Source organism: Ciconia boyciana, chromosome 1, assembly GCF_034638445.1.
Source record: "Ciconia boyciana chromosome 1, ASM3463844v1, whole genome shotgun sequence".
Classification (NCBI taxonomy): Eukaryota; Metazoa; Chordata; class Aves; order Ciconiiformes; family Ciconiidae; genus Ciconia; species Ciconia boyciana.
Window position 1 is genome coordinate 170,536,100 of NC_132934.1, and position 288,358 is coordinate 170,824,457.

Here is a 288,358-nt window from a genome sequence, read left to right on the forward strand (position 1 = left end):
TCTTGTAGTGAGGGGCCCAAAACTGAACACAGTATTCAAGGTGTGGCTTCACCAGTGCCGAGTACAGGGGGCCAATCACTTCCCTACTCCTGGCCACACTATTTCTGATACAAACCAAGATGCTATTGGCCCTCTTGGCCACCTGAGCACACTACTGGCTCATATTCAACCAGATATCGACCAGCACCAACATAAAAGTATTGAGAATATAATGATAACATGCAGTGCCGTCAGACACTTCCTGTCAGACTAACTGTGGTGGTGCTAGTCACAGTGGATTGTAGAGAGTGGTACCGTAGAGCAGTCTATTTTAAAAAGTACTAGAAACATAAAAAACTTACTTGAAATAACACAAAATTAACCAAGTGACCCAGTAAGATTCTGAACTGCTTGATGCACTTTGCAGTGAATTTATAAAAGAGTCATCTAGTAATCTGTATTTCTCCTAAGCATCAGAAAACAGAAGACATTGGTATCAAATTTTATAGTGTAAAAGGAAATAAGAAAGTGTAGTAAGAATCTTTACAATTTTTTTGCATAAATATTAAAATTAACACTATTGAGTATGGTCCAGTGCTGGTGAAAATATGTGAATATGTAGCTATCTTACTACTAGGAAACATTATGAAGGAAAATATGCCTATATCATACATTTTATGGAACCTTTTATTGTACAGAAGTGCTAAATAAGAATCTTCACAATCTACAAACAACAGGGATGAATAATAATATTCACAGGCCACAATCCTTTTTTCTCTCAAGATGGTTTAGTTAGAAGTTATTGTTTTAAGTCTTTATAAAGGCATTGTAACAGCAAACCAAGGTAAATGACAGGAGAAAGAGATGCATACTTTTTTTTCTCTCATGGCTTTCTATTTCTCGCTCAGGAAACAATTTCTTCTAGCTTCATTGCAGCCTTAATCAGTTGTCTTGTTATTACTTCTCACCTAATACTTCTGTATATTATTCACACTTTTTACTTACGCCTTATTGATCTAAAAATTATGCTACATATTTATGTAGGCTTCTCAAATGAAATTATACTACTTTAAAAACACTGTGAAACAAGAGAATCAGGTCTTTTGACATGCGCTTAATGTCTTTAGCCCTTTTGCAAGCAAATAATCTAGTAAGTGTTCTTAGTAAATCAATGTGTCAGTAAATAAATGAATGTGTAGCTGATTTTTTGTAAGAGGAGTGTTCAGATTGAAAAGCAAAACATTTATAAACTGGGAAAAGGCAGAATTAAGGCAAGCTATATAGTCAAATTTTATCAGAGTAGCACACTGTTTTTTTAATTCCATCCTGTTCAAGTACTACTCTGGAAGCATAATTACTTTCATATTTTGGGGTCAGTGAGCTTTTGCAGGGAATTCAGGAGATCTTCCAGGCCCTGCCACTATAGTGCACAGTGACTTCAGGAAAATTATATTTCAGTTTCTTTATCTGTAAGGAGGACAGTTGCTAGGTCAACCTCCACTGTAAACTGTTATGTGACCTGCTGCTGAAAACATTATTACTTAAGCCACGCAGCTATTGGACAGCTATTCCTGAGTAAACAGCTAATAATTTTTACAATGTAACAATTATCCAAACAAATAAAGAAAAACATAAATCTCTGTTCAAAATGAAATAAATTGGTAACTTGCACATTGTAAATTTGATATTAGTGTATTCTGTTTTCTCATGCTTAGAAGAAATGATGGCTGTATTTTATAAATGTAGTGTATTTTGTAAGACTAGATTGCTGTATCTTATTAGACCACAGCTGGGAAGTCTGAATTAATGATCTAACTGATTTTTTAATTCGTGATCTAAATGAATTATTTGTTGTCTTTCTAAAGAGTGGAGAAATACTGAAGAGATCCAGGCATCTCCTGATGAGTAAGGAATACTATGAGTGTCTCTTTCATTATGTATTAAGTAGTCCTACCTGTCTCTGTCATCTGCAGGGGATCCAGTATTTTAGAGCAACATTTTGCTGCAAGACAGTATTTTCTTTTCTAACAAGCTTTTCATACAACTTGCATCTTATAGAACATCACACTTGCAATGTGAATACTTGGTCAGATGAACAAAATTTCTGGATTTGTAACTATGAAACAGAAACTTTGTACAGACCTATAAATTTCTTTTTTTCCTGTGTAAGGTTTTGCAACCATGTAGATGAAGCTGACCACATATGTTAAAGTTCTGATTTAACTTTTATAATTTGTCTTTGCACATTTGATTTGTTTTCTGTGGTTATCAGGGATTAATATGTTGTTTGATATGATTAGAAAGGAAATTATTTTACTAAACTGACTTGGCATGGTTGCTTGGATTTCAAGTTGTTGATGATGTCCTGAGATTTAGCAGAGCACTTCATTTCCAATAACTGTTGTAATCATTATAGTTCCTTTTCATAGTTTTGATTGGAAATGTAATTAGGTTTATTTCCCCAAACTCATTGTCCTCTTTGTTTTATTTTGTTTGTTCTTGATAGTTGCTTTCATTACTGAGTGTGTGTTCATTTAAAACAGATGTGAGCCACGACAGAATAATATATTACAACTTCATAGTCATTTTACAGCTTATTTCCACATTTTAATTGTAAATACTGAGTTGCTCATTTGTATATTGGTATACTAGTGAGAACACAGATTTTTAATGACATGTAAGATATTTCTTGAACTAATACAATCTAAGCCTCTATTAAATGAGAGTCCAATGAGAGTTGGAGGCTATCCAATGACAGTTTTACAAGATTAGAAAAAAATGAACAAAGTCACATCATTAGAATAATAATTTTAAACAGGGGTTTAAGTTTACTGAACATGCCCTAAATTATACATCTCTATGCTTGTTTGTACCTTAAAAAAATTCATCAATATTTTATGTTCCGTCTATAGTTTAAAGAAATACCTCAATAAATAATGCCTTGGTAGAATTTAGAGAAAACTGTTCCAGAAACTCTCTCTGCACATACAAACATGCCCAATCCATTTTAAAATATATCATTTACTCTCTCTATGTTATATGTATATGCATATTTTTATGTATCTAAACATACCTAGGTAGGCAAATACAAACCACTGATATAGTTAATTGTTAACAAATTCTTCACCCATAGAATCTCATTCATTGATTGTCTCAATATCAGAGGTTTGGCATTAACATGTTGAAATTCGTAAACTATGTACTGAAACAAATGTATTAAAGTCTACAATTTGTGATGCAATGTACAAAAATAAATATGCTAAAATAATCCAGAATGCTAAGGCATTTGGTGACAAAAAAAAAAAAAAAAAAGCATGTGCAAAGCCATTTAAAAATCAGCATGCAGCCCATTAATTTAATAGACAAATTTTACAGTGTTCAGAGAAAAAACTAAGGAAAATTATCATTAGAACTAAATATCAAAATAAGATTACATTTAAGAAGGTAAATTGTTTGTGCACCTAGACAAACAGAATGGTATATGTAGCAACAACAGTAAAAAGCATACTTATTCTCCCTCTCTGGAATTTTATTCTGTACACAAAATATCTTAATTAACTGGAAACTGCATTTTCCTACAGAATGGAGGCTGGAAGTAATGGTAGTAATGGAAGACCACAGCAGAGCAGGTACATCTCAAAGCATCTGTGGCTGTGGTTATGCCTGTGCCACAGCAGGTATACCTCTGAAGGGATTGTGGCCCAAGGATAAGTCCATGCTGGAGAAGGTGCACCTTGAAGTACCTGTGGCTGTGGATAAGTCCATGCTGCAGCAGGTACACTTTGAAGCATCAGTGGCTGATCATGAGGTCATGCTGGAGCACCTCAAAGCATGCGGCCATGGATAAGCCCATAGGACAGCAGGTACGCCCCTCGAGGGACTGCAGCGTTGGGTAAGGCCATGTTGGAGCAAGTTTACTTCTGAAGGGACATAACAGATGGAGCCCAAAGTCATGGACTAAATGAACTCAGTGGACATTTTGGGGACACTTCTGGACATTTTACAGACATTTCACAGGGGTGGTCCATAGACTAAGGGAATGATATGTGTGTATTATATCAAAGGATGGGAAGGGTGATGGCGGGTAATAAGAATGTATTGGATAGTGTGAGACCTGAGCATGATGTGAATGATATGGAATAAGGGGTGGAGAATGTGCTGGTTTTGGCGGGGATAGAGTTAATTTTCTTCATAGTAGCTACATGAGGCTATGTTTTGGATTTGTGCTGAAAACAGTGTTGATGATAACACACAGATACTTTAGCTGTTACTAAGTAGTGCTTATACTAAGTCAAGGACTTTTCAGCTTTCCATGCTCTGCCAGGTACACAAGAAGTTGGGAGGGGACACAGCTGGGACAGCTGACCCCAACTGACCAAAGGGCTATTCCATACCATATGACATCATGCTCAGCAATATAAAGCTGGAGGAAGAAGAAGGAAGGGGGGTACCATTAGGAGTGATGACATTTGTCTTCCCAAGTAACCGTTACGTGTGATGGAGGCCAGCTTTCCTGGAGGGGGAGTGAGCAAATGGCTGTGTGGTGTTTAGTTGCTGGCTGAAGTTAAACCATGACAATGACTGAATACGCTTTTCTCCAGTACAGTATGCTAGAAGACAAGCAAATGATTTTTCCTCCTGAAAAACTGATTTTTATGGCCCAAAAAGATAAAATTCAAGGCAAGTTTTTATTTTTATTTGCTTGGAATCAGTAATACCCTATTCATGAGACTGTAATCACTATATGTGAAAGGAACTTAAGTGGAACAACATTAATGCCCATGAAATTTTACCTAATTGTCCTGGAAGAATAGATGCATAGATAGGCAAAAAGCAAATAAGCAGAAGTATGAAGATTTTTAAAAAGTGGTAATTCTGAATATTTCCGGAATTGCTAATCATCTTTCTCTAAGTGAGATCTTTGGTGTTGTCTTTTCAGTTGCTTTTGGTTTTGTCTTAACCTGTGTCTACTCTGCTCCTAAGTAGTTCAAATTGCACTCACCATAGTGCAATGCTTGTAATGAAATTTATCCCAGGTAAAGATAGAGCTTGTATATTATATTTAGGGGCAATATAAGCAAGACCTCCAGGCTCTCTTTAAGGTCCATTAGATTCAGGAACTTCTAGAGCATAATTCATGTTGTTCTAACAGAAATGTTTAAGAGAGACAGTTTGAATCTCCCCCTGGTGAGGTCTGTCTCTCTTCATTAATTATGACTCTGATTAGTTATCGAACAAGTAAGGGCCAAAATTAGATAGATAGAATTAATTTCATGCTGCTCACAACCTGCTTTTATACACTGATCAATGAGAAAACTAATTAAAAAAATTAGAAGGTGTGTAGAGAAGTACTGAGGATACAGAAGAAGTGTGAAAGGGTAATCCGAATTTGGAAGCTTGGGGAGTAAAATGAATAAGGCAAAGGGGAAATGGGAGTGTTGTATACAACTAAGTAACCTGAAACACTTTCACATTAAGACTCAAGGTTAGTGAAAAGATTTGATCATAATCTCTCCTCATTTTTCATTTATAAAATGCAGATAATAACATTTGTCTATTCACAAAACAGTTTTGAAAATTAATTGTGAAGCACTTGCGTACTGTCACAGGAACACTAGATGTACAAGCAGAAGAAACTTTTGTTTCTGGCGCAGGGTGTGAATAACATGCAGTATATAAATATGAAGTCATGGATGCAACAGTAACAAAAAGCTTTAACAAGAGATTATTTGATCAAGTAATTAAATTCCACATCATTATATTAGTGTCAAGAACACAGAGATATGAGAATTGATAGACTATTTGATTTCTGTCATTCTTAACTCATGTACTCGACTTTGCAACTAGTACGAAATTTTAACAAATATATTCTCTGTGAATGTGAATGGTAGTTCAATCATGCTTGTATCTTTGCTTTATTTATTTCTGTTTTGTAACTATTCATTTCTATTTAATTTATTTCATAAATGTTTCATTTAAAAATATTTAAACACAACTTTATGTGAATGATAAAGGAAACAGATTTAGTTAAGTTCTAAAAACAGTGGTGTCAGTGCTGTTTTACAGTTTTCTGAGATGCTAGAATCTTCAACAATTAACAAAAAGTCCCAGATTTTACCTTTTTTTTCTGCACATGTGGTTCTTCATTTGCATATATGTAGATTCAGAATTGCTCAAGGACCAAAGCCAAACAAACAAAATAAAGAAACCCCCAGACAGCTTCTCAACCTTCCCCTCAGACAGCTTCTTAACCTTCTGCACACTTTAATTTAAAAGCCAAGGAGTTACTCTAAGGTATAACCATAAGTCAACCTGAAGGAAATCTTATAGCTGTGTAGATGATGGAACAAAACTGTAACACACAGATGACTTAACTGTTACAAAAGTAATCAGCTCCTCAAGTCAACTATGAAAAAACTGCACATTTTTAAGACATATATTAATATGCTTGAATTTTTCTATGTGTATTAAAAAGCGTGCAGTGAATTTAAATGAGCCCAGTGAAATATGTGTCACAATCATCAATATATACATTTTTAGGGTCTAACAAACTGACATTTATTGAAAAGAACAGATTAAAGACCAAATTAACTATAGCATGTTTCTTGTTCAAGCAAAGAGAATAAATCTAGAATATTTGAAAAACTGAACTACATAGTGATATTTCATAACATCTCATAACCGGAAAGAAAGAATATTATATATCACCATGTACATTATTAAGGCAGTAATTATTTTGCATCTTGTTGAACACCTTCTTTGGCATTCTAAAAGGTAGCCTCAATATTCACAAGTCCACTATTGTTTAGTAGCGGGGAATGAGGAGGAAACACCAGTGAAATGCAGTTACAATCTTTAAAAAAGCTTTGAATATGTAGATTAATTCAAGCATTATTTTCTTATTGGTACATATATGATGTACTACTAGGAAAAAACCTTTCACTCAGATTTTGTGACTTAAGACAACCATTTCTTTTCAAATACAAAAAGTGCTAAAGCCTGAGAAATTTTCTTGGTTGTCTTAAAACTTACTGAAGCTACAACACACTTTGTATTTGAAGAAAAATAGATATGGAATTTGCAATGGATCCATGCATTTATATTAATGTAATGTATGTTAGTTTTCCATAATCATGGAGTCATAGAATCATAGAGTCAAAGAGTAGTTTGGGTTGGAAAGGACCTTTAAAGGTCATCTAGTCCAACCCCTCTGCAATGAGCAGGGACATCTTCAACTAGATCAGGTTACTCAGAGCCCTGTCCAACCTGACCTTGAACACTTCCAATGATGGGGCATCGACAGCTTCTCTGAGGAACCTGTTCCACTGTCTCACCACTGTCACAGTAAAGAATTTCTTCCTTATATCCAGTCTAAACCTACTCTCTTTTAGTTTAAAACCTTTGCTCCTTGTCCTGTCACTACAGGCCTTGGTAAAAAGTCTTTCTCCATCTTTCTTATAAGCCCTCCTTATATACTGAAAGGCTGCAATAAGGTGTTCCCAGAGCCTTCTCTTCTCCAGGCTGAACAACCCCATCTGTCTCAGCCTTTCTTCATAGGAGAGGTGTTCCAGCCCTCTGATCATTTTTGTGGCCATTCTCTGGACCCACTGTAACAAGTCCATGTCTTTCTTTTATGGGGGACCCCAGAGCTGGATGCAATACTCCAGGTGGGGTCTCATGAGAGCATGGTAGAGGGGCAGAATTACCTCCCTTGACCTGCTGGCCACACTTCTTGTTATGCAGCCCTGGATACAATTGGCCTTCTGGGCTGCAAGTGCACATTGATGGCTCATCTCCAATTTTTCATCCTCCAGTATCCCCAAATCCTTCTTCTCAGGACTGCTCTCAATCCCTTCATCCCCCAGCCTATACTGATATTGGGGGTTGCCCCAACCTAGGTGCATGACCTTGTACATGGCCTTGTTGAACTTCATGAGGTTTGCATGGGCCCACTCCTCGAACCTGTCAAGGTCCCTCTGGATGGCATCCCTTTCCTCAAACCAGTCAACTGTACCACTCAGCTTGATGTTATCCCCAAACTTGCTGAGGGTGCACTCAATCCCACTGTTTATGTCATTGATGAAGATAGTGAACAGTACTGGTTCCAATGCAGACCCCTGAGGGACACCACTCATTACTGGTTTCTACTTGGATGTTGAGCTGTTGACTGTAACTCTTTGGACATGGCCATTCAGCCAGTTCTTTATCCATTTAGTAGTCCATCCATCAAACACATCTCTCTCCAATTTAGAGGGAAGAATGTTGGTAAAACTTGTAACTAGGAAAAGAATTCTAGACCTTGGAAACTCCACGATTAAACAAATTCTTATTATGGATTAATTTGCTTTGGAAGAGTTGAGTAAAATGCCAAGTCTTATACAGATAATGCTTTATTACCTCTGGTCATGTTTTTTTGTGTCATGTCTTAGAGCATACTAACAATGCAAAATTTCTTCTACTAAGTACTTTTCCATCAAACAGTAACAGAAAGCCCTTTTCCCTAAATGTAGCATAAGTGATTAATTGGTAAAGTCAAAGACAGACAAGGGAACAATGCAACAAGGTGCAGTGGAGGAGAAGAGAGGACACTGCGACAGAATAAAATGAAATTTGTAGAATGTGAGAGGGATCCCATTCACAAAATCTGAGTGGAAGGTTTTCTTCTAGTGGTACATCATGTAAGTACCAGTAAGCAAGCTAATGCCTAGAAATAATCTATATATGCAAAGCTATTTTGAAGGTTGTAACTGCTTCTCACTGGTGCATATATTGGGAATTCACAATTTTTTATTTGTTCTACACTGTTTCTTTTTAAAAAATTATGTTAAAAATCATGGTAGGTGAATAGATCTTTTACCCTTTACCCATTTTTCAGTATTTTCAGCTAAAGCCAGTTGGAACTTTTGAATATACCCAATTACTTGTGCTTCAGTCAGGTATATATATAATACACAAAGGCATAGCCAGACTTCTGCTTGTTACAGCCTAGAATAAGACATTTGTAGCTATGACCACTTTGGCTTAAAAAGGTTTGTTAGCAAAAATGTCAGTTAGGTCTCACAGTTCTGGTAGTTTTAGAACCTTGAAATGTAAGAATACGTAATAGAAATCCCAGACAAGAGAGTCTTCTATTGAAAATTAAACTGTTCGTTTTCTCAGCCTGGTGATTCTGCCCAGTGGCCCACATGTATACATTATTTCTGCTAATTAAGCCTTTAATTAACATTGGTAATACTAATTTTAAGTAAACAGATATGGTATCAGTCTGTAAATACTGGCTTTTAATAACTTTGTTAATATCTAATTTACTGGCTCTAATTATCTTGCTAAACACCAATAAAATGCTTTAGTATACATTACAGTCTATTAATAGCAGTTCAATTGTTTTTGTATTGCTTGTGCAATTTAGGAGAACTAAATAGCAACAACATTTACATTTTATATTTTTACAGCCTATAAATGTTCTTATAATTAATATTTAATTGCAAAAATACCAACACATTTCTTAATTTGTGGTGTGATCTTTTCATGAAACACTCATAGGAGCTAAACATACAAAAAGCAATCTTTCTTAAAAAAAAACATAAAAAGGAGATCTCGGTGTTCAGTTATATTCTGTCAGTTGTTCAGAAAGATGTTTTTAATCTCTGAATATCAAAACATTTTTAATAAGAAAAACAATAGATATTCAAAGAATGCATTGCACCAGAAGTTTCAGGCATACATTTCTCTCTCATGGTAGGTTAAACCTCAAGGCCAGAAACCTGACAGTGAAAAGAAGTTTTTACTTCCTCTATTCACTAAGAGGGGAAAGAACTGCAACAGAAATCCCGTTTGGCACAACTACTCACAAATACAGTTTCTCTAGTGACTCAAAGTTGAATGAGGTCCACTGTAACCTGAGACCAATTACAGCTGAAGCACTGAAATGTTGTAGGTGATTCATGTGGGACAAAGAAAGCAGCCTCTGTGGTACACAGCATAGAGAACAAATTGTGGATATTTGTTGCAGACCCATTCAGGCACCTGAGATTTTTTGGAGTATGTATTCTTGCTGCACTTGCTTTTAGTAAAAGGTGAGGCACAATGTATATTACTGGATATAAGTTGGCAGCCTCAAGCAGATGTAGGCATAGAGATAAAACAACTTGGCCAGCTTTTCTTTCCTTGCCATGAACCATTTCTCAATTGATTTGTGAAAGGAAATTCCAGTACTATCCAATTAAAGTGTGCCTTATGCTTAGAAACAAAATAAGTCTCTATTGTCTCTATTATACTATGTTACAGCACTTTAAATGTTGATCATAGTAGTCATTATAGCTGGTAATAGTAAGGTGTCTATAGCTATCAGGCACTGCTCAAACTGAAGCCATACTTAGAAGAGAACATTATATTCATCTCCTCTGATCCCGTGACAGTGCAGTATTCAAAACAGTCCCTGCATTCATTCCCTGTCACACAATGTCTATTTCTATAATAGAATAGAGAGGTATTTCTAGCAGTGGTGATGTGCAAATCTGATTTTTATTTATTTAGTTTTTAAAAATATTAGGGTTTTTTTTGTTTTAAAGGAAAAAGAGCATCTTGGGAGAGACCTTTTTTTTTCATCAGCTAAAAATTATCAGAAGTACATTTGATCCAGCATTTTTTCTCTTCTCCAACATTTGTTTGGTTGCTTTAGATCTTTCCATGTCTAACCAGCTGTCAGTCTGCTTCCAGATGACCAGAGAGGAATAATATGAAACTGCTTAGGAGAGGAGGAGTTGTCCTGCTATGTTATCACTTCATAAGGGCTAACCAGTAGAATGGCTGCGAGCCCCTTAAAAGTAGTACTCCTTTGCAGTGTCTAGTAGCACTGCTGAGAAAAGAAAGGAAGGTACAGTGACTAAAAGACATCTAACATAGTACTCAAGTCTTACTGTGAAGCAAAGAGTGAATGTACATATAAGGGTGTTTTGGGTTTTTTTTCTGTTTGGTTTGTTTTTCCTCTCGAGCATTTATCTGAACAAAATCTTTACTAAGATTTAGAGAGGATTGTCTGAACACTGATGAGGTATCTTACTGTAGAGCAGCTTCACCAATCCTCACTTAAAGGAACTTCAAAATAATATATATTTGTATTTTAAGGTATTTTGACTCTGTCATTCCCAGGTTGAATTATTTTGTCTTATTTGTGTCCAGTGCAAGTCTGTTCTGTTTATCCTCACACTGAAGCTCTGTCACAGAGAAAACTGTTTTATAGATATTCAATATGAACTGTATTAACTGAGCTGGTGATATTCAGATTAGGAATGGAGAATTTCAATTGATTATCCCTGACAAAGTTATATGCATATACAAACACACACACACACACACACACTTACTGTGAATGTGTACATTAATAATACCATATACTTCCATATATCATACCAGAGGCTCTATACTACCTGAAATTTCAGTTTTGTTTATTTTTTATAATGGTCCAAAATAAATTGAACAAAAAAATGGAATAAAAATAATTTATTCCTCTAAAACTTATGGCAACCAATTTTCAAACATAACATTGATCCACCTAGTCAAGCATTGCGGAGCTTCTGTCAAGCATGAACTAGAAACTGAGCTTCATGGCTTGTGTATATACTGTTTTATAGGGAAGGGAAGAATCAATGTTGTATATATGGAATGCTTCACATATTTATGGTTTTCAGGTGAGCTGCTTGCATGAGAAAATTAGAGTCTTATTGTTTCACTCTTTATTTACATGCCAAACAATGGAATCACTGTAGTTTATACAAAAATGACAGATATTAAAAGAGCAAGAACATAGGGTGGGCAGCCACCAAGAATTAAAAGGAAAGATTACTGAGAGGAAAGGTGGTTAGGTGTCAGAGTCCAATACTCTCTGACCAGGGTCTTTTAGATATGGCACACGTGGAAGGTGTAATGTTTAATATCAAATTTACTTACTTGGAGATAGTTGATGGTACATGAGATTTCTGATTTAGCAGAGTGATACAAATTATACTGAAAACACTATACAAATGTAAGTGACACATAGCAAAATACAACAATTGCAATACACAGTTCAATCACAATAGCAATGTGATTCCCATTACCAGTCTCTATAATATGCTCACTGAGGGTGAGGGGACACTTTATCACTCTCTACAACTACCTGAAAGCAGGTTGTAGAGATGTGGGTGTTGGTATCTTCTCCCAAGTAACTAGCGATAGGACGAGAGGAAATGGCCTCAAGTTGAGTCAGGAGAGGTTTAGATTGGATATTAGGAAAAATTTCTTCACTGAAAGGGTTGTCCTGTGTTGGAACAGGCTGCCCAGGGAAGTGGTTGAGTCACCATCCCTGGAGATATTTAAAAGATGTGTAGATGTGACACTTAGGGACATGGTTTAGTGGTGAACTTGGCAGTGTTAGGTTTGCAGTTGGACTTGATCTTAAATATCTTTTCTAACCTAAATGATTCTATGATTCTATGACACTGGGTGTCTCAAGTCATGAGGAAGGAAGACACAGGTGGAAGCCAGCTCAAGCGAACTGCTGTCTCCAAAATTATTTTGTTAGTTGTGTAGTTTTGGTATTATATGTTGGGCTGAGCCACATATTCACTCCCCCCATGTTGGTGTGGCTGACTTAGGGAGAAACAATTACACCACCAGTTGATCCACTTAGCTGTGATATAGTCCATTAACCCACTTAACTGACAAAAGTCTCTGAAAGGATATTCCAAACTGAATATTCCAAATTGTTCCTACAGAAGGGTGCGTGAGGAGGGCTATGCACCTTGCTTGTAGGTCACAGCCCAGGGAAGTGCTCTAGGTCTCTGCCAGGATGGTGGGCACTTACCTCAGAGTTGAAACCAATGTTTCTATAGAGAAAGCCTATGAGATGTCTGACGCTTCCACCCAGACAGAACTGGTAAAGAAGGAGACTTCAGCACAGACAGTAGTTTGCAATGAGTGCCCAGACCCTTTTCCTGGAGAAAAGGTAAGTGCCTGTAAAAGATGTGCACAGGTTGGCCATCTGTTGCGCCAGGTGGCCGAGTTGCAAGAAACAGTTAAAAGGCTGCGCAGTATTAGAGGGACCAAGATGGAGATAGATAAGTGGTTTCAGAACCATGCTCCTGTGGTGGACACCACAGACAATGAGGCATCTTGGACCCTGGTGACCCACAAAAGCAGGACTCTGCTTCAGTCCCCACCCTCCAGGATTATAACCAAAACCAGATATGAAGTTTTAACAGCTGTAGACACCCATGAGCAAGGTCTGCAAGGAGAAACTATACCAGCAGTACACAGTGGATGCTGCAAAGAGAAACGACGAGTGCTCATACTGGGCGACTCTGTTAAGGGGCACTGAGGCGCCCATCTGCTGGCCTGACAGGGAGTCATGAGAGGTATGCTGCCTTGTGGGAGCTAAGGTCTGAGATGTTGCCGAGAGGGTGGCACAACTTGTCAAGAGCACAGACTACTATCCATTGCTACTCTTTCATGTGAGCACGAATGACACTGCACGACAGAACTTGGGCAGAATCAAGGAAGACTACAAAGCCCTGGGGGTGCAAGTGAAAAGCATTGGTACCCAAGTTATCTTTTCTTCCATTTTACCAGTTAGAGGAAAGGGTGCAGCCAGAAATAGATGTATAATGCAAATCAACTTCTGGCTTCATGGCTGCTGCCATCATGAGGGTTTTGGCTTTTATGACAATAGGACATTCTTCGATGACTATAGCCTGGTAGGGACGGATGGGATTCACCTGTCTAGAAGAGGCAGAATCTTTGGCAGCAGGTGGGCCAACTTGGTAAGGTGGGCTTCAAACTGCAGGACTTGGGGGGCAGGGTCTAAAGTGGCAATGTTCTTGCCGTTGCAACCAACTGGGGAATAAGCCAGGCCAACCAGAGCAGCAACAAATGTTCCTTAGCTGCCTCCCAAGATGAGGACCAGAAGACCAACCACCTCAAGTGTATGTATACCAACACATGTATCCTGGGGAACAAACAGGAAGAACTGGAGCTCCACGTCCAGTCAGAAAGTTATAATATCATAGGAATAACTGAAACATGGTGGGACAACTCACATGACTGGAGGATCATGATGGATGGCTATAAGCTGTTTCATAAAGACAGGCAGGGAAGAAGAGGAGGAGGAGTCGTGCTCTATGTGAAGGAGAACCTTGAATGTATAGAATTCAACTACGGCTATTGTGGAAGCCCTATCAAATGCCTCTGGGTCAAGATCAGAGGGGTCATCTCCAAGTGGGATCTTACGGTAGGCAACTGCTACCAACCTCCAAACCAAGACGCTAAGGCCAATGAAGCAATATTTGGGTCAGTTAAGCAAGCTTCAGGTCAACAGAACCTGGTTCTTATGGGTGAATTCAGCTACCCAGGCATTTGTTGGAAGAACAATACAGCAGCTCACATGTCATCCATTAAATTCCTGGAATGCGTAGAGGACTTCTTGCTCATACAAATGTTAAATGTGCCAACCAGGAATGAGGCACTTCTGGACTTGCTACTCATGAACCAAGAAAACCTGCTTTAGAATATCTTGGTTAGCGGTATCCTTGGCTGCAGTGATCACAATATTGTGGAGTTTGGGATCCTGCTGAGCATACTGAAGGTTAGTACTAAGACAAAGGTTTTAGATTTTAGAAAAGCGAACTTCAGCTCACTCAGAGCTCAGCTGAGAGGGATTCCATGGGAAGCTTCTGTGGAGGATAAAGGAGCTAGTGAGTGCTGGGAGTTTTTCAAGAACACTCTCCTGGAAGCACAAAGACAGTTCATCCCCTTTAAAGGTAAAGGAAGTAGGAGGAGCAAGAGACTCCCGTGGCTTAACTGCGAGCTTCTGAGTCTGCTCAAAACCAAAAGAGAAGTGTACCAGAGATGGAAAAGTGGACAAATACCCATTGAGAACTACAAAGGCATTGCCAGGGTGTGCAGAAATGCAGTTAGAAAAGCAAAAGCCCATCTTGAATTGAAACTGGCCAGAGATGTCAAAAACTACAAGAAAGGGTTCTTCAGGTACATAAACAACAAGCAGAAACAGAGGAAAATATTGGCCCACTGTTAAACAGGAGAGGTGAATTAGTCACCAACAATACTGAAAAGGCAGAGGTTCTCAACACTTTCTTCACCTCTGCCTCTACTGGCACTGTTGGGCCCCAGGACTTGGGAACAAAAATCCAGGTTGATGCAAACACAGACCCATCATCAGTGAAGGAAGAGTTGGTATGTGAACTATTACAGGAGCTTGACCTCTACAGATTGAAGGGCCCTGACAATATCCACCCGACGGTGTTAAGAGAGCTGTCTGATGTCATTGCAAGGCCTCTCTCCTTAATCTTTGAGAATTCGTGGAGATTGGGGGACATCCCAGAAGACTGGAAGAAGGCTAATGTCACCCCAATCTTCAAGAAGGGCTTAAAGGAGGATCCAGGAAATTATAGGCCCATCAGTCTTACTTCAGTCCCTGGGAAAGTTATGAATGAATCCTCCTGGGGGCTACCACAAGTCAAATTAAGCATGTGATTGGGAAAAGCCAGCACAGATTCACCAAGGGCAAATCGTGTTCGACAAACCTGATCGCCTTCTATGACAATATAACCTGCTCGGTTGATGTGGGGCGAGCGGTGGACATTGTCTACCTGGATTTCTCCAAGGCTTTCGATACGGTTTTCCACAGACGCTTTCTAGAGAAACTGATGCTTTATGGTGTAGACAAGTGGTCTGTGTGGTGGGTGGGGAACTGGCTGACAGGCCACACCCAGAGCGTGGTGGTAAGCAGCTCCTTTTCAAACTGGCAACCTGTCACAAGTGGGGTCTCCCAGGGATCGATATTGTGCCCAACACTGTTTAATATCTTCATAAGTGATCTGGATGATGGGATAAAGTGTACCCTGATGAAGTATGCCAATGATACCAAACTGAGTGGGGAAGTAGACGTTTTGGAAGGGAGAACCACCCTGCAGGAAGACCTGGATAGGCTGGAAGAGTGGGCTAACAAGAACCTTATGAAGTAAAACAAAGACAAATGTAAGGTCTTGCACATCGGAAAACATAATCCAGGAGTGCGGCACAGGCTGGGATCTATCCGGCTGGGGATCAGTTCTGTGGAAAGAGACCTGGGGGCCCTGGTGGACAACAAGCTCAATATGAGTGAACAGTGTGTTGTTGTGGCAAAGAAAGCCAACACGATGTCAGGTTGCATCAACAAGGGTATCACCAGCAGAGATAAAGAAGTCATTATCCCACTCTATTCAGCGCATGTGAGGCCACACCTGGCATACTGTGTTCAGTTTTGGTCCCTGCTATACAAAAACAGATGTGGACAGGCTGGAGAGAGTCCAGAGAAGAGCCACAAAGATGATCAAAGGACTGGGAAGCCTGCCATGTGAGGAAAGGCTGAGAGAACTGGGTTTGTTCAGCCTTGAGAAAAGATGGCTTAGGGGAGACCTTATCACCATGTTCCAGTATTTAAAGGGTGGCTATAAAGAAGATGGAGACTCCCTTTTTACAAGGAGTCCCATGGAAAAGATGAGGGGTAATGGTTACAAGTTACTCTTGGGGAGTTTCTGACTGGACATAAGAGGAAAATTTTTCACAATAAGAACAATCAGCCATTGGAATAATCTCCCCAGGGAAGTGGTGGATTCCCCAACATTGGACATGTTTAAGATTCGGCTGGACAGAGTGCTGGACCATCTTGTCTAGACCATGATTTTGACAAGAAAGATTGGACCAAATGATCCTTGAGGTCCCTTCCAACCTGGTATTCTATGATTCTATGAAATATTTTTATACCATCCAATGTACATGTATTTGCACTTAAAAATGCTATTATTTAATATGCTTAACTTCCTGTTCCTTTAACATCTTTTGAAATGAAGTTACAGTAAGTAACTTTTTTTCTTTGTATAGAATACTTAAATTTAGACATATTTTATATTTAGTATTTTCTATTAAGAAGACATTTAAGATTAAGTGAGTAACACATAGTTTAAGCATTTTGAGCAAGTTGCAGTTTATTATTACACTGATTTGTACCACTTAACAAACTTCAGTATGCAGCAGGCATTATTTTTGGAGGAAATAAAAGGGATACTGTTAAGAAGAAATGTTTTAGAATGACAGATTTTGTGTTAGTAGTTTGTGGGGATAGTAAAAACACAGAATAGTTTGAAACCATAGATGTATATTTTCTGAAGAACATATAGCTCAGTCTAATCAGTCACATAAAATTAATGAAGCATTATCATTTCTTCTCTAGTATATGTTATAATACCTAATATAAAGAATCTAAGCTGTTATCCTTCCTTGGGATATTACAGTCATTAACTGGGATTTAAAAAATGTGATAATAGGGTAATTCATAGTTTTGATGTATCACTAGAATTAGACTCGACAGAGAAATTTGCATTACTATGAAGGAAAAAAAGCAAATACATCCAAAGAAAAGTAAAATACCACTGCTGAGTTTAAGCTTTAAGTTTTAAGTGATAATATATAAAAAACAATTTACAGGGGGGGAAACAGACTATTCAGTGGCAACTACTGAGCACTGCTGTTTTTCTGTGAATTTTTTCTCTACAGGAAGTAACATGTTGTAAAGCAGATGCTTCCTTTTGTGCATAATCTCTGCGTGGAATTTAAAAATAAAATATATTCTACACTATTTAATTATTTTCTTTTTATTTCCAAAATAACTTTTAAAGAGCACATTGACTGAAGAAGGAAGCACATCTGAGCTGAGTCTTCCAGTCTTAAAAGTCATATCTTTTTTCACATGTAAGAAATAATATTTTTGAGAATTACTGTAGAAAAATAATCCTGAAGATGTGACAAAGAAAGCAAATTAATACATAAGAATCTAAAAGTGAAAAGTTTGCCCTGTCAGTTCCCAAATACTTTAATGCTAGAGTTTTAGATACCCCAATGGGACATACGTCTTTTCCTGAACAACCTGGAAGACCTCAAACTGGGAATCTCAAAGGGTAAAAACTTTGCCATTGTTACATTTCAATTCTAAAGAGAAAACTTTCAAACCATTTAGTCTAAAACTATGAAATACAATACTTTTTTTTTCTAAAATTTTCTACTAAAAAATTTATTCTGGGGAAAGTATAAGAGAAAATAAAATCAGAATTTGTTTTTCTTGGCTGTACATAGAAGTAGGTTACTCATATAATGGAAGAGCTAAAATAACACTACTCTGGGGGGTGATGGAAATAAATTAATAATAGCTTGAATATTTGCCATCTGGGGTTAGATTTGATATTAATAGGTGGATGATGAAAAAACAGCTAATGACCATGATGACAAGGAACTTGTTCTTTCAAATATGATTTTTTCAACTCATCAAAAAGAACAAACACACTTTATTGAATCAGTGGGAGGTACTGTTGTGCAGATGGTATGGTAGGTCCCAAAGCCTAGATGTACAGCTAAGTTGACAAGCAATAAATTGAGAAAAAGCTGACTTTGTAACAAAGAATATGTTACTTGCATTTAGCCTGGCTCAGTGCTGATGTAAATTACATGGAAGAAGTTTGAAGACTGCTACAGATAGGAAGGGATGTGAAGTGAGGGTCAACTGGCTGCAGCAGATGCAATAAAGTTCCTTACAGTATTGGGTGTACGTGGCAAGGTTTTGGGGGGTGAGGGGTATGCTGCAGGGGTGGCCTCTGCCAGAATAGGCCAGGGGTTGCCTGGAGCGGGACATAGACAGTTCCAGCCAGCTAAGCAACAGACCCACCACTAGCCAAAGCCAATTCAATCAGCAAAGCTGGTGGTGCCTCTGTGAAAAACATAGTTAAGAAAGGTAAAAATGCTGAGCAGCAGTGTGTGTGAGAGAGGAATGGGTAAAAAGAAGTGTAAGAAAATCCCACAAACACCAGGATCAGAGAAGAAGGAGAGGGAGGAGGTGCTCCAGGCATCTGAGCAGAGATTCTCTTGCAGCCCATGGAGAGACCATGGTGAAGCAGGTATTTCCCTGCAGCCTATGGCAGACCAGAGCATGGCGGAGCAGACATCCACACTGCAACCAATGGAGGACCCCATGCTGAAGCAGGTTTATCCTGAAGGACTACAGCCCATGGGAATGACCCATGCTGGAGGGGAAAAGTGTGAGCAGGAAGGAGCAGCAGAGAGGAGCTGTTATGAACTAACCTCAGCCCCCTTGTTCCCCCACCCTCATGCACTGCTTGGGGAGGGTGGAAGGCTGTAGAGGAGTTGGAAAAGAAGGAGTGAAGTGGAGCCTGGGAAAAAGAGAGGTGAAGGTCTGTTAGTTTTGACCTTTGTTCCTCACCATCCAACTCTATTTTAATTGACAATAAAATAAATTATTTTTCTTCACGTTGAGTCTGTTTTGTCTGTGATGATAATCGGTAAGTGATCTCCTAGTCTTTATCTTGACCCATGAGCTTTTCCATCCTATTTTCTCCCCCTGTCCCATGAAGGAGGGGGAGTGAGAGGGTGGCTGGATGGGGGTCTGGAAGCTAGCCAAGATCAACCCACCACACTGATGTAAAGCATACTTAAAATCTTCTGAAGAGTAACTGATAGTTTAGGTGAGCAAAGGGAATAAAACAAGCAAAATGAGGTGGTGACCTGATACTGTAAAGGAAAAACACGGTATTAAGGATTAGCAGCATGACCTCAGTAATCAGGGAGACAAGTAAAATCTGATCAAATCTATGATAGCAAGAGTTTTGTTTATTTTCAGTAGACTTAGAGTTAATTTATTCTGTACTTCTTGACAGTAAACACTGTAATGATGAGTGATTCATGCTTTAAAGGGTCATGGTAAGAGGGAATAGCTGCTTGCTGTCATTGTAGGGATTTCCTTGTCTACCAACAATAAGTGTACCAAAAGAATTCGCTCCATTGGCTTGCCCAACTGGTAAGTGACAGTGGCATTCAGTTGGTGTTCAGCAGACCATAAGGCTGCATTCATATGTCTAAATATAGGCATCATGTACCATTAAGAAGCAGGACACCTTCAACAAAAGGTGTCAGAAGTCACTCTATTCCCCAGGTTCTGTCACCCTTGCATATGATTCTTCACAGCATTTATGCATGAAGACATCCTTGGAAGAATATGACAAGTGTTATTCTCTGTTTCTGATTCTACAGCAAAATCGGAACATACATGATACCTTCATTGAAAAATATTGATTCATCAAACTTAAGTCTTTTTCCAGGAAAGAAAACAGTATCCTAATTTTTTCTACTCAAGAGCTTTTGAAAACTTTAAAACTAAAAATATTTTTACATAAGAGAATAAGAGAAGCAATTCTTTTGCTTCTTAGAAGTAGTTACCTTCAACTGACCAGTATTTAACCAGATGCAAATTTTGCTTATTGTGGATTACTGCAATTATTTACAAGGGAAATACTGAAAATGGCTAAGGATAGAACAGATAAAAATAAACTTAGTACAGGACTTTTCTGTAGCAGAAAATGTGAAAAAAAAAGCATAATCCAAAATTGGAGAGGAATAACAATGCAAAGAAATGAATGTATAATAAATGGACAAAAACGATAGGTGTAACACAGCCTATCTCAGAAGCAACAATGCACATTTTTACAGGATCACATAAATGCTGAATATGGATCAGAAAGAGTATATATATATACACACTAGATATACTATGTAAGAGTACTATATATACTTATATATACTATATAACAGCATATATAGTATTTCAACAACATATAGGTGGTCATGTTTTAAAATTTTTTATTCTTTACCTCTCTGCTATTTCAAATACTATTGTAAATAAAAATACTTTTTGTCCACGCCAGACTTCCTTTTTTTTTCTTTTTTTTTTACATAACTGTGAGCCAGCTCTGTAGGAAATAATTTTAAGAAACCCTTTCTAGCTAAAGGAAGATCTATCTGCATGATCAGATGCAGACAGCTTTGTGTCTCCTCCACATTATTTGGAGGAAAGCCAAGTCTGTTCTGGAAACTTCATCATCATGGTAGTGAAGCTCCAATCCAGACTAATAAGTTTTCCAAAGAGTCTGACAGCATAGATGAGCCTTGAATCTCTATTAGCAACCAGGTTTCTTGATATGTTCTAAAATATTATCGGTCTTGTGGATCTCCAGGGTAAAGATATTGATTTCAGTTTCAGGTAGTAGAATAAAAGGGATTTTTGTAAATTAAATTATGTTTCAAAGAGAGTATATTTTATAATCAGAAACGTTGTATTCTTTTTTTTCATTGTGAGGAGAAGGATAAGAAAGAACTGGGAACACGCATGGCTCTGAATGCCTCTGACTTACCTCCACTATTCAGGAGAGGGTCATGCCTTCTTCCAACATTCCTTCTCAGCCAGATGCTAATGTGACAAATGGATCACAAAGAGGAAAGGGAATTTTAGTTTACTTGTTCTCACGTGGCCAGAGATACCCAAAGAGATGGAGAGCACCTGTTGAATATAAGCTTTACTCAAACACTGACAGAGTCAAGTAAACTTTTCAAAGAAACCCATGGGTGACTTTATTACATGGCATTACAGCCTGTAGCTGTTTGGGGAAGGATGTGGGAAGGGGAGAATGTGTTATATTTGCCAACAAAATTGAAATATTACAAATAATCTGGAGGGTGATGAAAGTGTTTTCAAAAAGCTATAATGATACATTCAAGTGCTTTATGGAAAGAAAATGTATTCAGGGGAGCAGAGGTAGTAGAAGAAAGTGATTTGTGTCTGAAGAATAAGAGATTATTATTGAGAAGGCAGGAGGATAAAGGAAGATAAAGGCTTCTGAGAAAAAAAACAAACATGTATACTGGAAAAAGAGCAATTAGTGACATCAGGATCACAGTGATATCCTTCTTTACTGAGTGCACTGGGATTTTAAAAGTTCCTCACACCAGATTCAGCTAGGAAAGACTGAAGGAAATGCGAATTCAAGATTAATATGACTTGGAATTTCCTTGATATATTCAATTTTATGACCAGAAATTAGATACAGGTAAAGTTTGATGACACTGCTGCACCTTTGTCCAAGATTTCTAGACATACTGTGAGCAGTCCTGATTTGCTTCTTATGTAAAACTGCTAGAATTTCTGGCTATTTGTAAATCCCAGACAAGTCAATTACTTATGTGAAGGCCAATGATACAGTACCAATCTCATATGTCTAGGACAAGATAGCTCTACTGTAAAAGCTCTGTGTTGATGTGGTCTGGACAGTGCAGAACATTCATTGCAAATCTGTCCCTTCCAAGATGTTAGGCGTACAGCACATATACACTGATAATATTCTGTGTATAAGCTATGGACATGTCTACTAGTGTTTATGGATAACTACGCAGACATATTATTTCAGTTGGAGATTCTGGAAAACCATTAAAAATCATTCATTTCATCCTCTGAAATATTGAAGTGAAGTTTCATTCTGTTTTTTTTATGGACATACAGAAATAATAAAGCTTGGGTTGATTACAGTGGGACCATTTATATAATCAACCTGAACCTATCATTTAAATAGTTGTATCAAATTTTAAGTGATTAAAGGAATTATTGTATTCATGGAGTTGAAGGGAGAAGACAGAGACAACATTTAAGTCACTTTTAAAACAGCTACTCTCAGTTGTGTCCTTTTTGTCATGTTTTCTTGGGTTATAGTCATACTGGTCTTGGTTCTGTTTTCTGACCTAATCACACAGTGTGATTTGATATTTCTTGGACTATCTTGCCTGGTGTCCAGTTATTGCTGTAGAAGTGCATAGGTCTTCACAGTTCATGTATCATATTCCCCATCTGGTTACTTAGGAACATCATTAAGTATATCAAGTGGAACCAGGGGACTATGTTTCAGAAACCGAGTCAAGGCCTAAGTGTTCGCTTTGGGGTGAGATGAACAGCCTAGACTCCACTGACTGTTTTGACCTGGGACTTGATTTAGTTGCTTAAACTTAGGCTTCCATTACCATTTGTGATGTTCTAGGGACTCCCTAATATCCCCTAGCTGAAGGTCCAAAAAGGTGCTAGTATTCTGTACGTCTTGTGTTATTTTGCTGAGCACACAGATATCTTTGATAACCTAAGATATTTTGAATCAACATATAAGTTTAGGCAACTCAATTTTGTCCTATAATAGGTAGATAGATAGATATGTAAGTATAGACACCTATCTCGTATCTAGAGGTTTAAACTCCTGCATTAGAAGCCTACAGTCTGGAGCAGAATCTTCTTTCTTTCTCTCTTTCTTTCTTTCTTTCTCTCCTTTCTCTCTTTCAGCCCTTTTTTATTTCTTCTGCTCTTTCCTTCTCTCTTTCTTTTACTCTTCTGCTGTCTCTCTCTTTCCCCTCCCCTCATTCTTTCCCCACCTTCCTTTCTTTGTTTCTCTCTTTCTCTTTTCTTCATTCCTTCTTTTCTTCTTTCTCTGAAGCAAATGTTTATGGGTCACCCTTTTGCTGCAAAATTACTTGAAGTGTCACAAGTCTTAGCGTTCTGTTTATTTAATTCAATGACAATATACTATTCTTCCTGTCAGACTTCAAGCATATTCACTTGATAATGCATCCAAGCATTGAAAACAAAAAGATTGTATCCCTCATTTCTAAATTATGATTGCTCACCAGAAAAATCAATCAGTTATCTTCCTTTCAGATTTTACTCTTGTTTTTACAATGTGTGCAATGTTAGTCAATAACAAAAGCAGAAACTGTATCAGAACATATTTGGATGAAATCTAGGGGGACCAGCAGGATTAAACTGCCTGCAAGAGATGGTAGCAGAGAATAAGGGAGGCCAGCAGAGCAGCAACTCACCCAGGGGCGTAGTCCCATGGTACCTGACCAGGAGAGTGGGGCTGGAATAGGGACGGGGGACTGGGGGTCAGCTGGGAGTCTAAGGCCAAGCCAGGAAGTAAAGTCAAGGTCAGTAAGGGAAAAGGCCGAACAGAGCATGCCAAAAGTATAACTCAGGCCAGGACTTAGGGCAAGGGCCTGAGCTGGAATGCCACCCTCAAGACCATGGGGCTGATGGCACATACATGGAAGACCTAGATGAGGCTTCTCACAGCTCTTTATCACAAGTTAGATGTTTTCTCTTAAGTATAACCCAAGTTTGCACAGCTGAACCATGTGAGACCACCCCTTAAACACAGGTGACTAAAGCCCAAAGTGGGGCTGGACATACAGGAGTACAGAGGAGGCTTACAGAGAAGGAAAGTTATAGGCAATTAGAGCCTGTTGGTCCACTCAGGAGCCTGAAGGCGAGGGCTACAATTAAAAAACTGCCATCTAGAAGCCTTTAAAGTGCCTGATTAGGCTTCAACTGCAGTTTCATCTGTTTGTTTTGCACTCAAATGCTCTTTCCATTTAACTTTTCTGTTAGTGTCTAAAGCTCTTTTTCTGCTTCTTCTCTTTTTTTTTTTTTTTTTTTTTAGTGCCCATCAAAGAACTTGAATACCAAATCACTAAAAAGTAAATGTTTTATAATTTGTGGGTTGGCATGTTGCATGAGCGATCAGGCTAAATTCTTATATTTAATGAATTATAAGATTTGCTGCCAGGAAAAAGTAATCACCCATGAAATGAAGCTATTTTCAATTGCACCAGAAATGCATGTATGGAGAATATATAAGACATCATTTTAATATTTTAGCAGCACTTCACCTGTCATTGGTCTGCTCTGCCCAGAGTACATTGGTGGTCCATGTATCTAAGTAAAAAAGCAGGACAAACCATTTTCATTTTGTCTAGGTTTGATGGGCAGAGCAGACAGTTTCAAGAGATTATTTAACACTGCAGCTTTGATGTTACAAACATGTCAGTGTTGCAATTTTCTTTCAAGGAAAAATCCTTTCCTTCAAAATTATCTGCAGCTTTATTTAAGCAGCTTCTTAATTAGAATGATGACTATTAGATTATTTTCTAACTATGCTTATATGCCTAATTTAGCTGCTTCCGATAAATGATGAGACACAAATTTTGAACTAATTTCAAACAGTCAGGACTTCAGTAGTTTCAGGCATAAGGATTGCCACACAGAATCAGAGCAGAGCTTTATCAAGCTCAGTAGGAGTGCTAGTCTACATAATTTCTTATAACAGAGAAGTAATTCATTACCTTTATCATACCTTTCTTTTTCTCTGATTCTGTGATATCTTTTTAAAGTGGGATGACCCTAACAGCAATTGAAATGTAGATTTATTTGGTAACGAAGTTTCCTGTTTCGTTCTCTGTTCCCTTCCAACTATTTTCTCACAGTGTCCCCTCCTAACAGCTATTGAGTTAGTGTTATCAGAAAAATCATGACTCCAAGATCATTTTCCTGAATTGTATTAGATCACTTGAAATTAAGCACTACTTACATATAATAAGTATTATTTATCTATATGCACATCATGTAACACATCACAAAATTGCAAAAAGTTTTATCAGTTTTTTTAAGCTGCCATTAACCATGAGAGTTTTCTGAAACTCTTGGCAGTCAGTTTTGGATTTGACTATGCTGAATAAGTTTGAAATACTTGCTATTTTTTAAAATCTTATTATTTACCTCTTTTCTAAATCTTCTGTAGTCGTGCTGGTAGCACAATCCAACAGAGTTTCTTCAGAGAGCGTGCCATGGCATCAGGTGCATACACATGAAGGTTGCATGAACAGTGTTAGTTCCAAGCAGACCTTAAAAGTGTATTTATGTTGTTCCATTGCTCTTATAAATAGTTCAGTTCCTAACTACCCTCAGAAAAGTCATACACCCTAATGAGTCTATCCACTCAATTTCTTCCTAGAATGTGGAAGAAACATCCAGTGGATGTTTTACTAATAACATGACAAAAATATCCCTGAACTTGGCTACTACAGAGATTTGCTCATGGGTTAAAGGCTCTGCTATAAATATTGTTCGATTATTTTTATCCCAGACAATTGAAAAAAACACCTTTATCTGCTACTTCAACTCTATAAGAATCAGAATATCTCCCAACATACAGACCACAGTTGTTAATGTAACACGCTTCCTTTTTCAGTGCCTATGCAAGCCACATAATCTGATATTGACATATTCACCTTTTAGAAATTATTGAATTGTCTGATGCAAAGAGGTGTCTCTTCAGTTGTTCATATTAGGTATAAATTTTTGTAAACATTTACATAATAAGGAACTTTTTCAGAATGTATTCATTAAATGTTGGGTTAAAAAACTGGAGACATTAAGCCCACATGATATTTCTGCTCTTATCATGAGAGTCAGAACTTCCATGAAAGATTGGATTATTTTGTCCTGATATATCCTTGATGTAGAGGTGACCTCCTTGTTACAAGCAATTTCCTGAAATAATAAAGATCGGAAGTTAGTTGAATTTCAGCAGGATTTGATTAAACCAGCCTTTATAATTTCACTTTTCATTTCTATGCTACCTTCTTCCTTGAACTGTTAAATCATTTTATTATTTCAATATACACTTAATCATTTGTTTGTCATAGGATAACCAGAGGTTACTTTGAATCTATAAACTTGCTAGGAAGTTAATTATTTTACATGGAAATAACAACTTTGGCGATTTGCTGTTGCTCAACAAGGTGACAATCTACATGTCAGAAAGCTCAGTTCCTTTTATAATCTGTTAAACTTAAACGGTTGTTACCTGTCACAAAATCATGTAGAAGGAAAATGTCTGTACTGCTCCTATTTGCTCAGAGATCCTTAACACCTGAGCACAGTGTTAAAATTTTTTTATTTTACCTCCATGTTGTGCAATAATATTTGGAAAATGATTTGCTCCTAACATCTATGCTGCAAGGTATTTTTCATTCTGCTGAAGGATTTGAACAAGTACAACAGTTACCTTTTACTGAAACTCATGTAATGCCTGCTGTGTAAATTCCTTTACTCCCCATCACTGTCTTCAAAACTACCTGACTTTTACTTTTTTTTTTCCCCCAGCACTGAATGGGATTTTCCGGCATCATGAGAATAAAGACTTATGTGTCTCTAGTACCTGAAGGACAGGTAGTAGTCGGCATTTATGACAGGTAAAATGGATTGTTTCATAGACTTCCCATACCATCTTCCTACATTGGTTTCTGCTTTTTAAGGAAAAAAAAACCACACAAATGTTTGTTTTTACAGTTAGATGTAGTTTGTGCTTTGACAACAACTTCTGTCACCAGGCTAACAGATTTTTCTCCCCTGCTGCAAAAATATATTTTTCTGCCAGGGAACACATCTTTATTTCTTTTAACACACTTTATAATTATTTACTCAAAATTTGAACTAATCAATGACTTTACAAAAGCCTGGTTCTTGCAGTTGTATATCAGGAGTCGACAATGGTGTATATTAATGTAAAATTTACCTTTTGCCATAAAAATACATTAAAACAGATACGAATTCAGAAAAGCAGAATAGTAAATACAAAATATGCACAGTAAAATTAATACAAAGTGAATCTTCCAGTATGAGTCTATGTACATTTTGCATACACAATATGCAAAACATTGTGACATGCTAAATATTGCAGCATTAATTTCTGTAACATATTCCTACATGTGTATGAAATACAAATTTTATAAATCTTATCATATATGGCCTTTTATGTATAAAGGTAAAAGAGGAAGAGATTCATCTTCCACATTTATTCCCAAAACAACCAACCTCTTTTGAAATCTGTGTCATGGCTATTTTCTGTTCCTGACATCTGTGAAGCTTACCCTCTGCAAATATGTTGAAGGCATTTTCTCTTCTCATCCTGTACCAGACAGTATAAATTGTCCATCCTGGAACTAAGGGAGAGAGAAGAAGAATAGGTAATCATCTCCTCACTCCTACATAGTGACATGGGACCAGGAAAACAGGCACATTGAGTTTCCATACTTTACCCCAAATGGTATAATAATTCATCACACCCAGTGTAAAAACCTATTTTTTTACATCACGCTATTTTCTAAGCCTACCTAACCCCTGTAGTGAAATACAGTACAGGAACAAATCCATCAGCAACATAATACTGGTAGAGAGTGGAGTGGAGAAGAGAATGTATCCCACAGGATACCAGTCTGATTTCAAAGGGAAAAAAAAAAGGAAAAAAAAAAACCAACAAAAAACCCAAACCTGTTAAAAGGAACATTTATATATTGAACAACTTCCACCTTATTCTGTGCCTGCTCTGTCCAGTTTCATGACAAAGCCATCACAAGCATAGAAAACTTTGTTTCAGAAGGAAAGTAACATATGTTTTGAACAAAGGAACATTACCACCCTTCCATACTGGGTGAATAGCTATTACACATGCTGAGGGTAACAGCAGCAAACATGTTGCCAAAAGCAGTCCTATAAAACAGTTCAAAAACTGTTTCAGACACCATCTAAAACACCTTTTATGTTTATCAGCAGCTGGTGTATGTTAGTAATAAGTCCCATCTCTTCTAGAGAGAACTAATGTCTCACAGGTGAAATTTCAGAAATACATGAGTAATTTTGAAGATTAATATTTATTTTCAACACTGACTAATACCTTGGATTAAAATCCAGAAACAGATCCAGTATAACTTAGCTAGAAGATCCTGCATAAGAACATTCAGCTGTTTGTTTATTTGTTTGTTTTCACCATTTATCTGTATTTTTAATGTGTATCTAATTGGATATAATTGGCTAAAAATAGTAACTTCTCCCAGTTATGTCATCCAACTACTAGGCTAAAGGCTCAGATTCCTTTTTGTTTGAACCATCTTGCTTTCATGCCTTATGCAGTTTCTCCTGTTGATAGTTTTCTGTAGTGTTTCATGTTTTTTATATTTTTAGTAGATATTGATAGTTCTCTCTATCAAAACTGATCTCTGTCTCTCTCTCAATATCTTCAATCTAGTAGGTTAGTTTCTCAAAAGACTGTTGGATGTTGTTTTTGTTTTGTTTTTTTTTCTTTGGGTCCTGTTAATCCTAAGGCAGTTTGTTTCAAGAGTACAAGCAGATAAGAAATATGACTAAGCATAACTCAAATGCAGTTGAATAGACTACCATTGGGTATCATACAAAGGAATCTATATAACACAAAAGACTTTAAATACCAGTGATGTCATAGGTAAACTGTGGAAATGAAATTTGGTATCTCTCAAATACATATTTTCTATTTTTTTCAAGTAGTTAATTCATGTTGTATATTGTGCTATTTGTTTAAACAAATGAGGTAAGCGTGTAGAAAATTAGAAAAACATCGGGGCCTTTGTTTTAGTCTATGAACTGATGTTCATTTAAAAGCTCCCACCTATTATTTTTAATGGTTCACAAAAGAATACCACTAATTTAGTTGTAAGACCAGTTCTTTAACAACTGCAAATGGCCTAGTTACCTGATAAACGTTTCAGAAGAATGTTTAATTCTTTTATAATGCCCTGTCCCCCAACCGCTACATTTGACATGATCTCTAATATGTTCCTTACCATGTGTGAAGATAACTGGCTTTTTCTTACAGAAATTATACATGGGTACTTTTAAAGATAGTGAAGAAGAGAAAAGAGTACCCTTATTATACCTACCAGATCAAACATTTGAATCTTCTCCCTGTCACTTCCTCTTCCTCTCACTCTTCATCATTAATATCTTGTGTGTTACTGATTTATGATTTTTTTTAATTTTCTTTTTTTCCACACAGATGTTTCATTTTCCCAAAGACCTTTGCATAATCTTGTCATTCAATAAAATAAATTCATCTTATTAAAGGAAATTAATTTTTTAATTTACAATATTTTATGGTTTTATCAATACAACAACATGATGTAGTCTGCCTCTTTCATAATTTAACTGGCCCATCTTGACAGAAATCTGAAGTGTGGTCAGCTAAAAACACTTGGCTGCACATGCCTATATTGCTTTTGTAAGAAACTTTAAGTGGAGCTATTTATAAGTTTCATCTGCCTTAGTACCAGGTGACATCAGTGAAAATATCTTGTCTGTCCATATTGGGTTCATGATGTGTCACAAACCTAAGTGATAATAATGGATTTGACTAGGTCAGGCACAGAATATTGAAGCCTGTCTGCACTTTAAAATGCTCCAAAACACAGCAGGCGATCCACCCGAATATTATCTCCTGTTCAGCAGGCCTGTGGTGCGATTATCAGCAGATTTGACCATGAAGGAATTCTTAAAAGATAATGCAAGACCAGTTTATATAAAGGCAAAGGTATATCTGAATGGACTTCAATTTCTGTTGCAGTTGTATGCACCTATAAATTTGTACACTACATTTTTGGTTTGGTTTGGTTTGCTTTGTTTTACCCTCTCAGCTCAATATTGAGGCATCTAGGTCATTTTCTACCACTGGAGTTTATAGGGAAGAAAACATACTGTATCACAATGGAGCATTCGAAGAGTCAAGCTCATGTGTCAGGCCTTCACCCTTGTTTAAAAATAGTCAGTCAACTTTTTTTTTTTTTACCTTTAACTTGGGTTTAAGCAACCAAAAGCAGGCAAAGCTAATTTTTTTTATTTTTTTTTTTTTTTGTGATGCTAAATGAGTTCTAACTTTTCTTCAAAGGAAAAAATGTAGCAGAACTTTGTAGATGTTTCAGACATTTCAGTTTTCATCTGGCTAAGTGTAGATACTCACTATGGAGACATTTGCATCTGAGCATAATCTCAGTCCGCATCCCTAAATGGAGGGTGATAGTCTTTTAAAGAGAATGATACTCTTCTCATTGTAACGTTGACATTTGTAAGAGACCAGATGAATTTCACCCTAGATGTGCCTATTTCCTCTCTCCCTTGAGCATAAGGGGGGGTCTAAGATAACTTTTTCAAACATAGATATCTGTTTAAGTGTGACAAATTCCAGCACTTTAATCTCAGAATTTTAAGTCTGTTTTTTTGCACGGGCATGAAATAACCAAACAACACTTCTTCCTCTTGTAATCACGAAACAGTTACCCAAGAGGATACTGCATTGTATTTAGTGAGTTACTTGCTTTTGTGCTGTAATTCACTAAACAAAAAAATAGTTCTGTGGTGTATTATTCTAAAATTAAAACATATACAAGTAAAGCTGAACAACTATGAATTAAGACCCTATTAAGCAGTATGGCTGACATGGAGATATATGTAAAACATTTCTGACATTAATTGTACCCAGGAGCAACCTTCAAGATCAAGTGGATATTGACATTCACAGAGCACATTCACTGCAGTCACAGAGCCTTCACAGAAGCTCATCTAGTAACAGAAATAGAAATGGGTAATAATGACCTCCCTGAATTAACAAGGGAATGGCTGTGGAATAGCTTTCTTTCATACATCAACATATTGACACTTATATTTAAACAAGATGATCCATCTCACTCTCTAAAATGACTTACTGATGGTAGAAAAGTTATAAAGAAACAATTACTATTTTTCATCTTTGGAGGAGTTCAAATGGCAAGACAACAGTATTCCCTGTACTAGTATAGCCTGGGATTGTTTTGCAACCTTTCGGAAGAAAAATATACTCAATATTTTGGTTCACTAGAATACCTGAAAATGACTGAGACTGTCTGTGGGTAATGTATTTTTAAGCTGTAAGTCTATCTAATAAGAAAAGCTATCTATTGCTAACATATTCCTTTAAATTCTGTTATATATTAATAATACACTTTAACATGTTTTTGAAGGCATGGCACAACAGAAGCCTGCAGACCTTTTCCTGTTTCTTTTTAGCATTACTTCTGCAACTAACTAGAAAGAGGTCATGCTTATCCATAAAGAAAAGTGGCTTAGGTGTTAAATAATTTCAGCTTGGTAACTAGGTAAGAAAAAGGTTGGGATTAGAAAGGAAAAATCAACAAGATAGTATACTAATTCTTATTCCTGTTAGAGTCATGGGGTTTTGGCTACATTTGGTATTTAAGTAGCCTTGATATTAAAAAAATTATTGACTTACTACATACACACTTTATCTTTTGATCTGAGGTTAAATAGTTCAAGTCATTATTTCTCAAAAAAATTAGCATTATTTATCAAAAAAAATTAGCATTGTCTATGTTAAAACCAAAATAATTGTCTAAACTAAAGAAAAAAAATCTTGGCTTTATGAATGAAAGCTATTTAATACGGTTGCAGTTACAGTTTCAGAAAACTATTTTTAGCTTCCAAGAAGTTATTTGTATACCTGTACTAGATACAAATATTGAGGGTCAGAAACTCAAAGGCTTAAAGGGAATTGAATCTACAGTTTTAATAGTAAGTTGAGCCAATATAAAAATATTCTTATAATGTATTTATAAATTTAGTATTTCCTAACACTAAATGTCAACAAGGACACAGAACAAGGCTCTTCACATTGATGCATGGTGGGAAGATGAGAGGCAATGGGCAGAGAATGAGAAATCTATTTCACCTTGAAAGCAGTCAAGTGGTGGAGCAGGTTGCCCCAAGAAGCTATGAAAACCTGGTAACTTTCGGGATCCAACTGGACAAAACCTTGAGCAACTTGGTCTGATCGCAGAGCTGCCCCTGCTTTGAGCAAGAGGTTGGACTAGAAACCTCCTGTGGTACCTTCCCACCTGAATTATCCTATGGAATCACAGTGCTAAGGAAAAGACCCCTGCTCAATTTTTTAACTGAAAAATTGTTAGAGAAGGAAATATTAATGAGGAATTTCCAGCTTACTTTTACTGCATAATCTTAACCACCGTGTCTGTACACCTGAACAACATATGTGAAATTAATCAATTTTCAGGGATTTTGTTAATTCTAAAAACTCCTAAAATTCCTTTTGAAGACTTGATGGGATAAAGTTGTTCATAAATTTTCTGCTGGTTCAGTATTCATAGTGTATTTCAGTCTCCGCATATGTACGAGTTCCAGCAGTCAAAGCATGGATAAACTCCTCAAAAAATATTTTGGAAAAACTTCTAGTTTTTATTTATTACAGGGAATTCTTCTGACTTTGAATGCATGTCAGCCTTTTATATTCATTTGTTTGTTTACAATGTATTCTAAAAAAATGATTTTAAAAAAGCTTATATCTTCAAAGCTTATTTCAGCTGCCTCTTATTTTGTTGTTCCTTTTTCTTTTTTAAAAGTCTGCTATTATTAGACATGGATTAGTGGATGGTTCTGACAAGCTTAAAACTCCAGGGAAGGAAAGTCTGTTAAAACAGTAAGAAAAGGTTATTGCAAAAAAAGCAACCTTTACCTGTACAAGAGAAAACTGGCACATTCTAACAGATTTTTTTCAGCTTCAGAAAAATTTCTTTCAACTAAGTGTTCTTAAAAGTTTTAAATAACCTTTATTTTCAGAAAACAATAGGACAGTATTTTCAATCATTATAGCGCCCTGTAAGCTACATGCAGAATCTTAATTTTTAAAGTAATCTCAAAAGATATCTAGGTTTGCTTTCAATATACATAATATTAATTGCCTTGAAGCAAATAAGACTGTATTTTCAGAAATGCTAGAGCTATTCTACAATAAGAGGTGGGATGCCTGCCTCCTTTTGGATGGGATTGGAGGAAAAAAGACAAGGCAACAGTCATAGATATTTAAGTGAACTGGCAGTTCTCTTATAATTTTTTCTTTTCCCAGGTGTGTACAGAATATTTCTTTGTTTCCAGTATAGGACTGAGTCTCTGTAGGAAGGTTGTAATAAAACTAGTCCAAGAAATGGACTCAGATACTGGCCCGGATCATCCGTACCATTTAAATATGAGCATGCTCCCTGACATGATTTTTGTGTTTGCTAACCAGCATTTTTCCAAGTAATGACTAAGCATTCTCATTAGTCTAGTGGGCGAGATCACCATCCAGCAGCATAGAGAAAGCAGAGCTGTGGCTTCATTCCTTGACTCTGTGTGAGGCTCCAGCTTGTTGTCTCCAAGAAAAACACCAGAGAGTTTGGGTGATAGCTCACTCAAGGAGCTCCTTCCAAGAAAAGTATAGAGAAACCCATACCCTGTGGATTCCCAGCATCCTATTAGGCTTCCCAGCACTAAACCAGACATTTAGAATGCTTTCAGGAGTGTAGACATAGCTTGTATGTATAGGTAAAAACATTTTAGCCAGAAAAAAAGAGTACTAATAACATTATTTAAAGCAATAATCATTAATATCATTCAATAGTACTAATTAATAGTACTAATCAACAGTACTCAGCAGTACTAATCACAAGTACTATTCAATAATGTAATTAAAAGTACTAATAATAACATTAGTATCTTCCTCATAAGTCCTAAAAATCAGTTCAATGAAATGGAAAATAGTAATGAAAAATGATAAATTGATGAATGAAAATTGATACGTCAGAACAGAAAGCCAGAGTTTAGCTGAGAAATATCTGTTTATACTGTCAAGTAATTTTTCCTGTTACTTACACGTGAACTAATCTCCTGGTTATACACACTGTACTGGTTCAAATCAAGGTTATATTCTGGAGCCAAGATACAGAAGAAACTCCAGTATTTTCCTTGGCAAGCAATCGTAGAATATAATCTATACCAGAGGTTGAGTTACATATCATATGGTTTGCATATTTCCCAGATTTTTCTGCATGATTGCTGTTTAGGGCAAAGTTATTTGCCCTGTGCATTAGTTTGTGTTTTCATCTAAAATAATGAGAGGGAAAAAAAAAACAAACACAAAATGCCTAACTTTTTTGATTTCTCAAATCTTTCAAAGTTTGAAAAGTAACAATTTCACAGTTTCAGATAAATACATAAATTTGTTTGCCAAACAGACCTTTACTTATCGTATCTCATTTTTCACTTTTATATTTATTTCATTAATCTTTTTGATTGATTTTTACTTATTTCACTAATCATCATTTTTTTACCCAATTTTCAGTAATGACAAGAAAATGAAAGAGGAAAGGAAAATAATAATAAAAAAGGAATAAAATAAATAAAAAAGAAACTAAATAAATAACAGGAAGCAATTAGCTTACTGTACACACTTATCTTTAAAAACTCACAAAGTAGTCAGGGATTTTTTTTAGAAAATATTTGGTTTTTTTCCTATTGAAATAAATTTTAACTTAATAAATTGAAACCTCCTATGAATAAGAGGTTTTTGTGGCTGTTAGCATATCTCATTGCCCATTGTAATATGCTCAAAATCTACTATATGGCAGCTGTATAGTTAACTTATAAAACACCTGGGACATTACTGTATACAGCTGGCAAACTTTTGAACATTATAAATTTTCTAAGAATCTGTATGTATATAAATAATTATTTATTTTTCTAATTTTTCCTAAAAAGCACTTTTAAAATAATAAGTAGGCAGCTATGTTCAAGGAAAATTTTGTCTAAAATAATGAATGACAAAGAATTTCTAAAAGAAGTCTATTCAAATGCAGTTAAAAATTGAGAAAGTCAAAAGAACAAATCACATTATTGAAGAGTGACTGGCTTCAGAGGCATTTAGGTGTGTAAACATGGCTACTAACAGGAAGTAGAAAAATAATTTCTATTTATCATATATTCTAAGAAGCCACCTGTCTACATCATATTAGATGTCAATTTACATTACGAAGCAAGTCTGTCTAGAAAAAAATAAGTTAGATCCAATAAATTGCTTGGAACTCTATGGCTTTTCCTCAATTTCCTCTTTTTCCATATATCCCCATACAGCAGGTACAAATATAGATTTGTACCTGCTACTGAGAACTGCAAAGTATTTGTGTTATTAGCACAAATGGAAGTTGAATCTTAATGCCTGTGATTTCTTGGGTGAACTAACTCACTCAGTTAGAAAAACCATTCAACCATTCAACTTGTGTGAAAGGTTTCTGCAGATAAATAAGAAAGCAACTGAGGACAACATCCAGATACTAACTCTGCAGTAAGAAGTTATCCTCAATCAATCAATCTGCTTGTAGTCTCAAAAAAAAAAAAAAAAAGAGAAAAATCTGGTTTTATTTTTAAAAAATAACCTTTTCTTCTTAAAATTAACAAAGTGATAAATGACTTAATGTTCTAAATGGAAACAGCTGTAACGTCTTTGTATTTTCTTTTTTTTAATCCTTTTAACTGATGATATAAAGAAAATGTCTATAATTCCATGCATACAACTGTATTTTCAAGTATCTCCATTGTTTTTAATACTAAACAAAGAGGAAACAAAAGAAAATCTTTACTTTTAGTATATAAATTATTAGCAACTGTAATTGAGCATTACTAGTTAAAATCAGATCAGATATTCTGCTGATCAACACCTACATTATTTTATCATCTTTAGTTCATCAAGACATAGCTTTGCTCTGTGCTGCTATTTACAGAACAAATTATTTTCAAAGTCATTTTTTTAAGTCTGAAGTCAAATTAACCATCTGCAAATTTCAGAATGCAATAATTCTACCTGCCACATTGTTTAACTAAATTTATACAACTGATAAATCATTACAGGTTTGTGAGGGTTTTCTGGTTATCCTTTTAAAATGTTATTAATTAGAAGTGGCTGTTTTCTAGTTCTTGAGTACATTATCTTATTTCAAATATTATAGAACAAAGAATCAAAACAAAGTTTTCTTACCTATTCTACCAAATACATTACTATGTCTCAGTTTTTATTATAGTTTCAAATTACCTTACTTTTGCATTTAGCAGATACAGCTGATAGACATCTGTACTTTCATTCCACAGTGATTTACAGGTGTCTGGCTGTTTTCCTGACTACCTCCATGACTACTAATTGACCAAAGTTGCAAAGACAGTGGGATGAAGCTGTGCAGAACTTCTCCAGTAGAAGTCTGATTGTAGTACTATTCTCAAAGTTATGCCTGTACTCTTGTACCTTTTGTACAGTTTCTGAAAAACTGGTCTCTGTAGTTTCTATCAAGATTTTTTGTTTGCTTTTTTTTTATTTTAATGTACTAGAAAAAAAGACAGCTGCATTCTTTCAGCCTTTAGCATCCTAAAATTGTGGTAGTTAATATAACTTTTCTGTTAAGAAACATAATTCCTTAAAAATGTGCTGTGGATGAGAGATACAATTAACAGGCTTGGGGGTGACAGGGTAGCAAACAAAACACACGCAAATAAACAAAAAGACCACCCCAAAAGTCTAAACACCTTATATTAAAGAAAAATCCTTTATTTAAGGATTGCAATGGTAAGATGACATTGACTACATAGAACACACATATTCTAGTAAATTTAACAGGGTTACAGCCTGGTACAACCACTGGCACAAGGTCATCTATGCTAACTACTACAAAGTCTCAGGAATTATTGTGTCCTATGTGAACAAGTATTCTTTCAAACAGTTCTTGGATGCCCTGTTTTGGGCGCAAAAATAGGTTAGCTGTCTAACCTATCTACTTAGGTTGCAAGTTGAACTATGCCAATTCACCTTAAGGACAGTAAATGTACTCTTGCATATTTTATTTATATAGCTATAGCCATAGAGCATAGTACTAAAATGGCTGATGTAAGATACGGAATCTCTATCTCCTGTCAAATAAGGAACATATTTTAAAGATCATGTCCATTTGAACATAAACATGACGAATACTTTTGAGGGCAACCTGTTCATTTTTCATCCTAATTTGCTAGGAAGAAGAAAAGATTAATAAATGGAGCGCAAAATTTTTTTTCTTTAATATTTACATGTTAAAAATACAATCATTTCAGTCCTTCATTCACTTTAGACTTCCTTCTAAAAGAAAGACATCTGCATAGGACTAGGACTGGGCTGAAGAGCTAGAACCGGAACAAGGAATACATTTGAGCTAGGGATAAAAGAAGGCAATAATGGAGGTTACTGCAGTGTGTGTTTAGTGAAGATTACAAAAGTGTTTAATAGTAGCGTATCTAGTAACTGATACATTAAGACTTGGAAATACTTTAGACTCTCCTTCCAAACAAGGACAACGAAGTACAAGTAGTGATTCAGAAAGGGTTGACTCATTTCTTCTGACTCACTTTTCTAGGTGTCAAAAAACCCTATAACATTATTAAGTACATTTTGAATTTCCTGTGTCAAAAAACAATAGAAAAATATTGCTGTTTATTTTAGTAATTAAAATATGTATTTTAAAAACAATTATAAAATACAGATTTATTGAGATACACCAGAGATTACAAAAGCATCTATTTAAAATAAGATATGCAAACTTTTACAAATATTGTAAATCATATCTAATTAGAATGTGACTAGAATATTGAAAATTTATATTATTCTGTGTTATTATTAAACTGTATCAACATTCTAATCTAATATAGTTTTCTTGACCTGATAGTGAAGTATTTGTGAAGTCTAGAGCCAAGGAGTAATCAGTGATATTTCATCCAAAAAGAATCATAAAGTTACAAATGAAAAAAAAAAACAACCCACAACATATTGAAATGTTAATTTAATTCAAAATTAATTTTCCAGAAAATGATAATTCTGCTATTTTACTTTCACACACTTGTCCTTAAATAACTTGTTTTATTAAACATGCTCCAATAATAGTTTCAGACTTCTTAATTTTAGGAACTTAATCTAGAGGTCTATATTATAAGGCTCATTTCATTTTGTTTCCTATATAATCAGTGGCAAAAAAGCACATTCCTCCACAAGTTAAATTCCACCAGCAGCTAAATTAGATATCTGTCATCTCAAAATTGTTCTCTGAAGTAAACTTTTAATTGGTTATACAAATAATTTATGTCTCCTATCTTAATTATCTATAAAAGATATTTAAAAATATATGTTATTAATAACTTGGTATGGTATTCATCTTTTCATTAGGAACTAGTGCATAGTAGATCAGACAATTCCCTTTTCTGTCAGATTATGCATGCAAAATTACCTGTACCTGCCTGAGCTTAATTTTACTCACATAATATTGGCCATATGCATTTTTTAATAAATATTCAAAGCTTTGACAAGGATAACATTAACTTACCTCAATATTTTGTCATTTTTATGAACTATACAATTTTATAATAAATTACTGAAGTAGGAGTGACTATTTTAACAGAGTGAGCATTACAGACCAGAATGTATGTATAAGATTAAAAAAGAAAATGCTGAACTATTTTTAAAGCCAAATGTAAACCAGAGAAAACCACTTGTGTAACTATCATAAAACTGAAAGTTGTATGATGTAAAACAGGTTCCCAAAGATAGCTTGGAGTGATAAAATGAATAGTTAAACAGTGGATAAGCAAGATAAACAACACAACCAAAATAAAAGAGTAATTTTTACTCCCCCCCACCCTCCAATAAAACAAAAAAACCCCAATGTAGCCCTTGTAATTTTATTAAAATTCAGACTGTACGAAGTAGACACATTTTGAAGGGTAACAACAATGACATACTAACATCCTTTTAACCATGACAAGTAACTATTAAAGGCAATTTCATATAAGCTTTAGAATATTCATGCTTTAACATTTTTACATGTTAAACATGTATTTGCTTTAGCAGTAAAACATACTGAATAAAAACACTTTAGTAACAGACATTATTAGATTGTACTTCGACTTGTTAATGATAAGACTTTTCCAATTTATTTAACATCAATAAAAAGAAAAAAGAAAAAAGAAAAATCCACTGAGCTTTTTTATTACTGAGCTATTAGCTTGTTTGTGATGGACTGATCCAGTTCAATTTCCTGTAATCTGCTACAGTCTTCTCCAATTTTAATGCACCTCTTCCTTCATTTGGTGCTGTAGTTTATTAAAAATCTCATTGTGTTTTCAGTCTCATGTGAACATTGCTGGCTGTTGTTCTGATAACATATTGATTTTAAAATTTTGCTACTCACTTTTGACTGTTTGGAGTCAAACAACAGCCCTGAATAATAGATCTAATTTCAAGTTATCAACCACCTTCTTCCCTCTGGTCAACTTTCGGAAACTAATTGACTGCTGTTAAAATGAAGCTATCTACTTCTGACGGCAGAAGTAGAAGTATCCTGTGTTGCTACGTTAGGGAACAGCCTTTTCCTAGATGCTGAAAACAGTACATCTTGCTCAAAACTTTCATCTTTCGAAAGACTATTAACAAATAACCCTGAAATGTAATATAATATGTGTGCCTATGTCTATGACACATGCTTATGATTATACAGAGCATTCTTAAATCTGGTGGTGGAAGATAATAAAATAAAGTTTTGTTTTAAGTTACTGTATCTATTGTGCATATTGCATAGTCTGTATTATTATTTGGGTATATTTTCTTTGCTCTTTCAATCTCTTCAATAAGTCTTGAAAAATTTCTACTTGACTACTGAGATGAGGGATCTTAAACTCTGACCTCAACCCAGCAAAGCATGAAAGATCATGCTTGACATTAACCCTGTGATCAGTTCAGTACATCTCAACACTCTGTTGTTCAGAAATAATTCAGACCTTTACTTCTTTACTACTTATAATCTCAGACTCTACCTATCCTCCCCAATGTGGCAGAACAACCACCACTTTTTCTTTGTAAGAAGATAACACTTTTATTTTGGTATCAACAACAAAACTTATTGCATTGAATAAGATGTCTTGTGGCACAACTACACGGAATTTAAAAATATAAATATGAATTTTGAATAGGAATTTCTTAAGGAGATTTGGAATTAAAAAATCTAGAATATGTTCTCCAATAGAAAGAAACAGAGGAACTGTATTTGTAATTAATCCATAATAATGTAATCTTAAAATTTCTATTGGAAAATTAATCCAAAATTAAATATTATTAACTTTCCTTGGTATAAAAAGCCTCCTTCACATATATGTGAAATTACAACTGCAGTCTCAGGAATAAAATCTTCCATCTTCAGAGTCTTGAGTGTATTCATTCATTTCTATGTACCAATAACTTCAGTGTATATGCAGACACTCATATATTTCCAAAAACAATCAAACAAACAAACAAAAACCCTCTGTAATTTGGATTTTTTTACAAAAAAGTAGGATAAAAGCTATACCAATTTTTGTACAACACTTTGTATCAAAAGATCACAAACATTTTAGAAAAACAGAACAGTGATTAAGTCTTCTTTTTAGGAGGGGCTCTGTGCATACCCTAGCAAAACAATACTGATTAGCTCAATTCCACACTGGCCTAGAGCAGAATATCTGGATTCACTTAGCATAACTTGATTTCAGTCTCCCCTAGGTTTCATGTGGTGCCCTTGTGACTCTAAGACATAATAGTGATTTTTTTCTGGAGAACCTGCCCTATGAGGAAAGATGGAAGGAGTTAGGTCTTTCCTCCCTGGAGAAGACAAGGCTCAGGGGGAACATCATCACAGTTGTTCAGTACCTGAAGGGTGGCAACAAAGAGTACAGAGACTCTCTTCACATAAAGTGAGAATAATAAATCACTGGAACAACCTCCTCAGGGACATGATGGAGTCCCCATTGCTGGAGATTTTCAATATGTGATTGGACAAGGAGCTACATAATCTCATCTAGGATTCCTTTGCCATGAAAGGTTGGACCAGATGATCTTTCAAGGTCCCTTCCAACCTAGGCTATGATTCTATGATTCTATGATCTTTCCAGCAACTTTCAACACAAAAACATTCAGGAGAAGAAGTCATAGAATCATAGAATCATAGAATATCTCAAGTGGGAAGGGACCCAAAAGGATCATGAAGTCCAACACCCTGCTACTCGCAGGACTACCTAAAATTAAACCATAAGACTAAGACTGTCGTCCAGACGTTCCTTGAACTCAGACAGGCTTGGTGCCATGATCACTTCCCTGGGGAGCCTGTTCCAGTGACTGACCACTTCCTCAGTGAAGAACCTTTTCCTAATGTCCAATCTGAACTTCCCCTGAAGCACCTTCATTCCCTTTCCTTGTGTCCTATCGCTGGTCACCAGAGAGAGGAGATCAGCACCTCCTGCTCCGCAGCCCTTCTTGAGGAAGTTGTGGACTGCGATGTGGTCACCCCTCAGCCTTCTCTTCTCCAAGCTGAACAAACCAAGTGACCTCAGCCGTGCCTCATAAGTCTTGCCCTCAAGACCTTTCATCGTCTTGGTTGCCCTCCTCTGGACATATTCTAATAGTTTGATGTCCTTCTTATATTGAGGCACCCAAAAATGCACACAGTACTCGAGCTGGGGCTGCACCAGTGCAGTGTAGAGTGAGACAATCACCTCCCTTGACCAGCTAGCTATGCTGTGCTTGATGCACCCCAGGACATGGTTGACCCTTTTGGCTGCCAGGGCACACTATTGACTCATATTCAACTTGCCATCAACCTGAACCCCCAGATCTCTTTCCTTGGGGCTGCTCTCCAGCCTCTTGTCCCCCAATTTGCACATATAACCACAATTAACCCATCCCAGGTGGAGAATCCAGCACTTGCTCTTGTTAAATTTCATATGGTTGGTGATTGCCCAGCTCTCTAATCTGTCCAGATCTCTCTGTAAGACCTCTCTACCCTTGAGGAAGTCCACAGCTCCTCCTAGTTTAGTATCATTGGCAAACTTACTTAATGTACATTTGATTCCTGCATCCAGATCATTACTAAAAATATTGAAGAGAACTGGCCCTAAAATTGAGCCCTGGGGAACCCCACTGGTGACTGGCCACCAGGCTGGTGTAACCCCATTTACTATAACCCTTTGAGCCTGACCTGTCAGCCAATTTTTCACCAATGTATTATGGACTTTTCTAGCTGTGTGCTGGACATTTTGTCCAGAAGGATACTGTGAGAGACAGTATAAAAAGCTTTGCTAAAATCCAAAGAACCCACATCTACTGGTTTCCCTTGTCAACTAGATGGGTGACCTGTCATAAAATGAAATTAAGTTAGTCAAACAGGACTTTCCCTGTGCTGGCTATGACCAATGACTGCATCGTCTCTCAAGTGTTTTTCAATAACTCCCAGAATAACCTTCTCTATGATTTTATCATGCACTGAAGTGAGACTGACAGGCCTGTAATTAACAGGGTCTTCTTTCTTACCCTTCTTGAAAATTGGGACAACATTTGCCAGCTTCCAGTTGACTGGGGCCTCTCCAGACTCCCAAGACCACTGAAAAATTATGGAGAGAGGTCCTGCGATGACATCGGCCGGGTCTTTCAGTACCCTGAGATTAATCCCATCGGGCCGCATAGACTTACATGCATCCAGCTGGAGCAGCAAGTCTCGAATAAGTTCAGAGTCGGTTGGGAGTTTACCATCCCCCCAGTCACAGTCTTCCAATACAGGGCTTTGGGGGTCCCAGGGCCCATCATCGGTGTTAAAGACAGAGGCGAAGAAGGCATTAAACATCTCTGCTTTGTCTATGTCCCTGTGTGTGAGATGACCAACCTCATCAAGTAATGAACCAATGTTATCTCTGATCGTCCTTCTGCTGTTCACATATTTAAAAAGCCCTTTTTGTTGTCCTTCACAGTACTGGCCAGCTTGAACTCTAATCGAGCTTGGGCTGCACAAATTTTCTCCTTACAATGGCGGACAGTATCTCTAGTCCTCCTGTGTCACCTGTCCTTGCTTTCAATGTCTGTACACTTTCCTTTTCCATTTAAGTACTAGAAGAAGGTCCCTGCTCAGCCAAACCAGCCTTCTGCCCCTCTTGCTTGACTTCCAACACTTTGGAATTGCACTCTGTCCTTTGTAGCCTAACTTAATTTTGAGGATGAAGAATGGATTAATGCACCGCCTGGAAGAGGTGAACTTTTAATCCAAATTTCCTACATCTGGGAAGTGTTTTGACCAGCAGGCTATACTACAAAAAAAAAAAAAAAAAAAAAGAAGAAAAAAAAGCAGCTATGTATTAGACTGTATTTTCAAATGTTCTGAATTCTAAATCCCTAACTGACTGTATAATCAGATGTGACTCCTAGAATCATACGCTCAGTCAGATATTCCTCCAGGCCATTTCTATTTGATTTCTCACTAAATGTGTACAAGCACTTAAACTTTCCACAGAAATGTCTAGTTTTCTTATTCAATGAATGGAAAAATCCTCACAAAAGCATTCTAACTTGTCCTCAGGAGGCCATCAGAAGTCCCTAGCACTTTCCACTGCCTATGCAATCAATGCACATATTTTGTAGGCACAGGAACATGTAAATTAGTTGACTAATTTAGTAACCTAGATATAAATTATACAGTGAAACTAAAGAGTTTTGATTTCAGTTTAATGCACAAGGGGATATAAAAATAGTTAAAATAAGACAGATCTAACACTAACCCTAAAAGGAAGTATCTAACCCTAAAAGGAAGTATCTAACCCTAAAAGGAAGGCTCTAACCCTAAAAGTCTCTAATCCTAAAAGGAAGTATCTGAGTGATGTAGCTTCCTTTCCTGTATTTTTTGACACAACAATTCTCCCAACAGTATGCATTATAACTTTTGCTGAAAGGTAAAAAAAAGTTGGTGCCCAGAAGAATTTTTTATGTTCAGTAGCTGATGTTAGTGAATCACAAAACTGCTCACCAGATTCTCCTAGAAAGCAAGATGCATGCTCTTATAACTCTGTTTCATGAAACTATCTAACCTTAAACTAACAGTTTGCCCAGAGACAATTAAAGTAATGAGATATGAAAGTACAGACTATCCCCTAAGAGCTGCTTGTTATTTAACAGGATTGAGTTCTCATTTACATTGTTATTAAACTGTTGGTTTACAGCATAAATGTGTATGAAACTTTATAAGGAATCTGTTCTCAGGACATTACACTTTAAATTAAATATAACCTGATTTGCTATGTTCTGCAGGTCAAACAGGATGTTCATACAAAGTTAAATTAATGAAGCTTCTAGGATCAAAAATCCCTCCAATTAATACAATATTGATCACTTGTTAAGTGGGTAGGTTAACATGGATTAACAGTAGAGCCTTTGAAAAATGTGAATGTGAAGAGGTTTAAAATGCAGGAGAAATATTCAGCAGAGTAGTTGGACTGCCCTAAGGATTAAGTCTGATGCTTCAGGATTTTCTTCTGAATCAATTAAGATTTTTTTTCAGATGGATATTAGCTTTGTTTCCCTGTAATCTAAAAAAGATATAGCTTCAAGATAATAAAAAATGTCCCTATCAGATTTAGAGACCAAAAGACTAGTCACAAGCATTTGCTCATTTCTGATGTTTACTAGGACCACTTTAAATATTCAAAGTCTCTTAGACACAGACACTCTACCCCTTAAATAAAACTGACAGTCTAATAAACAGTCAAACTAAGATACAGAAGAAGATAAACAATTTCCGTATAAGAAGGTAGGCTATTTATGTTTAGACAACATATATTCAGCCCTTTACATAGGAACAAATACATAACTACACAGAAAAAAGAACTAATTGGAATAAAACTGGCTAGAGATTCTTAAAAAAAAATCTCATAACCCCATATTTGTGTTATGTTACGTCGGAAACAGAAATCTGACCAGGTTATAGCTCAGAATAAGGAATATTAACATAATTTACTGCATCATAAAATCTGTTAATAAACTCTGCTGGTATTAAATGTTTAAGTCAGTCAGTCATCACATGATTTATCTGTAAGACTAAAAACAGCTTAAGAAGTGGGACATGAGCCCAGGATTCCTTATTGTGTATGCTTCTTACTCTTAGGTCATCCTCTGGCCGTGGTTTGGGATTTGTCTAAAACAGATCTGCAGATTGTCTCTCCAAATCCCTGGCTGCCTCCTGTTTATCAGTACAAATTTATCCACAGTGTCCTTCAGCCACAGAACTTGAGTGTGCCCTCATATCAGGTGCAAATAGTAAAGCTTACCACCTTGTGCTCTACAGCACACTTGGTTGCTTTGGATTGTAGGGAGAGCAAACACTGTCAGCTTGAAAGAGTCTGTGTAGGCACACTTTTCCTTTTGCATTCATTACTGCAAAAAGGTGGACATAAAATGTCAGTGAATCATGAAACAATTATGGTCATGTTCATAGAATGGAAGAAGAATGCTGTAACCAGGTATCCAGGTGTTACAAATTGGTTCATATCCATACAGTTTAGGACTACTTCACCTCTGAAACACTGAAGCTGGTGACTCTGCTCTGAAGCCTTGTGATTCTAAGTAATAATTATAATTTAATGCAATGACTTTAATCTATCATAATCTGTACTTTTGTAGATGGGATATTGCACGATACTATGAGTGTTTGAGGGTACCTAGGCTATCAGGGTATGTGACCACTTTCGTGTTGATTTTTTTTTCTCCTAGTAACTAACTGTAATCTCCCTTGCTGCAGCTTGTATCCAGCTTGTATCCAGCTTGTCCTTGTCAATGTGCTCCTCCAAGATGAGTCCAGCTCCATCCTCTCTACAGTATTGCATTAGGTAGTTGAAAACAGCAAAAAGCCTCCCCTCTTCTGCCATAGCCATCTTCCTCATAGTCATCTCTTCTGAACAAGCCCAGCTCTCCCTGTCTCTCCTCATACTTCAAGGGTTCTGACCTCCAATCATCTAGATGGCCTCCACAGAACTTGCTCCAGAACATGTGTCTTTTGTGTATTAGAGAACCCAAAATGAGACAGTTCTTCTGATGTGGTCTCCCAAAATGCCAGCCTTCAAGCTTCTGGTTACAGTTTTGCTGATATAGCACTTTTTTATAGTAAGGACATGTTAACTCATGGTCAATCTTTTATTGAGTCAGAGCACAGGTTCTCTTCTGCACAGCTGCTTTCTACTCAGTCAGAACCCAGGTGTATCAAATTTGATAACTGCAAGCCGTGTATTGAAATACAAATCCATAATTTCTTCTATTCTTGTGATATTTTTGAACAACTTCAACTCCCACTAGTTTACAAGTGAAGGTCTACAGTGTCTAGCACCTCACTCCTAAGCAATTTAAGTGACTATAATTTTTAGCTCTGTATTCAAGAATTTATAACATTTTTCAAAGTAAATGCTTTGAATAATAAAGTAAATTTGGTGAAAAATACCTTGTATTTTGACACCTAATAAGAGAGAATAATATTAAATAATTTTATAACTAGTTTATGTAAATTTGCAAATGTAGAATGGAAGTAAGAAGCAGTTGCTGTGTTGTTGTCTTTTTAATGTCTTTCCACATTGGAATGGGTGGGTCTGACTGGGATGGAGCTAATTTTCTTGAGAGCAACCTGTACAGTGCTATGTTTTGGATTTGTGGCTAAAACAGTGTTGATAACACTCCGGTGTTTTGACTGTTGCTGAACTGTATTTGCACAGCATCAAGGCATTCTTTTTCCTGCTCTTCCCCTCAACAAGTAGGCTGGGGGTGGGCAAGAAGTTGGGAGAATTCACAGCCAGGACAGCTGACCCAAACTGGACAAAAGGATATTTACCATATAACATCACGCTCAGCAATAAAAGCTAGGGTAGAGGCAGAAGATTAGGAGTTTTTTGGCTTCCAAGGTGGCCGATGCTTAGAGACTGGCTGGACATAAGTCTGCCTGTGAGAGACGGAGTGATTTCCCTTGTTTCAGCTGTGTTTTTTCTTTTGGGTGGGGTTTTTGCCTTTTTTTTTTTTTTTTCTTGATTTGGTTTGGTTTGCCTTTCCTTCACCTGTTAAACTCTCTTTGTCTTGATTCGCAAGTTTTCTCACTTTTGCTCTTCCAACTCCCTCCCCTTGTCCCACTGAAGTGAGGGGACAGTGAGCAAGTGGTTGTGTGTGTGTTTCTGGCTGCTGGCCAAGGTCAACCCACCACATATGTGTACATATTCTCATACTCTTGGACTTGGTAGTGTTACGTTAATGGTTGGGCGTGATGATCTTAAGGGTCCTTTCCAACCTGTATGATTTTATGATTCTATGATTCAAAGAGAATACCAGGAAGAAACAGAAAAGAACTTATTGGTAAATTATTTTTAATATATTTAAATAGCAGATTAACATTGCAAATAGACAAATTACCTTAGTGTTTCCAAAAGTCTACATATCTTTCAGTTATCGGAAGTTCTGGATATGATAATCATCCATATTACTTTTATCTTTTTGTGCTTTCTACTATGCTTTATCTACTAATGTCTAATGTTTAGATAATTTCTTGTTCATTGCAAAGTTAAAAGTATTTGAATCAACTTGCTTCTCAAGCTTAAGCTATCTTCTCTAAAGCCTTTCACTACAGTCAGATCATGTTGCATGGAAATATTCATGGAAACCTAGTAATGACTCTTTACATTACTACAAGTGATTGTCTAACATTAGATGGTGAATGATGTTTTTGTAGTTTGACAGACATCACTAATTGCCAGCAGTTCTTGAAAAATGAACTTTTTGGAGGTTTGCAGACTCTTGATAAAGGGAATGCTGGCAACCAGCAAAAGAATTTAGTCATGAATGTATAGAATAGGAAGAATACAGTAGGAGATTAATTTCTATCCTGTTTACCCTTAAAGCTGCCAGGGAGGCAGCAAGAATAGAGCTGCTCTGCAAAGGAAATTGAACCAAGAACCTAGGGTGAAAGCAGAACAAGAATGGGCAGTGTCCTCATCAGGAAGTGCACAGTCCCTCAATACCTGAACAAGGAGAACAGAGCAGGTCCTGTGATGGTAACCATGTTCAGAAAAGAGTCCAGTGATTTCCAGACAAAAGTGAATTGACATGGCAGGGCTGATGTCACTCTAGGAAGCACAGCCAGTCAGTCAAGATCAGCAAAGGGCAGGACTGAGCAGATATCACACAGAAACTGAGGGATGGAAGGTTTGCTAAAAAAAAAAAATAAAAAAAAATAAAAAAACCCCACCAAAACCGTAAATCATTGTGATTTTGGCATAGGACAGTGCTCATGTGGGGAACCACATCTCTTGATCAGGCAGTCAGTCCCTGTCTAGTGGTGTCTTCAATTGTATCAGGTGAGTCTCTAAACTCCTATTCTGCTTAGTTCTTATAACCCAGCTGGCCCATGGTCCTAGGTGACCACAGCAACATATGCAGTATCCATCCATATTGATTACCTTACCTACATAAAAAACATATCTTAAATATCTTAACCGCATAAGAAACACAGTTCTACATAACGTGTTCTGCATCTGCAGAAACAGTTTCTATTGACTGTTTACAAACATCTTATTCGTGTAACAATTTAATCAGTTCTGCAGCAGAAGCAGCCAAGGTAAGTCTCTGAAAGGGCCAGATCCTCCACCCAGGAAGTTAATTAGCTATTTTAAGCATCTGATATGTCTATGCACAACAAGAATTGCCTGAAGGGAGTCTTTAGGACAGTCCAAAATTCCCACCTGGAGAGCTCCTGGTGGAGCACGAGCAGGAACAATCAGTCAATTACTTATTTGTAAGCCTCACTAGGAGTTCAGGCAAGCACCTATATTCAAGTCCATCCATTGTCTCATACCAGTCCTTTAACCTATTTATGCAGAGGACTAGCGAAGGAGTTCCTGGATCCCCCCAGGGGGATCAATGACTGAAGTGTCCTGCATGTGCACCCAAGCACAACCATGGTATCCAGCTATACCACAGTTAGAACTAATGAACAATCCTCATTTTCATGCTTACACTTAAGACTCACAACTTTTGCCTCATAGCTCTTTCCAGAGCAACTGCTTGAGCTCAAGTGCTGCTCCTGACAAATGGCCTCACAGGAGGCTGATCAGGGCACTTAAGGCCTACTGATGCATGCAGAACACTGTCAGCAGCCCTCATGATCAGACAGAAATGAAGGATCCACATTTGACATTCTGCACAGCAAGTAAAATTCACATGACATCGTGCAAGATAGTTGAAAGAACTATCTATTGCAGAAAGTTACTGAGACAGTCATCTCAACTCTCTCAGTAATCAGGGGAGAGAAATCATCACTTCTAGGAAGACACTCATCTCATTTCATGCTAAACATACGAAATAAGTCAGAAATTGTGCCGTAAAAGTATTTGATTCTCTCCGCTGATTTGTAGCATCTAGATGACTGAATCACCTGTAGTTATGTAGGCAGCAGACACCTACAGTTAGATGAGATGATTCCCAGCATGTCATCAGCATCTGTATTTAGATTCTCGACAGACATGTGAAGGTCATGTGAAAGCATGACAGAGAACAAAAGTAAATCTATAAGGATACAACAAACAGCATTAGTTTGCAAGTCAAAGAGATAATACCATCTATGTGTTAGTTTCTATTACAAAATTAAAACTTAAAAAAGGAAAGCTCCTCAGCAGGCCTTCAGTGCCTTCATAAGAAACAACTGTTTTGATTTAGTAATAAGTAAATATTAACTCACGTCTCACTTTCTGCTGAAGTAAACCTGTAATCAATCTATAATAATTTCAGACTGACCAATCAGTGATACTTATAAAGTAGTAAATATATAACTGCCCCCTTCTAATCTAAATCTGACACAACAGATAGTGTTCAACATGACCATTTTTAGAGACTATTGGTATATAGTCACATATTGTAAACCCATTTACCATCAATAGCTCGTGATGTGATACAGAAGTAGGTGACAATACACGCTATAATATTTAAAACTATGAGAGACTACAGTATGTCCTGTTCCTGTATATATATGTGTATATACATACATACACACACACACACACAATTTTAAAATGTGTTCAGGTTTTATTTTGAAACAAAACACAAAAGAATTTGACAAAATAAAACAGCTGAAAAATGTATTTTAGATGATACCAGAATAACAAACTTTATATCCTTTTTTCTGTCCATCAATGCTGTATGAACAAAAAGTCAGTGAAGAGTATGGACTCATATACTGAAAATAAAGTGTATATATATGTACCTGATTAACAAAAGTGTTAGGGATGCAAACAAATCTGACAATTAATGTATAGAGATAGTTTTATAATTCAGTTATTGGGATCCTATGAATTCAACTGAAGAGACAGCTCTAAAAAAAGGAAAGAAGACTAATACTGATCTCTGCAGTGCTGCACAAAATTCTGTTTGGTTTTTTTTGTATATATAATCGTTACAATGGTAAAAGGTTTAATTTATTTTTAACTGAAACTTATGGGTGTTATTCACAGAAAATTATTTTTTGTTGACAGAAAGAAAGTGAAACCTTTTGAAGCACTATATTAGTGAAGACAGTGGCAGACTTACTCACTTCATCAAGGAAAGCGAAAAAAGTAAAAGAGATCTTCATGTCCATAAGCATCGTGGTTTAATTCTAGCCAGCAACTAAGCACCACACAGCCACTGGCTCACTGCCCCCCCACCGCCCTGGTGGGATGGGGGAGAGAATCGGAAGAGCACAAGTGAGAAAACTCGTGAGTTGAGATAAGAACCCACCCATTATAAATTTGAAATAAAATAAAGTAAAATAATAATAACAGTAACAATAACAACAACAATAATAAAAGAATATACAAAGCAAGTGATACACAATGCAATTGCTCACCACCCGCAGACCGATCCCAGCCAGTCCCCAAGCAACCATCACGGCCCCGCAGCCAACTCCCCCCAGTTTATATACTGAGCATGACATCATATGGTATGGAATAGCCCTTTGGTCAGTTTGGGTCAGCTGTCCTGGCTGTGGCCCCCTCCCAGGTTCTTGTGCACCTGGCAGAGCATGGGAAGCTGAAAAGTCCTGGATTTAATGTAAGCACTACTTAGCAACAACTAAAACATTAGTGTGTTATCAATATTATTCTCATCCTAAATCCAAAACACAGCACTATGCCAGCTACTAGGAAGAAAATTAACTCTATCCCAGCCAAAACTAGGACAATAAGTAGCTTGTATATGAAATGATTCAGCTCTCTATAATCAACAGTTATTAACCTGTGCTGTCAGAGATGATATCCAAAAATCTAAACAATATAGAAATACTGGGTTTTTATCAGTATCTGTAGTCATGTGCTGTTACATTTTGATTCAAATGTGTCAGAGTTTGAAAACTGCATTTAAAAAGTGACATATTTTCATCTCACATTTGATTTATCTGTAAATATAGAAAACCTAGATTTGATAATCCATTCGTGTAAAATTGAGCCACAGACCTTGCTGGGATACATGTGACACTCTTTTTCAGCTGTTTTCCTGTGTTTTACAACTCCATTTGGCTGTAACCCTTTGTATAAGAGGCTTTATGAACAAATACATTGCACACTTAAAAGCACATCTAAAAGCATCATGTTAAATGCTGATTAGTTTTTAAAATGTCTTTAATAATATGCCTTTCTGATGCCCTTTTAATAATGCAACAATGCTGATTTAGGTTTGAAGTAATGTAGTCTTTATTATTTATGCATAATAAACATTAATAATACATTAATAACACACTCTTTTTAACATACTATAAACTCTCTGAAATGGAAATATATGCTTTTGGAAAATGCTTATTCCAGTTCATGTAAAGACTTACAGAGCCCTCAAAGACTGAAAATGTTAGTGTCTAAAAAGATCAAACATCTTTTCTACATAGGTGACTGAATTCTGGCCAAAAAAAATCTGAATTGATAGGACAAGTCTTTCCCAAATCCTCTGTCCTTTTGGAGTCATGATTTGAATGTTTAAACATGTGCATAGTGACATTTTAGACACAATCATATCCTGCCCAGACACCAGCTGCTGCATGAGAATGATGGGGGTCTCCTTAAGGTCCTATATCCAGTCTGCCAGGACAGTGGAGCTCTCTCAGATACTTGATGTTTCAAATAGAAGTAGACATCTAATTTTAAGCACTTAAATTGTTCCTTTAAAACCCTAAGTTGGGAGTGGTTCGGCTTCAACAGTGGTTCGGCTTCCCTTACTGTTGTCACTATATCTGTCCATTGTGTAGCCCAAACTCTACCTGATTGGTTGCACATTCTGCAGGGAAAAAGTGGTTTTTCATTGCTTAAGCCTGAGGTGGTTTATTACACAGAATTTTTATTTCTTGAGGTAAGTGGTTTTAGTAGTAACACTGTATAAACAGTAGCATTTTTTTATTTTTTAAAAAGAAAACAACTGTAATTCCATTTTGTGACACCATAGTGTCTGTATGTGTCCTGTGTGTTTTGATAACAGTTTAAGCCCTTGGGAGTATTCAGATGGCTTTTAAATGTAATAAAGTGTGTCTGGGCAGCTACTGGGGTGTGATGTCTGGATTGCCATATTATAATTATATAACTCAGAACTAGTCAATTTCAGTTTTAGCTGCCAGAGTTTTTCTAAGTCTGGCCCAAGTTCTCTACTTAGGAAAAAATAAAACCCTTTTATTCAGTAGATGAAAATAATTTGTTTGTTTGTTTGTTTTTAACTGGACAGGTGTTACGAAGTTAAAATACTTTCACTTACACTCTTAAAGACATTCTGACATCAGGATATTTAAAAAGCTCAGTTTACTACAAAACAGTCCCAAGAAGCAAGAACTTTTGATCTCTACAGAACCAGCACTTCCTCCTGGGTAATTGCATGTTGCAGCAAGGTGCATGTTATAACAGGCTGATGTTAGAATGTCCATAACAAAATAAACATAATATCCTTCGACTGATGCATCAAATCACATTGTTTCCAGAAGGTTTAAAATAAGAGCACAGATAACACTACGTCCTCTGTTAATTTTATAGTGACTTACTTAAGACCAAGAAAGAATGCTTTTTTCTTTTTTATCTTCTTTTTTCTTTTTTTTCCCCCTTTTTATTTTTTTCCCTTGTATTACCTTGAAGCTTAAGGTCTTCATGTTTATAAATAATGGACAAAGATGTTACAGATGTCTTCTTTTTTAACTCACTTTCCATATGGAATGGACTTAAAACTACTCTGATAGCAAAGACAAAACCTCCACATTATAACCAGACAGGAGTCTTCTAGTACTAAGATGCAGCAAAACTAGCAAAATCAGGGCTATTTGCCCCCATACTCTACAAGTAAAACTCAGTACTTGCTGGTGGGCGTGAGCTTTGACTTGTCCTGAGAGAATAAAGATGATTTGCAGAGTGGGTGACTCAGAACTACTCACATGTTCTTTTTCTCGCAGATGCACTAATATGGTTGCAGAATTAGCAATCTACCATTGATCACTAACCACTGTATTAAATTGTATATTGTACTGATTTTGGCTGGTATAGAGTTAATTTTCTTCATAGTAACTCATGCATGGTGCTATGTTTTGGATTTCTGACCAAAACAGTGTTGATAACACAGGGATGTTTTAGCTATTGCTGAGCAGTGCTTACACAGCCTCAAGGCCTTTTCTGCTTCTCACACCACCCCACCAGTGAGTAGGCTGGGGGTGCACAAGAAGCTGGGAGGGGACACGGCTGGGACAGCTGACCCCAACTGACCAAAGGGCTGTCCCATATGACATCATGCTCAGCATGTAAAGCTGAGGGAAGAAGAAGAAAGGGGGGGATGTTCAGAGTGATGGCATTTGTCTTCCCAAGTAACCGTTATGTGTGATGGAGCCCTGCTTTCCTGGAGATGGCTGAACACCTGCCTGCTGATGGGAAGGAGTGAATGAATTCCTTGTTTTGCTTTGCTTGCACATGTAGCTTTTGTTTTACCTATGAAACTGTCTTTATCTCAACCCAGGAGTTTTCTAACTTTTACTCTTCTGATTCTCTCCCCCATCCCACTGAGGGGAAAGAAGCAAGCAGCTGTGTGGGACTTACCTGCCTACCAGGGTTAATGATTACACCAAATAATGGGTAAAAGACAGGCTTTATTGCAGACATGCAAATGTGCTTCTGGCACTGATATTGATAGCAATATGGGTGTGTAAACTGCTATAGCTAAATGCAAATTTTCCCTCAGTAACTCCACAAACTAATTCATGTGCATATGTGTGTGCATAATGCTTTCTTTTACAGCCATCATTAATTTATTATACAATTTTAAATTGATCTATAAATATACATGCATTTGTCTGCAGCAAACACTATCATAAGTGGTCTTAATTTTTAAACAATTATTTGATAATAAACAACCCAATATGAGATTATTTACCAAGTCATTTTTTACTAAGGTTATACCACATACTTTTGGTATACAATTGTTATAATTTAAATTTAAAATGTCCAATTGCAGATGCTTGCTACCTGTGTTAAGTGACTACTGAAAGCATCAACAATATTCATGAACCTGTAGTGTCCCAGTGGCTCAGAAAAAAAAAATCTGAAGTCCTCTGAAGACTTTCACTGCATTAATTAGCAGCCACTAGATCAGACCATTTAATCTACAGTCAGAAGCTATTTTTTTTTCCACTTTATTTAGTTGAAAGTCACATCATCATCAATCCATTTGATGGTTGTTAAGACTAAGGGTATTAATGAAGAAAAGAAAGGGCTAAATTTGATGGGTAATCTAGACCATTGTCTTGGAAAATGTTGGTGCTTAATATCACCTGATCTATCATATTAGCATTCAGTAATTAGCCTAACATCATGTGTAAAAGTCAAGATGTACAGGACTGACAAATCTATAAACATTTGTTGTTTAATTTATGCAAGAGTTTAAAAAAATGAATCTCACATTTAGCTAATTGATTTTCAGGAAATATACATTGACTTTGATATGGAGAGGGGATTTTGGTATCCTATGATACTACGGATTTTGAGTGCACCTTGGTTTAGTTTGTTCTCAGTATGTTCCTTAAGAATAATGAAATACTGTATATAGCAGATTTTGAAATTAATAGCCACAAGGTTCTTATGGATCTTTACTAAAGTGCATAATATTTTTTGGCCTGTTTTTGCGACGTGTTAATCAAAACAGGAGAAAATTTAAAAATTTACCCCTTACCTTATCTTACACCCTAAAAAAGGGAAAAGATTCAGCTGTAATCTCCCCAGTGATTACAGCTGTAGTATCCAGGGCATTCAGAGGGAAGCAGGAAAAGCTGAATAACTGACTAGACATATTAAATAAGCAGGTTATCTATTCTGACTTTATGGGGATCTCCCACCCACCCCTCGAAGCTCTGTGTAACAACGCAGCTTTCTGCACTACCTATCTTGTAAAAATCATTCTGTATTATGACAGGTAAGTAAGGTGATAGTTTCATGTTTCAATTAGTAAATGAAATGTTATTTGTTAAATTTGTTAAATGTGTTCAAATCCTCCTGGAGCTTTTAGTCATATTAATGTTTCATCTGCCTTAATATAATTGCCAAAAACTTCATAGCAAGGTAGAATAATAAATCTAATAAAATATTTTACAGTACAAAAAAAAAAGTGGAAAGAGAGCAGAAAAGATACTAATATTAAAAACAGTGGGCCCTATGACAGATAAAAAACCTCAGCCCTGTACAGTTATAAGTCAATAAAACTATCCATCTCTGAAAATATATTGCCATTAATTTTTTATTATATTTTCTGAATACAGAACTTTCTTCTAATAAGACCAACTTTAGTCTAGATAGCTCAGCCATGATTTTTTTCCATACTATCATTTTGTAAATAGTTTAAAAATAACAAAGAAAACCTTTTCACACTGAGGTTGATTTCTGCCATAGCTCAACTTTGAAATGCACAACCTGAAGTTTTCCTAGGTGCTTTTGTAAAATTGTTTTATTTTCTTTTTATTATAGACAAGCACTTACAGTGAGAGATCAACTAAATCCCCAAACGTAAATACTTTTGGCTTTTGGTTTGCCAATAAAAAATTCAGCATTCAAAATTACAGTTTAAAGTAGATATTAACTCTTGTGGGTTTTTTTTACATGAACAGCTCATTTTCTCTCCTTCAAATACCTTGCTTTATTTGAAAGCAAAAATTCTCCCATTTTAATATAACATCTGTTGACCTTTTAAATATATTTTACCTGCTTCTATACAGTGTGGAAGTGTTTAGAAAAATGTTGATATTTAGTGTGGTGTTGGAAGTAATGATAAACAGTTTTTAAAACTCATGAGGCTCAAAGACACTATTTCAAGGATGTAACTACTTTAGTCATAACGTGTAAAAATGGATTACTTTTCTATTCCTCTTTCTTGTTGGATATTATTTACATAAGAAATAAATAATTATTGCATTTCAATTTAAAAATGCTGTGGTTTATGTTTGCTGGATGCTTTATGTTTTCATGAAATCCATTTTAGATCTCTGATATGTATTATAAGTTTTATTCATGAACACAGTAGCTTGAGAATCTTCTTTCTTTCTTCTTCTTTCTTCTACTTTCTTCCTCCTTTTATTCTGATTAGAAAGGCTGATATTCATCCATATTCAGAGAAATCTTTAAATTTTCATTTACTTATAAGGAAGTGTATACATTCATTCCAGTGAATTTTCCATTTTAGAATATGTATGCAGAGACAGAAAGTGTATCATTGTTCATGAAACATAATTGAGTTCTACTAAATACACCATGCCAGATACTGGCTAACATTTACTAGAAAATGTAGAAACCCTGTCTTAAAAATCTTGTTTACCCTTTCATTTTTATTGACTCCAGATTACTTCTTTCTTTTTCTTTTTCTTTTTTTTTTTTTTTCCTTTTTGTTTTTTTCCCCCCACTTCACAGCTAGTTTGCTGGTCATAGAAAGTGTAACCAATCTTGAAAGGAGGAGGAACTTTAAACAACGAAATTGAATGTGTAAAACTTCTGTGTTTTAATCCAAGATTAGCAGCTATGATTTATGTACTTAGATCAAAACAAATGCATGTTAAGCTTAGCTTTTACTGAGGTTGTACAGTATGCAGATTTCAATAGGGGGCAGTCTACCACATTTTGGATGCATGAATCCCAAAATTATTTAGGGTAATGGAAACAAACTTTCTGTTTGATACTGGTTTTTAGGCAGGATATTGTTTATGTTATGTTAAGTATTTGGCAAGTTTGGACTGTCTGCTAAAAACAAACATTCAAGGAACCAAGATTATAGAATGAATTTAAGCAAATTGCCCAAATTGCCTTCACGATTCTACAGCCTCTCTAAGTCCTTCATTGAAGAGAACCTGTGCCCTGCAACTGTTTGCTGATGAAGGTCAGATGAGAAAATACCTCCAGAAAGGTAGTAAATACATTGATTGGTACCAAAAGGCATCATATTTCTGCTTTGCAACTATGGAAAAAAACCCCACCCCCAAATCCTGCAGTTAGTTTTGTCACCAAATACTGTAACGTTAGGTATTTGTTTTTTTATCAAGCTTGCTAGTCAGATGTAGAGAAAGAAACAATATATAAGTGACCAAACCATATGAACATGAGACATACTTTTCTAAAAATATATTTCATTTCAACGTTGAACAAATACTTAGATCAACCTCATCATTTTTATCTCTGCATAGATGGTAGTTTCCTCTGCAATCAGCTCTTGAGTTAAGGGCATTAGAATTGTTTCATGCCTTGAATGTGTAATGAAGGTATATGAGCAACAAAGCTGGTGAAAGGGCTGGAAGGAATGTCCTATGAGGAGCGGCTAAGGACATTGGGCTTGTCTAGTTTGCAGAAAAGGAGGCTGAGGGGCGACCTCATTATCTACAGCTTCCTGAGGAGGAGAAGTGGAAAGGGAGGTGCTGGTCTCTTCTCCCTGGTATCCAGTGATAGGATGTGTGGGAATGGTTCAAAGCTGCACCAGGGGAGGTTTAGACTGGACATTAGGAAGCATTTATTTACTCAGAGGCTGGTCACACACTGGAACAGGCTTCCTAGAGAGGTCGTCGATGCCCCAAGCCTGGCAGTGTTTAAGAGCCATTTGGACAATGCTCTTAATAACACGCTTTAACTTTTGATCATCCCTGAATTGATCAGGCAGTTGGACTAGATGATCATTGTAGGTCCCTTCCAACTGAATTATTCTATTCTATTCTATCTTATGTGTAACTGATGTATTTCATAGAAAATAGTGTTTGAAAGGTAAAATATCCTATGGACAAGACTCAACAGGATGAGGGGTGCAAATTATGTTATTTAGTAAAGAAGGAAGATACAAAATAGCATAAAGGTTAAAAAAATGGCATAACTGGAAAGAATACTAGCACTTTTAAGATTGGTTATAGTGTTAGCTACTAATTCAACCTGTTGTTTACAATTCATATGCTCTTTTCAGTTATTTATAATAAAATGTGTTGGTTAAATCCCATCTAATTTATTTCAGTAACTCTCTTAAGTGAATATGACTTCAGAATCGTTAAGTCAGTCCTTATCTAACTTTTCTTTAAAAGAATTCTGTGACAGGAAGAGTAGCAGTAACGCTGAATTTGAAAATAAAAAAATAATGTATCTGTAAAAAGTCTTGCATTACAATTTTTTATGGCACACCACTACTTAACTTGAAAATTCAATGATCAAAACCTAAAACATGGAATTGAATAAAAAGTAATCAGAAAAATGGGAATTTATAGCAATATTAAACACAAAGGAAAATAGAAATATTTAAGCTTTATCCTGAGTTTTATTTAGTTATTGGTTGATTGATTCAGATCTAGTTTCCTTAAAGTTTATAAACCAAGAACTTCCAAAGATATTTTTTTTACTAATAGCCATATATTAAGAAAGAAAAATAAAAGAGAAACTATAGTGGTCACTGAGTCGCTCACACTTCTTAGAAAATTGGCCTTGGGTGGAGCTCACAACAGTGTTTTATCGTACTGGATTTAAGGTATGTTTTTAAGGTAATATTTCACTACAAGAATTTTTTTGAAATGTTAACTTGCATTACTTGGGCATTGTAGGCAAAGTGGTTTATTTTCGGATGTCTATGGCCACCAGATATATCTGTAAGGCTGTAAGATACATCTGTAATATACCACAGAGATATACAGAGGCTTAAAGTATCTCAAAATTTCCAATTTAAGTTTCTGAAATAAACAACCAAGCAGAAGAACTTAAAAAAATGACTTAACTATGTAATTTGATCACAAGTTCATTAGCTTTCAAATAATTAGAAAATTTGAACTTAAAAATAAGGTTAACTTATTCTTTCTCTTGATCTGTTGTTGCCTCTTCTACAAGTCTGACATTTGCCTGTGTTTAAAATAGAAAAGTGAGAGACAGCTTGTGTCCTCCAGTGGAATCAATGATATCTGTCCAGTCTGCCTGGTAGATGAGGAGAGAGCAGTGGACATTGTCTACCTAGACTTCAGTAAGGTCTTTGACACTTTCTCCCATGAGATCTTCATAGAGAAACTGTTGATGCACAAGCTGGATTAGCAGATGGTGAGGTGGACTGAAAACTGACTGAATGGCTGGGCCCAGAGGGTAGCGATCAGTAGCACAAAGTCTAGTTGGGGGGCAACGACTAGCAGTGTAGCCCAGGGATCAACACTGGGTCCAGTCCTGTTTAACATCTTCATTAATGATCTGGATGATGGAGTAGAGTGTTCCCTCAGCAAGTTTGCAGATGGCACCAAACTGGGAAGAGTGGCTGATATGCTAGTGGGTCATGCTGCCATCCAGAGGGACCTCAACAGGCTGGAGAAGTGGGCTAACAGGAAGCTCATGAAATTCAGGAAAGGGAAGTGCAAAGTCCTGCACCTGGGGAGGAGCAACCCAATACAACAACATATGCTGAGGGGCCTACCATCTGGAAAGCAGCTTGGCAGAAAAGGCCCTAGGGGTCCTGGTGGACACCGGGTTGAACATAAGCCAGCAATGTGCCCTTGTGGCAAAGAAAGCTAATGATATCCTTGGCTGCATTAGGCAAAGTGTTGCCAGTAGGTTAAGGGAGGTGGTGCTTCCCCTTTATTTAGTGCTGCTGTGTCCAGTTTTGGGCTCCTCCTTACAAGAGAGATGTGGACATACTGGAAAGAGTTCAGCAAAGGGCCACAAGGATGATTAAGGGACTGGAGAACTGGAGTATGAGGAAAGGCTGAGAGAGCTGGGACTGTTTAGCCTAGAGAAGAGAAGGCTCAGGGGAGGATCTTATTAATGTATATAAATACCTGAAGCGAAGGTGCGAAGAGGATGGAGACAGGCTCTTTTTTGGTGGTACTCAGTGACAGGACCAGAGGCAATGGCCGCAAACTGAAACACAAGAGGTTCCCTCTGAACATCAGGAAATATAATTTTACTGTAAGGGTGACTGAGCAATGGTACAGGTTGTTCATAGAGGTTGTGGAGTCTTTATCCTTAGAGATATTCGAAAACCATCTAGGCATGGTCCTGGGCAACGGCCTGTAGGTGGCCCTGCTCAAGCAGGGGGTTGAATGGTGACCTCCAGAGGTCCCTTCCAACATCAGCCATTCTGTGATTCTGCCAGTTCAGAACGTTCCTTGCTCCTCACTGGAACACTCTAACCTGCTATTACTTTGATTCTAAGGCTATTTAAAAGAAAAAATTGTTTCAAGTCCACTCCTTAAAACCCTCTATACAATGAGGGTTAGGGAATCATATTGATTACTTCCTAGTAATAGTCCTTCAGAAAGAAGTCAAACACCATTCTGGTGAAGGACATTCTCTGTAATAAAATAGATAGTCTTCAGCCTGCTTTGGATTTATGTTCAGGATGTAATAACAAGCCCTCGAGTTAACAATTTCTCATTCTCTCACTTTAGTTCTATTCATAGAAGGTTTTTCAGAAAAATGATCATAAAACCTCCATTTTCCCTTGAAGAATTAACCTACAGATTTTCTTATTTCAACAGTGTCACATTTTAAGATCAAATGAACACATGGAGATTTAAATGGATTTGAATACCAAAACACTTTAATCACAGATATATGCAACTTGTCAAATTTCATTACTTCGTTATTGAATGAAAGAGATGGCACAATTCAGGATAAAAGTTGGGTGGGTCAATATAGCAGTTCCTGACATTAATTCCCGGTGCTATGGGAGAGATGAGGTAGTCCAGGAGGAGAGACAGGGTGCTAGCTTGGCAGATCCAGCTGTGTGGGGTCCCTGGGCTTCTGTCTGGTTCCCTCAGGTTTGCTGCATGTTGCAGAGATAGTCCCACATTCTGGTGCAGGGTCATGGGTCCCACAGGGTCTCCCCAGTTCCCTGGATTCCCCCCCAAATTCTTTCCTTTTCTCAACCCAAGGATTGGGTAGAGGATATTTCCTTGGTGAGAGATCTGTCTAAAGAGAAATGCTGCTTTATGATTTGCTGTCAGTGTTGCTGGCACTCACATTCTGCTTGTTCAGGACAGTTCTGAATGCTTTTACACTCCTTGATGACCAATAAACTGTTTGCATAGTTTGGCCATCCATTTTCTTAAGCAAATAGAAACTATTCAAAGTTCATTCTCTTGTTTTGGTCAAGAGGGGGGTGTCATACTTTGCCTACTTCTACTAAACCAAAAGATTGGTTTAAAGTTCACTGCTGTATGCTAGCAGCTATGCTAACTAGGCCTTACTCATACTAATTGCTACACAGAATGATGTAGACTGTTCTAGATACTGGTAAAATAGATGAGAAAATTAACTTCATCCAATTAGAGACAGGAAATATGTCCTAATGGATTTCAGTCATGGTCCTGTGCCCTGCTTTCAACTGGGACAGAGTTAATTTTCTTCCTGGTAGCTGGTATAGTGCTGTGTTTTGGATTTAGGATGAGAATAATGTTGATAACACACTGATGTTTTAGTCGTTGCTAAGCAGTGTTTACACTAATTCAAGGACTTTTCAACTTCCCATGCTCTGCCAGGTGCACAAGAAGCTGGGAGGGGGCACAGCTGGGACAGCTGACCCCAACTGGCCAAAGGGCTATTCCATACCATCTGTTGTCATGCTTACTATATAAACGGGGGGGGGCAGCTGGCCAGGCGGCCGTGATCACTGCTCAGGGACTGGCTGGGCATCGATCATAGGGTGGTGAGCAATTGCATTGTGCTTCACTTGTTATGTATATGTCTTGTCCCACTCGGTGGTTGCGAGATGGATCTTTTTGATTCCCCAGGGGTTTTGTGTACCGACAAAGGTCGATCTCTGCTCGGCAGAGCTGCAGGCCAGTAGAGTCACGACAATGACTCAGAGGAACAGTCTGACCAGCAACTTTATTAACTAGTGCATTAGATAAACAAACAAACTTAACAAACTGGCAAGCTCAACAAACGAACAGAGGCAATTTGGCAATGGAGCTATTTTCCAGGCAACCTGTTACAATTCATCCAGAACTCACATACCCGGATATATATATAATGGAAGAGTAGAGGAAGAGAGAAGTGAGAAAAGAAAAAGAGAAGAGAGGAGGATACAGAAAGGAAAGGTATCACCACCCTTGGATCCCACGATGATGATGACAGACTTGGCAATCCTCCAGTGGTGGGCATGCGCCGTTCCTGGGGGGAGTGCCTTTTTATACTCTAGTCCCTGCCTCAGGTCACACCCGTGGTGGACTTATGTTGTTCTGGTCCTCAAAAGTTCGCAGGCGCTGGGAGAGGAGGGTGGTCGCGCCTTATCTCTCCACAATGTTTGAGACATTAACTCTTTCAGTCCCTCACAGTATATTATTTTATCATTGTTATTATTTTCTCTTCCTTTTCTGTCCTATTAAACTGTCTTTATCTCAACCCATGGGTTTTAATTTTTTTTTTCTGATTCCCTCCCCCATCCCATGGTGGGGGAGAGGGTGAGCAAGCAGCTGTGTGGTGCTTATTTGCCGAACGGGTTTAAACCACAACATCCTGCTAACTGCTCACTAGTCACATGAACTGCAATAAACTATTATATTTTAATATATCAAACAGGTTTAGCTGATTCTTCTCCATTCAGCTCTTATGAGACAACATGGAATACTGATGCCAGTTTTGAGCTTTCCAGTACAATAAGGATTTTGACATACTGAAGGGAGTCCAGCAAAGTGCCACCAAGGTGATCAGGGAGCTGAAGCCCAGGAAAGGCTAAAGGAACTGGGCGTGGTCAGCCAGGAGAAGAGAAGGCTCTGGGGAGACCTTATAGCTGTCTACAACTACTTGATCAGAGAACATAGAGAAGACCGAGCTGAATTCTTCTTGGAGGTGCACAATGACAGGACAAGGGGCAACAGACACAAGTTGGAACTTGGGAAGTTCTGATTAGTTATACGTATCTATCTACCATGAAGGAGGTCGATTGCTGGACAAAGTGCTCAGAGAAGTTGTAGAATCTCCATCCTTGGTGGTGTTCAAGAGTAGACTGGAAGTGGCTTTGAGTAACCTGACCTAATTATGCCTGCTCTGAGCAAGGATTTGGACTAGATGATCTGTGGAGGTGCCTTTCAACCTAAATTATGCTATAATTCAGCAATGTAAACACAACTGAATATATGTATATTTGTCTATATTTATGAAATATACATCAAATTTACCTGGATATGTACATAGAAATCTCCACATGAATCATCTGTCACATACCTATTTGTGTATTTATCCATAAACACACATTCATGAATGCTAGAAACACAGTTACCTGAATAACTTCTGCTTAGTTTTTTTGTGCATAGAGATTGTGATACAGTCTTTTCATTTACATACTCTTATTGTTTCTTTAGTATCAATACAAATCCAAAATACCCTTTTTCAATAATAAGTAGGTGTGTGTGAGACACTCTTGTTCACTTATTCCCCCTCTACATTACAACAGCATGCCTGGAAAACTCAAGAATGTTGTCATAATCTGCATCTGCTTCAAATTTTCTTTAGTCTACTAATGGTCTTTAAATGCCTAGTGCAAACTTTTTTCCTAGCCTTCCCTTACTACATGGTTTGGTCATGGGTGGATACATGGAGTTAAAGTGAAAGAGAAATCATTCCTATAAAGGGCTGTGCCTTCTTTCTCAACTTGGGAGCAGGCCAGTCTTTAATAGCATCCATCTGTCTGAGCTCTGACTTAATGTAGGTGCCTACCAATTTATTGCACAGATAAACTGTTTCTGCAGTCTTCACTTTACACTTCACCACCTTTACATGCAGGGGGATCACATTAAATATCCACAGGCAGTATTCACTGTAGTATTCCTACTTCTGAGCATGTGAGGTTGCAGCCTTGATAATTTTTTAAATTATTTGTTCTTGGGAGTAATTTTATACTCAAGGAAAAATTATGCAAAATGCAAATAATTCCTCATGCAGCTCATGCTGATATCCAAATGAATCATGCACAGGTTATGATCCTTTCCAATCACTGTAACTATCTGTGCTAATAGAATGAGAAAAAAAAACAGTAGTTAAGAGAAACAAAATCCAAGAAGTGATGAAACATGTTGAGAATAGATTTCACAGATTTAGTTGTGACTTCCAGAGGTCACGTAGGACTTAGTCAATAGGACCCCCTCGGAAACTGCTCTCAGGGACAAGGGAGCAGAGCAGAGCTGGCAGATCTTTAAGGATGCTTTCCATAAAGCCCAGGAGCTCTCAATCCCCAGGTGTAAGAAATCAGGAAAGGAAGGCAAGAGACTGACATGGATGAGTGAAGACATGCTGGTCAAACTAAAGGGCAAGAAGGAAATGCACAGGCAGTGGAAGCAGGGACAGGTATACCGGGAAAACTATAAGGATGCTGGCTGGTTGTGTAGGGATGGGGTCAGGAAGGCCAAGGCGCAGCTGGAGCTGAACTTGGCAAGGGATGCAAAGAAGAATAAGAAAGGCTTCTACAGGTATGTCAGCCAGAAAAGGAAGGTCAAAGAAAGTGTACCTCCCCAATGAACATGACTGGCAAAGTGGTAACAACAGATGAGGAGAAGGCTGAGTTACTCAACAACATTTTTGCCTCAGTCTTCACCGGCTACCTCTCTTCCCACACCTCGAGTGGATGGACCACAAGACAGGGACTGGGGAAGCAAAGTCCCTCCCACTGTAAGAGAAGATCAGGTTTGTGACCGCCTGAGGAACCTGAACATACATAAGTCTATGGGACCTGAGGAGATGCATCCCAGAGTCCTGAGGGAATTGGCTGATGTAGCTGCCAAGCCACTCTCCATGATATTTGAAAAGTCATGGCAGTCAGGTGAAGTCCCTGGTGACTGGAAGAAGGGAAACATTGTGCCCATCTTTAAAAAGGGTAGAAAGGATGACCCTGGGAACTACCAACCTGTCAGCCTCACCTCTGTGCCCGGGAAAATCATGGAACAGATCCTCCTAGAAGCTATGCTAGAGCACATGGAAGACAGGGAGGTGATTCAAGACAGCCAACAATGGCTTTACCAAGGGCAAGTCCTGCCTGACCAACCTAGTGGCTTTCTAGGAGGAAGTTACCACATCAGTGGACAAGGGAAAAGCAATGGATGTCATCTATCTAGACTTCTGTAGAGCCTCTGACATGGTCCCCCACAACATCCTTCTCTCTAAATTGGAGAGATACAGACTTGATGGGTGGACTGTTCAGTGGATGAGGAATTGGTTGGATGGTCACATCCAGAAGGTAGTGGTCAACGGCTCAATGTCCAGATGGAGATAAGTGATGAGTGGTGTCCCTCAGGGGTCCGTATTGGGACCAGTACTGTTTAATGTCTTCATCAATGACCTAGGCAGTGGGATCGAGTACACCTTCAGCAAATTTACAGGCAACTCCAAGCTGAGTGGTGCTGTTGACACGCCTGAGGGACAGGATATCATCCAGAGGGACCTGGCCAAGCTTGAGAAGTGGGCTCATGTGAACCTCATGAAGTTCAACAAGGCCAAGTGCAAGCTTCTGCACCTGGGTTGGGGCAAACCCCAGTATCAATACAGGCTGGGGGATGAAGGGATTGAGACCAGCTCTGCGGAGAAGAACTTGGGGATACTGGTGGATGAAAAGCTAGACATGAGTTGGCAATGTGCGCTTGCAGCCCAGAAAACCAACTGTATCCTGGGCTGCATCAAAAGAAGCGTGGCCAGCAGGTTGAGGGAGGTGATTCTGCCCCTCTACTCCACTCTGGTGAGACCCCACCTGGCATACTGTGTCCAGCTCTGGAGCCCTCAGCACAGGAAAGACATGGACCTGTTGGATTGGGTCCAGGGGAGGGCCACAAAAATGATCAGAGGGATAGAACACATTTCCTGTGAAGAAAGGCTGAGAGAGCTGGGGTTGTTCAGCCTGGAGAAGAGAAGGCTGCGGGGAGACCTTATTGCAGCCTTTCAATACTTAAAGGGGGCTTATAAGAAAGATGGGGACAGGCTTTTTAGCAGGGCCTGTTGTGATAGGACAATGGGTAATGGTTTTAAACTAAAAGAAAGTAGATTTAGACTAGATATAAGGAAGACATTTTTTACAATGAGTGTGTTGCCCAGAGAAGTTGTAGATGCCCCATCATTGGAAGTATTCAAGGTCAGGTTGGACAGGGGTCTGAGTAGCAACTGATCTAGTTGAAGATGTCCCTGCTCATTGCAGATGACCTTTAAAGGTCCCTTCCAACCCAAACTATTCTGTGGCTCTATGATTCTATGTATTCTAGCCATACCAAACAGTTGCATTTTGTGTCCCAGGCTTTACCCGATGTGTCATGCGTAACTCAAAATTCAGTAACACAGATACCTTAGGGAACAGAAAACAATGTTGATACTTTACAGCAACTGTCTACTTTAGTTTTCTTTCATAACTGTACTATTATTAGCTTCAAATCTTCCTAGGTGTCTTTAGGTAAGTTCACTCCCTTTTGCAGATCTGTAGTGTATGTATACATTATGTTGTATGATACACAGATCCACTCTCCATTCTCAGCCAGTGCCTCTCCTAATACCCTCACTTTCCTATGGCTTTCTTTGTTCCATTTCTATTTTTCAAGGAACATAGGCCTTAAAGCAACATTGTCAATCAGATGAGCTTAATCCTCTGCTATTGTGAGCAACTACACCATAAAATCCCCGTTTAAGGTCAAACCTAAATTTACACCTGACCAGTTTATACCCATTTATGCCTATTAGTATTTAAAATTATTGCTTTTATCTTAATATTTTCTCCTTGTATTTACAGGGAATAATCATATCTGCTATTAACTTCCATTCAACTAAGCCAAAATCCCCACATACTTCCTTAGGGTTCAGTGCCATGCCAGCTTAAACTAGTCTAATTTGAGATTACCTTTTCTGCCTGTCCCTCCATCCTCAGTCATGTGTGCTGTGAGTAGTAATTGTCTTTCATGCTGTCATACACTAAGCCAGTTTAGAGAGCTAATTCAAAAGCAAACTAAATTACAAAAAAAAAAAAAAAAAAAATTTGTCCAGTTCTTGGGGACTTTTTCTATCTTTTGTGAAGTTCTGTTTTCTTAGTTCTGGCCCTTGAACTGCATTATCAATGGATGCATATGTTGTTTCTTTTAGCACAAGTAAGTCAAAGTGTCAGGAACAATTGTCTCAAGGTGCAGATTATGGAATTTCCATTGTAGATCACATCATATGTCATAAAGCCACACCTTCGGTTTCCAGGAAGTTATATTCCCAAATGATCTGGAGCTTTTCAAGTAACTGATTTCAACTGTTCATGTATTCTGTTGTTACTATATTCTGACAGCAGAATATGTCTGTCTTCAAAATCACAACAGAAAGTACATCTGTCAGAAAAGTGGCAAGGAACCTCGTGTCAAAGGACATGCAAAAGGCTGAGATACTCAATGACTTTTTCACCTTGGTCTTTACTTACCTGAATTGCTCTCACATATCCCAGGCCCCTGTGTCCTGTGGGAAGGTCTGGAACAAAGACGACTTACTCCCAGTGAAGGAGGATTAGGTTAGAGAACATTTAAACAAATCAGGTGTACACAAGTCCATGGGCCCTGACAGGTTACACCTGTGAGGGAGATGGCTGATGTCATTGCAAGGCCACCCTTTATTATCTTTGATAGATCATGGTGATTGGAGGTGGTTTTTGGGGAATGTAAGAAAGCAAAAGTCACTCCTGTGTTCAAGAGAGGCAAGAAGAAGGATCCAGGGATCTCCAGACTGGCTAGCTTCACCTTGATCCCTAGGAAGGTGATGGGGCAAATCATCCTGGAAACCATTTCCAGATACATCAAAGACAAGAGGGTGATCAGTAGTCAGCATGGACTTTCAAAGGGGAAAACATACCTGATCAACCTGATAGCCTTCTACAATGAAATGATCAGCTTGGTGGGTAAGACACCAGTGGATTTTTTTTATTTTGAATTCTCCCGTAACATCCTCATAGACAAACTAATGACATATAGACTAGATAAGTTGACAGTAAGGGCTAAACTACTGAGTTCAGGGGGTTTTGGTCAGGTGGCACAAAGTCCAGTTCAAGACCAGTCACTAATCGTGTACTCCAGGAGTTGACACAGGCCAATACTGTTTAACAATGCCATTAATGAAGTGAATGATGGGACAAAGTGTGCACCCTCAGAAAATCTGCAGGTAGTTCAAAACTGGGAGGCGCAGTTGACAGATTAGGTAGTTGTACTGCCATTCAGTGGGACCTCGACAGGCTGAGAAAATGGGTCAACAGGTGTCAGGAAGCAGCAAAGGCTGGCAGCTCCCTATGGGACAGAGAAGTGGTAGCCCAGAGCAATAACATGACCGACGAGGCAGAAGCCTCACCAGACCAGGCTCTGTCTCACCGTGCCCGATGAGAAGAGCAGAGCAGACACAGAGATGGTAGCCAGGTTCAGCCAAGAGTCTAGATCATCGTGCAAATTTGTGGTAAGGAGGTAAACATGATATCAAGTCAGAAAGTCAATCCAGAGGTAGGAATCTGATCTGGTGTGGGTAACCAGCATCAGACACAGTCCAGATATCACAAGACAGAACCATAATGGAAGACACAGGTTCGATGTTTAGCTGGGAATTCAGTCCACAGGTCAGGATCTGAACCAACAAGGTCCATGATCAGGCAAAGACATGGTTTGCTGGAGAGGAACGCTTTTACAACATATGTGAGATAGCAATTTGGTGCCTATGGTTCAGCTTAAATGGCACTTCTGGGCCTATGGGCAGAAGGTGGAAGTGAAGGGTCCAGGTGAGATGATTGGTAAGGGACATGAAGGCCTACTTGTGCCTTCAAGGACATGAAAACAGGAACTTCATAAAGTTTAACAAAAGGAAATGCAAAGTTCTCCACTGGAGGAGGAAAACTTTTTTACCAGTACAGGCTGGGTCTCACCAGCTGGAAAGCAGCTTGACAGAAAAGGTTGTAGAGGTCCTGGTTGACAATGGGCCACCAATGCACCCTAGCAGCAAAAAAGACCAATGGCCTTCTGGGTTGTGTAAGGGAGAGCATCACCAACAGGTCAAGGGGTGTGATCCTTCTCCTGTCCTCCACACTGGTGAGACATGTCTGGAGTTCTGGGTCCAGTTCTAGGTTTGCAGTAAAAGAGAGATATGGACATACCAGACCAAGTCCCAAGAAAGACCATGAAGATGATTAAGGGTTTGGAACATCTGACATATAAGGAGGAGTTGAAAGAGCTGGGACTGTTCAGCCAGGAGAAAAGGCTCAGAGGGGGATCTTATCAATGTGTATAAATACCTAATGGGGGTAACAGAGAAGATGGACACAGACTTTTCTCAGTGATATCCAGTGACAGGATGTATTGGGTTTACATGGCAAGGTTTTGGTAGCAGGGGCCGGGGCTGCAGGGGTGGCTTCTGTGACAAGATACCAGAAGGTACCCCCATGGCAGACAGCTGGTTTCAGTTGGTTCCAAGATGGACCTGCAGCTCGCCAAAGCTGAGCCAATCAATGATGTTGGTAGTGCCTCTGTGATAACATATTTAAGAAGGAGGAAAAAACACTGCACAGCAGCTAAGAGAGAAGAGCAAGAAAATGTGAGAGAAACAGTCTTGCAGACACCAAAGTCAGTGAAGAAAGAGGGGGAAGACATGCTCCAGGCACAGGAGCAGAGATTTCCCTGAAACCCATAGAGGATCACAGTGGAGCAGATATCCACACTGCAGCTCACGGAGGACCCCATGCTGAAGCAGGTGGATATGCCCTGAAGGAAGCTGTAGCTCATGGAGAGCCCGCATCGGAACAGACTCCTGGCAGGACCTGTGGACTGTGGAGAGGAGACCATGCTGGAGCAGGTTTTTGGGCAGGACCTGTGACTTGTGGGGGACCCATGCTGGAGCAGTCAGTTCCTGAAGGACTGCACCCCATGGAAAGGACCCATGCTTAAGCAGTTCTTGAAGAGCTGCAGCCTATGGGAAGAACCCACATTGAAGAAGTTCCTGAAGGACTGTAGGCCGTGGGAGGGACCCCATATTGGAGCAGGTGAAGAGTCTGAGGAGGAAGGAGCAGCGGAGACCACACGTTATGAACTGACCCCATTCCCCATCTGCCTGTGCCTCTCGGGATGGTGGAAGTAAAGAGTCAGGAGTGAACATGAGCCTTGGAAGAAGGAAGAGGTGGAGGGAAAGGTATTTTTAGTTTGTTTTGTTTCTCACTCTCCTACTCTGTTAGAAGTAATTGGCAATAAATTAAATTAATTTCCTGAAGTCGGGTCTGTTTTGTCAGTGATGGTAATTGGTGAGTGATCTCCCTGTCCTTATCTCAACCCCCAAACCCTTCATCGTATTTACTCCTCCTGTCCTGTTGGTGGAGGGGGAGTGATAAAACTGCTTTGTGTACAGCCGGTGGCCAGCCAAGGACACACAGGACAAGAGTCAATGGGCAGAAAATTTCATGTTAGCATAAGAAAAAATGTTTTTACTGTGAAGGTGGTCAAACTGTGCAGCAGGATTCCTAGAGAGGTTGCGGAATCTCCATCCTTGGAAACAGTAAAAACTCAAATGGACACTTTCCTGAGTAATCTACTGCAGCTGAAGCTGCTACATGGACTAGATGATCTCAGGAGTTTCATTCTGACCTCAGCTATCCTATGATTTTGTGAAAAACTTTCCATTTGGCTTTTTTTTCTATTTCTGGTTTGTAGCTAGGTTGTGGTTTAACCCCAGCCGTCAACTAAGCACCACACAGCCATTCGCTCACTCCCCCTTGGTGGGATGCAGGAGAGAATCAGAAAAAAAGTAAAACCATGGGTTAAGATAAAGACAGTTTATAGATAAAACAAAAGCTATACGTGCAAGCAAAGCAAAACAAGAAATTCATTCACTACTTCCCATTGGCAGGCAGGCAGGTGTTTAGCCATCTCCAGGAAACCAGGGCTCCATCATGCATAACCATTACTTGGGAAGACAAACACCATCACTCCGAATGTCCCCCCCTTCCTTCTTCTTTCCCCATCTTTATATGCTGAGCATGACATCGTATGGTATGGAATATCCCTTTGGTCAGTTGGGGTCAGCTGTCCCAGCCGTGCCCCTCCCAACTTCTTGTGCACCCCCAGCCTACTCGCTGGTGGGGTGATGTGAGAAGCAGAAAAGGCCTTGACTCTGTGTAAGCACTGCTCAGCAGTAACTAAAACATCCCTGTGTTATCAATGCTGTTTTCAGCCCAAATACAAAACATAGCCCCATACTACCTACCATGAAGAAAATTAACTCTCTCCCACCTAAAACCAGCGCAATCATACTCTTTTTTTGTTTTCCCATACTTTCTCTCTACCCTAAACTGGTCAGCCACTATATTTAATAAGGCTTTATGATGTTATGGGTGTTCCACTGTTGTCTAGGTTATTTTCATTCTCTCTTTCTCAGCTTTTACTTTCAATATTTCCACAGAAGAAATAATACTTCCACGGTAAGCATTATAGCTATATAAGAAAAAATTTTCCCATCTCTTAGGTCTAAGTATCAAATCAACCTTACTTTGACAGCACTTTAAGCTGAGTTTCAGGTACCAACATTCCACCCTGGCAATGGTCTTGGAAGATATCTAAGCACCTAAGTTATGTTAACTTTTAAAATTCTTCTTACACATCATCAGGTTTTCAATTTAAGTATTGAAATGTATTCCTTGACTCAAGAAATCCTGGCTAAAGTTTGTATGAAGGTAATGTCTTTCTCCAAACAAATTTGATTAAGGTTATTCTACTTTTTTTGGGGGAAAGGGAGTATGCTGTTGGAAAATTACTGGGGGGGGGATTTGGGGGGGGTGGGGTTGTTTGTTTGGTTTTGGTTTTGGTTTTGGTTTGGTTTTGTTTTTGTTTTATGTCAACATTGTAGGCCTCAATAGCTAATGACAAGGAAATGTGCTTCTGTGATTCTTGAGAAAAATTAAAGAATGTGAGATGCTTTCCGGAGCATTTTGGAGTTCAGGAACTGGTAATATTCACATGTCTACATATGAACTATTGAAATTATAGGTTACTGACACCGGAGTGCAGCTTTTCTTTAAAGGCTTATTGAAGACATAAATACAGAACAAATGTTTCATCTTCAGACATGGAAACATAAAGAAATCAAATTACAGCACAGATGAGTAAGAGCTTCTTTTCCTAACACTACCATGAATAATTTTCCAATGTTGTAAATGCAATTTGAATCAAATGGTTTTAGTATAGTGCAGAAATCATTTGACATAATTGCACTGCACTAAATTGAAATTAATTTTAGAAAATTTGGGAGCAGAATCTCTGAATCCTTTAAGCCCCTACTGTACAAAAGAAAAGAAGTACAAAGTTATCTTTAAGGTATATTAAAGATGCAGCTGAGGATAAATTGTGACAGAAAAGAATCTACAGGTGCCACTGTAAAGAGTTCCATGGTCACTCATTCTCTTTTCTTTCTGCTCACATATGGAGAATCCAAAAGCAAAGCTCATATTTTACAAGAACCTCTACTAATAAAGTATCCATCTGGAGTCAGAAATAAGCAACTCAAACTCCTTTAATTTGCATATCACTTGCCTTAGTTTTTGCCTGTCCATAGAAATGAAGAACAGAAAGATATCTATATGGCATTCCTTATTTTTTAATCAAGTATTCGTAATTTTTTTACATATACATTTATATTTTTTTCATAATATATATGTATTATGCTCAGACTTTTTGTTCCAGATTCATGCTATGTAAGTCACTTTGGGCCCATAAATGAAGATCAGTGTGTGTTTACACTGTCCTTTACCTCACTCCCTATTTAGTTTGAGATACCTGATTATTTTTGAAGCATGAATGCCAATTAACTGCTGTTTGGAAATTTGCCAGCTGGCTCCTGACACTGAGAATTGGGGGCAGAATTGGAAAGATTACTTTTTTCATCATCTATTTTAGTATTTAAATACACTGGAACAAGTTTTACTCTCGTTATCTAGGATATATCCTAAAATTATCCCAGCAGGCCTCCAAAACACTATTTGCTACTCCCTTGTTGTAGAGACTGGCAGCATTTTTATGAAAACACCTCCTTGGCAGTCTGCAACATTGTCCTCACATTATTTCAGACACTTGTTTCCTAAAGTAAACAATAATAATAACAAGGACTCTGTATCATGGCACACAAATAATACTTGAACTGAGTAGTATGTAACATAGATGCATCAAGCACTCTCTTAAGTGATTTAGTCTAACTGGAAAAGACATAGATTCATAGAATTGTTTAGGTTGGAAAAGACCTTTAAGATCATCAAGTCCAACCGTTAATCTAGCACTACAAAGTCCACCACTAAACCATGTGCCTAAGCACCACATCTACATATCTTTCAAATACCTCCAAGGATGGTGACTGAACCACTTCCCTGGACAGCCTCTTCCAATGCTGGACAACTCTTGCAGTGAACAAATTTTTCGTGATATCTAATCTAAACCTCCCCTGGCACAACTTGAGGCTATTTCCTCTTGACCTATGGCTTGCTACTTGGGAGAAAAGACTGAGACCCATGTCACTACAACCTCCTTTCAGGTAGTTGGAGAGAGCAATAAGGTCTCTCCTCAGCCTCCTTTTCTCCATACTAACAACCCCAGCTCCCTCAGCCGCTCCTCATAAGACTTGTGCTCCAGACCCTTCACCAGCTTCATTGCCCTTCTTTGGAAACACTCAAGCACCTCAATGTCTCTCTTGTAGTGAGGGGCCCAAAACTGAACACAGGATTAGAGGTGCGGCCTCACCAGTGCCGAGTACAGGGGGACAATCACTTCCCTAGTCCTGCTGGCCACACTATTTCTGATACAAGCCAGGATGCCATTGGCTTTCTTGGCTTCCTGGGCATACTGCTGGCTCATATTCAGGTGGCTGTCAACCAACACCCCCAGGTCCTTTTCTGCCTGGCAGCTTTCCAGCCACTCTTCCCCAAGCCTGTAGCGTTGCATGGGGTTGCTGTGGCCCAAGTGCAGGACCCGACACTTAGCCTTGTTGAACCTCATACAGCTGATCTCAGCCCATTTATCCAGCCTGTCCAGATCCCTCAGTAGATCCTTCTTACCATCAAGCAGATTAACACTTCTGCCAACTTGGTGTTGTCTGCACACTTACTGAGGATGCACTTGATCCCTTCGTCCAGATCATTAATAAAGACATTAAATGGAACTGGCCCCAATACTGAGCCCTGGGGAACACCTCTTGTGATCGGCCACCGACTAGATTTAACTCCATTCACCACCACTCTTTGGGCCTGGCCATCCAGCCAGTTCTTTACCCAGGGAAGATTACGCCCATCCAAGCCATGAGCAGCCAGTTTCTCCAGGTGAATGCTGTGGGAAACCGTGTCAAAGGCTTTACTAAAGTCTAGGTAAACAACATCCACAGCCTTTCCCTTGTCCACTAAGTGGGTCACTTTGTCACAGAAGGAGGTCATGTTAGTCAAGCAGGACCTGCCTTTCATGAACCTATGCTGACTGGGCCTGATCATCTAGTTGTCCTGTACGTGCCTTATGATGGTACTCAGGCTGATCTGCTCCATAACCTTCCCTGGTACCAAGGTCAGACTGACAGGCCTGTAGTTCCCTGGATCCTCCTTCCAGCCCTTCCTGTAGATGGGCATCACATTTGCTAACTTCCAGTCAACCGGGACCTCCCTAGTTAGCCAGGACTGCTGATAAATGATTGAAAGTGACTTGGTGAGCATTTCTGCCAGCTCCCTCAGTACCCTTGGGTGGATCCCATCTGGCCCCATAGACTTGTGAATGTCTAAGTGGTGTAGCAGGTTGCTAACCATTTACCCTTGGATTATTGGGCCTTCCTTCTGCTCCCCATCCCTGTCTTCCAGCTCAGGGGGCTGGGTACGCCAAGATCAACTGGCCTTACTATTAAAGCCTGAGGCAAAGAAGGCATTAAGTACCTCAGCCTTTTCCTCATCCTTTGTCACTATGTTTCCCCCCACATGCAATAAAGGATGGAGAATGTCCTTAGCCCTCCTTTTGTTGCTAGTGTATTTCTAGAAACATTTTTTATTGTCTTTTACTGCAGTAGCAAAATTAATTTCTAGTTGGGCTTTGGCCCTTCTAATTTTCTCCCTGCAGAACTTCATGACATCTTTGTAGTCCTCCTGAGTTGCCTGCCCCTTCTTCCAAGGGTCATAAACTCTTCTTTTTTTAATGAATTCCAGCCAAAGCTCTCTGTTCAGCCAAGCCGGTGGTCTTCCCTGCCAGCTCGTCTTTCAGCACATGGGGATAGCCTGCTCCTATGCCTTTAAGATTTCCTTCTTGAAGAATGTCCAGCCTTCCTGGACTCCTTTGCCCTTCAGGACTGCACCCCAAGGGACTCTGTCAGCCTGGCTCCTAAACAGGCCAAAGTCTGCCCTCCAGAAGCCCAAGGCAGCAGTTCTGCTAACCCCCCTCCTTACTTCTCCAGGAATCAAAAACTCTATCATTTCATGATCGCTATGCCCAAGACAGCCTCCAACCATCACATCACCCACAAGTCCTTCTCTTTTCACAAACAACTCGTCCAGTGGGGTGCCTTCCCTACTTGGCTCACTCACGAGCTGTGTCAGGAATTTATCTTCCACACACTCCAGGAACGTCCTAGACTGTTTCCTCTCCGCTGTATGTATTTCCAGCAGACATCTAGTAAGTTGAAGTCCCCCACGAAGACAAGGGCTAGTGATTGTGAGACTTCTCCCAGCTGCTTATAAAATATAAGAACATAAGCCAGTCTGTTCCAATTGGCCTGGAACTGGCCCCCTGTTTGATTCCCAAAGCAGAGTAACCATCTTTGGAGACACAGAATTAGGCATGTCAACATATTAGAGAGGCATCTAAGCTCCAACTGCAGTCAATGGAGACCAAATAAGTATTATGTCTGCAGCCTAGAGACCTGTGCAGCTCGCCCTAATATACACAGCTGATCAGCTCCCCAGACTTCACTGAGACCACTAATGGGAGCTTAGATGCCTCATTCACATGTGGTCCTTTAAACTTAAATACATACCGTTTGGAGTTTTGTATTAAAGCTTTCATCTTAGACTACTTCTGTACTAGTAAGTTAAACAGGACCAGGATGTGAACTCAGGCACTTTTCTGTGGTCATCCATGCAGTTTCACTGTCCACATGGGTTGCCATCTTCTTTCTCTCCTGTGACAGAGAGACTTCCACTGTCCACTGCCTGAGCAGTGTTCACAGAAAGCACGGGCAAAGAGCAGATAACAAGAAGAAGTATAAAAAAACCCCATCCTGTTTGGGGGGAGAAGAAAATTCAGAGTTATGAGCACAAACCTATGTCACATTTGTCACCAACACTGGAAGACAGGCCATGAGCAGTTTTATTTCATTTACTAGTATAGATGCAATTTCTGGATACATCTTTGTGATCTTGAATTGGACTTTTGACCATCCATGCAATTCAGCTGTGAGATTACCCGCTTTTTGGGCTATGCTCTCTATAAGACATATCTGTTAAAAGCTTTAAGCAAAGTCTGCCTTAAATCTAACAAATATTTGATTTCAGGGCCCTGGTTCTTGGTCTTTTTTTTTGGGGGGGGGGGAAGGGGGAGAGGGGAATATAAACACAGTGATAGAATCCCTGTATATTCACTGGAAAAACACAGGCATTTTGAGTGGACTACTGGGATATTCAGCTAGCTTATTTACCCTTTGGAAAGGCTTTTACTTTGCCACCAAAAAAAGGGGGAGCTTAGGGCAAATTCCCTTGCAAATTAGGCATCCTAGTTAAATGTTAAAAATTCAGTGGAATAAATAGGAACCACAGTTCCTTCACTGAGAAGCTATCAATGGCCACACATAGAAAATATGATATTCATGTGATCTTTTTTTAATCTTATTAATTGTATATGGTATTACATGGACATGTTAAAGAATAAGTTCCTTTGCTGAATCTTCCCTGCACTTCTGTGAGCATGGTTTTAAACTTTTTGAAGTCTGCTGCTAGGAAGGCAACATGTTTCAGTGTTTTAGTGACCCTACGAGGCAAGAGATAATGAGAAAATGTTTAATTTACAACTTAGATACACTGGACACAGAAAAGATTTTTTAAGTCTCAGTACACTTTCTTTTCTGACAGAGAACAGAGTATAGTAGTCAATCTTTTATATTTTGCAGGACTTGTATCTCCATAACTTAAATAATTTTGTATGTATGTGAGGTCCAGAGTCTAGTTTATTTTAGGAAAACTAGTTTTGTTTTTGTTGGGTTATTTAAGTAAGCCACCTATCGCATGCATAATTCATTTCAGTACTGCAAGGTCTAATAATAAATGAACTCATAAAATGCAGTTGTTTAGTTAAAACTCATATGCATTTGCTAAAACTTGACACTCACTACTTTTATCCATCATAGACCTGTCTTGTACTTAAGTAGAATAGTTTCACATGCTGTGACCATTAGAATATATATTTAAGCAAATACTTTGACATTGTCAGTAGAAAGCCCAAAGGTTTGAAATGTTTTTTTTACTTTATTGAAAGATAATGTTTTAAGAATGTGAACATTCAAACAATCGAAAAAAAAATTAATAAGGTATCATTTATCATTATGAAAGCATATTCTATGGACTATAAGTAATCTAATGTTTCTAGAAACATAATCATTTTCAATCAGGCAAATTGAACCACTATTTCTTGTGAATTATTAATGCAATATTAAAGTTAAAATAATCACGAGGATGAAATAACTGGTTTATATGAACATACCAAAACCATTGTGACTCGTAGAAATATGATAAGGGTTTATGATATCATGGAGGTGATGAATAGGCTGAATGAAGAACAACTTTTTATACAAATACAAATTCTCAAGAAGCATATCCTTATGTGTTGGGTTATTTTTTTTTTCCCTCCTTTTCTTTGTACTGCTTTCCATACCTTAATATCCAAGCAGAAGACTCATTTGTTTACACCTAAACCAGTCACCCCAGTGTCCCCTTTCAGTCAAGCAAGAGAAATAAATGTACTTTAATTCTAGGCAGAAATTTATCTCATTTTGAAGGTTTTCTAAAAAAGTTCAAATGAATTACTAAAAGATGCCTATTTGTCTATGAAGACAATTTAGTATAATAACCACAGATATAAACAATTACTATGTAAAGATCATAAATCAAGTAAGATGACTTGTCTTTTTGTCTTTCACACAAAATTTACACCCAATAGTCCACAAATGACTCAATTGTCATACCTGTTGCCGCTTCATTTGACTTAAAGTCTTAAGATATTGATTTATTTCCTGCATCTCATCACTCAGAAATAATACAAAGCCTATGAAATAATGGGACACAGTATAGATGAAAGGGAGTAGCCCCTATCATGTAGGACTAAAAACCTGATAAAATTTAGTATGTCTAGGAAAGCCTCATAAGGTTATGGTGCTCAGTAGATGATCTGTATTTCAATCAACATCCCATAATAATTTTTCCAGGGTCAATACTCCAGCAGACAGACAGTTCAATATTTCACATCATTAATACCAGATACAGGGAATGTTATTCTGCTTAAATGGTGAGCAAAACACACAAGTACTGTCACTGTGAGAGTGAGGTGTGGAAACTGGAGAAAGGTATCTCACACAGACGTCTTCTGTCAATAGGATCATGCTCAGATTTTCTTGAAAAGTACACAATTTACAGTCTTATCTCTTCTTTCTTTACAAGAAAGCCCCAGGTACAAGCCTTCTGAGTCTTAACAGAACTATTTCAAGAGCTATTTTAACATCCTGAGATATTCCTGATTCTAGAGAATTCCCATCGTCCTGCCCTTGCCATATTAGAGGGCAAACCCCCTCTCTTCCTGTAGTTCTCTACTGTATTCTCTCTTATAATTTTCAGTAGGCAACTGCACTGACCTCTACACCTGCCTTTTCACCTCCCACACACGGTTTTAGCCCAGCAAAAAGCATTATTTAGCTGGACATAGTAATTGCAGCTCTTGCACTAAATGAAAGAGAGACAAAGACCGATGCCTGTCTCCAAGATGAAGTAGAACAGACTGGCTCATAATCACGCTATTTACAGCTATCCCCTTCTATAATAAACTTGTCCTAGAGGGAGGTATTTGGAGCAGTGCAATGAGTGAGCTAACAGCATAGGGCTCCAGTGCTTGACCTGGCTCTTCACTCTCTTTTATTGATATACTTAGCATCAGGACTGCTCTGTGACAGGACTCAGGCGCTCCTTATATCATTGCTCCTACTGACCTGGGGAAGGTCTGCAGCACACTCCATGTCCATTACTGTCTTCAGAGCACTCAGCTGTTACTTCAGATAGCCCTCTCAAAGAACAGATGTGATGAAAGCGCAATTTATCATATCCTGTGTAAAATATCTTAAATCAAATGAATCTGTAAGGGTGCTTAGAAGGAGAGTGTCTGCTCCTCTAAAGTTCTTGGTCAAAGGAGCCATAAATCAGAACATGCAGAGACAGACCTGCCCGAGAAATGATAAGGAAGGTCATAATAAGAACAAACCTGGTCAGTGGCAGGAAGAGTATGAGGGATGTTAAAATATTCATTTTTTCAGTTGGTAGGATAAAGAAAGGGAGGGAGAAACCAGATGGTCATTAAACATGTCCAATTAACATTAATAAAGACAGTAACCAGAAACAAACCTGGTCAGTCACATTAGTTGATGGGCTATCAAGAGACTGCAGGCAAACCGGGACTTTGCAACTGATAAGGTTGCAAACCTGAGGGTCCAGGGTGTTGAAGGAGGTTGGTGGGAGTGTGCAAACTAATGAGGTAATGTGCAAGGGAAGGGGGAGCAGGGAGGAACAAAGGAGGAACAGACAGAAAAGGGTATAAAACAGGGCTGATGGCATGTTAATCAGAGCTGGTCAGTACGCTTGTTGGGCTGAACCCTGCACTTGATCAATTCACTCATCATTTCACTCTCTATCCATGTGTGTGTTGAGTGCTGCAGGGACTCAGTGCCAGCTACTGGGGGGGACTGGCTTGAGGGGACTGGGTTCCAGCTCCTGGAGTCAGACCAGGGGTGTGGGTGCCCCTGGCCTGTGGTGTAAGCTACTGGAGCCAGTGGGGTCTCAGCATCAGCTACTGGAGCCAGTGGTGGTCTTGGATGTCAGTCACTGGGGCAGGAACAGTGTGTGTTCCCAAAACCAGCCACTGGAGGAACCCGGGTGAGTGAGGCAAGTGAGAGGCTCAGCAGCAGTGGCTGGAGTGGGACCAACAGGTCCTGTGTGCCTGGTGCTGGCTGATGGGGGCAAGTGTCTGTGTCTCCCCCAAACCAGGGGGAGAGTGTGTGTATTTACTGGCAAACTCCAAACTGGACCAGCCAATGAATAGGACGCCTGGGTTTGGGAAGGGGTATCAGGTGGGCAGAGGATCTGTGCTGGTATTTGGGGGGGAACCCATGAGTGTGGGGTGCTCATGGGATGAGTGTGTGAGTGCTGTGTGTTTGCAGTGAGCACCGAGCTGGACCAGCCGGTGAGTCGGGGACCCATGGGGCGGGTAGGAGGGGCCAGGATCCAGGCAGGGGTGCCCGGCAGGTAGAGGGGCCTTGACAACACTGAAGGGATCCACAAATGTGCGTGTGCTTGAGAACCTGAAGAATATCATGTGTGTGCTGCACTACTCACCTTCTGCCTCTGCCAGCCCAAGAGGACGAGAGGATGTGGCTGTCTGGGCTTGTGTCTGGTGTGAGTCCTATATGTGAGTGCTGTTGAAGGCAGCGCCTTGTCTGTGGCCATCTGTATGACGGGCCGTGTCTGTGTCCTCTGTGTGTGTGTCTGTGTCTGCGTGTGTCCCTCTGGGATATGTGCTCAACTTTGCTTCTTGTTGAACCTGCAAACAGGAAAGCAGCAGCCACCTCCCTCAGCCTGCGCAGAGACCTGGGTCCCCAGGCACCAGGCTGGACTCCAGCAGCCATGCAGGATGGGTCCTGGGCCAGAGCGGCTGCAGGACGTGGCCCCTCTCTTAATGTCTGTTAACAGAATCAAATTCCAAAAGTGCTTCTTTCCCAGCACAGGGTATGAAGAAAGCTTAAGATCATTCACTTAGTTTTGGATTATTAACTCTTGCATGTCTAATATTTAAAATAATTAAACTACCATAGATGGTCCCAGAGAGAGGTCATTCTTTTTCCCAATATTGATATGTTTCTCAGGGTTATTCCATATCTGTCAGGTGACAGGAGAAATAAATAGAGATATCTGGTAAGACTATGAGGTATAATAAAACCACATATTGAAGCCAGAGTTATCCTTAGCACACAGTTCAGTTGGCATTTGCTCAAATCTTCTTCTAGTGTATGTAAGCACTGCCTCTCATCTGCCTAGAAGAAGATGCTGCTACCTATTAAGATTTTATTTGTCTGTGGCTACAGATATAATTTTTTTTTTCTTTTTCCCTGAAGCCTCATGGGAAAGAGAATTTATAAAGGCAGAAAGATGGATTAGACACACTTCTTGAGAAAGTAGGCACATCCAATACTGTCTAGATGGAATTGGAAGCAAAGGGCAAATCGGGGCAAAATAGTGAAGTAATTTCTGGGTCCAGGGAATGTCAGTAAACCTGAAATGGAATTGGAGATTACTAGCATGCTCACAGTGCAGGTTCTGAGGTAGTTTATATCATTCACTTAGTTGGTATCATTGAGGATTACTTAATGCTTGCTATTCCCCAAAATTTTTCTCAGCACCTTAAGAATACAGATCCATGGAATACTGACATGATTCAGTCTTAAACTTTTATGTACATAGTGAAGTTACTAGTTTGTCACCACCTTGTCTCAGTATATCTGTTTTTTTACCCAGAACTCTATCAATCGGATTAATAGCAGTTGCGAGTCTGACTGGTTTTTTTGAGGAAGACAATAACCTAGGTATGGGTTGACTACATAACTGAATGTCTACATATGATGATACCTATAACATGCGTGTTCCAGGGCTGTCCTATCCCAGAAGAGGTCTTCTCAGTATTCTAAGTCATCTGCTTTAAAATACAAGGTAGCATTTTGCAGACCTGGCCTTACTATTCAGTCCAAGAAATCTGACAACGTACAACATGTTCTTCAATATGACAGTGTTTTGTATTTCTGATTCCCCTCTCCCTCTCTCCACATTCTAACCCTCTCTGATGCCTAGCTTAGGCCTTTCCTTATCTGTGCTTAGACTCCTGCTGTCTAATGCATTTATCTACTTCCAGTATTTTCCCTGAAGTGCCCACTAAGCCAATGCATCTCAACTGTTTAAAACAGCTACTGTAATCTAAAATGATCCCAATGGAAAATGAAACAAAACTAAGCATGTTATATGGATGAGATTTGTATAACAAAATATAGCTGTTTACATGGAAATGCATAAATTTGGGGTGGCCCAGACTCCTTTCAGTGATTCATCTCATGTCTATCCACATCAGATGAACCATGTCCTAAAAGTACTGAAGCATATGAGAAAAAAAAACAAAAACAAACAAACAAAAAAACCAACAACAGATAAGCAGAATGAAATAAAAGTTATGATGATCAAACATTAACCTTGCCAATAATGATCAGTCATTGAAGTAATTCTTAAATTTAACCTCGGTTTAGATCTTGGCCAACTGAAGTTGATGAAAAAAATTCTTCATGAGGTTAGTGGTTCCTTCATTGGAATCTTCATTGGAACTTCATTGGAGAAGTGTAGTTAGACTTGTTTACAGTATCTGACTTTCTCAGAGATAAATAAGTGAAAGTCAACATGAAATAGGTCCCATATTCTGTTTCTGTTTGTACAGTTGAACATTGTGGAAAACCTGATCATCAATTGCAGTAACTATAGTGTAAGTTGCGTATTTTAAAAGTCATAGAGTGACTGAAATAAACTTCTGGCTGAATACAGTGTTTATTTACTTAGTACAGTGGTTGTTTACTTTATAATTATTTATTTATTTAATGCCAGGATTATAATATTGTCTAATAAAAAACCCTAAGCTATAAAGGGAAATAGTATCTTTTCCTTATTCATAATTTGTTTTCTGTGTTATCCAAAACCCAACTGAACATATACCTTGCTCAGCAAGAAAGTTAGCTAATTAGTTGTCAAATTACCTTTTGTCTCTAGGTTTTCTTTTGTAAATTTATATAGGAGTTAACTATTAAAACTTAGCTATTAAATATTACTGCTACTGACAGATAAGGATAAGGATAAGGATAAGGATAAGGATAAGGATAAGGATAAGGATAAGGATAAGGATAAGGATAAGGGTATGTCTAGCAGCTTCTGAGGAATTCTGTCAGCTGCTTGTGATTAAAGGATGCCAACAGCCTTTGTTCTAGCTGACCCCTGATTAGGGAGGGTCAAAGACCCTTTTAGCCCATGCTAGGGAGAGGCCTATATAAGAGGCAGCCCTCCACTCCCCTCCCTTTCACCACCCCTGAAGCTGGCAGTTTGTATAGCACGATGTGAAGGAAACGTCAATAAACTTTCTCTACCCAGCATGCTTGTCCTTAGCTATAGCAGTCATCTGCTAAAGGGCACAGTCCCCGGGTGCTGCTGGAGTAACTGTCCCTTTATGATTGGACTCTTGGACCTGAATGGAGCTTCAGAAGGACGATGCAGCTCTGCAAGGCTCAGGCTGCAAGCCTCTTGCTGAGGCTGGGACAGATCCTATTCTAGCCTGCAAAAAGTGTGTGATCCTTAAGAAGCTGTGCTGCCAATCAAAAGAACTGGAGGAAGTCAGCAGACTGCAGCATCAGAGATTGTCCAGATCTTCTGTGAGAGCTTCAAGAGCCAAAACTTCCAGCTGTAGTGGAAGGTTAGGAAAAGCCTGTGCTTATGAAGTCTGAGAGTTGAAACACTCATCATGATGAAGCTGGACACTGGTGACTCCATACCAGAAGGAAGGCCCCTACCCCACCTGATGACTTGCAGTTACAGAATAACTTCATTGCCCTCATAACTGATGATGAACTGGGAATGCTGTCAAATGGAGTGTTTCTGGTGACTGTGCCTGAGCCATTCAGGACCAGTAGAAGGAAGCAGAGATGGCGGTAGGAGACTCCCTGCTGTGAGGCATGGACACCCCCATCTGTCAACCTGTCTTGTCACCTAGAGAGGTTTACTGCTTGCCAGGGGCTTGGATTTGAAATCTTATGTAAAGGCTATTAAGGATTATCCAGCCCTCTTCACTGTTGTTCCCTGCTATTCTTCCATTTGGACACCAGTGATATCACTGGAGTGATCTGAGAAGTATCAAGGGTGACTACCAGGCTCTGGAGTCCACTTGAACCACCCTTATATCTGCTAGAAGGACAGCACAGCAGGGCACAATCAATCAAGTTAATTTCTGGAGGGCATTGACAACTTTCTCTGGTTCCTTGATCACCTGTGTCAGGAAGATGCTCTGCTAGACCTCATACTGAAGGACAAGGAAGAACCGCTCAGTGACGTGAAAGTTGAAGGCAGCATTGTCTACAGTTACCATGAGATTATGGATTTCAGGATCCCAAGTGGAAGGAGCAGGGCAAAAAGCAGGACCACAGCCATGGATTTCAGGAGAGCAGATTTCAACCTCTTCAGAGATCTTCTTGGAAGGATCCCATAGGATATGATCCTGGAGAGAAGAAAGGTCCAGGTTAGCTGGCTGATATTTAAGGATAACCTTTTCCAAGCTCAATGAAGGTCTATCTAGACAAATAGGAAATGAGGCAAATGTGGCAGGAGGCCTGCATGGATGAGCAAGGATGTCCTGACTGAACTCGGACATAAAAAGGAAATGTACAAGAAGTGGAAGCAGGAACAGGTGACCCAAGAGTTGCTATCTGGTCATGCAAATATGAGGTTAGGGAAGACAAGGTTGACCTGGAATTCAATCTGGCAAGGGATGTGAGGGGTAACAAGAAAGGATTATCTAAGTACAGAAACAGAAAAAGTAAGACTAGCGAAAAAATGGGTCTGCTGCTGAATGAGACAGGGGACCTGGTGACAAATTACATGGAGAAGGCTGAGGTACTTAAAGGCTTCTTTGTCTCAGTCTTTACTGTTAAGATGGGCCTTCATAATGCCCCTGAGACCAGAGGGTAAGTCTGGAGCAAGGAAAACTTAACCCCCAGTAGAGGAGGACTAGGTTAAAGAATACTTGAACTGGACATACATAAATCCATGGGGCCTAATGGGGTACACCCATGAGTACTGAGGGAACTGGCTGATGTCATTGTGAGGCAACTCTTGATTATCTTTGAAAGGTCATGGTCACTGAGAGAGGTTTCTGAAGACTGGAAGAGAGCAAATGTAATTCCTGCTTTCAAGAAGGGGGATCTGGGGAACTGCAGGCTGGTCAGCTGCACTTCAGACCCTGGGAAGCAGCAACTAATCCTGGAAACCATTTCCAACCATCTGAAGGACAGGAAGATCATAGAGAATAGTTAGCATGGATTTACAAAGGGAGAATCATGCTTAACCAACCTGACAGCCTTTTATAAAGAGGTAACTTTAGTGGATGAGGAGAGAACAGTGGATGTTGTTTACCCCGACTTTGGTAAATCCTTTGACACTGTCTCCCATAAGATCCTCATGGGCAAGCTGACGAAGTATGGGTCACCTGAAAGGACAGTGAGGTAGATTGAAAATTGGCTGAAACTGGGCCCAGGGAGTTGCAAACAGTGGCACAAAGTCTGGAGACAAGTGACTAGTTGTGTATCCCAGGGGTCAATGCTGGGACCCATACTGTTTGACATCCTCATTAATGACCTGAACAGTAGGGCAGAGTGCACTGTCAGTGGGTTTGCAGATGATACAATACCAGGAAGAGTTGCTGATATACCAAGTAATTGTACTGCCAACCAGAGGGGCCTGGATGGGCTGGAGAAATGGGCTGAGAGAAATCTTGTGATTTTTGACAAGGGGAAATTTCAAGTCCTGCATCTGGGGAAAAATAATCCCAGACACTAGTCCCAGGAGCTGACTGGCTGGAAAGCCACTCTGCAGGGAAGGGCTTGAGGATCCTGGTGGACAAGCTGACCATGAGCCAGTGATGTCCTTCTCATGGCAAAGATAGCCAACAGTCTCCTGGACTGTGTTAGGAAGAATGTGTCCATAAAGTTGAAGGAGGTGATCCTTCATTTACTTGCCATTGGTGAGGCTGCCTCTGGAATGCTGTGTTGAGTTCTGGGCTACCCAGTACAACAGACAACTTAATAGAGTGAGTCCAACAAAGTACTGTGAAAGTGATGAAAGGACTGGAGCACCTTTCATTTGAGGAAAGGCTGAGAGCTATGACTGTTCAGCCTAAAGCAGAGAAGGCTGGGGTGGTGGGGCAGGGAGGGATTTTGTCAATATGTATGACAAAATGGGAGATAATGAAGACAAAGGAGACAGATTCTTCTCAGTACTGCCCATTGACAGGACAAAAGACAATGGGTACAAATTAAAGAATATGAGATTTCATCTGATTTAAAGAGAACTCTTTTACAGTGAAGGTGGTCATACACAGGAAGAGGCTGCCCAGAGATTGTGGAGTCTCCATATGGGAAGACAGTCAAAACCTGACTAGATACTGTCCTGGATCACCTGTTGTAGCTAACCCTGCTTTAACAGGGAAGTTGGACCTATGATCTCAATAGGTCCTTTCCAACCTCAAAATTTGTGGTTCTGTGAAATAGCACTTTAATTTTTGTCAAAACTTCTTTCAAAGGAGACGCTGTTTCCTAGGTTTCACTGGCAGATTATATTAATTATAAATTGGCTCATGAGAACATATTTCCAAAATTAGAATTACACTCGTTCTAAAGTGATTTATTGGCACTAACAATCTGAAGTGACTAGAGTGTGGGGACTGTTAATTTAAACATATAATACATATGGATAAAGATACTGAGAAGTCAAGAGAATCCACTGTTAGCTTGAAGTATTTGTTTTTTCAGTAATGCAGTTGTAATTTCAGGTTTCTGAGCTCGGTTCTAAAAATCACATTATATCTTAGGACCTGTTGTTTTAGTGAGAACTGATGCTGAATGTTTCACAGGAAATAATGAACATATTGATCTCTCAGCTGTGTATATATATTTTCATTATATTTTAAACGTCAGGTCTTTAGATTCTGAAGAATTGGCTGGTGACAACTTTCAGTTCCTGTGACTAATCCTTAGCTGAGAAACCTCACTAACTTCTGGTCCTGGGAAAATGTAATTGCATTGTAGCTGCAGATATGTCTACATCCTGTATAGTTTCTTCAAATGTACTTTAAAACAGAATTTTATTCTGTAAAGGGGCTCTAGGAGGCAGTTGTTCTCTTTCCAAAGCTATCTCATGGAAATACATGTTCTTCTTTTATCTCTTCTGTCTCCCTCATTTCTCCTTCCCAGCATAACATGATCCATATTTTTTAACTTCAGCCTGCAGAGTCTTGATATCAATGGAGGAAAAACAAATCAAACAACCTCCCTGCCCCTTAAAAAATCTCACAGGTTTTGGAAATACAAAATGGACAGAAGGAAGAGGAAAGGGCCACAAACAACAAACTTAGCTGCATCTGAACTTGAACTGATCCCAAAGACTTATACGTTTATATAATTATTCATTTACTACTTGGCTCAGTTATATACAGAAATGTGTGCCTGAATGCAGTTAGACACAAATAAAGAGTGCACAGCTGAATTAACTGAAGCAAAAAGAGTAGAAATATATAGAAATTCATGCTTGTCTTTTGTACATAGAACTTTGTTTTCCAAGATACCTGTAAGGTTTTTTTTTTAATAACAAAATGCAAAGTAAAACATAGTTCAACTGTATAAACTTTGGAGAAGTGTGTTGGAAATAATGAAAATGACTTTTTTTTTGTGATGTTACAATATTTTCTAATTAATCTCTATTTGGTGTTGAAGAGAATAGTCATTGGAAGCAATATATATAATTCCCTCCCTTTTTTTACACATTCAAAACTGATTTTAATTACCTTTCTGCTAGGAAATATAATTTAAATGTTTTCAATCTAATACAGCTTAAAGTTTCTATATTTAGCGTACTGAAATCTTGTTTAGAATATGAAAAATGCAAGAATTCTTTCTTCTGTTGTGTCAGTGTCGTAAGGCAGTGGCTTGCTGTAACTTGCAGACATAAGCACCATCCTACCCTATTAAAGGTATCCTCTTAAACCTCCTCCATTGGGAGTTTTCTATCACAGAAATCAGTGAGACAACTGGAGAAAGAAATAGAAATATGCAGAGGACATTAACAGCAATTGTATACCTCTGGAAATTCTTTATGTTAATGGAACTAGAAACTCAACTACCTAGCAGAGCATTAACTATGGCAAGCGTAGATGATGAAAATGTAGTTGGTGCAAGTTAATAAAAAAGGCAACAAAATGTAATCTTATTTCCAGTTTCCAATGTGTGTGAGTATAATTTATTTAATAGATGGTTTCTGAAAATACATACATGTAATGCATACACACACAGATACTGGATTTTTTTCAGGTCCTGTTTAACATCTTTATGAATGACTTGGAGGAGATGATACAGTTTATTCTCATCAAGTTCTTAGATGACACCAAACTGGGGGGTCAAGTTGATATGCTGGAAGGCAGTGATACCATTCAGAGGTACTCTGACTGTCTGGAGAAGTGTACCAGCTGTAACCTCATGAAATGCAGGAGGAACAAATGCAGGGTCTTGTTTTTAGGAATGAGACACATGCCTTCCCCCCAGCCCTGGTGATGACATAGGCTAGTATAGGGCAGAGCCACCAGGATGGTCAGGGCTGGAGCACTTGGTCTGTGAAGAGAGGCTGAGGGACTGGAGCCTTGTTCAGACTGGAGAAGAGATGGCTTGCAGGAGGATCTAACAGTAGCCCTGGTGTACTTATGGGGTGCTTAGCAGGGAGATGGAGCTAGTGCGTGCATGGCAGGAGAATGAGAGACATTAGGTATACATTGAAAGAGGAGAAGTTCAGACTGGGTATAAGGAGAGGAAAAACCAGGCAGTGGAACAATTTGTCCAGAGAAATTGCTTGTGTCCATTGTTGGAGTTTTTGAAGACCTGATTGGACAAAGCCCTGCACAACCTGTTCAGAGTTTGACCTGCTTTGACACCTTCTGAGGTCCCTTCCAATCTTAATTATTCTATGAATATTAGTTTCTGCATCAGTAAGCACCACAGTAAAACCTACAAGAGTAAGATCTTACTTAAAGGAACTCAAGTATTTTTTAATATATCTACCTTTTATGACATAGCAATACTTGGTGAGATTCAATTGCCCTTTTCTTTAGGATGTCAAATGGAACGCTGCTTGACTGACACTGAGGAAACCTGTCTCTCCTCCAGAAGAACACCCCACAAGGTCCCATAACACAACTGTGAGCTCCTACAGGAGTCTCCAATACGCAAGTGCGCCTAAAATGGGATGTAGGCAAATGAATTTTAAACTTAGACTTCCATGTCTGATATGACCACTTTAGGTTCTCTATTTAGGTGACAGAAATTATCAACTCCAGATGGCAATATATGATAGAATTCTACCTGAAGGAAAGATGAAGCAGCATGTTTTTTTCATAAGAAACATGTTCTGAAAGTACCAATTTATCTCTGTTAAATATAAGGAGAGTAATATCATGCTTAGATGTCTACTTTTTAGAAAAATCTCATTCTATTTCCTCCTGGTGAAGTCTCTGGACACTGATGGCTTGTTGTAACCATCCCTCTTTCTTCTTGAGGAAAAGTGGAGATTCAGATTTAGGACACAGGGAAATATTGAAGTGAGCATAACACCAGGTTGTACATACTAGAACATGTGTGCATAACCATTTTAACTATTATTGTTACAACTCTTTTTCAGTAATTTTTTATTTTCCCCTGTAACAATTAGATTTAGACTAACAATAATTCTTTGGTTAGACTGTTTAGATTTATATTACACTAACAATAAATTCTTAGTTTTGCATATGATATGTATTTTGTTGGTCATTACAACGTTTTGAGTGTACAAAGAAGTACCTGTCTGTTGCACTCCATCTGTTTGTACTACTACTGTGTAGTAGAAACAGAAATTTCTGAAAGGGAAAAAATAGTGGAAAAGGGTAATTCCAGTGCATTTATAGCTGGAAACAAGGGGGAATAAAGATTCTCAAGTTAAACACAGGCACAAATAAAGTCTCATGATAAACATGTTTTTCAGAAAAGGATTACAAGAGTTTCAGTATACTTGCATGGGTCAAAAGAGTAAGAGTGAAAGTTTTAAATTAAGCTTTTTTTAAACTAGGGCCTGTACCATTTAAGGTTTTATGCAGATGAGAAAGCCCTCAGCTAGGCTTGCTCTGTCAAACCAGATTCCATTTAAAAAGAATGAGAACCATTCACCATTGTGGGCACAAGAATAACTGTATTTTTAATTTGTTTTATACCTTGAAGACCAGATCTTTCTGTAGCTTCATTGAAATAAGTTGATATTTTTACCAGCTGAGGCCAATTATCATAGATCCATTGCCATTCACCTATATAGACTTAATGATTTCATCTTTCTAAATTGCTGTCATATTTCCTGTAAAGGGATCAATTTTTCTCATACTGGGTCAAATTGAATATAACTATGGTCATTTTCTCAGGTTGTGTAAATTGACACCTTCACATTTTTGTTTCCAATTATTTTCTTTAAAATAATCAAAAGTTTTTATATTTTGCCTCATGTGCCATGCTTAGAAGCTTTGAATACAAAAGGGATGCAAAGGAGGAAGTGAAGGGAGGCAAAGAGAATGTTTTCATGCTTTTGAATATTAAAGTCAGTGTTCAAAGTAAAGGCTTAATTTTGCCTTCAATATTTGCAACTGTGAGACTATACAGTTTGACTTTGCCCTTGAAACATAAATTAGATCATTTATTTTTAAAACTCTCAGTATTCCTACAGGCTGCATAGAACCCTTAAAGAATACTCTGAAAAAAAACAGTTATGGGGAAGAGACATTTGGTATCCTGTCCAATTTCTAATAGGAAAGATTATATAACTGAAATTCTGACCTGATTAAAGTCAATGGGAGATTTATTATTAATTCAACTAGGAGAGGATTTCACTTGAGGTATTCAAAATAATGCTAGACATAAAGGCCAGAGGGAAGATGATACTTAGCTTTAAACTAGAGAGTGAATTTATATGCCTCTGATAATGCTTGCCACAAATTTTCATGCTATCTCACACCTCCACTTCAAGTTTAGACATAGATGTTCTTCAGCATATACAACCTGAAGTCTTAAAGGATTAGGAGAAAAGTGAAGGTTCAGAGTTGCTCCCACAATCACGAGAGAAGTAGGAAAAAGTATAAAGCAATACTCTTAGGCTTTTTAGATTAATTGATTTTGCTCATATGTTACCTCTCAGCCTATCTCAGCCTCTCCACTGGTCTCTTAGCATCTCCTTTTATGAGTTATCAACATTTACTTTTTACAGCTTAGAGTCAAAAAGGGAATACTCTTTTCTCCTTACTCTTCTGATCAAATGATTAAAAAGGTTTATTTGCTTCATATTTTACAATCTCACTAATTTTATGAGGTTAAAGCAGGGCTCTTTTTTGCCTCAGAGATGGAATGGAACGAACTTCACATTCCAAAGCTGAATTAGTTCTAAAAAATGTTTTATTAAAAATTGAAAGTACAATAAGAATCCAAAGAGTAATGGCTCTCTCAGTGGACCTAAGTTTGAAGATTTCACAAAAATGAATTTAGTGGAAACTACTTCAATATAAGCCACAGGGAAAAACAAAAACAAAAACAACACCCCCTCAAAAAAAAACCCTCCCACACAACTAACACTTATAATGAAATCCAAATTCTCATCCCTGTCTTGCATGCACCTCAGTATCCCACAGCCTACTAAACCAGTCTAAAATGATTTTAAGATGTTTGGATTGGGGAAAAAAATAGAATAGAAAACTCATTTTTGAAGTGAGGTGCAGAAAGAATATGGAAGAGTAAAGTAAGCATCTGACTGCCCCAAAGCACAGAGGTTCCTGAGAAGCAGAAGGGAAGTCTAAGGTCCTGGAGATCAAGGAATCCTTTACTGTAGTCAGGGGTGTAGGCATTGAACTCAGAACTGTTCTCCTTATGTATTTAATGGACATCAGAAATAATTTCCAAGGAATTTCTGGAGGCTTAAGGGTCTCCTGATTAGCCTTGCACCCAGCCCCAAAGTGTGACTTCTCTTACCTACATTTGGGAATGCCTTATGCCAAACTGAGGAGGGGACTTGCTGGGTACAACACATTTTAGTCTAAAATAGGTATTTAAACTGGATATGATGAATCTCACTCTATCAATTTCTTTTTTTCTTCACTCAATAGTGAGAAAGCCTGAAGTAGCTATATCAGCTTTGGGAATCACTGAGAAATTAATCTCACTTGATTTAAATGTTTTCAAAAGTTATGCCTGTATTTGAATGCCCTGGGCTTCCTATACAGACAGTAGAGAGAAGCAGACACTTAATTTGACTCAATAGAGTGCTATTATTTTTAGATGTTAACTTTAAGATGAGATGACTCATGTGCTTGGAATGCTTATTTGTTGTTTGGTGGGTTTTTCCCCCTCCCGCCACTGAGTATAAAAAACTCCATCAACTTAAAGTGAGCATTTCAGATGCTAACATTTACATTATAGACCTCGAGAGTATCAATGTGAAAACATGTGCATCTAGTACCCTATGAGACTCCCTTTGGCATCTGAGAAGTCTGTGTTGGCTTTGCAAATATGGCATAAGATCTATAGCAAAATCACATACTTCTGGAGGAGCAACTAGATGTCAGGCAGGTTGTCCTAGGAGATCTAAAATGGTACTAGATATACATGTGGGGACAGCTAAATAAAAAATGGAGAAAGATAGTTACTTTAAGATTAAGATACAGAAACTTCATTACGTGTCAGCTAGGCACAGGTCTCTTGTTGACCAATAGAGCTTGAGTCTGTAGCCCACACACAGGTTTCTAGTGCCATTTGAGATGTCTGTGGAATCCTCTCCTGTTGCACGCAGAACAGTTTTGTTGAGGCCAAAGGAAGCACAGGAAGTTGGAGCCTTGTGCATAATGTTTTCTTTCTGCCACACCTCCATGCTTCTTACTTGTTTTCCTCCACTGCTCCTGGTTTCTTACTAGTTTTAATCCTGCTTGATCTGCTCAAAAGCTTGGTGCTGTTCCTTTTCACACTTAAAATTATTTTTTTGAGGGGTCACCCAATATAAGGGTTTAATCAATCTACTGTAACCAGGAATGTGCATAAGCCAAAATCCAGTGAAGCCCAAGAAGACTGTGTTTCCTGTTAATTGTGCTGGGAGTCCACAGCACTTATCCAAACATTTTAGTCAGCCAGAGTATGTCTCTATTCAACTTGCCATTGCACACTTAAAAACTGTATTTCTCAAGTGTGCCTGTTTACTTGAAGGACTTAATGGCAAATCCAGCATTGAGAAAAGTAATTATTACTGCTTGCTCTTTACTTAATACTTCTCTTGGAGTTTCTCCTCCAGTCAATGCATCATCAATGTTTTGGAAAATTGTCTTTAGATCTGTTGCTTTAAAGTTTGGTGGATGATGCCATGACAGATAGTAGGGCTATGCTCCACCCTGGGGCATCTGTTTCTATGTGTATTGCACACCATTTCATGTGAAGGCAAATTGGGGTATGACTTCTTCAACCAGAATGATTGAAAAGAAACCATTTGCAACATCATGTGTAGCATACCAAATACATTCTTTGGCTTCTAAGTCATACAAGAGCTGCAAAATGTTTGGGACTGTAGGACCTTATTCAAAGCTTTAAAGTTTATTTTAAACCACCACTCTACAGCAGGCTTCCTTGCAGGTCAAACAGGACTGTTGTATGGTGAATACATTTTTGAGATCACCCCTCATTTCTCCAGAAAATCAGTTAATCTTTGGATTTCATCATTGGCCCCTTGGTCAGTCTGATACTGTTCTCAGTAAATTACTTGGGTTGCCAAGGGAATGCCAGATATATCTGCAAACTGTATCTGAGCACATTCCATAATGTTGGAGTCAGTAGAGTCCTGGGGAACTCTCTAGTTCTCTCTTGAGTTTTTGCCTGTTCAAACCACACTGCCTGTTCCAAAGACCTGAAGCCTTCCTGCCATATCCATCTACCTACAATGATCAAAAAAGTCAGTCCCAAGGATGGCAGGTGCAATAAGATCAGTAGCAAAAGGTAGGGGTTCCAAACCCATCTATTCAAACTGAGGTTCCCTTCCACTAAAACTAGGCAAGTTTCTCTCCTCCAGTTACTCCAAGAACAGTCATTCAAGGCTACTGCTTTATGACTTCTGCTCAACAGGGTCAATAAGGTGCACCAAGCACCATTATCTGCTAGGACATGATATCGTTGCTGTTGTGACAAAGAGTTGCCTGGCCATCTTACCCAGACAGTCCAATAAATTTGGTTAACCTCATCTGCTGCCAGGACAGCATTGTCTTCTCTCTCACCCACACTCCCCGACATGTTGTCACTTTCAATTAGCTGTCAGAACAGTGGTCCACACACTGAGGCAGGAGAAGGCAATGGTTTAACTGAGCACCAACATCTCTCCTATGCTTGCAATTCCTTCGCTCTCAGTGCTAGATCTCTAATGCGCCTTCCAACCCACTCTGTCATAAACCCTCCTTTTTCTTTCAAGAACATCCATAAGTCTCAGTGTGTAGGAGAGGGCATGCAGAGTTCCCATTCCTTCCTGACATTTTTCCTGAGGCTGACCATACTACTGGATTGCTGATATTATACTTGGCTGTGCTGCTAATCTTATACCATTCTTCAGGCATGCATTTTGTACCAGAGGTGCTGGTTCATTATGATCCCAGTAAGAAAGGCACTCAGACTAAAGTATCACTTAAAATGTCATTTACTAGAGCTAACACTATAAAGAAAGAAGAGATAATATGGACAATACTACTTCCCTTCAGATTCTGGGAACCCTCAGCTGTGCAGCATCAAACAGACCTCAAATAAGCATGCAGCATGCCATGCAGATCCCATCCATAGGAAGGTTACCCTATTTTCTTCCTCTGAGCTCTGACAAGATTTTTTTACAGGAAAAGCAATTCTATTCATCATTTCTACTGTCAACACCTAAATAGTATAAACCTGACATATTGATGATAGCCTGAAAGTTACTTCAGTTAAAGATGCTATAGGGATAATCTAGTACCCTGCTTTTTTTTTTTTTTTTTTAATTGTGTCTGTACAATTGATCTTTTAAAACCTTGATTATGTGTTAAACATATATATATTTATTTAGAGCATCTACTGAATGCATCTATTCTTAAATGCTTCTCTAGTTTTCCTAAAATGCTGCTCTTCATTCTGTTCTGCCTTAATATTATCATCATGTTTCTAACTCTTGAGATAAATGAGATCAAATCAGGTAGAGATAGGAAATTCTTCCTTGGGAAAATTTTAACTACAACTTTGTGTTATGCCCCAATTCAGATATACTATTCATTAGCTAATTCTTCCAAGAGAAATCTGAATTTAGATACTTTATCTGTTTCAGAAGGGGACAAAGAAGCACATCCTTCCTAAGATATCCCTAAAGTAGTACTTAAAAAGTGTAATTATTGAAAGTGAAAAGATGCATTGTAATATAATTCAAATTAAACCAATTAAGTATTGTACTATTTTTTAATTATTATTACTCCTATTAATCTACATGCTGACATTCAAATGTTTATTTGAAAGTGCATTTTGTACTGTAGTATATTTTATCATTGGAAACCCTATAAACTTTAGTACTGTGAAGGCCAATGGATTTGCAATGATAATGTGTAGAGTAACAAGACACCCCCTAATGCAGAAACAAAAAAAGCAATATAACAACTTAGGAGGAAAATTTCACTTGAAGAGTCAGGAGGTGATGTCAACTAGCAGAGATTTATTAGCACTTTAAGAGTCTATGACCTAAGGAACTTAAAGCTGGAAAGACATAGGTTTTATGAGTTTATTTGAGGACATATCCCTAATTAAGAGCCATAAAAAATATGCTGTAGAAACTCAATTGTTCTATAGCGATCAGCTCTTTTAACATTAAATGACACTCCAAAAAGTTAATGGTTTTCCATTAGTCGAAATAATGCTGTTAAATAGCTTAATGGCTACAGCAGAATGCTGTAAATTAGGTAATCTATGTTCTCATTGCTGTTCTGGCACTTGCTTTGGTGAGGTTGAAAAGTCAACATCTCCCTTCTGCTCCTCTATTTTCCAAAATTGTAAATCAAATATTATATCAGTTTCTAGGCTCACTGTGATATTGACCTGATCTAACTCTATGAGCATGATATCACTCAGTGATCTTTCATGTGTTTCTTAAAGTAAAACTCCCATTCTCTTACTTAGTGGCTTGGGTTACAGTTCCTTCATTTTAACCGATATAAACCTGGGTTATTTGGATTGCCTAGAACTGGTTCTGGTACTATCAGACAATTTAAGAACTTCCATATAAAGCAATAAATATCACTTACAAAAAATCTCTAAAAGTTATTGATGATTAAGGATCATTTCTAGTTGTCCAGCAGCCTTCTATTTATGGACTATGATACAGGTACATTCATTACACTGTCTCCTCTCCCAAACTCTTTTTCACTCTCTATTTCTTTAGTTTTTATAAAATATCTCTCAGGCTCACAGAAATGTTTCTTGACTTTGCTGTTCTGAGATTTGCTTTAAAACTGTTATTAGGAAATTCATATTTATATTACCATGGAAAAGTAACATCCTCAGCAAGACTACTGTTTTTTTTCAGGGATTCTGCTGTATGTTTTAGTAATCCAAAAGTTTATTGCATCATGAACTGCACACAAAAACTCATTCATGTGGCTTGGACCTGGTATTTTTTATTATATCGTTGTGGTGATGATCAGTTAATAAAATGCTGAAAAGGCACTGGAAATATGAGTTACTAACTGGCTTAGTACCACCTTGTTGGACAAGCTGGTCAATTATTCTGTAGATAGACATAATATTGTGTACTCTTATTCCATATACATTTGTACAATACTTACTTCAATAGGAATGTCAACTTTGATAACTTTGTGTGTTAATACTAGTAGTGATGATAAACTGGCTATTAGTGGCTTTTGAAGTGTACCTGGCTTAAAAGAAATGAGAAATACTACTTTGTGATGAGTCTGGCTGGGATGGAGTTAATTTTCTTCATAGCAGCATGGTTTTGTGACCAAAACGATATTGATAACACACCAGTGTTTTGTTTTAACACACCAGTGAACAGTAGTTGCACAGCATCAAGGCTCTCTCTTTTGCTTACTCTGCTCCCACTCCACCTCCTTAGTGATTAGCTGAGGGTAGACAAGAAGCTGGGAACGGACATAGCTGGAAGAGCTGACCAGAACTGGCCAAAGGGTTATTCCGTAACACATGATGTCATGTTCAGCAATAAAAGCTCAAGGAAAGGAGGAGGAAGGGGGACATCTATGATCATGATGTTTGTCTTCCTAAGTAACCATTATTTGTGTTTTCCTGGAAGGGGCTGGACATCTGCGTGCTGATGGGAAGTAGTGAATGAATTCCTTATTTTGCTTTGCTTTCATGCACACTTTTTTCCCCACCTATTAAACATCTTAATCCATGAAGCTTCTCACCTTCCTTCTAGTTTCTCCATGTCCCATGGGAGAGGGGAGTGAGTGAGCAGCTGTGTGGGTGCTTGACTGTTGGTCAGGGTCAATATACCACACGTTCATAAATTTGAGTTGTTTTACTGTTGAATGCAAAGATAAACAATTTATATCCTCTTTGATCTAAAAGTGAGAGACATCATCAGAAAAGTATAAAATTAGGAGGAAAATAATTTTTCAGATAAAAGAGTTTTAAGAAGATTAAATTAAATTTGTATCACTGGAGGGAAAAATGATGCCTTATTTTATTTTTTTTAATTAAACTTGATACTGTACCTGACCAACTGTATCCAGCAAATCAGAAATGAGTCATAATTTGACTTTGATTTTGTTTCACTAGAATAAATACAGTCCAGGTCAAGATGGGGTCTACTTGAAATATTTATATACATTTATGAAGAACATGATGAAATATCTTTGATTTTTTAGAAGGCTTCATAAATTGCTACATTCAGTTTAAAACAAAAATTAAATAACAGATATAGAAAACTAAAATGTAAATATTAAAAATGTTCAAACTATCAATTTATCTCCAGATAAAAGTACATGTCTATATTGAAAAAAAAAGTTTTCTGGGAGGACAGCTTTCTGAAGATAACAGTCCATAGGATCCATGACTGACTAAGACTTTTCAATTCCTTGAATTCAAACTGCTTGTAAGGATTATAATAGGATAGGCTACTGTATTTACAGTCAGGCATCTTGGATGAGACATTGTGTCAACACAACCCTCAGTTTATTTCCATGCCTGAAACTAAATTTCACTTAGCTGTCCTCATAATTTTGTGTTTATTTGACTGTAAACTCTGAAAGATAGGCAACTCTCCCACACCTCCCTATTTTTATTTTCACCTCTTTCAAAGTCCACTGCAAACAGACACTCTATTAATGTTTTCCTGTAGTGCAGGTAACCTATTGCTTATGAAGAGGATAAAATACCTGCCCAGTTACAAGATAACTTTTGCACAGAACTTTATGTTATACTGTACTTTATTGCAATATGTCTTTGTAATAATATTTTTTTTCAGTGATCTTATTAAATAAATTGAGCTTATCAAATGTTTTGTCAGGAACACAGGAACATGCCAAACAGCATTAATCTAGATCTTACTTTCTGAGGCTCTTCATAGACATATTAAAAAAGGTGGCTCTGGTGGTATCATCTGATACTGCCATGGTTTAACCCCAGCCAGCAACTAACCACCACACAGCAGCTCACTCACTCCCCCACAGCGGGGTGGGGGGAGAGAATAGGAAGGATAAAAGTGAGAAAACTCGTGAGTTGAGATAAAGACAGTTTAATAGGTAAGGCAAAAGCTGCGCATGCAAGCAAAGCAAAGCAAGCAATTCATTCACTACTTCCCATGGGCAGGCAGGTGTTCAGCCATCTCCAGGAAAGCAGGGCTCCATCACACATAACAGTTACTTGGGAAGACAAACGCCATCACTCCGAATGTCCCCCCTTCCTTCTTCTTCCCCCAGCTTTATATTGCTGAGCATGATGTCATATGGTATGGAATATCCCTTTGGTCAGTTGGGGTCAGCTGTCCCAGCTGTGTCCCCTCGCAGCTTCTTGTGCACCCACAGCCTACTCACTGGGGGGGTGGGGTGAGAAGCAGAAAAGGCCTTGAGGCTGTGTAAGCACTGCTTAGCAATAGTGAAAACATCCCTGTGTTATCAACGCTATTTTCAGCACAAATCCAAAACATAGCCCCATACTAGCTACTACGAAGAAAATTAACGCTATCCCAGCCAAAACCAGCACAGATACTTACAGTAATTGAAGCTGTATATCTGCATCTTTAGATTCTCAAAGTGGTGGCAAAAGTGCATCACATGGTTTGAATAGAGAATAAGTAGACCATATGAACAGCAACAATTTCCTCCCTTCCCTTCACAAAAATAGTGGAAGGAAAATGGGCTATAACATCTCAGTTGTACTCTCTACTTTGATTTCCAAGTCAAGACTTTTAAATTCATCTCTATTTTAGGATCTGGTCTCTGGCTCACTTTTTATACCTCTTTCAAAAAGAACTTGTCAAGAAAAAAGACCACCTACTTCCACATGTCAGAAGAAATTGCATTACCAGCTCTCTAGTGCTTTATTTTATGAACATAAAGATTAAACAAAATATGAAACACCTTCCAAAAATGTCTAAAGATTCAATCCCTTCAATAACCTGATTGGTGTCAGTAATAGGAGTCTGGCTTTTTTTCTCTGGCCTTCGGCCTTTATAGTGAACACCTGTTCACTAGTCAGATGCTCTTAAATCAACCCAAAAGTTTCTTGATCTGGAAGAACTGGAAGAAGATGAATAATTGGTAAGTGCTTAACATCATAATCATAATATCTTTTATAATATCTTAAATTTCCTGCAAATTTCTGGCAGCATGGCAGTAGCTGACATCATTTTCAGGAAGGTATTCTTTACTGTTGAGTTCTATATTGGGTACTTGTCACAAACAAATAAAAAGATAAAAGTACGATGTCAATTGCATTTGAAATATATTTATGTTGAGCAAGACAAGTGGAAAATAACAACTAAGATAGTAAAAGACCGTATATGAATGGAAATGTTTATATCAGTTGAGGTTAGGTACATTCCAAAAGATATTTTGGTCCCAAAACTGTCATTACGTTTGACACAAATGAAAGCAATATTATAAATCTGGTAGGATTGATAGGGGCTTTTCTGGAATTATAAAGCTAAGAACATTACTCTTAACATGTTTCTCTTTGTTTGTTTTATGCTATGTATATGGCTGCAATGAAGCAAAGAAAGTAATAGTTTTCTAGCAGTTTTAAAGTCTCAATGTTTTGCAAAAGACTAGCTGAGTAAAGAGCTTATAAAAGTATGCTGTGTATTTCAAGTATCCTCTGCATTTTTTTTCCCAAATGATGACAAACCTGTAATTGCCAAAAATTTCCATGTTCATTCAGTTCTATCAGGACGCAGCAAATAACAAGAACTGTAAGCAATGTCTTTGCAACTATTTTTTCTTTTACTTTTTGTTCAGCTTTCAAGTCAGATCTTATTTTGTTGATGACTTTTCTTCAGATTCTCTTGCTATATTCTACAGTGTTTTGAACAATTTTAAAGACTTAAACGTGTCTCATTTCTGTGCCTTTTTAATCATACCTGACGTCTATTTATGCCTAAATTATTTTAGGCAGACATTGAGATTTATCTGCTGAAAATTCTTAAACTTCAAGCATCCCTATGTATCCTATCACCATGTAAGTCCTGTTTAGTACAGAAATTGGCCATGAGGTCCTTCCAGAGATGTCCTGATATTGCCCACTTACTATGGAATCCTAAACCCATGGGCTATGCTCTCTTTCCCAGGGCCTACCTTCGTATTTTTTGAACGGAACAATCACCTCCCATCTGAATAGTATAACCCACTAGCACTAGCTTTCTTTTCTTTCAAGAGGCTAGTTAGTAACCAGCATAACCCACCCATGCTGGCCACTCATTTGAAAGCTCAGTTCTAACTTCTGAAATTTCAGGTCATCGCTAGAATTTCAAAGTGACTGAAAATCATGAAGTAAACCTTCCCTTCAGCAGCCAGTCATTTACAAGATAGTAGACTTATTTGATGGTTGCCAATACAGACATACAAGGAGATAGAGGATGAAAAAGTGTGTGGGAGATAGAGAAGGATGAAATATCATATAGGTATTTTGTACTCCGGAGTCACAGTGAAAATATCAAGTCCTTATTCAATTGCTTCTATTATCCTGTCTTGGGATAATACTACAGAAACTCAGAAAAGTCGAAACACCACTGTGATAGAATTATTCAGGGGCTTCTTAGAATTTGAAGGACTTCTAAAGTGAATACAATTTGAATCTAAAGATTCCTATTTATTAATTTCTCGACTTTACAACTCATCACACATTTTCTCAGTTTTGCGATGATGATGGGTGTGGTGCGTTGACCTTGGCTGAATGCCAGGTGCCCATCAAGCAGCTCTATCACTCCCCCTCTTCAACTGGACAGAAGAGAGAAAACATGACGAAAGGCTTGTGGGTTGAGATAAGGACAGGAAGATCACTCAGCAATTACCGGCACAGGCAAAACAGACTCAACTCAGGGAAACTAAATTTATTGCCAATCAAAAGTCAGAGTAGGATAATAAGAAATAAACCCAAATCTCAAAACAGCTTCCCTCCACCCCTCTCTTCTTCCCGGGTTTAACTTTACTCCAGATTTTGTCTACCTCCTCCCCCCAAGGAGCACAGAGGATGGGGAATGAGGGTTGCAGTCAGCTCATCACACATTTTCTCTGCCGCTCCTTCCTCCTCGGGGGGAGGACTTCTCCCACTCTCCCCCTGCTCCAGCATGGGTTCCCACCCACGGGAGACAGTCCTCCATGAACTTCTCCAACATGAGTCCTTCCTACGGAGTACAGTTCTTCACAAACTGCTCCAGCATGGGAACTTTCCACGGGGTGCAGTACTTCAGGAATGGATTGCTCCAGCGTGGGTCCTCAACTGGGTCACAAGTCCTGCCAGAAAAACCTACTCCAACGTGGTCTCCTCTCCACAGTCCACAGGTCCTGCCAGAAGCCTACTCTAGTGCAGGCTCTCCACGGGGTCACAGCCTCCTTTGGGCACAGCCACCTGCTCCAGCATGGGATCCTCCACAGGCTGCAGGTGGATATCTGCTCCACCATGGACCTCCATGGGCTGCAGGGGGACAGCCTGCCTCACCATGGCCTTCACCACAGGCTGCAGGGGAATCTCTGCTCTGGCACCTGGCGCACCTCCTCCCCCTCCTTCTTCACTGACCTTGGTGTCTGCAGAGTTGTTCCTCTCACATATTCTCACTCCTCTCTCCCAGCTGCTGTTTTGCAGCAGGTTTCTTTCACCTTCTTAAATGTTATCCAGAAGCACTACCACAATCACTGATTGTCTCAGCTTTGGCCAGTGGTGGGTCTGTCTTGGAACTGGATGTAACTGGCTCTGTCAGACATGGGGGAAGCTTCTGACATCTTTTCACAGAATCCACCCCTGTAGCCCTCCTGCTACCAAGACCTTACCATGTAATCCCAGTACAATGGGAAAATAACAATGGAAAGCCTTTTTGGGGAGGAAAAGAGCACTAATTATTATTGATAAAAGCACCCCCCCAAGTGCTTCATTTTAATGATATATCCATCACTAAACTGAAAGTAATTAAATTAGAATTAGAATAATGCACCATATCTAAGTAGATAGTCTATACTGAACACGAGTTCAAGATTTATGAAAACTCCCACATATTTCAATATACAATTTTAGGGAGTGTGTAGAAACCAGTTGTATATTTTTTGTCAGCTTTCGTGGTATGGAGTATGTCTTGAATTGTGTGGAAGAGGGGAGGTTATAAATTGTATCCCAAGCACATCTTTTATGGTTCTGTTATGCTATTTATCTGTTTTCTTAATAGAATTTTGAGGAATGCATTGCTGAATGTACACAATACACAATCATAGATATGATCGAGAGGGCAATTTTTTCATCTAGTTATAGTTATTTAGATATGTAAATATGAATCACAGTAGTATAGAGAATTGTTGTTACCTGTGTGAATTTGTAGCAACTTATTTTCATTGCTTTAATGAAAGATTATAAACATTAATAATATTTGAAAAGTCATTTTGAAATTAGCAAAAAATATTTAAAGATTCTGTTTTTAAGTAGTCATTCTTACTTCAATAGTAACAAAAAATTTACAGTATTTTTTAAGTTCTTATTTGTGAAACAATTTTCTTTTAAGCTGGGGTTCTATGAGGTGCAGTTTCTATTACTAATTCCTATGTGAAACATTCAAACTATACTATCATCTTTTACTGATGGCCCAGATTTTTATACACTAACATTTACATTGTGTCTTTCAGAGGCTGGTTTTTTTTTTCCTTTTTAACTCTCCATAGGTTTTCTGAACATCTGTTTAAAGATGTTTTATTACAATTTTTATAAGCTTTATTTAAGTTTCATTGTTTGGTACTGTTTTCTGCTGTGTTTAGCAGGTATACTTATTGCCTCCTGCTGCTTCAATTCAGTCTTCCAAATTTATTTTGAACCTCCTGTTGTGTTTAAATTCCCTGGATCTATTCTTTTGACTGGATTCACTGGCTGCTTGCATTCATGAATATATAGATATCACATGAATCAGTGTCTCACAAGAGTGGCTTCGTTCCTTATCTGACGTCTGTCTTCAGTGTATCTCTTAGATACAGATGTTTATTATTTAGTCTATAGACTTCTTCAAATCTGCTGACTTGAACATATTGTTTCCTGATAATGATAACTGTGGTTCCTGCTGTGCATAGTTCTCAAGCACCTGCTTTTTCTATTTGCTTTTTGTGAAAATCTTGTATTTGTGGCCTCGCTCTCCTGTTATCCATTTCTGTCTTGATGTTACAGTGATGCTTGGGTATAATTATCCAGGTTTTTTATGTGGATGAAAGAAGTCTCGTTTACACAGGTTTTTGTATGGTGTTTTCTAGAGTCCATCTTAAGCATATGAGAAATTTGACAGTGTATGGATATGGTTATACATATACATCTATGGCTATGTCTAACTGGCACACATTTGTTTCGTTACTGGAAGTAGGCTATTTACAGTAGCGTGGGCTCTAGTATTTACTAATACACAGACTGATCCTTTACCTCTAGGCAAAACTATGCAGTGACTAATATCCACACTGCTAAAGACTGTTTCTCTTTTAGCAGACAGGCCACATCCACCCTCCATAACACTAGATTCTGATTCTTTTCTGGACTACATGGTTTGCTTCTCTGGCCTTCAGACATCTTTGTGTGTTTCTTTTATTTCAAAGTTATGAAATAATACAATGATTGTGCTGCATCTCATCATCATGTTGTTTTCACGGAAAACACTTTACTGCATGTGTATGGGAAAAACTAATATGCATTGAATGTATTGGGGCACACTATAATGGTATCTGGGAGTACTTGAGGAGTACTTGAGCAGAGTAAAGTTCACTGGGATAATTTTGAAGGACTGCAATGGAGCCAAACCTGGTACAGGCATGGTGCAGTCATTCATACTACCTATTGGTAAAGGTCTTTCAAGTGAATCATCTGGAAGGGTGTTTTTTTTTTTTTCCTTGCAGAAAGCTATTTGGGGTGCTAACTTAGCTTCTTTACAAGACAGTACCATATGAAATGATGACACAGTTGCTGAAGGTTGGTATTTATGTTTATAGGCTCAATTTCAGTGCATTGACAAGTAAGTTTGCTTTGAGAGATTTAGACGAACAAGACCCCAGTTAAGATAGTCTCCATTCTGCTAGATAGTGTACAAACACGAAATAGTCAATTGCACACACACTTAAAGATTTTATCTAAATAAGTTCATAAAAAAGAGCAAGAGCTGACAGTATAAATTCTGTTTCACAGATAAACATCTGAATCACTGGAAAATAGTCCTGATCCCTAATAAGCATGTAGTTGAATACCCAGTAAAGAAACCCAGACCTTCTTTTAGAAAAATTGAATCAACCAGGGGGTAGATGGGAAAATAACAGCATTATGTCAGCTGACAAAACAAATGGAACACAGGTTTGCATTAACTTTTTTTAAAAATGTAGATGCAAAGCCAAGACTTCAAGATGCTCATTTAGTCTATATTATTTAATTCTACCAAGCATAACAGGAAATAACAACAGCTGTACACTTATCTTTAATAATTTTGTATTTGTAAATATACACTAGAACTCTATAGAGAGAAGAACTTTATGATGGAAAAGTTATTCAGGAGCTACTAATAGGAGAACAAAAGAATGAAATTAAAATGAAACTATTACATAATATACATAAAGATTATTTAGCCTGACAACTTTTTCACTACAGGATGTTTACTTTTGGATGCTCACTACTGTTTACCACTGTTTACAATTTATAAAAGCTGGTTGCTCAGCTAAATTAAGCAGGAAATCATAAATAACATAATCTACAGTTAAATGGGATAATATAGAGCCTTATTTGGCAATTACTATTTGTATTTAAGGATACGCTGAAATATTCAAAGAAGTTACTCAGTACTTGTGAATTATTGTGGGTTTTGAACATTTTTCTGAATCATCTGCCACTTTCTCAATTGTCTGTTGGATAATATGCAATAGCATTCTTATGGCCGTGAAAAAAATTTAAAGACTGGCTAGTGTCTGCAAGGAGATTTTCTTAGTGCACTTCCCATGGCATAGGCATTGCACATAAAACAGATGCAAAATACTGTTCGTAATCCTTGCATAATATAGCGCACCTATGTGTGCACACATGCGCACACACAAAGGTATAAAAAGCAGTAGTTTTATTTAGTATTTAAATTTCAGTTAAAAATATCAGCAACGTGAGTTTCTCTGAAGAGTGTGGATAAGGATTTTGTTGTTTATATAGCAATAAGGAAAGAAGAAAAGCACTGTCTATAAGAATAAATTATTAAATAAAATCAGACTTTCTGGAACAAAAAGATAACTCCACAGGTGGGACTGAATTATCTTCTTTACTTTAGGGTTGATTTAGATACACAGAAAATGACGATGTTTATTCAAAGTCTTAAGTCAGTGCTGTTGGATTATCAAAGTCTCTGAAGAATGAGTACATAAAAATGACTGATATCTCACTTCTGAAAGAGTGTCAATTATTTCCTTTCACAGTCAAAAATAGCTGTACCAAAAGATTTCTCAAATACTCTTCTCTGTTAAGTCGTTAAAAGCACTAAATATGGGAATACGGATAGTGTTAGTGATAGGAAGCTCAGTAGTGCTTCCTGTTAGACATGAGGATAGTCACACTGAACCTTTACCAACCTTGTGTTTGCATACATTTAGGAATTTTTCATAATTTTCTATGACAGAGAAGTTTATATAATTGTAAAATTACAATTAATATATAATTTTATATAAATAAATATATAAATTTGGTTTCTCTGAAGAAATGCATTTCCACCTTAGCACAAGTATAGGTTAAGAAAAAGAATTAGGTTTTTTGGTCCTGCATATGTATTTGCTTCTTTGTTTTCTTCATTAATGGGTTACATTTCTGACATAACGGCCATCCCTATCAGAATATTTTTTTTGGGGGGGGTTATAGAAGAAAAAAAATCCCCTGGAACATCCATTTTCTTCTAATTTAGGGAATCAATGTGAAAACTCTTCTGTGTATACATACTTAGAAAGAAAATTACACTTCACACTGCAAAAGTATTGCTGTGACTGAAAAATTTTTTTCACCTATATTACAAAATTTTAAATAGCTTGTAATGGAAATAATAGCTTTAAATTGTTGTAACCCGGGATTTGAGTTGCATGTTATGGGAATTACTATAGCAGGAACCCCTTGTTGCTAGCCAGGCTAGGAGCAAGAGGAGGAGTCCATTGCAACGTTAAACCCTGCAGTTGGTTCCAAAGGGACCAGGGGTGGAGATTGTAATGGAAATACCTTTAAATTGTTGTATCCCAGGATTTGAGTTGCATATTTAAGGAATTACTATAGCAGGAACCACCTGAACCAATGGAGGACAAGCCTTACAAGAAGCAGTGCAAGTGCAGCAGTGACCAAACCTGAGCTGCCTTTGGTGCCCAATAACTCCAAGCAACGCACCACCTCCCCTGGCCTGAGTGACCACCATAATGGATGGAGCCCAAAGTCATGGATTAAATGAGCTCAGTGGACATTTGTGGACATTTGTGAATATTTTGTGGACATTTTACAAGGGTGGTCCATCGACTAAGAGAATGATATCTATGTATTATATCAAAGGATGGGAAGGGGGTGGTGGTTAATAAGGATGTATTGGAGAGTGTGGGACCTGAGCATGAGGTAAACGGTACGGAATAAGGGGTGAAGAATGGGCTGGTTTTGGTGGGGATAGCGTTAATTTTCTTCATAGAAGCTAGTATGGTGCTATGTTTTGGATTTTGCTGTAAACAGTGTTGATACCACAGGGATGTTTTAGTTATTGCTGAGCAGTGCTTACACAGAGTCAAGGCCTTTTCTGCTTCTCACACCACCCCACCAGCGAGTAGGCTGTGGGTGCACAAGAAGTTGGGAGGGGACACAGCTGGGACAGCTGACCCCAACTGACCAAAGGGATATCCCATACCGTATGATATCATGCTGAGCAATATAAAGCTGGGGGAAGAAGAAGGAAGGAATGACATTCAGAGTGATGGTGTTTGTCTTCCCAAGTAACCATGACTCCAAATGGATACTTTATTAGTGGAGGTTCTTGTAAAATATGAGCTTTGCTTTTGGATTCTCCATATGTGAGCAGAAAGAAAAGAGAATGAGTGACCATGGAACTCTTTACAGTGGCACCTGTAGATTCTTTTCTGTCACAATTTATCCTCAGCTGCATCTTTAATATACCTTAAAGATAACTTTGTACTTCTTTTCTTTTGTACAGTAGGGGCTTAAAGGATTCAGAGATTCTGCTCCCAAATTTTCTAAAATTAATTTCAATTTAGTGCAGTGCAATTATGTCAAATGATTTCTGCACTATACTAAAACCATTTGATTCAAATTGCATTTACAACATTGGAAAATTATTCATGGTAGTGTTAGGAAAAGAAGCTCTTACTCATCTGTGCTGTAATTTGATTTCTTTATGCTTCCATGTCTGAAGATGAAACATTTGTTCTGTATTTATGTCTTCAATAAGCCTTTAAAGAAAAGCTGCACTCCGGTGTCAGTAACCTATAATTTCAATAGTTCATATGTAGACATGTGAATATTACCAGTTCCTGAACTCCAAAATGCTCCGGAAAGCATCTCACATTCTTTAATTTTTCTCAAGAATCACAGAAGCACATTTCCTTGTCATTAGCTATTGAGGCCTACAATGTTGCCATAAAACAAAAAAACAAAACCAAAACCAACCAAACAAAAAAACCCAAAACAAAAAATCCCCCCTCAGTAATTTTCCAACAGCATACTCCCTTTCCCCCAAAAAAAGTAGAATAACCTAAATCAAATTTGTTTGGAGAAAGACATTACCTTCATGCAAAATTTAGCCAGGATTTCTTGAGTCAAGGAATACATTTCAATACTTAAATTGAAAACCTGATGATGTGTAAGAAGAATTTTAAAAGTTAACGTAACTTAGGTGCTTAGATATCTTCCAAGACCATTGCCAGGGTGGAATGTTGGTACCTGAAACTCAGCTTAAAGTGCTGTCAAAGTAAGGTTGATTTGATACTTAGACCTAAGAGATGGGAAAATTTTTTCTTATATAGCTATAATCCTTACCGTGGAAGTATTATTTCTTCTGTGGAAATATTGGAAGTAAAAGCTGAGAAAGAGAGCATGAAAATAACCTAGACAACAGTGGAACACCCATAACATCATAAAGCCTTATTAAATATAGTGGCTGACCAGTTTAGGGTAGAGAGAAAGTATGGGAAAACAAAAAAAGAGCATGGTTGTGTTGGTTTTGACTGGGAGAGAGTTAATTTTCTTCATGGTAGCTAGTATGGGGCTATGTTTTGGATCTGTGACAAAAACAGTGTTGATAACACAGGGATGTTTTAGTTACTGCTGAGCAGTGCTTACACAGAGTCAAGGCCTTTTCTGCTTCTCATATCACAGAATCACAGAATCACAGAATCGTATAGGTTGGGAAAGGCCTTTAAGATCATTGAGTCCAACTGTAAACCTAACACTACCAAGACCACCACTACACCATGTCCCTAAGCACCTCATCCAAACGGCTTTTAAACACCTCCAGGGATGGCGACTCAACCACTTCCCTGGGCAGCCTCTTCCAATGCTTGATAACCCTTTCAGTGAAGTAAAATTTCCTAATATCCAGTCTAAACCTCCCCTGGCACAACTTGAGGCCATTTCCTCTCGTCCTATCATTTGTTACTTGGGAGAAGAGACCGACCCCCACCTCTCTACAACCTCCTTTCAGGTAGTTGTAGAGAGCGATAAGGTCTCCCCTCAGCCTCCTTTTCTCCAGGCTAAACAACCTCAGTTCCCTCAGCTGCTCCTCATAAGACTTCTGCTCTAGACTCTTCACCAGGTTCATTGCCCTTCTCTGGACACGCTCAAGCACCTCAATGTCTCTCTTGTAGTGAGGGGCCCAAAACTGAACACAGTATTCAAGGTACAGCCTCACTAGTACCAAGTACAGGGGGTCGATCACTTCGTTAGTCCTGCTGGCCCCGCTATTTTTGATACAAGCCAGGATGCCATTGGCTTTCTTGGCCACCTGCGCACACTGCTGGCTCATATTCAGGAGGCTGTCAACCAACACCCCCAACACCCCCCTCTTCTGCTTCTCACACCACGCCACCAGTGAGTAGGCTGGGGGTGCACAAGAAGTGAGGAGGGGACACAGCTGGTACAGCTGACCCCAACTGACCAAAGCGCTATTCCATACCATATGACGTCATGCTCAGCATATAAAGCTGAGGGTAGAAGAAGGAAGAGGGGGATGTGTTCAGAGTGATGGCGTTTGTCTTCCCAAGTAACCGTTATGCGTGATGGAGCCTTGCTTTCCTGGAGATGGCTGAACACTTGCCTGCCAATGGGAAGTAGTGAATGAATTTCTTGTTTTGCTTTGTTTGCACGTGTAGCTTTTGCTTTATCTATAAACCACCTTTATATCAACCCATGCATTTTACCTTTTTTTCCCATTCTCTCCCCCTTTCCACAGTGTGGGGGAGTTAGCGAATGGCTGTCTGGTGTTTAGCTGCCTGCTGGATTAAACCACAACATAGGTAAATCGATGATCCTTGTGGGTCCTTTCCAACTTGGGATATTCTATTCCATTCCATTCCATTCCATTCCATTCCATTCTTTTATTGCTGATTACTCTTTTTTTTTTTTTTCCCGACTACTATAGATCCACAGTTTCTGAGTACAGAACATTTTTTTTAATTATTTTTTTTTATTGTCACTTTCTGTTTCTTTAAAAACTTCCCATCTTTTTTTTATTTTTTTCGCTGAAGAATCATCTACTGGTACCATTATAATGGTGAAGTACCACAGTCCCAAAAGTATTAGGTTCTGAGCCTATTGCAGTGCTGTAGTATTATTTTTCTTGTTCCACATCTCTTTCTTTTGCTCAGTCAGTCCCTACCCTGCATGATGTGGCTGTATTGTGCCTGCAGACTGTTTTCTGGCATCACAGTTGTGAAAAAATCATATAATGTCATGTGTCACTTCATTACATTAGGTTTAAGTGAAGTAAACAGTGCTTAAAGAGGTCATTCTTTCTGATCAGGTAACACCAGTTATAATGTACACCACATGGAGTTTTAGTTTGTTTTCTTATCTACAGTTTCCCTTCATTATGAAGGATTTCTATGTTAAACCAATTAGAAAAAGCAAAACCAATAATCTTTGGGTTCAGATCTGCATTTCAAAATATGCTGACTAGTTCAGGTCTGATTCTGTTATGTTTTTACATGTGACCTCCGATTGGCCTGTAGTTTCCTTGGTTTCTATTCTATTGCCCATTCATCTGAGATGCTTTAGGCTATTTGGGATTACAGGATGGGCAGAAGTAACCTAGAATCTTTGAGAATTGTGGTCTTGTTGAATGACAGACAAAAACTAAACAATATGCTCTAGAGAATCTCAGATATTTACTAGATACCTATGTTTTGAGCCTCAAATACACTCTGAAGGAAATATACTTTGAACTATTTCCTTGAAGTTCAGAATACTAAATTTCAGAATTTTCTCCTATTTTTTTCACAATAGGAGATCTTGTAAGGCATGTAAAACTCAAATTAGAGAAACTGCAGTGAGACATTTAAGCCCTATTCCTGAAAAAGTAGATCTTATAGCTATCGTCAGACACATCTGGAGAGCAAAATTGTTTCCTGAAAATCTCTAGAGAATTGTAACAAAGTTTAGAGCTGTCTTTTGCTATGTGGTTTTCTTTCTGTTGACAGCAGCAGTGTTTTAGAAGCTGTAGTGAAAATTGGCTTGCTCCTTTTCTAAAAAATAAAACTTTTATAAGAATATTAAAAGAATTTTTTTTAAAGTAAGTTAATAATGAAACATGATTATGAAGGGTAAATGAGGGAAGAATGCCATAGATATCAGCTTCTACTTCAGTCCTACCCATTTATAGCTTGCTCCCCAAGACATCAAGATGTATTTCAGTTGTGGCCAAATATTAAATAAAATTTTACCTTTCTTAATTCTCCTCTTTGCTTCAGAATTGAGTTTATTGCCTGTATTTCAAGCATATGCAGTAAATCAGCACAGCCTTTTAAAAATATATTCTTATTTCATTTTAGAACACTGTGTGAATTTTGCTGTGAGTTGCCTGTGTATGTCCTTTTCAAGTGAAAAAGTAAATAAAATCTACTAGATAATGAAAAGATGTCATTTTAGTATTTGGTTGTATTCAAGTCTTCTCTCTGTTGTGTCCTATCTCCTGTTGGTGTAGATTTTTTCTATTAGTGGGTTTTTTTTTAAATTTTGTACAAAAGGTTTTATAAACAAAGCAGGAATGCTATGGGTTTTCTTTCTCCTAAATATTAAGTAAAGGGCCTGTTTATAATTGGTACACTGAAGAAATGTACAGTAAGGCTAAATATTAGAGATTTTTCTGTAGATCCACAGTTCAACTAAGCAAATTCAAATAGTTTTATTAATAGTATTATATTTTATTGATAGCATTATTAATAATTTTTTGTTTAGGAAATTATTCAGAAATATTTTTTCTACTTGTAAAATGTGAATATCCTTGATTCACCTGATATTCACCTTCTCTACTGTAGTCACATATAATTTAGTCATGCAAGTTTTATCTAGTTACTTAAGGATCAGCTGAATTGTACACAGAAAACAAATGACAGTTCCAGGGACCTTTGTGGTGCAGTAGAATATCTGAGGTACCCATATGAAATGGTCAATTATGCCACAGGACTTATGGGAGATTTGTGCACTTCTGGAGTGGAGCTGAAGTGAATGGTATAGGACAAAGACTCAAGGAATAACAGATATCTTTGTACAGGGAACTGATTCTAGCTTTGAGAAAAGCAACTCATGCACCAAAACATAAGTCTCTAGTGTCATTTTATGCACCCTGAAGTATCCTTATTGACTTCAAATTGTTGTTTCAGAAAGTATGAGTTTCCCATAGATCATGTTTCAAATCTGCAGGTCCTGCATAGGTATCTCAAAAAATCCTAAGATATCTTAAATGGCACTAGATGTTTATGTTTAGTCACTGGAGTTTCCCTAACAGACACTTCCAGAAGGTATTTGATATGAATAATGTTACATATTCGATATGAACAACTATTTCTTCTGAACCTTCCTGTCTCTTAGAAAATCTGCCTTGGTTGATTAGCTCAGATTTAGACATCTATATGCTATCAAAGGTTTTTATTATGTCAAAATAATGCTTTGAATTGAGAAGGCTGAATATTGTCATTCAACAAACACATTTCCACTAAAGTTAAAATAATTTTATACTTGCAAGGCAGGAAACCCATAGTTCAATAGACATGCATAAATCAAGATAAGTGGTCTTATGAAGGTGCTAATGATCATTAATTCAATTTTCAGGAAATTAACTGTCCTCATTTACCCAGTTTACAGAGCAAGGCATTACACTGTTGGGTCTCGATTTTAATAGAATAACATCATATCTTGTTACTTCATTGTGAGCACTTAGCACCTTTCAACCTCTGGCCTTTCAGTCCCATGCATAGCCAAAGCAGAAACTTATGACACTTATAAATTATAAGTGCATTAATCAAGATACAGTTGGTATTAGCTTACCTTGATATCAAATATAAGCATATCAAAATAGTGTTAGCAACAGCGTGTATAATCATTTTGTAACACTGGGAAGGCATAAGCTAACACAATATATATATGCATTTTACATATGTATGTAAGCAAAGCAATGATCAAAGGGGCAAACAAAGACATTGGAGTTGCTCTTTGGATGTGTGGGAAAAATGTAAACAATAACCAAAGTAGCAGAATTTGCAAGTTGAAGAGCAAAGAACAAGAGCACAAGGGACTGCAAACAGGCAGAACACCCTTGAACACACAAGATGGAAACTAAAAACAAGAAACTCATCAGAAGCTGATGAGATCCTCTTTTTTTTGGGAGGTAGGGTGAGAAGCATAGATCACAAAGGGTGATGGAGGAAAGAGGAAGGAAGAGAGGCCCACTTCCGTGTTGACTTCTGTCACAGAAGAGTTCTCAAGCCTGATCACCTCCCTTGGCAACTAAGGATTGCCAAGGGCACTGGTCATTAGTGCTACCTGTATTATATCAGAAACAAGGTATTGTATGCTCACAGCTAGTGTAGGATATGAGCGTTGAAGATGCAAAAGTTCTGCGTGTAGTAGTGTTATGTAGTGATAATGTGGCAGAATTATTTGAAGTTTTGTTTTAAAAATTGAAACTGCCCTGATTGGTGAGTATTCTGAACACACACATCACAGGCTGTAATTCCTGATGTATGTAGATGTATCTAGATACATATGACTTCACATATACGTATGTACATTTGCACCGCATGTGATGCTACTAATTTTACGAGATTATATTCATCCCTTTCCAAGCCACTAATGAGGTACTATCACAACAAATCACTTAACATAACAATTAATTTCTATTTTTATAATACATAAACATAGTAGAATCCAGGTAGACTACTTCCATAACTTATTTTTATAAGATTTATAAGTGAGTGCATCCAGGGAAATTTGAAATCAAAAGAATATTATTTGTATTCAGACAGAGGAGCCATTCCCTAAAATAAAAACCCTGTAAAGTTTTAAAAATAAAATAATTTTTGTTTTACAAATTGTTTAAATTCTTTTATTTTTAATTTGAGAATGACTTTATGTGAGACTGTTGTGGTCTAGCCTCAGTTGGCAATTCAGTACCACATAGCAGCTCGCTCACCCTCCTCCCCTGGTGGGATGGGGGAGAGAATCAGAAGAGCAAAAGTGAGAAAACTTGTGGGTTGAGATAAGAACAGCATAATAATTGGAACAAAATAATAATAATAAATTGTAATCACAAGGAAAACAACAACAGAGCAAGAGAGGAACAAAACCCAGGAAAAAAAAAAAACGGTGATAAAACTGCTTACCACCCGCCAACTGATGCCCAGCCAGTCCCTGAGCAGTGATCGCTACCCCCCAGCCAACTCCCCCAGTTTATATACTGAGCATGACGCCATATGGTATGGAATAGCTCTTTGGTCATTTTGGATCAACTGTCCTGGCTGTGCCCCCTCCCAGCTTCTTGTGCACCTGGCAGAGCACGGGAAGCTGAAAAATCCTTGACCAGTGTAAACACCGCTTAGCAACAGCCAAAACTTCAGCATGTTATCAGTATTATTCTCATACTAAAATCCAAAACACAGCACTATACCAGCTACTAAGAAGAAAATTAACTCTATCCCAGATGAAACCAGGACAGAGACAGATATTATTACTAATAACATTCTTAGTATTTTTCAGCATTTACAAAACAGTATTTTTTGCTATTTAAAGCAAGTGTTCTCCTTTTTACTCTAAGGTTTAAAAAAAAGCCCTGAGGAATGTTAGCAAATGTACCAGTAATGAGCAAATTTATTCACATATATTAAGTACAATGGATTCATGCTTATGTAACCCCACTGAACTCAGTAGACCTGCTTATGCAGGCAAAGAGAAGGAGATTTTTTTTGAGACACTCAGGTTTAAGTTAGACATCTCATATATTCAATCCCACTCTTCATAACCTATAGACTTATAACCTTAGAATTTATGAGTTCATCTTCCCATATATGGATATTTAACAAATACATTGACTGGAAATATTATAGTTTAAACTTTTAAATTCTTTAGTCATGATATCTACCTGATTAAACCTTTTCTGTGTAAGAAGAGAAAAAATGCTATATGACTAACATTACCTGTTAGAAGAATAACTCATAGATTTGATATTTTATAATTGTTATATATTATAATTCTATTATATATATGATTATAGTTTATCTTTTCCTATATTTCTAAGTGAACTTTGCCTTATTTTTTTAAACTGGAATCCTTTCTTGTGACACATGTCCCTAATATCAATGTATAAAGGTCTCAGAAATGCTCAAAGTATTTATAGGAAGACTTTCTAAAAAGGCTAAAAGATATGATTAGCACTAGTTTGGAAATACACATTATTTTCTTCAGTGGGATGACTGATAGGCCACATGAAATCCTCATTCTTTTTAACAGCTTTGGTGACTTTTAGAATTCACATGTTTCTGTTAGATCAACCCGTACTGAACCATTCCTGCCTCTCTGTTGAAATGTGCTTATTGATTGCTAAGATCACTGTAGCAATTTTTTTCTAAAGTTGTGATATCAGTTCAACTAAACTTTTTTTACAGCTTGGCTATCAAAACCTCTGTATGTAGATGTTGTAATTTTTGAATGTGTTAGATTAATGCAAAGAAGTCAGTCCAAACACCTTCTATTTTCAAATAGATTTAATTGCCTTATTATGTCACATTTTGGGTTCTAATGCATGCCTTTCATAAGTCACTTGGGCACGTGAAACAATCCACTTTTTGTCTTTTTAAATAAGCCAAAAACTACCAAACGAAATAGGGACATGAGGTGCCTTTTATCCTATCATTATATTGAATTTCACAATATTCTAAATTCAGTGTCCTTCACAAGTATCATACAGAATTGCTACCTTTTTGCCTGCAAAGTCAGGTTATTTTGGACAAACGGATAAAAGAGAGATTAATCAGAAAGTATCCCAGCCAGACATTGAGCTGAAATTTGTGTGCATCCTTGTCTGAAGACAGAAATAAATCAAATCAGTAAGTGAGTTTCGTGAATCAGAAATCAAAGAACTATGTGTCATCAAGACACTTTTTCAGAGTACTATATATATTTCCATCCCAACAGGATATGCATAACTTTGCTACAACAAAAATGCTTACCAAAAGGAAGAGTATGTATCTAGTTGTCTATCTATCTATAGATATGAAAAAATATGTGCATGAAAAAAAAATCACTTGAAATCTTTCTTTTGATGCACATATGTCAGACATGCAAAATATCCCCTTCATCTTTAAAGTTTATTTTTATTAATGGACTTACCTAGCTCAATGAATTAATATAAGTAACAGCACATGTAGCTCAAATCGGTTACTGCTAGAAGAGAGAAAAAATATTCTATTATACACTAAATAAGATTACAAAGCCAAAACAAGAAGGTGATCTCACACAAGAAATTGCAAGAAACTTAGAAACTAGGAATCAGATCTCATAAACATAATCAGACTAGTTTCTAGGATTATATTCTAGGATCTTAGTACATAAAAAATTACAAATTTGCCAAGACAGAACGTATTTAAGCTGATGAAATACTTAAAGAAACTAACTAGTTGTCAGTGCTTAATAGTTGCAATTAATAAATTAAAAATTATTATTATTATTCAATTAATATTATTGTAAAAAAGGATATTACACTGTAAGTATGCAATGGATTGGAAATATGTGTGCACTTTTAATTAAACAGATGCTAATCAGAATTTTTAGGTGACACGGAGGCTGCTGAATATACACAATGTATTTGGAAAACATAGTGTGTTGCATCTTTGCTTAAATAATAGTAGTTGATGTGAGAATTGAGCACATCTCTAAAAAAATGAAGTGAAAAATAAAAGCAAAATACTAGTAGCAAAATAATATAAATATGATTGACTACTACCATTCCAGCTATTCAGATGAAGTCACCATATCTGTGAGTATTCATCATAGTATGAATAATGGGGTAGGTCAGTGACTAAATCCAGTCACCACTGGGCTGAAACCAACGGAGATGTCACATAAGATCTTGAAAGTGGGTATTCTGTGTTTGTTTGCTTGAAGTTAACATGACAAAACCTCCACACATCAGAAAAAGTGATACGATATGTTGTTTCTTTCAGACCAAATCCCCTTAATTCTGAGACAGTAAGGAGACTGACTTGCCCTTTGTCCATCTGTGCATAGACCATTCAAGACTAGGTAAGTGTCATCAGTATGAAGAGAGTAGACCATCAACTCTGTAAACAGAGTAGCAAATATATCAGGAATGCAAAATGGAACTCCTGACAGGTATGTGTTAGAATAAACCATTCTCATCAGCTTCGTAGTATTTCTTATTTGTTCCCAGAAAGCAAATAGAGAATTATAATTCATATAGTTAGATAGACAGTTTACTGTGAGTTCTGATTGCCTTACAGAAATTAATCTCAGAGCCAAAATGAAATTCTTAAATGCAGCTGATCATGGCCCAGCCACATATTGTTTTCTAAGTGCAGTTAGTCACTCTTTGTCATTGGTAAGCGTAGCCAAATAGGTCAAAAAACAAACAAACAAAACCATGTAAGAAAAATATGTAATTTTAAAAAGCGCCAAAGAATTAGTTTTGTATTGTTCTTATTTGATTTGTTCTAGATTTATGCACCCAAGTAATAAAAATTCCACCTAAATGAGGACTGTTTAACTTTGAAAACTTATATGCTGCTAAAAATTCAGCTGGATTCAAAGTACACCTAGCAATCCAGAAAAAAAAAGTCACTTTCTTTGAATTTCAGCTAAAAAAATCTTTAGTTAAATACAGAAAATTTAAAAAAAGAACTGCTAAGGATTACTGTTATTACATTATTCTAGAATTATGGAACTACAGGTACAGAATTACACTTTTTTGAGTGAAAAATATTGTAGTTTTAGAGAAATATTCTCATTATTGCAAATACACACTTGCCTTCAGGAAAATATTTGAATGCTCTTTAAAATTACAGATTTTCATTGTTAAGGTTATTTATATATATGTTTTGCTTTGTGTATTTCATGTTATTATGTATCAGTGCATAATACCCCTCTTCATAGTACCTAATGAGTCATCATAACTGGACTATTTCCTAATTATGTCCTATTATTTGTATTTTATTTAAAAAAAAAAAAAATTACAGGTAAATCAATACTATTAGATATATTTTATTTTCCAATTCAAAGGTACCGTTGTTTATTTATATTGAAATGATACAATTAACATACGATTTATTTGAAATGTTTATAGACTGATATACTTTAAAACCTTCAAAAGTGGAGGTCTACAAAGATGGGAATATGAGGGATGAGATTTCACTCCAGATTAAGGCAGCTACATTTAGGTGTCCATATTTTAGTGTCTAAACTGGAGGTTATTAAGATTTAAGAAAGTTTTAAGCAACCTATTGCAATGTCTAATTACTGGAATCGCTATTTGTTCTCTACATTAATTCAACAAAATAGAGGGCTTTTTGGATTTAGGAACTCTCAATCTAATGCTACTTTTACATATCTCAGTCAAAGCTTTGTTAGGGACAGCAAGTAATCATAAAAATATTTCATCATATTGTTCAACATTTCAGTATCTACATCTTTGAAAAAATAGACTGGGCTTAATAATAATATGGTATTGAGTATAACACTTGAAAAAATGTATACCTTAGTCCCTGAAATCTCAGTAAACATTCTGAGCATTTATATAGGTAATACTCTATATAGTTAATATATAAGTAATGAATGACTAAACGCCATAAGAGTATTTTTCTTTACTAGTGCAGAGAATGATAAACAAAAATCCCGGCTTCAGATCTAGTGATTCCAGATACAATACTGCTTTTGAAGAGCATGCATGAAAGTTAACTTTTCCAGAAGAAAAACCTCAGTATAATCTGGTATGAGATATAGGTTTGGATTGTTGCAAATATTCACAATGAATATTAACTTTCTCTTTGAGTAGTTCTAGCAATTTCACGTAGATTTTACATGGAGTAAACAAACCCATTGTCAATTAAAGATTTTTCATCAAGAATTTTCATAACCCAGCAGAAATCCTATCCTTGCATGTAAGAATGCTTAGTCTGTATGATGAAAGAATTTAAGGAATGAAGGAAAGCTGTATTCTTGTCCACTTCACATAATTTCTAAGTGCGATAACAAGTACCACATCTATAGGGGTTTGTGAAAATACACAAACTCTTGTAGTGTTTCAGTGTGGTACTGTCCTGGTTTCAGCTGGGATAGAGTTAATTTTCTTCCTAGTAGCTGGTATAGTGCTGTGTTTTGGATTTAGGATGAGAATAACACTGACAACACAGGGATGTTTTAGTTGTTGCTAAGTAATGTTTACACTGGTCAAGGACTTTTCAGCTTCCCATGCTCTGCTGGGTGCACAAGAAGCTGGGAGGGGGCACAGCCAAGGTAGTTGATCCAAACTGGCCAAAAGGCTATTCCATACCATATGACGCTCAGTATATAAACTGGGGGGAATTGGCCAGGGGGTAGCAATTGCTTCTCGGGCACTGGCTGGGCTTCAGTCAGCTGGTGGTGAGTGGTTGTATCACTCAGGTTTTTATTTTGTTTTTCCCTGGGTTGTTTTGTTCCTCTCTCTCTTGGTATTGTCCTTTTCATTAAAATATTAATATTAATATTATTATTATTATTATTATCATCATCATCATCATCATCATTATTTCAATTATTATTTCAATTATTAAACTCTTCTTATCTCAGCCCATGAGTTTTCTTACTTGTGCTTTTCTGATTCTCTCCCCCATCCCACCGGCAGGGGGGAGGGTGAGCGAGCGGCTGCATGGTGCTTAGTTGACAACTGGGGCTAAACCACGACACGTACAATCCACAGTAACTTCAATAGCGAATCAGACCTTGAAGGTACTACCTAGCTTTCAAACTCATACAAGGTTAAAATGAATAATAATAAAGATCATAATAATTACTGCCTAGGAGCGAGCTTCAGTTAAATACTCTACTTCTAAAAATACCACACTAATAGGAAATGAGTCATAGAATCATAGAATCATAGAATCATTAAAGTTGGAAAAGACCTCTAAGGTCATCTAGTCCAACCATCAACCCAACACCTCCATGCGTACTAAACCATGTCCTGAAGTGCCACATCTACATGTTTTTTTAATTCCTCCAGGGATGGTGACTCCACCACCTCTCTGGGCAGCCTCTTCCAATGCTTGACCTCCCTTTCAGTAAAGAAATGTTTCCTAATATCCAATGTAAACCTCTCCTGATGCAACTTGAGGCCATTTCCTCTTGTCCTATCGCTAGTTACTTGGGAGAAGAGACTGACCCCCACCTCTCTACAACCTCCTTTCAGGTAGTTGGAGAGAGCGATAAGGTCTCCCCTCAGCCTCTGCTTCTCCAGACTAAACAATCCCAGTTCCCTCAGCCACTCCTCATAAGACTTGTTCTCCAGACCTGTCACCAGCTTCGTTGCCCTTCTTTGGACATGCTCCAGCACCTCAATATCCTTCTTGTACTGAGGCCACCAAAAATGAACACAGTATTTGAGGTGCAGCCTTACCAGTGCCGAGTACAGGGGGACAATCACTTCCCTACTCCTGCTGGACACACTATTCCTGATACAAGCCAGGATGCTATTGGTCTTCTTGGCCACCTGGGCACACTGCCAACTCATGTTCAGCCATCTGTCAACCAGCACCCCCAGGTCCTTTTCCTCTGAGCAGCTTTCCAGCCACTCTTCCCCAGGCCTGTAGCGTTGCATGGGATTGTTGTGACCCAAGTGCAGGACCCGACACTTGGTCTTGTTGAACCTTATACGATTGACCTCAGCCCATCGATCCAGCCTGTCCAGGTCCCTCAGTAGAGCCTTCCTACCCTCAAGCAGATCAACACTCCCGCACAACTTGGTGTCATCTGCAAAGTTACTGAGGGTGCACTCGATCCCTTCATCCAGATCATTTATAAAGATATTAAACAGGATTGGCCCCAACACAGAGCCCTGGGGAACACCGCTTGTGACTGGCCACCAACTAGATTTAACTCCATTCACCACCACTCTTTGGGCTCGGCCATCCAGCCAGTTTTTTACCCAGCAAAGAGTACACCTGCCTAAGCCATGAGCTTCCAGCTTCTCCAGGAGAATGCTGTGGGAGACAGTGTCAAAGGCTTTTCTAAAGTAGAGGTAGATAACATCTACAGCCTTTCCCTCATCCACTAGGAGGGTCACCTGGTCGTAGATGGAGATCAGGTTGGTCAAGCAGGACCTGCCTTTCATGAACCCATGCTGGCTGGGCCTGATCCCCTGGTTGGCCTGCACATGCCTGTTGAGCGCACTCAAGATGAACCGCTCCATAATTTTCCCTGGTATTGAGGTCAGGCTGACAGGCCTGTAGTTCCCCAGATCCTCCTTCCAGCCCTTCTTGTAGATGGGCATCACAGTGTCACTTCATAGTGACATAATCTCAGGTACATTATAGCTACATCTTTTTGATATTTTGAATCAGGGTGATCTGGTTTTCAACAGCAAGAAAATATCTATGGTCTTTGTAATTTGATTTTGAGATGGTAGCTTGGTAAATATACGGACAGTTATTAACATCTTGCATCAAGTGGAAAAAGTATGATATTATATAAACCTGTCATTTGCTACCGCAGTCTATTTCTGAAAGAACTAAAATGTAGATCTTCTCTCAGGAAGAGTGCTTACAGAAACTATTCTTCTTGTCTGGAGACACCACAGGTATCTTCAATTGGTACTTGATAAATTTTGTGTTGTCAATAGTGTTAGTGACACAAACTATTAAGAGGAAAACAAAGCAAATGTAAGGTCCTAAAAGACTATCAAAAAGTCGTAGGAGTCACCACTTAAAAGTCGTAGGAGTCACCACTTAAACATTTTGCTGAATATAAGTATTGCTGGTATGCCTAACAGTTAAGTACTTTTTGTTCTTCTGCTAGGTAAAATGGGAGAGGTGAGAAACCAAAACCAAACACATATACAACAGCCTTTGGGTTGCAACTAATTGTCTTCTAGGAATTTTCCTTTTACATTTCACAATGTTTAAATATTAGGATTTTTTTTCCAAAAAAGTCTTATTGTCAGTAAGGAAAGATGCAGTGTAAGTTAACTATATTTTTTGATAAATTTCAAAGTAGGTACCCCAAGCTGAGACAATGGTTAGTTTTTTGTTTGCTTGATTTTTTTTAAAGGAAATTAATAAAACAGCAGAGTTTTCTTTAAATGGTAGGTTGACTTACAATATACCACAATGAACAGCAAAATTCTTTGGTTCATAAGACAAATAGTGAAAATGAAAGTTAAAGATAAGGGATAAGGTCAGTTCATTTGGGAAATAATAGAAAATGAAATTAAATGCAGGGTAGATTAGACAGCGTGGAGAGGGGGAAAAGCTGCTGAAGGGAAGGTTAAGTATTTGCATATTACCTGACTGCTTTTAAAAAGAAAGGTATATATCACTTCACAAATATCAGTTACATCATAGAGTCAAAAAGACATACTAAAAGTACATGCAATATGTTTTCCTATTCTTTTTTAATCTACAAAACCAGATGCTATTTACAGGTATGATGTAATGGTGGATTTAGGATGTTTTAATATCTACTGAGGATATGGATTTCTATTACTATGATAACATCTCTGTAATTGCTAGGATCATCTAGTATTTTATACAGATACAACGTGTAATGAGTGTTCTGAGGCATTACTTATAACGTTAAAAGTTGCACAATTTCTGAAGGCAAAGAAGCTTTGTGGGTTAAATCTCTTTCATTAGTTAAATAGATGAGACATTCATTTTAAAGCCTGACAAGGAGCCAAAGGCTTCTACATTTCTTGCTTGTACTTTGCTTTTTTTTGTATGTCCTATGATTTGTGCCAAAAGGAGTATACAACAGGTAGCACTTACCTGTAATTGTTCAATTTCTTTTCTCCAAAATAGATTGCATTAAGACTAATCACAGAAATTTTTCAAGGTGACCAGTATCACCTCTAAGGCCTATAGGCACCACATTTCTTTCTATGCCATTAAAATTATCTGCTTGAAATCATATTTTGAAAACTGATTACTTTTTTTCAGTTTCAGTCAGTTAAAGGAATATAAATCAAATGCCCCTTTGCAGAACTACCAGGACTCTGTAAGAAAGCATCACAAAAAACCCCCAAAACCCCAAACAAATAAAACCCCCCACCCTTTACATGATTTATTAGAACTGAGTTCAGGCATGAGCAAGACATGTTTATTCCCCAGTGAATGCGGCGAAAGGAGGCAGCCTGCATTGTTGCACAAATGCAGTCAGTTATTATATAGGATACACCTTTTACATCTCTTGCTAAGTTAGTGATGATGAACTGACCACTGCATGTAGTTACCTAGTGGAGTGGGTTAATATCACAAGGATGCTGATAAGAAAAACGTATTCTCCAACGTATTCTCCTTTAGCAGGCAGATGGTCACCAGTCAATCAGGTATATACCCTTCCAACTTAAATTTGTTGCCTCTGCCAACTAGACATTTTGGTGTTCATTACAAGACTCTGAGCCTGGTGGTCCAGCTATTTTTTACCTACCTTATGTTCACCTGTCCAGATAATTTCTTTTGAAATAGGCTATGATGATATGGAAGACTTTGCCAAAAGATTTCTTAACCTTACTGTAAATGGTATCTGCTCCTATGGACACAGACTGCTACTGCTAAAGCCAGTCATTTCATCACAGAAAGTAATTTGGTTAGCTGGACACAATTTGTCCTTGCTGAATCTATGCTGGCTGTTCCCAGTCACCGTCTTGCCCCTCATATGCTCAGAAATGGCTTCCATGCTGTATCAACTTTCCAGACGCTGAGTCGTGGCTAGCCATCAACCTGTAATTCCCCAGATCCTCCTTGCCCTTCTTGAAGTTGTATATAAAATTTTTCTTTTATTAGGAAACTTGCCCCAAACACCATGATGTTTCAAAGGTGATCGTATCATCATAGCAACATTAGCCAGCTGCCTTAGCACTCTTGGTTGTTATCCCATCTAGACCCACAGAATTATCTATGTCCAATCTGGGATCTCTTCAGGAGGAGTTTCAGGCTGCCTACTACCCTAAAAGCATAGCTGTAGAAGACCATGACTACTAACAAGTCTTAGCACTTTCTAACAGACTGTATCAGCTGTTTTTGATCAAAGGGTACTTTGAGCTTATATTCCAGCTGACTCCTGATTAGGAAGGAACAAGCGTCCTTTCAGCAGGTGCTAGGGAGAGGCCTATATTAGTGCCAATCTAGAGCACAGCTAACAGTGTAGTTTGTGCAGCAGTTAGACAGGAAATGTGCTCAGGAATAATGGTGATGTGCCACATGACACAGACCTCAATGTCAGCTGCAACAACTACCACTTGTATATCAGAGGCCTCAACCCAAACTGAATCCCTGAGGAAAAATAGAGTTCTCCAAGTCTGGGGCTGTAGGGTGGGCCTGGGGTCTTTTGCTGAGGCTGCAGAGATGAAGTCCTTGCCTGCAGATGGGCATTGGAAGAGCACCTGTTTTGTCAAGGGAAGCTGCTGCTGGAGGAATTCAGCAGACTGCATGCCAGAGATCATGTATGGATCTTCTCTGAGACCTTGAAGCTAACAAAAGCCTTGATTGTCTCAACTGTATTGTGTTTATCTGTCTGGGAAATCAAGACTCATGTGGTGGTGAAGGCTGGAAACTTGTGATTTCTGGTACTAGCAGGAAGGCTTTTATTCTACCTGTAGATCTGCTACAGTGAACAGGTTCAGTGTTCTGGTAGGGGGTCTCGTAGCTTTCTCCAATGACCTGCCTGAGCCGTAGAGCAGTATCAGGAGGAACTGCGAAGTGACAGCAGTAAGAGACTATCTGCTGTGAAGGATGGAAGGCCCTCATCTGCTGACCTGTCTAGGCAGATTTGCTGCTTGGATCTAAAGCATCATAGAGAGACTGCAGAAGCTTGTCTGGCCCTCTGTCTAGTGCCACATGGTAACTAGTGATGCTGCTGGAGAGACTTGGAGCATATCAAACTATGTGGCTCTGAGGCTGATGGGTAAAGGGCATGAGGGTACATGTATTTAGCTCCTGACCACTGCTGGAGGGGTAGAAGGGCTTTGGAAGGAGTAGATGGATTTGGTGGGTCACAGCTGGTTGGGCTGCTGGGGTTAAAAGAATTTGGCTTTCCCAATCATAGGACCCTCCTTGAAGACTAAAACTGTGAAGAAGGGATGGGATGCGCTTCATCAAGTCAGACAAAAACAACTTTATCAACAAGTTCTCATACTTGGTGAAAAGATCTAAACTAGGACAATGACAGGGAGATGATGTCCCCTAAACAAGTGAGGATGTGGCAAGAAAAGGGTTCAGGGTGATGTGTCCAACGATCTCGTAATCTACAAACAGGGCTGAAGGGTGTCACCTCATGCCTATGTACACAAATAAGGAGGTGTCTACAGAAAAGAGTTATGGGGAAAATCCTCATGCTTTCATCTGAATGTCTCTGAAATGACCGTACACTAACATGTACAGCATGGGGAATGAACAGGAAGAATTAGAGGTCTGGGTCCAGTTGCAGGACTATAACGTTGTTGATATAAGTTATGGTGGGATAGCCCAAAAGATTAGAGTGCTGTGATGGATGGATACAGGCACTTAATTGTGGGCAAGCTGAGAAGTCAGAGGAGTTTAACTTTATGTGAGATCAGTGTGAGTGCACAGAGATCTGCCTAGGGGTGGATGACAAGCCATCTAAGAGCTTATGAATCAGGGTTAGAGGATAGACAAATGAGGGTCTCCCTGGTCCTCATGGGAGACTTAAATCACCTGATATTTGTTGAAAGGTTAATGCAGCAGAGCACAAGCAAACCAGAAGGCTTTTGGAGTGCATTGATGGCTACTGGCTAATACAGATGACCAAGGAGATGAGAAGGGGAAGTGCTCTGCTGGATCTGATACTTGCAAACAAGGATAAAATTATGGTGAATATGAAGGTTGGGGGTTGCTGTAACTAGAGCAAAGGTGTTAGGAAGCCTGTATGGATGAACAATGAGCTCTTGACTAAACTCGGGCATAAAAAAGGAGGTTGAAGAAGGGTCAGGTGACCTGGGAGGACTATAGAGACACAGCCTGAGTATGCAGAGATGTGGTTATGAAAGCCAAGGCCCAATTGGAGCTGTATCTGAAAAGCGATGTGAAGGGCAACAAGAAGAGCTTCTGCAGGTAACTCAGTAGCAAAAGGAAAACAAGAGAAAATACAGATCTGCCGCTGAATCAGGCAGAGCACCTGGTGTGACAAGGTATATGAAGAAGGCCAAGGTACCCAGTGTTGTCTTTGCTTCAGTCTTGACTAGTTAAGATGCCTTCAGGAATGTTAGGTGCCTGAGACCTGTGGGAAAATCCGGAGGGAGGAGGACTTTCCCTTGGTGGAGGAGAGTCATGTTAGGGAACATTTAAACAAATTTGATGTAAACAAGTCAAAGGACCTGATGGGATGTACCCACAAGAGCTGAGGAAAGTGGCTAATGTCATTACAAGGTCACTCTTGATTATCTTTCAAAGGTGGCAATAGAGGAAGGCTTCAGAGAACTGGAAGAAAGCAAACATCACCCCTGTCTTCAAAAAGCTCAAAAAGGACCTGGAGAACTACTTGGCTAGCTTCCAGGCAGCAGGGACCTCTCCATACTCCCAGGACCTTTGGTAGGTAATTGACTAACATCCACTAGCTCCTTCAGTATTGTGGGATGAATCCTATCAGGCCCCATGGACTTATGAACATTCAGCTGATACAACTGGTCCCTTACAATTTCAGTGTCCAAAAATGGAAAGTAACTGTTCCCTCAGTCATGGTTCTCCAACTCAGAGGGCTGGGCAGCCTATGGTCTATCCTTAATATTAAAGATTGAGGCAAAAAAAGCATTGAATGCCTCTGCTTTTTCTTCATCCCTATTTGTCAGGTGATCATCTTCATCAAGTATCAACATAAAGTATAGGATAAGAGGAATCTTATTAAGTTAACAAAGGGAAATGTGCAATCCTTTCACTGGGGAGGGATAACCCCATGCACTAACCTGATCTCCTACGACAAGGTGACCTGCCTAGTACATGAGGGAAAGGCCGTGGATGTTGTCTATCTAGACTTCAGTAAAGCCTTTGACACGGTTTCCCACAGCATTCTCCTGGAGAAACTGGCTGCTCATGGCTTGGACGGGTGTACTCTTCGCTGGGTAAAGAACTGGCTGGATGGCCGGGCCCAAAGAGTGATGGTGAATAGAGTTTACTCCAGTTGGTGGCTGGTCACAAGCGGTGTTCCCTAGGGCTCTGTATTGGGGCCAGTTCTGTTTAATATCTTTATAAATGATCTGGATGAAGGGATCGAGTGCACCCTCAGTAAGTTTGCAGATGACACCAAGTTGTGCGGGAGTGTTGATCTGCTTGAGGGGAGGAAGGTTCTACAGAGGGACCTGGACAGGCTGAATCGATGGGCCAAGGTCAATTGTATGAGGTTTAACAAGGCCAAGTGCAAGGTCCTGCACTTGGGCCACAGCAACCCCATGCAATGCTACAGGCTTGGGGAAGAGTGGCTGGAAAGCTGCCAAGCAGAAAAGGACCTGGGGGTGTTGGTTGACAGCCGCCTGAATATGAGCCAGCAGTGTGCCCAGGTGGCCAAGAAAGCCAATGGCATCCTGGCTTGTATCAGGAATAGTGTGGCCAGCAGGACTAGGGAAGTGATCGTGCCCCTGTACTTGGCACTGGTGAGGCCGCACGTCGAATACTGTGTTCAGTTTTGGGCCCCTCACTACAAGAGAGACATTGAAGTGCTTGAGCGTGTCCAGAGAAGGGCAACGAAGCTGGTGAAGGGTCTAGAGCAGAAGTCTGATGAGGAGTGGCTGAGGGAACTGGGGTTGTTTAGCCTGGAGAAAAGGAGGCTGAGGGGAGACCTTATCGCTGTCTCCAACTACCTGAAAGGAGGTTGTAGAGAGGTGGGGGTCGGTCTCTTCTCCCAGGTAACAAGTGACAGGACAAGAGGAAATGGCCTCAAGTTGCGCCAGGGGAGGTTTAGACTGGATGTTAGGAAATGTTACTTCACTGAAAGGGTTATCAAGCATTGGAAGAGGCTGCCCAGGGAAGTGGTTGAGTCACCATCCCTGGAGGTATTTAAAAGACGTTTGGATGAGGTGCTTAGGGACATGGTGTAGTGGTGGTCTTGGTAGTGTTAGGTTTACGGTTGGACTCGGTGATCTTAAAGGTCTTTCCCAACCTATACGATTCTGTGATTCTGTGACCAGTACATACTGAGTGCAAAGGAGCTGGAAAGGAGCTTTGCAGAAAAAGACCTGGGGGTCCTGCTGGACACCAAGTTGACTGTGTGTCACCAATGCACACTGGTGGCAAAGGCGGCCAACAGCTTCCTGGGCTTCAATAGGAAAAGCATTGCCAGAGGTTGAGGGGGATCATCCTTCCCTTCTATTCAGCTCTAGTGAGAACAAACCTTGAGTACCGGGTCCTTTCTGGGCTTGCTAGTACAAGAGAGACATGGTGTCACATGACAAGCGTTCTTTGGATATCGGATGATAAAATGACAACAGAATAAGGACCAAGTCTAATCAACTTTATTACAATAACATAAGTTGACAATCAATATAATTAAGCTTGAGTGGAATACAAGCAATCTAAGCGTGAGGGAAAGGGAAAAGAGGAAAGCTCACTTGCTGTGTAGACAAGTTACAACACCATTAACGATTAATCTTACTCATTGATGAGCAACAGTCGTGGAAATTGTCGACCTCTCATGTTCTACATCATGACATAAGGACTTCTCCTTTTTCTGGGCAGTATCCCTTGACCAGCCAATGAGAGCTACCCCAAGTTAGCACTGGGACACCTTGTTTATGGGATTGTGCCTTCTCTTTTCAATCATATGATTGACAGGTTGTATGTAAAGGTACATCCTTTACATACAAAGCTGGACGTGTCTCAAAAAGGTTGGTGATCTGCAAATAGTTATACGTGGTTGATCACAGGTTTCTTTGTGTGAGTTGGTCCATGCAGCTGTGCAAGCAGTGCAAGCATGTTATGTAAGTGCTTTCCATTGTCCCATGCCATACCTGAGGTCAGGAGCATTTCACCACACATGGTCATAACTGGGTGAGTGCAGTGAAGGGCCATGAATATGATTAAGACCTTGGAGCATCTTTTATGTGAAGAGGGGCTAACAGAGCTGAGACTGCTCAGCCTCGAGAAGGAAAGACTCAGGGGATCTTATCAATGCATAAAAATACCTGCTGAAGATGGAGGTAGACTCTTCTCAGTGGTGGCCAGCCACATAACAAGAATTAATAAGCACAAACTCAAATACAGCAAATCACATTTAAGCTTAAGAAAGAAATGTTTTTACCGTGAGTATGTCAAACACAGGAGAAAGTTGGCTAGCAAGGTTGTGAAGTGTCCACATTTGGAGGTATGGAAAGGTATGTTTTGGACCTGTTTGATATTCTAAATTCCTCCTCAAACCAATTAAGTATGTGGTCAAAATAGTCTATTGTATCATGAAACAGCTGTAGTCATAAAATACCAAGAAAATTACAGACTCAAGGCATGGAAGAATGTCTCATGAATTGGAAAACTGAATGAGAATAAATTGACTTTTTGTCTAATGATTGGAATAGCCATCTCAGTGCCTTAATATTTTAGGTTTTGCAGGCCAAAATGCAACCAAGAATGAAAATCTTGGGTTCTTATTCTACAGTACAAAAACAAGTTTTTCCTCTGACAAACTGTAGTTTTGAATTCTAGGCAATCAAAAGCAGTCCAAAGTTGAATATGCATTTCCTGAGAAAAGTATCATAAAACCCAGTGAATTTATCAAACAACCAAATTGGGAAATGATGTAAAGCCTATTTTTATTTAAAAATAAACAAACAAAACTAGAAAAGCTGAATTGATATGTGTGTAACTTGATACATGCAGAAGGAGCCTTTTGGAGAGCAGTTGTTTAGTGTGATGGGGAGTAAAAAGGGAAGAGCCATCATTCTGAGAAAATCAGGACTCTTCAGTGTTTAAGGTTATTTGGCAAATGAGATGTGCAAGATCCTTAATCAAATTGATCAGGAGAAAAATTGAGCCTTAAAAATTTATTATAAAACTCTTATTCCCAAGTTTTCTATTATATTAAAATTCAGTGTTGTCGAAAGATTTTTCCCACCTGTATGAGCCTTAATTTTGCATTTTTATGCTATTTGAACATATAAGCTATATATTCTTAGAATCTAGTATCTCTGAGTTAAATTCTGTGCCCTAGGGACAGCTTTTCTTTCCATGTAACTAACTTGATTTAAAAAATGAAAAGTGTATCAGCTGATGCAGATTTGCTTTTTTCTTCTTTAATCATCATTACTTATAATGCAAGCTGTCATCTGGCTGAAGAGATAATGATTTGACTACATTATATTAAACACTATAGACATTCTTCAGCTTAAAAATGTATTATCTGCTATAGAAAGTTATGCAATCTTCGATTTACAGTAATTTTTCAGAAAATTTATGTAATTATAATGATCCTGATTAATGGGGAAAAAGAAATCAATAAAGTATCTACTCTTCCCTTATTAGACAGTTCTAACACTGAAAACAATTATAATTACAATTTACCCGACCTTAATGATTGTAACTCTGCAGTATTTTCAGCTCGGCAAAAGTAAAAGACAGTTTTTGACAGTGGATATAGAAAACGTGGAAATCAGTCCCAATATGTTTTAAAAGTAAACCAAACCCTGTCAAGCACAAATAGAAGTTAAATATGAAAGAAAAAACAAAAAAAATCACAATCTTGTCATTGCAAGCAAAGCATCTCTAAAAAGTTGAACTTTGCAGCTTGTAAAAACGTTCTTTTGGTTAAAGTGACAACCAAACAGTGAAAAATTCTTCACCAGTAAGCCCACTGAACAAGCAGTTGATATGCAATAGGTACACTATATAATCAATTTTAAGAACTATACAAGGAAACGTGATTTTGTTTTATGAATAACAGTTTTGTTGAAAACTATTCTCTTGTTTCATTGTGTGGTCCAGTGCAGAGGTGAGAAAAGAACTTAGCAAGGAATTCAGACATGCTGAAAATTAAAGCTTGGCCTTGAAATTCTGTGGAATTATTTTGAACAGAGTAAGCATTTCAAATTAGTAAAATGTGCACCTGAGAAGTTTCAGTCTTGCTTTTAAGTACATCTATTCTATTTCTCCTGCTTTTTTAACTGGAATAATTGTTCATAAAAAGAGATGGACTGACTTCCAAAGAAAGTGAATACTTAAACATAGTACAGGCAACCAATGAATTAGTTTCCAGTCTCCTGTAAGACATAATACAGTCCTCTAGAGACAGAAGACTGGGCTTATTGCTTTTTAATATTCCTCTCAAAATATTTTTCCACCAGAAATTAATACTGTAGAGAAGAGAAGGAAAAAATATTCTGAGGGCAACCATGAAGTAAAGATATTGAAAAACAGATCTCATTATACAAGATCACATAAACCATTTGATTCAATCTTACCACATAAAATACTAGGTGCACATTCTTAGCTCACAGGATCTCTTGCAAACCACTAAGCAAATTAGTGAACCACAAATTGAACCACAACTAAACAATGCGGTCAAAAAATTTGTTTCCTTGCTTGTGCTTATCTTCAAGAGCCAACTTTACCTCAAGAAATGTGTGCATGAAATTGCTTCATAAATTGTGAAGTATCTGTCAAGACAACTGTACATGGAAATTAGGATAATCAAAACAGATGTTATTCTTCAAGTCATAAGAATTCACAAGAATTATAACCCAATGAGCACATTTTTTTTTCCAAGGTTAATTACTTCACTAGAAATTACTTCACTGGAAATTTCTAAGTCTGTATAAAATCTAAATATTATTTATATACATTTAAATATATTCTGTGATTAGCTCCCTATAAAAGAAAACCACTCTCATATAGTTAGAGGTCAAATAATAGATATATTGATTTCAATATTATCTAATTGTTCTGTTAGCAGATATTAAAATAAATGCAAAATGATTATGTAAAGATAGTGACTGCAATATCATTAACACTTTTTTTCCTTTGGATGTTATGCCAGCCAAAGTCAGTGAAGGTTATGGATAGAAAACTAATTTTATGCCTCACTTGAGGAAAATAATCAGGTATGCTGAAGATACAGTAGTCTGTGGAATCCTTTGTAGAAATGTGTTAGGTTATGAATATGTGAAGAAGGGAAATGAGCTAATGGTAAAGAACATTTATCTATGACCTTTCTCCTTTTCTCCCTTTATTAGAAATACCCCAACTCAGTAAAGAAGCGTATGTATTTTTCTCATATTTTGGAAGTACATATTTTCCTTACCCTCTACACTCTATTACCCTCAACAGAAACTAAGCTAGAAATTCCTGCCTATCTGGTGTACAAGATATGGGTTTAAAAATGAATATCGCTCTATATTGAGTTGATAAATTGAAATTACGTCTTTAGCTATGAAATGTAAGTATTCATTTTAAAACACATTTTGAAAGCAGATAGATTTGTTTGTTTTTTTAAAAACATAAACTTGAGAGATTTTGTTGACTCCCAACCTAGTCATAAATCTTTCCTTTAAAACAGCATTGACATGAGAATTACAACAGCTTTAGAACCTCTACTGTGCTAGTACTATAATATACCATTTTTGCAGATCCCTGCTGTTCTTCTCTTTTCTTCCACAAAAGGGACTGTAAAGAAAATAAAACTGTTCATTGTTTCTGTTTCTCACAAAGTGTCAATTTCTGAGTGTATCGTTGCATAAAAATTTTTGTTGAGAATGGAATTTAAATTGAATAGAACTGGTCTATCAAAAGGCTGCAAATAATTGGCAGGCATGATTTAACTCAGAATTGAATTCAGTCTTCAATAGCACTGCAAATTTATTTATCTGAAGAGTTACTTGTATAGTATATAGTCTTTTTTTATGGAAACTGCATGAAGCAAGAAGAAAGGAAATGAAACAACAAAAATCCCTGTAATAGCTTTCAACTTTGTAAGGTTCTTAATGTTTGTCTTTGGAATTCTGTGTGATCGAAAATGTTTAACTAAATTGATTCAAAACAAGCTTTCTGAAACAAAACTAGAAGCAAAATTGAATTATTTAGTAAAACTCCATGTTTAATTCATTTTTCCTAGTATCTCACAATTATTATTTTGTTTATATATATATAGTATACATATAGAAAAGGATTTTTGTGTGTGTTTCCAATTTAACTAGATTTGTATTACAAAGATACATTGTTATTGTCTATATTCTCTGTTCTGAAGAGACTACATTGACTGTCTATATTGACTGTTCTGAACAGTCTACATTGACTGTTCTAAACAAAAAACAAACAAAAAAAACCCCAAAACCACCCAAAATATGACCAAGAACTGAAAACTGCAGTAGAGAAAGTTATTAAATTTGAAGTATGGTGCCGTAGAAATAAAGCCACCAAACTTTTAGAATGTGACTTAACATAAAGTACACCAAAGTGCTTTTCATATTTTAAATCTATATACAATATACATAAATGAATCATATTACCAACCATTAGTACTCTAAATGAAAAAATAGGAATTTTCTCAGCCTTATCCTTCTTAAAAATAAAATATTAAAAATATTCTAGCTAGTTTCTGACTTCCTTTAATTCCCTTGCCTACAATTTCTTTGTCTGCTTATTCTTAAATTGGCACAATTACAATATGTAATTATAATATAATTACTAGTTTCCTTAAGATCTTAGTACTGCCTATAAGTATGTTTCCATTGGATTTTAACTCTTGTGACATAAGCTCTGAAGCTTCTGGAACCATGTTTTGCAATGTGTGTTGAATGTCAGGACCAAAACATCTTCAGCTGTCAAAATATTTTCTTCTGAATTCTCCAGGGCACTCGGGGACTAACTGTAACTGATGCAAGCGCACATGTTCTAGACAGGAACTTAGAAGAGAGGGAAGTGTTGAGAATTTTCAATTTGTGAGTCTGGAAACTACTGGTATAGCATATGTGTATATATATATATATACACACACACATTTATAAAGTATAGTTTAATAGACCACATAATAAGACTAAGTGAAGAAGCCTTACAAAACTGTTGTCTAAATATTTTTCTTTAAGTTAGTAGTTTTGTAAAAATTACACATCCAGTAATTTAAAATATTACAGTTGCTTTCAAAAAATATTCATTAAACTTATTGCTTCCTTTGACTTTTTGGTTTCTAGTGTTTTGGTTTTTTTCTGTGGGGGAAAAAAAAAGGCAAAAACACAACCACCAAAGACCAAACAACAACAACAACAAAACCCCCAAACCTACCAGGAGGGTAATTACTGAATGTGATCAATATGAAAAATATTTACTTAACATGAAAAGTACCTTAGTAAATACACATTTTAATATAAAGATTATTCTCAATTAGATTAGCACTGCCACAATATATTGCTTGGTAAATGAATTTCAAATAGCAAACCTTGGGTCAGTTATTTGCTGACTGAGTTTTCTTGAAGGAGAATTTTCTTACGGTTTTACGTAGACCCTTCTCCCTTAGTGAAAGCTAAGCAGTATTTTTAATATAAGAATTTTCACAATTAAAATCACTGGGTGATATTAAACTGTACACTTGTATCAGTTGTCTTCACTCTTTAGAAAGTTCTGGGAAAATCAAACATGCAATTAGTCCTCAAAAGAAACAAAGCAGAAAGTCAATGAGTTTTCTTGAAAGTCTTTCAAACTAGCGGGTGTACAGCTGTTCATCATAGGACTTAGGATTTACATTTTTACCATAATGTTAGGAAGAAAATTTCAGTACAAACCACTTAGATATATACATATTCTGGAGTTCACTAATGGAGATGTTTATTCCACATTCCCATTTGCAAATAATCCCGGGGAAAAGACATCAGCTGGGAACTTGAAACAAGATTTGAAAGGATGTAGTTTATTGCTCTAAAGTTTGCTTTCCTCTGGTCTGCCTTCCTTCCAGAGTACACTCACTCTGTGGGAGCAGAGGGAAAAAAACCCAGACTTTTTAATCTCTCATGACACCCTCAGCGAGACTGCTGAGGAAAGGCAAGACTGTTACTCATGCTCTGTTCCTATCTGAATGTGTAACCCTCAGACCATCGATTCTGCTTTCTACCTGTCTCCTCAATAATAGTGGTACGGACATGTGATAAGTGTAGGTTATTGTAGCTAACGTTAACCTATACCTTAAATAACTTTTCTGAAAAGGATTCCTGAGACAGTGCATTGGAGGTAACAGGCATTGGATGGTTCCAAGGAGGTAAAATGATTTTCATCGCTTCTAACACGTGCAGAGATCACAAATAATTTGCACTAAAGGAAAACCACAAGAAATGACTGGGAAATGATCTTTCAGTGATGTTTTGGGATGGAAGACAAATAAATTTGACAACAGAAATCAATTAGAAATTAGACAATATTAGAAATATGTTATCATTATTATAATATTCTAATTATAATATTGTGCAGGTAACTCAGTAGCAAAAGGAAAACAAGGGAAGACAGTCTGCTGCTGAATCAGGCAGAGCACCTGGTATGACAAGGTACATGAAGAAGGCCAAGGTACCCAGTGTTGTCTTTGCTTCAGTCTTGACTAGTTAAGATGCCTTCAGGAATATTAGGTGCCTGAGACCTGTGGGAAAATCCGGAGGGAGGAGGACTTTCCCTTGGTGGAGGAGAGTCATGTTAGGGAACATTTAAACAAATTTGATGTAAACGAGTCAAATCTGATGGGATGTACCCACAAGAGCTGAGGAAAGTGGCTAATGTCATTGCAAGATCACTTTTGATTATCTTCAAACACCTGAAGGAGAAGATGATTGGGAGTTGTCAGCAATGAGGTGAATGGTTTGGTAGATGAAGGGAGAGCAGTGGATGTTGTTTATCTTGACTTTAGCAAGGCTTCAGTACTGTTCCTACTAACATCCTCACTGACAAACTGATGAAGTATGGACTAGATCAGGGGAAAATGAGATAGACTGCAAACTGGCTGTACACCAGTTGTCAATACTGGGGCCAATGCTACTTAACATCTTAATGACCTCAATGATAGGAGAGTGTACCCTCAGCCAGCCAACTGCGAGTAGTGGTTGATGAACCAGATGGGTGTGCTACCATTCAGAGGTATGTCAACAGGCTGGAGAAATAGGATGAGAGGAATCTCATGAAGTTCAACAAAGGGAAATGTATAGTCCTTTCACTGGGGAGGAATAGGTCCATGCAGCAGTACACAATGAGTGTAAATGAGCTGGAAAGGAGCTTTGCAGAAAAGGACCTGGGGGTCCTTCTGAACACCAAGTTGACTGTGGGTCACCAATGCACCCTTGCAACAAAGACCAACAGCCTCCTAAGTTACACTAGGAAAAGTTTTGAATTAGTCCTTTCTATTTCCTATATGACCATTCCAAATAAAATTATGGTGACACAAACAGACCACAAAAATGAATGAATAAATAAATAAAATCCAACCAGACTCATTCCCTGATGCATGCCATTGCTGTAAAGGTATTGTCACCGAAAATGGGAATCAAAATCCTTAACACCAATGTAGTATTAAGAAGCAGGCATTCTTTATTATGGCGCCGGATGCACAGGGGATTGTTCCACCTAGTGTGCATACCACAGGTTACATCAACCAAAGCTTATATTGTCCGATTACATACATATGCATCGAATTTCCCAGAATGATCATGCATATTCATTCTATTTCCCAGAACTAATTATCATATTTGCATGGTCATTACGCATGCGTCCTTGAACTCCGAGGGGCTTCCATGGGAGTCTCTGGGGGTCCTTGGTGGTCATAGAGGTGTGTCCTTTAGTCAACCCCTTCTTATGGGCATGCACAATATCACCTTGCTTGTGTAACTTGCTTCCCTTCTACACGGTGCATGGTCCCTAACAATGATTTGGCACCCTTATTCCTATTCTAGCACAAACTAATTATTCTAACTACCCTTCGACTCATTGTCAAGATGGGCTGGGACTGTACTGGGAACATAGCAGCATGTCCATACTACTCATCCAATTGTCTTTGGGCATAGTAGCATATCCATAGCCATAGATGTACAAACACAACATTAAAGTATTGCCTACCCCGCTCCTATCTCTATGTTGCTTAGTTACAAAAGAACGAACTAATCATTTTGGTTACATCTGGTTACAGTATGAAAAAGCCATAAATATTGCATACCTAGCCCAGCTGGCTCTTTATCCATTTTGTTTTACTAAACAGTGTTAAGCAGCTGAAAAAATAAGACTGGATCTGTCTAAAAGAGGCAGAGGTAGCATTACATTTCTAGACTTAACTTAGAGTGTCACATTTTTTCGTATTGCACAGTGTAAAACACTCCTCGTTTACATTCTTGTCACTTACAATCACATTACCTTGTGTTGCTGAGGAAAGATGCAAATAGAAAACAGAAAAATTGTCATTGAAAGCTTAATTTTGAATTTACTAGCTTTTGCCAATTTTAATCTTATTTTTTAAAACTGTTTAAATGTAGAAGTTTATATTTTATTAGTAAAATAGACTGATCAGAACAGTCTGGCATGTGTTCAGACTGAAAAAAATATGTCTAATGAACATGCATTTCCTGTTGCAGGTAAGTGAATATACTAAGGCAAGATTGTTTTACCTAAATATGAAAGGGAATATTTAAAATACTATATTAAAGCTTGCAAGCTAGAAAAGGCAAAAAAATATACTTCTCATTTTTAGTTTTAGACATATAAGGCTTTTTGGTATTCATTTTTTAATTTTATTTTAAAGAGCAAGTAGTAAATAAAGAAGCTAAGCGGAAATTTTTCTAAAGCAGGGAGACATGCTATTAGTATAGTAGCTACATATTTCAGAATGTGTGATTATTACAGCTTTTACGATTCAGACTTTCAAAACAGATATAAAGCATCTTTAAATAAAACCCCTTGAAATACTCATTAGAATTGCAACGGACTTTTGAAAAGTTTTTTACAACTGTGAAACAATATCACTTTGAAAGTTGATTATTATTAATCCAGTAATCCACTGCAATTTGATTAGGATGTCGTCTGATAACAGCAAAGTGTGTAAGTGAAAAGTGAGGTGCTGCATCTAGCTCAGATGGTAGGTGGAGGACAAGTTTCTATAAGGTACTGAAAGGGGGAGGGAAAGAGTAGAAAAATGGGTGGAAAAATGATAAATGTTTTTTTTTTTTTTTTTTAATAGTGGATTGGCAAAATATTTTGCCTTATAAATGTATCTTAAATAGCTTAAATACTGACAAAAATTCTGTGAAGTAATAACTGATTCTTTGGAAGGTATGCCTTTTTATAAACTTTCGTGTCTAAATGTAAACTATCCTTTGCAATTTATACCGCCTCTTTATTTTCCGATGTTTAGAATAAGTCTGAGATGTATGAAGATTCAGTAATAAAGCTGGATTATGAATAAATATGGCAGAATCTATACTTAACTAAAATACTGAATTAAGTACCATATTTGTTATGATTTCTATTCTCTCCAATGCCATTACTTCTGAAGTGTACAAGGATTCCCTTGCCTTCAAAACACTGATCCTTAAAAGGGTTTGAAGGTATTTTAAAATTTATTCAGCTTTTCTCACACTTGGTTCTGCTAGAATTATCATGCTTATATGCCCACTACATCCAAGAGAAGAAGCTTCAGTAATATCACCAGAGTTTTGATCAGGCACATACTGCTGCTACAGTAAAAATCCTATAATGGACAAAAGGGGCATCTAATATGTGGAACTAAGAATTTATTGTTGGTCTAACATGTCTTAATAATCTGATCAAAATATAAATACTATTGTAGTTTGGATGATATTAATATGTATAGTACATTATCTAATTAATACAGAAAAAAACTTTGATAATACTGGTAACATTGTCATACGGAGCTACCTAGCATCCACCTCTTTGGTGTTATGGTTATGTTTCCGGTGCTCCTCTGGACACTAGGACCGATGACACCAGTTTTCCTCAAGCAGAAAACTGGTGGTGGTGGGGGCTGTGTTCCAATAAATCACCAGCATCCCAAATTCTTCACCAGCTGATCCTGGTGGTGGGGGTCACTTTCTCAAGTTTGGAATAGAGTTGGTGTTACTTTTGTGTTTCCTTATTATGGTATGTTTCCTGTTCCCTGGTTCCCAGCTGAAGTGTGGAAGTGCCACAATAGCCCATCACCACCCAGTGACACCGGTGACTGCTTGTCAGGCATTGACTACCAGGGTCTCTCAGGACATCTCGGCCCCCCCTTTCTGAAGGGGGCATAACTGACAAGGTTGGGGAAAAGAGCTGTCCCAGCCCATCCCAGCCAGCTCTAACACTGATATGAGCATCCCACTGTGAGCCAAAATTGAAGAGGAGTTCCTGGCACCCTGGCTCAGACATGTTTAAGGAAAAATGGCAGCCATGAAGGGCAGGAGACATGTGGAGGACATATGGAAGGAGAAACAGAGGGAGCAGAGGAGAACGTGGAAGAGGTCATTGTTGTGGACATAGCTAGAGAGGCAATCTTGGAAGGAGGCACAACATGTGAGAGCAGGTACCCCTGCAGGCCTGCAGGAAACCCACTGTGGGGCAGGGACACCCCCAAGGGACTGCGGTCTGTGAGCAACCCACAGTGGGGCAGGGACACCCCTGAGGGACTGCAGCCCACAGGTGACCCATGTTGGAGCAGAGGAAAATGAGTAATAACATGGTGTAGTGGAGGAAAAGAAACAAGAAACAGCAGAAAGAAAATGTTTTACACTGATCTTCACCTTTCTGCACTGCCTATCACCTCACTGAGGCAATTGCGAGAGACTGTGTGTAACACATGGTGAAAACAAGAGAACGGTCAACTAGGAATGGGTAGGTGAGGTGTTTCTCTAAGTGTTTGTTGAATTGTTTAATTCTTTATTTTTTTCCCACAATACCCCAATCAATAATTGAAAGTTTGTATGAACTGGAAATGAATTCAATTAAGTAAAATTCCCCAAGTTAAGATTGTTTTGCCTGCGACAGATAAGAGAGTTGAAACTACAACAGCTCAAGCAATAGTCACTTGACCACCAAACAAATGCTATTCCATCTAAAACATGCTTAGAACCAGCTCAGGACAAGGCAAGCCCTGAAACATCCTGAAACACTGCACTGCCAAGTGAGTATAAAGCCTACTGTACAAGTAGATACTTGAGGGGAAAAAAAGATAGAGAAAGAGTCTAGATTAAGCACTTTGTGAGCTGATCCATACCTAGACCATAGTGACTGTGTTAAAAATTAGTACAGCACAGTGAGCATCTGACAGTGAATTTGTTAGTGCAGAGGGCCAAATTGTACCTATTTTGAGTTGGTGAGGGAGAATGATTTCTCTAGTCTAAATCTAATCTGGTCCTGTGGACTGAACAAATATTAGCCCTTAGACCACATTAGGTGTGCTCATAGAGTGCATCTTTCAGTGTAGTTTCGTACAAAAGGAATCTAGGCTGCAAACTTTAACACTGCTTTAATATGGAAAAATGCATTAAACATAGAAAACTCTGAGTTTCCCTTCCTTCTAAAGTGAACTTCTGATTGAAATAAAACTCACATGTAGATAAACTCTTTGTTTAATAGCCACTGATGAAACTACTGCCTTATAGTGTGTCTTTCAATCCTTTCTTTACTCTCTACAAAGTATGAGGTTTGTAAGTATTGTAAGTAATAGTAAATATTGTAACTGTACAAAGTTTGTAAGTTTGTAAGTAAACCAAGCTAAAAGTATTGGTTTACTGCTGTGCAAAGAGATTTCACAGTTCAATTATTGTATTCAAAACCATTTATATTCTGTTCATTTTATAAGTCTGATGTGTCTGAAAACTTCATTAGATTCCCCTTATCTGTTCTGGTGTTAGAAGCATAGAATAATATTCCTTGATTTCCCTTTTTTGAACCCAAACAGATCATTGGTGCTCTTTCTGAGTCCCATCATTTTGTTCCAATGTACCTTTTACAACTGAAAGATTTATCATCTATTTCCAATCTATCATTTAAATCTATTTTATATGCAGGTCATCACTACTTTATCTAATTAACAATGGGCTTTTGGGGGTTATCCAAAGAGGTGCCCTGGCAGGCTTGGATCTGCAGATTTCTCTGCTACCATCAGTAGTCAGTAAGTGTTATTTTCCAATGGTTTTTACACTCTTTTCAAACTGTCCTTCCTCCCCTCCAATATCCAGCTCACAGTACTTACATATTTTTTAGATATTCAGACATATAATCTTCCTTTAATTTTGATTTCTCTATCTGTATTAGTTAAGCTTTTTTTTGTTTGGTTTTTTATATTTTGCTGAGTACTTTCTTAACTTACACAGAATCACAAAATGGTTGAGGTTGGAAGGGACCTCTGGAGGTCATCTGGTCCAACTCCTCTGCTCAAGCAGGGCCACCTAGAATAAATTGCTTAGGAACATATTGAGATGCATTTTTAATATCTCCAGGGATGGAGACTCCACAACCTCTCTGGGCAACGTGTGCCAGTGCTCATTCACCTCCATGGTAAAAGATATGTTTCCTGATGTTCAGAGGGAACCTCCTGTGCTTCAGATTGTGCCCATTGCCTCTGGTCCTGTCACTGGGCACCACTGAAAAGAGCCTGGCTCTCTCTTCTTTGCAGTCCCCCTTCCCATATTTGTACATGTTGATGAGATTCCCTCCAAGCCTTCTCTTCTCCAGGCTGATCAGTCCCAGCTCTCTCAGCCTTTCCTCACATATGAGACACTTCAATCCCTTTATCATTTTAGTGTCTCTTCTCTGGACTCTCTCCAGTATGTCTATAATCTCCTTGTACTGGGGAGCCCAGATCTGGACACCATACTCCAGATATGGCCTCACCAGTGCTGAATAGAGGAGAAGGGTCATCTCCCTCATCCTGCTGGCAACACTTCTAGTGCAGCCCAGGATACCATTAACCTTCTTTGCCACAAGGACACATTGCTGGCTCATGCTCTATTTGGTGTCAACTGGGACTTTCAGGTACTTTCTTGCAAAGCTGCTTTCCAGCTGGGTGCCCCCAGCATATACTGGTGCATGGTGTTGTTCCTCCCCAGGTTCAGGACTTGGAGTTTCCCTTTGTTGAACTTCATGAGGTTCCTGTTGGCCCATTTCTCCAGCCTGTTGAGGTCCTTGTGGATGGAAGCACAATCCTCTGATGTATTAGCCACTTTTCCTAGTTTTGTGTCATCATCAAAACACAGAGATAATCCATGTTCCAGAACAATATATATCAGTTTACATATTATCCCTCTACACAAGATTGTGCAATGCTTTATAAATCATAAGATTCAATATTTTCCTTAAGCAACTGCCTATTTTCTTGCAAAGATCTTATACTGCTAAAAGCCTGGTACTCCACCAGGACCACTTGCTCACAAGAGCATGGACTCTAAAGTTGGGGGACTGCCTCAGAAGAACACAGTGATTAAGTTTGTGTAGAACAGATGTGTTGTGGTGGGTTAACATTGGCTGGCTACCAGGTGCCCACCAAGCTGCTCTCTCACTCCTCCTCCTCAGCAGGACAGGGGAAGAAAATAAGATTAAAAGCTCATAGGTTGAGATGAGGACAGGGAGATCACTCACCAGTTGCCACCACAGGCAAAACAGACTTGATTGGGGGAAAATTTATAGTGTATTGCCAATTAATAACAGAGTGGGATAGCAAGAAATAAAAGCAAAACTAAAACCACCTGAAACTTGATCTGTCCCACATGGGGGCAGTTTCTGGTCTCTTCTCAGAGAAGGCAACCCTGTGTCATGGTTTATCCCCAGCTGGCAACTAAGCACCACGCAGCTGCTCACTCACTCCCCCCCTGGTGGGATGGGGGAGAGAATCGGAAGAGCAAAAGTAAGAAAACTCGTGGGCTGAGATAAGAACAGTTTAATAATTGGAACAAAATAATAATAATAATAATAATAATGAATTATAATGAGAAGGAAAACAACAAGAGAGAGAGAGAGGAACAAAACCCAAGGGAGGGGAAAAAAAAAAAAAATTATACAACCGCTCACCACCTGCCGACCGACGCCCAGCCAGTCCCCGAGCAGCGATCGCTACCCCCCAACCCCCCAGCCAACTCCCCCAGTTTATATACTGGGCATGACATCATATGGTATGGAATAGCCCTTTGGTCAGTTTGGATCAACTATCCTGGCTGTGCCCCCTCCCATTTCTTGGGCACCTGGCAGAGCATGGGGAGCTGAAGGAAAAAAAGTCCTTGACCAATGTAAATACCGCTTAGCGACAGCCAAAACATCAGTGTGTTATCAATATTATTCTCATACTAAAATCCAAAGCACCGCACTATACCAGCTACTAGGAAGAAAATTAACTCTATCCCAGCCGAAACCAGGACACCCTGCAACCCCTCCACTACTAAAACCTTGCCACGTAAAATCAGTACATGTGTATATGTGAATTCATATTGTCCCAGTGGGAGTGCCAGGGTCTGTGTGTCCTACACTGTTTTCATTAGTCTTTTGCTAACATTGATAGGAAACTGGGGAGCTTCTTTTCTCCAACTGCTCAATACACCAATTTACATAAGAATAATGCTGTAACTGTAAAGGCAAGCTGCACATTTAAAAAATCATCATCAAATCTACTTCGCAATACTTAATAAATATTCATATTGAAAATTCCATTTAACATTTTTGGAGAGAAACAACATTACTTTTCTTTGCAATATGCAAATTTGGCATACTAATATTGTAATTTAATTATACAGTTAGTACAATGAAACTACTTGGGTTAAAGGAACATAATTTATGGCAAACACTGTAAAGAACTAGTGTTATCTATGTGAACCACACGGCTCAGATATTTCTGTTCAACATTTTAAATTGTCAGTATTATCCTCCAACATAATTCATCCACAATTACAGCTTTCCTGGCTTGTTAGAAGGATCCTAGGATCCAATATGGTTACATTATTATTCCCATGCTGGTCATACAAGAGAGATACTCTTGTTTTCTTGTTACACTGTTATTCTTTCTCTTCATTCATGTGATGGACCTATATAATAAGAGCCAAATTCAACTGAAACTCTGACTATTTAATTAACAATTTTTTATTTTACTTTGTGGCAATCTCTCCATACATACATATGTCTATACATACATCCATATCCATATCCATATCTATATCCATATCTATATCTATATCATCTATATATATCTGTATCTATATCTATATCTATATCTATATCTATATCTATATCTATATCTATCTATCTAAAAGAGCACTGTCCTGGTTTCAGCTGAGATAGAGTTAACTTTCTTTATAGTAGCTAGTATGGGGCTATGTTTTGGATTTGTGCTGAAAACAGCATTGATAATACAGAGATGTTTTAGTTGTTGCTGCACTAGTCAAGGACTTTTCAGCTTCCCATGCTCTGCCAGGTGCAGAAGAAGCTGGGAGGGGACACAGCCAGGATAGTTGATCCAAACTGACCAAAGGGCTATTCCATAACATATGACATCATGCTCACCATATAAAGCTGGGGAAAAAGAAGGAAGGGGGGGACGTTTGGAGTGATGGCGTTTGTCTGGGGCAGGCAACTCAGGAGGACTACAAAGGTGTAGCGAGGCTGTGCAGGGAGAAAATTAGAAAGGCCAAAGCTGAGCTAGAGCTCAATCTGGCTGCGGCTGTAAAAGACAACTAAAAATACTTCTTCAAATACATTAGCAGCAAAAGGAGAGCTAAGGAGAATCTCCAGCCCCTAGTAGATGGGGGAGGGAACACAGTGACCAAGGATGAGGAAAAGGCTGAGGTACTTAATGCCTTCTTTGCCTCAGGCTTTAATAGCAAGGCCAATAGTTCTCTGGGTACCCAGCCCCCTGAGTTGGAGGATAGGGTCGGGGACCAGAATGGAGCCCCCATAATCCAGGGGGAAATGGTTAGTGACCTGCTGCACCACTTAGACACTCACAAGTCTATGGGGCCTGATGAGATCCACCCGAGAGTACTGAAGGAACTGGCAGATGTGCTCACCAAGCCCCTTTCCATCATTTACCAGCAGTCCTGGCTGACTGGAGATTAGCTAATGTGACACCCATCCTCAAGAAGGGCCAGAAGGAGGACCCGGGGAACTACAGGCCTGTCAGCCTGACCTCGGTACCGGAGAAGCTGATGGTGCAGATCATCCTGAGTGCCAACACAGGGCATGTAGAGAATAACCAAGGGATCAAGCCCAGCCAGCATGGGTTTAGGAAAGGCAGGTCCTGCTTGACCAACCTGATCTCCTTCTATGACAAGGTGACCTACCTAGTACATGAGGGAAAGGCTGTGGATGTTGTCTATCTCTACTTCAGTAAAGCCTTTGACACGGTTTCCCACAGCATCCTCCTGGAGAAACTGGCTGCTCATGGCTTGGACGGGTGTACTCTTCGCTGGGTAAAGAACTGGCTGGATGGCCGGGCCCAAAGAGTTGTGGTGAATGGAGTTAAATCTAGTTGGTGTCTAGTCACAAGTGGTGTTCCCCAGGGCTCTGTGTTGGGGCCAGTCCTGTTTAATATCTTTATCAATGATCTGGACGAGGGGATTGAGTGCACCCTCAGTAAGTATGCAGATGACACCAAGTTGTGCGGGAGTGTTGATCTGCTTGAGGGTAGGAAGGCTCTGCAGAGGGACCTGGACAGGCTGGATCGATGGGCCAAGGTCAATTGTATGAGGTTTAACAAGGCCAAGTGCAAGGTCCTGCACTTGGGCCACAGCAACCCCATGCAACGCTACAGGTTTGGGGAAAAGTGGCTGGAAAGCCTCCAGGCAGAAAAGGACCTGGGGGTGTTGGTTGACAGCCGCCTGAATATGAGCCAGCAGTGTGCCCAGGTGGCCAAGAAAGCCAATGGCATCCTGGCTTGTATGAGAAATAGTGTGGCCAGCAGGAGTAGGGAAGTGATCGTGCCCCTGTACTTGGCACTGGTGAGGCCACACCTCAAATCCTGTGTTCAGTTTTGGGCCCCTCACTACAAGAGAGACATTGAGGTGCTGGAGAGTGTCCAGAGAAGGGCAACGAAGCTGGTGAAGGGTCTAGAGCAGAAGTCTTATGTGGAGTGGCTGAGGGAACTGGGGTTGTTTAGCCTGGAGAAAAGGAGGCTGAGGGGAGTCCTTATCGCTCTGTCCAACTACCTGAAAGGAGGTTGTAGAGAGGTGGGGGTCGGTCTCTTCTCCCAGGTAACAAGTGATAGGAGAAGAGGAAATGGCCTCAAGTTGCGCCAGGGGAGGTTTAGACTGGATGTTAGGAAATGTTACTTCACTGAAAGGGTTATCAAGCATTGGAAGAGGCTGCCCAGGGAAGTGGTTGAGTCACCATCCCTGGAGGTATTTAAAAGACGTTTGGATGAGGTGCTTAGGGACATGGTGTAGTGGTGGTCTTGGTAGTGTTAGGTTTACGGTTGGACTCGGTGATCTTAAAGGCCTTTCCCAACCTATACGATTCTGTGATTCTGTCTTCCCAAGTAACCATTACATGTGATGGAGCCCTGCTTTCCTGGAGATGGCTGAACACCTGCCTGCCGATGGGAAGTAGTGAATGAATACTTTGTTTTGCTTTGCTTGCGTGCGTGGCTTTGCTTTCCCTATTAAACTGTCTTTATCTCAAGCCATGAGTTTTCTCACTTTTAGTCTTCTGATTCTGTCCCCCACCCCACCAAGGGGGAGTGAGCGAATGGCTGTGTGGTGCTTGGTTGCCGGCTGGGCTTAAACCACGACAGCATTCAGGTCCACTTGTACAAAATGATTTAATGCAATGAACAATTTACTATTTACTGCTGTATCAGTAGTTTCCACCTTGAAAGTCATGAGTCAAGAATATCACAAATTTAGCAACTAAACTAAAATCCCCAAGATTTGTAGTCTTTTAACTCTCATCTCATGGGAATCTTAATTGTGCATTTGAATCATACTTATATTTTTATATGAAACAATACATTTTTAATTATAGAGTTTGATATGATCTCATGACTTTTGAAACTGAGCTTTAAGTAAAACATTTTGTATGGTAGGAGTCATGATAAATTCTGTAATCTAATGGCAACTTACCTCATAGCAATATTTCTGTAGTGAAACACATTCATAAATAGACCTGTTCAATTTTCTCCTAAAAAAATTCTAACTTGCATATTACAAGTAATATGATGTGAGATAATGAATGAGTGCCTAAAAGATTTCAAGCACGGAGTAATTTGAATAATTGCATGCTATGCTGAGTGACCAACAATTCTTCAAAAAATTTGTGTCTGCTAGCAGTTTCCATTCAGAGGGACCTGAACCCATAGAGTGTAGCCCCATGCTTAAAAATGGAAACTGTTTTTTTCTATAGATATCTGAGAGTAAATGCTGACTTTTCATGTCACTAATTGCATTTTCATCAGATGGAGAGCACAGACTCTAGTTTAAAAGGATTGGAAAAATACTTTGGAAACATCAGGAAAAACAGCAGGGAACCAACTGGAATCAGTACTGCTGGCAAGTGGAAGTCAGATGAGGAAAAACAAGAGACAGCTGTAGGTGTGCTGACATTCAGCAGTAGGCTTGCTAACAAATCAAAATTTTCCAGAGTGCTTGAAGAACCAGAAGAAGCAAAAACCCAGAGGACTGGAAGAGTTCATTATAGAATATATATTGTAGGCAAATGCCTAAGAAAAAATAAACTAACAAAAAAAAAAAAAGGGGGGGAAGGAAGAGGGGAGGGAGAAGGCAAAGAAAAAAAGAAAACAAAGAGAAGAGAGAAAGACCACATCACCCAAAATATATAACGACATTATGGTATGACTTTGTTTTAAAACTCAGTGAAAAATAAATAGCTTTTTTTTTTTTTTTAACCTTGCATAAAGATTCTTTATAATGGTATTTGTCAAAAAAAATTACTATAAGCTGTGATTGGGTAAAATTAGTTGAATTGAAATGAAAAAATTGATTTTATATTTCCATAAGACTGATTGATTATAGATTTTTCTTAGGATGCTACAACCTTAAGACAGGGTTATTAGTACCATATGTCCTAAGAAGGAAAAGGAAATACAGAACCATCTGAATTGCTCATACCTCCACTTTCTTGAACAGCAATAATGCCAATGTCTCAATAAGAGGTAAGGTTGAGAGTTAAATATAAACCCCATTGTTTCACAAAATGCAAATAGACAGAAGGTGACGATAAAGACACAGTATCAAGTCTCCAAGGCACAACAAAATCATCAAGGTACAAATTTCTGCTTTACTGTAGGGGTTTGTCAGGAACACCTTTAGAAACATTCCAAAGACAAAAGCAGACAGCAGCATATAATGATAACTCTAAACTACTGAAAGATACTACTCAAATATTTTTGTGTCACAAGTGGTATCTTTGGGAAAACATGAAGCCTCTGTACGTCCACTACAGTTTCCAACTGTGGAAGACTGAGCAAGCCAGTGTATGTTTAGAAGATTTACAGAACAGGAACATATATTGAAAACATCTGAGGAATTAACATTGCTGAACAGTTCCCCATGTAAACTTTATGTGTTAATTCCACATATTTTCATAAGCAGTAATTGCTAATGTTAGTTATTTTTAAGTCATATTTCCTGTGCTGTTCTTCAGTGTAAGTTTACTTTTCTATTTATATTTTTTCTTTTTTCCTTTTTTTCAGCAACATAACATTCCCAAAATGTCAACCATTTAGGAGATTGAAATTTTGGATATTTTTGGAAATTTGGATAATTGTTACTAAACCTTTATTAGAGACATATTTAATTTATCATAATGAAATATCTTGAATACAGTTTCAAAGTATACCCTTAAAACCCTCAGAGGTCTCTGTATTAGGTAAAATACACATTCCTTCCTCAGACCGTAACTGAGCATGTTGTAGTAGGTGCATTAGGTATGTAGGGGTATTTAGGGAAAAATATTTATAGATGCATATGCTCATATGTATATAGAGAGGCTTTCTGTTGCTCCAAGTCAATCTGTCAATGACAGAAATGAAGAGCAAGGAGGTAGCACACATGATAGTTGATGGATTAAAAGAAAGTCCCTAATTTAAGTATGGAACAATAATTTGGGGACTGAGAGCTTCATAAGTAATAGGAATCTATTGAGGCTGAAGACGGGAAAGCTAGCTGGGATCTAGGTGAAATATTGTTTATCTTTGCTTTATTCTTTCTACAGATGGCAACTTTGTGAACAAGTGAGGCAGGAGTACAATAGACATCAGCTACATTTAGATTCTGAGACATCAGAGATCTACTTTGTATTCAAATACACTAGGACACTCTCAAAAAATGGTACATTTATATATCCCACTAAAATTACCTTTTTTGTGAAGTGTTCTTCAGCACTTTGGATATAACCATAAGCAAGATAGAATGAATAACATTTTTTAGTTTTGTTCATTTTGTTTGCTAGCTGATTATAAATAAAACAACTTAGGAAAAATACAATGAACACATTTTTGTCTTTCTTTATAAGTGGTTATTACTCAACACTTTTTCACAATTTCAGATGCAAATAATTTTTGTTAAACACTGAAATTACTGGATATGTGTTTCAGCATGCTTCTAATTTCAGGTTTCTATTGGTATATAAACTTTAAATTATTTACTAACTCATTTTGGCATTGGGGGAGACTACTAAATTTGCCTTCATATCATAGTAGTTGAATATAATTCTCACTTACACAGAGGATGTGTCACAATAATCTATTTGGTCTAACTTCACCCACTCAAAACAGAGATAACTTCAAAATTTCACAGCTTCCATGGATAACCTGGTCCAATGCTTAATCACCTTCATTGTGAAGAATGTTATTCTGAAGTCTGAACAGAATTTCCTGTGTGACAACTTGCGTCTGTTGCCCCTCATCCTATTACTCTGCACCTCAAAAATAATCTGGTTCTGTTTCTCTATAACTTCTCATGAGGTAGCTGAAAACAGAATTAGATCCACTCTTCATCTTCTGTTCTATAGGGTGAAAAAATCCAGTTCACCCTCTCCTTGTACATTGTGGGCTGGTCCAGCCCTTGACCATGTTGGTGGCCTTCTGTTGTGCTCATTCCCTGTCTTTTCTGTACTGAGAAGCTCAGAAATGGACACAGTGATGTAGGTGCTGTTTCATAACTGGTGAATAGAGGGGAATAATCACTACTCTAGACCTGCTGGCTACAGTTGTGGTAATACAGCTCAGAGTGTTGTTAGCCTTAATGAAGTACTTTTGACACATACTCAATTTGTTGTACAACAGCTCGCTCCCCTCACCCCCACCCCCCAGTTTTTTTCTGCAAAGTTGATACCTACTTAGCTTGTCCCCAGCCTGCACTGTTGCATGGGGTTAATCTGTCATGTGCAGGGCTTTTCATTTGTCTTTGTTTAAATTAATGAAGTTCCTATTGTTCCATTCCTTCAGTGTGTCAAAATATCTCTGGATGGAAGTCCCACCCTCTAGAATATTATCCACTCCTCCCAGTTTCATGTCATAGATTAGCTTGGTAGCTCTATCTTTCATCTACATCTCCATTAACAATCATTGATCTTGTTAATGGAGACTACAATACTGACCCCTGAGGAATACTTCTTGTAAGAAGTGACCAGTTAGTCTTTGAACCATTACTGTTGACCAATATTTTTTGAGCCAAATGGTCCAGCCAGTTATTTATACACTATGTAGTACACCCAGACAGTCTATTTTTCCCTAATTTGTTTACAAGGATACTAATGGAGATATTATGGAAAGCTCTGGTAAAATCAAAGTAAATTACATCCATTGCTCTCCCCTTATCTACAGAGCCAGAGCAGTCGTAGAAGTCAATCAGGTTGATCAGGCACAATTTTTCCTCAGTGAATCTTTGTCAGCTCTCCTCAACCACCTTCTTGTCCTTCATGTGTCTGGAATGTTGGAAATGTTTTACAAGAAGATTTGCTCCATAATCATTGCACAGTTTGAGGTGATGATGACTGACCTGTAGATTCTCCCTCTTGTCCTGTTTTGAAGATGGGCATCACACTGGTGGTTTTCCAATCATCAGAGACCTTCCTCTCCCCTCAAATTAATAGAGAGCAGCCTCTCAATTAAATCAACTCACCACCTTAGCATAACTGGATACATCCCATCCAGTCCCATAGATTTCTACATATCTTATTTATCTGTGTAGTCCCCAAGTCTGTGAACCTCATGAAGTTCAATAAGACCAAATGCAAGGTCCTGCACCTGGGTCAGGGCAATCCCCCATATCAGTACAGACTGGGTGATGAACTGATTGAGACCAGACCTGCAGAAAAGGACTTGGGGATACTGGTGGACAAAAAATTTTATACGAACTGGCAATAAAGAGCCCAGAAAACCAATCTGGGCCTAATTTTACAGCCCAGTCAGATTTTACAGCCCAGAAAGCCAATCCTATTCTGGGCTACATAAAAAGAAGTGTGGCCAGCAAGTCAAGGGAGGTAATTCTCCCTCACTACTACACTCTCATGAGACTCCACTTGAAATACTATATCCAGTTCTGGGGTCCTCAGTACAAGAAAGACATGGACCTGTTGGAGCGGGTCCAGAGGAGAGCCACAAAAATGGTCAGAGGGCTGGAAAACCTCTCCTGTGAAGAAAGGCTGAAAGAGTTGGGGTTGTCTAGTCTAGAGGAGAGAAGGCTCCAGGGAGACCTTATTGTGGCTTTTCAATACTTAAAGGGGGCTTATAAGAAAGATGGAAAGAGACTCTTTACCAGGGCCTGTTGTGATAGGACATGGGGTAATAGTTTTAAACTGAAAGAGGTTAGATTTAGATTGGACATAAGGAAGAATTTTTTTACGTTGAGGGTGGGGAAACACTGGAACAAGTTGCCCAGACAAGTTGTGGATGCCCCATCACTGGAAGTGTTCAAGGTCAGGTTGGATGGGGCTTTGAGCAACCTGATCTAGTGAAAGATGTCCCTGCCCACAGCAGGGGGGTTGGACTAGATGAACTTTAAAGGTCCTTTCCAACCCAAACTATTCTATGATTCTACAAAGTCAATCCTTTTCTTCTGTGCTTAGAACCTTTTTGCCTCAACCTTTGCTCCTAATTTAAGCTATCTGGGAGACAATAAAGTCAAGAAAGACTGAGGCAAAAAAAGCCTTCAGTGTCTCATCCTTTTCTGTTGCCTTTATAACATACAACAACAGCCCCATATTTTGCTTGGTTTTTCTTTTGCTGGTGATATTCCTGTAGATTCCCCTCTTTTTGCCCTTCACATCCCCAGCTAATCTGAACTCTAGACAAGCTCTGGTCTTTCCAGTTCTTTGTCTTGAGACACAGGTGATGTGCTTGTACCCTTCCTTGGTAGCCTGTCCCTATTTCCACTTCCTGTATACCTCCTTTTTGTGTTTGAGCTCAGTCAACCACATTCAGAAAAGCTGGTCTTTTCTTGGAGATCAATATTGATTGTTCTGGTGCTTTGAGAAATCTGTCTTTAAAAACTGACCAGGTGTCCTGAAATCGTTTACCCTTTAAGGTAGAGATTTTCCTAAGAAATCCTATTTACTACATCCCTGAACAAGTAAAAATCTGTTATACTGAAATCTTCAGTTTGTCACTTGGCTTTCTCACTTCCTTGAGGAAAGAAAAGGGTAGATATGAGTAGGTTTTCTTGTGTGTAAGTTTTTAGGGAAGTATTACCAATGAGTTTTTCTATAGCAGCTTGGCCATAAGTATTAATATTATTGTAACTGGACTCATAATAACTGTTTGCTGTATTTTGCATAGATCCTGAAGATTTTACTTAAGCTAACACTAAGTTCTGGGGGCTTCCCATACCCAGTGTATTCTTTTTTTGCACAGAACGAGGATTTGAATGTAGTAAATACTTTGAAAATTGTTTGTTTCTAAAGGATTGCTGACTGGGCTGGTATTAATTTGTAAAAAAAGCCTTACTCTCTTCTGCATAACTGTGTTGTGAAGTCCATTATTTCATATTTATTTTTGTTATTAATTTCCTAGTTCTTTTTGCTGTGCAGGAATCATTCACAGAATGAATAAAGCATAAAATTAAATGATGATATTTTATTAATTCTAGGCATAGCTTTAAGTAGTGCTGTTGATAGTCAAGATCTGGTAAGCTCTCCTCTACTTTATAAACACCAGCCACTGCATGTCAGTATGTATATATATATATATATCTACAACATAGAGATGTGAGAAGGATTTTTTTACCGACTTGAAAAAATGTGTCACTTCAGCTGAGTGGCTTTCTTACAACAAAATAATGCACACTATAGTATTCAGAGAATTTCAGGCAGCTGCTGTTTAAACAGTGGAAAACAATGCATGATGTCAGCAGTGGAATCTTAATGCAAGCCTAGCCATTCAAAAAGTCTGAAGACAATGTCCAACTTTTGTTGAAAAAAAAGTATTTAAATAATGCTTACAATGCTGATGATTTGGTTACCAGATGTTCATCCATGAACCATTCTCATTAAAGCTGAAGATGACTGGATTAAGAAGAAGAAAAGTTTCAGATAATTACTGATGTGGAAAACAAGCCAAAAGAAGAACAGACATACTCAGTCCTGAATTTTATAAGGCCACAGTTTAAAGCCATATTGCTACTTATCCTGGAAACTGAAAAGGCAATTGAATAGTACGATCTTCAGGGGTTTGAAGAATGTATTGTCTACCTCAAAATAGTATTTAAAACTTATTCATATTATTTCAGCTTCCAGAAGGAAGATGAACCTTTTCTGTCTCAGTCCTATGCTGTAAAACAGGAAAAAGCAGATATGATGATCCTCTGCCAACAAGAAGACTCTCAAATATACTATTTGCACCTGCATAAAAAATCAACCCAAATGTCTACACTATTCTGCTGAGACTCCTGAGCTTTCATCTGAATGTTTATATAAACATTGTCTTACTTAGAATATTGAATATGGCAAATACCATAGGAGAAGCAACTATACCTATGTCCTGAGGAAGAGATGAGTCTCATGTAGATGATGAGTGCGAGAAAACCTTCCTGAACACATTCTAACAAACCAGTTCAGTAGTTTTGGACAACATGACACTTCAGATAATTTGATCCTTGTTCATAAACTGAAATTCATGCTTTCTTGTTGTGGTTTAACCCTGGTAGGCAGCAAAGCACCACACAGCTGCTCGCTCATTCAGTTTAATAAGTAAAAAACCTACCCTCCCAAAACCAAAACAAACCAAAACCAAGAAAAACATACGATGCAAAACCCCCACAATAATTGCTCACCACTGCCTGACCAATGCCCAGCCAGTCCCCAAGCAAACATGACCCTGGGAAACTCCTCCCAGCTTTATATGCTGGGCATGATGTCATATTGTATGGGATATCCCTTTGGTCAGTTGGAGTCAGCTGTCCCAGCTGTGTCCCCTCCCAACTTCTTGTGCACCCCCGGCCTACTCGCTGGTGGGGTGGTGTGAGAAGCAGAAAAGGCCTTGAGGCTGTGTAAGCACTGCTCAGCAATAGCTAAAACATCCCTGTGTTATTAACCCAGTTTTGGTCACAGATCCAAAACATAGCACCGTACAATCTACTATGAAGAAAACTAATTCTATCTCAAGCAAAATCAGTAAATTTCTTCACGTCTGTGTTTAGCTGAAGAGCCTGATACTACAAACATGCAGTTACAATTTGCACAGTTTACTTTTGCTTGTCTCAGGTTTATCAATAGAGAATAAATTTGTTTCCCAAAACAGGTCACTGAAGACTTGCAGAAAACTGAGTAGAGCTCTGAGAACAATATGTCATCCATTTAAAATATGCAGTCAAATACTTCAAGTACTCTACTGAACTTTGGGTAAAAAATTAAGTCTATTACAGAGGACAGATTGAGACTGTATCTCATATATGAAAAGTAAACTGATCGCAGAATTCCCTAAATTCTTTACCAAAATGGAAAAATAGACAACCCTATATGATTAAGCTCAAATATTTAAGTCCTTTTTGTTAACCTGCCTTTGAGTTTTGTTTGTTTTTTTTTTCTTTAGTGAAAAATACATGAACCCGTCTTCTGATTCTGCTGATAAAAAGCTTTCGTGAAATCTACACAACAAAATCCACATGTCAGAGTTCAGAATTGTATGAAGTATACATTACGCAATTCCAGCAGTCAAGCACATATTTGGCCATTTTCAAGACCCGAAATCTTTAGTAAATTCAATACTAGGTCAGCTGAAAGACAAATACCCCTCTCCAGAACTAAGCTGCTCTCCATTCATTACTCTAGTGATGAGACTCTTATTCAAATTATTAACATTGTTAATATCCTACAGAAAAGGTTAATCTTGATAAGTTACTTAGAAGTGATCTGTCATATTGAAAATGTAATGGATCTTATACATACACCCTATATCGGTCATGCATATTTAAACACTGATTTTAAAGCTTGAGGGGGTTAATGCTGAAGCATAATTATGGCAGCTTAAAAGTAAAATAGCTTGCTATCTCATGACCGATTACTAAGTTTAGAATGAACACTTACTCGAATAAGGAATGTAATCAATAGTTCTTGCCCCAGACTATTTTGACCATTACAGTTCATGCAAGTCAACTGTGGAAAATGGGTGAAAAACATACTCTGTGGCTTCTAGCTATTACACTGCAGCTCACAACTCACTAGCTCTGGTTATCACAAGGAATTTTAATTTAAGCAGAACTTAAGATGTAGATATTGTTTTGCACCATTTAAAGAAACAAGAGTTAGTAAAGATGTGTGTGTTGTGGAGTTACATTTACTTAATGGATATACGATTAATGAAATAATTTCATTTTATGCATTTATGACTCTGCTTTAATATAATTAATATAAAATGTTAAATATTCTTCAAAATTTCCTCAGTGATTTCATATCCAACCAGGTATAAATTCTCATTTATATTTTTTAGTAAATCAACAGCAGAATATTTTGAGATATCTATACTCAAAATTGTGGGGTTTTTTTAAAAAACAAGGCTATGAAGATCACAATTATTGGTTATTAGAGAGGTAAAAAAAGCTGTTTTAAATTTTTAATGTAGAGAAACTTTTCTGAGACAAAGTCATAATATGATACAAAATAATTCAGATCAATTTCAGTGCAGAGTTGATGATAATTAGTTTTGCCAGTTGAATCACAGAAAGTATGTTTTTAAAGGTGCCATGACTAGGCATGTTAAAAAGAAAAATACACAGAACTGGAACTGATATTTTAGAAAGAACAAGTGATTTAAAATTTATAAATACTAACAGGTCAAAATCGATGAGCTGTCTCACAGACATTCTCTCATTTACATATTCATACTGGAGTTCAAGTATTACCATAAGAAAACTTTCCAAAACATTTTATTCAGACCATTTCTGTTCTTGCAATAATATGAGCTCCGTAGCTGTATATTGGGATATCATAAATGAATGATTAAACTTTAATTATCTGATTTACAGTGTACTACTCCACATGTTCTCTAGGTCAGTGTATTTACAAACATTAAAAGATTACTGTGTATTTGCAGGTATAAGCAAAAGCATGTTTCAAAAACTGAATAGTAGAAAAAAGGCAAAATTATTTTTAATGTGAATGAGGATTCCCATATCCCTTGACACTTATTTTCTTGCCATAAACAGATAATTTGAGATTGTCAGCTGGGGCTTGTCCAACAAGTAAAGAATTTTTAGTTAGGCTCTGTGTGCTTAACTGTGAAATAAATTATTTGTTATTCTTCAGGGCAGTAAATATCCACAACAGAGGTAAGTTGTAAGGGGTATGTCTTTTTATAAACAATATTTTTAGAAATACTGTCATTTATGAGTTTCAATGCCTATCTAGATTGGATTTCTGAGTGATATTTGCTATTTATAGGTATTTTCTGAATGCTATTGCAAACAGATTTCAATCTAAGTGTTCAGGAACTGTACACTTGGGCATTTCCATCATTAGTTTCTCTCTATTGAGGCGTATAAATCACAACTACTTTTATAACACAAGAATCACAAATAATACTATGGATAACAACATTGTAGGACTGATGATCACTTGTACCATTTACAAGCATATATAGAGATTTACCCAATTATTCAGAAACTACATGAATGATCACAAAAAACTACGAATCACCATAATTTATCAAACTAATTTGATAAATAAGTACAGGAAATTCCAACAAAACATAAAAAACCCCTTTTTTACTCTAAGGGTGTTTAAACACCGGAACAGGTTGCCCAGAGAGATTGTTGAGACTCCATCCCTGGAGACATGCCAAACTTGACCAAAAACAGCCCTGAGCAAGTTGCTCTATGTGACTCTCCTTTGAGCAAGGGTTTGGACTACACGATCTCCAGTGGTCCCTTCTGACTTCAGTCATTTAATGTTTCTATCAATTTCACCATTTTGCTTCTTTGAAGCTAATTTTCTCCACTATAGCAAGATGAGACATTAATGTTTTAAAGAGATAATATGCTTCTCATATGCATATCTCTTCAGACACCACAAAGGTGGCCAGGAAGCCTGGTCTGTACACTGGAACCTCAGGCACCACAGTACTAAGAGAATGAAAATTCTCTAGGAGAATGTAAACATTAAACTATCATATTTGTAGCTTTTGTTTCTCTCATTTTTACTCCTTGAACTTGAAGTATGAATTTGCAAATATGTCCCTCCTTTTGTTTATGAACTTCATGTATCTTCTAAACTAAGCAAGGACAGAGTATATTAATATTGAGAAACAGTAGCTTCTAAAAATATTTTGTATAATGCCTTTCATTAATTTAAAAAATAATCATAAAAATATTTCAAGTTTGGCAATTAACATTCTCTGCCATTAATTACTGGAGGTATTGCTAACCAAAGCAATTCAAATTTTACAGAACAAATTACTCCAAGGTGTTTTCCAGATTAAAATGTGGAGGATCATGTGAACATCCCTATGTGTCTCCTAAGTTGGGGCCTTCATCTGAAAGTTTTAACAGTGGTATGATAAAACCAGACCTAAAGTATCAAATTCCTGACATAGAATGAATAATTTGAGTAGCATTAAAAACTACATTTGAATAGAGATTGAAATATGCAGCAGATTAACCTTGACCTGCTGCCAGACCCCCCACCCAGCCTCTCTCTCACTCCCTCTCCCTACCTAGATGGGGAGAGAAAATAAGCTTGAAAAACCCATGAGTCAAAATAAAGAGAGGGATATCACTTAGCAGTTACCATCATGGGTGAAAGAGACTCAACATAGGGAAAATTAATTTAATTTATTGCTAATTAAAATAGATCTTGATGGCTGGAAACAAAAACAAAACTAAAGCACGTTCCCCCCACCCACACCCTTTTTCCCCAACTCAATTTCAATCCTTCATTTCCAACTCTTCTACCTACCCCCTGCCAAGAGGGGCAGCGGTTAACAGGGAGCAGGAGGTTGCGGTCAGTCCATAACAGTTACTCTCTGCTGCTTCTTCCTTCTTACACATTTGCCCAGCTCCTCTGTAGGTCTTCTCCATGGGCTTCAATCCTTCAGGATAAACCTGCTCCAGAGTAGGTCCTCCATGGGATATTCAGTTCCTGTCAGAAAAATCTGCTCCAGTGTGGGTTCTCAGCAGATCACAGTTCCTTCAGGAGATATCCACTTGCTCCAGTGTGGGGTCCTCCATGGTGTGGGCTGTAATGTGGCTATCTGCTCTGGTGTGGCTCTCTCCACAGGCTGCAGGATAATCTCTTCTCCAGCGCCTGCACACCTCCTACCCCTCCTCCTTTTCTGACTGTGGTGTTCTCAGGGTTCTCCCTTTTTTCCTTATTCCTCACTGCCTGTGTAATGTTTCGCCCTTTCTTAAATATGTTTGCCCAGAGGCACCACCAGCCTGGCTGATGGGTTTGTCTGTGTCCTGTGGTGGGTCCGTTGTGGAGCTGGCTGGAACTGGCTGTGTCCATCATGTGGCAGCCACTGGCCTCTACTCGCAGAGGCCGCCCCTGCAGCTCCCTGCTACCAAAAACTTGCCACCTACACCCAATATAAAATAAACTGGTATATTGATGAAAGTTACAAACACAAACAAAAATATCAACATTTCACTGTATTTGGAATATTAACATGAAACAAACAGCAATAAAAGGCCACAGAATGATCAAATATTTTTCATTTAGAAACCTCTACTCAGATGGAATAATTGAGCCAAGGTAAGTAGAGAGATATACTGATGAAGGGGAAGAGATATATCAAGAACTCCAGGCACTAGAGGAAGCATAAATTGTAAGAAAGAAAAAAAAATGGCATAAAGGACTATTTTTCTATTGCATATTTTTATTCAACATTAACCTCTTTATTTCTTGAAAAGTAATTATTTTAAATCAGTCATGCCAGCAGGGTTATGTGATTACTGGGAAGCTCTAATCATAAACAGCAAAATGACCTTGAAAAGTTCCTAATTTAGAATTTCAGAGGCATTATCAACACAGACCACATATAAAAATGACCTTGATACATATATATGTAGATATATGGGCACATGTGAACACATATGCGCACAAACAGCTGATGGAAATGGAGTGCAAGTCAGCCTGATTTAGGCACCTAGCTTTTTCCATCCTTCTGGATAAATTGTCCATGATCCCTAGGATGTTAGTGAAGGTCTGTACACACCTTCCTAAACCTTCAGGGTGAGATCTTGTTTGCCTAAGGATTGGGCACTTAAAATAGATGCCTATAATTTTCCCTGGTTTCTTCAAGCACAATATTGGAAAACAAATCTTGTAAACAAATTGGAAAATTGTCAATCTATCTGATCAAAAAAATCTCATATAGGTCCTAGAAGAGTGGTCCAAATGCTGTGCAAAACAAAAAGTATCAAGCAAAGTGCAAGAAAGATTGCTTTGCTATTCATTAACTTCCAAAATTTCTCTTATACCCCTGTGGGTATTCTGTGGACAGTAGACTAATTTTAACAGCTGGAAGTGAACAAGGAACAACCTTATCTGAATATTTATCAGCTGGAGAGCAGCATATGTGGGAGCTCTCAATTTAGTTGCCTAAAGCAAATAAAGCCCATTTCTCTCACTTTTGGGGGTAAGTTCTGCAACCAACAAGAAAATGTAGCATCATGTCTTCCTCATGCTATGTTCTATGTATTGTAGTAATTGTGCTCACTTAGAGCTCTGTTCAGTTTATTAAACACACCTTGCAAACTACATACTATTCTATCTTAAACACAAATGGCCTTAAGCAGAATACAGCTGCCTAGATGGTTTGCTCAGTCAAAGCAGCAAATGTTAAGGGAAATGATGTTCCCAAAATTTTTCATCCTTTATTACTACGGCAGAGAAGCAACAAAGAAAGGTATTTTTTGTGATGGGAAGAAATTGGTGTAGGCCAAATTGTGATTGTACCACTCACAGCTAGAATCATGTATGTAGCTACTCCCTGTGAATGTGATCATATTATTCAAATTTAACTTGCATACGGCCTATGAATCTTATATTAGTTTAATTTTTATGAAGAACAGTTCCTCAGAAGCTCTTAACATTTTCCAAAACTATTGAAGCCCCTTTTTTACTGCTACTTCTCCTTGTATTACTGCTTCTCCTGTAAAAGGGAAAAGGTGCTTAGTGTAAAATTTGAGCATGTAGACCAAAATGTTTTTCTTATTTGAGCACTTGAAGTTAACCAACAGAGCAGTAGTTTCCAGTATAGATACTGAACAGTCACAGATAATGTTTCTGTCAATTCATAGAGTAAAAAAGAATTATTTGTTTATTGTAACAAAAACTTCATTCACACATTACACCTACAGGTACAAGTTCCTAAAGGCAGTATTTGTAAATAAAATATTGCTATATGAGTCAGTATAAACTCTTTTTTCCCAGAAGAAGTAGTCTGCAGGGAAAAATGTTATGAATTATTACATCAGAAACTCGTGATGAATTATTTGCTGTACGGTGTTTAAAATGTTTGTATTAAAAAAGTCTGGATCCGACATTAATACAAATCAATGCATTTCTACTCATTTTAGTATACCCAAACTGATTTACAGGAGGGTACTGTACAGCATATCAGGAATTGTCATTAAAAAAAGATTTTCTTTAAAAAACATTATTATTTTTGTTTACATCTTATATTTTATGATTTCCATGTAATTCCAATATGAAACCATTATTTTTTATATGCCTGTGGAATTTACATATAGAACAGTCAATTATTAAATTGGCTGTTTGGTAAAATGGCCAGAGATAAAAGTAGTTTACAGATTATTCTACAGTTTTAATATTGTACTTACTGCTGTCTGGTCATTTAATACTATTGTAGATACATTTTCCATCTTCCCCTTCCCCAATTCAAATATAAAAGATTAAATTGATTTGCTCATTTATATTTCAGTAGTTATGTGGTATAAAGTATAACATCTAAATTATTAAAACAGCTATCTAAACAATGACCTTAAATCAAATAATTAATGAATACTGTCTACCCATGCCCTTTTTACAGTAGTGTGATAGCTAGGGGGTTCCTAATATGTGTATATGCATGCTTATTATACATGATGAACATTAAAATGAATTGTATACAGCAGTGTGGAAGATCCTTGGTATTTCTTGTCTGTAAAGAATACAACTCTAATGAAAAAGAAATATTATCTACCTTGGTCCATTCAGTTTTAAATAAATAACTAGGAATGCAAATATAGTAAAAATGTCATTAAAATCTGTGCAGATGTCCACTTGCAATCCTTTCCTTCCTCTTGACTTCACATCAAAATCACAGCCCACTGATTCACAATTTAATGGTCTAGTGTCTCTTTGCATTTTAATCCACAGTTGTCAGCCTGGTAACAACCAACTCTGAAAGCCTTAAAGCCCTAAACCTCCATGACTCATAGATCTTAATGCTTCTATCCACAAACTAACAGTTTCTTATTTCTGTCAGCTAGTCCTTCATCAGAATTTTTCAGTCTCTGATGGTAATTGTCTGGGATGCACTGAGTACTATTACTTTACTTAAATTATCTTGTCTCCTTTTCTAAGGTGTTGTGTAAGGTCTTGCTTTTTAGACTGAAAGGGACAGATTAAACAAACAAGCAAGAAAAGAAACAAAAATAGCCATATATGGCTCCAGCTGGACTTCAAGCTATATTCTTTGGGTTTTATTTGTAAAGACCAAACTCATGACATAGCTCCCATATACAAACATGTACACATTAACCTCTGGCTAGTCACAACGCTAGCTAATGTAGTTGTTTTGCCCACAGAATGCTGAAGTTGCCTTTTTGTGCTTATCTGGAGCACATATAACCACAGGAGACTTAACACAACTAAGTCAATAACTATTTCAAGAGTCACAAAACAGAAACTTTCCTACTTAGTTTCCCTTAGTAAGTGATCCAGTAAACAGTCTCAGAGTATTCTTATTTTAAATGGGTAATAAGTATCCCACAAGTATCTTGTAAATCACTTCTAATACAGAGCAGCAACTGAAATGCTCACCCAGCTTGACAATGACAATACTTAATTCTTGCTTTATATTTTACCTCTCTCATTTATATCAACTAATATGGAATAAGTCATTGAGAACAGCATAGAAAGAAGAAAATGGTGAGAATGGTAATTAAAGATGTGCAGATATATTCAGAATATAAGGAACCATTTGGATTTGTATCAAGGATAACTTATGCAAGAATTATCTGATGTTACATTTTTTCTAAGTAAAAGTTACAAATTCCATACACTTTTTACACCTGTGATTTAAGCCTAGTAGCAAGCCTGCTCAACCATCAAGTTTTCAATTTTTAAGTCTTTGTGCTGGTTTTGGCTGGGATAGAGTTAATTTTCTTTATAGTAGCTAGTATGGGGCTAAGTTTTGGATTTGCGCTGAAAACAGTGTTGATAACACACTGATGTTTTAGTTGTTGCTGCACTAGTCAAGGACTTTTCAGCTTCCCATGCTCTGCTAGGTGCACAAGAAGTTGGGAGGGGAGACAGCCAGGATAGTAGATCCAAACTGACCAAAGGGATATCCCATACCATATGGTGCCATGTTCAGCATATAAAGCTGGGGAAAGAAGAAGGAAGGGGGGGACATTCGGAGTAATGGCTTTTGTCTTCCCAACTAACCATTAAGCGTGATGGAGCCCTGCTTTCCTGGAGATGGCTGAACACCTGCCTGTTGATGGGAAGGAGTGAATGAATTCCTTGTTTTGCTTTGCTTGTGTGAGCGGCTTTTGCTTTACCTATTAAACTGTCTTTATCTTAAGTCACAAGTTTTCTCACTTTTACTCTTCCAATTCTCTCCCCCATCCCACCAAGGGGGAGTGAGCGAGTGGCTGTGTGGGGTTCAGTTCCTGGCTGGGGTTAAACCACGACAGTCTTACTAATTTTATTAATTATTTCTCTTTAAATCAGTGCTGATGGAATTAAGAGCCTAACCTGAAGAGCTTTTTTTCTGGAGTATCCTTACATTAAGTTTAAAGTGAATCACAGAATCATAGAACCATGATTTTAGAGAGTGATTGTATAGTATGATCTGGGATAAACAGTGATAAGCCATCTTTCTCATAAATTTATAGGATCACAGGCATGTTGGAAGTGCCCTCAAGAAGTATCCATTCCAATCTCCTGCTCAAAGCAAGGGGCATGTGTCACCCTTGCTCAGGCCTTTGTGCAATCGGGTCTTGAAAACCTCCCATGCCAGAGAACATTCCAGCATGCCAATGCCACATGACTATTCTGCAGGAACATCTCTTGGAATGGTTTGTATGAAAATGTTTTAATTTCCTGCTAAAATTCAATATATGGTCTTCCTTAATAAAAACAAAAACAAAACCAAAACCAAAGTAAGCATCCTCACCTATGTCCTCACATTTTTAGAAGTCATAGTATTCACAAATACTACAAATCTATGCATAACTGTTAGCTTCAGAATCCAGAAGGATGCTCAAGGAATAAAAAAATATACTTTAATGTTGCTAAAAAAATCTTGGTTACCAATTACATCTTAATTTCCCTTGTTGAGAATGAAGCACAAGACATTCAGACTCATTAATAGAGATTTTAATAAAGTCATCTAATTGATTCAGAAGTGGAAAAAGTAGAACGATTTCTTGGGGGCTCTTTTAAAAGTGCTTATGGTTGCCTTCTTAACACTTACTGATGCTAGCAGCTGAAGAATACTCACATATTTCCCTGTAAGTAATCAGCTAAATGAGAGGAAGTGCAGATAGTCTGAATATATTTTTAGATTTACATGCAAATGACTTTCTAAGTGTCTCACTCTTCCTCTTTTGCCTAGTCTATTGCTTTGTGCTGTGAATATGGAATGTTTCCATTTCACAGATTTAATAATATAATAGTTCTGACAGAGTCAAAGTCCATTTTTATTGCATTCACAGGGTCTAAATCGGTGCAAAAAATATACCCAGGTTTATCATTAAACTTCGGGGCTGGAGGTGTGGGAATTTTACAATGAAATAATGTTTTACTAAAGTACATTTTATTTGTTTTTTAGCAAGCTGTCTGAATAATTTTCATTGCAGTTAAATTTATCTTCTGATTTAGAGGAAAAAAACTAATTATGTTTATGTAAATTGAAGGCTTTTTCTAGTCAGCACATCATGTCATTAGATTAAATGTGAGAATCCCTCAACTTTGGTAGATCATTCTGTAACAATAAAATGGTTAATGACAAATATGCACTCATACATGTATACTGTTCTTTGTTAGCCATGGTTTTAATTATTAAATTAATTTGTTTTAAGAATATAGTCCTCTTGGACCACCTTATAAACTATTTCTTTAGATTGGATTGATTTTTTTGAATTCGTATGGGATTATAACCACTACCATTTTTGTGAGATTGTTATAAAACAGCATTAGTCTTCTCTATGAAACTGGATAATCAAAAGAGAGCCATTATATATGAATATATAATTATCTATACATAATATAGATGAATTATTATATATAACAATATGAATTATAGATATATATTGCCACCCTAGAATAAAGGCACACATGACACTGCACCAGAATATAAATAACACAGGTGGGGGAACTCAGCTGAATAGTGCTTTCATCAGAGCATGTACGTGTGAGAAACAAAGAGAATGGATAAAAATACCAGAAGAGCTGGAGAAAACAAGAAAAAATAGACATTGAAACAACAGTACTGCAATCCAGAGGAAAAGCTGAGGAAAAGCTAATGAAATGCTTTTAGTGTCAGTACTATTTTAACACTGGATTTGAATGCTAGTTGAAAAGGTGCTTGGAGCTATGAGGACTGAAATTATTACCTTTGTGAGACTTCTCCAGTGTTAAAACAAACAGGATTGTTTATAAATAAACAGAATACAGTTCAATTGCAGTGGGATTCTCCTAACAGGCTCTTAACTAACTACCCATGCAAATTAAAGACAGGATCCTTATCATGAGTATCTTTATTCATCTAACTGAGGTTATAATTTATACTGCATTATGGATAAGCAAATCTTTCTACAACTGAGAATTATAACAAAAGGAATATAAGCTGTATTTGGGGCTGAAAAAATTTGTCATGCTATACTGAAGATTTCTGAAGAGAAAATCATAGATTAATCTGCAGAACTCATGGTAAAGCAAAGAGGAAGGAGACATGATTTAGCAAAGGTAGCACTGTATTGTCTTCTATTCAGATCAATAAAGCATAATCCACTAAGTTTAAGAAAACTAAACATCCTAAGTTATACGTCATGTAGATACAAGGGGGGTCTTTTTACAAACTTCTACCTTGAGGGTTTTTTTGTGTTGTTTTCATTTGGGTTTGGGGTTTGGGTTTTTTTTGGTTTTTTTTTTTTTTACATTGCGATTCTGAAACGCTGAAAACTAGTAACAGATTTGAGGTTATTTATTGAGAAAACACTAAGAAAAATGAAAACTAATACTCCCTAAACACTCACTATCTCAAAAAAGGGGATAATGTGTAAGGCAATTTATAGGTCACATATTTAGGTCACAATTTAAGGCTGGTCACAAGTGGTGTTCCCCAGGGCTCAGTACTGAGGCCAGTTCTGTTTAATATTTTTATCAATGATCTGGATGAGAGGATCGAGTGCACCCTCAGTAAGTTTGCAGACGACACCAAGTTTGTTGGGAGTGTTGATCTGCTTGAGGGGAGGAAGGCTTTACTGAGAGATCTGGACAGGCTGGATCGATGGGCCGATGCCAGTTGTATAAGGTTTAACAAGGCCAAGTGCAAGGTCCTGCACTTGGGTCACAACAACCCCACGCAACGCTACAGGCCTGGGGAAGAGTGGCTGGAAAGCTGGCCGGCGGGAAAGGACCTGGAGGTATTGGTCGATAGCTGGATGAATATGAGCCAGCAGTGTGCCCAGGTGGCCAAGAAGGCCAACAGCATCCTGGCTTGTATCAGGAATAGTGTGGCCAGCAGGACTAGGGAAGTGATTGTCCCCCCGTACTCGGCACTGGTGAGGCCGCACGTCGAATCCTGTATTCAGTTTTGGGCCCCTCACTACAAGAGAGACATTGAGGTGCTTGAGCGTGTCCAGAGAAGGGCAACGAAGCTGGTGAAGGGTCTAGAGCACAAGTCTGATGAGGAGCGGCTGTGGGAACTGGGGTTCTTTAGCCTGGAGAATCAGAGGTTGAGGGGAGACCTTATTGCTGTCTACAACTACCTGAAAAGAGGTTGTAGTGAGGTGGTGTCAGTCTCTTCTCTCAAGTAACAAGCCGTAGGATGAGAGGAAATAGCCTCAAGTTGTGCCGGGGAGGTTTAGATTGGATATTAGGAAAAACTTCTTCTCTGAAAGGGTTGTCAAGCACTGGAACAGGCTGCCCAGGGAAGTGGTTGAGTCATCATCCCTGTATTTAAAAGACATATAGCTGTGGTGCTTAGGGACATGGTTTAGTGGTGGACTTGGAAGTGCTAGGTTAATGGCTGGACTTGATGATCTTAAACGTCTTTTCCAATCTGAAAGATTCTATGATTCTATAATTCTATAGAGCTGCAGTGAGGCTCAGGAGTGATATTAGACTGTGTGGCAATCTGTGAAACAGCAGTGTCCCACCAAGATGCTCTGCTTGCTCAGTACAGAACCGTGCAAGATATTTTGTAAGTATCTGTGAAAATGTACTGTGCAATAAATGCACCAGTACTTCCTTCAGCAAGGTTTATTACAAACTTCCCAAAACTTGTGTCCTGCCAACAGCATTTGATTTTACTTTCTTTCTGCTACCTTATTTGTATGAACAGCTTAGGAACTGGAGGAAGGCTAGGCCTATGTTTTGGTGAAATTTTGAGCTTTTCTATTTTGAAGTCAGGAGAGGATAATTTGAATTGTTCCATTTCTTCCCAGTGTGATTCAGTGGGAATGACATATTTCCCTCAGGGTCTGGAAAACTTTGCTTTATGTAATAGCTCCTTTTTATTCAATGGATATTTTACTTTTTACTCCTCTAAAATTCAGATAACTTGTCTCTCTCCAAAACAAATAGATTCTGAACATGATATTGTTTCTCTCTTGTACCTGTAGAACCTGAAATAATAGCTTTCAGCAACAATCTGCCTTCTTTTAAATCTTCATACACTTTCAGATCTCACTTCACTGAAAGACAAAAGCCAGGTACAGAATAAGTCCGCTATTAGAAACAATTAGTTTAACTGTTCTGAGTGGAAGTTACACTGTGGAAGTTCTGCCACAAAGCAGCAGAAAATTCCAGTGAATCTTCAGTTTCTTCAGTCTTTATTGTAACTTTTAATGAAGATTGTTGCTCATTTTCAATATACTACAAAGAAAATTTGAAGGGAAAAATCATTACAGTATTTTCCATATTATTTGAGTTCTTTGTGAATTAAAATAAAGAAACTAAAATGGTTTGTTTGTTGCACATAAACATAACAAAATGAGGACAAAATACCTGATAGAACATAAAATCTTTGAAGGCATTGGGAATTAAATTGCTACTTGTATGGGTTTTACAGTGTGTGAAGATCTATAATAGTTTTTAACTTCGACAGATTTCATATGCAGTCTTCTTTACAAATTAAAAATATTTTTCAGGGGTGCATGTGCATACATGTATGCACATATATGCTAATATATATCTATGCATACATGGAGTATTTTTTAACCAAGTTGTTTAAAGTTAAAAGATGTTAGCAGAGTCAATGAGATCTTGCAAGATTCATTAAATAGGAGATGATGTCTTTTTCATTTGATAACATCCTCAGAAAGCCTCCAGATGCTTTAGAATTTGTATCCTTGGGAACCACTTCAAAAATAGTGTGGAAGGGAGGTAACCTAAATTTTGTTTTTGTCCCCAATACTGTTAAGGCATTTTATCAAATAATACTTAAATACAAGATGCATAAGCAGTCCAGTAAGCAGGTACCAGATGACAGGAATCCCCTCACTGAGGGAATGCCCTTAACAAATGAGTTACACAGTAAGGTTCCATGTTGCTGATTTCTCTTTTTTGTCCCATTAAATCCTGGATTCATTCCTGTGCATAGTTCAATGAGAGATTTAGTGGCACCATTCTAGAGAGTTTGATAATCTATTGGTAAAAGCAGCTTCCTGGGAAATGTGAACTATGGATTTAAATCGCCTTAAGCTGCAGGGAGCAAGGACAAGAACACTAACAATAAACTGCTTTCCATAAAGCACCGCTGTTCCTTTGAATTGAACTCAGGATTGCCTCAAAGTACAGAGCATAGGCTGAAACGAGGTGGATTGGGACTTCCATGGAACAAGCTAGAATTTAACAGCCACCTTGCCACTGAAAGCACATAAACTGATTTCAACTTGGTCTGATTTCTTCAGCCAGCAGTTGTACCATAGACTACTCAGGGTAAAACTTCCTAAACCTGATGCAGATCCAGCACACAGATTGTATACAGTGTTAAAGGCCTGAGACTTATTTGTTTTTTTCTTTATAAGGACATACCTGTATTTCAAACATCACTTCTGCCTTTGCAATGATTATAGAAAGATGCATTTCCAGCAGCTATCTAACAAAATGGCTGATTTCTGCAATCCTCATCCAGACAAAACTCTAAATAAAGATTAGGGGATGTTCACCTAAGTGAAAAATAAGACAATCTTTCATAATAATTTATTTTTAAATTACAGCTGTGTCACTGTATTTGTATGATCCCCTAGTGCTTAAATTTCTACAATAACCCCTGTACAAAAGGAGTATGTCAAAATGACAAGTGTAACTGTCTTTTTTTTTTTTATGAGAAGCTAAGATTTTAGTTTGTTTCAGCTGTCTGTGTACTTTAATAAATATAAATAATTTATTCGGCTTTTTCTACATTCAATTTAGATTTTCAGCTGATCAGAGAATGTAAACTATTACATTGTGGTATCAGACATCTAATACACATGCTTCAATTAAATGATGTAGGTAAATAAATATAATATAGTTACATATGGCATTAGTATTTAGTTGTCTTATTTGATTCATTAATGTGTTTTCTTACTGAATTAAGTCAATATTTTCAAATTTGTTAAATATAAAATACTAAGAATATGAGGCTGTTTGGGTTTTTAGAATGAAAAGCGGTTTTCATTTCTAATCTAGCTAATGGATTTTTAATGGTTCAATTTCTCAATTGTTTTTGATGAATTTACCAAAATTTGTTTTAAGTGAACATCTCTGGGTACTTGAATGATACATGCCATGTATGCAAATACATGAACTAAATAAATTTGGTCATGTTTTCAATATGCAAATTATAGTTAATGCTTTTTGTTTCAAAGAAATATGTATTTCACCTTTTAGCACTAAATATGTTTAAATGAGGGTAATATCCTTTAAATAATATATGTTAATTGTGTCTGCCACCCTTACTTATGCTAATTGGTATCCCTCTCTCTAGCAGTAGTTGCAACTAAAAAAAACCAACAAAGCAACAATGTTATCTGTGGAATAAAAAGCTACTTAATGCAAATAAAAATGTCACAATCTGGCTCTAAATAGACCTATGCTTTTATGAGTTGTTTTGACACTTTGTATTGCTATGAAAAGTGGCGTATTATAACACTAAAAGTATGAAAAGAGACTTGATAGGAACAGTTCCTCTCACCTTGCAGCAAACATAATGATGTAAATATCTGCAACTACATTAATTATCCTTGGTTTATTTCATTGTCATTGCAGGTGAAGGGGCACTTTTAGAAAGTTTTCCATGTGGTCTGCTTAAGACAGCTCCCTTAGGATTCCCTAATCCTGTTCCTCTTCATTAGCTATAAAAGCAGTATAGACAACTAGCTCAGATATAGATGTCTACAATATAAAACAGGATTTTTACCTTTTTGGTTTAGAGTTGCATTTGCAGTTCAGACTCTCTGTATTTAAGCAGGGGAAATTGTAGATACAGAGAGAAAAAAATATTATGAATGTTGCTAATAATTTGAAATTGCTTGGAAAACCCCATTTGTGATTCTAAAGAAACTAACACATGCCACTGTCTCCTACCATCCTCAACTTACCATGGCTTCAGCTGTGTTGGAAGGTTCTATGATTAGTCTATCAACAGTCAGGTCTGTGATTAGGGGTGTTGGAAGGGAGAAGAAGCTACTAGAAAATTTCTCAGTGTGACTTTACTAGCAGGGAGTTAAGTGCTGATATTTATATTTATTATTTTTTGCATACCCATGGGCTATTGCTGAGTTTAGTTCCCTGTTAGAACTTGGTTGTAATATTTAAAAAGACTACGTATTTTAGTGTTTCAATAGACATTTGACAATTTGAGAGGTGGCTGATGAACACAAATACAGCTGAGAGCTTGTCCTGGTTTCAGCTGAGATAGAGTTAATTTTCTTATAGAATCATAGAATCATAGAATGCTTTGGATTGGAAAGGACCTTTACAGGTCATCTAGTCCAACCCCCCTGCAAGAGCAGGGACATCTTTAACTAGATCAGGTTGCTCAGAGCCCCATCCAACCTGACCTTGAATGTTTCCAGGGATGGGGCCTCCACACTACCTCTCTGGGCAAATTGTTCCAGTGCCTCACCACCCTCATTGTAAAAAATTTCTTTCTTAAATCCAGTCTAAATCTGCCCTCCCTTAGTTTAAAACCATTGCTCCTTGTCCTGTCACAACAGGCCTTGCTAAAAAGTCTGTCCCCGTCTTTCCTATAGGCCCCCTTTAAGTACTGCAAGGCTGCTGTAAGGTCTCCCCGCAGCCTTCACTTCTCCAGGCTGAAAAACACCAACTCTCTCAGCCTCTCCTCATAGGAGAGGTGGTCCAGCCCTCAGTCCAGCCATCATTTTCGTGGCCCTCTTCTGGACCCACTCCAACAGCTCCATGTCCTTCTTGTGCTGAGGGCTCCAGAGCTGGACGCAGTACTCCAGGTGGGGTCTCACCAGAGCAGAGTAGAGGGGCAGAATCACCTCCCTCGACCTGCTGGCCACGCTTCTTTTGATGCAGTCCAGGATACGGTTGGCCTTCTGGGTTGTGAGCACACATTGTTGGCTCATGTCCAGCATTTCATCATCAGTACCCCAAGTTCTTTTCCACAGGGTTACTTTTGATCACATCATCCCGCAGCCTGTATTGAAACTGAAGATTGCCCCAACCCAGGTGTAGGACCCTGCACTTGACCTTGTCGAACCTCATGAGGTTCACACAGGCCCACTTCTCCAGCTTGTCCAGGTCCCTCTGGATGACACCCCATCCTTCTGGCGTGTCAACTGCACCACTCAGCTTGCATCTGCAAACTTGCTGAGGGTGCACTCGATCTCGCTGTCAATGTCATTGATGACAATATTGAACAGCACTGGTCCCAGTACAGACCCCTGAGGGACACTACTTGTCACTGATCTCCATCTGGACATTGAGCCATTGACTGCTACCCTCTGAATGTGACCATCCAACCAGTTCCTTATCCAGGTTCTTCCCAGTAGGTAGTATAGTGCTGTGTTTTGAATTTAGGATGAGAATAATGTTGATAACACACTGATGTTTTAATTATTGCTGAGTAGTGCTTATATTAAATCAAGGACTTTTCAGCTTCCCATGCTCTGCCACATGCACAAGAAGCTGGGAGGGAGCATAGCCAGGACAGCTGACACAAACTTGCCAAAGGGCTATTCCATACCATATGACATCATGCTCAGTATATAAGCTCGGGGCAGTTGGCCAGGGAGCAGCAATCGCTGCTCAGGGACTGGCTGAGCATTGCTTGGCAGTTGGTGAGCACTTGCATTACTTGTTTTTCGCAGATTTTGTTCCTCTCTCTCTCTTTTGTTGTTTTCCCTTTCACTATAATTTATTTTATTATTATTATTATTATTATTATTATTATTATTATTATTATTACTACTACTACTACTACTATTATTTTGTTTTATTTTATTTCCATTATTAAACTGTTCTTATCTCAGCCCACAAGTTTTCTTACTTTTACCCTTCTAATTCTTTCCCCCGTCCCACTGCAGGGGGAGGGTGAGCAAGCAGCTGTGTGGTGCTTAGTTGCTGTTTGGGGTTAAACCATGACAGAGTTGTGTATTTTCTAATGACAAACAAGCACAGTAACAACTTGTCCTGGTTTCAGCTGGGATAGAGTTAATTTTCTTCCTAGTAGCTGGTATAGTGCTGTGTTTTGGATTTTAGTATAAGAAGAATATTGATAACACACTGATATTTTAGTTGTTGCTAAGTAGTGCTTACACCAGTCAAGGAGTTTTCAGCTTCCCATGTTCTGCTGGGAGCACAAGAAACTGGGAGGGGGCACAGCCAGGATAGTTGACCCAAACTGACCAAAGGGCTATTCCATACCATATGGCGTCATGCTTAGTATATAAACTGTGGGAGTTGGCTGAGGGGCAGCGATCGCTGCCCAAGGACTGGCTGGGCGTCTGTCGGCGGGTGGGGAGCGGTTGTATCACTGTTTTTCTCCTGGGTTTTGTTCCTCTCTCGCTCTCTTCTTGTTTTCCTTCTCATTACCATTTATTATTATTATTATTATTTTGCTCCAGTTATTAAACTGTTCTTATCTCAACCCACAAGTTCTCTTACTTTTGCTTTTCCGATTCTCTCCCCCATCCCACCAGGGAGGAGGGTGAGCGAGCTGCTGTGTGGTACTTAATTGCTGACTGGGGCTAGACCACAACACAACTCTGAACATAATACTGTAGCTTGTGATGACCTGAAAAAAAGGATATTCGACATATAGTATTCTTGGAGCACCTCACTATAATTATCTGAAAAGCCAAACAGAAGTTCATCATGGATGTTGATACACGACAGGATGTGGCAGGTCTTTAAATGCAAGGTCAGTAGACCTGGAGCCCAAATATGTGAATAATTTAGTTGATTTCATATTTTAATGCTAGGTTGTGACCCCATATCATACATAACAACAACATTTAATGATTTATAACTGTAGGAAAGAATTGGAGTTCTACACAATCAAGATAGTTGATGGACTTCCTCCCAGTTATCTGCCAGAAATGCACGTATTTAGTTGTGATGGATTGTACTGTTTCTGGCTGGGATGGAGTTAACTTTCTTTGTAACAGCCTCTATGGTGCTGTGCTTTGCATTTGTGGTTAAACCAGTGTTGGTAACACACCAATATTTTGTCTGTTGCTGTACAGTGGTTGCACAGCATCAAGGTTTTCTCTCCAAACCCCTGCCTCCCTCAAAAACCCATAGGCTGGGGTTGGGCAAGAGGTTGGGAGGGGATATCCTTGAGACAGCTGACCCAAACTGACAAAAGGGATATTCCATACCGTATGATATTTATGCACACCGTATGATATTCAGCAATAAAAGCTCAGGGAAAGGAGGAGAGGGGAATGTAAACTAACTGATCTGGACAGTTAGTTTCATGGTGCTTTTTTTTATTTGATTTGGGTTGGGTTTTTTAAAATTAATTTTCCTGTTTTTTTCATAATATCAATAGACAGAATTTAATCTCATAAGAAAATTTGCCTACTATTAAATTCTGTTTCAATCGCTCTTCTCTAGTACCATCAGCCTTGAAGTTAAAGCAATAGATGACATAGATTATATTGTTAAGCTCCAGGGATGGAAGAACATCTTCATATTAATTAAAAGTCATTTCAGCTTTCATTCAAAAGTGTAGGATACCCCTCCAACATATGATGAAGAAAAATCTAAAAAAGAGGTATTTTAGCAGGAATAGAAAACAAAACAAAACAAAAAGAAAGAAAAAAAGACAGCAGTTGCAAGGGTGACATAGAGGTATTCTCCTAGGATAGGTGCAGGTAACAGGACAAGCAATTGGAGTAGCGGGGAAATGAGAGGAATACTGATAGATGTATCTAATTAACGGATATGAAAATGAGGAAATATTCACTAGACTATAACTCCATCTCAAGGTTTCAATGGATTTAGAGCATCATAATTCACAAAACCTGCTGTTTATTTCTGTTATAATATTTATTCGTTTTAATCATCAGTCACTATTAGCGATGAAGCAGCTACTTGCTTACTTTTCTTTCAATAAAGCATAAACCCTGTATTATTCATTCTTATTCTTGTGCATAATGAAATTTTTAATGTCCAGGCCCCATGTTGCTGAACCTATCAATTAATTAGTCAAGTTATCATTAAAAGGGAACTTCTGCCTAGGGTTGGTTGTTATCACTATGCATGGCAGTGGAAGCTGTAATGATTCTACTGGAGTGCTTGGTACATTCCTCAGTTTGCACCAGAACTGTATCAGAAACCACAAGCACCTGAATTAGGAATGCTTGCAAGCAGTCTTCAGCCTGGAGAAGAGAAGGCTCCAGGGAGACCTTATTGCATCCTTTCAGTACTTAAAGGGAATTTATAAGAAATATGGGGACAGACTTTTTAGCAGGGCCTGTAGCGACAGGACAAGGGGTAATGGTTTTAAACTAAAAGAGGGTAGATTTAGACTAAATATAAGGAAGACATTTTTTATGATGAGGGTGCTGAAACACTGGAACAGGTTGCCCAGAGAGGTGGTAGATGCCCCATCCCTGGAAACATTCAAGGTCAGGCTGGATGAGGCTCTGAGCAACCTGATTTAGTTGAAGATGTCCCTATTCATTGCAGGGGGATTGGACTAGATGACCTGTAAAAGTCCCTTCCAACCCAAACTATTCTATGATTCTATGTTTTTATTAAATTATCTGTAGTATAAAAATTATTTTTAAAATACAAATTATTAAATTGACAATAAATTTACTTCTGTATCCTGCACAATAGTTACATTCCTTTTACTTTATTGTAGATACTATTCTCATTTTGGGGGGTGGAAAGTATTCTTCAGACAAAAGCCAGTATTCAGTTAAATACACATTTAGTCTTTCCACCACCTGTTCCAGGTAGTATAAATGGTAACTTCATTTAATCTAGTAATGCGCCCATGAAAGAGAATTCAAAGTATCCTGCAGTTATTTTACAACTATGCTGCCTTGACAAACAAAAATTCACCCTTGGTGTTTAATTTGCTTTAGTGGCACTACTTCATTAAAAACAAAGCAAATGGAAGATAGTTTACCCTTTGAACTACTTGCAAGAACAAAGATCAAATAAAACGTGGGAAATATTTAGTCTGATTTCTGCTTACATTGTATCTAATGGAGATTAAAGGAATAACAATACTTACCTTTATGCATTCTGACATTTCCCAGGAGAAACTACTTTTCAGTTGGCTATACTGAATGAAAGCACTTTTAGTTGCCTTCTCGAAACTGTCATTACGCAGGAAAGAATGCAAGATTTCCCATAAGGGAACTAATGCCTAAGGAACTACTCCCAAAAATTGAAAATTTGTGTTCTTGTCTTTAATCTGATGTTGTTTTATGCATTTTATACCAAACACCACCACATCCTTTTGAGGAGGTCCTCAAATCTGTCTCTTATTACAAGTTCATATCCTATTAAAAAAAATATTTATTTTTCATTTTTTTGTCTCAGTAACCCAGTGAGTATTTGATTCTTGATCTAAAGGGGAACAATTTCAACAGAAGTAAATAAAGGTTTCCATTCTTCTCATACTCATGTCAAAAAAAAACTTGTTAGTAACATTTCCTCAAGTCCTTTCTTGAAGATAAGTAAGTTTTGCAGTCCATTCAGCAAAGTATCTCCCAAGTCTATCACTGTCATCATACAGGCAGTTCTTGGCATGTCCAGCAGCACATATTTAGATGTTTATAGAAACTTAATTTTGTCAAAAGTGAAGCTCCACTTGAATCAGAGTTGCCATGTTTTAAAATTTTCACATTATCTGCAAAATAAGAAGAATGGTTTATTGCTTCAGAACAAAGGTCAACTGAGCTCAAGATTTTTTCTCTAAAAGTTACTATAACAGGAAGTAAACACATTACTCATGAGTACTTCCTGATACTTTTCAGCTGTCTTTAGCTCTGGGAATTTCCTGAACCTGGTGTGTGAGGTCTATTCAATTACTCTTAATTGATCTTTCTTTGAAATATTTTTATAGTTTCCTCCCTTGAACTTGTGCAAAATTTTGCATCAGTAATATCCTTTTGCAGCTTGGATGGCACCAAAGACATTCCTTGACCTGTTTGTGAAGAGATATATCCTTTTGTTTATTCTGAATTTTCCTCCTCCTACTTAAATTCATGGACCTTATTTCTGGTTTTGGAACAAACGGTGAAGAATTGATCACTATCCATTCTGTTCATGTCACTCACAATTTGATAGACTTCCATGATATCCGTTTTAAGCCACCTCTTTTTCAAACTGAAGACCTCCAGCCTACTCAGTCATTCATCATACGGAAACTATTTTATAACTTTGAGATAGGGCAACCCCACAAAAAAAACCCCAAAAACCAACTAAACAAGACAGTACACTATATAATGTGGGCAAAGCATGGATTTGTCAGGAGCATACTGATTTTTTTCTATTTTTTTAGTAGTTTGGTTTTATTTCTTTCCTTGTAATTTCTTTTTTGTTGTTTTTCAACCGCTACCAAAAGGTGACATTTTCATAAACTAACTATCATAATCCCATCTTACTGCTCCTGTGTGGCAGCAATCAGGTCAGAGTCCATAATTTTATATGTGACATTGGGATTGTTTTTCAGCAGGTACATAATTTTTATTTACACTGAATTTCTTTGGCAATTTTTCTTCCTAGTCACTCAGGCTTATAATGTCCTTCACAGTTCTTTCACAAGTGTGCTGTCTTCATTGCTGTCTTGAATAGTCCTGTGTCATCAGCAGTATTTCTCATCTTTCTTTTCATTTCTTTTTCCACACCACTTGTCAATATCTTAAACACCATAAGTCATCGCATAGACCCCACTGAATTCTGCCAGGGTTCATTCTCCATTGCAAAAATTAATAATTTACTCCTGTCATGTTACCTGTCTTATAACCAATTATTTATCCGTGCAAGTACTTGTCCTTTTATCCTATGCTGTCTTAACTTCCTTAAAAGCTTTATGTGAGAAGCTTGTTAAGAGCCTTTGTAAACGCAAGTATATCTTGTCCCTGGATTATCCTTACATGGGTTTGTTTTTCTTTCAGACTAATAGCAGTTACGTGTCCAAGTCCTTTAATAGGGGACACCCTTTGTGAGTCTGGACCCAAAAGCTTTTCCAGTGCTTTAAAAAGCACTGGTCTTTCAGAATGTACTTTACTACAGAGAAACTCACTGCATTAAAGATATGTATAAATGTCAAAAATTTTGTCAATATTTAATCAGAGAACTGAATTAAACATGATTTTCTCAACAGAATCTCATCTTCATAAGCAAGTTAATACAGATAACCTGTTCCTTGTAAATGCCTCCCTTAAAAAAGTCCATTTACTGTCAGACTTAAGGTACTCAAACTGAAGGTTTCTGAGTGGGAGCTAATGAAATATTTTTCCTTTTATGTTAGATGAGATGTCAGTAAAATATTGGTTTTATATGACATAGAAACATAGTTTAAACCCATTTGAAAAATTCAGCACCATTTCTGAAAAGAGTTCAAGCAACACCCAAATCTTCTTCGATTGATGCCAAATGACAGTACACGCCAATCATAAAACACAAGCAGCAGGAATATTCATCAAGGCTGCCAGGTTTCCAAGACTAACAGGGCTCCCATGCTGGTTGATGAGACTGAAGAAGTTATGTTAAAAAGATTTGTGATTTTCTTCTGTACAACAAGAGCAACAACAAATTGCTACTATCTTTTGTAATGACAACCAAATATATAAGGCTTTAGTATAACTACACAAGCAGAGAAATTCTCCACATCAAATACTGGACTTGTGAGTTACTAAAGTCTAGATAGTGACTCTTCCTATGTGTCTGTGGGGAGAGATAAGTTCCCTAAAGCATACAAAAATTGTTGTCAGACGTTATCTTTTTTTAACTTCAGATTTGTTAGAAAATGGCTTTCAGTCCCATGTAAAATCAGATAACAGATCTCGACCATAGGGAAAAGAAAAAAAGCACAATAAAGGCTGCAATGCCAGGAACATAGTCAGCAAAGTCACTTACCACACAGATATGATGAAAGTGCATTATAACTTCTACTATAAGCAATTCTATGAATCTTTAATTTCCTGTACTATCTCAGGGCCAGTTCTGCAAATGCTTTTTCATGAGAAAAGTCCTGGAGTTCAATGAGATTACTCACAAGGGTAAGGCAAAAGACAAGTCTGGTACAGCTTATAAGATCAAACTACAAATGCTGAAAAGATTCAGCTTTCAAGTTCTTTTGATCATGTACATCCATTTTTTTCTTCCCCTTCTTTTTCAAAAAAATTACAACTTGAAAAACAACTGTGACAAAGTATTTCCATTAATTCAAATACTTCCCTAGGAAAAAAAAAAAAAAAAAAAGAAAAAGTAAAAAGATTTTATTCAACAAGGAATATAAAAACAATCATTGATTTCTACAGGAGTTGCAGTGATAATTAATAAACTATTTAATTTCAAATAAGAAATGTTAAAAAAAAAATTAAGCAAGTTGCTATGTGTTTAGACATTTAAAGAGGTCACTGAGGAAAACAATATAATTTTTTAATCAATTGCCTAATCAAAGTAGCTGTTAAAAAAAGGAAACTGTCAGTATGAAGTTATTTATCTATGCAACTTTAAAAAAGAATGTTTGTACTAGCTCATCAGGTCTTATTTTTCAGTAACTGAAGAGCTTTAATTAGATTTCTGTATTTTATGATGGCTCAGCCATGAAAATATAAATGTCTGAAAATTGCATTATGGTTTTAAGAACTTAATTTTCCAAATATAATTAACTGTTATTTTTCATTTTGGGGGGTTTTGCATTGGATTTGAAAATATTTACCAAATTTAATGTGTTTTCTGAAAGCTTTAAACTTAGTGAAATAATTTTGTTGATATTAAGAGGCAGTATTCTAATTACAAGGAGTAGTATACATGCATTATTTTATTAATATGACTGTATATTAACACTCCTTAACACAGGGGTGACACTGCAGGACATAGTAGTTTATAATGTAATATAAGCAAAATCATTATTGAAATGCTAATCTAAGTAATTATAGTGCTATACAATAGAAATTTTTGTTTGTTTCTTTGTTTCTGTTAGGAGCTAGGTTTATTAGCCTGTTATGAAAATAGACTCATCATTTGCCTTGTCAGTCCCAGAAAATAAAGTGTATTTTTATTCTCCCACCAAGTATTTGCTGCTTCATACAGACTTATTTCGGTTTATAACAAAATTTATTGTAGAATAGGGAGAAGGGAGATTGGTGTACTCTACAGTGAAGTCGGGAAAAAATCCAGTGCTTCAGAATTGAGTAGGTAAACTTACATGAACTGCAAATGAATCAGGATTTCATGTTAGTTTGAACCTTTCTGACAAGCATGTAAGAAAAATAAACAGGAAACATATGAAACTGAGTAGCACTAAATATTTTTCTTTTTTTTTTAAACTCAGGAAAAACAACTTTCTTATTTTATAAAGAATTTTATTTGCTGTTGTGAACCAAGTTATTTTCATATTTCACTCTATCTTGAAATGTGATGTTAAGAGTGGAGATCGATTGATTCTCTTTCCTGAAAAAGATGCCATTATCCACAACGTACTCTATCCCACTCCTTCATGACAAATAGTGTTTAATACACTGTAACTATTCATTATATTCTGCAGCTAAGCAATTTGTCTAAGAATAATTAAAGTCTTATATTTGTGAGACACTGTAGGATCTGCGATTAATAGATCTGACTGAAAGTTTTTTACATTCAACATCAGCTGCTTATGTGAAATGTGCCATCCAGTGTGGAAACTGACTTCACATCAAAGCAATTTCAAATGAATTAGGATTATATCAAAGACAGTCATCTGCTTTTTCCTTCTTCTCTGGAGGTTTGCAACAGTCTGTCAACTATTTCTTGCTTAATGCAATTGAAGAGTTGACTGTTGACTACAGACTCGTGTAAAGCTTGTTCTCACAAGGATTTTAAACTCTTCTGTTTCAGCTATAGTAGGTCAAATTTCTTTCAAAAATACAGATTTATAACTAAGTCAGCAGAGACTATGAACCCAATTTTAGCTAAAGAATGGACTGCCCTGTCATCCATGATAAGGCTATGTCCTTATTTCACATATTATAGTTCAGTCGACTACGTCACTATTTTGTTGAAGAATCTTATTATCCATCAACACTTAAAGAAATCAACACATTCTGGTCAGAGGAGCCAGATATTCTCTGTTCCAGAATATTTTAAGAATTGAGTTGTGGTAATTAAGTATCAAACTCGTGGCAATACAGCATGATTACAAAAAAGCCCCCATTCCTCTACACAAAGAAAGGAGAAGTGATCTGGGTAATTTCAGCTCAGTATGCAAGGCTTTAAAATAAAAAGGCTTGTCTTTTATAAAGCCAAACTGAATGAAATCTTAGGGTAGAAAAGATGGATTTTCATTAAATGTGTTGCCTGGAGCAGAAGGAGGAGAAGAGAGGTAACTGCTTTATAGGGAGAAGAGCTATTTTAACTTAAAAACAATGTTGCCTTGGAAGGAAATGAGCATGAATAGACCATAAATTAAATTTAGCCTGGAATAAAGAACTGGTACAGAACTAACTTAATTTCTTGCACAATCTTGAAAAATTAGAGGACTGAAAAAGATATCTATTTTAAAATACATCTAAATAATAAGCATGTGACATCACCATGACAGAAAGAGTCTGGGCATGATCCAAGATCTTTCTTCAAATCCTATATCCTGTGTTCCTCTGTAACGCTACATAAACTATAAGAAGATGTGGACAAAAGCTAGGGGATACATGTTGGGTATCACATGTATATGGCAAATCTATGTTACAGAGTGTGTACCTTATGCTATTTGTCATAGGAAATTATATCACTCATACATATTTTCAACTCATAAATGAAGTCCAACCACTTTAATTAGTTTTTATATTTTAATTGGTTTGAATATTGTTGTTGGGTTTCTCCAGACATAGGAGGCTTGCTGAGTTCTTCTGATTATTTAGTTTACTTTTTCTCTTATAACAGCTAAAAAATAAAATGACAAAAGGTCATGAAATTCCCCTGCTACCTCCTGCTTTTTGCTTTTCAACATATACTGGAGCATCTCAAAGCCAGTGCTTAATTTGTAAATTGGTCTTTTGAAGTGTTCATAAATGTACTAGAATGACACTAACTTGCTGGAAGCAGACTTTTCTTTCTGCTTGTAGGAGCTTCTCTGGGAGTATTCCCCAAGATGTTTATTATGCTGAAAGGCTTCAAGAAAGGCATTTTCCTGTCAACTTTTGTAGAACTTGGTGACAAATCACTGTTATGATGATTTATTTCATTCATTGGTATCATCAGTTCTAAAAGAACCTACTATTGCTGGTTGTTTTTCAGATTGCTTAAATGTCTGCTGACAGTCAAATAATATAGTTCTGTTATGTTGCTTTGGTTTATTAAGAAGGTGCGTTTTCTCAGTTCTACTCTAATACTTCTGATCAATACCAGTTAAATACTCAATTTTCAAGTATGTTGATTCTATTCCTTCAAGATGGGCAGTAATGGATAAGCAGTCCTTTCTCTATTTTGAAGACTGAAGAAAAAAAAACAAACCTTTCCAGACCTGAACAGTGCTCGTGCACTGTTTTTTCTTCATTTCCACTAAACCCCAGGTTTGTTATGGATTTTTTTTTCAGTGAAAATCATGGTCCAGGGACAAAGGTGGAGGAGGAGGAGAGGCGAGGAGAGGACCTAGTCATATCCAATTAAAATTTTTACATTTTACCCAAAATATCTAGACATAATCTTAAGAAAAACACATGAACCATGAAATAGGATGTATTAGCATATACATATAAAGCAACTTCCATTACAGCAAGTTTGGGATAATGTAATTGTAAACAAGATTCTGGACACCAAGATGAATAACTGTATACTCTGGGCCAGGTTCTGTTATTCATGATCATACTGATATTCATCATATTGTACTTCAAATGTTACTCTCTAAATTCAGGTTTCTTTAAAAATGGATGATAGTGCCTAGGGACCAGCTTCTTCTAGCCTGAACAATAATTTAAGTGGATTAAAGGGTTTAAAATCTTAACGAGTGATTTTTATTAACCCCTTTTCAAGAATTACCTAATCTCTGAAGTTGACTAAAACAGGCTTGTTCCTTTACAAGAAAAAAGGATTACAAGTCTATATCTCCTGATTCTTGGCTGAGTGCTGTAAACTTTGATTGCTGTCTTCTAGATCTATGACTTTCAAACTACACAGTAGTTCAGCTTCAGGAGACAGATTAAAGGAGGTTCATTCTCAAGCTGTCATATCAAAAAATCCAGTACAATATAGCAGTCTTCAACAGTCAGATCAGACAGAACCATGAAAGAGGTATCACAAACTGGCCATTAACCATCACTTTTCAGCTGAAAGAAGAAACCAGCTACATAGATGGTCTAAGAGCTATGCTTGAAAATACCTGGGTATTTCCTAATTTAAACACAGTAATGGCTAACTACATCTAAGCTTATTGTTCAAACACTAGACCGATGTGTCATATGTAGGCATAGCCTAATTAACGCCTACTGACCATCTTGACTAAGACCAGGTGTCCATACATAAGTTGTCTGACTACATAAAATTATTACAGTTCGGCCCTATTGTCTGTTTTACCACCTAACTGTAGGCATAGGAGAAAACAAATTTTGAGATAAACACTACTTTCTTTTCCATATCAGACCCCAAAGACCTTTGAAAATTATTTAGCTATTAAAGTAGTGGAACACAGCAACTTTTTTAAGACTTGACACCTCAGAGCACTATAATCCCATGATCCACTGAAACACTAAACATTTAGAAGTCTTAAATTACAAACAACATGAAAATATATTTTATTTTTGAAGTGTCACATTGAAAAAGAACATCTCACTGCTACCCTGAGCCAGTAGCAAGTGTTAAGTATCATGAGAGCATTTTCACTCCCAGTGAACCAAAATCTGAACAACTAGATACAACTTGAAGTACTCTTTGTCTTCAGAGAGGGGGTTATATTTATAGATATGCAGCGCTACTTACTATATTCCACATTAGTCAGGATTACATTGCCATAATCTTGATTTTATATGAAGTATAGTTTTAGGCAAGCATCACATGCTTGGGTCTTATTGATCACATCATCAGCTGCACCTGGCAAAGGTGCACAGAAATGAAATACTTTCCACTGGTGGAGAATCTAATTCTTTATTTGCTCACAAATGATGTACTCTACCTATTGTTATACTTTATCTCTTCATTTGTACTGCTTTTTTCATCATTTACTGTTTGCTGTGAGTTACACGAATTTTTTTGAGAAGACTGAAGTGAGATTTTAATCTTTAAAAAACTTAACTAAAGAAAGAATAAAATAATAAATAAATATTTTACAAGTAAATGCAAAATCAATTATGTCCTCCAGCTAAATCTAGGTACCTAATTATATTTTTAAAATGTGTTTAATTAAAATTATATGTCCATTGTACTATTTAGTTTTATATATGCCACAAAAACACACAACCTTTGCTTTTTCTAGATATTTTTAGTAATGCTGTGATCTCAAATTAATTGTTTAACATAAAAAAATACTTGAATAATGGTTTATTAAAAATATCAAAGGCAGTCTTACCTTGCCAGCTTTATTTTTATTCAAAAACATCACAATAATGAACATAGATGCATCTAATAAATTCCAATATTACTCAGGCAAACAGTGCTCTAACTGATCACTTTCATATACTTCTTTTGCTTCTAAGCAGACATAGCTCCTGAAGCATAATTTCTTTCAAGTGTATGTGACACAGAGTTGCTAATTATTGCATGTCTCTACAGTAACCTGAATATGCTATCCAAGTATTTATTACCAGATTCCTCTTCACATCCAGGAGCAGCCTGTTCACTTTTTCTTGTTTCTGATGTTGCGTTTAATGACATTAAAGTTTCAGTTGCTTCCAGTGCATCATTTCCCTTCATTACATTTCACTTTGAGTTTTCTATCTTTTTCTTTTTAAAGTATACCACTTTGGTAAAGTGCACTAACTGCTTTACTTACAAGAAAAAATTGACCTGGTTCACACAGTGAAATCTAAAGAGATTCTGAATGCAAATCCCAAACAGAGGATAATGTCCAGCTCCCCACAGCAGTAAACTGTCAATCCCCACTGTTCTCCTCAGCAGGTTCTCTTCTGTGGTTCCCATTCAGAGAAACCAGACATGGCCTGCACACTCAGCAGGATGCCTGGGCACCCGAGGTAGGATTTCAGTAGCCAGAAAAATGACTTTAAGTTAACAACTGCAAAGCTCAAGTCTGCTTTCAGGATATAAATTTCATTCTTTGTTTGGCCTACTTAGTCTCTTTGAGTGTAAAGAAATCTGACAATGATATCTGACATTATAGATGTTCTTTCTCTCACTATTGTTCTAAATTAAAGGTCAGCAGGTGACAATCTCTATTTCATTGATGTTGTCTTAAAACTGCAGAGAGCTAAACATGTATAGATGTCTTCCAACCTAGACAATATATTTTCTAAGCCATTTCTTACCAAAACTTAAGTGTGGGAATAATGGTGTTAGGAGGTTAGTTGTTTACATGCACAGCTCCATCCAAATAATTGAAATTATTTTGGCCATAACAAAGGCTATAACTGTATATGCATAGATCAGTTATACCACTGCCAACAAAGGGAGATTTGATATGTACAATTTCAGTCTTTTCATTTTTTGTAAAGATGTGTTGAAAGAATAATAATAATCTAGAACAAACTTCTTTGCTTCATTTGCTTTCTTCTGCATCACCTTTACTTAGTTTGATTTTGGTTTTGTGGCACGTTTGAAAAACTGAAGCATCATATTCATTCAAGTCAGTATAGTTTCCGGTTCTTCTCTTTATTTTTATCTTGTTTTTTTTCTTTTTAGGTCCTTTATCTTCTCTTTTTACATTCTATAATGATCTGCAAAAACACTTTTAGCCCTTAATTTCTATAATGAACTGAAAACTACTAACTTTTTTTGCTCTTAGGGAAACCCTAGTAATAAGAATTCCACTTTAAAATTGTAATATAGGTTGGTAAATTAATAATTTCTATGCCATTCTGTATTGATAATCTTGATCTTAGGCTACAGAAATTCCATTCCAAACAGTGGAACTGGTAGTTGCAGCCTCCTTGACATTTGTGGTTCGTCAAGTTTAATTCTGTGAGTGTTTGAAGTTTTGTTTGCTTAACAAATATGTACAATACTTCTCTTTGATTTCGCTCCATTGTTAAATGTGGTGGGTTGACCCTGGCTAGATGACAGGTGCCCACCAAGCCACTCCATCAATCCCCTTCCTCAGCTAGACAGGGGAGAGAAAATATAATGAAAAGCTCATGGGTCAAGATAAGGACAGAGAAAGACCACTCACCAATTACTGTCACAGGCAAAACAGACTCAACTCAGGGAAATTAATTTAGTTTATTCCCAATCAAATCAGAGCAGGGTAATGAGAAAATAAAAACTAAATCTTAAAACACCTTCCCCCCACCCCTCTCTTCTTCCCAGGTTCAACTTCAATCCTGATTTTCTCTACCTCTTCCCCCCTGGCAGCACAGGGGGACGGAGAATGGGTGCTGCGGTCAGTTCATCACATGTTTTCTCTGCCGTTCCTTCCTCCTCAGGCAGAGGACTTCTCAAATTCTTCCCCTGCTCCAGTGTGGGGTCCCTCCCACGGGAGCCAGTCCTCCACGAACTTCTCCAACATGAGTCCTTCTCACAGGCTGCAGTTCTTCACGAACTGCTCCAGCATGGGTCCTTTCTATGGGGTGCAGGAACAGACTGCTCTAGCGTGGGTCCCCCGCTGGGTCACAAGTCCTGCCAGCAAACCTGCTCCAGGGTGGGCCTCTCTCTCCACAAGTTCACAGGTCCTGCCAGGAGCCTGCTCCAGCATGGGCTGTCCACAGGGTCACAGCCTCTTTTGGGCGCATTCACCTGCTCTGGCATGGGGTCCTTCACAAGCTGCAGGTGGATATGTGCTCCACCATAGACCTTCATGGGCTAGAGCGGGACAGCCTGCCTCACCATGGTCTTCACCACAGGCTACAGGGGAATCTCTGCTCTGGTGCCTGGAGCACCTTCTCCCCCTCCTTCTTCACTGACCTTGGTGTCTACAGAGTTGTTCCTCTCACATATTCTCACTCCTCTCTTCTGAGTGCTGCTGCCAGAGATTTTGGGTTTTTTCCCCCTTCTTAAATATGTTATTACAGAGGCACTACCACCATCGTTGATTGGCTCTGCCTTGGCCAGCAGTGGGTCTGTCTTGGAGCTGGCTGGCATTGGCTCTATTGGACACAGGGGAAGGTTCTAGCAACTTCTCACAGAAGCCACCCCTGTAGCCCCCCCACTACCAAAACCTTGCCACGCAAACTCAGTACATTAAATGATCTAGAAATCTTTCTAATCACCGTCCCTTCCAGTTGTGAAAAGTATTTTCAAACCATATTTTATAACAAAAGCATGAGAAACAAATTATGTCTGGATTCCTTGGGAGTGCTTGTTGGGTCCTATCTGAAAATTTTGGCTGATACAGTCTTTCCATAGAGATGAGAAATTTGCATATCTGTGATCTAAGACAACAATGTCCATCTTTCTGAGTTAATTAAAAATATGTAACATACTTATAAATAAATGGGTTTTTTCAATAATTTTTTCAAGAATTTTTACCGGCAGAAAAAAAGTAATGTTAATACAAGCCATACTGTGTACAGATACCAATACTATTTCTGAACAAGATAGATCATATACCAAAATAACGAGTAATCAGATTATTAGTGTGGAGTTCAGCTGTGGAGAACTAATCCTATAGTTAGTGTAACATTACCTTAACAAGGCTATACTGTTTCTGGAGTATGAAATGTCTCATTAAATGCAACAGGTAACATCAGACTGTGCCATAAGACATGCCTAGGAGCTACATCAATACTAGCAAATAACACGAACAGTGCCCCTCCTCTGTGTCTGAGGGCAGTACACCTATGCCAATATGACCAAGCTCTCCTCCTCTTCAAAGCAAGGTGGCCTGTGGGGAATGATTCCCAAACAGTGTTATCCCAAACACCTTCCAGGCATTGCCCAGGGGAATGCCACTGGTGTGGGTCAAAAGTGTAATAGGGACTGGGCTAAAAATACAGTTAACTAGGTAAATGCAAGCCGGTGTTTGAACCTGTACCCTGGCCCTGTTAGCTCACTAATATAGATATACCCATGCATCTTCTCACATTATTAACAAGCTTATGTCACACCAAGCTTGTAGCCTCAAAAAACCCCCTGTTCTCACAGTTTATAACCTGGCATGCTTTGTATTTGGGCATATTCTTTGTATTTGGGCATAATGGTATCTACTTACTTATTTGTTTTAAATTTCTTTTTTTTTGGTCCTCTTTTAAAATTAATTACTAGTCCTTTGAACTCACCAGCTAACACAGTATTGTCCTAAGTTTTATTTGGATCTTTAATTGGTGTTTTGCCATGAATGTACTTGTGTATTCTAGTTATTCTTCTCCTGTCTGTCAGCTCACCAGTTCTTTAATCAATATTTTATTACAGTAAGGAGACATTTATCTATTGTGGTACATTATTCTTTGAGTCCATATTAAGCTTGTACCAGGGTTTCTCTTCAGAGAACACTCTTTAGAAAAAAGGAAATTACATAATACAGTATTTCTATTAGCCAATTTTCTTTCAGATATTGTTTTTATTCTCCATGATTCTACTTGTCTTCCATTTTCTGCTTATTCTCATATTAATGTCTTCCTGCTCAACTTCTTTCCATCTTTTTCATATTGAGTTCACTCTTGAAGTGCATAATTTGTTTTAGATTGAAGCCTTGTTTTATTTTTATTTGTCTGTATTTCTGCTTCTCATTACTTGTGTGATGCTTAATCATTATTTTCATGTGATATTAAACGTAGAGTTAAGCAAACAGTTTGCAATTTTTCTAAGTTGCTGAGTTTATTTATAAGAGAATGAAAAGAAAAAGCAAAATATTTTCCCTAAAGTTGGTTTTTCTAAAGCAGTGTCTGAAGGCCAGTGAGATCATGACAGCACTTTGATTGATCAATGTGCAACAAATCTAATCAGCCTGTCTCTGTTGGCTAAATTACTGACTTTCATTACTCAAAAGGAACATCAATGGAAATTGCAGTAATGTTTCTAACAGTTGGAAACTAAAAAAATAAGATTATGCTAAAGGAAGAGCTGTTATGCACACCAGGAGCAGAAATCAAAATGCCTCCTTTGCTTTATTCTGTACAATGAACTTGAAATTATGACCAATTATAATTCTGCTTAGGCTGAGCTTTCTTTTTTGTTGCAGCTATGGAGGATAGGAATAATGGACAATTACTAGGGCAGATAGTGAGTTCTAAAAAATAATGTATCATCTTGTACTTTATTAAACATCATTATTGAACCCTCCTATTTATTAGAAATTAGTGAGGTCTGTAAATACCTGTTCTGGCTTCTTTCATAGCAAGGAGAAAGAAGAGTGAGGAAACTGTGTATGCTTTCTACTTATCTTCCCATAAGGGTGACTGAGAAATAAATAGAACAGGACTGCAGAGCTACGACCCTGTATGAAGGAACTGCTATTATGTTCAACAAAAGCTTTGCCAGCCAGAAGGGAGGGTGGACTGTAACATTAAATTTTCTGTGAATGCCCCAGCGCTATTGCCTCATGCACAGAGCTTATTGACACAATCATAGTATATCTCCAAATTTTTGTTTAACTCCTGTGGATGGTAAACCTAGCCTCCCAGACAGCTCAAATGAACAAAGAGTTATCCACATGCAAAATGTAGCAGATTCCTGCATGGAGCCCCAATTCAATATGAAAAATCCCTGCCAGGTGGAATTCTGTGGGTGATAATGACAATGATGTCCTCTTCTGATAGCACCTGTGGGGGGCATCTTTCTGCCATCCACAGACTGAATTAGGGCTACTAGATGGTCTGATAAAACACATCAAGACTCTGTGTTATGATTATTTTTTTCCAAATAGGTTACAAACACCTCTGATTTATTTCTTGGTCCCCCTGAAAGTCTTAGTCTTTTTGCACAGCCTTATATTATCTCTCTGACAGCTGTTGGTTTCAGTCCTGAAGCATGTTAAGGAAGTTGTTAAACAGAGAAGATTCTATGGAGAAAAAGCATTGTTTTATTTTATTTATTATTTTGTTTCCTTTTTATTTTATCTTTATTACTGAGATTACTTCAGTTTAGTTAACTAAATTAACATACATACAGATATGCATAGAAAGAAAGACCTGGTATTTCTCACATGTAAAGTTGAATACTCTCTACCACTACTCTATACAATTTTATGCTATGTACTTACTACCTAATTAAATACATTCTTGCCAGGAATGTTACCTCTGTGTGTCATAAGCTAGTTTCTAACAAAATGGAAGAATATGAGCTGACAGCTTTTAAAACATATGGAGAATACTCTCTACAGTGCTAAAGCCAAAGAAGTGAAAGATTTTTATAGGGACACTTCTGCAGGTTGGGAGGTGACTTCAGGAACTAAAATTTCAACTATTGTGGTCTACAAGAAGTAGTAAATAGCAATATATAGAGCTTGTGCTTATACAGAATTCAATTCACTTTGCACAGTCTCATGGAAAATTTACATTCCACTTAAGCCCTTAACAAGGTCAGTGTCACCTGAAATATTCATGAAGCCTGGAAAAGTATTTCTATTATTTATTATAAATGTTTCACTAAAGTTTAGAGAGCCTGATGTGCCATAAATCGAACACAGGCTTAACACAGTTTCCTTCAACAATACATAATATTAGTGACTATTTTCTTGAGAAGGTGGGGTTTTTTATTATTAGCATTAGGTAAATATTGTGAAAAGAATTTTAAAAAATGTCAGGAAATGAAATTACCAAGATAACCACTGTGTTAAAAAGTTCTTGGAAATGAAGTTTCTGGGGGGTTTATTTGTTTGTTTTTAAAAGAACTATTTTGTGCAAACCCTGAATAACAATGAGAATGCACATCTGTACTGGTTTTGACTGGGAGAGAGTTAATTTTCTTCATAGTAGCTAGTATGGGGTTATGTTTTGGATTTGTGCTGAAAACAGTGTTGATAACACAGGGATGTTTCAGTTACTGCTGAGCAGTGCTTACACACAGTCAAGGCCTTTTCTGCTTCTCACACCACCCCACCAGCTGGTAGGCTGGGGGTGCACAAGAAGTTGGGAGGAGACACAGCTGGGACAGCTGACCCCAACTGACCAAAGGGACATCTCATACCATATGACTTTATGCTCAGCAATAAAATCTGGGTGAAGAAGGAGGAAGGGGGGGATGTTTGAAGTGATGGCGTTTGTCTTCCCAAGTAACTGTTACACATGATGGAGCCCTGCTTTCCTGGAGATGGCTGAACACCTGCCTGCCCATGGGAAGGAGTGAAGGAATTCCTTGTTTTGCTTTGCTTGCGTGCATGGCTTTTGCTTTACTTATTAAACTGTCTTTATCTCAACCCACGAGTTTTCTCACTTTTACTCTTCTGATTCTCTCCTCCATCCCACCGCAGGGGGCGTGAGCAAGCAGCTGTGTGGTGCTTAGTTGCCAGCTGGGGTTACACCACAACAACATCGAATCAGATAATGACAGACAGATAACCATTCACCATCTAACCAAACCTAAGATGAATAAGAAGGATTATTTGCAATATTAGTCCTCTTTCTGGTTATTTGAAAAATTATGAGGTAAAGTGCTTTTTGTGCTTTTACTAAATTTCACTGTGTGCTATTTTTCTTTGTTCTAAGCAATGATGATATGAAGTATTGTGTCTAATGTAAGCTCTTCAAAACATTCAGAAAGTTTCAGTTTTCAAGATAGTTTTCATTGATGTATTTAATTCAATTAAAAGCTCTCAAAATTTTATATATGTAGCCACTAATCTACAATCTCAAACCCTAAAAAAAATAATTTTTAATATTTGCACCATCCAAAGTATGTATACAGCAATCAACATATTAAATAGTGTCATACAACTTTGTAGTATGATGAGGTAAGGGTTTAGAATTATTCAGTAACCACCTGCGTAGAGATTCTTGACTACAATAGAAACCATAAAACAAGAGATAAAATAGATTACATTTTTGATAGGGTACACAGTGATAATGAATATGCAAAAGGTATTTGAATGTACGTTGTAATACACCTTTCAGTAACTTCTTCCTGTCAATGACCCTTAAGTAAAAAGAAATACAATAAAAATGAATGAACTCAAATTCAATAATTTAAAATAATTAAAGCAAAACATTTGATTGTTTCAATCTAATTTTTGCTTTAGTCTTTGATTTTTTTAATATATTTTTCACTTTCCACTGTACTTTAAGATGAGGACTTTCTTTTTCATACTTCAGAGACTTAGAAGGTCAAGAATATTATTCTTTGGTATAATGAATTACATGTTTTGTTAATTTTCACACAGTTTAATATATGCATATTGTGTTTTCCATTTGGTAAAAGGCTGTGATTCAGGAGCAGAGAGGAATTCTGCCTGATTGTTATGTGCTGGCTGCTACACATGGCTCCCAGTAGCAACTGAGCAAACCACTGGGGAAAAAACTTTAGTTCAGAGTGGAGAAAGAGGAGAGAGAAAATGGTAAACAGTGAAAATGAAAGAGAAAGTTACAGGGCTAGAAAGGAGCAGGAGACTGGAAAGGATGAAGAATTAGAAGGGAGCAGGACACGTAAGCCACAGACAAGTAGGAAAAAATGTTTTTTGGAGGTACACAAAAGAGACCGAATGGAATTTGCTGCCAATCAGAATCTGTAGATTGGCAGCAAGACTAGAGAGCAGGAAAAATTGGACACAGTAGCAGGAAAGAATTTTGTTCGACCCTTTGTTCGTATTCTGCTTTACCCAAAAGAACTTATTCCCTTCTGTTTATAAACATTTATTCTTCTAATATCTGTTTCACAAATATCTAACTTCAGAGATTTAAACCCCTCTCTGGTATTCTTGGGATATTTTCTTTAAAGTAGTGGGGCAGACTGCTTCACCTCACAGCTCTAGCAGACATGAATTTCCATGCAGTATGCACTGAATTAAAATTCAAGTAGTGAAGTTCTGATTGTCATGGAAAGTATTAAAACTATTATTTTAACATGATATGGAATTAGAAAATAAGTAACATCACCTTTTCTTCATTTGCTTACTTTTTAAAATTTAGATAGTTTTATTCTGAGCTGAATAATTCTTTTGGAACATATTAACTACTTTATTTGAATAAGGGCACCAAAAAATATAATCTATGAATGCTCTAAGTGATATACAGGTATAGCAGCCACTCTGATATTTTCCTTGTTGTTTGATTTTTGTTCATAAGGTGGCACTGGATCTAAAAATTGGAATTACTTGTGTCAATCAAGCTGGTCCACAGTTTTAATAAATGCCAGTTCATAAGATGTTTGCATGATTAAAAAATATAATTCCTTTAAATAAAAATTGCTCTAAAGCTCAAAGGAGTTGAATATTCTTCTTTGGAGTCACTAGAGAGCCTTAAATTAGTTTTTAACTCATCAGCAACAAAAAATAAAGTTGAGCTATGGAAATTTGGTACACTGTTTACTGTTGGACACTTAAAATATCTCAGAAAATGGCCTTTCACCGAAACTGTCTCTCACTTTACTGTTTCCTCATTCAGAAACTCAGTCAAATGGGATAGCATAGCAAACTGGCTCATTTGTACCACTCACAGTCACTGAAAGTGAACAAATTCTTGACTTTTTTTTGATTTGTTGGACCATTTCCGTGTATCATAATTCTTTTATTAAAGAATTGAGTTCATTCAAGATATATTTTTGTGGGGAAAAAAAACCCAACATGACCCCCCACTCCCCCCCAAAAAACCCCTACCAAACAAAAATATGACCCCAAACCCACAAAAGGTGATATATCTGAAAGAAAAACACAATGGAGGAATAGGGTATACGTGCCTTACAGTATGCATTCTGGTAAATCAAATGGTGAACCAAACACTGATTGATAAAGAAATAAACAGTGAAATGAGCTCTAGTGAGCTTCTCCCACTGTCATTAAATAGAAAAAACCCAACTCATTCAGGATAGATAAAATAAAGCTGCAGCATTAAAAAAAAAAAAAAAAAAAAAAAAAGAAATAGCATACCTGGCAGCATAACTTGTGATATGCTAAGAATGTAGTAGCACACATCAGGAATCCTTTAATCTAAATTTATAATGATTAATAATTGTTACTGTGCACTGCTGAATATAGCTCGTGAGCCATAATGTATAGAATGTGTTGCTGGGCCAGTTTTGACAAAGCTAGATTTGAAATGGTAGATTTTGGTATTGGATATTTCGTTACGCTCTTCTCACAGTTGTAAAAGGTAAAACAGATGACAGGATGTGATTCTCCTTACTTCTGCTGCTTTGCGTGAGTGGATATTGTCACATGAAGTAAATCAACAAGATGCCTTTACTATATTCTGATAAACTTGGGATTACCAAGGTTTGCTTCATTGAAGTTGTCTTGCTCTTCAGGAAGTAAAGCCTTCTGACAGCTGTCTGTTTCTAGGAAGCTAATGGCCAAAGCCACTTTCTTGATTCCAGTTTATCATCATTGTTTTTGCTAAAAGCCATGCAGTTCAGCAGAATAATAAGCCACAGGAGCATATGCCCCTTGACAACCCAGTGTTACTGATAGAAAACTGAATTGATAAGTATGATTCCCTGGGGAAACTTCAAGCACCTGCAGCTCCAGATGTCTCCTCAGAAAGATGAGGATCATGACGAAATCACTCAGTTACGGGACAATCTGTCAAAGACATATTGAAGAGTTTTGATTTAGTTTAATCTTTTACGACTTTGTGGCTGTCATTTTGGCCTCTAGTTTTATCATGAAACTTCAGTACTGTGAGATCTTGTAATTTTTGTAATTTGTTTTATGTACTACACCTGTTCATTTCTTAAAGACCACTAGATCCAGGGGACAGCTGCCATTTTCTGAGGCAGAGTTGATTCCCTATGTTGCACAAAAATATATTTTGCATTGAAAGTAGTTTGTTCTTTTTACTTTTTTTTTCTTGGTATGAAATAAAAGTCTGAGAACAAGATGCAATTTGGATGCATGGGGAAAAAAAACACAAACAAAATCAAAACAGACTAATCCTGTTGCTGTTTTATAACCAGTTAGGAAACAATAAGGATTGGAACTAAATGAGAGTTAGCCTGACCAAAATGCCAAAATATATTAGACAGATGGTTTCCTTTGGAGATATAGAAAATCAAATTAAAAGTCTTTACTGAAGGTTTCAAAATAAACCGTACTACATTAACTGTTTGATGGAGAAAAACTGTTTTCAGTTGCTGATTAAAGATTCTGTGCAACTTTTATAATAGTCTTTTCATTTCATCAACTGAATTTCTTGAAGGAAACTTATCAAAATAGATTGCCAAGATATATTAACTTAATCCAAGAGACTTAATCATCCCTATATTTCCCTTTCTGACTATAAATCCTCTGCTAGATATAATCTCCTAGGGGATGCAGTGGTAGCAATTTTTTTCTCCAAGTGTTACACACACACACACAAAAAAAAGGCCCTGCTTAGATGAGTCTTCCAGAACTGCTTTGTTGCTTGATCAACTGAATACACATCTATAGCTGTAAGTTGCCACGTAGGTTGAAAGCAACATATTTCATAACAAATCCCACTGACATCAAGATGGAAATTTTAGTGCATTTGATTAATATTTTTCGACAGAAAATGGTCTGACAATGCATGATTTATTTTTTTTCTGGAATATAAAGAAATCAGATTTTCTTTTTTCCATCATAGCAACTAAGAACAATTTTTATATTATACACATTTTCAATTTTCATGTCTGTTCTAAAGAAATCAAATTATTTTGTCCAAATAACTGTCAATGTGCTGACCTCCTTCACTAATACATTATAATTGTGTTCTGTAATACTTATAATAAACTGAAAGTTCTCCAAAGAATCCCGTGGTGCAACTCCATTGATTTTCTGGGGAAAAAAAATCCTCTGACATATGTCACTCCTTTAAAACTTGAGCTGAGACTGAAAACATATACTGCCTACTAACCAGCAGTTCTTTGTGTTTGTCACCCAGGCTCCTCTGTGCTGATGAAGGTCCCTTTAGAAGAATCTATGGAGTGTTAATGAAATATTACAAGAAATGCAGTTATATAAGAATTTTGAGCAGTATAATAATGATAAAAATGATCAAAGCAAACTTTATACATATTAAACTACATTTTCAATAGCCTGAAATTTGCAATGAGTATGGATTTTCTGCAGAAAAGATAGGATTTTCCTGAAAGGTAGCACAAGCAAGGAGTTAATTTGGATACACTGGAGCTGATGACCACTCTCCAACCTGCAGGAAGTCATCAGTTGCCTAATGCATAAATATAATAAATCCACTGGCAAAGGGTGGGATGAAAATGAATAGTTCCAAAGAAATGACAAGTTGCAAGAAGATGATGAAGTGGAGGGTATATTCTACATTGGGAGGAAATTATTTTTCTGATACATCAGACCATTATATCAGTTTGACGAAAGTGTAAAGTAATTGATTCTAATGATATTGAGTGACTCAAAATAGTGTTACATGAGGTTGCTTTAAAAACTGGACAGCACTGTTATTTTCTTATTTTTCTAAGAATGGTTTAAGTCCGTTTATCTTCCAGTGATCATCATTATTTTAAGTTAGTTTAATATTTTAAAGAAAAATTTCTCTACAGCTTTTTCATCTATCAGTATCATGATGTTTACTAAGGAACACAGGGTGAAACTGGCAAGGGAGACTTTACAAAGTAAGTATGGTGACATTAATTAGGCAGGATCAGTTGTGAGAAATAGAACAATTTATCAAAATTATTTTTGCTTTAATCATTAAGGGGACTATTATCAGTATTATAAACATATAGAGGGATTATAGCTTCTAATTTTAAATTTGACTAATTTTCTTTTATTAACTCACTTTCAGAAAAAAATGAGTTTCAAGATAGTGAAACATCTGAATTAGGTACACAAGGACAGCATTAGCTTTGTGAGAGAACTTTACAGGAAATAAATTAGAAGGTACTGTGTTCCAATATTTATCTGAATCATCAGAATATAAAAATTTACAAAAGAAGTTTCAAACACATCTACTCTTAAGAATTCTCTTGTCTAGGATACATACTAAATAGAAGACTATTGTTCTCTGGCACAGTGGGTTTTTTTGTGTGAGAGTCTTAAAATATATTTCATTTGCGTGATCTGATATCTTAACATTTGGAGTTAGGACTATTTTGAAACAAATGTTCAGAAGAAGAAAAAGTTAAATTCAAAGTCCATATTTATCTTTTAAAAATAAATCCAGAAGACAGTTCTGTTTCACATGATTTATTATGATAGATTCCTCCAATTTTGTTAGATCACATAACCATTTAATGTGGCTGCTATTCTTGAAGCCTTAGGAACAGGCACTACTGTTGTTGTTGTTATACTTGTACCATAAAATTATAGATCATTCAGAATATAAAAATGGAGATGGATCACCTAATTCAAACTAAGATAGATAAGGAAGGAAATATTTAAAGTTTCAGCATTTTTAAAGGTCCAAGGAGACTGAATGTGAGTATTGTAGCATTTTTTTGAATAGGTTCTCTGAAATGCAGAATTACATAAAGCCATAAACTTTACTTTGTCACTTTTATAGAAAAAACAAGTATTTAAATCAGTGTATTTTCAATACATAATTAAATAGAGTTATTTTTATTTTATCAAGACTGTAGGTTAGGCACTGAAATGTGGCTATTGATTTTCATCTGTGATGAGTTTTATACATTGATCAAAGGGCATTTGAATACTTCATGAAATAAAATATATGATTATTACTCCTCTTATTCTTACTACTAAATTGCTAGCGTGTTTCCTTATGCTGCATCCAAGTAGAGAGACACACAATAAAGGAAAAGCATGGGACCTCGAATGGAACTACTTCTGAATCTTTTTAATTTATATTCATAATATGTACAAGTAGATATACATATCTTTTGTGTCATAGACTTTACATCATACACCCAAAGCTAATAAACACCACCCCATCATTCATAAACAAATTCAACTTCAGAGATACCAGGTGTCACTGTTATATAGTTCTGGTTATTTGTATTTCAGAATCAAAATAATCTAAATTGAGCAGAATAACTCTGGTCCCAAAGCACTTCTAAACTATCTGGTAAAGGACTACTGCTTGAAAAGCAGAAAACATAAACAGACCTCTGAGAGAGTCTATGCACATCGAACACTTGGGTATGTAAATGCTACTTCCAGCTGCATATATGATTATTCTCTGGTGGAAGAGGGCAGGATTTGAATACACAGGGATTCTTTACAGACTTCATTTCCCATTGAAAGGGATGCCTCCTCCCTCCAAAGAGAAGATTTTAAGGCTATGTAAACATTTGAAATTTGAAAATAAACTGTATAAGTGAACAGCTGTTACTATTACACTATCTCAAGGAATGTATTGTGCATTTACTAGAATACATTCAAACAACAGTTACAGAGCAAAAAGTGTTTAAGGAATCACTGAGTTAAGACAAGAGGGGAAGAAAAAATAAAAAAGAAAAATTGCCCTATTGCCAAGTTGAACACTATGGAAAACCATATAACAGCGCTGTACTTCTCAGTGATAACATTATACTGAGAGGTATTTTTTAAATAAGCTTGCGCTGGAATCAGATGGCAGCAGAGGGAACAGCTGTGTGAGGTACAATCAGGTGGTCTATCTACTCAGCCTGGTGGCAGAGCTGAGAGGATGTAGATAGACTAAGGAGCATCAGGGAGTCTGAGCAAGAGATAGACTGGTGGAACCGCACTCTGACCTCCCAGAAATAATGAACAGAGACAGCCACCAGAAAAAGCCCCTGATCAAAGGGATTCAGTATCCTCCCCCCACCAGGATGTAGGCATGGACTTCAGGGGAAGCAGCGAGTGGAAGCAAGTCCGCAAACAGGGCAGCAAGCGAATGCCCTCCTTGCCCACCACTCCTCCCCAGGTGCCTCTGCACAATAGATATAAGGCTCTAGAGATGGAGGACCAATCAGTGGATGATGAGGATGTCAATCCATCTACACCAGAGGAGCAGCCAAGACCAGAAAGACATAGCCCCCCATATTACTACAGCCTCCACAAGGAAGAAAAGACACGTCATACTTGTGGAAGACTCCCTGCTGAGGGGAACAGAGGGTCCAATACATTGGCCAAACCCTTCTCATAGGGAAGTCTTCTGCCTCCCAGGAGCCCAGGTTAGAGATGTCACTAGGAAACTTCCTAGCCTGGTACAGCCCTCCGACTACTACCCATTGCTGCTCTTCCACGTGGGAGATGACGAAGCTGCAGTACGTGGCCCAAGGGTGACTAAAAGAGACTTCAGGGCCTTGGGAGAGTTAGTGAGGGAATCTGGGGCACAGGTGATTTTTTCCTCCCTCCTTCCAGTTGTGGGCAGTGACATTGGAAGGAACAGGTGGACCCAGACTATTAATACATGGCTCCATGGCTGGTGTCAACATCAGAATTTTGGGTTTCTTGACAATGGGGTGGCCTACATGGCACCAGGCTTGATGGTGTCAAATGGGAGCTATCTTTCTCAAAGGGGAAAGAGGATCTTTGCCCAGGAGCTTGTGGGGCTCATTGACAGGGCCTTAAACTAGATGTGAAGGGGAGGGGGAACATATCAGGCTTGCCTGTGGCAAGCCACAGGAAGACACACAATGGTTAAAGGCACGGTGTGCTAGTATGGGCCCTCAACCTGTTGCCCAGGGGCGTGCTGGGGACACTGCACCACAGTCAAAGTCTTGCGGAGATGAGCTGGGGGCTCCTGAGGTAGTAGGAGCCAACAAGGAAACTTCCATGGAACACCTTAAGGGAAACAAGGGGTGTTCCACTAGGAAGGTGACATGGCCAACAGCCCAGATGAAGTGTCTCTACATGAATACACACAGTATGGGCAACACACAGGAGGAGTTGGAAGCTACCGTGCTGCTAGAAAGCTAAGACCTGGTTGCCATTACTGAAACCTGGTGGGACGAATCCCATGACTGGAGTGTCACTATCGATGCCTACAGGCTATTCAGAAGGGACAGGTGGGGAAGGAGGGGTGGAGTTTTGCCCTCTATATCAAGAAAAGGATAGAGTGTGAAGAGCTGTCCCTGAAGAGTAGCCACAAGCAGGTCAAAAGCTTATGGGTAAGAATTAGAGACCAAGGCAACAAAGGAAACCTTGTGGTTGGTGTCTACTACAGGCCGCCTGATCAAGGAGAGCCTACTGATGAAGCCTTCTTCCTCCAGCTACAGGAGGCTTCAGGCTCGCAAGTTCTTGTCTTACAGGGGGAATTCAACCACCCTGACATCTGCTGGAAAAGTAGCAGGGCAAGTTGTAGGCAATCCAGGAGACTCCTGGATTGCATTGAGTATAACTTCTTAGGCCAGGTAATAGACAGCCCTGCCAGAGGGGATGCAATACTGGACCTGATGGTCACAAATGCAAGTGAGCTCATCAGTGATGTCAAGACTGGAGGCAGCCTAGGCTGCAGTGATCACACATTGGTGGAGTTGACAGTCCTGAGGGATATGGGACAGACGAGGAGTATAGTCAGGACCTTAAATTTTAGGAAAGCAAACTTCCAGCTCTTCAAGGAGTTAGTCAGTAGGACCCCCTGGGGCACGGTCCTCAGGGACAGGGGAGCAGAACAGAGCTGGCAGATCTTTAAGGATGCTTTCCATAAAGCCCAAGAGCTCTCAATCCCCAGGTGTAAGAATCAGGAAAGGAAGGGAAGAGACTGGCATGGATGAGTGAAGACATGCTGGTCAAACTAAAGAGCAAGAAGGAAATGCACAGGCAGTGGAAGCAGGGACAGGTATACCGGGAAAACTATAGGGATGCTGGCTGGTCATGTAGGGATGGGGTCAGGAAGGCCAAGGTGCAGCTGGAGCTGAACTTGGCAAGGGATGCAAAGAAGAATAAGAAAGGCTTCTACAGGTATGTCAGCCAGAAAAAGAAGGTCAAAGAAAGTGTACCTCCCCAATGAACATGACTGGCAAAGTGGTAACAACAGATGAGGAGAAGGCTGAGTTACTCAACAACATTTTTGCCTCAGTCTTCACCGGCTACCTCTCTTCCCACACCTCGAGTGGATGGACCACAAGACAGGGACTGGGGAAGCAAAGTCCCTCCCACTGTAAGAGAAGATCAGGTTTGTGACCGCCTGAGGAACCTGAACATACATAAGTCTATGGGACCTGAGAAGATGCATCCCAGAGTCCTGAGGGAATTGGCTGATGTAGCTGCCAAGCCACTCTCCATGATATTTGAAAAGTCATGGCAGTCAGGTGAAGTCCCTGGTGACTGGAAGAAGGGAAACATTGTGCCCATCTTTAAAAAGGGTAGAAAGGATGACCCTGGGAACTACCGACCTGTCAGCCTCACCTCTGTGCCCGGGAAAATCATGGAACAGATCCTCCTAGAAGCTATGCTAGAGCACATGGAGGACAGGGAGGTGATTCAAGACAGCCAACATGGCTTTACCAAGGGCAAGTCCTGCCTGACCAACCTAGTGGCTTTCTAGGAGGGAGTTACCACATCAGTGGACAAGGGAAAAGCAATGGATGTCATCTATCTAGACTTCTGTAGAGCCTCTGACATGGTCCCCCACAACATCCTTCTCTCTGAATTAGAGAGATACAGACTTGATGGGTGGACTGTTCAGTGGATGAGGAATTGGTTGGATGGTCACATCCAGAAGGTAGTGGTCAACGGCTCAATGTCCAGATGGAGATCAGTGATGAGTGGTGTCCCTCAGGGGTCCGAATTGGGACCAGTACTGTTTAATATCTTAATCAATGACATAGTGGGATTGAGTACACCTTCAGCAAATTTACAGACAACTCCAAGCTGAGTGGTGCTGTTGACATGCCAGAAGGATGGGATGTCATCCAGAGGGACCTGGCCAAGCTTGAGAAGTGGGCTCATGTGAACCTCATGAGGTTCAACAAGGCCATGCGCAGGGTCCTACACCTGGGTCAGGGCAAACCCCAGTATCAATACAGGCTGGGGGATGACGTGATCAAGAGTAGCCCTGTGGAAAAGGGCTGATGGATGAAAAGCTGGACATGAGCCAACAATGTGAGCTCGAAGCCCGGAAAGCCAACCATATCCTGGACTGCATCAAAAGAAGCGTGGCCAGCAGGTCGAGGGAGGTGATTCTGTCCCTCTACTCTGCTCTGGTGAGACCTCATCTAGAGTACTGTGTCCAGCTCTGGAACCCTGAGCACAAGAAGGACATGGAGCTGTTGGAGTGGGTCCAGAGGAGGGCCACGAAAATAATTCGAGGGCTGGACCACCTCTCCTATGAGGAGAGGCTGAGAGAGTTGGGGTTGTTCAGCCTGGAGAAGAGAAGGCTGCAGGGAGACCTTTGGGGGCCTTAAAGGGGGCCTATAGGAAAGACAGGGACAGACTTTTTAGCAAGGCCTGTTGTGACAGGACAAGGAGCAATGGTTTTAAACTAAGGGAGGGCAGAGATTTAGACTGGATTTAAGACAGAAATTTTGTACAATGAGGGTGGTGAAGCACTGGAACAGGTTGCCCAGAGAGGTAGTGTGGAGGCCCCATCCCTGGAAACATTCAAGGTCAGGTTGGATGGGGCTCTGAGCAACCTGATCTAGTTGAAGATGTTCCTGCTCTTGCAGGGGGGTTGGACTAGATGACTGTAAAGGTCCCTTCCAATCCAAAGCATTCTATGATTCTATGATTCTAAGTAGAAGTCATGAACCATAAAGGTTTTAGTAACGTGGAGCAGAACAACACAACTGATAATGTATCTTCTCTGCTGCAAGCAAACTAGATCTCTTTGTAGCATGAATCCATTTTTGTTATTGCAGCAGTTCTGAACACACCAAGGTGTCTTTGAGGTCTACAGTTCTGTGAATAAAAGATGAAAAACGTTTGAATTAAGTAACAGAAAAAGAAGCTAAGAATGCTTTCTTTTCAGATACAGAAGGAATTATTCAAAATAATGAAATGAAACTTACTGCCCCAAACAACTCAATACACAGTAGATTCAGGATAAGGAATAACATAAATTTTAGAAAACTCTGAGTATGCACTGAATGAGACAGTCTTAGATCAGACATTAATGAAGAGTGGCATAAATTAACTACATATGGTGCAATTAACCATAGATATGTGTAATCAGCGTGCCAAGTTCCTGTGAGAATTACAGTAGCATTCATTGGACTTGTATCGATGTAAAACACAACTTATTCTGAGAAAAGGATCATGAAAGACTTCTTTGACTAGAAATTAATGTGGGAGACTGGAATTTTGTGATAGGTCATATGCAATATTAATAAAATAAACAGTGAACGACCTGAGCGGTAAACATTACCTTGGATTTTTCAGTTTTGTATTATCTTGTTAGACTGCTGTGTAGTGAAGGCTAAAAATCTGTGACAATTTTAGAAAGTTTAGGAAAATAACGATTTTTTTTTTGCTAAACAATTAATTCAATGGAGTGGTAACCACAGAAATGTGACTGTTTTCCAAGATTTAATACATATTTTTGATACATCCAGCTCAAAAATATTTGAGTAAAGTCTCTGTGACCTAATCATCAATCTAGGGCTGATTATGAAAGATTGGAACTATACAAAAAAGACTACAGTAAAATTTCTCTTTGAAAGCAATATTTTTATCTTTTCAAAAGTTCAGAAGAGAAGTTGACTCAGTAAGAAGATTAATAGCTAACATTGGTACATGCACTAGATTTTACTGGGTCTGAAATTGATACAAATAAGTTAGAATTACTTTACATTTCCATGTATGTAATAACTTACTGGAAATTTTTTTCTCTTTGATTCTATGACATTTTTCAAAACAATTATTTATTTCGTAGGTGTTATTTCACAAGGAAACTAAATCCTTGAAGAACTTTTCACCTTTTTATGAAATTGCAGATAAGCATAAATAATGCTTATCTGCGCACACAGATCTCAGATTTGAGTGTGAATTGGATGAACACAAATAGACATCAAATGCAATGTAGAAAAATGCATGCAAGCCTCTTAACACCAGAGACAAAAATCAAGACTAACTACACCAAATAAAATACAAGATCTTAAGGAGACTAATCATGCCAAATAATAAGTTTGACCAGGAAATCATCTTTGATCCTCTAATTTGAATGTTACTATTCCAGTAGTTAATGCCTACTCCTACTTGGATAATCACTGGAAACATTTCTGTTCTTATCTTTGCACTGTGATTAGTACAAGGGGATTCTGCTTTGCTTAGACCCTCTCAGTACTATGACCATAAAAGTAAGCTATAATAGTCTTAATGAAGGATTATATCCTGCTCCCTTTAGTCCTGCTGACTAATAACTACAGTTAGTTTTAATATTTGAGAGATAAGTGAAGGAAATCAGTGATTAGCCATATATATTTCTTCACTGACAAATTATCTCAGGATTAAATTCCTAGTTTTTTAAAAATACTTTGCAGTGTTTTGCTTCTGAAAAGCACCACATAAAATATAATTTATTTAACATCAGGCAGTAAGACCTTGACAATGCAGGAACACTTTAGAAAACTGAGATTAATCATTAGAATTGTAAAGCTAAAGCACATTATACTATTCTGTGGATGCTGTCATTCAAGTAAAGTGGTCATGGTTCAACACAGGTTGATCCCCTTAGAGAGAGCATTGAGTTGCAGCAAACTAAGGTCACTTTATTTCTGAATGACAATATCCATAAAGGGGCACTCATGTACTTATCCTCCCAACTTGAGACAAGCAATCTTAACTTTCCTGAAAGTTTCCCTGTAGACCCACCTTAATGGATTTACAGAAAAGCTTTAAGAACTATTGTGAGCATCACAGAAACACAGAAAATTGCTCAAATGTTGTCTTTTAACTTGCTTTAGAAAACTGGAATATCAGTTTGCATTAAATGTGAATAGGATGTGCATGTTATTTCCTACAGTTATAATTTATAGATATTTTCACTTCAGTGTTCATAACTAATTCACATGTGACTTTATTTGTTAAGCTTCCCAGCAAATGTACCCAACATTCGTACTTATTTAGTACCAGTGATAATCTAAAAAAATGTAGACTTACACATAATTTCTGCAACCCCACAATTCATTACTATTTTAGTTTATAGAAGCCAAGTGCCTTACCACGTTCTCACTGGTAACTCCAAAAGGAATAATGTAAGGAGTGAAAGATTTTAAATTGGTAATAACATGCAGCAGATAACAGAAGGTCCGTGGTGAATGAAATGGTGTAGGTTATTTGATTGATACCTACATTTTGGGGTCTTACTCTTGCTGAAACCCATGGTGAAATTTGTTGGCCATGTACAGGGGTCTAGTACCATTTTAGACTCTGTACAATGTACAGGAGATTTAAATGTGACTAGATATGGGATCTAGTCATATGATCTCCCATATGATCTCCTATGGGAGATCAACACCCTTTAGTAGCTGCAGCTAGAACAGGCAAGGTACCCAGACATGCTACAAAAACCCTATATGTAAGCATTCAATCAAATGGAATCACATCTCCCAATTCAATGAAGAATTAACAGGCTGGTGTCTCAAACTATCTATAGAAAACCAAAAACTGATTTGGTTTTCTGATTGCTCATTACAGTTTCTTGCAATATTAGGAAGTAATGAAAAAATAGATTCCTGTTTTGTGAAGAACTTTATTTAAGTCATGAAATCTACTGTTTCTTTTGGCTTTCTTTCCTGAGTCAGCCTTTGACTTGGATTATGTCCCAGAGGGGAAAATAAGGAACGTTAGAAATGATGTCACAAAACTATGCGCCAGCTTGACCTGGCTTCAGCCCATGTATTCCTTTCTGATGACTGGAAACATCCAGCGTCTTGACAGTGAGCATATAATAAAGTCTGGTACTAGGAATCACATTCATATTGTGATTGAACTATGTATTGTAATTGCTGTATTTTGCTAAATGTCACATTTGTGTTGTATTTTCAGTATATTTTGTATCACTCTGCTAAATCAGAAATTCTGTGTAACATCAACTATCTTCAAATAAGTAACCTTAATATTAAACATTGCACTTTCCATGTGTGGAATATCTAAAAGAACCTGGTCAGAGAATATTGAGCTGGGACAATGTGTCATTACATGCTGTGATTTATTAATCTCATATCTTACCCTAAAAGGTTATTTTCAACAAAGCATACTATCCAAGCTTTGTGTTACCAGGGGCATTTTGTTCAGGGACTTCTACTGAGTGCAAAGAGACTTTGAGAGCAGAATGCAGAAAACTTAAGTGTAGAAAATAATTATTAATTGTGTAATACACAAAGGATATTAGACTAAGTGTTCATATGACCTCCCTTGACCACGGAGTCTTTTCTAGTCAGCCTCTAGTCATGTCGTGAAGAAGGAAGGCCAGCCCCTGTTCCAAACTGTTTTTTCCCCATACAGTCTTATACCTTTCCATGTTGGCATTCTCCTTGAACCTTGGAGCAACTAACAATCCCGTCTGGACACTCCTACTTCTATCTGCAGTTTAACCTTTCTCATTTTGTACAGTTCAACCTTCTAAACCTTTTTACCACCCTTTTTCACAACTTTGCAGTCTCCTCAGAAGTCTGAGTCAAGGTGACCATGCTGTTCAATACCAGGTCTAAGGCCTTGGTTGACAGGCAGCTGAACCCCTAGGGATGGGAGGGAGCTTATGGAGGGGATTACAGAGTGAGGGGGTTGAAAGATACGGAAAAGTTGAAAACCTATGATGTTTTTTACTGTCTTATTTGTTACTCTGTTTGATTTGTAACATATCCCCAGACCAGCAAAATGTTACCACTTTCCAGATTCTGTCTGTCATATGTAGTCAAGTCAGGGAAAGCTGACTGCCCATCAATAAAGGTTAAAAAAAAAAATAAATATGGGACAGATCTGACTTCTTGCTTCTTGATCTGGTTTGGTTTTGTTGGTTTTCACACAGTTCACACAATTTAATGGGGGAATGGAGGAGAAAAAAAGATGTTTCTTCAGAACAGAAATAACAGTAGTGGTCAAAAATACTATTTCTACTCTCAAAAAGCAAAAAGACAGCAGAGTGGTAAGCTCATGGGCAGATGATATCAGTGCATCAACCCTTACTCAGGGCTTCACATGAGATTAACAAACAGTGTTGCAGGCAGAAGAACGAACACTCATTCTGAAAGCACAGAGAGTTAACAGCCTGAGGTCTGGATGAGACCCTATGTAACTAAAAACAGAAGAATCAAACACCGATGTTCAAGGAAGATACAAACCGTGAACCAGAGGGAAAAAAAGTCACTGTGTGCTCTAACAAATGCAAGACAGCTCATACAGATCAGGAGACTAACAGATCCTTAGGGCTGTTTCCAGAGAAGCTGGAAGGCTTGAGCACTCAAGACCCCCATTTTCCTAGCAGGAGGCTGAAACCCTTAGAGACTGAAGACCAGACAGTGACCATAAATCCCAGACCCTAGTGTCTTAGGCTTCATTTTATTTTATTTTTTTACTGTATTTTGTGCTGCTTCAAAGCATAGATCTATTCCTGCCCATCTTAGACCCACCTGTGTAGGAAAGGCAAGTGTCTCCACGCTCCTTGTCAAAGTGTCTGGTTTCATCTACAAAATAGATAAGTTAGAAAACACTCCACTGATGTAAAAAGAAATCCGACAGGCAAAAAAGTGACACCTATCAATTTTACCATTTCAATAACTTTTTTTTAATCTTTAGTGTTGAGCACAGAGATTATCTGAAGCCTTATAATCCACTGTTATGTTTTTCTATCCTTTTTCTTTTTTGTTCTCAAAAAAATCTTTCCAACAAACCTGAGGAAGTTAAAAATGAGAATGTATCTCTTTTTTAAGGTAAGTGTGAACAAAATGCTACAGGAATATTGACGATTCAGTACAAATCATCTCTCAGGAAAAAAAAATGCATCAAAAAGCCTCAACAGCATTTTTCTGACATTTAATGTGCTTGCTCGTTAGTATTGCTAGTTAGAAGGTTCAACTGAATGAAATAATGAAAAATGTATGAGCCCTATATGAGCATCATTTTGGTAAAAATTCATGAGAAAATTAGTGTCATAGTTTAACTCCAGCTGTCAACTAAGCACCACACAGTTTCTCGCTCACTCCTCCCTGGGGGGAGAGAATCGGAAGAGTAAAAGTGAGAGAACTCATGGGTTGAGATAAAGACAGTTTAATAAGTAAAGCAAAAGCCGCACACACAAGCAAAGCAAATAAGGAATTCATTCACTGCTTCCCATGGGCAGGCAGGTGTTCAGCCATCTCCAGGAAAGCAGAGGTCCATCATGCGTAATGATTACTTGGGAAGACAAATGCCATCACTCCAAACATCTCCCCCTTCCTCCTTCTTTGCCCAGCTTTATATACTGAGCGTGATGTCATATGGTATGGAATATCCCTTTGGTCAGCTGGGTTCAGCTGTCCTAGCTGTGTCCCCTCCCAGCTTCTTGTGCACCAGGCAGAGCATGGGAAGCTGAAAAGTCCTTGACTCGTGTAAACATTACTTAGCAACAACTGAAACATCCCTGTGTTATCAACATTGTTTTTAGCCCAAATCCAAAACGCAGCCCCATCCTAGCTACTATGAAGAAAATTAACTCTACCCCAGCCAAAACCAGCAAGATTAGTATTAATTTACTTTTGTGGGCTTACTCACATTCTTGAAATTTAAAATAGAAAAAGAAAAATACACACATACAGACATTGCCAAATCAGTGGTTTTGTTCATTGTTCAGTATTGATACAAGCAGCAGTGAACAAATTCTGTCTTTTGGAGTGGAAAAACGAAACCTACTGGTGGTAGAATAGGCATTATGACTAGAGCATACCCGCATGTTTGGAATATCTGAAGAAAAAAATCTCCCAGCTATATTTCCGTTGATTCCTTAAAAGCATCCACAGTGAAATTGATGTCTTGTATTTTCAGACACTTCAGAGTTTGAGAGGATTTGTTTTCAAAGACTTGGTTTAGGCTCATAACTTGAATTTGGCAATATTAGGAAATTACAGCCCATTTGGATTCTTCCAGCTGCATATGCTCTGTCAGAGCGGAACTACCTGTTGTGTACCTGATACCCTGTCTGATCTGCTGGCCTTGCTGCCAACCTTTCCCTCTTAGCAGAGGTAAGTAAGGCTTTGGAGGAAACAACATGACTGGCAAGCACCACTCCACAGGCTCTTACTCTAATATCTCAGTCCATTTGAATGGATGACAGATCCTATATCATCCTGCAAAGGAACTTACAGTAGATACTGAACTTCTGTGTCTTTACCAGATTTATGAAAAAAGAAAAAAAAAAAGAAAAAAAAAAATCTTTCAGAACTACAGATCTGTAACAGGCACCCTGATTTTCCAGTCCTGACTGAGGAGTCAATCTGTATGCATCTACCTGCATACAGTGGTGCACATGTATTATGACCGTATAACTAGAAAAAAACCACATCTGTCTTTGATGTTGTGGCTGTGTACATTCAAATTGTTATTTAAAAGCTAACAAGTTTAGCAAAGATTTTTATGGAAAGGGTAATGCTTTCAATTAAAAATAGGTATTTTTCCAGAGATCAGGGCTATATTGATAATAGTTTTAAATAGGTACCATATATTTGAGTCATGAGAGTAGATGAAGAATTTGTTTGTTTTAAATAATGTATTACTGAAAACAAACCAGAAAGAACAGAAAGTAAAACAAGATCACCAAAACCTTTAAGTGCTAGGGTAAAATTATTTAAGGGGCTCCGATAATTTTAGATCTGAATGGCTATTACCTCCATATTCTTGGAATGAGAGCAGGTGGGTAGATACATTTGCATATCCATACTCCAGAAAAGAAGACCTTCACCTTTCTTCGAATCAGGAAATAGATAGGAAATTGGCATAAGAACCCATAGTAGCAAATGAAGCAGTACTGACTACAAATGACAACTAGCCCATGATAAAATTATGTGATACTTTAAACAAAAAGTGTATTTTTTATTGTTTGTTGCCAGATGTATTAAGTTTCCAGAACTTCATAATGTCATGATTACAGGTGATTTCAGCAAAAGACTGGAAATGACAATGATACTCCAGAAAAATACATGCATAAGTACAACAGGTAAGATAGTAAGATACTAATTTTGCACTCTAAGCAACCTAATGATAGAATACTGATAAAATAAATTAAAAACAAAGAATAACATGGATGTTTAAAAATAGTCTTTTAATAATTTCTGTATCCAACAAAATTTTGCAGCATGCTGGTGATATGTTTTTGTACTAGTGGAGAGTGACTAGATATGACCACATGTCCATTGTCAAATTGAAGTCCTAAGTTAAAGCTAATAAAGTAATTTTAAAAACCCAAACCCATGAATAAAGAGTTTATTACTAACTGTCACACCCCAAATGCGTTTCAACTTGAAATGAAGAAAAATAAACAGTGTCCTAATGAAGTAATTTAAAGAAAATAAAGGGATTAATATTCTACGGAAAAATATCAAAGTGATTCACAGAAAATAAAGCACCTGTTCTAACAGTAATAAAATGTGGCTGAGAAAAAAAAGGACAGGGGGTTAGTGGTGATACTCTGGCAGTATAAAGAGGTGCAAATTTAAATTCATAAACATTAACATATTTGAAAATCCAAGGAAAGGCAACAAGAAAAGAGAGCTTTAGACACAGAGGTTGCTAGGCCTATCATACAAGAACAGCAAATATTGACAGAAACTGTCAGAACACTCTAAAAATCATGGATGTACTGCCAAGCTTATAAATAGATGCTGCAATCATATAGTACATTTTAACCAACATACAGCAAAAAAGCTAACAGACTATTTTAGCTCTACTGAAAGTTTTGTCAAAGAAGCAAATTGAATACTCTAAGGTAGAAAATCTCCAAAAGACTTTTTAGCTACCTCAGATAGAACTTAGGTAAAACAGAAATCGAATTTAAATGCTTTCACTGCAAAATCCTTTCCCTTTCTTTTCCATTTCCTGTTCCTTATATACATCTTTTTTCTTAAAGATAAATTGTCAGGACTCTTTGTGGAAGTAAGAGGCTTTCATTGAAGTGAAATTGCTTTCAAATATCAAAATGGTATCAGCTGACCTCTGTGTTAACTTTCAGCCCCAGAATACCTGTTTTTCCGATTCACTGATTGTTCAACGGACTGTGCATATACAATCTGGACTGAAGGACTGCAACTGAAGATCTCCTTCTTACCTTGCTAAGGTTCTTAATCAATAACTGAACTGTCCTCAGGTTGCAAGACTCCTTCATTGCTATGAGTTTCTATAGTATATGAGCTTCCAAAGGAAGGGCAGCCTCAGGATCCCGGTCTGGAAAGTGACATATGTGGGTGTCAATCCCTTTCCTCTATGAAATGAAGTTAGAAAGGGTAGGTCTACTTTATGGAACAGCTGTCAAAAAAATCTAAATTTTTTATGATGAGGATGATGAGACAGTGGAACAGATTGCCCTGAGAAGTTATGAATGCCCTATCATTGGAAGTGTCCAAGGTCAGGTTAGATAGGGCTTTGAACAACATAATCTATTGAAAGATTGCCCTTGGCAGGGGGCTTGGACTAGATGATCTTTAAAGGTCCTTTCCAACTCAAACCATTCTATGATTCTATGATTCTAAGATTTTAAAAATCAAAATATGCCCTACTGAATTAGACAATGACAGGACAAGAAGTGGATTTCGAACCTAGCCACCTAATTCATATCCCTAAATTTCAGAAAAGGCAGGAGTTTAGATTACCCTTGTATACAACTGTCTCATCCCACTCGGTGGGTTGCGAGAGGGGTGAATCTTTTTGATTCCCCGATGATTTGTGTACTGACAAAAGCTGATCTCGGCAGAGCTGCGTGGTCGGTAGAGTCACAACAATGACTCAGAGGAACAGGCTGGCCAGCAACTTTATTAACTGGCGAATTCCACAAATGGACAAACTGAACGAACTGGCAAGCCCAACGAACGAACAGAGGTGATTTGGCAATGGAGCTATTTTCTGGGCAACCCATCACAATTTTATCCCAAACTTACATATATTGGAAGAGTAGAGGAAGAGAGAAGCGAGAAAAGGAAAGGAAAAGAGAGGAGGAAAGAGAAAGGAAAAGTATCACCACCCTTGGATCCCACGATGATGATGACAGATGTGGCAATCCTCCAGTGGTGGGTGCGTGCGTGGTTCCCTGGAGGGCGTGTCTTTTATAAGCTAATCCCTGCCTCCAGGTACGCCCCTTCAGGACTTACATGGTTCTTTTTCTAGAAAGTTCTCAATCTTCTGCGCAGGCACTGGGGGAGGGGGGTGGTTGCGAGGGGTCTCTCGGGAGGTTGCAAGCCCCTTCCTCAGATCAACTTTGTGCAATCTCTGGCCATAGATGGTCAGGTCCATCGGAACCTGGAACCGCGCATCCTCTGACATGCTCTCCAAGTCCCGCACGTCCCGCTCCCGCTCCCGCTCTCGCTCTCGCACCACCCCGTGCCCGCCAACCTGCCATCGCCATGAAAATAGCGCCTTGCCTCGCCACAATGTTTGAGACGTTAACTCTTCCAGTCTCTCACAACAACTTTTCCTTATCAATTCTTCATTTGCCTGAGTAAGATCTTTGATCTTTTAATTGGCTGCCCTGGAAGCACAGATATCTAACTCTGGTGCCATGAATCACCCTGACAAGATCCCTCCCATTGACACTGAACTAGCTATACTGACTGCCAGTTCTGAAAATGGCCAAAAGTCTTTTAAAGAACTTATGCTTCTAAAGGTCTTCAGAGTTTATAAATCCTGTGTCCCATAAAGCCAAAATCTACTTTCAGTTGAATTAGCTTGATTAACTGTGGACCAATATGGCTATTAATAAAAATAGAAACTGATTATTTTCATTGAAGATGGGATTACTTATTTCTACTATGGATAGGAATAGTCAACAGTCCTACATGTTGTAAGGGATATTTAATCTAAATATTAAGAGGAAAGAAGTCTATCTGTAAGGACAAGTAAGTACCAGAACACAGTGCTTAATGAATCATAGAATCTCCAGCACATAAAGTTTTTAAAATATGATTTTAAAAAAGTATGAAATGTTTTAGATGTAATGAGTTCTACCTGTAGATAAAAGGTAGATTAGATATAATGAATTCTACCTGTGGATAAAAGGAAGGAGCAGATAAACTCTTGTGGCTGCATCCATTTTATACAATTCAGTGATAATCATAAGTCTCAGACAACTATGACTGTTGTCACAGTTCCTTACCTTCTGGTTTATATATGATATCAGTTGCCAAGTGCCCTCTCAGAATAAGTCATTATTAATTGCACATATTTGCAATGTAAATCCTTACTTAGAATGAATTCCAATATAATTTCCAACTTGTTTAGCTTGTTTTCAGCTGAAACTGAAAGGATATTTAAAGTTTCTTGAAGAAAACAGAAAAAAACGTAAATGAATGCACAGGCAGGAAAACACAAACAAAATAAAATGAGATAACAAGCAAGCCATCCTTTAGATGTACTACTGTTATCTTTCTGAGATTATTTCAGGCTGAGATTCTTTTTACTTGTTTGCTACAATGTGTGGATACGATTTCATCATCATCCATGGAGAGATCATGAAAGAGGTAAAACGAAATATAGTGAGTTTAACAAAAGAATAAATAGCTTGTTTCAAAATCAACAAAGTTTGTGTAAGCTTTTCATTTTATAGAAGGCAGGAGATTTTTCATCCCTGCAGACCAGGAAGGAGGATATCTGGTAAAGACTTGGGAACACAGCAACATTTAAAAATGTTTTGCTCTGAACCCAAAAGATATGAAAACACAAAGAAGTGAAAACTTGCAAATACATAAAAAATCCCCAACCTCATGTTTGTATCATTTGGGCATCTTTCAAGGTAACTTCATTTTAGAAAGCATTTTTCTTTATAAGTGTTAAAATAAATGTCAAAGAGTTATTAGGAGGAGCAAAGAACATAACTGAAATCCATATGTGTAAAAAGCTATGATTTAAGCTGAGCTAGAATTATAAGGAAGATTCTGGATTATTATTTCACACATCACAAGCTAATACATATAATAATATGCCTATGCCTAAATTTTAGTTTTAGCTTTGTATTTATGATTCTAATTGTGCCTGCTTTTTAAAGGTGTAAGTTGTCATATTAATAAACTTCAGTCCAGATTTTACAGTTACACAGTTTTCCTAATGAAACATAGCAGTCTACCTGAATTAAAGTAACCAAAAATTATCTCACAAAATTATTTTTTTGTTTACTGATGAAATTGTTAACAGAGATTTTAGGTCTAAAATGGTTATTAACATAAGTTATTTTGATGTTGAATTCAGGATAGAGAAGAAATATATTAAAAGTAAATCTGTAGGTCAAAGTCGTGATGAAATATAAATTTCTTTACTGTTAAGATTAGTATGCTTCCTTAATCTTTAAAATTCTAAATGCTTTAGTTGTAAGGCTGTGTGCAAAATGTGATAATATAAGTATATAATAATCCTTTAAAATATACAGGTGACATTTGAAACAACAATGAAAAATATAAAGTTCCTTTCTGCAGCACCATCACCAAAAATGACAGTTTTCATTATTATGATAAGAAATAATGCATATCCTTTTGGACACACAGTTGTTTGAGAGGAAAGATGTATCTTTATTAAGCCTCCAGAGTGTCTGCTTTTTCTTTTGACCTTAATGTATTGTGCTTCCTAAGTAACACCTAGAGGAACAGTTTTGCTCTCTGTGAATTTAAGCATGGCATTCAGCTGCTATCCACAGTACAGATATCAATATGTGAGCTTTGTGTCAGTGCTCCCATTAAAATTAATAGAGATCTATTCAAGACTCTAAATGAACTATACAGACCTATTCTGTTGGATGACCACTAAAGGCCTGCTGCAGGTTCCATAAATAGACATCTAGTACCATTTGAGATATCCTATGATATTCAAGACATCTGCTTAGGCTTCACAGAAATGACATATGGGCCACACCTACCATGGGCACCACACACCTCCTGGTGGGGACCATGGGACACTGATCCTCTCAGCAAGACCCACTACCCCAGGCTAAGGCAGACCAGCACCATTGGCCAAGGGAGCCTGGGGACATGGGCAGGGCTGCACAACACCAGAGAAGAGGAGTTGTTGTTAGTCACTCTTCTTATGTAACAATTGTAAAGGTATCATTAATTATCTTTTCTGCTTTATCTGACTATGGGTGTAGGTTATTAGATTATTAAATCTAGATTATTAAACCCTTAACTAGCTAACATTAAGTCCTTAACTCCATATATCCCTTTTACCCGTATCACGGACATTGTATGTGGCAATAGATACAGTACTAATGACATTGCAGTAACTTGAGTTTTTGCAGTAGTGAATTTAAAAGACAAATTCATAGAGAATTCTATTTGAGAAGCCATTTTTGCTTTGTTTCTCTGAAATCAAAAGAAAACAAAAAACAAGTCAACTAATAAGTGCATTGCATTTGTATAGATTCATTAAACATTAACATCTGTGGAATGATGGATTAGTCAACAGGATGCAACAAAGAAGACAGTAAGTTTGTGGAATGCTATATAATCTAATATATTAAATGAACCGTATTACAGCTAGTGGCTCCAAAAGCTGACACTCTATTTCTTGCATGTACAGGGTTCTCCACAGACCTTCATTCAAAACATGACACATAAGGGTACTTTTTGCAGCAGTCTTCTGCTTCATTCTGGGAAGCTGTTGGTGCTAGTACCTATTCCAATGACTTTAGTATTAAATAATTTACACACAAATTTATCAGCTCCATTCTCAACATGATGGTAGAAGTATATGTTCTGTGAATGCTGTGTGCACATATTTTTTGATGAAGCTTTGGGATCTTAGGTTATTTCCTGTCTTAGAGAGTTGCCAATAACCTTTTTGTCAAACTTTTTGAGTTTGGAAACCCACAAAGCGATCATGTATAATTTATTTTATTATTTATTATGTATATATTAAGATAAATGCAACACAGCATCAAGGCCGTAATGAGAGACTAATGACTGGATAAGTTGTGATGGCTGGATTGAGACTTGCCCTACTACCCACAAACTCTATATGACTTTCTTACTTCCATCTCCCTCCATTTGATTTATTCTTCACTCTCCTTTCGATTTACTCTTCACTCTCCTTTCATAGAAATGGGGATGGAGGACACCTGAAAAGATTATCTAGCTCATTTTCATGATGAATCTCCAGCACAAGATCACTGTATTAGGGTCGTGAAACTCCTGAGTTCATATCACACATACTAAAATCCTCACATGCTAATATCCACAAGATGCCAGTGATTAAAGACTGAAATAGAGAATGTGCTCTGCTTGTCTTGTTGCTCACAAACAAGGAAGAACTGATGAAGGATGCAAAGGTGGATGGCAGCGTTGTTGCAATGTCTGTTTGATCATGGAATTTCAATTCTGAAGGAAGCGAAAAAGATAAATACTAGAATTACAGCCCTGGACTTCAGGAGACAAGATCTTGGCTTGTTCCATGATCCACCATGGAGGGCAGAGAGGCTCAGGACAACTGGCTTGTTCTTCAATGGCAAACCTCCTCAAAGCACAAGAATGGTCCATAGCATGGAGGCAGTCAGGAAGATATGGCAGAAAGCAGCATGGATATACAGGAAACCCCTAAGGGATTTCAAATGCAAAAAGGAAGTACAGAGAAGATGGAAGCAGGGACAGGCATTCTGTGATGAATGTAGAGGCATTACCATAAAACTTGGGGGCTGAGCTAGAAAAGCCAAAGCTTGGCTAATGAGGGATGTGAAGGACAACAAAATGGGCTTCTGTGAGTAAATTGGTAGCATAAGGAAGCCTAAGGAAAATATGGGCCTGTTGCTCAGATGATCTAGTCACCAAAGACATAGAAAAGGCCAAGATAGTAAATTGCCTTTTTTTGTCTCAGTTTTCACTGCTAAGGTTTTCCTCTGGCTTCTGAAGTCTCTAAGCCCACTAGCAGAGTTTGAATAGTTCTTTGGGAAAGAACTATTACCCACAGCAGAGGAAAATCTAGCTAGGGAGCACTTAAGCAATACACAGATCCATGAGACAAGGTGGGATGCATCCATGCCATCCCATCCAGGCTGCTGAATGAACTGCCTCATGTCATTGCATGGCTTCTCTTTACCATCTTTGACAGTTTGTGATGATTGGAGGAAGTCCCTGATGACTTGGAGAAAGCAAATGTCACACCCATTTTCAAGGGCAAATAGGAGAATCTTGGGAATCAGAGACCAGTTAGCCTTGCCCCAGGTTATGGAGCCAGTCCTTTTGGAAATAATTTCTAAGCACATGAAGGATTTAAAGGTAACTGGGAAGAGCCAGCAGGGATTTACGAATCTGATTTCTTGACTAACCTGATCACCCTCTATGATGAAGAGACTGGCTGTGGGGATAAAGGTAGAGTAGTGGAAGTCATATACCTTGATTTTAGCAACTCCTTTGATGTGGTCTCACATAGTACCCTTATACACAAACTGTTGAGATATAGATCGGATAAATGCATGATAAAGTGAGTAGAAAATTGCCTCGACCATCAGTCTTAAACATCTGTGACCTGTGAGACAAAGTGACACTGATAGCCAGCTACTTGTGGCACCTGTCAGTGATTTAAAGAAGGCAAGCCCTAGGGCAAGATTTTCTATCTTTATCAGTGACCTGGACAATGAGATAGAGTACGTTCGCAACAAGTTCACAGATGAAAACAAATTCTGGGGACAGTTAAAATGCTGGAGGGCCAGGCTCTTCTTCAGATGGACCTAGACAAGCTGCAGAAATGAGTCAACAGGAACCTCATTATGATGTTCAACAAATGCAAATGCAAAGTCCTTCAAATAGGATGGAATAATCACACACAACAGCGCAGGCTGGGCACCAACTGGCTAGGAAGCAACTTTGCAGAAATGGGCCTGGGAATCCTGGCAGACATGACAAACATGTCAACAAAGAGTTGGTGGTGTGCCCTGCTGCAAAGATGGACAGCCATGTCAAGAAACTTGACTGGACATGGCTGTGAGCAGTCTGATCTATTTGGTCTAGCTTTGGGGTGACTTTGCTCTTCTTAAAAATCTTTTCTAATGGTTATTCTACTGTGTCTCTCAAGTATACTACAGTATTTCACAATTCTCATCATCAGATGCCCAGCCCAAATCATTCTTCTTTGTATTCAAGTTCATTGTTTCTTGTCCTATCTACCATCGTGGGTTGTAAAGGCAGAAGGAAACAGCAGGCCTCCCTTCTGCCTCATATTCGATTGGTGACTTCATCTTAAAATGGTAGTTTTACAGTTTCATTTGCATCGCTATTATATTAATTGTCCTAGCCTAAAGGCTTTATCATATATTCAAAAGGCTTTCAGTTATAACATCCATAAAAAATAAGCAAGTTATATACACTTTCTCAACATTTCAACACTTTACAACCACCATATCATGAAAAAAACATTAATTATACAACTCACCCAAATCATATTTTATGGTATTAATATACAGGGTTTGCTGTGGATATTTTACATAACACTACTCAAAGAACTGTAAGAAGTCCTTCTGTGACAGAAAGACTGTCCCTCCAGTTTTGGTTTGATTTCTTGTCCTTCAGGTTCATAGACCTTAACAACTGTGTAAGGCAATTATCTGAGGTGATGAGTACGCTCTTCTGAGTTCTTTTCTTCCCTTCTCTATTCATTGACAGTAATAGGAGTCAAGAAAACTAACTGGAATCAAATTAATTTTAGGAGGTAAAAGTTGATGAACCCCAGATAGCCATGAAAAAAGGAAAAGGAAAAAACAAGAGAAATAAAAAAAAAGCTTCCTTTTTTAAGCATGTGAATGAGTGATATGTTTTTCGTTGGGTCTGAATACCTTTTATTTCCTTGTTCTAAATCTCAGATATCTATTTTTATATCTTACTCAGTTCTCATCACTAAGATATTTCAGAGAATTTCCAATAACATTGTAAACCATGAGAGCTGGTGAACAATACTTAAAATCTACTTGTACTTAATAGTCACTATTAAAATGGCAGCAACCTGAAAAATTCCTTTAACAGGTTTTCTAAATGACTCTTGAATTGTCCTAGGGGACTATACACCAAATTAATCAAAAGGAAATGTAGGCTATAGTATATTTAATCTCTATTAAAAAAGATACTAAACCAAGAGAGTTCCAGACCTTGTTGTCAGAGTTATGCTGTTGAACTTTAAATAGCATCCTCCCTCCCAGGAACAAATTTTGCTTCATTTCATATTGTTCGATTTCTTTGACTACTGAAGTCCCACAGGGGAATTTTGAGAAAAATACAGAATGCATCTCAGCTTTGCAGTCTCTGAAAAACTAGTAGAATGACAATTCTCAGTTGGCCAAATGACACTTTTCACTTCCAGTGCAGCATAAGCAATTCAAAGCATAGTACCAGTATCAGTGAGAATAGAAAGCTGACCAATTCTTTATACTTTCCATCGAATTCTTGATTGATTTGTATAAATTGTTGTTTCTAAAAAAACCTGGCAGGTTCTGTCTAAATCACAAGGCAAATGTTAATCTTGCTTTCATGATTTTATAGCTGAAGAAAATCTGCAGTAAAGGAAGGGAAAGGGTGAGGAGTTTGATTACGTTTGCGTCTTAGATGGCTTATCTCTTTAATGGTCAGAATCAAATTCATACCCAAATGAAATGGGAGAGAGCATCTTCTGTTTTCTTCCTGTCAGTGAGTGTAATTGAGTGAATGCGGTATACCAATTACAGTGCAATCATTCCATATTTTTCCATTACTGCCATTGGCAAATTACTTTCAATTTTCATTCTCTTGCAGATCAGGAATAGGGTAGGGGCAGGAAAGTTTTTAAGTAGGAAAATTTATTAAGAAATAATGTATTAAGAATATGTGACCGTATTTGTATCATTGATATTTTTGCTGGTTTGTATTTCTGCATAAAATTACATTAAACTATCAAATCGATATCTGAATAAGTAAAATCATGCTGTAAAAAAATTTAAAAATCTGGATGAACTCAAAATTTCCAATGTATTTACTCTCAAAATTTCTAATGTAGTTTTTGATTTTATGGTCTTTGTGTTTTTAATCAAAAAGCTTAGAAAAAAAAATGTGGGATAAAACAGTATCTATATCAAACTAGCTCCCATTTATTTTTATTGATTTAGATACAGAGAGATTTATAAAGAATATTTGCTCTTTAAATTTATTAATAGCTTGGAAAGTTAGTCATAGCTTGCCTGATGCATAAAATTAAATGTCTATATATTCGGAATATTTTCTCTCTGTGAAATGAAATGTACCACAGTAAGATGGAGTAATTGGAATGACAAAAAATACAACAGATTTTGAGAGCTGGGAAAGAAGATAATGGGTTGAATAAGCAAACTATCTTTTTTTTTTTTTTAAATCATTTTTTTCTCTTTTAAGCCGGGTACTCTGCTGTATCTGACACTTCCCCCAGCTAATGATCGCTTTCTTTCAGAACTTAAGTTTCCCTGTTCTGTCAACTAGTACCAGCTTCCTTAGCTTTCATAGCAATTAGCCTGGACTATCCCTCTTGTTAAAACATGTTTTTTTCCTTTCTGGCCAGAGTCACAATTTGTTAGTAATTCTTTCTACTGATTCTGTCTGACAGCTCTGGGAATAAGTGATTAAGAAAAAAAAAAACAACAAAAAAAAAACCCTGACAAACTTTGCAGCTTTGCATCTATTTTTCTTTGAAGACATGAAATTAGCTGTGCTGACCATTTACCTAATCAGTAATATCTCCTTGACACTTTCCAAAACATATTAATATCCAATCTAAGGTCTGTCAGATCTAATATATGTTGCATGTTAATCATCATTGACCTATCCTATTCTGGGACAAATAGTTTCATTTGTTCAAATTACTTGGTGTCACTTTGTTGCTTCAGTCATTATCAGGCCACAAAGTATATCCTTGGATTTTCCTTTTATCTTGCTATGGTCAAATCACAACCTGGGTTTCTCAGATTCTTTGGCAGTCTGAAATCACAACCAGAGTAAGTCCATATTCTCATACATATTAATTGTACATTAATGTAGGGGTTCATGCACGTAGTGAGATCTGTGTGATTTTTACTCATCCTGCCCATTTTTCTCTGAATATGCAGCACAGGCAACACTGTCATCAAAGAGCCAAGCTCATCCAAGCTCTTTAGCCTTAAAAAAACAAATAAACAAACAAACGAAATAACCAACCAACCAACCAACAAACCAATCAACCGTCTATCTATTTATCTACCTTTGTCATAGAAACAGGGGAAAGATTTGAATTTTTTTCGCTAATACATTATTCATGTTGAGATGTTGTCTTCCTTTTGTAACTTTTTTCTTTATTATCATTATTTGTTCTATTAAAATACAGTCAGGGATTTTTGTTGTTGTTGTTGTTACTTTTGTTTTTCTAAACTTGAAACACTGCAATCACAATGTATTGTGATTGGCAGACAATTAGTTGTTCCTGAGTCATTTCACATTGCTTTTAACTTCTCAATCCATGAAAGAAAGGAGGAAAAAAGGTATTTCCCAAAAAAGGTATTTTGTGTCTGAAACAAGCCTGAAGAGAATGTCCAAAAATGAGGGTATTTTCTTTTCAGAAATTTTATAAGAAAAAATTCTGGTCTCTTAATTTCAATGTTAATTGTACAGATTGCTGAATTGACAACTTATAGTCAGTTAGTAAGATTTTTTTTTTTTTTAAGTGAAAGGTAGTTCTGTAAGTAACATTCAAGTGTGTTACAATAGATTTTTTTTACACCTGTATTGTCATTCATTTTGTAGTGTCCACATCAGGATAGTAAGTTAAAATAGAGTGGCAAGACCAGTCAAAAGTGGTTTATTTCAAGTAGTTGCAGATGAACCTTTCTGAATTATTAGCTGACCCTATAAAACAAAAGGACGAACTCCAAAATAAGACAAATTTGTTATTTTATTAGTTGGTAAGGAGCTGGGAATAAAACAGTAATCAAAATATTGCAAAACATTTTATTACAAAATGAAAGCATATTTTATGTGTGCTGCAGGGTTCCTCTATGGACAAAGCCTGCCAATTTTCAGACTGCAAAAAAGTAATTTAATTTTGTGCAGAAAGGCTCCTCTTTTGCATTGATATATTGTAAAACTGATAGGAGATAACATTTAAATTATAGCCAGCTGCAAATTAGTGCTTTCAGATGTAAAATAATTTTCATTTAAGGAAAAAGTGTATCCCTTTTAAATGTTAAGAAAGACATTTAATGCCTTTTGGTACACATACGTTGTGCTGATGCTTCACAGAGTAATAGTCAATTCTTGCTTGTTTTCTATTTCAGAAGGCAAGAGACTGGAAATATATTAAAGCATGTGCTTTTCTTCCTTAAAGGACACTTGAAATCTTTCTCTCTTCCTGGGCAATTAAAGAGATAGAGGGGGAAGAAAAAAAAAAGCAATTAAAAAAAAAAGCTGAAATAATTATTTGTTAAAACAGCACTTTTGATAGTCTCTTGTTGACACATATGGTTACCTAAGCAATGTGTAGAACTTATAAACTTATAGTGTATTCCAATTTATTGAAGTGAGTTGTTAAGGACAGATAATGCTTTAGTATTAGAAGACCAGTCAGTTCTAAAGGCCGACAGAAAGCAGAAACACTGTAAGATACAATTCAGTTTCAGGAGAGCTCCGGAAGTGTGGCTTTGAGGGACATTTGTATTTAAAATTATGCAGCAAGGAAGGCTGCACATCCTAGAGGTCTGGAAAGACCACAGCATGAGTTTATGAGTTCTTATAACCAAGGGTCATAGGCTTAAACTCTGTCTTTGACCAGAGCACCAGAGGAAAAGCCAGCTTCAAGCAAAACCGAAGTATCATCAGGCAGACATGAGGCCATGTAGATCTACAATTGTAGATCACACTCTGAGAGTAGGGTTCTGTACAATTACATTGTTCATGCTTGTTCATAGCTACACCCAAGCAGGTCAGTGACCCTTAGGTGGAACAGTCAGGAATAATGAGTTTGCTATTTAAATATGTGCATATATGTTTATATATGCAAAGGTTTAGAACTAGGCTAAGATATAGCTGCTTTCTCTCTTTCCTCAAGATCTAGTTAAACATTCATTTTCATAAAAGTAATGTTCTTAATCTTCACCTTGGCATCAAAGAAATATGTAGTGAAATATTTTTTCACTAACATTTGATTCTTGCTTTGTTTTAATCCTGGTTACATCCTTTAACCGAGGGTGTTCAAAACTACTCAGCAGATTGCTTCACATTGCATGCCTTTTAACTTGTTTGTCTTAAACATGAAAGATCCATAGCTGTTAATATTCCTGGCACATTTCCTTGCCTCTCAGCATGAAGTTCATTACCCTATGTAAGACAAATTAACATAAAGACAGCCAATTTTAACTGGGCGTCAGCCTGGAAAATCTGAGGTACTGAACTATCATTTTCACACACAGGTCTGTATCATGACATCAGTCAGACAAGCTTTAGATGAGGATCAGCAGACCCTCACTGCTATTGTCCTTCTTGCCAGTTCAGCAGCCAAGTTCAGTGACTTTTTAAAGATTATGTCCTCACAAACACCTCTTCAGCATAGTATCTTATCAGAATGGTGGACATAGCTTCTTGTTTTGTTTTGTCCTAGGTTACATCTTATTTCTCTCAAATCTAACAGCCATATGAATGAAAAACAATTCGTTAATTAGAGTATTAATAATGAAAAGAAAAAAGTTCCTTTCATTTCACTGAATTTAATCCCTTACCAACACCAAAGGGATGTATTAGACAAGAAATTAGTCTGCTCAGTCCAAGGTTTGAATATGAGAAAAAAGTGACTCATTTTATTTGCTGAAAAAAAAGTTACAGATATCTGAAAAAGTTTATATACAAAACCCATAAAAAACTATAGTGTTATAACAGTCGTCCAAAAGCATACATTCTTTGTCTCCATGGAAATCCCTCCTACCTTGATCTGAGAGGGAAGGAACAGCTGGCAAAATCAAAGCCAGCGTTAGCCCTTCAAAATCAAGAACAACATTGTGCACAATCAGCTTTCCTGGAAAGAAAAATGCTTGTTTGCTCAAAAGCTAATGAAGTACACATGCCTCAAAATAACAATTGGGAAGTCAGAAAGTGCCCTAAGCTCTGCCAGCTAGGCAGTGCCATAACACAAGACTCTCCCTTGACAGTAACTGGAATGGGAATACTAGATGGACTGAACTATTAAAATCACAGATGATTGATGCTTATCCAGAATCCTCGCAAAAGGCTGCCCTTGACATGAACAGACAGCTTAAGGTATTCAGCTAATAAACTCACAGTGCCTATGGCATCAGTTTAGCAAACTGAGAGCCAGAAGATGCTCCCCAAGTAGCTGAAGCTTATAATTGAACGTTGGCAAGACATTTACATGAAGTGAATAACCTCCCAGTGGTTCACCCACAGTGTTATCTGATGGTATCCTGTGTATTGACAGCTGTCCAGCAAGCTGGAATTACTGAAATTTTGGCAAAACAAGTGTTCAAGCATTTATGGTAGATGAGCAAATTAGAGGTGCTGAGCCAATAACTCCTCTGCAGTTTGATTTCTGTTGGGTGTTAGCATAATAACAACATATACAATATAATTTTCATAATATCCTTTGAAAGTTAGCATCCTCTCTTCTATTCTCCTTTTCATTTCTATTTAAAGTACAAGCTGCTAGAATGATTCACAGCAAAAAATCCGTAAACTGACACAGAAGCAGAATTTCTATTCGACTGTGTAATTTATCCTTGTGTGCACAGGTTTCCACATGTACAGAAGAGCTTATCTAAAAAGATACTATATTTAGAACTGAGAAGATATGGCCCTAAGGGGGCCCTATGGAATTAAGAAGGTTTGGCCCTCTTAAGGATGGGTTTGGACAAATCCCTAATATTAAATTCTTCATAGTGGGATAATCCTATGATCATGGGATTATCTTATGAGCAATGGTTCAAGTCCTCCCTTACTGGGAAAATGGTAAGTGAAATAGGGAAAGGGGTAGGAGAAAGGGAGGAGAGTTTCAAGACATTTACTCCTTCAAGTTCTCACCACAATTATGATGAGATTGAGGGACTCACAGACTTATAGAACTCTGGAACCACAGAATCACTCAAATGGGAAGGGATCTTGGGAGGTCTCTAGCTCAAGCTCCTGCTCAAAGCGGGGGCACCTCAGAGGTCAAGAAAGGTTGCTCAGGTCTGCATTCAGTCATATCTTGAAAACCTCCAAGGATAGAGATGGAACAATCTCCATGGGTAACCTGCTCTAACTGTAGTTTTCCTGTAAACAATGGCAAGGGATTGGAGGAATAGGTGAGAGACAGAAAAGGTAAATGTTAAAGAAAGATAATTTATGATTTATTTCAGTCATTTCCATGATGGCCCATCTTGTATTGTCCGATTAAAGGGTTTTGTTTGGTTGGTTTGGTTTTATTTGGGTTTGGGTTATCTTTTTGTTTTGTGCTGCATTGAACTGCTGTGGGTTGATTCTGGAACAAAGATGTCATTCTGTAAGAGTGTAGGCAAAATGCTCATTGTCATATTAAATCAAATAAAATTATATTAATACAAACTTTAACTCAGGATAAGAAACAAAAGAAGCTTTCAGAGGACACTATCTGTTAGCTTGCAGATCAATGCAAGATAAAAGAATGTCTTCTAATTTAACCATTCATAAATTGCACCTGTTAAAGAACTTCAATTTTTTATGCGACATAATAAACACTGTATTGCCATAAACACTGTGTTGCCACAACAATACAATCTGAGAAGCTTAAGTCTGTAAATCTTGACTGTTTTATGTTGTCAGACATGTCTATCAACATTTTATGCACTTTAACTTTTACAGGCTGTATTTAACAGATTATTGAAAACAAAACAAGGTTGTACTGAGGCAACTGAGAACCTAGTGTGTGGTTTTGCAAGCTTTTTTAGAGATAAATAAGCAATACAAATCGATGTAATGTAAGGAAACATTATGCATTGTTGAAAACAGCTGAATTCATGGCAAACAAAACTAAATATAACATGACATTCCATGTTTTTATTCTGTAGAATACGAATTGAATATGGAACTATATCACTGATATATAATGTTCACCTTTTAAGTTCATTAGATCAAATAATACACCTTGAAACAGATGAGAGAGTCCTGTATTTCATGCAGTGTATGACATACAGATTTACTTAGTTGGAAGACTTGATTTAGCACCACAGTTTCATGTGTCTGCAAGTTTCTTTTGCTGTTTTTAGCCCATTACTCTATGATGTTGTTATCCAAAACAGTGATACTGTGTTTTGTGTCCTTTTTGCAGTTTGTGTATGTAATTGCATTGATTGACAAACCTTACTGAAACCATTGTTTAATTGGTGGTGAGCTTTTTGAAGACTTACATTTTATGTTCTTTCCGCCCATATGGGGAGCTATCATATAAATAATGGAGGTCTGCAAAAGGTTTACCAGTGCCTTGCACATTTCATATGCTGAGGTCCCACAATAGTCTTCAGTATCCATAGTAATTTCTTGGTTTGTAACTCATATTCTAATATTATATCTAAAAGTTGATACAGTGTTGAACTGAAACTAGAATTTATCATTAATTCAAGTTAAAATTCTTGCAATATATAGATGATGAAATAATTATTCTTGCAATATTAAAATGATGGGCAAGGATTCCTGTTTAAAAGATTTTTGCATTATCAGCTAAACTGTCTCTAAAATGGGTAGTATAGCAGTGGTGGTAATAAAAGGGAGAGCTCAAACTGAAAGTTTCAAAAAGATACTATAAATTGAATGGAAAAAGATATGGAAGGAAGAAGCAGAAGAAGATAAAGGCTTACCAAAATGTAATTTTTCAAAAAGATAATACATTCTAGTTTGTTCAGAAAATGTTCCCAAAATAGACACTTAAATAAAATGTGCTGGTAGCTTATGCACTTTCAGAAGATAATGGAAAATTGCTTAGAAGGCAGTTTTGCAAATATAGATTTTTTTTTTCCCCCAGGAAAAAAAAATATTTTAGTTCTATTCTAAATGTACAATTTATGTACATATGAATACATAATAAACACATAAATACACAATAAATATATTTAAAATATATTATATATATATAATCTTATATATATTTTAGTATAAATATAAAATATTTTATAAAATATAAATAATGAAAATATATAATATATTCTATATTATATAAATATATAAATTATATAAAACATATTATAAATAAAATTATAAAATATATTATAAATATATTTTAAATATATTAAAATAGTATTATTTATTAAAGTTTATTAAGTTAACGAGGACTTCTATACATACCTCTGTGTTAAGAACTGACTTAGCTTAAGCTGGTAAGTCTATTAGCTACTAGACTGTGACTACGCTGTCTTCTGGCTTCCCTAAAATGGAGTCAAATATTTTGCAGCCCTACTCTACTTTTTACAAACATTGCTATATTCTAGCATGACAGGAGATTTACTCCCTTACATGTTTTTGCTAGTCTAGTCTATAAGCAGTTGCTATATGAGAGTAAATAGGTAATTGAGTAAATTATCCAGTAGTAGAGTAAAAAGTAATTTAATAAATTATCTAGTAGTTGAGTAAATAGATAATTCTTAGGGAAGCAGAAAAAATGTGGCTCCTTCTGCAGACTGTTCTGATCCTTGGAATATTTTTTGTGAATTAAAAAATGTGTGTGATGTTGTTCCAATGATGTCTGAAGAGAGATACATTTTGCTTTCCCATTGCATACCATGATGAAAGTCAAACCTAACATTGCCTTTAGTTTAATAATACAATACAAGTTATTAATTCATATATCCTCTCCTCTTCACACAGGCACCTTTTTTCTGAGATTATTGTCAGTAACTGAATGTGATAAGAGTAAATAAAACTGCTTTCTCTGACAGGCTGATTGTCTTCAAAAATGAACAACCATTAAATGTGTTATGGTGAAGTTTTATCTAGGACAAAGTGCTCTCCTAATGCAATAATTTTAAAGCAATACTTCTTCCATCTGGTAAATGGAATTCATAGTCTTTGGATTCAAACTGTTTTAATGAAAGAGCAATTGTCTAGGCAAATGCACTCATAAAAAGTTCAATTTTCGCTGAAAGTAAGCTAGTTGAGATTTTGCACTTGAACAGAATCCTCTAATCTGAAATTAGTTCAGTTATTTGCATACATACAGGCCACAGATGGAAAGGAGATTCAAAAGTAAAAATACCATCTGCATTTGTCTTTAATGACAAGTTATATGGAAGTCTGAGAATCTAATTTTCAATAACTATGTTGCAAAATGGTTTACAAGATCTTTACAGTCCTCATTTGTTTTGACCCTGCAAAATTATTACTATAAGACCCATCTATGTCTAAGATAATCAGAAGTACTTATATATCTTTTCATTAGGGATGTAATGGAGTTTTCTTCCATACACTGTTTGGAATATGGTAGCATATCAACTCTGTAATGCATCTACGGTATATATTCAGTATCAGTGTTGATACTCCCAAATATGAATGACATAAAAATTTCTGAAATTGCAGTCATTGGTTGTGATGATCAGAGATACATGGAACCATAACCTTGCCTGGGACAAAATATAAGAGGCAATAGTAACATTTGTGTTTTGCAACACTGTCATTGTGAACTGAAGGCATGCAGCATTTTTCAGGTAATTCTTAGGTTTGGGAAAGATACACATATGCTTTATTACATGAACATTTTGATTGGCTTTACCCAGTATCACATGAAAATATATCGCAGCATGGAAAGGGAAAATAAGAGGATGCCAGAACTTTTATCTGGATTGTTACTAATGCTTAAAAATTGATTTACAGAATTCAAATACTGAATCAGAAAGATCCTTGGGAAACCATAACTGAATCCTAAACTGACAAGGTTTTAGCTTCAGACTTCCTCTTTTCTCAACCAAAATATTTAAATTTATTCAGAAAAATCTTTGTGCTTAGTGTTGGGAAGGTTAAGTACCATTTACTCTAAGATTTAATTTAACTGAAGAATGTAAAGCACACAGTGAACACACCTCACTGTACAACAGAGCATGGTACAGAGAATACCATGTTTCCCAGTCTTTCTCATAATACTGTAATTATTTTGCTTCCTCCATGTTACAATATAATTTCCATAACATGCAATTTTAACAGGTTTTAGGTCTACCCAGTAAGTCCATATAGATTATTCTTTTGTCAGGTGTCAGCAGAATTTCTCCCACCCACCCACGCCTTTTGGGGATCTTCTTTTTTGAATTACATTACATTGTCTTTAAATTTCAGTCATCAGCTGTATATTCTTGATGCATATGCTTCACCCTCAACGTAATACTCAGGCAGCTTGTCTCTTCTTGTTTCCTTTTTTTTTTTTTTTCTTTTTTTTTTTTCCCCCTGAGTGCTGCAGTCCAGTCTTTCTATGGTTACTGGAAAGATATGTTATCAGATGTGGTCAGATGTGTGGAAAGGTGTGGTCAGATGATGCACTCCTCCACAGAAGATTTCGACTCCAATAGTTTCCATATATTATTGTGCTTTGAATAAAACAAGTCTGTTTTTCTTTTTCTTTCTTTCTTTCTTTCTTTCTTTCTTTCTTTCTTTCTTTCTTTCTTTCTTTCTTTCTTTCTTTCTTTCTTTCTTTCTTTCTTTCTTTCTTTCTTTCTTTCTTTCTTTCTTTCTTTCTTTCTTTCTTTCTTTCTTTCTTTCTTTCTTTCTTTCTCTTCCTTCCTTCCTTCCTTCCTTCCTTCCTTCCTTCCTTTCTCTTTTCTTCAGCTTTGCAGACTTTTTAATATTAAAGTAATACTCTCTCTTCACATAGCCACTCGTAGACAGTTCTGTTCGAACTGGATCATAAAGAGCACCTTGAAGAATTACAGTTGTTGTCTGACCAGTCTGACATGGTGTGCTGATAACTTTTCTTGTTAAGAAGACTATTTACATCAGCTGGGTCGTGGTTTGATATGGAAGTGATGTGTCTTTGTACTTGTGCTGAATAGTCACATTAAATGGAACAGCTGAAACAGAGAAAGTTGAAAATCAATGGCATAAAGGGCTGTTGCTGCAGTGACATACTTAAAAATGGCAGATATTTTTGGTACTCATTTTCTACTCCTTTTCATGTTTTTACTGTTATGTAAGGAGAAAGAACCTTGTTCCACTGGTAATAACTAAAGGTGTTGGATAACAGAGGCTGTTAGAAATGAATTCTGAGATAGTACCTAGTGAGTTATCTATAAACCGTTCATACTCCTGCCATCTACTGTTTCCTGTTTTAGTCACCTGATCTCAAATAAGTGGTTTTTGTGTCAAGTGAATTTTAAAAACCCCTTAACACAGGCACACACACACACACACACACACCACGTGCATACCTGTTGTTTATTTTAGAGGAATGTAGGAGCACTACATTTCTGACCATGGAGCCATAGCTTAATTCACCATTTTGGGGCATTACCCTTAGGTAATGAAAAGAACATTTCTGGAACCGAATAAAGAGCACAGATGGCAAGTAAAAGGATACAGACATTCTTTCTGCCCATTTGCTAATATGCTACCTCTATCCTGCTTTGTTTTCTTATATGTGCTATATTCTTTTATCTTTTGTGTAGAAAAAAAAATGTCTATTAATTTTATATCAGTATTTTTAAGAATAATAAACTTAATTTTGCTAACCTTTTGCTAATTGCACTCTTTTAAAAAGATATATATTAATTATATATTAGTATTTTTAAGAATAATAAACTTAATTTTGCTAATCTTTTGCTAATTGTACTCTTTTAAAGTTTTGTTGTTGTTGTTGTATGTTCTAGTATTAACGAAGAGAGCAATAAATTTATACTTGGTTTATACAAAGATGCATAATTTGCTGTTCTCAATACCAACCAAATTTCTCATTCATTTCAAAATTTCCCTTGTACATCAATCACATTTATATTGCTGCGCTACAAAAAAATATTTGCAGATAAAAGAGAAACACATTGTATATCAACATTGTTTTATGCACAGATAAATTAATCAAACCGTTTCCTTGCTCTTCAGTAATCTATGTTTGCAGCCATTTACTTAATTATGTATCTTAAGTACTGCTTCGTTTGTATATATACACTTGTATTAGGAAATATTTAAGTACTACTTTTAATTTCCAGTCGGTTCCATACGGATTACAAAAAGAAAAACAATTAAGGTTTTGGATCACAGTGATAATTTTCATGGAGATAATTGTGTAAAAGAAAACACATTTCAGCCCTTATGCTCTGTCTAAAAGTGACTGTTCCCAGTGCTGCATGCTATGAATTGAACCTGAAATTAAAATGTAATGCACTTTTCCTCAAAATGAGTTTACAATGGTAATTTTATTTGGGAAATAAAGTATTAGTAAACAGAAGATTTTAGCAAAAAGTCTTAAGTAAATCAAGAATTAAGGACACTGTGTTACTTTAGATATAAAAGTTAAAAACCAGATATAAAAGTTAAAAACTAGAAGGATACTTAGATGCAATACATTCCTAAAGAAGGTGCATAATTACTAGAAATAATTTAATAATTCTAATTCTTACTGTTTTCTACATTTTTTTTCTTAAATAAAATTTATGGAGCAGTTGAATTACTTGATGTACGAGGTATGTGGGAATAGGTATTGATGATCTTCTTCTAAGGGTTAAATAAGACTATATTTTGTACTAAGGGTTTCACATATCCACTGGAAAGTTTTCTGGAGGTTATAAATTTAAAAGGAATGAAAACTGCAGACATTATACAGATATTATACTGTAAACAGCATGGTAGTTTTCATATTCCACTGAGTTATTTAGCATCCTGTTCCTGGGATTTATTACAAACACTTGCATTTTCCCATTAAAAAGAACTAGTTAGTCAGAGTATCCTTTTTTGTCTAATACTCTACTACACGACTTCCAGTACTAATATCTTAATGTCTCTGCATTCCGTTTTTCTTCTCATTCTTCCACTATCATATTTTTCTTAAATTTTGTGTATTTGTTACCTTACAACTACATATGTAATTGTAATATGTTTGCATTTGTTAATAGTATATATGTATAGTGTTGCATTACTGTTCCTCAGGGTTCAATTCTAGGGCCAGTTCTGTTCAATATTTTTTATCAATGATCTGGATGCAGGGGTTAAATGCACCATTAGCAAGTTTGTTGACGATACTAAACTGGGAGGTGCTGTTGACTTTCTTGAGGGGCAAGAAGCCTTGCAGAGGGATCTTGATAGATTGGAGCATTGGGCAATCATTAATGGGATGAAATTTAACAAGTCCAAATGCCAGATCCTGAACCTGGGATGGAGTAACATTGGGCACAAGTATAAATTGGGAGAGGAGTGGCTGGAGAGCAGCTCTGCAGAAAGGGATCTGGGGGTGCTGGTCGACAGCAGGCTCAATATGAGTCAGCAGTGTGCCCTGGCAGCCAAGAGGGCAAACCCCATCCTGGGGTGCATCAAACACAGCATAACCAGCTGGTCAAAAGAGGTGATTATCCGCTGTATTCAGCATTGGTGCAGCCTCCCCTCGAGTACTGTGTGCAGTTCTGGGCCCCACAATTTAACAAAGATGAGAAGGTCCTTAAATGCATCCAGAGGAGGGCAACAAAGCTGGTGAAAGGGCTGGAAGGCATGTCCTATGAGGAGTGGCTGAGGACTCTGGGTTTGTCTAGTTTGGAGAAAAGGAAGCTGAGGGGCAACCTCATTGCTCTCTACAGCTTCCTGAGGAGGGGAAGTGGAGAGGGAGGTGCTGATCTCTTCTCCCTGGTATCCAGTGATAGGATGCGTGGCAAGAGTTCAAAGCTGCACCAAGGGAGGTTTAGACTGGACATTAGGAAACATTTCTTTACCGAGAGGGTGGTCGAACACTGGAACAGGCTTCCTAGAGAGGTGAACGATGCCCCAAGCTTGTCAGTGTTTAAGAGGCATTTGGACAATGCCTTTAATAACATGCTGTAACGTTTGATCATCCCTGAATTGGTCAGGCAGTTGGACTAGATGATCCTTGTAGGTCCCTTCCAACTGAACTATTCTATTCTATTCTATTCTATTCTATTCTATTCTATTCTATTCTATTCTATTCTATTCTATAATCAGTAAAAATGACATCATAAAGTTCCTTGGAACAGAAATCTTAATATGGTTATATTAATGTTTCAATGCTTTACAATCAGCACATCAGTCTATCTTGGTCAGCAGTTAAAAAGCATCTGCAGCATGTCTGTTCTCTTTCCTTTGTCTTGTAAACTCTCTTTTTTTGAATTCTTTGACATTTAGGATCAACCAGGCAGAACCACACTACATTTCTGTTCTCAGGACGTAGTTCAGTGTAACTGCAGAAATCTAGAGACATCTTCAATAACTTCCTTTGCTGTGAAGAACTGAATCATCCTTGGCTTATCATTCTACTTTTCTTGTAGATACGTGTATCTTGAAAGACATATGTACAAAAAAATAGTAGTTCTAGAAAATAATTAGAATGTACTCAAGCACACGGAAATCACAAAGCAAGAACTTTTCAGGTATATTAAGCAATAAGTCTGTACCGATTCTATGCAAACCTCTTTTCTAATGGATGCTTTAGCTGAAGATGCAATGCACAGGAATGAGAGTAAGAGACATCTTGCATAGTTTAAATCAGAGCTATATCTCTCCCAATGTGTAGATGAGAATGTATGTTTTTACTGGAAATTTTGCCAGTTATGCATGTTTACTTTTACATTCTTTGTGACTTTAATTTTAAAAAAAAATTAAAAAAATATATTTACATGTAAGACTTTTTTTTTTTCTTTAACAATCTACATATTAAAAGTAGGGTTCTTCGATAACAGAGCATTACCAATAAAATTATTGAAAACACTTTTTATAAAAATAATTTTATAAATTAAGGGTTTATGCAAAACATGCAATCTACACATGTTGCTTTTTTATAAATGTGTTCTCAAAGGTTTGCAATTTTGATGTTTTGATATTTTGATGTTTTTGACTTTTTGTTCTTGTTGATGATTATCATATTTTTTATTATCATATATTCTATAAGATAATTTCACTTACCAATCAAGCAGAACTTGGCAGTTGTTTACCAAGCATATAATGCCAATATTATGGCTATATAGTTCAGACGAGAAGAATAGTAGTGAACATAACTGACACAATCAGAGGGAATTTCAACAAGGAAAAGAAATTCATCCAAATGAAGTTTCACCAGATTTTGTTAACTACTGTAGAACATGTTAGAAGTGCAACAAGATTTGTATTACTAGATTTGCATCACCTACCTTCGTGTGGTGAATAGCAAAGAGGAAAGGTCAAAAAACTCTCAAAAAAATAAACAAAAAAGGACACACATGAAGAAAAGCAATTGAAGAAATCTGTGAGGAAATACAAATGTTACTCTCTCAGTTAGAGAAACCCATTTTTATAGTTTATACCTTAACTAAAATTCCAGGGAAATCACTGAAGTTTACATAGCGATGCATGTCCAATGGACTGCTATACACATGGGGCAATGGCTACAATGATTTCAAACACTAATGAATTCATTTATTAAAGTAGACAGGTATTAGCCAAATCTTGCAGCATGATTGGCAGGCAGCATATCTAAAAACCTGAATACCATAGTACTGAACCAGATCAAAGGAAGCAGCTGTTTCTGTAAGATATGCAGTTAAGCTGTCTATATGAGCAACTGAATTAACACAGTATGTAAAGCCCTGACTGTTGAAGAAAGCAACAGAAATGTTGATTTGGGCTCAGCCAATAAAGCACACCCAAATTAAATTAACAAATTACACAGCTACACCTGGAAAATGCACACCTACAAGACTGGTAAAGCATATAACATTACCAACAAAGCAACATAAAATAGAGTCATCGGAAATGTCTAGTACATTTAAAGAAAACAGTCCATGACTCCAATAGTATATATACATATAAACAGTCCATGACTCCATATTGTACAGTATCTTTCAGCCCTCATCCTTCTATTGTTTGAATTGATTTACTATGTGTTAAAAAAATAAAAATAATTTATAAAACTGATTACTTATTTCTTGCTTAGGCAAGACTGAACTGATTTTGATGTTCATTTGAATAAGTAATGTCTGCAAGGTCATATCTACAGTAGGCTTATAAGTCATAGAGAGGCAATATTACTATTACATGTATATTTTCCAAGTCCTTAAATCTGCATTTAAGACAGATTTTATATTTCAAGATTTGTTCCCCACTATAAAGCATCAAAACTCAAACAAAAAGTCTCTACTTTTTCCTGCAAAAGGATTTGAATATTCTAATGATAACTGTACATCTTTGCCTCAGAAGTACACAGATACCAAATTATATACACGGATCACTTGAAATGAGGAAATACTGCTTTCTTGCTTTGCAATTTTACATTTTTTTTTAGTTTAGTATCCTCATAGTATAAGAAGTTTTCCATCATTTGGAATGAATAAATATAAAATTATTATGGACATGAGTAACTGTCACTAAGATAAATAGGATGTTCTGCAGTAAGAGTCATAAAAATGTTTATTAAAATTTCATAATTAGAATTTGCTATTACAGTGTGCTTCTCAAATGTGCATTAGAATGCACATTCAAATGCATTCACCTCAAGTTTCATAAATGAAACTTGTTCTCAGCATTTACTCCTTGTCAGACTGGAAGTTATGACGTAGAATAATCCTGTTCAAAAAGCTTTTACAGAATGAGGTCAGAGGTTATTAAAGCCTCAAAAAATTACTTCAGATGGAAGTGTTGTCATCTTCTGTTATTTAGGCAAAGTGAAGAGGGTAACAATTTTTATGGGAATCAATCCACTTGTGATCTGAATTGCCTTTTGATAATGTCTGTCTTTTATTCCTGCTCTTTACAGAGTGATTATATCCCAGTTTAGGAATCCTAGACAAATGCTTAAAAGTTAGATTAAAAGTAACTATGTTTAACATGTATTGTCAGAACTACAAACTGAGGAAGGTTTAGATTTTAGATTGGATTTTCATTATTATCTCACTTTTATTCCTCTCTTCACTGTGTTGGCATTTATCTTCCAAAAGAAATGAAGGCTGAGTTACATACATTTATGAATGTATTTCTCTTGAGCAGGAAAATGGACTAGATTGTCATTACATGTTACAGTTAGAAAAATCTGACAAGTATAGTTGCAAATAATGTTCTCAAATTCAGTTTGCATTTGAGGTCCTAATGAGATATAAGAAACAAACCAAACTTGAAGGAATGATGTTCAATAGCCTGCCCTTTTATATAGCTCTGCATCCCAAGAAATGCACTTTCTACTTTTTCAAATAGCTTAGATTATCAAGACTAATTCTCAGTACAGTTTTTAGGAGGGCATGGAAAGTGGGCAAGGTAAACAAGTATCATGAAAAAAACTATGAAACTAAAAATCTTTGGTACATAGCTTTGCATTAGGTATTTCAAAATCAAAAAGCATAACCAGCATGTATGTATATTTTGCTGTTTCCCCATCTCATATGAAGGGTTTTGTCTCTGATTATGATAATTACCATATAATAACAGTATAATTTTAGTATTACAAAAGCCTCATGTTAACATAGGCTAAAAGCTGTTTGTCATAAACCTTATTAAATTAAAAATGCCCATATAGGGAAAAGTATTTACTTCTGGATTATGTAATGTTTCTTTATTATTGATAGAAAAATCTTTGTGCTTGTGTCTATGTTTGTATGTAAGTATGAATATCTCCTTTCTTTTGAGAAAGATCATGCCAAATTTCCTCATTGTTGATTATAGTTATCAGGTATTCCTTTAACAAACTGTGTTTTATTTAGAAATTACTGACAACTATGTTCTCTAAATCTTGTCATTATACTTTTAATTACTTTTTTGCAAATTATAGTTTAGTATATATAGTAATTATATTTCCTACCACACCAGAAAATATTTACAGAAGTGGAAGAGAAAAAAAATAAATTCTCGTTCTTTCAGTATGTTCCTCTGACAAATAATCAGGCTAGAAATGTATTTTGAGGACCCAGAAAATGAGTGAAGAGGTGATCCATTTTCTGGAGAGTTTACATTACTTTGTATAAATTCATCTAGGACTAAAAGGAGTAGGATGTTAAAAAAATATATATATATATCCTGGCAGAAAAAAAAACCTTAGCATTTTGAATTTGCAGAATTATAAATATGATTTTTCACAAGATTTTGTCATTGGCAACTTTGGGTCTATAAGTGAAATAAAGCATATAATATAAGTTCATTTGTGCTATCTCATGCTTTGAAGTTCATAAAAATCGAACAGAAACCTCAAGACTTCAAAGCACGTTGACTACATTTAACTCTAGAGCAAAAGCTGCAGTGGGATGCCCCATAGCATTAGAAGTATCAGCAGCAGTTGAATAGCAGTTGAATGTTACAAGGTCTTATTGGAGACCAATAATTAGAAGTGTACCCCAGGGGTCAATCCTGGGTCCAATCCTGTTTAACTCTTTCATTAGTGATCTGGACAATGGGGTAGGGTATACCCTCAGCAAATTTGCTGATGAAACAAAACTGGGAGGAGTGACTGATACACCAGAGGGCTGTGCTGCCATCCACAGGGACCTTGACAGACTGGAGAGATGGGCCAACAGGAACCTCATAAAGTTAAACAAGAAGTGTAAAATCCTGCACCTGGGCAGGAACAACACCATGCACCAATATATACTGGAGGCCACCCAGCTGGAAAGCAGCTTTGTAAAAAAGGACCTGAAAGTCCCAGTGGACGCCAAGTAGATCATGAGCCAGTGATGGTTAATTGGCTCAGCAATTTCAGCCTTTCAGCAAAGAAGACTAATGGTATCCTGCGCTGTACTGGGAGGAGTGATGCCAGCAGGTCAAGGGAAGTGATCTTGTCCCTCTATTCAGCACTGGTGAGGCCATATCTGGAGTGCTGTGTCCAGGTCTGGGCTCCTCAGTACAAGAGAGACATGGCCATACTGTAGAGAAGTCCACAAAAGACCATTAAGATGGTTAAGTTATTGGAGCATCTCTCCTATGAGGAAAGGCTGAGAGAGCTAGGACTGTTCAGCCCAGAGAAGAGAAGGCCCGAAGGGGATCTCATCGATGCATATAAATACCTGAAGGGAGGGTGCAAAGCAGATGGAGCCAGGCTCTTTTCAGTTGCTCCCAGTGACAGGACCAGAAGCAATAAGCACAACCTGAAACACAGCAGGTTCTGTCAGAACATCAGGAAACACTTTCTTACTGTGAGGGTGACTGAGCACTAGAAAACGTTGCCCAGAGAGGATGTGGAATGTCCATCCTTGGAGATGCTGAAAAGCCGTCTGGACATGGTTCTGAGCAATCTTGTCCTGGTTTTGGCTGGTATAGAGTCAATTTTGTGTGGTTCTTGGCTGCCGGCTGAGGCTAAACCACAACAAATCTGTTCCAGGTGTCCCTGCTTGGGCAACGATATCGGACCAGATGACCTCCAGAGATCCCTTCCAACCTCAACCATTCTGTGATTCTGTGAATAGCTGAATCAGTAAGCAACTCTTTGACATATTATCTTGGTGAGTCACCTTTTCCTGTTCTTCTTGGACTTGCTGGCTCCAGATGAAATGTTATTTTGGCTGCACAGTTATGCCCATGACCTGAATTTGAAAAAATAAAATTTGCCTTTAGAAATTGTAGTAAAGATTACTTTTCTGATTCTGTAGGATTGTATCCTAACATAGCAGTAATTTTAGCTAGCATAAAATTGAAGCTCATTTTGGATAATATTGTAAATGGAAATTTCAAATTTTCATTAAAATTTTCATTTTCAATTGCATTTGTACTCTAATAAAGTATCCCCAGATACTGAAGCTGAGAGTCAAAGGGTGTATTATTAGAATTTTCCTATACTTCAGCTATTTTAGAAAGTGTGCAAGAACTCCATATCAGTCATGAAAAATCCAAGAAAGAAAAATTCTGAATAGATATCTAGTATTCACATGTGGCTGATAAGAATCAGAAAAAAAGAGCAGCAAAGAAAGGAATATCAGGAAAAAGTGAAATCTCATTCCAGGTAGATGCCTTTGTTTATTACTGTGCTGAACATAGGTGCAAAAAACTGTTTGTTTGTTTAATGCTTTCTAAATCTGGAAAGACCTGCTTCTGTGCTAAAAGCAAGTTATTGTTTATATAGGGAGAAAGGGGAAGTGAGTCAGAGGAAACTTTAGCCAATTACATTCAAGATGCAGCATTAAACTAGGGAGTAAAATCAGGCAGGCAGGGGAACATTCTAAATGGCCAAAGAAGAAAGAGTATGGGCAGCCTCCACGCTCCTGCTCAAAAAAAAAACAAAAAAAACCCCCAAAATTAAAAAAGGGATGTAAGGGAAAAAAAAAAAAACAAGAACAAGTTCTTCCAAAGAGTAAGAATTACCTGTCATGTTTCCAGTATGGAAACTGGAAATTATTTCTGAAGCACCAAATGTAGGCAGAACTGAAATATGTGTCCTGTGCTCCATTCAGCACAGCACACAAGACAGGCTTCAAAAATAATTTCCAGCACTCACTGAAGATGGATGATTATTGCTGGAGAATCTATACCAAGAAGAATGGAAACTGTGTTCAGGAAGTGCCAATCTGACCCCTACATTGTTTGCTGTCTTTTTGTACCGGAGAGACAAAATGTAACTATAATTTTTGGGAGGCTTGTAAAGTCAGCTGATACTGATCCACTATTGATGGTCCACATTGGTCCAAATCTATTAATGCCATCTGAAAATATGGCCTTAATAGGATCCAAGGGACAAGACAGCAACCAGGAAAGACAGCAACAAACCAGAAAGACATAGTTTTCAGCTCAAAGAACCTTTATATTTATTTATTTTCAATATGCCTAAATAAAATAAGTATAAAGATTGGGGTTAAAAATACATTACAAATCCTTCATCTTTTTTTCCATAGCATAAACACATGTACATAGGCAGATGAAAGAAAAAAAAATATCTATTTATACACTTTTGATGCTCTGGTGACATAAGTGAAGACACATGGAGCATGTGGCTCCACAAATAAGAGAACTTGCGTGGGCAGAAACTTCAGAAGATAAACTGTTCTTCACATGTGCCCGAATTAACAGCACCCTGTTAATCAGCATGAAGATTATTGTAAACAGTACAATGTGATAATAAACAGACAAAGGGGAGCAACCACTTCAGATGAGGTACTAACAATCAGATCCATCTAAACGTGGGCATGTTCAACACATTTAGAAGATGTGAACACATGCTGGATACAGAGGAAGAATCACTACCCTCAGCTTTTTGGCTAAAGTCTTGACAATACAGCCAAGCTTTCTGAAGGTACAAACAGAAACTACCTGACAGTTGTGCTTTTGCAAATGCTGTTAAAAAAAGCAGAGAAAGCATCACAGGTAGACCACATAATAATTATGCCTACCAAGGCATAATTATTGAGGATATTGAGGATATCATTTAAACTTATATTTCATGAATATAAATTTTAAAAGTGTGCCAAAGAATGCTGTAATTTACTAGTATTATATTAACCTTTAGTGACAGACTCTAGAACATCTGTTCTATGGCAAGTAACCTGTCTCCAAACCAAGACCTCCAGGGAGAACAACAGCTGAGGGTACTGAGGGGATTTTATGCTTAATCGTTCACAGGATCAAAAATGCAATATAAAGTATTAAAAATCTCCAAGATATATTCACTGATCCATTAAGTTTTAATTAAAAAATCACATTTGTTCTGTAATCACTCAGTTCTGTAACCAATAAAACCGATTAACTGACACTTTATTACATTTGGTCAGCCAGCTCTTTTGTTAATTTCTATAAGACATCTAGAAATGGATGTATTTTCAATGAAAATTTCCCCTACAGCATTGCCTCAGTAGCTTAACTTGGCAGAAAATGCATGAAATCAGCAAAAGCAAAAAGAACATAGCATTTGGGAATGTAGAAAATGCTGCTTAACCAGCATCATTGCTGTGGCTGCCTGCAGGCTAGTTTAATTAGGCTACAATTCATATGCAAGAAAGTAGTTTTGTAATTACTGTCAAATGACCAAATCTACATATAAAACCTAAGGAGGATTATGTATTCCCAGTAATGAACCATACTGAAATTGACTGGGATTTGTTAGCTGAGACACTTATTTGGCAAAAATAAACTGTAAAATGTATAATAAAATAAATATATGTATACTCAGATACTAGACAATTTTATAGAATACATCTCGGTTTGCTGGATGTACTATGAATTTTTTATTAGATGTATATAATGATTTTCCTACCAAATCATGCAGCCATATTCGTATGGATGGGAAAGCATAGTTACCAATTTCAATTTTAAAAAGCATAGGCTTTCTTAGCAGAAAAATTATCAGAAGATGTTTAATATTAAGGATTGGGCATAAAGCTGCCAGAAGTATGTTTCTTTTTCTTTTCTCCCTTCTATTTTCTACTATTTAAAAACTTTAATGATGGAATTTTTGCTTATCTGCTTTAGTAGCATCACTAGATATTTTTAAGCCCCTCAGATTTACTCCAATTTTTATTTGATTGACCATAATCTTTAAAGAAAAGAGGTTTAGTCAAACATATACATATCTGGGGAACAGAGAGGATTTTTTTTTTTCTTTAAATCAGCTTATTATTGAAATTAAAACTGTTGAATTAAAATATGCTTATTAAACAACGAAAAGACTAGAGGATATAATTAATTTTCTGAATGTATATTTTTAGGCTTATTGCCACAGTGCCTGCATTTGAAATATTTGCCTAATACTTCTGATCACCATATATTTAAGTGCTGAGAAAAAAAATATCAAATTTGGGAATGATTCCAGAATAATTACTAAGCCATTTTCATGTTTCAGAAGCAACATCTCAAATAAGAAGTATTTCTCAAGAACCATAATTTAAGATAAGAAATACACTAGCAAGTAAGTCATGAAAAGAAGCCAGAGATTTTGTTGTTGTTGGTGGTGGTTTTTATTTTTATTTTTTTTTACTGTGTGGAACAATAAGCACTGGGAAACAGTTGTTTGCCAGAATACTAATAGCTGATGATAATTATATTAATACTTCAGAACTTCAATAGTGCAATTTTCTCAGAAAACTGTCTCAACGAATATCCTGAAATTATTTTACTGAATGAGGATGATTACCAATTTTCCACTTCACTTTCCATAAATAATAATCAGTGCTGATATTCCATATTGTAAAGCAAAGAATGACATGTTAATTCTCAAAGGTTTTTCTAGTATGGAATAATTTGGTGTGTGTTGTCACACACCCCACACCCCCCCCAGGTTTGCATTATTTTCTAATGAAATATGAGTCTAGTCATCAGCTAAAACCCATGGAATATACATATATATATAATTAAATTCCATAAGCAATCTTCCATTGGTGGTGTTTTAAACAAGTAAATAAATCCTGCTTCATCTTTCAAAACTTGACATGAAGTGCTTAGCCTGAAGAAGTCGATGAAAATAAAGCTCTGAGGAGGGCACCTAGGTTTCTCTAAAGCAGTTACATTTCTTGAGCTCTAGGCTATTCTTCACTCAGCATGTTTTTTTCTTGTGTCCCTGTTCTCAGACATCTGACTTGTTAATAATTAGATACATAATTAGTATAATCTCACTTAGAATCTATGCTATTTATGACTATATATATGGAGAATCTGCCAGGGATTTCAACAGTATGGTATGGTAGAACAGGAATTTGGACACACATCACATAATTTGCTTCTAGTTCAAACGAAAGATTATCTTTCATTCTGTGATATTCAAAAGCAAAATTAGTAATGCCAAATAGTATATATAAACAGATATAGTAGTAATAAATCTAACACATATATATATGCATATATAGTGTTATAGTAAAAAAATTAAACATTCCCAATACAAAATTAGAGACGCTGTAAACTTTGAAACACAGGGGATTTAATTTACTTATTTTCTAACTGATGACGTATATGTTTAACTTCTGTTACTGATATGAGCTTTAGTTACAATTATTGTCTTTGTTCAACAACTCTGACAGGAGTTTTGTTTGTTTGGGGAGGGGGGGGTTGTTTGTTTTGGTTTTTGGTTTTTTTTCCCCAATGCTTATATATGGTACAAATGGTACTAAACTTTCATTGTTTCCTCTTCTACTCAACCAAAAAAGAGAATTAATATGCACAAAAATACCTATCAGATTTTGAAATTTGAGGTGCAATAAGTGAAGAGGGAAAAAAAAAAACAGAAAGGATGACTGATTATATAAGGTTTAAATCCTCAAAGAGAAATCAAAATATTTCCTGAGGAAGTAAAAATTAAACTTTCAAAATTGTTAGCCACAAAGACAGCCAAATTCCAAGGTGAATAATCCATAAGTAATGTCTTCACATTCCTTTTACTACTAAAAATTAAATTATTTCCTAATTTTAAGCTACCTTTAATCCTCAGAAATTTCTAAACTGCTTCTCAGGCTAGTTGTATACTAAAATCACCCACCTTTGAAATATTTTTCTTCAGCAGAATTAAATAGATCACTGTGCTATGAACATGATATATGACAGAATGTTTTTAAGGGTGTAAACCATAACCATTGTGTTAAGCTATGGAGAAGACACAAGGTTTTTCACTCCTAACAGAATTGGCAGCTGTATGGGAAAAGACTAGCATATTTGGCCAGAGACTTAGTATTGTACTTAGTCACTCTTCAGCCTGAGGATAGTAGTCAAACAAAATGTTTCGGCAAGCAAATGTTCTACTTTCTAGCCAGATTTCTCACCAAAGAACTTCCCAGGACCTTTGTAGCAGCAGTTTCTTCATTGTTACTGATAAATAATTGGCAGATAACTTGAGGTGTCTCTCTCCCATGGAGTAAGTTTTAACAATGTAAAGCTATTCCAACTACTATGATGCATTTTCTCCTGATTTGTACCAATAAATTAGGCTCTGTTATTTCAAATAGTGTTATGGCAACCTTCCCAGATCAGATGTCTGTCAGCAGGAGTAAAATCATCCTTGGAAATTCAGAAGGAAAAAAAAAAGAAACAGAAAAAAAAGAATCAGAGTAGCTAGCTAAAGCCAATTAACAGCAGTCTATGACTATTCTGAAAAAAAAAAAAGTAAAAAAAAAAAAAAGATCAAGCCTGGCATTTACTTAATTTTCTTTTTTAACTTTCTATCTCCTATATTCCTTCAAAAAATATATCTTAGTTTTTGAAATGCTGTTTTCTAGCCTGTTAATAATTTTGGTGCACATTTGAAAAGAACATGGCTGTATTAAAAATCTTGAAGAAATAAACCATATGCAAATGAAATATTAAAATACTTTGAAAAATGCTCAGTTATGTTAAAACTTTTTCTATAGTGTTTCTACCTACAACTACAGTGAAAACCAATATGCATAAGAAGTGTTTTCTTACATATTTTGTAATCTCATTTGTTTAATTAGGAACCATGCAGAGATGTTAAAAAACTGATAGTTATTGAAGTGGATGGGGGAAAAAAACATTAAATTCTACTATTTGCTGAAGAAACCATGCTTCTGAGATTAAGTATATTCATAAACTTTGAAACACTGGAAAACACAAAGTTCCATGTCACAAAACACTCACAGACGATTTCCAAAAATTCCTATTTCCAATATAACACCCATACCAATTACAAAAGAAAAATAAAACTACATTTGAAGCTAGTATCCTATGTTAGACAGCAATCTGAGAGAAAATGAGTTGCATAAATACATATTGTACATCTGCTATTTAAAGAAAGCATATGGAATTACAAAATAACCACAAAGAATATGTTGCAGTATAATGATACTACTACTACTCCTACTACAGGCTATTCTGCTTTGAATAGTTTCTAACAATGTTTGTCCAACCAAAAGTCTTTAAGCAGATTAATAAAAGTTTGTAAAACCAATCATATTTGGTGTTTTACTTCACACAGTAAAAGACATGGTACAAAAGTTGTTAGAAGGACAGCAGCTTTCCTCACAGGCAATAACTGGTGCCCTCTCTCTCTCTCTCACAGTTTAAAACTGAATAAATATCCTCAGAGTGATTTCACTTCTCTTTCTGCTGAATCAGGCAGCTGAAATTAATTCAGCAAAGAAATATTGAATGAAGATTTCTTTTTTTGATACTAGATGAAGTATTCTTGAACAAAACTGATTTACTTGAAGAAACAAAAAAAAATCTGAAATGGATAAGTATTTCAAGGACTTTTTATGCCGCCTTCTTGTACATCTAAAAAGATTGTTTCATTTTTGTACGTGATAGTTATTTTTTATAGAATGGGATTTTAATAATGTTACTGAAGCCTTAAACAGTGCAACAAAAGAAACCTATACCATTACATCTGTGGCTAAATCAAATCATTGTTGACTGAATAATGTAAAACCTTTTTTTTCTACAACAGTGTTGGTCAGTGACATTTCACACTGGCTACAACTTGTTGACATATCTTCAGTGAATAAAAAGATCTTCAAAAATACAGTGGTATAAGTGAAAAAAAAAAAGGAAAGCAAAAGATGAAGAAGGAAAAGCTATGGCTGCTGTCGTTGGAAAAGTAGAGGTCCCGAAGTATTAAAATTGGTGAAATGTTTTGCTTAGAAATGAATTATTATGGTTAAAGAATATTAAAAGTACAAAAATATGTTTCAATAGTTTCAAAAATGCATTTAAAAAAAAATGAAAGCATTTTAGGAAAGACAAATGAAATATTAATAACTTTAAAAATATATAGGGTTTTTTTTACTTTTTCCCAGAGCAAAGCATTTTCTTCAATCAAAATGAAAAGGTTTCCTATGTTCTCTTCCAAACATGAAAAATACCATTTCTGTTAAAACCTAACCATCTTGTTTTATTTCAGTTCAGCAACTGAATCAAGAAAGAAAAAGAAAACAGTCACAATGGTTTACTGATAATTCCACGGTATTTTAATAAAAGATTTCATGTTTGAAGTGGAGTCAGGCAAATAGATTCTTTAATTGATAGGAATATTACATATCACTTGATATCTCAGCATGTTGATTTTGGGGCAAGTATGCCACTACATGCACCATTCAGATATTGTCTCCCATTTGTTCAAAACAGGGCATCTGTTGAAACATGCCATCACTCCTTTCTTGCCTATCCTATAAAACTTTTCCAAAGAAAGTCAAAGTTCATATCCATAGGCAAGAAATGAGCGTGCATCTCTTGCCATCAGTAGGGACATTCAACAGTAGGGAATAGTGTGCACTGTCTCCATCTGAGCCTATCCAATAATCAGTCTTTACTACACCACCATTTGCTTTTTTAGACTGTCATTTATCACTTCACTGACTGTAAGTAATCTTTTTTTATTTTTCTCCTTCACTTTCATTGTGTTACATCAATATTAAAATATTTTTATTGCAGAGCATTTCTGAGACTTGGTATTAGTTCAATAATTCACTGGTTGTAGTATAATGAGATAAGAACCTCTCTATAAGAAATTTCTGAATCAATTTTCAGTACAATGGCAGCACAGCTGTGAAAATACATTTTAAAGAAATTGAGTTTTGTAGCAATAGTATTGACATACATAGTCTGTGTAAATAAAAAACAAAACCAAAACACCCTTGAGAATGTCTATAAGACACCCAACTAAACATTTTGTGTAACAACATTATCTGAGAACAATTCATTAAAATGAACGAATAGGTAACACAGAAAAATATTATAGCATGTCTGGCAAGAACTTTTAGAAAAGGAACAGAAACAATTTTGTTCTTCTGCATACTAAGACTGAAGAATTTCTTACATACTTGATGGCTTTTCTGTCTCTGAAGTAAGCTTGTAACACCTTATTGTTTGGAATAGGAACTGTACTTTCTCCTGTAATGAAAGGTTATACTAAAATGCAGCTTGAGAGAAAAAGCAAGAAAACCTTTTCTTCAATAAACCCTGAAGATATGGGATAAACATTAATAGATTTGTACATTTTAAGGTGAGTAGAAACCACATAATCATTCAATTCAAGTATTTTCTCAGTAAACAGACCTTACAGTTTCTTCAGAAGATAATTTACAGGATGTACTTCAGAAAGATAGGATTTATTTTAGTCTTCAGGCCATGATGATCCCACAATCTCAGCCGGAAAGCTCTTCTGTCTTTAATCCTCTCACAGTTACAGCTAGGAAGTTTCATCTCATTTCTGATTTAAATTTCTGTGTTCCAGTTACAGCTTTTGGAACTTGTTATGACATTGTCAGGGATCTGTAGAACTTTTTGCAATGCAACTTTACTGAATCTCATTTGAAGTAATCAAGTTATCCCTCTAACAAGCTTCTGAAGCTCAGCTGTTGTAACTTCATACTGTAATGACTTCATGCTGGTTTTTACGTCCCTTGTTTGGATACTCTGTGGCATTTTGACTTCTTGAAGTATAAAAACATCCTGTAATATCATTTCAACCTTTAATAAAACTTTGAATGACATTGGATTGAGAATTCAGAAGTCATTTCTAGTAAAAATCTATTCTACGAACTACTACAATTTGAGATTAGTTGAAATACTGTTTTTAAGACCATGGCAAGAAACAAAACCAAACGCGGTGGAGAAGCCCAAACTGTATGAACAAAGGCTTTTTAAATCTACCTTTCCCACAATGAAGTAAAGGAAAATGGTTTAATTAGATCAAGTTTCTACAGAACAATTTAACCAACTTATTTTTAACAACAGATTTCTTGTTGTTGTTCTGGTTTAACCACCCTAATATTTTGTCCAAGACAGAAAAAATGTAGTCTCAAGTGGTATGCTTTCTTGCTCTTAAAATATCAGAATTGTGTTGGAAGTCCTTGAATCTTTATAAACTGTGTGACTTTTCAAGATTTGTTAAAAGTTTTAACATTAGTGACAAAAATGCCATAGTAGGTCTATCAGGGATCTCAAACGAAGATTATTCAAGCTCATTGATTTAAAAATGGACAATTTTAGCAAATGCTATTATCCTTAGCTACATTTGTGCATAAGCCTGAAGATAATAGATTAATTACAAGGACAATTAAAATTACATGCTAACTTTTTGCCATCATTCTTAGAGGGAACAGAATAAATCCCCGTCTTGTAAAGCTTATATTAAAGTACAATTCTGCTGACAAATAAGGGTCAGTGAGATAAGATTCTGATTTTTTTCTACAGCAGTGTTTATCTTAAGTCTGCTGTGAAATTGCTAAGTAAGTACATAAGTACCCCCTATCTATCACTCTTTTAAAACAGAGTAAAATTCAAAATATGTTCTCTGAGCTTTTATCTGTTTTATACACTCTGTCTCCAAGTGATTCTCATCACAGTCTGTGCTTTGTGAGACCACAGTTACCTCTGCTCTAGTCAAGGTGATGGGCCCTTCCCAGGTATTCCTCAGGTTAGTCTATGAAATTACTGTTTCTAAAAGATTGGTACAGATTCTATTCCATCATTGTATGACATTGTGGGGACAACTACTTGGAAGCAAACCTCATTTTTTTACCCATTCCAAATACAAGAAAAAAGCATGCAAAGATGGTATTCTTTCAAAAATACAGACAGGATGATGCATTTTAAGGCCTACATTTTAATATGTTTTAAGTCATAGTCTTTTATGTAATATCCTCCACAAAATGGAACCCAGAAACACTGCACTTAATTTAAAAGTTCAACTGGGAGTACATAGCTTTTGATTTAAATAAATAGGAGTAGCAGCTTTCTAATGACTATATGTGCAGGGCACATGACAAGTAGTTCAGTCTCATTCAGTTCTCCTATAGTTATTCCTATAGATTTCAACCTCATAGGAAAAATTCCAGTGTCCAGCACCTTACTTCTGACAATGGCCTGTGAACTGGGTGGATGAGAGGATAAAATACTTTTCTTGGACCACTGAATCAGTTCAACATATCAAATAATTTTTATCTTTTATAACCATTTTATTACCTTCCCTTTCATTCCATCTTTTCCCCTCATTTTCTCACAGGCAGTAATCACAATTCCATACTTAAAATTTCCAAGTCAGCCTCTTGTCCTTTCTTTCTCCAAAAAGCATGAGAGACCGATTTCATGTTGCAGATTCCCTTTTCCCTGTTAAGGGGATCAAATGAGGGGAGATGCCAATTACAATCACTATTTATTAATTTATTAATAATAAATTTAATTTAATTTACCTTTTATTAATTAAGCTGTTGTTATTAAGAGCAGATAACCGTTTGTACGACACATTCACATATTCCTTGCCGTAGTACAGTCAGGCACACACAGATGTATGCACACAATTACTAATTGTTACTTGGTTGGAGCAACAGTTGGCAGGCCAGCCCTAGCTGTTTACGCAGAAGCAGAGGGTCACAGTGTGGCTGTTGGGTTGGTTTTCAGAAAGTCCTTTCAGAAGGTCCTTCTTTCATCAGGAGTGTACATAATCCTGAAGTACTTGTCTGCATATAGCAGTCACCACCTTCTTGGATGTGGTCTGAATTACACAAACCCATTGTTGAAGCTGGTGTTTACTAGTGGCCTTGGATAGAGGCAACAAATTATTGATGTTCTGAGTTCACCTGTTGTTGTGGACTCGGCAGGACTGCTAGTCTCCAGAGCTCATCAGGTATTAGAGACTTTCACATGCTACCTCTCAGCATCTATTTTTCCACTCTTCAGCCTACTATTTTCTGGTAGCTATTTTTCCATCCGCATCTATTGGCGCCTTTGGAATCCATTCACAAAAATTCATACAGAAGGGACTTACGATGTCCACCCACAGCCCACCAATACTAATGTTTTGGATAAGTTTCCAGATGTTAAACCCAACTGTTTCTCTTACAGTGAGCATTGTTGTGTGGGAAATATCTCCTTCTTCCCCCAGCACTACATAAGCTCCAATCATAATGACTCATAATTCTGTGTATGTTTACCACACCATCAGCCTTTATCTACCATATTTTTAACTGCCTCTTGCCCTTGGCAACGGCTTTTCATAAAGCTGTGGACTTCAATTAATTTTTGCACCTGCTATTACAAAAACAAAAAAGAAAAAACTTTCCCCATTTTTTGGCAAAAGCTGTGAGGGGCTGATCTTATCCCTGGCAGGGAAGGCAGGAAGAGAGAAAAACCTTCGGTCCCAGCAGGACACAGGAGTTCTTACTTTGCCACTAAACATTTTTACTTCATTGCTACTTAACTATAGTACAAGTAAAAACCACATTCATATTACTTGTGAAAATTAATGAGTATGTGACGATATTCCAGGCACCATTGTTGAACTTGGCTAACTATATGTGATAGTAGTTCCTAATTACCAGTGATGAACTGTCCGTAGTTTTGGCTTCTGTAGCAGCATTTAAAATCTCAGCCTATCATTGGGGAAGACCTGTTTTGCAGGTTGTATTATAAATACAGGTTTCCTAGGGATCGTGTGAGTATGAAATACCTGGAGGCAATATTTGGAGTATGCATTAATATACACTTACTTGGTGCCATATATTTACAGCTGGAAAATATCTTTTGTATCTGTGTTTTCAGCCATGGTTTATTTGCCTCATGCCCCCAGTTACCATGTATAGAGCAGGATCCCCAGCTATATCTCATTATCCACTGTACACTGAAGTATTTTCACTCCCATAATTTGCCACTAATATCAATGAACAAAAAAAGACTGTGACTAACGTCTAAACACAGATTCAGTATTGTTCTACATCTAGGACAGCATTATCATGTAGAGAATGCACTGTATCAGAAACTGAAGCTTTGCTTTGCACATCTCCCTGACAACTTCGTAAGCCCCCTCAGTAGTGTTAAGAATTATTCCTCAGGGAGGTATTCAGTTTATTATAGGGATTCTCAATTAGTTTTTAGTGTTGATTCCACCTTTACTTTAAAAAAAAAATTAAAATCATTTAAAAAAAGAGATGTTTTCATGACTGCCAGAATTTTGTCAGGATTACATGGATCTTTTCACCTTCCACTTGAACACTGGGTGCATAATTTACCTCTGCTAGCAACTTTATAAACCTATTGAGGATAAAGGCAGACACCTCTATTCTCTTTTAGGTTTGCACCAGGCAGATATTTTTCTCTGTTGTTATAATGAAAAATACCAAGCAGAAGTGCACTATCTGTTCCAGAAACATACTAATATTTCATGTTTCTAGTATTTTCTCACAGCCACCCCTATTTTTGTACACAGTCACAGAAATACTTTGAACATATGTTCTGGTTTATGACAAAGGATTTTTGGCTGCTGTTTCCAAGGTTTCTATATAAATTGAAGGAAAAATCTATTGCTCGCTTTGTTCCATCTGCTAAGCAGGCTGACTTTTAATTTAAAATTAAAATTTTTGGGGTATGTATTGTTTTAATAGTCTGAAATTTAGTGTAAATTTGACAGTACAGCTTTTAGCCCATTGTGCTCTGCAGGTAAGAGGGACTTACTGAAAATGTTAACACAGAAATTCTGCATGCTATAAATCTTTCATTCGTATTGTTTATCTGTTGAAGAAGCAAACCACAATTTTTACATGACACAAGCTGCACAGATTTTAGCTATCTCCAAGTCCAAGCTTTCTCCTAGACAAATTCAGTTTTCCTTCAGCCATCAGCATTATTTATGTCTGAAATAGAAAACTTTCTTAATTCAGCACTCAGCAGTACTGTGGAAATATCGATCTGCAATCAACTGCTGATGCAGTTATTTTGCTTAAGCTGCATGCTTACTGAACTGCAAACACAGCAGTATTAAAGGCATATATAAGCATTGTTTCTACCACACACACAAAAAATAATAGAAAACACTTAATCTAAACAGCCTTGCCTGTGTTTTATTCTAACTTTGAGTTTAACCAAAGGCAGTTATGAAGTAAATTGTTTATGTTTTCCTTTTTTTCTCCCTCTTTTTATTTAATAGTGAATATAATGCTATGAGAAATTTTCCTCCACTAATCTAATTTTAATTTTCCTTTAAGCAGGATAAGCTGATTAATAAAACCAAAATTTATCTGAAGACTTATTCCCATTGTCTTGGAGGGTTATTTCACAGGTGCTCTTTTTGTTAAGAATCCCAATTTGCAGAACTTTTTAAAAACTTCTGATAATTAAGGTTTGGGGAACCAGCCAAATCCCCTGTCATCAATGAGGTCTGCTTGACTTTGACATATCACATTATTAAAGACCATATTTATATTTAATAGGTACATCTCCATAGGAAGTTAGTAGAAGGTGTTACTGTTTATTCTAGAGGTGAATTAAATTTGATCACAAGTGGAGGTGCATAAAATGTGGAAACGTTCTCTATAACTTAGAAGGGATGAAAACCAAAACAATTCTGTAGAAATGGTGCTGAAATATAGTCTTTATAGAGAAAACAATACCATCCCATTAGATGAACACACAAAAAAACCATGCCAATTTTTTAATAGCAAGACATTTAGTATTAGTGGCAGCAAATGTCAAATGCACTTCATAATTTGTCATCAAAGCAGATAACCCTACTTTGCAATTTAACTGGGAATAACACAATATGAATAGCCAAAGACGCAGTAAAAGGGCTGACTTTCAAAGATGTAATTAATAATTGAATATCTTATTACCCAAAGTGAAGTTTGCAAATGACTTCTTATTGTTCTCATCAAGGATCTCTGCACAAAGAATGATTCTGTTAATTGTTTCTACACATACAGATCATCCCAAATTGTTTTCTGCATACAAAGCTAACTTGGGTTACAATCCAAATTTTTTTCTCACATGCAGAGATAAATCTTTATATATTAAGCTGTTTTTTTTGTCAAGCTGCTTGGTCAATAACTAGATATTAACAGTAACTCTGCATAAAAACACCATTTCAGCACACAGAGCAGTACAAATGACATGTTACTTGATGATTTGGCTAATTCATGTAGACAGTATTAGAATTAATATTGCAGTGACAGAATATGTAAAGGGAGAGGACCTTCCATGTACGTTTAGGCTCTGCAGGGGGGACAGTGCTGAGGGAACACACTGTACTCCCACGAGAGGGGCAGCAATCAGCCTGCACCACTGTCCAGCCTAGAAAAGTCTGCTTCCCAAGGGCTGTGCACCTCTATCACTTCACTATCAAATATAAGTCATATATGAAAGATGAAATTAAGTCCGTAATAACTATCAAATGACATAAAAAGTCACTGAATGTTACACTAAATATAATTACTCTTTTTTCTTCTGGGTTAAAGTTCAGTAGGTTTGTCTAAATTCGGCTGTGTTGGGTGTAGATGTCAAGGTGTTGGTAGAAGGGGGGGCTTCAGGGGTGGTAGCAAGTTGGGGGGCCAGGGCTGCCCCATGTCAGACACAGATGGTTCCAGTTGGCTCCAATGGACCCACTGCAGGGCATGGCTGAGCCCCTCAGCCAAGCTGGTGGCACCTCAGGGAAAACATATTTAAGAAAGGGCACAGCAGTTGAGAGAGAGAACCAAGAAAAAAATAGGAGAGAACCATTCCTGCAGACACCAGGGTCAGAGAATAAGGAGGGGGAGGAGATGCTCCAGGCACTGGAGCAAACATCCACACTGCAGCCCATGGTAGAGCAGGCAGATATGCCCTAAGGAACCTGCATCCCATAGAGAGGTCAATAAATTTTCACCAAGTCAAGTGTGGTTTGCCCATGATGGTAATTAGTAAGTGATATCCCTGTCTTTATCTTGACCCACCAGCTTTTCATCTTATTTTATCCCCATCTTGTTGAGGAGCGGGAGTGAGAGAGCGGCTTGGTGGGTGTCTGGTGTCTGGCCAAGGTCAACCCACCACAATGGCTCTAATTGGTGACAGGTTATTTGCAAGGTAAGACAGACACAGCACAGTTCATGGGAAACATTTACCAGCAGGCGAAAGTAAAGCAGGATATCCTAGGGCATCTCTAAAGGCACAAGGAGTCTATCTTTATATATGAATACATTTTGCTTTTAGTAACTAGAAAGTAGATTCAGTCTGAGATTAAGCTGCCTACAAGTGAGCTAAATGCAGACACCGGCTCTATTGCCAATACCATCAGTAAAAACAGGAGAGTCCTTCTGTTCACTTCCACCAGGGAACTGATTTAGTTTCCCACACACAGACACCTAACATGACTTACTAGTGCCTTGGGTATCCCTCTTGAGCTCTCAGCTGCTGCCCTAGAAACACACAGGTCTCTCATTAGTCCTGCATAATATGTGGAGCCCTGTGTCAATGCCTTCCATAATGTCTAATACCATCAGAAGCCTATGTGTGTGAAACTGAGGCAACCTTGTGTGTGTTTTTACAACAAATACTAGAAGCTTGCAATGTAATTTAACACACCTATACCTTATCTTGGCATTACAAATGCCAATTTCGTTCAATTATTCATAACTTCAGGAATTCACACTTTCATCTGCTGGCACTGAAAGTTTGATTTTATTACTGAAGGTACTGAAGTCTGTAGGACAGCTGACTACACTAATTAAAACTGTAATTAGCTGGGAAGGGTTTCAGATATATGTGTGTTTGCGTATTTGCAATGAAGAATTAGCCACTGTAATGAATGCAACTGACTTTAAAATAATGAATATTGCAAAAACCTTATTAAGAAATATTTATACTCCCTCTCTAGGATATTAATGCAAATTGAATATCATAAATACATGATTGTTCAACAAGTCTGCATAAAGGTTGTAGTTTTTATAGTCATCTTAGTTATATTAGCAAAGTGACAGTAGTCAGTAATACCAGTCCCAATAAATGGAAATACAAGCATCATAGCAAACAAATAAAAGTGTACCATGATATTTCCTGAAGTTAAGGGGGCTTAGTTATTTTAAAATTAAAACCAATCAACCAACCAACCAAACCTAAACCAATGACACATATGGTTGGATTTGGTACAGGGACATTGTTAATATAATCTCAGAGAAACTAATATGCACATTTTTATTCATTTTCTTTAACAGTATTCTTTAGCTTCCACCTCAGAGTCACTGAATATAAAAAATAATTGCATCATTTTCTATTTCATGAAATATTTTTAACACTTGTGGTTATCAGTGAATACAAACCAGGAATCTTAGACCCCTAAGAGACCTTTGTATTATGGAAGAGAAGTAATTTCATTTGATTTAATTTAGTCGTTACTAAGTAGTGTTTACACTAAGTCAAGGACTTTTCAGTTTCCCATGCTCTGCCAGGTGCACAGGAAGCTGGGAGGGAGGGAGTTTAGCCAGGACAGCTGACCCAAACTGATCAAAGGGCTATTCCATACCATACAATGTCGTGCTCAGTATATAAGCTGGGGGGAGTTGGCTGGGGGGCCAAAACCCTAAAAGACCTTACTATGTAAAGTGCAACTTAAATAGAATTTCAGTAGCTAAATCCAAGATTGTGATTCCAGAAAATGACTGCTTAAGAATGTATGTGTCCATTGTAGATAATTTTATTAAACTTTGTACTCTAGCAATATCAAGAAGTTGACAGATCTAAGCCTTTTCACAAACCTCAGGCTGTCTGGGCATTCAGAAATGTCTTGGTTTAACCCCAGTCAGCAACTAAGCACCACACAATTGCTTGCTCTCCCTCCCCCCTCCCAGTGGGATGGGGAAGAGAATCAGGAAAAATAAAAAAGTAAACCTGTGGGTTGAGAGAAAGACAGTTTAATAGGACAGAAAAAGGAAGATAAAATAATAATAATAAAAGAATATACAAAACAAGTGATGCACAATACAATTGCTCACCGACCAACGCTCAGCCAGTCCCCAAGCAGCAATCATTGCCCCCTGGCCCACTCCGCCCAGCTTATATACTGAGCATGCCATGATATGGTATGGAATAGCCCTTTGGCCAATTTGGGTCAGCTGTCCTGACTAAACTCCCTCCCTCCAAACTTCTTGTGCACCTGGCAGAGCATGGGAAGCTGAAAAGTCCTTGACTAGTGTAAACATTACTTAGCAACACCTAAAACATCAGTGTGTCATCAACATTATTCTCGTCCTAAATCCAAAACACAGCACTATACCAGCTACTAGGAAGAAAATTAACTCCATCCCAGCCAAAACCAGGACAGTATCCATCCCTTATTCTATACCATCTACATCATGCCCAGGTCCTACCCTTTCTGATACATTCCAATTAATCACCACCACTTTTCCTGTCTTTTGATATATACACACAGCTATCATTCCCTTGGTCTATGGGCCATCCCTCTAAAATGTCCGTTGAGTTCATTTAGTCCTTGACTTTGGGCTCCATCTGTCATAACAGCCCTTCAGGGCAGGAGAGATGGTGTGTGGTGTTGGGTTGTTGCATGCTGAAGCCAGTTCTGGTTCCATCACCACTGCACTTTGCTCATTTTCATCAAAGTTCATTCTTCATTAATCTGGGTGATTCTTACTGTAATACAGTTGATATGGCATATAGCAACTAACATCATAAAATTCAGTTCATTGAGAATTCTCACCTAAAATCAAATCCCCTTGAGGTACACATCGGACTTCCCCATTCTCACGCATCACCCAAGTACACCCAGGTCCCTGAACAAAAGCAATCCCATGAATGGGTTTTCCTTTGCCTGAGGCAGGAGTAACCCAGACTGTCTTCCCCAGCATGTTTTTTATGTGCACTACAGGGACTTTATCCCTTTGTACAGTATGTAAAAGTTTTGATTGGGTATGGCCAGCTCGACTGGCAGATCCCCTAGTGGTGACTAACCAGGTGGCCTTTGCTAAATGTGTATTCCAATGTTTGAATGTCCCACCACCCATTGCTCTCAGTGTAGTCTTTAACAGTCCACAGTATCGTTTGATTTTCCTGGAGGCAGGTGCATGATAGGGGATGTGATATACCCACTCAATGCCATGCTCTTTGGCCCACGTGTCTATGAAGTTCTTTTGGAAATGAGTCCCGTTGTCTGACTCAATTCTTTCTGGGTGCCATGTCGCCACAGGACTTGTTTTTCAAGGTCCAGGATAGTGTTCTGGACGGTGGCATGGGACACGGGATATGTTTCCAGCCATCTGGTGGTTGCTTCCACCATTATAAGCACATGGCGCTGGCCTTGGCGGGTTTGTGGAAGTGTCCTATAATCAATCTGCCAGGCCTCCCCATATTTGTATTTCAGCCATCGCCCTCCATACCACAGAGGCTTTAACGGCTTAGCTTGCTTGATTGCAGCGCATGTTTCACATTCATGGATAACCTGTGCAATAGTCTCCATGGTCTAGTCCACCCCTTGATCATGAGCCCATCTATATGTTGCATCTCTTCCTTGATGGCCTGAGGTGTCATGGGCCCACCGAGCTATAAATAATTCACCCTTATGTTGCCAGTCCAGATCCACCTGAGCCACTTCAATCTTAGTAGCCTGATCCACCTGCTGGTTGTTTTGATGTTCTTCAGTGGCCCGACTCTTGGGTACATGAGCATCTACGTGACGTACTTTTACAAGGTTCTCCACCTAGGCAACAATATCTTGCTGTAATGCAGCAGCCCAGATGGGTTTACCTCTGCAGTGCCAGTTGCTCTGCTTCCATTGCTGTAACCACCCCCACAGGGCATTTGCCACCATCCATGAATCAGTATAGAGATAGAGCACTGAGCCATTTTTCTCATTCAGCAATATCTAAAGCCAACTGGATGGCTTTCACCTCTGCAAAATGACTTGATTCACCTTCTCCTTCAGCAGTTTCTGACATGTCATATAGGACTCCACACAGCAGCCTTCCATCTCCAATATACAGGTCCCCAAGTACAGAGGTGATAGCAATGCTAAGTACAGATACCATATTGGTCTCATGGCCCATAATTTTATCATACCATAAGCTGGTGTTAACATAGTACAGCAAAGCGATAACCTTAATCCACTTACCAGAGGTGATAAATAGCACATAAATACTGATAAACAGTACATATGGCAAGTAAGGTGTTACATAACACAACTCAGAACAAATACAACTTTGAGAGCAAATAGATAACATTGTGACCAGTGACTACTAAACTAATATAATGGACTGTAGTGGGTTGACCCTGGCTGGACTCCAGGTGCCCACCAAGCCACTCTCACTCCCCCTCCTCAGCTCGTCAGGGAAGAGAAAATATAATGAAAGGCTTGTGTGTCAAGATAAGGACAGGGAGAGGTCACTCACAAATTACTGTCACGGGCAACAGACTCAACTTGGGGAACTTAGTTTAATTTATTACCAATCAAATCAGAGTAGGATAATGAGAAATAAAACTAAATCTTAAAACACCTTACCCCCACCCCTCTCTTCTTCCTGAGTTTAACTTTACTCCAGATGTTGTCTACCTCCTCCCCCACCAGTGGCACAGGGGGATGGGGAATGGGTGCTGCGGTCAGTTCATCACATATTGTCTCTGCTGCTCCTTCATCCTCAGGGGGAGGACTTCTCCCACTCTTCCCCTGCTCCAGCGTGGAGTCCATCCCACGGGAGACAGTCCTCCATGAACTTCTCCAACATGAGTCCTTCCAATGGGCTACAGTTGTTAATGAACTGCTCCAGCTCCTTTCCATGGGGTGCAGTCCTTCAGGAACAGACTGCTCCAGTGTGGGTCCCCCGCGGGGTCACAAGTCCTGCCAGGAAACCTGCTCCAGCATGGGCTCCTCTCTCCATGGGTCCCCAGGTCCTGCCAGGAGCCTGCTCCAGCCTGGGCTTTCCATAGGGTCAGAGCCTCCTTTGGGCACATCTACCTGCTACGGCATGGGGTCCTTCACAGGCTGCAGGTGGATATCTGCTCCACCGTGGACCTCCATGGGCTGCAGGGGGACAACCTGCTTCACCATGGTCTTCACCATGGGCTGCAAGGGAATCTCTGCTCTGGTGCCTGCAGCACCTCCTCCCCATCCTTCTTCACTGACCTTGGTGTCTGCAGAGTTGTTCCTCTCACATATTCTCACTCCTCTCTTCTGACTGCTGCTGCTGCAGGTTTGGGTTTTTTTCCCCTTCTTAAATATGTTATCACAGAGGCACTACTACTGTCGCTGATGGGCTTGGCCTTGGCCAGTGGCGGGTCCATCTTGGAGCCATCTGGCATTGGCTCTATTTGACATAGGGGAAGCTTCTAGCAGCTTCTCACAGAAGCCACCCTTGTAGCCCCCCCGCTACCAAAACCTTGCCACACAAAACCAATACATGAATGCTTATAACAAATTTGTTTAACATGCTCTGGTCAGATCTGTCATTATTTCAACCCTTCGTGCCCCACATTGGGCACCGAAAAGGACTGTTGTGGTTTAACCCCAGTCGGCAACATTATTCTCATTCTAAATCCAAAACACAGCACTGTACCAGCTACTAGGAAGAAAACTAACTCTATCCCAGCCAAAACAGGACAACAAATCAGACACACACTGCAGTGACAGGCCCAAGCTGATCTGATTTTTCAAAAACATCTGACATGTACATATCATCCATATAAGAAAAGCACAGCAATCTCAAGGCCATTCTCATGCAAAATGACAGCCAGAGAGGGAGGTCATTCACATTAAATAACAGCCTAATGCCTAGAGTAGAATGGAAACTGAGGATCACTTGTAACGTTGGCCAGAAAAGTTCAAATTTGCCATCTTGAGGGAAGGCTCTATCCCCCAGACTGCAATACAAAAGCTACAGAGCCTAGAAGGAAGCTTGAAAACAAGGAGAAGAGAATATAACTGTATGATGTCTTGAAGTTTTAAACCTTTACCAGCCAGTGGGAATCATAGTCCAAAGTACCTAATTATAACCATGCATTTTGTTAATGAATAATGATAACCGGTTCATATTAATGTTTTCCTCTCTGGGAAATCCTTTAAAAACCAGTCTTTAGCTAAATTAATATTTCCTTCTCTATACAGAATGGAACAGCCTTATCAGGACTGATCTAATTAAAAAAAAAAAAAAGAAAAAAAAGCTTAAATCAGAAAAATTAGTAGGGTCCTTTTCTGAGATGTGTGATATGAGATCTTCAGGTGAATATGAGCTCAGATGATCTGCTTCCCAGAGGACTAGTCTAGTAGCATGCCTTTGAATATAGGGCATATGGTGAAAATGCAGTATCAACTCATTGGTTATTCAGAGCACAGCAAAAACTAGCCCAAAAACAGCAAGGTGAAGAGATACTTCAGCTATCAGTTGAAGCACATTCCTACACAGGAAAGCACTCATCATGCTTCCATAGCAAGTCTGGCGTTCTTACGTAGGCAGATCCCTGACAGAACCACATTCTGTGTTCTCATGAAATTACAGTACATACACATTTATTTGTTTTAAATTAAAAGAAAAAAAATGGCCAATCTTGGAATGTGGCTGCTGTGATTAATACTAACTTAGACAGGGTATATAAAGCTGCCAGTATTCTTAATAATGTCCCAGGAACAGGAGACAAAATACTTGTTCTGAAGATGCACATAAATATTGTATATGAGTATTATGACTAGACATGCATAAAAATGAACAGAGGATATTTTAAATGTTCTTAAATCATCCACTTGTCTTCAGATTAAAACCCTGCATTTTAATCATAATGTCAATTAAATTAGACGTAGTAAATCTCAAGATGGGGTAAGGCAGTACTGATAAATACATCCAGTTCCCTGGTAGCACATCTACACTATCATTATGTAACATGCAACAGGAAATAACGTACATCAGATCAAATGGAACAGAGGGATAACCACATAAAAAATGAAAACCAAGTTGTTCGGTTAACATATTTTTGGATTAAAAGTATTCATTCCTCCTGAAAATGAATCTTCATTAAAAAAATTGGCCTGCATGCTCATGAATTAGTAGTCATGAGTAAGCAATAAAGATGCCTTTGTTCAAATGTTGTAAGATTCTTCCCTTCTTATGACTTACAGGCTCTTGCACTTCACTCTAGATGATGTGACTCTAGAATTATAACTAGTACAATTTCTACAGGACATTAATATTCTTTTTAGAAAAATAAGAGCTTAATGTAAATCTTAACATAAGCCATTATTTGCTTTAAAAATGTTCATTTAACTACATACTGATAAAACAAAGATCAGTCATCCCAAAGACTCTATAACTCTTCCAAAAATGTAACTGGTAAACTGTTCCGGACTATCATTTCAGACATCCATACTTCTGTGATCTTTGTCCTTAAACTGGAGGTATTTTCTGTGCAATAACTCATTCCCACAGGATATTTTATTACTTATTTATTTATTAGTTTGCTTATATTCCTGACTTGAAAGGGAATAATGTTTACCTTAGAAAGGAAAAATGATCTATACACACTTTCTGAACATCCCCAGTGACCTCTAGCACTACTTGTCTCTGTAGTAGTCTAGCTTTTTAGTCTTTCCTCCTGTTTAAAAGATTTATTAAAAAAACAAACTAGGAACAAAAATAATACCCTGTAATTTTTGTCACTACAAATAATTAATACAACTCAGAAGTCACATATCAAAAATCAAATGTTTGCTGTGAACTTTTTTTTACTTTGTGATGATTACTTAAAAATGAAAAGATAGCAAAATATATTTAAATAATAAAATTACTCTCAACAATCTATATTCATTCTGTGGCCTTCTGACAAGTCCTGGTCTAGCAAAACACTTATTCATATGCTTCATTTACACTCCTGAACAATGCTATTAGATATGATGTATATAAATGTAGCTTGTGCTTAAGCAATTCATTTTATAAAATATTCTGTCATCACCAAAGCAGACATAATACATTAAATACATTGTATGTTCTGAATTGTTAGCTCAGGTGTCACTTATTACCTTTGGAAAACTAACCTATATTAGGCATTAATCATAATCTCTTCTCTTTAGCACATCTGATCTTTTACCTCTCAACAGTGGGCTAATGCATTGCCAGCCAAAAAAAATCAGAGCAGGCTACAATAATTTCCACTCCAGGTAGCATTATTCCGTCAATATTGTGACATATAATACACATTGCTGTATATTGCTTTTATAATCTCTTTTAGAATTTCGAACACACAGGAGTGGTCATAATCTTTTCAGGTATGTGAATGTAAATAGCAGCAGAATTTGTTAAAGCACAGTAACTCTGACAAAAACCCAACCAACCAAACAAAAAAACCTGCTGTTAAGAAAGTCCTATTTATGCATTTATGTAACGAACTGGTGAAGCTCAGTGAGGATTCAAACTGCAGCCATGTTCATCAATCATTAAAAAAAAAAAAACACACAAAGATCTGTACATAACTGCTCAAGGGAACTTTCCACCAGATTTTAACTGCTTGGCTGTACAGCACAGAGGCTAGGCTGCCTGTGCCTTCTCAGCAAACACCATTCTTTTTCTGACAATAGGATGTCTTGTGAGAAAATAGTCAGATTTATACTGATGTGCTAATCTTAGCAAGGGTTGATTTCCTTCTTTTCTGTACCTTCCTGTCAATATATAATCTCTTTTGTAACATGATGCGGGTGACTATGTTATCCTAAAGAGAAGATTCACCTCCATTACATGGATAATAAAATGATGTAGATTCTCATTTTTCATTGCCAGAAGGGATTTTTTTTTATTCATCCAAGTTTGCAATTTCCTATAGAAATGGTAGCATGTTGTGTTAAAAGGACACTAAAATAATTAACTGGATATGTTCTGATACAACTGAACTCTTAATTTATGCTACAGTGCTGGCGGGATTCATTAAAGCCTATGCTGGAGGGCAATATCTCATAAAGTAGCAGCAGAGGTGAAGTAAGAGAGGTATCAAATGAACACCTAAAAGAGCAGCAAAGACAGCAAGAGATTGAAGGGGTGCCTGGCGCTCCTTCCTTAGTATAAAGGAGAAGGCTTTGTTTCCAGTCGTTGACCCATCCTCGACCTGTAGAGAAGAGACTGGGCAAAGTTGACAAGCTGTCCTGGTCACCATAGTGCCTTCATACCATTCAGTGAACACAGATATTCTCTAAAAAATAAATGAGTGTGTTTTTATATTGTATTTGGGTTCCACAGTTTATAGTTGTGTCTTTGGACTTATTTGAACTTAATGTGAACAAAGGTTATCTGAGTTAATAATTTTCAGTTTCTTATGACACTTCACAACAAACTCAGTTCATCTCAGCTCCACAATCAAGTCAGGAAATAATACACCCAGAAACATGATAAGGTAGATTAGAAATGCAGATTTTAAATGGACTAAAAGGTCAGGTTTATACAATGAGAAATTCACTGTCAAGCCAAAGACAAATAAACTTTACTATTGGAGCACTTGAAAATTATTAAGCATTCTTCAAGTTAAAATAATGCTAGGATTTCAGATACTGGAAGGAAACAAAAAGAGATCATTACAAATGAAGACAGCTTTAGATGGCTGGGAACAACAGACTGGTATGAACAACAACTTAAAAGGAAAATAGAACAAATGGCAGAAGAGCCAAATTAAACCTGAAACTTCAAATGTCTTCAGTTAGGAGCAGAGAATGGTAATAAAGTTGAAAGCTTTTAGTGAATAATGAGAAGACAAACAACATATACAAACTTAAAGTGAACACTGTTACCCAGATGAAAAGTATCATTATCAAAATAAGAAGATACTGCAACATGATCAGAATACCGATAAATGTAGGCAGCGCGAAAGCTGTACGATTGTGCTGGTTTTGGCTGGGATAATTTTCTTCATGGTAACTGGTATAGGGCTATGTTTTGGATTTGTGCTGAAAACAGTGTTGATAACACAGGGATGTTTTCGTTATTGCTGAGCAGTGCTTACACACAGTCAAGGCCTTTTCTGCTTCTCACACCACCCCACCAGCGAGTAGGCTGGGGGTGCACAAGAAACTTGGAGGGGACACAGCTGGGACAGCTGACCCCAACTGACCCAAGGGATATTCCATACCATATGACGTCATGCTCAGCATATAAAGCTGGGGAAAGAAGAAGGAAGGGGGGGATGTTTGGAGGAACTGTTTTCCCAATTAACTGTTATGCGTGATGGAGCCCTGCTTTCCTGGAGATGGCTGAACACCTGCCTGCCCATGGGAAGTAGTGAATTAATTCCTTGTTTTGCTTTGTTTGCATGCGTGGCTTTTGCTTTCCCTATTAAACTGTCTTTATCTCAACCTACAAGCTTTCTCACTTTTAATCTTCTGATTCTCTGCCCCATCCCACTGGGGCAGGGGAGTGCACGAGCGACTGTGTGGTGCTTAGTTGCTGGCTGGGGTTAAACCATGACAACGATAGACATAATTCTCAACAGTTTAAGGCTCACTGTGCTCTAGCTCAGTCCTAGAAATATCTAACATGCTGTATATTTTTTTGAATAAGCTACAAAACTTGGATCAATAGCTTAAATCAAAGAGTATCCAGATTTTTCCAAGACCTCCATCTTCAAAACTGTTTTTACAGTGGAAGATCTTTATTTTACTATATGCTTCCATTTATCAAATATAAGTCCCAAATAAACCTTCCTTTAGCTCTATTTGCATCAAGTCTTCATTATTCATCACAAAATTTGAACATTGGATGAGAAGAAATCAACTTTGATGGCGAGACATTGTCATACTTTCCACTGGGATAATACAAAAAGTAGATGCTAAGAGCTCTGGTCACAGAAGCCAGAGTCCTATATATATTCTTTAGATTTGTGAGGCTTAATAACAAGTCTTGCTCAGTTTGCTGCTTGCTTTCGAGCTGATCAAGAGACAAAGCTTACAGCTGGCTAAGGCAAAAACTAAATAGCTATGAGCAATGATGGACTTCAACTAAATTGCTACATCCTGACTACTGTTGTCTGTTACAAACATAGCCAGGACCTTGGGCTACAGTGAACTGTTTCATAGTACAGAGACCAGCTGGCCTAAAATGTCCTGTATCCATAATATTCAACACTCCCACCTTTCCAAAATGGTGATGTCCATCAAACAACTCATTGAAAATGGTCATTGCCTCATGCTAGCTGCTGAATTATGCTTAAAAATTGTTTGGGAGCTGTTATTTGATCTGGGCCAAAATGTGTAGGAATCCTTTTGATGGTATAAAAATATAGATCTTTGAGTTCAAGCACCTTAGGAATGAAATTTTGGCACCATTTCCTGTCCTGCTGCAACTAAATAAGTTTCTGGTCCTTGCTACAGATTACAGAGGAGTGTTAGTTCATATTCACATGCATACTCTTGAAAATTTAGCTATAACACTGCTTATTATGCCCTTACAGTGGTGGTGCAGAAGGCATGCCTTAAGAATGACTTCATTTCTGAAAAAAACCCACTAAAGTACTTGTCAAAGCACTTGTCTGAGGACCTGTCACTCTGAAAATTATGCTTGAAGTAAATCCATTTTAGGATAAAAATAAGGAACAGTGTATCTACAGAGTCCAAGTGAAAAACAGTTTAGAAAAAACTGTACAGAAATAAAAATAGATTCATACATACATACCTACCTACCTACACACACACACACATGAAAATAAATACACTCAGTTTAGCAGGTTTCTTATACTGTTTCATTTAGGTTTGAAGCTGTCACAGCTCTCATGCAAGCACAGGGCTGACCATTCAGATTTTTAACATCACTTTTACAGCACAAGAGGCTAATTTGGTTGCATTCTTCCACATGTACCACAGGGAAAAGTTTTCCTTTGATTCTGTTCATATCAAGTTTTCATTCTACCTCCAAAAATGTCCTGACCTACAGCTTAAATATGGACATAGATTTATGTGAAGTATTTGTTGCCCTTTCTACATTTTGGAATGAGTAATTTTGATGTGTAAGTGTTGGCTAACAGCCAAACACCCACCCATCCACTCACTGCATTCCCCCCCCAGCCCCGCCCCATGAGATGGGGGAAGAAAATAAGAAGAATGGAATGAGAAATCCCGTGGGAAACAAAAAGACAATATTTAAACAATGTCTTTCCTCCTCCGTTTCCCAGACTCAAATTCACTCCTTCACTTTAGACTCATCTACTCCTGCCCTGAGTGGCACAAGGATGATGGGAAGTGTGGGTTATGGTTAGTACATAATGATTTCTCTCTGTTGTTCCTTACTCCTCCCTCTTTTGCTCTGCTCCAGCATGGGCGCTCTACAGGCCGCAGTTCCTTCAGGAACAGCCATCTGCTGTGGCCTGGGGCCCTCCATGGGCTGCAGTGTGGATATCTGCTCCAGCATGGTCCTCCATGGACTGCAGGGGATATCTTTTCTGTTGGGGAGTACCTCTTCCTCTCCTAACTTTGTTGTTCCCTTTCCTGTTTCTCTCTCTTTTTTTGTTGTCTTTTTTTCCTTTCTTTTTTCCTTCCTCCTTTTTTCCTTCTGCCTCTCCATCATTTTTTCCCCTTTGTTTAATATATTTCCACAGAGGTGCCACCAGCTTGGCTGAGGGGCTCAGCTGTGCCCTTGCATGGGTCCATTGGAGCCAGCTGGAACCGACTGTCCCTGGGACGGGGCAGCCCTGGCCTCTCCTCACAGAGGCCACCCCTGCAGCGCCCCATTGCCAGCACCTGGGCACCTGCCCCCAATTCAGTAATGTCCTTTGGACACAGATATTTGGAATCCTCTCATGATAATAAATAGCTTAATGAACTATTATCCTAATTTTGTGTCATTAATGTTGGAGTTTTTTTACATCTGTCAGGGTGAGGTCCAAGTTTCAGACTTTCTATATATAAGTTATAATTTTTATAAATTCAGCTATACAATCTTAATGTCTGTGCATTTGTGTGGGGAGATGTATATGGGGTTAATATACATAACTTCTGATTAACTACTGTTTGTATCCATATAATCCTTGTCTTTCTTTTGAGTGACTTTGGTGATTGGTCCTCAGCCCTGATTATGAAGAATTAGTCACTACTCTTTATCATTCACTCATTAAGACTGTCCCTGTGAATCACTTTTCTCAAAATAATTATGACAGACTATATACATGCCCTTTTCTGTCTGTGGCTTGCTGTGTGAAATTGTGCAAACAACTTGAATTCACTTAAAATCCCATGACTTCCCTCTTCAACAACAGGCATATCAAGTCAATGTGCCTGCCCCCAATTCAGTTCAAGTATTCATTTTAATGCTTACAGTCTTCCATATGACTAAAGAAAACTCTCTGAGGAATAGTTTGCCTTTTCTGACTACAGGTCCCAAGACTGCAATATTCCTCTATGACACTGCAGAACAAAATTTGTGCTCTTACAGCCTGATCTTATACTAGCAGGTGCTGCTGAACTATGCAAATTATTCTGTATATTTAAAAAAAAATTCACAGATCAGACTTATATTTGTGCAAGGTATATTTTTTATGAGTTTTGCAGAGAGAAGGAAGCTTGAGGTACACAAGACTTTTTTTAATATCTGTTAAAGGAGTCAAATATTGTGGTGTCTCTCTCCAACAGATGTTGATGTTTGCATTGAAATAGCTTGCATGCAGGGATTTCCTTGTAAGACTGGTGGAAGTTTTGGATATTACCTTTTTGATATTTTTCCCTTCTTCAAAAAACACCTTTCTGTTGTGAAGTCAGAATCATCTTTGCAATGATCACAGGTGCTTGCCATAGGAGGTTATAATGAGAGTAGGCAAAAGTAGATAATGCAGTTTGGGAATTAAAACACTGCAACTAGAGGGTGAGAAAGCATAGGAGGTGAGTTAAAGCTAAAGAACAGTCATTTTTTAACTTGTCAAAATGAAATGCAAGTTTTATAATTTGATAGTTTGGTGCTTATCCTTATAAAAATTGTAATTGCCTCAAACCACTGCAGCAAAACTTTTCTAGTCTGTGAGGTTTCAGAATATTATCTCAGGAATTCTGTATTCATTTTAGATTCCAAATAATGTAAGTTGCCTCAAAATTCAGCATATCCTGTCTCGTTCATCTACAGGTTCTCTTATAGAGATTATTCTATATGGTAAAGCTATCATGGGTCACAAGACTACGCAGTGGCCTTTTTTTTTTTTTAGAAGTTACATTCTATGAATTGTAGCTCTCAAATGAAATCAGAAACCAGTTCAACCTGTGTATTGACCATAAGTCTGTGCTAGACATCTATCTCCAGAATTTAGAAAATGTGGCTGAAAAACTGGTATCTGCTCTGTGGTGCAGATATATTATGCACTATAAAAACTGCTGCTGTTAAACCATCTGTAAATGCAAAAGAAGAGGAAGGATAAGACATATTTTGGATATGAATTATGTTTCTTTTTTGGGGTGGGAAATATTACTTTCGGAATGATCATTTAAAATTGAATAGATTGTTGAAACACATCTGTCATATCTCATATACTTTAGTTTGTACTCTTGCATAAAATTGTATTTAAAGACTTCTTATTGAGTAAACTCAATAACGTTATATTGAGCTAGCTATACAGAAAGGCTACATAGAAGGTTAGCTATACAGAGGCCAGCTATATAGAAGACTAAAGAACAATCTCGTTGTATACGCTATTTTCCGCATCTTGATTCAGTTAAAAGAGTATGTGATATGTTCAAGAACAAATAGAAATGTATTGAACTTTGTTAAGAAGTCTCAAATATGACTTCCATTTCAGTTTTCCACCTCTGATAATAAAGAGGGAAATACTGGGAAAACTACAAGTATTGAGAAAAAACACAATAAAGAAAAAACCCAAAAACCTATGTTGATATAAAATGGTTTTCTTAATAGGAAAAGAAAAGAGGAATGCCATTGGAGAATCAAAGATTCATTCAAGTTTTAAGGGACCTTGGGAAGTCACCCACTCCAAAGTCCTACTCAGAGCATGGACATTGAATTCAGGCCACCTTTCTCAGGGATTTTGTCCAGTCAAGTCTTGGGAAAAATTCCCTGTGCTTAATTGTCCTCATGGTGATTTTTTTTTTTTCCCCTTACATCCAGCCCCAGCTCCCCTTGTTCTTTTTAAAAATAACTTTCTTCAAACAGTATTCCAAGTTCCTCTTCAGTTTCAGTACTCCGGATGTGTATAATGACTATGTAAAAACCTAGAGTCTCATGATATCATAAAGGCCAAACAGTGAAACAATACTACTCCCTTTGCTTCTTAGACAAAACATTGCTTATTTATGTAAATTGAAAAAAAAAAAAAAAGTTTTAGAACTTACTTGCATGGGTCAAACAAATCAGACAAGGAAAATTCATCCCCAGCATTGCCTTTGCACATTCGCTCCAAATATTTTCACTCTGACCAAAGCCATCACATCAGGAGCTAATAATTTTAAGGATAAAGTAACACATTCAGTAAGACTGACTGAGATTTTTTAAGTCATCAAGTTGTGATGTTCTGCATAATGTAGCTTCTAAGAATTAATTATTGTTTCAAATACATCAAAGTATTCAGTCTGACTAAAGCTGTCAACGATGGGGAGTCCTTTACAAGGTCTTGTAAAGCGTTTCAGTGTTTTAAGCTATCTGAAAATTCTGCACAGCATTTTCTGTTGAATGATACAAACACCTTTTTTAGACCATTTTCAGCCTTTTAGCTGTCCTACTTTGCACTTTTACTCCTCAGGCAGATTTCTTATTGTCTGAAATTAAATAATCTCATACAACTATTGTCTTTTGATTAAAAAGATTGAACTCTTACAGCCTTTCTCACAAGTCTGTAATATTTTTGAACTTTTAGTTGAATACATTTCCCATCCTTATTTCCTTGTGAAATATAGAAGTGGATTCAGAGATGATTACACCAGGGATAAATGTATAAGTTAAAGAATATCCCAATTATGTCTGATATGTTTGTTTGTTTGTGGGTTTCTCTTTTTGTGTATTCAAAAATCACATTGACTCTCTCTTCAAATTTTTTTTATCATGATTTATATTAACCTATAATCTATTACAATGTCTTAGCCAATAAGGTCTCCATTCCTCCATTCTTGATGTACAACTTTATTTTGATACATTGCAATCTACAGTGGAAAGCTTTCCAAGCATTCCAGATTACTCTGAATATCTGTCTTTCTCAAAATTACTCATTCCTCTAATTTTTGTATAATATTTTGTCTATCTATTTTGTGATCTGGAAAGAACCCTCCACCCCCTCCAGTGCAGAACATCTACCAAGGAACAAAATATAAGTTTTGTTTCAGAAGACCGAATTGAGTTGTCTTCTGTATTTCTTCAAACACCACTGATGAGCACCTTTTAGCAGTTCATACAATCAGTTTGCCAGAAGAATGAAATTTAAGGATCAAAATAAGATATACGAATTTGACCAGAGTGTTTGGAAAAGGGAATAAAATTGAGAACTGGTTTCTTTAGAAGAAAGGTAAACTAGGCAAGAATAATGGATCTCAAATGGCATAATCTGCCATCTGTGTTTGGGTAAATTTCAGAGCCTACAGATAGATTATGTCAGCCCTTCAATAAAGTCCACTGAAGTCAAATATGGTTCTTTAAGATCAAAGATTAATGATCATGAATAAAGTAGATCTTTAAATACAGTTTGTCAGAGCAACCTGCCATTGATAACAGGAAGATACTGAACTTGACTCACTGCTTCTTTGCAGTCGTGTTGTTGTTTACACCTATGTAAATGATAATAGAAATCACAAGTATTTAAAGATACAATCCAAAGTTCAAGGTCGTGGACAAGTAAACTAGATGAGTCCATAATTACGAAGAAATTGCAACTTCAGTTGTGGCAAACCTGAGGCTCTATCTCTTAGCAGATTGGAACATTTCTTGGAAAGTTATAAAGAGAGAAACAGACTAATGACATAATCAGTACAATACCATCAATGAATACAATATGTGAGAAAGAGTCATTCTTTATACAATAGTTTAGATTCTCTAATAGTTATTTATGTTGCTGTAAACTTTTAAGTCCACAGAACTTTGGTAACCTCAGTTGCCATAGAAAAAATGTGTTATCTGAAGCTATATGTATAAACTTTGTAAGATTACAGTATCTACTTACAACTTAATGTATTGGGTTTGTGTGGCAAGGTTTTGGTAGTGGGAGGGCTACAGGGGTGGCTTCTGTGAGAAGCTGCTAGAAGCTTCCCCTATGTCAAATAGAGCCAATGCCAGCCGGCTCCAAGACGGACCCGCCACTGGCCAAGGCCGAGCCAATCAGCAATGGTGGTAACGCCTCTGTGATAACATATTTAAGAAGGGGGAAAAAACCCAAAATCTCTGGCAGCAGCAGTCAGAAGAGAGGAGTGAGAGTATGTGAGAGGAACAACTCTGCAGACACCAAGGTCAGTGAAGAAGGATGGGGAGGAGGTGCTCCAGGCGCCGGAGCAGAGATTCCCCTGCAGCCTGTGGTGAAGACCATGGTGAGGCAGGCTGTCCCCCTGCAGCCCATGGAGGTCCACGGTGGAGCAGATATCCACCTGCAGCCTGTGGAGGACCCCATGCCAGAGCAGGTAGATGTGCCTGAAGGAGGCTGTTACCCTGTGGGAAGCCTGGGCTGGAGCAGGCTCTCACTTTGATATATACAATTAAAGTGTCTCTGTGTTTAAACTGGAAGGGATATTTTACTTACCACAGGACCACAACAGACAGCTAGAGAGAATACAGTTCATTTAGTTACTAACACATCATCTTATTAAAAGACCGAGACAGAAGGTCCCAGAGATCTTTGAGTTATGTATAAGTGTAGCAACAAAGGCAGTGTAAGAGCTGAGACTGATGGCCTTGCACAAATTTAGAAAATTGCACTACACTTTCTTTCACTGAAATAAATATATAGAATGGACTGATAAACAAAATAAAGAATTTATTGGATTACTTTCTTGTTTTGTTTGGTTTGGTTTCCATCTTTGAAGAAAAAAAGAAAGATAAAAGAGCAAATCTCCTGAACAACATTCTGAAAATACATAATATTTCAACATTTTTTACAACTTCTAGTTACTTAAAAAAAGATAAACTGTATTGGATCTTGTTTACTCCACAAAGTTTAAAATGAACACTATGGGCAAAGTTCTCTACATTTTTCATTTTTCATTCATACATGTAAAAACTTAAATTTAATTTCTTCTATAAGAGATTTCATATCCTGCAGGAAGTATTTTAGTGTATCACAATAACATCCTGAAGATATGATAATTTTTTCCTTGTCAGTAAGGAAAAGGTTGGTGAATACTTAATGCTTTAGTGTATTCATTGTTGCCCTAGGCCTTTTTTTTCCCCTCTAATATACTATAACGTGTTCCTTTAATCTTCTTTAACTACAAGACACTTGGAAATTTTCCTTTTGGAAAATATTTTCCTGAAGAATAGAAGTCACTAGCAGTCATCACCACTAGAAAATACTGACTTTGTATGTTAGATTGGTTTTTAAATTGTAAGTACTTGACAAGGCTTCAAAAATTTAGCTATTAGATTTAACATAAAGCTTAGTAATGTGAAATTTGAAAATTGGTTATTTTTTTCTACTTCATGATCCTAATTTATTATTAGTAGTATTATTGAGGCAAAGTGTTTGGGGTTGGTTTTTTTTTTTTTTCCCCCCAAAGATTAACTATACTTTTGAAGTATATTGACTTCAAAAATACTTTGAAGAGAAAATTTGAAGCAACCATTAAGAAAGAGTCTAATTCCTTGATATTCTTGCTGTAACCTCTATGGCATACATCTTGAGACTCATGATCAAAAGGCTATTGATAAAACTGAAGTGGATGATAGGAACCAAAAATTCAATATAAGAGGGATTTAATATATACAATATTGCAGATGTCAGCAAGCTTTCTAGTCAAGACTGTTTATTATTGTGTTTATTAGAGTAGAGCATCTTCTGTCAACCTATAGAGGTATTTAGTTAAGATCCCAGATCAGATTCTTTTATGCCAAGAGTAAAGCTTAAGCTATAGCAAATGTTAAAAGGTCCTAAACTAAGATAAATTTTTGAAAAGCACTTGAATCGGACTTTCTTTGAAATGATTGCACTGGCAGAGGGTTTTCTCACTTCCTCAACATCTTCTGGTGCATTATTTCCATATGTCATTTTTGTCAGTGCATTTTTGTCTTTGCTTTGATATTAAATAAAAAATACAATTATACACACACTTTCAGTTACAGTAATCTAGTATTTGCACAATGATATACATCATATCTATTTGTTGCAACCTGTAGATTATGAAGTAGACAGCAGCTCTATTCCAGGCCTCAACAGAGGCTTCGCGTAGCTGCCATGGAATTCTGGTTTTAGCTGTTTTCAAAGGCTTTACTAAGAACTTACTTTTCATATTATTTTGGAATGAAAAATTAAATTTGAAATAATATCAAAAGTGAGAAATTACTCTGAAAATTATATCCAACTGGTTCTAATAAATCTTCCATTCCACAAGACATTGGCGTTTCAACATTTGTTTTGTATTCTAGAAATAGGAATAATGAACAGTGAAAATTTTTGGAGTGAATATTAGTATAATGGACTGAAAACAAATTTAAAACAAGAACAAGGACAGTTGTTCAATGACATAGTGCTGAATTTTTGAAGAACAGGAAATACTTTTTATGAATATGTAAAAACAATGATGAAAACACAAGCAAAAATAAACAGAGCATGTCAAAAAGGTAAAGGTATATCCTTCCTATATTTAAAATGATACGTTCATCCCATATCCTATGGATGGAATTGTAAATTATAATTTTCTACAAAGGAGAGTGTGGGATCATATACTAACATTAAACACTTTCAAAAGACTAACCACAGGTAATTTTTGTAGGACACCTAAAGGAGCTGGATGAGGAGCTTTGCAGTAATGCTTGTAGATGGAGATCCCCCAAAATTTTTGAAGTTCAAAGTAAATGACATATATACTTTACAAAATCAGTAAAAGGCAAGTTTGTTCAGATCGCATAAAAGTCTCCCAACACACTTAGTCAAATAAGTTGGCAAATGAAGAATTGATGATAATTAGTAACAAAGAATGTCTTATTTAGGTGGCCTAATTCAGTCATAACATCCACTAGATGGAGAACAATCTGAAGGCAACAACAAAGAGAAGAGAATATAAATTGAGGGTCAGCTGCCTGTTGTAGACAAGATAAAGCTCCTGACTGGATAGAAAATATGAGTGCTGCATAGGATTTAGGAACTTCTGATGAGTGACTGGTGTGGGTAACAGAGAAAAACAGAAAAAAGGTTCTGACCTAATACCATCAAGGAACAGCACCAGGATCAAACCCAATATCAAACCACAAACTCCTTTTATTATGCTCAAAACATTATTTATGGGCATAGAGGAAGCACACCTTATACACAGGAAAAGCCAAAATATACATGTAATTTATAAGATTAAATCAAATTGTATAATAGAAGTATAATTTAAATACTAAGAATCTAATTATTATTAGTCACAAAATCACAGAATCACAGAATAATTGACATCAGAAGGGACTTCTGGAGGGTCACCTGGTCCAACACCCCTTGCTCAAGCAGGGCTACCCTAGAGCCAGTTGCCCAGCACTGTGTCCAGACAGCTTTTGAGTATCTCCAAGGATGGAGACTCCACAACCTCTCTGGGCAACCTGTTCCAGTGCTCAGTCACCCTCACAGTGAAAAAGTGTTTCCTGATGTTCAGAAGGACCTTGCTGTGTTTCAGGCTGTGCTTATTGCCTCTTGTCCTGTCACTGGGAACAACTGAAAAGAGCCTGGCTCTGTCTTGTTTACACCCTCCTCTCAGGTATTTATACACATTGATGAGATCCCCTTCGAGCCTTCTCTTCTCTGGGCTGAACAGTCCTAGCTCTCTCAGCCTTTCCTCACAAGGAAACAGAAAGATCAGTAAAGTAACAAATAATGAGGACAGGTTACTGCTAAGGAGTGATTTGAGTTGCCTAATTAGAAAGTTGTTATTCAATGAATTGTATTTTAATACAGTCAAGTGAAAGCTCTGTCCAAGAAGACAATGACAACCATCCTACATAAAACAAAGGGAACCTAAAAATTTGATGGTAGCCATAGGTTATCTCCTCAAGAAAACATCTGAGTTATGATTACTGAATCTAAGGTCACGTCTATAAAGTCCTGATAGATAAAATAGATATGATGGGAAGAACTGACAGAAATATTGTACCTTTATATACAGTTTTCCTGTGAACCACTGTTCATTAACTAGGAATCTTCCATTTTTAATCAATCAGTTTCTGCATACAAGCAATGTATTTTCAATTAAATCTGATTAAAATTGAGTGTAATTCAAAGATTGATTTGCAAATTATATGTTCTAGTTCTCCCAATAACAGCTAAATTTGCAATTGCAAGACTATAATGAAATGGCCAATGGAAAAGGTTATCTTCTTACTAAAAAGAAATCAAATTCATTTTGTAGGAGCAAATCATCTTGTGATTTATTTTGACACTGTGTTTAACTGAGTTGGGTTGACAAAACAGTTATCAGTTGCCTTTCTGGCCAAAATAAGTGTTTGAACAATCTGATTGTAACTTACAGATTTCAAATCAAATAGTGTCTAGCAGCAGATGCAGCTGATAAATTTGCCAGCCTGAAATTTGCGACAAGCAAATGGCTGCTTACAAATCAAACTGTTGTTTGAAGGCAAGGATGAACCAACAGAAATTTCCGTCTCTCCTCTACATTCATCATTTACCTTCATTAAGAACATCAGCAAATGGAGACCTACCTTCAAAGCGTTCTCAGAACTTTGCTTTTCCTTGATCTTGTAGCAAACCTGACTGGAAGACTGCTGTATGTGGAGGAGTTAGTGATGCACAACACGGTTAACCTAAGCAGGCCCAGGCCTGTGCTGTGCTGTGCTGCACGTACAGCGTGGCCTTCAAGCCTGTGTTGTGCTGCACAAATCCCTTTGCTGTACGATAACCTCAGCCAGCTCTTTGTAACAGGGGAACCTGCAGGCAGCTCCCACTTGGTAGGGGCCATTATGCCACCTGCATGGCCTTGCCTTTGCGTAACGGTGCAGCAAGAAGTTCTCATGAGAACATAATCTCTGTTTTGTCTGTAAAGATGATAAAAGAGTTGTTTCCTTGTAAGAAAATCCTGTCATAGCTTGAATGACTGAAAGGGGAGAATCTCTGCTATGGACAGGGTCGGCATGGTGTGCTGCACAAGGAGTCCTGTTTGGTGCTACACCGCTCGGGGCTTCCAGCATCTAAAGGGACATAAGACTACCTGTACTACTGCAGAGTGTTAGCTCTAATAAGTAGCATTTTAAATGATACCTTGCAAAGACTAAGTGCCTTTCTATTGGGATCATAACGAACTAGCACTTCCTGGTGCAAAACAGATCCTAAGCCCTTTTCCTAAGACATTGTTTAACATAGCTGGTATTAATGAGGCATAACTATCCCAGCAGTGCAAGTCTGACATTTTCCTGTGAACTTGGATATCAACAGATGTAAAACTAAGTTCATTTAACAGCACAGGTACTAGGTCTTAGCCCATAAGAAACACCAGATAATTAAAGGTTGCTTATACATCTTCCTTTGAGACTTTTCTTTTGTTCCTGCCTGTATGTTGCTCACTTTATTCCTTTTATCTTTTCCTCTGAAGCATCTAATTATTCTTGATGTAATCCTACCTGTGTAGTCATCAACCTTATGCCTTTTTCATAAACCTTGTTGCACAGACAGAATACTTATTTATAATGACGCTCAGGCTGGCTTGATGCCAACTCCGATCCTATTGCTCAGAAGGCAGATTGGGGCCATGCAATCCCTTCCTTTTGAAAGCAGCGTGCTTGTGAGTATCATGTCTCCTCTGTGAAAATGAGGTGGTATTTATGTGAGATACTGGTTATCAGATGGTTAGGCTGAGGTAGCCCTGGAACCAAGGGCAAGAAGGTGAACAACCTGAAAGCCTACAGTCAGGGCAAAGACATCAAAATTGGAGAAGAGAGATGTCAGAAGAAAGGAAGTGCAGGGCTCCGAACTTTGTATTTGGCTATGGAGGGGATATTGTAGGTTGGTCCCTAGCTAACGTACATCTGTGTAGTGGAATAATAGAATAAATGTGGTGGACATGCACATGGCAAGTGTTAAAGACACACTGCTGAAGATGCTGTAAGGGCAATAGGACAGATACTATCAGCTAGAACCCTCCGTGTCACATGTCATGCAGGAGTAAAGAAGACAATACAGTGTTGGAGTGTTTTCCTGGGCAAAACGGTACAAAATATATAGCCATTAAGATTTAGGCTGTAAACAAAAGAAAAAATTTTGATGACAACCAGTATAAAGCAAAATGGATAAAGTTCTGAAGCTGACAATATATGCATCTCAGAATTTTCTTTACATAGAGGACATTATCAGTGTTAAACTTTTCTTTTATCTCCCTATGAAGAGCCTTTTTAGCAAAATAGATTTTGCAGACAGGCATCAGAGACCTGGAAGAACAAGGAAAAAGAGTTATTTAAATAGATAGAGCCAGATCCTGTGACTGTTTTTTTTCTTGGAATCTGTGATGATCTTAAAGTAAAGGGGAAAGTGTGATTCGGGAGATTAATTTCAAACCCCAGCTCTTGCAATTTCTTATTCCATTAACAGAATTTATATCCCCAGGCCTGAATATAACTTAAATTTTTGTTTCTCTAACTTTCATTTTATTTCCTTCATATACACACTTACCAGGTTTTTTGCTTTACCAAAACCACACTGAATTTAGCTGGTTCTAAAAAAAAAGGAGAATTATGGAAAATAGGTACTAGTGTAACACTTTAGGAGTAATGATTTTGGATAACATAACAGAAGAAACACTGGAATGTGATTTGGTTGAGAAGTTCTGAGTTCCTATAATATGTTTTTTTGTTAATTTGTAAACATCATAATGGCATGCTAAACTCATTTCAGTTTCACCCTGAGGCTGTCTTCCCCACTCGAGTTCAAACACAAGGCAAGTCCCTTTCAAATGAAAACAAATTTATATCTCTCAGGTTTTTTTCAAGCAAAGCTTTTAAAGAAGAACAGGCACCTTTAAGTTCTATAATTTTTTTGCCTCTCCAGTTACTTGTGAAATTTACAGCTGCTAGGTTTTCAAGAGTATCTTTTTGTACTTAACAAAAACAAAATATAACTAAATGAAACAAAACAGTTCTTGTAGAATTTTTATTAATTATTTCTGGTTTGCTTCCCTCTTACCCTTACAACCCATTGGCTTAGGAATCTTGTCTTCACTATGTCCCACATAAGATGTTAAACACATAGACCACGAAAGAGCCTGAGAGAAGCGGTGCTGAAAAACTAAGGAATGTATTTGGAGTTTGGGGAATAGTGATTTCATCATATGTGTATTCCTCACCTCTGGACCAGCACATTGTTTTCCTCCACTGTATGTTTCCACAGCTAATCAGGTAATCTGTACATTTTTCCTCAAGCTTTCTTTCTTTTCAACCAAACATAAAAACAATGCTGAGAAGAGGGCATAAATGTTCATAAGATGAATTTCAAAGTTGCCAAGTTCAGAATGGTATTTCTTTAATGTACAGTCTAGTACAGAACTTTAAAAATTTTCCCCTAGACTGTATTACTTGCTCATATAATAATAATTGTCTTTCATGTGTATTTACACAATTATTCTCAATGTGGGTTAGAAAACTGTTAAACTAATGCGGTTAGTAAAGCTCCAAGTATCTAATTTTTTTTAGTTTTACTTTTTGGTTTTTGTTTTTTTTTTAAATTCCTTTAAGTCTGTCTATATGACTAGGGTTAGCATTTCTCAAAATCCAGCCTTATGTACAAGACTGAAGGACCAGCAGCATATTTTCCTTTTTCCATTTCAGTTCACATACCCACTTAGTGTTGAGCCCAATAGTCCATATGTTACTTTCTACCTGAGCTCTAAGAGATACTGGTAACCATTATTTTGACTTTTACACGGACTGGCAATCTTTGTTGATGTACTGTGTGTAGGTGTCCAGGTGCTGGCAGTGGGGGCTGCAGGGCAGCCTCTGTGAGGAGAGGCCGAGGCTGCCCCATGTCAGACACAGCCGGTTCCAGCCGGCTCCAACCGACCCACCCTAGGGCAGGGCTGAGCCCCTCAGGCAAGATGGTGGTGCCTTGGGGCAAATGTGTTTAAGAAAGGGAAAAAACAGGTCAGACAGTCAGAGGAGGAGGGGACAAAAAAAGTGCAAAACAGCAGAGGAAGCACCAAGGTCAGAAGAGGAGGAAGAGGTGCTCCATGGTGGAGCAGATATCCACACTGCAGCCTGTGGAGGACCCTACACCTGAGCAGATGGATATTCCTGAAGGAACTGCGGCCTGCAGAGAGTCCGTGCTGGAGCAGAGGATAAGCATGGAAAGAGCAGCAGAGAAAAAATGCTATGTACTAGCCATACCCTCCCCGACACACACACACACTGTGCCACTAGCCGCCTCACCAAAGGGACTGAGTGTAACCTGAGGAGGTAACAAAGCGGGGGGAGGAAAAGAGTCTGGAGTGATGGAGCAAAGCTAGTCACAAGCCCTGGTTCTCATGGGAGACTTCAATCACCACAGCCTTTCCTGGAAAGGAATATAAGCAATCCTGGAGATTTCTGGAGAATGTCAAAGACAATTGTTTGACACTGATGATTAACAAGTTGATTAAACAAGAACTTTGCCACTCTTGAATGAGAGAAAAAAATGTTTGGGATGTTAAGGTTGATGACAGACTTGACTGCAGCAACCAGAAGATGGTGGTGGTTTGGCTACTGAGAGAAGTCAGCTAAACAAAAAACAGAATTGCAAACTTGAGCTTGAAGAATGCAGGTTTCATTTTGTTCATGAATCTGGTTGGCATTTCCTATGAGAAGCTGCCCTGAAGAGTAAAGAGGTCAAGGAGGGATCCTGGACAACCTCCTTCAGGCACAAGAATGGTCCATACCACTGGGCAGAGCTGGTGTGACAGGACTCCAGGTTGGCTGAATAGGGAACAACTGACTGAGCTCAAATGCAAAAAATTAAGTGATACAGGAGGTGTAAGTGAGGACAGGATATCTGGAAGGAATACTGAAACATTGCCTGAGGATACAGGGATGGAAATAGGAAAAACAAAGCTCAAGCGGAGGTAAAAGTAACAAGGGAAGCAGGAAGAGCTCTTTCTGCTATATCAGCAACAAAAAGAGAACTAAGAAAAATTGTGGCCTGCTATGAATTAATCAGATTCAGTTGAAAGAACAGTTTGGGAGTCCCTTGTGATTGTTAGATCTGCACTTAAAAAATCGAAAAAGTAAACAAAAAGATAATATTTTATAAATTCAAATATTCAGAATTTCTGAGGAGTCGGGATAGATTAATAGTTTATGATATGACTTACAGAACTGGACATAGTATTCAGAGGCTGATTTATGTTTAAAATTTGCTGATACACTTCCTTGTCTGCAAGTCTGTTAATTTGTACTTCTGCTACCTGTAAATATTGATGTAATATAGAAATCCCGAAGCTGTTAGTCAGATTGAGTGATTTAAAAAAAAAATCTGTTGATTCAGTTATTTTGAGAATTTATTTTTGAACATAAACCCTGAGATAAATTTTAAAATTCCATTTCCTAGAACTTCACAGAACTAGGTCTTTTACTATCAGATTTTGTTCCTTTAGTCTCTGAGGTTTAAATTTTTTTCCAAAAAGTATCACTATACTTACAAAAATAGTCTTACAGCCAATAGTCATTATAATAATGGATGTAAATTGGATCAGTCTTTCTTGAATTATTTCTCAAATAATGCATACTCTTTCCAAAAAGGTACTGAAGTATTTCAGTCCCACACTTTATATTGGCAATTCATTTCCAGTTCATTCAAGTTCCATTCATTTGCTGTGCTCATGAACAAAGTCCATGCCCTATGCTGTATGCTTTTTCCTGGCTTGTTCTCTCTTTCTCTCATTTTGACTGCCTGCAATGCATCTATTGTTTTAGGCTTGTTCTGACATTCAGCTTTATCCAGCAGCAAGAATAATGTTTCTAGAGGTAGTTCTTTGCCTCTTTCACAGAGTCACTTATTATTTGAAATTTAACAGTCAATAATATCTTCCAAGAATACAATGTACTATTTCTCTTTATCCCATAATTCATCTTGGGAATCTTGATTTTGGGGATTTTCTCAGACTACTGTCCATACAGTCTTGGAAGGTCTTCACAGGGAAAGTTTTTATCTTGAAACTGTTAGGTGCTGTTTTGCTGCCTTCTAAAGTGTGTTTTTACCTGCTGTAATAATAGCTGTGATCTAAGTGTTGCCAAAGGATGTTTAAAGACTCCCTTCCTTATACTGTATTTCCCCCATTCAGGGTATCTTCTGATGTGTGTTTCCTCTTTTCTTTGCCACTTCTTCTCTCTTTTTACAGATGGGAGACTGTTTCTCAAATAATCTCATAAAGGGAAAATAGGTAGCTACAGCTGGGTGTTGTGGTTTAACCCAGCAGGCAGCTAAACACCACACAGCCATTTGCTCACTCCCCCTCAGTGGGATGGAGGAGAAAATAAAAAAAAAAAGGTCAAACTCATGGGTTGAGATAAGGACAATTTAATAGGACAGAAAAGAAAAGGAAAATAATAGTAATGATAAAAGAATGTACAAAACAAGTGATGCACAATGCAATTGCTCACCACCCAATGACCGATGCCCAGCCCGTCCCTGAGCAGCGGACCCCTGGCCAGCTTTTCCCCTAGTTTATATGCTGAGCATGACGTCATATGGTATGGGATATCCCTTGGGTCAGTTGGGGTCAGCTGTCCCAGCTGTGTCTCCTCCCAACTTCTTGTGCACCCCCAGCCTACTCACTGGTGGGGTGGTGTGAGAAGCAGAAAAGGCCTTGACTCTGTGTAAGCACTGCTCAGCAGTAACTAAAACATCCCTGTGTTATCAACATTATTCTCACCCTAAATCCAAAACACAGCACTATACCAGCTACTAGAAAGAAAATTAACTCTATCCCAGCCGAAACTAGGACCCTGGGTAATTATAAACAATCAATTATGTACTACTATAAAGTTATTTTACTGGTGAAAAACAATAAATAGATCTAAAAGAAGGCAATCTTTCCTACTCAGAGGACAAGTGTTATAGCTAGATGAAAAAGGCAGTCAGTAAAAGGAGGGAAAGTAGGCTGAAAGAAGTTTAAAGCATGGATTATGGTAAAATTGCATACTTGGTCTCCAATATCATTGGCTCTTAAAAGACACAGCTGCCCTAATGAACTAATGAAGAGTTAATACTTAGACTCTGCAAAATGCTTTGGAGCCTTTTTCAACGCCTTTTCTCACAATCTAGCATATTCCACAAACATTCAGAGAGAACTACAGTGTTTGTGGAATTAAATAGTGAGAATGTAGCCCAAACCATTTTATAATCCAATCTGTTGAAGTGAAAATGGAATTATAAAATATCTGAACACTTTGGCACGGGCAGGGAACCTTTCTCCTAAAACAAATCTTCCAAGTTTTTGAGGTTTGAACTTCACTTCTTTTTCAGCATTGTCACAACATAACATATGTATAAATATTTATATATGTGTGTACACACATGCACACACACACATATATATAAATTAGGGAATTAGAGATCATCGTGATGGGAGAGTTTAGAAGACTCATAAATAGGGCCAGGTTCAACTCTTCTTACAGTCCTAAACAATTGCCTTCAGCATGATCTCTCTGTTCACCTTCAGTATCTAATCACAACCTTACAAATGTCTTGAACCTATATGCAGAACCTCTTCATTTTTGTAGTTGCCCAGATTTTTCCTTTTGCCTACACAGAGATCCTACAGGAAAAATAACAGCCTTTTTTTTTTTTTTTTTTTAATCCTTTTCCTTACAGCCCAGCTCTGCAGCTCATTTCCTGTATCTAGATAATGGGTATCCCCTGGGAAGAAAGTAAAAAGTTCTATTCATAATACAGATGAAATTGCCATGAACCATCTCTCCATTTAATCCTGGACCTGTGCTGTATGGGGGAGTCAGGTGCAGGAGAAAAAATTGTAGGAGGAAGAACTTCTCTTCTGCTAGTACCTTGAGGAGTCACTCCCAACCAAATTTCAGCTCCTTGGTGACTTGTACTCCCTTTTTATCTTTCAAAGTAACATTTTGTTTTTCTGTCATGGGTGATGCAGCAGAGTTCACAACCTATAGTGGATTTTGGACACTTTTTATTTGACAACCAATAAGATTAAAGCTTTTAACCTAATTGATTTTTTTACACACTTACTCACTCCACCACAGTCACCTTCAGTCAGTTTCAACTTCCCTTGTGATCGGGGACATTACTAGTCTGTGAAAGTTGGGCAGAAAGCCATGTTTGTTTTGTGCTCCACAGCTGTTCACAGTTACAAGTCTTGGGTATATCCGTCCTGGTCCTTAAGGATCTCCATGCATTTGTAGATACATTTCCAAGGATCTTTGTCTCAGTTCAGTAGTTCTCTTTTCCCAGACCAGACCTCATTTTTCTATTTAAAGATTTTATAAGCAGATGCACAATGTGGAGTTGGTTTCTCCATTGGTTGTCTAGGTCTCCCTCCAAATAGGTTGTTCCACCCCATGCATGATGCAAGATTGTCTTCCTAATAGGTTGTTCCTCCCAGCCCAGTTCATCTCACTGGAAGCAGCACCCCATGTAAAGGTCAAGCTCCAGACATCTGCCATCTGTATTGTTTCCAAAACTCGCTTTTGGATTGGAACTGTCCACACAGTGTATACAGAGACAGTTATCATCTCCTCATGGTGCAGTATGAAACTACTCTGAAAAAATTAGGACTCCTCCACTTCAACTGAATTCTTATACTTGCAGTATACATTATTTCTCTGTACAGAAGACACCTGGGAAATCCGGATTCAACCTGTTTTGTCAAACAGGTCTTCAGTCCTGCTCCAGCGGTCTCTGAAGCTTATGTCTCACAACTAAGACTGGTTTTATTTTGTTTTATTGCTGGGAGTTTTCACCATTCTAATTCTTATTCTTCCTAGACAATCTTCGTAGCTTTTACTTCTTTTACACATCAGTGAGCAGAAGATGTTAATGTTACAGACTTCTATGGCATTGAATTTCTACTAAGTGGAACAAAAGCAAACACATAATTTAAGTAATTCTATCTAGAGGCCACAGAACATGCATCCAGTGAGGATCCTTTTCATCTCACCCAAAACTATACACGGGGCAAGCATGAGAGAGTCTTTGATTTAGCTACACTAGAAGGTTTAGTTTATGTTAGCAAATGTGTCACATTCTCATATGCTTCATAGCTCATCTTAAACAATTTTTTAAAAGAAGTTTATTAAGAAGTTTCCAAATTTCCATAGTAAAGTGATATTCTCCTCAATTTTCAAGTGATAATCAGTTAGACTGTATAATATTGATTCCAGAGTCAAGCTGGAAGTGATAAAGGAGGGAACAAGGCACTTAAAAGTTGGTTTGGTTTTTCCCCCCTTCTTTTTTCATTTAGCTGTTCACATAATAATACCAAAAATAGTAATAAGGAGAGATAAGGAGGGGTGATACTGTGAAATAGAGCTATGATGAAATTTTCTACATTATAACAAAATCTATCATTTTATTTTACCTGAATTTTTATCATTTTAATGGAACTGAAAAATCTAACTGAAGACATGCTATAACCATGGAAAAGGAGTTTAAAATAAATGCAGAACTATTACATCACAGTGCTGCTTCAGTGAATACTATGACTGAGGCATACTAAAAGCCTTAACCAAGAAACTGGTTAATTTAACCTAATTTACTAATCATTACCATAGAAAGTACATATCCACAGACCATAATAAAGCAAAAAAATAGTTTAAAAAAAAAGGTAATTTGTGATGGTATCATCAAATTTACATACAAGTAGAATATGGGCTATACAACTGAAGAATGCTCATTTATAACCCAGCACATTGTTACAGCCCTGCATGTGAATGACTGAAGAAATAAACCATAGACTGGGAAGTGTAAGGAAATGAAGACTTGTATCATATGCCTCATTAAATAAATGAACCTTCAGATCAGATGCATAACTCTTTCCTTAGGTCACAAATGGAAATTATAATACTCAGATACTTCTGCTGCCACTCTTACTACTCTGGCAATATGGGAAAACAAATAGCTTTGTCCTATATGATGTCTTAATTTTGATCATATTTCAGAAAAGGAAATTGTATTTTTATGGATCTTAGATATGGATCTGCATCAACAAGATATATCCAATAATATATCTAAGATCCATTAAAATAGAACTTTAAACTGAACATACATACCTACCCATATATATTCATTAAGGATTACCTTAAGAATGCTCTTAAGAATGACTCTCCACTGCTTGCGCTCTCTGCTTATGCGGTTTGTAACATCTAACTGATAAAAATATAGAACAATATCACAGCATAGTTTTTCTGGGTTTGCATCAATTCAAAGGGAGTGGAATGGATAAAAAGACTTAGCATGTGATTGAGTCAAAATTGTATATTTCTAAAAATTTTTATGCAACCACTTAGATTTGGCTTTACACTAGAACTTGTATTCTGAAACAGTAGAACAGTACAGATTACACAATAATAGAGCCACATTTCTCCAAGTGACTGAACAAGAGGAAATGGTCAACCAATTTTTATAGGCAAAAAGAAGTTCCAATACTGACAATTCCCTCCTCATTTCATCCCATACAAAATATATCTAGCCTTTGAAAACAGCTCAGGCAAAGTAGACAACATTCTGGATAGAGGAAGCAACATACAGAGGACAGAGGACCTGCCTCCTCAATATTTAAAGTGCTTACCTGAAAATACAGAGTTTCTTTCTTTTCAGTACTTTCAAGAGGAATGTGGTAGTAGTAGTTTATTGGGTGTCTTAGTTCACTGTTACCAGAATTTACTTTATTTTTCCCTCAGGTGTTGGTGGAAGGCACTTTTTGGAATGATGTGAAATATAAGAAACAAGCAAACAACTTTTGTTTTTTGAAACTTCTATAGTAGTTTGCATTAAGAAGTTGATGATCAGCTAAACTGATATACAGACTACATTAGCGTGTGAACCTGGATTGTCTGCTTTGACACTAATTCCTTGGTAGGATCCATTGAAGGAAGAGATGTGCACTGCTGTGGTTTTGTCTTGGTTTCTGAACAAAAGACCGTGGAGCATAGACCCAGCAAAGACCCAGAGGTCATCTTCAGGTTCCTCCTTAAAATGGGCTTGCCTGAAAGGCCACCATGAATGATCAGAATGACCTTGTTCATTCTATAGTCATATCACCTTGTATAGTCTACAGTAACTTTGGTCCTTCACTTGGTAATGAGAACACAGTATTTTTGGAGTTTGGAGACGAACTTCATCTACCTTTTAAAATTGCTTATTATGTCAGTCTTGTTAATGGCAAAACAACTTATTCCAGGAAGATAAAAACCTACTAGGAAAACCTACCAGGAAAAACCTGTCAGGCTGTGAGTAACAGACAGTTGTCACTCATTGTTCTGCAACAGGAGAGATGTAGGGTTCTTTCTGGATCTCAATAAGAAAGGCACAGCAGCAAATGGTCTTACAAAACTGCTTTAATAACAATAGTAATAACATGACAGAAAATAGGAAGATAAATATAAATAGCAAGTAAATCATATTCCTTCGAATGCTGGGAATCCCACTCTCGTGCAGCATCAGAGGGACCCCAGATGAATAGCCTCAGCACGCTGTGCAGATCCCATCTGTGGAGAGGTTCACCCCTACACATAGTCCTGTGGCTCTTTATATCTAGTATAACAAACAGAACTATACATCTTCTTTGACAGGTCTTTTTCTTAATGCCCACCAGAGCAGATCTAGCTACATGTATCTAGGATCTGTATCCAGGAACTGTATATATCCAGAGCCTTCCAGCAAGTTCCCCTTTATTGTTATGTACCTGGGTTTATACATGGTCACTCATGCTAACATCTCAAGCCTTCGGGTATCTCAAGCCTTAGCACAAGGCTCAAAATGGCAGTCAGGGCTTGGTCAAGATCACTAACTCCTCAAATATGTCTTCCACAAGGCTCCCAATACACTCATGCTCTACAAGTAATATTCTATATAAATATTTATTTCTATGGGAGTTAGAATTATTTTTAGAGAAGCTCTCATAGAAGTTTGTTTTCGACACATTTGTATTGACAAATCAATGACACAAAGCTCATGGTGAGGATTCACCTGAGTATTCATTAAGCAGTATATGAATTGTGCTAGGAATCACAAGTTCTGTACTATTGGGGGGGGGGGGGGAGGAAAAGAAAAAGAAAAAAGAATTAGAAAAGACCAACATGGAATTTAGAGAGAGGAGCTTAATACATAGTCCAGGCAGTCCAAGCTCTGTCATCTAGCAGAAAATCAATAGCTATTGCTACAGGTTTGAGGCCATGGATTGCAGCCCAGATATTTAGCTTCCTGGAAGTAATAAAAAAGGCATTAGCCTAGCAGGTTTTAACAGAGCTAACTTTAGTCCAAGAAATTTTGCATACTTTTATGGTATAGGGCACTTGAAAGTTAACATGTTTCCATCTCTTTTGTTACAGTAGTGTGCTTAAGGTGGGCATAAATTGTATTAAGTTTATTTGCGTTTGCGGAATATTTTTGTGTACAAGGCTGAATGAGTATTCCATCTAGGTGTGCACTGAAGAAAGAGTAGTGAGATTGCTATACTGACTGTAGCTGAAGGTCAAGACTA